General features: G+C 37.7%; 4 protein-coding genes, 2 long non-coding RNA genes and 1 other non-coding gene across 17 annotated transcripts; 4 read left to right on the plus strand and 3 right to left on the minus strand.

The window, feature by feature from the left end:
• Positions 1-18421: 18421 nt before the first annotated feature.
• Positions 18422-22385, minus strand: COX7A2L (cytochrome c oxidase subunit 7A2 like). Of its 2 annotated transcripts, XM_015857530.3 has the most exons (3): positions 22262-22385; positions 20032-20166; positions 18422-19214 (listed from the first exon to the last, which is right to left on the minus strand). In XM_015857530.3, the coding sequence occupies exons 1-3, from the start codon at positions 22331-22333 to the stop codon at positions 19071-19073; spliced, it is 351 nt and encodes a 116-aa protein (XP_015713016.1). In that variant the 5' UTR covers positions 22334-22385; the 3' UTR covers positions 18422-19070. The 2 variants fall into 2 exon arrangements, with proteins under 2 accessions (XP_015713016.1, XP_015713017.1); XM_015857531.3 differs by lacking the exon at positions 20032-20166.
• A 14841-nt stretch (positions 22386-37226) lies between these two features.
• Positions 37227-50024, minus strand: KCNG3 (potassium voltage-gated channel modifier subfamily G member 3). 2 transcript variants are annotated; one of them, XM_085543030.1, is made up of 2 exons: positions 49275-50024; positions 37227-40559 (listed from the first exon to the last, which is right to left on the minus strand). In XM_085543030.1, exons 1-2 carry the CDS (start codon positions 49928-49930, stop codon positions 39914-39916), a joined length of 1302 nt encoding a protein of 433 aa, XP_085399156.1. In that variant the 5' UTR covers positions 49931-50024; the 3' UTR covers positions 37227-39913. The 2 variants fall into 2 exon arrangements, with proteins under 2 accessions (XP_085399156.1, XP_085399155.1); XM_085543029.1 differs by having other exon boundaries at positions 49308-49930.
• Positions 50025-50039: 15 nt separating this feature from the next.
• Positions 50040-180249, plus strand: MTA3 (metastasis associated 1 family member 3). Of its 6 annotated transcripts, none has more exons than XM_085543027.1 (20): positions 50240-50998; positions 67337-67404; positions 68620-68713; positions 84549-84675; positions 93746-93809; positions 95059-95176; positions 107914-108016; positions 115105-115204; positions 120330-120518; positions 125689-125763; positions 129310-129368; positions 131694-131818; positions 132928-133079; positions 133731-133953; positions 142306-142392; positions 146852-146998; positions 154510-154541; positions 161435-161589; positions 164498-164525; positions 175917-180249. In XM_085543027.1, exons 3-20 carry the CDS (start codon positions 68692-68694, stop codon positions 175926-175928), a joined length of 1818 nt encoding a protein of 605 aa, XP_085399153.1. In that variant the 5' UTR covers positions 50240-50998; positions 67337-67404; positions 68620-68691; the 3' UTR covers positions 175929-180249. The 6 variants fall into 6 exon arrangements, with proteins under 6 accessions (XP_085399154.1, XP_085399153.1, XP_085399152.1 ...); XM_015857527.3 differs by lacking the exon at positions 50240-50998 and adding an exon at positions 65527-65581; XM_085543026.1 differs by lacking the exon at positions 175917-180249 and having other exon boundaries at positions 164498-165335.
• Positions 180250-184691: 4442 nt separating this feature from the next.
• Positions 184692-185573, plus strand: LOC146761316 (uncharacterized). The gene is made up of 2 exons (XR_014944576.1): positions 184692-184775; positions 184888-185573. It is a non-coding gene; the product is annotated as an uncharacterized LOC146761316 (long non-coding RNA).
• A 47031-nt stretch (positions 185574-232604) lies between these two features.
• Positions 232605-263448, minus strand: HAAO (3-hydroxyanthranilate 3,4-dioxygenase). 4 transcript variants are annotated; one of them, XM_015857539.3, is made up of 10 exons: positions 263277-263448; positions 258706-258784; positions 251369-251452; positions 249855-249961; positions 246743-246832; positions 245940-245983; positions 236223-236368; positions 235035-235103; positions 233797-233879; positions 232605-233014 (listed from the first exon to the last, which is right to left on the minus strand). In XM_015857539.3, exons 1-10 carry the CDS (start codon positions 263354-263356, stop codon positions 232936-232938), a joined length of 861 nt encoding a protein of 286 aa, XP_015713025.2. In that variant the 5' UTR covers positions 263357-263448; the 3' UTR covers positions 232605-232935. The 4 variants fall into 4 exon arrangements, with proteins under 4 accessions (XP_015713025.2, XP_015713026.2, XP_085399158.1 ...); XM_015857540.3 differs by lacking the exon at positions 246743-246832; XM_085543032.1 differs by lacking the exons at positions 232605-233014; positions 233797-233879; positions 235035-235103; positions 236223-236368 and adding an exon at positions 242110-242536.
• Positions 237040-239092, plus strand: LOC146761317 (uncharacterized). Its single transcript, XR_014944577.1, has 2 exons — positions 237040-237172; positions 238648-239092. It is a non-coding gene; the product is annotated as an uncharacterized LOC146761317 (long non-coding RNA).
• A 2750-nt stretch (positions 263449-266198) lies between the features above and the next one.
• Positions 266199-266293, plus strand: TRNAI-UAU (transfer RNA isoleucine (anticodon UAU)). Its single transcript has 2 exons — positions 266199-266236; positions 266258-266293. It is a non-coding gene; the product is annotated as a tRNA-Ile (tRNA).
• The last annotated feature ends 22065 nt before the right edge of the window (positions 266294-288358 follow it).

Raw genomic sequence — 288358 nt, forward strand, 5'->3', positions numbered from 1 at the left:
AGGAAAAAATACACCCTAAAAAAACGTGGATTATATTCCACCTCATGGAAAAATTATGAAAATGGAGTTGGTTTTGGCCAGAATCCTAAAGGGAGTTTTTAACTTTTGTCTTTTCAATAAAACAATAATAAAGTGGCTTAGAGCAGTGCTAATAACCAAGATATTTCTCTAGAGATTCTGGCAACAATAGTGAAGCACAGCCTCAGCTACCTCTAGTAATTCAAGCATGGCTTTGGTATACATGCTCACATCCAGGCTATGCTGTGCTTCCATCTGCAGAAACTTTTCAAGGGAACCAGATGGATGATGGCGTCCATTGAAGGAGCTTTCTTTGCACAAAGCAAACTGCACTGGAGTGGATAAGCAAAATGCTCAAGTCTACATCTTTTCTGAATTGTATTTGATGCCAGTGGTAAAACAAATCAAGAAAATGTATAAAAAGGTTGTACACTGAAAAGCCTTGCCAGGGCTGAAACTTTCTAGAGACATGAAATAGAGCCACAAGAAGCTAAAAATAAAAAAAAGGATGAAGTGTAATCAAGGGTAGATTTATTGCCAAAGATGTTTTGCTGTTCCTGTTCTATATACATTTTTCATTTCATTGTATTTGTTTAATCATTTTCTGTTTATTAAAAAGGAATTGCAAGGGATTCATGTTTGTTAGCACCTGCCTACACAACACCAGTGCTTCAGGAAAGGAATGTGGCCATGCAACAACACAGGATAACAAAGACAAACAGATTTTGCTAGCTGAGATAATCCACTATTATTGATATCTGAAATTTTGTATGCTGTTATTGATTTTGACTCACATTGATATGCTTAGCTGAGAAAAGGATGTATGGAGTACAGAGCCTCAGAAGATACAGTCTGAAACTGTATCATGCAGGGAGTTGTATTAGACATATACCGTCTGGTTAGCATGCTGCTTTGACTGAGGCAGATCCCTGTTAGGCTTTTAGGCTGAAAACAATTATCAGAGAGCACAGAACAAATTTAGATCCTGTGGTCTGATCCTGGGTCTGTACTAATCCCCAAAGCTGCTGGCTTCTCACTCTGAAGACCTCCCATTTCTTGCTAAAACTGCCCCAGTGGTCCTTATAAAAACAAAAAAAAAAAAAACAAAAAACAACCATTCTTTTCCATCTAGTGAAACACATTAGTGTGACTGTTGAACACAACCTTCATCTGATATTATCCCATTTTCAAAGTCAGTTCAACTGACAGAGCTGTGAGCAGGTCGACAGCTAATTGACTAATTGCTATCACTAGATAGAATAGGCTGGAGGCAAACAATCCACTTACTTAAATTGGCATGAAAAAAAAAAAAAAAAAAAGGCTGAAACTGTGTGTCAAACAATGATGAGCATTTCTTTGTGAATTGTCTTTGAATGAGCATTTTCATAAATACAGTGTTTACCAAACAAGAATAAACAAGTCTGGAAGAAGGAAAACACTGAAGACAAACACATGCTGTGAATATGGACTTCACTAACCTCGTTAACGAAAGCACTGCTTGGAAAAGAGGCTGGAGTTTTGGCGTTTTCTTAACTAACAATTTCTCTCCCTAGGTGATTTTGAAGAGTATCTAAGATCAAACCAAATGCCTCATTTGGTCAAATAGCTAACTTTTAATTAGGAAAAAAAAAAAAAAAAAAAAAAAAAGTTCAATGAAAAGAAGTGATTTTCTTTACAGATCCTGAGGCTGAAAAACTCTTCTTCTGAGAGAAAAGGAAAACTAATCTGTTTAAAATAAAATTATAATTTAAACTGCAAATTGCTTGTGGGTCAATCTCAGACCTGAGTGTTTACCCTTCCCTATCTTCATTTAACAATTAACTTGGTGATTTTTCTTTGTCTTTTTGTTTTCTCTCTTAAGGGGGCAAATGATGACACTTGATTACACCAACTTGGTTGGGAGTGTCGATCTCCCTACAGAGGGATCTGGACAAGCTGGAAACCTGGGCTGAAGCCAGTAGGATGAGGTTCATCAAGACCAAATGCTGGGTCCTGCACTTTGGCCACAGCAATTCCAGGCAGCGCTACAGGCTTGGGGCAGACTGTGTAGAGGAAATGGACCTGGGGGTATTGATTGATACTCAGCTGAACATGAGAGAGCAGAGTGCCCAGCGCAATGGCATCCTGGCCTGCATTAGAAACAGTGTTGCCAGCAGGAACAGGAAGAGATTAAGTGAGTACAAATCATTTTCTCAGCCTTCAAAAGGAAAACCAGGCTTACTTAACACACCCTTGCAAACACAGGTGTGCTGTATCCTGCATTATCTTCTGGGCTTCTCTCAACAACACTGGCAAATCTCTTCACCCAAAACAGAACCCTGAAGTCCAGGTTTACAAAGCTTTTCTTCTCTCAGGAAAAAAGCAAACAAACAACCAGTCTCAAAACCAACACATTCCTTACATCAGCTGTTATTGTTTCCTACATTTATTAACATGGGATTAAGGACCAGGCAGGAACAAAGCTCAGATATGCTGAAAAACATGTAAATATGGAACAACTATGAATTCTTATTCTTCTTAAGGGGGAAGACTTGAAAGAAGGATAGAAAATCACACATATGATATTGCTAAAGCAATCAGTGGACTGCAGCTGTAGCAGGCTTGTTCTCTAATGACCACATGTTCCCTTCCTTTTAAAAAGAAGGATTTCACTGAGCTTTCAGGTGTGATGTTTTCTATGTTTGGTTTGTTGTTTCATTTTAGGTACTATTTTTTCTAATTCTTAAGGATTTTGAGGATTTGCTGCCAAAAATAGAAGAAAAGTTAAAAAGCAGGTAAGGTAAAACTGAAATGAAGGAATTAATGTCAGAAGTCAAATAGCCAAGGTAACAAGCAGCCAATCAACAGAACGTGGGGAGCGCCAGCTGGATATTGCCCTTACTATTTGTTTGGGATTTTTTTTTCCCCTGTGTTGCTTCTTTCTTTCCTCCTACTGGTAATTTTCCCTGATTTGTTTATCTGCTGCAAGGCTTTTCCTCAGCTCAGAATGGCAAGGCTGGAGTAGCTGAAGTGTCCTTAGAAGTAAGTAAAGACCCTCTGAGGTTAGTTTGGTAGTTTCTGTGGGGTGATGGTGGTGATCTCAGAGCCTGAAATCGTAAGAGGAATTATCATTGTGGCCTCATGTGAATGTGGTTGCAGTACAGGATCTCAGATCTGCTAGCACTTGCTAATAAACAAGTGTTTAAGAATAAATGTGATCCTGCTAAGGTAGGGCCTGATATGTTTGTACTTATTGAATTTTGTATTGTGGCAAAAGCCACGATATCTGATAGCTACCTGAAGCAAGACACAAACAGCTGAAAAGATGAACTTTTTCAGGAGATCCTTGTTTATAGGGAGGGAATTTTGGATGGCCACGGGGAATTTTTTATTGCTATGTGTGAAGGAACTAAAATTGTACTGGCTTTCACATATTCATACTGTGTGATATTGTTTTGCTGGAAAGAGACAGTTGATGACAATTGTTCCAAGGCACTTGAAATTGTTAAACGTCACCTCTGTTTTTGTTTTAACATTTATTTTTGTTAGAAGCTGTTGAGCTGATTCTGAAAGAAAATACTATTGTGAGTTTTTATATTATCTGTGTAAGACTAAGAAGCTCATGAAAGCTTGAGATGCTCAGTTCTGGTAGGACAGGAATCTGACAGCCATGTAATCTTGATATGCATGGCATTTTCTTTAATAAGACAAATGATGATGTAGGGCTTGTATTATTGTAATTGTTGGTTGCTGCAACTGATGTTAATGTAATTGCCCCCAAGCAATCTTTATAATTCTGGACAGAGAGACTGCTGTTGTACTGCAGTTTTCTCCGCAGCAGAAGGGAATTTCATCAATTTAGTATTGCTTTATGCTTGACTGAAAGGTTATGTGGATGAACGAAATTGTATTTCTTCTCCTAAGTCGAGAGACTCCTATCCTTCAGATCTTCTTGACTTTTCACAAGGTTCTTCCCTCCACAGTTTCTGGATTTAAATTTTCTGTAACAGACTCTGCATGGTTCTTGATTATTTTGTTTGCACTCTTTTAAGGGCAGGATATTAACAAAATATCTTGGGGTATATCTCTGTGATGGGTTTCCTGGCCTGGCAGAGGAACTATGGTTAACTAAGTAGTTCTTGATTCCTGTTTATGAAGTAAGGGTTCCTGCAGCATGAGATCTCCGTGCTTTTTTGCTTGTGTTTTCTCTGTTTATTATTATTGTTTTTTCTTTATTATTTATTTTTGTGATTATAACATTTTTATTATTCAATTCATCACACAGAACATGAAAGTTTCTCCCTCAGTGATGTCAACCTACAGAAACATTGCTACCAGGAATTTTCTTTCCAAGCTGTAATTAACATCACAGAATTGCAGGGATTGGAAGGGACCTCAAGAAATCATTGAGTTCAACCCCCTGCTAAAGCAGATACCCTACTATAGGTTGCACAGGTAGTTGTCCAGACAGGTCTTAAATATCTCCATAACCTTTCTGGGTAACCTGTTCCAGTGGTCCATCATCCTTACTGTAAAATAATATGGCCTTGCTGAATAATTACTCATCTCTTCTGGCATTTTCTGAAGCTATTTAATCGCTTATTCCTTCAAACAGCAAAAGTTCCATAGTTGGCAGGTATCATTTTTAGCTTCTTTCATAGCACAGAGATAACATTCTCTTTGGGGCATGGTAATACCACCCTGCTCACTCATTAACATCCCACTTATGTTCTCACATACTCCTTCAAATCTTCATCTGGTTGTTTGTACTGAAGAAAGTCATCCACCAAAAAAAGAAGTTTTTAATACTTACTTCAAATAATTATATGAAGCTTTTGGGCCACGGCTGTGTTTCATACCACAACCTCAGTTATTAACACTTTCCCTCATGTTAGCGTCCTGAGGCCATAGTAGGCTGTTGAGTGACTTCTTCCTTGTATCCAATCTAAATCTTCCCTCTTAGTTTGAAACCATTTTCCTTGCCCTATCACAACAGACCACGCTAAAGAGTCTGTCCTTTTGTTATAGCCCCACTTCTGATGCTGAAGAGAGGAAGAGAGACAGGCTTTTCTTCATTTATTTTGTTGTTTTCTTTAAACAGAGGCTGTAGTGTGTGTGTATGCATCACAAGTCTTCTAAAACTGTAAGAAGGATGACAGCACAGTCTCCCTCCACTTGGACATGTTATACTCCAGAGCAAAGTAATTGAAGGTTATCTACCTAGAAGAGAATTAGGATGGAACCAGACAACATGATAAACAACTTAGTATTAAGGATGATTACCTGGAAGAAGGTAGACTTCAGTCTCATGAAGTCTCAGTGCAAAGAGAAAATGTATCAATAAATCTAATGCAGATATTCCAGGCATTGCCTTGAAACATGAGAGAAAAGGGTGAGACTATAGACAAGAAAGACTTGACCCTGAATTGCTTTATTGAAAGACTAGCTGTCCATAAATACATAGACACATGATCTTAAAGAGTAGGACTTTATATTGTCTATGTTGAAAGAGAGCCTGGGTGAAAAAGCAGGGGAAGGATCAAATGAAAAAATGTAATTTGGAAAGAACTGGGGAAGACTGGAATTAGTCATAGAAAACCGTATGTTGGAAGGATCCTCCACAGATCGTTGTGGAGATCTGTGTAGCTTCTTTATCTGAACAAATATCACTTCAACATTAAGGTTGATTCATGTAAATGTTCAGACTGGTATAACTAGACTATCTTAGAATTGGCTCCCATTTACTAAACCCTGGGGAAGGAAAAAAAAAAAAAAAAAAAAAGAACTAACAGTGGTTGGAAAATACATCTGCACTCACCTTATATTGGTCTAACTCAATAAAGCATCATATGCCAGTTTTTCATGTGGTACTGAGTGCTGAGTGAAGGTGTCACAAGCAATGTCATTGAGTAATAGAGAACACTGAAATCACATATTATTTTTCTTCATTCCTAGATTAATGAAGCATCAGCGAAAGGTGAACAAAGGGAGCAGAACTAAAAGTAAATATCAAGTAGAGCAGAAAGGCTCAGCTCCTCAGCAATAATTCAGCAAAGTGACTTAGCAACTGCTAACATGGAAAAGGAGGCACAGAATAGCTTTTCAAACCTTTTTTTTTCTTTTTGTGATTAAAGATCAGGAGATTATGGTGTTAGAAAGATCAGAATATCCAGATTGCTCCTGAAGTGGTTAGTGTGTAGATAAAAGCTATAATAGATTATATAGCTCAGGCTATAAGAGCTGGAAAAATTTAGTACAAAAACAGGAAGAAGCATTCAAAGGCATTTAAAATAATGTTATTTCAGTGACAGTATGGATGAGTGTTCATTTTGAGGTCTGTGAAAAATGAAGGACAAATAGCATTTAAAAATGTCAGCCAGAAGAAGACACAGTGTTATGCTGTCTGGTCTTATTTCATTTTTAGAAAGAAATATTATTCTTTCAAAAAGGCTTTTATTTTTTTTTTATTTTTTTTTTTCCTTTGAGAATGGTATGTGGGTATTTTCCTTCTTTTTTTTTTTTCATCATCTTCTGTTAAGGGAGATTTTATCTAAATTATTGCAGCCTGAAACGGCTTAGATGCATTTCCTTTTGCTAGTAGCCAGATGCTGCTGCCCAGGGGGTGGCAGGGCAAATAACAGAGTAGGAGCTGCTCCTCTGCTTCAATAGCATACATGCTGTGACAAAGCTTCATACAGTAGGGCTTTACTGAGTATTAGATGATAGAGTATTTAGGTTTCATGCTGGGTAAGATGGTGGGGAAAATGCTTGGCAAGGAAAGATGATACTACAAGCTGGTGTTACCTGAAAAAATTGCAGGGGTAGCTGTGCAGCTCATGCTGCGGTTTGTCACTTCTTGTTTGCATTTTGTACACCTTTGCAGCTGACACATCAAGAGAAACATGAGGTGTCATGAGGGAATACTGTGTCTGAAAACAGTGTGATTGCTGGGAGCAAATGGCTGCATGCATGTGCCTCTGCTCACTCAGGGATCTGGTGGCCTCATTGCAGAAATGCAAAAAGTGCTGGGGCTGGGTGGAAAGTCACAAACTGGTCACGATGAAGGTGTGCCAAAGGAGAAAGAAAGGAACGCTAAGCAAAAGGAAAATGGGGTGACCACAGATGTGGATCCTATTGATCTCTTTTATGAAAATGTTTTGTATGTTTGAGGTTTTTGTTTTTTTTCCTTAAACCTTTCATGAATTACAGCTCATTTTCATCACATACTGAACAGATGTGTCTCAATCTCCTTTTAGATTTCAAACCATCTGTGATGGTATTGGAATCTTTTTGGATTTTCTGAGGTTTTTTTAATGTTCACCTGCTAGGAGGAGTTGTACTTGCCCCCTTTGTCTTTTAGTTTTTATCCATTTAGTGCTCAGATTTCTTAGATGCAGCCTCAGATAGAAATCTGTCATGTTCCAGCTAGAAAAATATGAATGAAAAATTAAAAACTGAAATTATTCTTAGACTGGAAGGGTCTGCACAAGCCTCTCTGTAGACACTCTTACGTAAATGATATGCAGCATGTACAACATTCAGATTCACAGAGGTGAATATAAATGTTTCAATTTTACTGATAATAAAAATTAGATATAGAGGGGTTCACTTGTTTAGCTGAAGTTGTGTGGATAGTTGACAACAACATTAAAGAAGAAAATTAATGAGCAGTAATGTGGTAAGATGAAGGAGAATTTAGAACTAGCAAGTACCTGGCCTGATTACAGATGTTCAATCTGTGGATAAATTTAGAATAATGAGTCTTGGAGTGTAGGCTCCAGTGAAAGAATATCTGTTAATTGGAAAGTTGCTGCTATATGCTGAATAGGAGGGCAACTGGTGAGCCAATTTAGAATTATCCCCAAATGATTTCTGCTTAAGGCTTAGTGCCACAAAAGAAGGAACGTGTGGATGAGAGAGATTGGCATTGTAGGTGAGCTGGAAGCTGATTTTTATGTCTTTAATCATTTTTGTCTCAGGCATTTTGTAAACGCAGGACTAGTTTTGATTCTCTTTAGCTTTTTAATTTCTGTAAAACATGCTGTATTAAAAAGTATCATTAAACTAAGGAAGTTCCTTTCCAAATATTATTGTCTCAAAAGACTCCTTAGTAGCCAAAGATGTCGATCCACTACATGCATGCAAGTATCTGCAAGACTGAAAAGAAAGCACATGATTCTGATGTTTTGTTCCTACTGAGCTGCCCTAAGAATTAGAGCCCCCTGGTCACAGGGGACAGTCATCCTCTGTTTGCAGGGTAATTTATAACCCTGTAGTTTGTGTCTAGGGATTGATAGTGAACTACAGTGCGAATCTGAGCTTCTGAAAGTAAAGCTACTCAACCAGAGATACCTCTGCTCAGTGAATGCTTTTGTTGCTTCAGGAAGATAAAGTGCATGTGCTAGATGTCAGGAGTGGAGAGGAGGACTTGGTAATGAGAAATGCTATTGTTCAGGCTGCTAAGACTCACAAGTGTTTATATGCAAATAAATACTATCTGCACCATTTAGTAAGATGTATTGGCAGGTAGGGATCTGGAAGTACTATCATTTGGTATTTCAGTTACTTGTATGTCAGTATGTGGGAGTTTGTGTGAATTTACCAGCCTGGCTATATACCAATCTGCCACCTCTTGTCTCACCTTGTTACAGGAGCGTGCCCAGGGAGTGAGGGGTTGGTGGGACTGAGAATCATCGCGCAGCCATTGATCTCTCTAGACAAAAGAGTTTGGACACATTGCACACCCAAGTGGGGTGAGCTGAAATTGCTTCCAGTTGCCTGATTGACTTGAAGACCTAATTGACTTCAAGTGACTTGAAGACACCCTTCTTTGCCTCACAGTTGTCTCAGCTTCAGGAGGAAGCCAAAGTGCTTCTTTTTTATTGAAGGCTGGCTTATGGGAGGCTGTGATGTATACCATTGCAGTCTATTTCTTTGAATTTGCAAAGAGAGAGAAATGTTCAGCAGGTTTCATCACCTTGGCATTAGCAGAAATAAGTTGGGAGCTGTGTGTTGCCTGTCAGTGGAATTAAGAGGCACTCAGATTGTAGGCTGGCCTTCACCTTCATGTTGAGTGTCCCTATGAAAAAAGTTCAGGTACTTTTCTCCCCCTGTGGTGGGGGAATGTACATTGTACTGGTGGTGTGGTTGAGTGCAATAATAGCACAGGAAGGGCTGTGGCATTCAATGTCTTGAAATGAGAAATTATGGACATCCTGTGTGCATCAATTTTCAAACTCAAAGGAATGAGGCCAGCTCACTTCATCCCATGCAGTGCTCTGAAATAGAATCTCCAAGGCTGGGAAAGACAATTTCTCAGCAAAACTAATTCTTAAATGTGAGTCTCAGTAAACAGTTTCAAAAGGTCTTTGCATGAAAGCAGTAGACTGATAAAGAGCATGAAGAGCAAAATAGGTGGAGCAGAAGTTCCCTGAAGAAGGGGCCTTGTTTGTAGCTTGCCCAGCACAACGTAGAGGGCAGTGGTGCCAAAGGCCTTCCCTTACCTGGATTTATGTGGGGAGTAGACTGTTACCAGAAACTGGAGGATTTTTATTCTATAGCAGTGCTTTTACTTATTTTGTTTGTAAATACAATTCATATATTTCCAAGAATTTTCTAGCCTATTGATGGGCCCTTCAGAATAAGGGCTGAGGCACTGCTGTGCTAGGCAAATAGGGGGAAATTCTTCCCTCTTTTGAGAAGAATCTGGGGGTGGAAGCCAAAGGCCAGGCAGTCCTGCCTTATTTCCACTTGCAAGTTCAAAAAGTCAGTTTCTGCATAAAGCTCACTTATCTGTTATTGTGGAAGTTTGGTGGCCCTGCCAGTCAGGGGGGTTGGATCTCCATGACCCTTGAGGTCCCTTCCAACCCGGGTCATTCTGTGATCTTCTTAGACTTGAGGTTCACAAGCATGATTTCTACTGGAGGGGAAAACTCCAGTGTACACAGTCACTCCATTCTTCAAAAAGGCTTTAACTTAAACCTCAAAGCACTCTGAAAATATAGGGAGCTGATGGACTTTTTTTAAAAGGCAATGTGCAGCAGGCTTTGCAGATTCTACTAACAGACAGCATTAATGCTTTTTAATGAGACACCATCATGATTAAAACACCACCTGGTGAATGAGAGCAATAAAAAATATTATGTTTTTATCTTCCAAGTATTGTGAGTTCGTAGCTTGCTAATAACCTTGGGACTTAAAAAGCTAATAATAATGTTTGGTGTTGCTAGGGAATAATGCTGCATGATACACAGTAAATTCTATGTGGAAAGGATATGCCTGAAGCATGATGGCAACTCATTAATTTTTTTTATTATTTTATTGAATAATGTTTGATGGCCCACAAAGTTGGATGTAGTTTTCAGTGTTTAACGTTGTTTTTCCTGGTTAAGTGATTAGTTAAATAGTATTTTACTGCATTATGGATATTTTTTTATAGCTGATGATTGTGTTCTAACTTGATATAGATGCAGTAGAATGCAATGAGTTGAGTTCTCCAATACTCTGGCTGTTGTCTGGCACTAAACCACTACGTGCCTGGGTGAATCGTACCTCCTTGCACCTTTTCCTACAAAGATAAGGCTCACCGGAAAATATCTTGTGACATCACAAAGCGCACAAACCAGTTTGGGTCCTGCAGTCTATATCATTGCCAGTTACATCAGAACTCTCAGTCCTTCAGAGTACTACTATCTTGGTGCACTGTCACTGGTCCAAGGGCTCTCTTGCAGCTATATCTTTCTTGACCAGGTAATGAGTTTTCTTGCAATGTGTTGGATTGGTTATGCAACATGTGATTTGGCCTACTGTTTATCTTTCAGTTGCCAATTTACACTGTTTTAAATGTTTTTGCTGATCTCCTTCAAATTCTGGAAAATTAAATTCCTGTAAGCTTCTTAAAAATCAGTGCCTTGACAGAGTAGAGAATTGAGAGACTTATGTTACCACTGTTAGGAAAAGCAGGCGGAACTCAAATGTTGCTTGAGATTTGTTGGGGCTATTTTGACAGTGTTGTTTTTGTCTGTTAGCCTATCTGTAGCTTGTAATGATCTCTTCCTTGATTAAAATATTAAAGGGATCTAGGATTTTACCTTGAAGGAAGGGGCAAGACTGAAGTTTAAAGTATGAGTACTGCAGAGCAGTCATTTCTAGTCTTGCTGCACACAAAACACTTTGGCTTCAGCACTTTCACACTACCTTGTAAACATGCATTGCCCTCTCAGAGTTAGCTGGAAATATCCTTTCCAAAGTGGTTCTCAATAGAGATTTATTAAATTACACTGTGTGTTGTGTTTTGACGTGAAAAGAACCCCCTAGAAAAACGAACCTGGGGCTCAATGAGATTGTAAGGCAGTTAGGCATAATCTGTACAACTGTGTTAGTATGAGTCAAGCTGAAGATCAAAGCTTTATTATTCACAAGTCTTCCACAGATGGCCCCTAACTTTGGTGTCCTTTTGTGCATTCAAAACAGGTAGTGAGGGATTTTTTTCCCCATGTTTTTCAAATGAGATAAATCCCCAAGGTCAGTCTCAGGCAAAGCAATCACGATAGCTACCACACTCTAATCCTGTCAAGTGTTGAATGCTTACTGTTTCCTTTGTGAAGTTAAACTGCAAATGTTCGATAATTTATCCAATAGGGGCTATGGTCTTTCACTGGAACTAAGGACTAAGTTTGAGTTGCCTAGGGAGATTAATAGAGCTCATAGTAAAACATCACAGATTTTCAGAATAGCTCCCATTACAACAGTGAGAAGTTTTGAACGCAAGAAATCTAGGGAGAATTTTTCATATCATTAGCTTTCTGTTTCCTTTTCATATAGCCCTGGATGAAATATATTTTCATTTCCTCTTCATTCTTAAAGCTTCATGTCCTCCCGGGGTACTCAGGGATGTTTTTTTCTGAAGCCGTGTGTTCCTTCCTAAGTGGCTGTGAGTGTCGGGATAATCTTACGTTGTATTAGCATTAAGTATTTTTCAAATTCCAATGAAAATAATTCAAAAATATTATCTCATTAAGTTTTAAACGTTTTTGAAATGGAAAATCACATCTCATCAACAAGGAAGATAAAAACATATTTACATGAAACATTGCAACATTAAAATTCAATAGCTAGGGTAAAACACAGAGGTCAATCAACCAGAAATTATTTTCAAATCATTCTAGTCAGAAGAAGCAGTATAGTCACTTTAATAATCAAGTCATAAATTCCAGACAGAAAGCATTATCCTATGTTATGTTATTAAACTCTTCAGTACTCTACATGATTAAAGTTCCACAAAATAGTGTACAAATCAAGTTTGTTTTCAAGTGTTCATCAACAGACTTCATTTTGAGGTCTGTAGTCTCAACCTATGTTTGTTTCAGAAATGCAAATAAACAGCCCTCTTCACTGAGATGTTTCAGTACCCTCATTGCCTTCTGAAAGAAACAAGCTTCTGCTCATACAAAGCTCTTAATGGTCTGTAACTGAAGGTCTGCCTTCTGCTATCCACTCACAGATGAGTGTTTCCATCACAAATGCAGTTATCTGTGTTGGCTCTAATAGAACTATTTGGATAATGACTCTGTGTGATAGCTTGGACATGCAAGGGAAACAATAGAGGGAAATTCACATTGCCATCATTTTTCTTTTCTGCTCTTTGGATGCTTCTTTCTGTTTCTTCTCTAGGAAGAGGAGTCTGGATTTCACCTCGTGTACTAGTGTAGTCTTATAGAAGTCTGTTTTACTATAAAACCACACTGCTTTTTCCTCTGTACTTTTTTTCTTTCAGTCCCCATATGCTAAATTAGCCTTCAGATTAGCCTTTGTCTTTCTTCCCTCTTTTCTTCTGCATTGAACCTTTCATTATTATTAATTATTGCATCTTTTATTATTATTATTAATGGTTGGACTGGATGATCATTTAGGTCTTTTCCAACCTTGGTGATTCTATGATTCAAGCACATGCGCTCTACAGATGTAGCCCTGTGAAGGGTGAATGCATTTGTTAAAACACCCTTAAGACATTTGCACTAGAGCCAGATAAATTTTATTCTGTTTTTTAAAATATCTTCTGTTAAAGGAGTTCATCTTAGTGACAGCTAAAGGTTTTTCAGGGTTGGGATACATTCAATGAAAGGTTTCATCTGCAAGAGGAAGAAAAAAACAGTAAGAATACTGAACGTGATTTAATGTGAAGGGCATATTCCATAAATTGTTTGGGTTGGTTTTTTTCTGTGTGTTTTTCTGGGTGTCATTTAAAGCTGCAGAAAAAGCATTTACTTTTTTTTTCTATTTTTAAGTTAACTTTTGAAGGTTAGATTACCTGGGATTCATCTTTTGTTTAAAGATGAATGGACTATTTTAAACTCAACTTGAAATAGAAATCAATAAGAATTTTTCTTGCTGAATTAAAATGTCATTATCCTAAGTTTATTTTGAACAGATATTACAATTACAGCTGATAAATTGAGAACTAGGCCTCGTTTATTTCCCCAGTCCTCTTGTGCATGATGTGAAATACATTTCTAACCTTTTATTACTGTATTAAAATGAATAACCTTCATAGTTCAGGCCTAACCAAATATTATTAATGAAGGATTAATAGAATAAATCACATTCAGGTTGAAATCTAAATGGAAAAAAAAAAAAAAGAAAAAAAAGAAAGAAATTGAGATATTGCAATTAATACTGGAGCTTGGCCTACATTCAACAACAGTGACAAAAAGATTATAAGATGACATCTCATGGCCATTCGGGCTGTGAGATCTGACAGACTCTTCCAGCTCAGAGAACCCAATTTTTCACTACAAACACAACTCTGAAGATGCTTACAGTTGTCAGTGCCATCACTGTTATAAAGTGCCGCTATATCTTGTAATGCACAACTGTCTTTGTATGAGATAAACGTAGATTCAGAGTAAACTTAAGAAAGTTAATGTACTTTTATATTTATCTCAATGTGGTAGACTCACAGTCTACAATTTACTGAACACACCACTGTCTATTCTGCAACCGTTCTGCAGACTTGACAATCAGAACTGCATTTGTTTCACTAGGCAAGTGTGACTGCATAGACCTATGCGGGATACTTTAGATGGCAAAAGGACTGTTTTTTGTACAATTCCTTTATAGTTTGATCTACGCTTTGTATCCTGTTAACTTTTCACTCCCAAAAGAGCATAAAACTGGGTCATATATATTGTCATATTCACATTTAGAACTATTGACGTCAGCATGAGCCCTGTCTGGAGCTGCAGACATGTGGCCTATTGCAAACCTCTTCATAAAAAAGCAATTGCTCTCTGCAACTTGATCTTTCTGATTAGGACAGATAAAGTCAGAAAGAAATCTTGAGGGTGGGTTGGGTGTGGTGGTTTTGTAACCTATGGGTACTTGAATGTTTGTATAACATTCTATTGTAACAGAAATATAAAGAACATCTTTCATATGTACATACCATTCTGGCTTAGATTTTTGCCTGTAGAAGTTAAAGTGGAGGAGACTGCAAAGCAAATCTGAATATTATTATTATTATTATTATTATTGTTATTATTATTGTAATAAAATAGTGGATAGTGTGAAAATACAACCTGAAAATGAATTAGCACCTTGTTCTGATTCTTTGTAGAAGAGAGGATCCATCTGATACGTGGCAAGCTGGTAGGGTTTTTCCAGTTCCAGTTTTCACTTGTACCTAAGTGCTAATCATGGTAGCTAGTTATTGTTTGACCAGCCAGAATATCCATCCCCTCCTCCCTAGACAAGTCAGGCACGTGAGGTGCTAAGATTTCAGAGAAAACTGCAGCCACTGATTAGTTGCGTCCAAATAAGAAAGGAATTGGTGTCATGGAAACAACTGTCTTATTCTATTGCCACCCTATCTCCCTCATTCTATGAGTATGAAAGGTCATACCATCAGCATATGTTTGCTTGTTGCTTCCTGTTCCCAGAAACAGCAGCAGGAAAAGCACAGACACTGACGTCCATTCCTGGAAAGGAGGAATGGCAAGTCAGGGAGAGGGGAAGGCTGTGGTTAATACTGTTTCTGATAGATTTTCTTCTAATTTTTACATTGATTAGTTTATCCCATAATATTTAAATAAAGAAATTTGGGTTTTAGTCTGAAATCCAAGAAAGTGTATTTCTAAGGTTTTCTCACAATCTATTGGTCAGTGAAAATGTGCTATGTAGATATGAGAAAATTTCTTTAAGGTTACATGCTGCTCTGAATTATTCAATCACTCTAATATTGTCACACTTAGAAAATGGTGTGTTAGTAAAATATTCACATTTTGTACTGGAGGGATCATATGCAGATTCTCTGTAGACAGATCTAATAGGGGTTATCTACCAGTTTCTGCATAACTAGGAATATATCTACACAGAAGTCCAGACCTTTGTCTAAAAGGCTTTCAATTGCTATGGAAAACCGTTTTATAGGGTTTTAGGAAGGCCTCCAGGTGAAATTCTGAGAAACCAGGGAATCTTATTTCAAGCTTGCCAGAAATCTGTTCATCATGTTTTTAAAGCACACTTCTTAACAGCGGCTTTAAGATCACAGTGCTGGAAACCATTGGTTTATCCACATCTTAGTGATCCTGCTTGGACTCCAGACTGCTTTATTGCAAAGTAAGGTTTTGCTGCTGTTTTCTGAAAGCTTGAGATGTTTGAACTCCAGAAAATTCTGCTGGGTCACACTGTCAATTATGAGTGTGCTCAAGTGTTGTGAATATCAGCTTTATTTCATCAGTTCCAATTAGAAGACCAATGTTATTTTTATTACATTTATGCAGTACTAAGTTTAATTAGAAGGGGTTGTTCATTAGTTTGGCTCCCTTGGCTTTAGGTGGGGGAAGGGGTTGCTCTGCTCTGTGCTGTGCAGCCTCACCTCCAGCAGTAGCTGTGGGTTTGGGTGATTCAGTGCAGGAATGACATGAAACTGTTAGAAAGCTTCCAAAAGAGTGCAATGAAGATGGTGAAGTGCAGTGTATTGGCTTCTTCAAAGACTTGCTAGTGTGGGAAGGGATTCACCTGCATAGCTAAAGCAGATGTGAATTGCTGAGTTAGCAATGTAGGTTACTCTGAAAGTAATGCCCCCTTTTTATTTCTGTGGAAGTGACGTCAGCTTCAATGAACACAATAGCACTATTTGATAGAGCAAATTCTCAGCTACAAAATATTTTTTCAGTATATATGTAAAAAAGAACTTTGATATTTGCATATATAGTATATTTCATGAGCCCTAAGACAATTCCTCTTTACTCAATGCAGCTCAAGTAAGCAAAAAGTTTGGACACCTATACTTTAAAGGAAGATCAATTAATGACTTAACATTGAAATAATCAGTCTACTGACAATTTAAAATGTTGAGGCAAAAGTCTGTTGCTATGATATGGCCATGCTATAATATTGGGAAGGAATCCTCTCCTTAGCATACTCTTATTTTTAAAGCTGCTGAAAGACACACTTGCATACTATCAACATCTTCTCAAGTGAGTTTATTCCAGAACGCCCACACAAAAAGGGGAGAGATCTTATTTAAAAAACATTTCAAAGATATAACTAGTGAATCCAGGTTGCCAGAGAGATCATTTAAGAAGGAAAAAGACTGTCTCTCAACCATAAGATAATGTCATGGAGATGAATGATTATCATGAGATAATTTTATTCCTGAGTATTGTAAATCTCAGCTGCTTTCCCTTCCAACCCCAGCATCATAGAATATGAGAGTATATTACAATTTATTCTCTGCTCTGAATTCAAGCCAAAGCATCTGGGTAGAAGCTATCACTTAAATGCATCTTGTTTTCTTGGACATTGCTGCTGGTATGGGTGTGTAAATTTTGGGGTACAACTGAAAAATACTTTTGCTTTTGTTGTGTTTTTTTTTTTTAGTGAAGAGTATATAGTGAAACTGTATTATCCAACTCTGATTCTTATTGTTGGAATGAAGTAGCCTTCTTGACACCAAAGATCACTCATCATTTTCCTTACTTGTTTTCCTTTCTTAAGTCCTTGTTTGGCATCTGGCCAGGGAGAGAGATTACTTAAGTGTTCTTGATGGCTTCAGGATAAGAAGATTAGGTCCCTCCATCATAAAGACCAATTCATAACACCTAAATCCTCTGAATCCTCATAAGGTCTGTGGTGGTATTCAAATATTTTAAAGTGGGTATCCAACAGTTTGTTGTTGTTGTTCTTAGAAAAAGGATTTATCATGTTGAATTTCTTTTTATGATGATCTCAAAACTAATCAAGAACTGAGGCAGGATTTTCACTCCTACAGTCTAATCCTCTGGCTGCAGCTTCCAAGTTTTCTTCTTCTTCAGATCACTTTATCGTGGGTGTGGGAATAGAGATCTGCACTTTGCTCTTTCTCTCAGGACTGCAGCCCCTGCCCAGTAGCTGCTGACAACTGTTAGCACTTTGCTCTTTAAACTCCAACTCAAGTATGGATGACAAACTCTCATGTTCCTTTATGAACTGTTTTGCTTAATTTACATGGTTTTGCTTTTTTACATGTTTTCTTCACCTTTCTGAGAGAGATGAATCCTCGTAGAGGCCAGTGTTTATCCAGACTCATTGCCTGAGTGATTGGTAGTGAGTATTCTGTTTGTAAATTAAGAGCAGAATCTGTCAAATTGAAGGACACCTTTTGAAAGGACACTTGTGTAAAACTTCTGATTCAAGGCTATGATATTTCAGGGGAAAAAACCCAAAATTTTATTAGTTTGACCTTCACCCACACAGAAAAGGACATTGATGCTCATGTCATAAAACCAGAGAATGGCTTGGATTGGAAGGGTCACTAAAGCCCATCCAATTGCAGTCCCTTGCTTTTAGCATGGCTGCTCCCTCTCACCCCCAATTCAGGCTTCTCCGAACCCCATCTAACCTGGCTCAGGTTCCTCTGAGTGAAAAATTCTCTAACATCAAATCTAAACCTCCCCCTTCTAGTTTTAAATAATTGCCCCTTGTTTTATTGCTATCTGCCTTTGTAAAAAGTTGGAGTGCCTCTTGCCTCTAAGATTCTTTTAATCTCTGGAAGACTACAATGAGGTATCCCTGGAGGTTTTTCATAGAAGAGGTGATTCAGCCCCCTGGTTGTCTTCATGGATCTCTTCTGGATCTGCTCCAACAGCTCTAAATTTTCCTTGTTAGGGACAATAACTATGTCTACATAAATTTGTGTATGCACTGGAAAGAACACGCAGCTGAACTATGTAATACAGTGACCTGTTTCACTAAAACACATAATTAAAACAACCACTGAGTTCCAGATAGGGTTTTAAGAGGGTTAGCATTTCTAATAGATTACAGTAAGGTAGATCAACCAATTCTCTGGTTCATAATCTACAAGTTAAACCTGAATAACAATGTATCAGTACTACCAGACCAGCTGAAATGGTCATGGATGAAATGAAACATTCAATACTTGTCCATTTTATTATTCATGTGTTTATTTTTATTGCATGAGAGCATCTGACAAATGAAAAGTCCAAAAACTGGTACAACTGATACTTCTTCATACAGCGATGTTCACATGAAATAAATCCAGTTTACATGTTCCAAGGAAATAAACCTTACCATCAAAGGTACAAGTGTTTAATAATATACCAGCATTTAGAGAAGTTCCACTGTCACCTGCTTATGTAAAATGAGCTGTGTATGTTAGAAATAGGTTCTTGGTATGTCATAATAATTAAATGATTTTCTTTTACTCTTTTGGAAACTAGCAGCAAGCTCCCACTAAGGAACGTGGAGCCTAGTCCAGAAAGTAGCACTTCTGTCCCATCTCCAACATTACTGAAGCTGAGTAGGGAGAGGAAGAAAAAGTTCAGCTTTCTCCAACTTCATACATTCCTGCAAGACAACAAATGCTGAGCTGCAACCGTAAGTTGATGACTTAAAGTCATTGTTTATATTAATTTCTAGAACACATAAGGCAACCGATTTAGAAACATCTTTCTCCAAGAAATTTGATCTGAAAAGATGAACATTAAATGCTAACAGAATTAAGATGCAGGTAAAGACAGAAACACGCAGAAGGTCTTTCAAAGAACTGAGTCCTGTGAGTTATGGTTCATCTACTTTTGACTTCTTGGTTGTGAGGCCATGTACAGAGCTACTAGACAGTAGATAGTCCCGCCTATTGTGAGAGCCATAGTGGTCCGATAAAGCAGCTTATCTGGAACTCCTCGTTTCAGGTGTACAGGCAGCCCATCTGCTTTCTGTAAGAAGAGTTTAAAAATAAATAGAATAAGCACTCATATGGAAGACATAATGAACATGATACCTGAGGTGAACTAAGAGATTTTCAAGAGGGGAAACCTCCTTACTGACAGGCAACGTACAATCAGATACACTAAGTGCCTTTCATTTAGCAGGATGAATGCAAAGCAAGTTAATTGTATTAGTTAAAGCCATTTAAATGCAGGCAGAGAAAAATATGTTGTGAAATATTTCTAAAGAGGACCTGGGTGAGAAAAATGTAACTAACAAAAAAAATGTGAAAAGTTACGTAGAAAAGGTTATTCACCGAGTCAGACTGATATATTCCAAATGCAAGTGGCATGAAAGAGAAAAGGGTACGTTATAAAGCATGTTCTTGATGTTTTAATTAACAGGAAAAAACAATATTTTATGAGAAGACTCAGTACACTTACAAATTGCATAGCTAACAAGCTGGCTTTGAAAACCCTACTGTGCTCTTTTTAATTACTATACACCAAACAACTATTTGTTTTGCTCCTCCTGCTCTACTTGCAGTCATATGCTTGGATTCTAGATGTAAAATGCTTCCAGTAGTCAAATAATACAATAAATGGTTTTTTTTGAAGCAAATGAAAAGATAAACTTGCTAGACTTTTCACTTTCTGTATTTGTGCCCCATGCAAGGCTGAGGAAGAAATACAGGTTATACTATACGTCCTTAACTAGAAAAATGTAGGCATTGTAGAATGATGGAAATGGTCCGCCATGTTAAAATACAGCAAGATACAGTTCACTTTTTCATTTTCTTTATTGTAATCTCAAAGTTGTCATTACCTGAAAAAATTTCTGTAGGTCTGGCACCTGGTTTTTACCCAAGAAAGAATCAGTTGCTGGTAAATCTGAAGCAAGTTTAGTTGTTGTCCCACAAACCAGAGCTGGGGATTCAGTGGAAACTATTGGTTTGAGTCCCTGCATAAATAAAGATTAAAATATAAAGGTATATAATACTTGTAAATGTACCAGTTGTCATACTAGGCAGGCACACTGCCAGTCATTGCAAGGATATATTACAAAAATATATATTTGGTATGAAGACCCATGGTTTAAACGAACAAAAAAAGTGAAAACTAATGAAAGATATTCTTAGATACAACACTGAATTTAACAAGCACTATAGAAACTTTTTTTTTTTTTTTTCCCTTTTAAATGACAAATCTATAGCTATCATAAGCTTTTCTGGGCTGGTATTTGGTTCAAGTTATTCTGGTTTTGCACAAAGTACCTGGGTCCTACCAGCAGTAGGATTGGGAGCAGGGAATCCCCAACGCTTGGGTTAGACAGAGTGAGGAGACTTTAACTCTTCCTCCCAAATGTCCCAAGTAGTTGCTATATAATTGAGCCTTAAATAATCAGGATGCATGGGTTGGAGGAGAGGACAGAAGGAAAAAGAAAATAGGAAGAGAGGGGGAAAAAATGCAAAGGAGATGTAGGCAAGGTGTTCAAGGATACTCAAAGCCCTGAATTGGTGGCTGTGTTACACAAGTCAAACAACACCCCGTAATTCGGCTTATATTAATACAGCTGCAGCTTTTCATCCCTCATGTACTATAAGGCAGCTCATTGTAATTGCCTTTCAGTTCAGATGGCTGTACTCTGATATACAACCTATGTAATCCTGTTTGACAGATAAAATTTTAAGTGTACAGAGTCATAGTAGTTGTGAGGTGGCCTCCTTACCTTTATTATTATATTAAGCCATTATACTTCAGCACATGACAGCAATGTTCTGCATTATAGCTCCTGATACAACTGTATGTTTGTTTTTTTTCTAACACACCACAAAATGTAAGACATAACACTGCTGTGTTACTCTGCTTGTGTTACATTTCAAATAGAAGGAGCAATTGATCTTCACAGTGATCTATGTTATTATGCACCTAAGGCTGCACTGGAATTCTAACTCCAGCTTGAAGGGCTACTTAATAGTTGAAACTGAACAGTATTTTGAGATGAGAGACCCTGGAGTGGTTAGCCTGTAGAAGACCAAGAGGGGATCTTTGCTATCATTAACACAAGATTGCTTTTTGATAGGATCACATGAAGCTGTGGTGGCATTGCGATAGCAGACTTAAGCGATTTTGTTTCTGTGTGAAAGTATAATCTACAATATGAAAGGTTACACAGCAGAGTTTCTCAACCAAGTCTCAACTAGTTAAAAGATCTGTGGTTAGTGGATTTTTTTTATTATTATTATTTTTTATTATTTTTTATTAGGTACAAGCAAAGTAAGGTGATCAGCTGAAGATAAAGCAGCACAGCAACATTTCTACTTGGGCTATGATCAGCCTTGAAGAACGAGGGAACAGCTATCAGGTAAAATTAGATGAACATTTGCAAATGGTCCCATTATTACTGTATTGAATACAAGCCAGTTCTCTGAGTGAACACTTTGTACTGTATATGTAATAATCACTACAGTCATTAGTCTCTTAAATATAAGCAGCAATTTTTAACCTATTTGACTCCTCACCTGCACTGGTTGAGAAAGTTCCCATTTATTCAACTGGGCTGAATTATTCATGCTGTGTTACATAGTTTTATTAAGTGCTAAAATAAAGTCTTTAAGAATATCTTCTAAGTCAGAAAGAACAAGTCTCAAGCTAAGGGGTTTTTTGTTAGTATGTGCAGTCATGTTACTGTCACAAAGGCCTTCTGAAATAGATAAGTAAGCATCATGCAAAAGAATGGCTGCTTTTGGTCGTTGTTTTTGGTTTTTGCCTTTATCTTCCTGTAAGTAAGCTGCTATATCTGCGCAGTCTGTGAAACAAAGGTTGTAACGCTTTCAGTAGCTGCATTCTCCACATGCACAGACCAGAGAGGCGGACGAACGCAGTGTTGCTCTGCTGCCCGCCTCTACCCGCAATACCGGGCGGCCCAAGTCCGCCTGCAGCCCCCCAGGACCGCTCCACCTGCGGGGCTCCAGGCCGCGCCTGGAGGACGAGGGCAGCGAAGGTCACGGCCGCCACAGCGCTTAGGGCGAGGGCGGCGGCGGCAGCGCCGTTACCTGCGGGTTGTAGGCGGTGGAGGCCGCAGCCCCGACAAGGCGCTGCGTGAAGCCGTTGAACTTGTAGTACATGGTGGGGACGCGAGCTCCCACGACCCCCCGGCGGCGACGCGCGGAGAAGAAGGACCCCGCCGGCTCCTTGCGCCGCCAGGACGAGCGAGGGCCCACGGGTGGCAACAGCGAGCGCCTGCGAGCAGCTCCCCGAGGAGAAGCCGAAGGAGCGAGGGCAAGAGCGAAGCCTGCGGGAGCGGCAACACGAGGCTCGGTGCGCTGCGGTACCGCGGGGCCGCTCCGAAGCCGGGCAGGCAGCGGCCGTCAGGCACGGGGTAGGCGCCCTGAGGGAGGGCGGGCCGCTCTGCGCCTGCGCGGCGGCTGCGGGCTGGTGTGTGTTGGTTCTGGGAGGTCTGTGGGAACCGGTTCCACACCCGTAATTTAGACCCAAAATCGAATCCAGTCCACACACACAGACCAGACTGTGTCTGTTTCGTTTGGATGTGAGGCAGTTTGCTCTTGGTAGTAAAAGCTTGCTGCTGTTACCCGCGTCTCGCAGCTCAAATGCTGCGTTTGAGTTCGCCTTGCAAGTTGTCTCCCCTAGGCTGGCGCTGGGGTCTTAGCTCTACGTAGTAAAAGATGATCCAGTGATGATACTTGATGGTTAGTGGGCTGTGTGGGACTACAGCTACGCTGTGGGTTTAAGCATAACTGCAAAGTGCAGTCCCTGCAGCCCTAGCTGTGCCTACGAGATGTCATCACCATGAAGGGTGCTGTTCCACTCGGTCCATCTCTGCTGTCCTCTGGAGAGCCAGCAGGATGCTGTATGTGTGACACAGTCAAAACGTCTACTTATGGTATTAGGGACATTAACCAGCAGTGTTGTGTTGTTTGCTCAGTAAGTAGGAGGTTTATGAAGGCATTTTGTAAATGTTACAGGATGAATTGTGAAATCCCTGTAGCTTTAAAGACCAGGAAGTATTAATGAATTGGAATGAGGGCTGTATTTTTTTTCAGTGGAAGGGATTTTGCAGCTCAGAATTCTGCTCATTTCTGGGAAAACTAAAACTGGAAGGTGAGCTTGACTGCAAATGTGCCTATAAAAGAACAGAGATGCTGAAGATAGGATACACGTGTTCTGTTAGAATGGAATTGTGGCTATGTTTATTTACAAACTGTTTCAGTCTGTGGATGTCCATAAGATCTAGTTTGTACTGTGACTGCTGCGAACCCTTTCCTGGGGCCTGATTTTCTGCATGTGCACCACAGCTCCCCCTGCCCTGCTCAGTCAGTATTTGTGAAGACAAATAGGTTTGCTTAGCAAACTCTTTTACTAAGGTTCTGTCACATCTCATTCCTCTACATTTTGTTCCAATGTGAACACATCCAGAATCTTGGAGAAGATTGTGGCAGCTTTCATATGGAGACGATGCCATTTTCCTTGCTCTGCTGAGTCAAGTTCTTGAAATGTTCAGCATTGACAGAAAGGAGCTTTGAGGAGGAAAGGAAAAATGTGCAAATGCATCACTTATTTCAGTTAACTAATTTGAGTTATAATCCTTACAAGTGAGCTATCGAAGCATAAACCTAAGGGCTGTCTCTCTTTTGTTTCAGCTCAGGAAACTGAAGGTTGGGAATTCTTTGCCTTGCAGAAGAGATACATGGGAGAGCAATTAAAATTAATTACAAGTGGAGTTTCTATTATCCTCATAACACAAAAGCACAGAGATATTCCCTGAAAATTAAAATAATAATAATAATAAGATAATATGAAGCCCTTCCTGTTAAAGAAAGTTGTCTGTGCTTTAGGCTCTTGGTCCAGCTTTCTCTTAGTCTGTGTATTTTTGCTGAAGACTTTTTAGCTTATCAGACTTGCTGACAGAATATGGAATTGGATTGTAAAACTACTGCTATAGGAAGTGACTGGGGGCAAAACAAGGTCACTCTCCCTAGCAGTGTTAGAGGAGGATGGGTCATTTCTGTGAACCATGGAAGTATGCAGAGCTAATGTAAACAAAGTGTCCCGGCAGGAAGAGAGCTTCTGCATCAGACTTTAAGCTGAATTCTAACTACTAGGCAGTGAGATGAGCAATTCATGGAGACTGATAACTACAGCCAGTCTGTTAGGGCTGTTTTACCTTCATCTGTGGAGTGATATTGGCAGAAGCTGGAGAAAATAGTGGTCTACAAGCTATGCTGTATTCTAATGTTATCCATTTATTTTTCCAGGATTTTTAAAGTAGCTGATTTCATACATGCTTGTTTAAGGTTGTGCTTCTAGGGGTGTAAATGAAGGAAGCAGAGTACCTGGAGGTTATTCTGGGTTTTTTGTTGATGAAATTGTTGTGTTTTTATTTTCAGTTTGAGGATAAATAAATAAAGAAACAAGACCTTATTCAATTGCTTAATGAACGACACCCTCGTATGCTGATCATTATTTCAGCACAGATGTCTGCAACTCAAATTCTGTGAATCTGCCCATGCAGATCTGTCCTTGAATTCCTGAGAACAACTGTGTGGGTGGATTTAGAACATGAAATTGCTGTGTGCACTTATGTTTTGTTTATGCAGTACTCTTTTTTTTTTAAAAAGCACTAGATTGGATTTGTTTAATATTTGCCTTGTATATCTGTGTGTATGTATAATGTATACAAACCTCCAAACTAGATGATGATCACCAGGCATAAGCTCTATTAATGTAAGAGACTGTGACATTGTAAACATGTTGTCTGAATCGTTTTATCAACTGGAAGAAATAAATCCTATGCACAGAATGGTTCCTCAAGTAGTGATTGTTGATAAAAGCTACCTGAGTTTATTGGTGCTTTATTGCTGAATTTATTGGATACATCACAGATGACACTTGGAAATACTGTTGTAAGCTGAAAGAGTTCTCTTCAGCAGTCTTGACAATGCTGAAAATTGATTAAAACAGCTTGTAATTGTAAAGCTATCCGTGTAGTTACAATGCGAGTATAAATTTAACCACAGTTTTTGTGCCTTTCTTTTAGAAAATCCTTGTGACTTTTTTTTCTTCTCCATAAGGGACATAGGGTTAAAGTGAGCTATTAATCTTCAGTGTGAGTTTAGAAACAATACTGCACTTTAGTTTCATGGGCACTTTTGTCTTCATGTGGGGCTTCTGCTTGAGAAATACTTAGTAGCAATAGCAATTTTGGCATTGTTTGGTATTTGTCATCAAAGATGACATGGTGTTGGCTATAGGATTGAGGAATCATTTTAAAGGTGTTGAATTTGATTTAGGGGAATCTATCTCTTGTTATAACATGTTCTTTTCCGGTTTTGGGGACAGAACTTAACTCAAAATATAAGTAAGGAATTGAAAACTTGGTGATGCAATTCTTGTACAGCACAGTGCTTGAATAAAGCTTCTGGGGCAATAAGTTATGCTTTTAGTAGTCTGTTGCTTTGCAATTGTGTTGCATGTTTAACAGCAGAATGGAAATTGTGAAAGCAGTTGTTTGTTCCAGGTTAGTGATTGTTTAATTCTTCCCTTTTCAGATGTGAAAAGCATTGTAGGGACCTCCAGTAAATAATCCTTTCTCTTTTTCCCAGCTTTGTTGTCTCTGCTTTTTCTTTTTCCCTGTATTATCTGAATTGCAGAACTGAAGGTAAACTTTTCATCTGATTGAGCCATCAGTGTTCTCTGTTGTTAAAATAATAATTACCTAAACACACTATATACTTTTTAAAGAAAGTAGTCTTGAAATTTGTATACCTTTTCTTTATGGCTTACATTGTTTACCACTTTTCAAACACCATGCTGAGAGACAGGATCATTTGTGCTTTGCTTTTGACTGATGAAGACAACAACACCTCAAAAGCACATCTGTGTTTTTCTACTCTGGTATGTTTTTTGACTCTGCGACCAGAAGAGAAGTCTCGGTGTGGCAGTACCTTAGGCTTTTTAGTCTTTTAATATTATATATATAATATATTAATATATTATATGTATAAATATTATATGTGTAGTGAAATAGGTACCCAAGTGAAGTGAGCTGTATCTCTGAACATCTAGTGGTAAAATTTATCTTCAAGGTTATTTATTTTCACACTGTTGCCAAAATCTTCCTTCATCTCCCTTCTGCCGCTCCCTGGGCTGTGAGTGTTTATCTCCAAACAGTCAACAGTCCACAGCAAATGCTTAATTTTTCAGATTTGTTGTAGATACTGGGAGGATGATGCATTGTCGTTGTATTTCCTTTCTTCTTGTCAGCCTTTTCATGTGCAAATACATGAAGACTGGAGACCAGAGATGACTGCATATTTAAATGATTTTGTAGCAAATTCCCTAAATGAATCAAGATGATGTATAAACAAACAAACAAACTGAAAAACCCCACAGAAACACGGCACACAAAATATCCTGTGCAATTTGTATAACATGTGGCAGATAGACAATATTACAGAGCCCAGCTGAGGAAAGATTCTCTGCTGTTTCCCCATATTAACTGCTAAGTACAATTGTCTTGGAAATGTACAGGGCTATTGATAGCAGGAGGCTTGATTTGAATGCTTAAGTCTTTTGCTTTCTTGCCCTCTCAGGAGTCGCTCACACTTATGACTTTAGATATTATCAGCTGCTTATCTTATATGAAACGTTTTGACTTAATTTATCCTTTTCCAGCAGTGACCTAGACTAGAAGTAGTCTGAAATAAACCTACCTGGAATGTGCATGGTGTGGATGTCTGATCTTCAGCATCCACTGTTTCATTCTGCACCTCACTCCATCACTTGTCTGCACTGCTTCCCATAGGGGGCATAACCTGGTAAGTTGTGGAAAATAGGATGTGAAGATGGATCTTCTAGATCCTGATGCCTGCCTAGAATCACTGCTGCTACCTCTAGGGCACAATTCCAGGTACTGCCATGAGATAAAGTTATTGAGAGCTGACTGAACTCTCACTATACCCACTCAGAACGCCCAGCTTTGCTCAGATTATTTTTCGGCAGGCTGTACTTTAATGGGTTTTTGTTTGGCTGATTTGCAGAAGGCAAAGTATAAAAAGGCATGCTTAAATTTAGTAATACTAATGTCAATTGTGTGGTTACTAGAGAAATCTTTCTCATAGAAAATGTTCTTGTTTTATGAATCATTTAGTACATCAGAGGTAACATAATAAAAATAGATTGCTGCCATGTGATCAGTGTCTCCAGCTTAGAAAATTGAATAGTTTTTAAAATGTTTATTTTTGAGGATTGAATTCTTCCAGCAGCAGGATCTGTTATGCTATAATACATTTGTAACTCCCCTCGTTAATTTCCCTGCAGCATCCTGTAGCCTCACTGACATCCTGTAAGCAGGTATTCAAGTGTTCCAGTGTAGACTCTTCGCATAGTATTGTAACTCAGATATGTTTTTTACAAGTTTTTAGATGTTTTCACCCTTTGTCTTGCCATGTTAAAGCTGTATTTTTACTTTTTAAAATATTTTATCAGCTCTTGTATACTTATCTGTGCTTTCTTACTGTTGTCAGAAGAGACACATGTAAAACCGGGTGTCATAGCAGATGAAAAAACCCTAACAGCATTTCCCTGCATAGGAGAAAGAAGTTGGGAAGATCTGGTTAAAGTGGGAGAACACTGAGAAAATCTGGAGTTAAGGGAAAGAAAGAAGTGCAGTAGCAGCTCTGCAAAAATGGGCTGAAGAGTGCTAGGGTGCTACAGATGCCTGTCAGCTAAAGGCTTTTCACAGTAAACTTTGCTGAACCAACTCTGACTGACTTGTCTTGCTTAGGCTTTGTTATAAGAATTGTTTGTGAAGATTTTCATTCGGCTCAGTGTGTAGGAGTCTGGGCTCTTGTGGTGGGAAAATCGGAGTTCTCTTTTGCTAGGGAATATCAGAGCTTGCAGAAGGATTCATAGTGCAGTAATGTTCTAATAAGAGTGCCATGTCCTCCTTTGTAGCTTTCAAAAGATGAGGAGTTTTGGAGACTGAGTTTTGGCAGCATGATTTTACTTGCATTTTAATCCATGATTTCTTGATGGTTTCACGTCCCGGATTTAGTTCTCCTTTTAGATTTTTGCAATGGGATTATAGTTTCCTGATGGGTTCTCCGTGTCCTTTTGACAAGAGCTCCTGTTGCTCGCTGTTCAAAGGCAGAATAGAAACTTGCTTCTATGTGTCCTCAGAATTGCTGGAGGTACTGCTTTGACCCCAATTAAATTGCTCATCTCAAATCAATTTGCCACCAGACAGACAATATTAGATTACTATAATCTGAGCCTCCAGACTCAAGCCTCTCAGCACTGGCTAAACACTTGCCTTATAATGTAGAGATTATGCTAAGACAAAAGGAACCATATTACTTTAGTTTCTTTCCATCTTTCTTCTTTTGCTTTCACTAGGTTATTGCATTATAACATCATGTTTGCACTGTTTCAGTGAGAAATGAATTGAGAGCGAGATCTACTTTCTGTCCTTACAGAACAATTTTATGGGTATAGACAAGGGAAGTGTTCTCCAAACACCATTAAGTTTTTACTTAAGGTCCATATATACTCAGTGTAACTTAAGAGCTGACTTTGCTCTGCACATAAACTAGTTTGGACTTTGGAACAATACCTGTCAGTATGTTTTCACTTTTTTCCTTTTTGAGCATTTTCATCCCAAAAGCTTAAAAAATTCTAGAAGCTGGTTACAAAAAATAGGAAATAGTGAAATATGATTTTCATATTTGATGGATGAAGAGGAAATAGAAAACATCTTAGAGATCTTGTGGTTCATTTATGACCATTGGTAAATAGCTGCATGTTTCTATAGTGGATTTACCCTGTTTTTACTATGAAATGTACCATGTGCATTGAATGCCTTTTGTTTCATATCTGCGTATTGTCTTTGAGCAGTGAAAATGCTCAATGCAGTACTGTAGTTCTCATCTCCCTGCTGTGGTCTCCAAGACAATTCAGCTGAGCTTTTGTTTCATTCTCTTTTGAAAAGCAAATTAGTAAGGATTGTTTGTAGTATACTGTGCTTTAAAATATCAGGAGAAAATTGCTGAAGATGTTGCTTGGGAGCCCAGATTCAGGAACTGACCACAGCAGACTTTGCTGCATATGTTAATATTAGCCTGGAGTGCAAGAAACTGGCTGACATGGTGCTGACTACAACTTCAACTCATGTAAGCAGCAACAGGATGTGTTTAGTCTATCGACTGTCATGATTAAAAGCTAGGGGAGGGACTCTCCATGCTGAGATGACACATGTCCATGGAAATTTCCAGCACTCATCTCAAAGGAGATGTAACTTTTCTGAGCCTTTAAGTCAAAGCCTTTTGTTTGCTTTTGTGTGTATTTTGAGTTACAGCCTGCACAGACCAGTCCTTGGATCTCCTTGCTGTGGATGCCATATGTTTTTTGGGTAGTCATTATCAGTCAGTGGAAAGAGAGACAACTGCTGAATGGGATGGGATGGTGCTAGACTGTCTTCTCTGTGATATGAAAGATTGCTTCTGTAGACATACACTTCCACAAGATGTTTAGAGGGAAATAGTAAATCACAAATTGTCAGTGTGTAACCTGGAGAAAGTGTTTAAAGTGTTTCTTCACATTAAAGGAGGCAGATTCCCACTGGGTTATGCTTACAAGAGATGAGCGGACTGCCGAACTGCTTTTTAAAGCAGTTCCTTGAAGGGTAGGACACTTAATTTACATATATACCTGCAGAGATGACAGTAAGATGGAAAGAAATAGGCAGGATGAGAAAGCAGACCATTTCAGAAGTATCTGCTACTCACACAGAGGCCAGTGCAGCTGGTGAGAGAAAGAAAATTGGGCAGCTATGAAAAGGGTAGGAACCAAAGAGGAAGGGAGTTGGATTGAAAAAGTCTAGCAAAGGAAAGCAGAGATGTGTTCTCAGGAAGGGCATGGCAGGACATTAGCAGTGATGGGGTGGAAGGCTGGAAAGCACAGTGAAGCCCTATTGTGTTTGGTGTCTGGGAATCATCTGTATTGTCTGTTCTTAATTTTTGATGAGTTGCTTTTAGAAAGGACTTCATAACCGTCTCAGAGCATTTTGCACAGTTAGTTAGTACTTTTAACCTCTGCCTATCACTCTACTCCTATCTCTTTTTTCTTTTTTTTTCTCCATTAACTAGTTTTCCATCTGCTCTCTGTGATGTTCTTTCAATTTGCACAACAGTTCTAACCTCTGAGTAGTGATAAATGCCCCCAGGCCATGGAATGTAAAGTAATGAGTCCTCAGCTGGGTCTTAAATTGAATTCTTTAACACCAGGTGAAAGGAAAGTACAGTGAGTTCTGAGCTGTCAGTTGCTGCTAGTATTGCTGTTGCACACTGGTGGAAAGGATGGACATGCATGTTTCAAGCTTGGTCTTATTTGCTTTGCAGATGCCTAGTAGAAGTAACGACTCAGTAATAAACCAAAAAATAAAGGAGTAAATACTGAATGCGAGTCAGCAGCGTACACTGGCAGCCAAAAAGACCATACCTGGTGTGCCCCAGGCCTCGCGTTGTCAGCCAGGAGAGGGAAGATGTCGTCCCGCTTTGCTTTGCACTGTGGGGTCTCATCTCAAGTAGTTTGTGTGCCACAATCTAAGAAGGACATAAAGCTGTTACAGAGTATCCAAAGGAGGGCTACCAGAAGGATAAAGGGTTTGGAGAACAAGGTTTATGAGAAGCAGCTAAGGTCTCTTGGTTTGCTTGGCCCAGAGCAGAGGAGCTGAGGGGAGGCTCATGGCATCTAAAGCTCCTCACAGGGAGCAGGTTGCAGCGCTAATCTCTGCTCTTTGTGACAGCGACAGGACCCAAGGGAACGGCATGGAGCTGTGTCAGGGGTGGGCAGTTGCAGTCAGGGACAGGGTCAGTTCCAGAGGGTGGTGGGCAGGGAACAGGCTACCAGTGGTTATGGCCCCAAGCTGCTGGAGTTCAAGAAGTCTATGAACAGCTCTATTAGACATATGTTTTGAATTTCAAGTGGTCTTAGGAGGAGCCAGGAGTTGGACTTGACTATTCTCATGGGTGCCTTCCAACTCAGGGCGTTCTAATTTTTTTTGATACTACAAATCAGCAACATGGACATTCCATTGGCAGTACCTATTTAGCTGCCAGGTCATCTAGTGTTGGTGAGCTTTAATGCAGATGTGTAAGTGGATTTGAATGGGCTGCAGGATGTGAGGGGCCAGGCTGAAGTTTTAGGCGAAGGGTAGGATGTGGATGATTTAGACTATTCTGTATTGAATTGTAAAAGCTTTGTATGACTTACTGCTTTGCTTTGCATGACTGTTTCTTTCCCATTATATGTGACACTTATTGTGGAGGAGGAGAGAGTTTTTTTCTCCTACACTGACACAGAGAAATGTAATGGATATTTGCTCTCAGCTATCTAATCTGAATAGCATTTCAATTGTGACTGGGACAATCTATGTGAAGAGAAGGCAAAGGTAAGAGGTGCCTCAGTTGTGGGATGTTAATATTTAACATTAATGCTCCTTGAGTGAGGATTAGGCAAAAAGAGAAAGTCTAAGGAAACAAGCAGGATAGAGATGCTGAAGACGGAGGGAAAACGGTGAACTTCACAGTCCCTGGTCTTGCTGAGGATAATCTGGCAGGTATGTGCAAGCCTTTGTCTTCCGTAATTCAGATGTGAAGCAGATTTTTCTAAAAGCAGAGCAAAATTTATCTTAGCTAGTTTTAATTCTGTACTCATTGCCCATCCCTGACTTTTTTTCTCTTCAGATGTACCTGATTCTTGAGTTTCTTGAAGCAATGTAGATTAAAAAATCTGTTGTGACCTACAGGCTCAGTTTATTCCCAGCAGGAGCAGCCTGAAGTCACTGCATACAAAGGCAGGGATACTCAAGGAATCCATATAGATTTGAAGGCTATAAGCCAAGCTTTGTGGCAGGAATCCACACTTTTAGATTTGAGTTTATTTTTTACTGAAATAATTTTGTTACTGAAAATTTTCTTTTCAGCGGGCCTCTGCTTGACTGTGCTTAGAAATTACCCTGCTGGGATTGTTTCTCTTCTATAACATTTATGTAGTTTCTATACAATAGCATCCTTACATAGTGTCAAGGATTCAGAATACTATTCAAATAAACAGCCTTGGTTTTACTTCTTCATAGCTTTCCATCAAATGATTTAACTGACATCCAGTTGGAATATTAAACCCTAGCAACAAAGTCATGGCGAGAAGCTTTGCTATCTTGGCACAGCCAGTACTGATGACAAAGGTTTTTTTGCAACATAGGAACAATCAACTTTTAAATGCTGCATCCAGTGTGAGCAACTCTAAAATGGAGGGGGAGGAGAGGAATTTTATTTGAGTACTTCAGAGTATACCAGACTCAACAAAGTAGTGATGTTCACACTGCAGAGAAAAAGTGTTGGCTTGCTTGCACTTTCATCTTGTTACCTATTTTGTGCTGTGTTTTGGATTATGGGTTTGGGGTTTTTTGTTTTGTTTTGGTTTGGTTTGGTTTTTTTGAGCAACATAATTTTAACCCATGGCTGTAGGTTACTTAGGAAAACAGAAGCCTAGTTGATCCTCATTATGGTTCCTATTTGCTGCTTTAGTATTAGTAAAATAGCAATGAAAAGATAGAAAAACAAAAATTGAAGTCAAGAATTTCTGGAATAAGGAAAAGAATGTCATTTTTAAAGTTTCTGATTTTCTAGATTTGATTGAATCTCTTCACAGTCTTTTAGAAATACTCCCTGAAATAGCAAGAATCCTATTTAACGTTTTGGTATTCAGTATATTTGTGGTTACATCTTGGATCGATAGGAGATGCAAGTGCTGAAAATGCCTGTAAAATAATGTGTTAAAACATTAAAAACAGAGAGCTCCTGCTTCCAAAATATTTCAGAAGTTCTTTTAGCAAAATGTTTGCAAAACATACTCATGTCGTTAATTTTATGTGAAAACTTAGAAAACTGATAAATAAGTGAGAAGTAAAAATGCTCACGAGTTCTCAACAAAAGTCTGTTCATTTTCATAATAATTCAGTGGGCTGATGTCAGAGTAGTTGATAATTCATAGATCTCTTAAAATATTCAAACTTTTTTTTCTAAAGAACATTAGTTGTGTTCATATTTGGAAGTACACTTGAAATGGCTGCACTTAATGAATCACCAGAGAGCATCTCTACTATTCTTACTTCATCCCTTTAGTTCCTATCATGAGCCACAACAATGTAAGCATTGCACCGGGGGACCTTCTTGTTACTTTGAAACTCCAGAACTATGAATATATTTCAGTGAACTTGAAGCCAAATTCGATCAATTGTTCTAGATTTGTTCTTCTGTATAGTTCCCAAGGAATAACAAATGTATTACGTGGTTGCTTTTTCTTTTCTGCTGTTTATTTTTTTCTTCTTTTTTTCAGTAGTTCTGTTGCCTATAATTATCATCAGCATCACAGAATCACAGAATTGTAGGGGCTGGAAGGGACCTCTAGAGATCAAGTCCAACCCAACATGGAACTATTTGAGTTGGAAGGGACATTTAAAGTTCATCTAGTCCAACTTCCCTGCAATGAACAGGGACAGCTATACTTCAACGAGGATTCTCAGAGCCCTGTCAAGCCTTACCTTGAAGGTCTCCAAGAACAGGACATCCACCACGTCTCTGGGCAACCTGTTCCAGCATTTCACTACTGTTTATTGTGAAATACTTCTTTCTTATATCCAATATAAATCTTCCCTCTTTTAGTTTGAAGCCATTTTCCTTGTCCTATCATAGCAGTCCCTGCTAAAGCGTCTGTCCCCTTCTTCCTTATAGCCCCCTTTAGACACTGAAAGGCCACTCTCAGGTCTCCCTGGAGTCTTTTCCAGGCTGAACAGCCCCAGCTCTCTCAGCCTGTGTCACAGGAGAAATGTTCCATTCCTTGGACCATTTTTGCAGCCCTCCTCTGGACACACTCCAACAGATCCACATCTCTCCTGTACTGAGGACTCCACATCTGGACACAGGACACAGTACTGAAGGTGAGGTCTCACCATCACAGACTAGGGGCAGGATCACCTTTCCCTGCTGGTTTCTTTCAATGCAGCCCAGGATACAGTTGGCATTCTGGGCTGTGAGAGCACATTGCTGGATCATGTCCAGCTTGCCATCCACCAGTACTCCCAACTTCTTTTCAGCAGGGCTATGCTCAATCCTTTCATCTGCCAGCTTTTACTGATAGTGGGGAGCTCCCTCAAACAGGTGCTTGACCATACACTTGGATCTGTTGAACCTCATGAGGCTCCTGGGCTCACTGCTTAAGCCTGTCTGGGTCTCTGGATGGCATCCTGTCCCTGGGTGCACTGACTATACCACACAGCTTGGTGTTATCTGCAAACTTGCTGAGGGTGGACTCAGTCCCACTCCTGGTATCATTGGTGAAGATACCAAAGTACATTGGTTTCACTGCTGAGCCCTGAGGGACAGACACTGCTTGTCAGTGATCTCTGTCCAGATGTTGTTACAATGATATTCAGTTGCTGTTGCTGGAAATAATAACCCTCTCTAAGTTCTTCTATTGTCTCACAATAGCTTGTGGATTAAATATGCAGATTTTGTGTTAAGTAAGGCTTCTGAGAAGCTTGTCATTTAGAACCTCAAAACCAAGTTTTGTTAAAAAAAGAAAGTTTTTGCCATGGTACCAATGCAAATACCCAACAAATTTGTTTGTTAAAAGTAAAACATTTTATACAGTTAAACGTGTTTGTCTTGACCCATAGCCCACAAAACATTTCACAAAATCAGTAAATTTTATTTTGTGATTTTAGGTATCTAATTCTGTATTCACATCAAGAAAACATCCATTACATTTCCAAATGATAGCATACATTTTTCTTGACAGAGAAGCAAACAATATATAAATGTTCTATAAAATTATAAACATTTGAGTTTGTAAAGAATAAAGGAGTCTGACATGTAGTTGCAAACATTCATATTTTATTAATTTGACTAAAGATTTATATTATTCATCTTCTGTGGCTTTTAAAAGTTTCTTGTCAAGCATACTGTCAGTTGTGCTTGCTCCCAGTGCAGCCTTCTTGATGCTTATCCTATTACATTATCTGTAAAATGATGTAATTTCTCCCTACTTTATGTTGCACTTCAGAGACTATAGATGAGATTAGTTTTCCACTATAAAAGTGGTGTTTTGCTGTTTCTTCCACATGTGTTGGGACACATTTTCAGCTAATATAAACTGCTGTAGCTCTAGCAAAGCCAGAAGACCTTTCTCGCTTAGGGACATCTCTTTACTACAAACAGAAATCTGGTTTATATAGCAAGATCTAGTGTCCTATATAGTAATGTGTATGTTTTCTTTCACAATCAAGTAAGAGAGTTTTCTGAACAATTTCCCTTCCTAAAAATCAGTGATTTATTTTTTTTTTAATCTTTTTTTTTTTTTTTTTAAATTTTCTTTTTCCAGTCAGAGCTAAGGTTCTTTTCTGGCAAACATGAGCACACTGGAAAGGATAATATTAAAAACATAAAGGTAACTCAAGAGACCAAAATTCTAAATGGTTGTTTTATCCTGAACCTCTTATGAGGAAGAACGTTCAGAGCAGAGCAAGCAGACCTTGTTCGTCTTGCTGGCTAATGGAGACTCACTGTTTTGAATATGGAATTCAGTGTCTGCTGTGTGTGTATTGCTGCCGCTGGCAGGCTCTTGAAGCTTTTAAGATTATCTTGTCACTACTGAGAGGGCAAGAGACAAGTGATTTGAACACATAAGGACGTGAGTTTTCTTTCTGAAACAGCAAAGTTGAACACTAAAGAATTTGGAGACTGATTCCTTCACAGGGACTAAATTTCACAGATAATATAAAAACCAAGAACCTTTTGCTTTAAATACATAGGTATCAAGAAAAGTGTATGGGATTTTTATCTTCAAACTTGCTGCAATGTACAGCAACATCAACCACTGTGCAGTAAGAATGAATTCCACATGTTTAAATGGCTGATCCCTGTGATAATAAAGCTGTAAAAATCAACAGTTGATTAAATTAATTGGGGTTTTTCCTTTGTTTATTTTTTGCAGGTGTCTGTGCAGACTTACATCAAAGGAAACTGTCTTTCATTCTCTGCAGTTTTTGAGGATGATGCTCCATGAAGAACTCTAGAAGGAAGATAGATGTAATGTGGACACCTTTCAGTTACAGTGATTTCAGTAATTATTAAATGATTAAGTTGCACTGAGTACCCTGAAGGTCAGCAGCCAGTGTACAGTTCCCAGAAGGTCAGTCATAAGGATCAAATCTGAAGTTTGATCTTCACTAAGTTATTGTTAACCTTTGCTGTCTTCAAGATGGATAATGGTACTTCAGAACTCATTGGCATTGGCTTAACTTCAGGTGAACAGAAAGGCTGGGTCACAATTGTAAGTTGTCTTCATTCATCTTCACTTTTATTATTTTGTTTGTTATCTAATTTGTTTCAATTGCAAACATTTCTAACAATCAGAGAGGTACCAACCATTAAATATTTTATTGTGTTGGATTAAAACTGGCAAACGCTAGAAATGAGCCAGTTTGTCCTCATTTGGCATTGACGTGCTGTGTTTTAAAAGCATTGTGCCCAATGGCTGCATAAAACACAATGTCAAGTATGCTTTCAGTAAAAGTTTCACCTGTTCAAATATGTTCTTATTTTTTACCACAATTCATTTTATTTATAGTTTCACTAAACAAAACAGAACAAAAGAAGAAAAAAAAAAAAAGTAAAACACTTGTCCATAGAAAATGTTCTAGCATATACTGCTAGAAATCAGGAACCCTAATTGCTTAGTTTAAGATTCTCTTTTAAGGTTACCATTGAGATCATGTTACTTCAACTTGGTTTCTAAGGAAACCAAAGTCTACATAATCATAAGACACCAGCAAAAAAAAAAAACAAAAAAACCATAACAAAAAAAACCAACCCAAAAGCTCCTACAACAGACAAACCAACCCAACAGTATTTCTTTTTAGTTGTCTTATAAAGAGAGCACTTTCAAAATAATATTTTATTATAGCTGAATTAAAAATACATAAGGTCATTCTTTCCACATTTTGCCATACAAAAATTGAACACAAACTATATAAAAAAAGTATATAATCTCCACAGATTTATTCCTTTACACAATTATTTTCAGTAGCTAATCTTTTTACATTGGGAACAGATTAATTAGCTGGAAAACAATTCATAAAGGACCAAACATTTTGTTTGTGTACCAGATATAACCTGAATCTGTTAATCTTTGAAAATTTCCTGTACTTGCTTATACAAAATGATTCAGTGTGCAAATTGATATTCACAAATTAATATATGCATTAATTTGTTGTCGGGTTTTTTTTTTTGTGGTTTTTATTTTTCCTTTATACAGACATCTAAAAGTTAGATTTATTATAGTATTGAGTAGTATTGCAATGTGTTTTATTTCGTCTTGGATTCAAGACTGCAACATACTTTAAAGTACATTTCCATTGTATACTGATTCCAAACAATTGACATCCTGATGATGAGTTGTGGGAGGAGGGTTCTACCCCAGAGTATTGATTTGGTCAAGGAACAAAAGACAAAGTCATTTTTAAGGGCATTTACTGGTATTTTTTCCAAGGGAAATAACATGAAAATTTGTAGGTAGAAGATCTTAACTGGGTATTGCTTTTTTGCTCGTTAGTTTGTTTTTGTTTTTCCATTTCTAAAGGAATAGAAAACGGAGAGAAGTTTAAAAAAAAATAATAATAATAGAAGTTTTCTCCTTGAAATTTGGTTTATTTTTATACTGCCAAAACAAACTTTTCATTAAAAGATGAGAATATCATTTTCTTCAACCAGCTATGTTTGGATTTAAGGTTGAAACTTCAGTTTTATCAAGGAGGAATTTTTTTGTAAGGAGGAGAAAACATTGCAACTGACTATAATATATAATATATGCAGGATATATATAGGTACACATGCAGTAATACAGAGCCAGCATCTCCACTGGTGTAAGACATCTGAGTGTCTCTGAAGTCACTGCTTGCCTAGCTAACATCAGCTGTGAATCTCACCTAAGAATTTCTTGCTTAACTGATATTCACCTCTCTGTGGTTGCAAGAGCACATTTCTGAACTACATAATTCTGATACAAAAGGCATAAGTATAGCAGAATAGGGAAGTTTACAGCTGACCACCTGTGCACCGAATGCATCAGTGACAAGAAATGGAGGTATGTCTGTAATATTACTCAATAGTACATTCTTTTAAAACTGCTGAAGGAAAAGTCAAGCTTGTCTTTGAGAAAGCTGCTAAAATTCTTTTCAGGTCTTCAGAAACATTTTATTTTTCAATGTATTTCTTTAGGGCTACTTAACACTGAGACCACATAAAATTCTAATAGCTTGTTCAAAACTCATGTGCTCTTTCAGGGTAGAGCCTTCGACATACCAGTCACTGGCCAACGTGATACTTCTCTCTGAGTGAGCAGTTCCACATCTGTGTTTTCTAGGTGGTACTCATTTTATTTCTAAAGCTGTTAACAAATACGTATACAAAAGATGCTTCTACAGCGCAGTAATATTAAATGCATTATTTTAAGGCAAGCACATCAAATTCAACTATGCTGACAACTCTGAACTTTGAGGTTAGTAATAAGGTTCCTCACTGGTGTTTATTGGTACCCAAATTTGTAAAGCTGTACCTAAACGTGTCTTAGTATGCAACTGCACAGTTCTATATAGCAGCTTTTCAGAATTATACAGTACAAGGCTATTTAGCAGTACTACACAAGAAATGTAGTGAACAGCATTTCAGAACCTAACTTGATTCATTTTAATTTGTAGTTACACTGGAGAATATTCCCTTTTGCCAAGTGCAACTTGCACTTCTATATTTCACTTTCTTTGATATCTTTTGGGCAGTTGTTTTTAAAACTTCCATAAAGTATATCACTTTTCTTAAGGATTGCATAATTTAAAGATGATGGAGGGTCTCATTTGACAGGGAGAAGCTACTTCTGTTTTCCAGTGCTTTCTCCAGATTATTTCAAGTGATGAAATTTTGTAATTTGTCTTAGAGAGTTTTCACCATGATATAGATAAATGTTTAATTAAGTGGAAAAAGAATGCTTATGAAGTTACATAACTTCAGGTGGATGGAGATGAACTGAGTGTATATAAAATTTGGATAGCTCTCCCACTAAACTACCTGAAAATACATTTATCAATGTCAGTATTTTTATGTTGATCTTCATAAAGCACAACACTTCTATTAAAGGTTTGATTCTACAGAAGAAAGTAACTGTGGTTAGGGAGGTCTTTGCTACAACATTCAGAGCTGCATATGCTTCTGCCACACATTGCTCTGAATGATATAAGATGTAATTATGGGAATGATGGACCTCAGTGTTAAGCCCATTTATTTGTTCTGCTTTTGTGTGGAAAGGCAAACTGAAGACCAAGCTGGCCTGGTTGAGGACTTCTGAATCCTGTTTTGTCATTTTGTTCTCTCAAATTCGAAACATCACTCTCTCTCCTTGCAAGGTACCCAAGATCGGTAGCCATCCTTCCTGTATGAATGGTGACGGGCTTTCTCCAGGCAGGTGAGAATGTTGTTCCATAGGACCATCCAGTCAAGGAGAAAACATGAAGGGACCTTCCACCATTCTCTTCTAAGACAAGCTTAGCAAGTAACTACAACAGAATTCAAGTTGGGTCAATTTAAGAATTCAGCAGAGAGGCTTCTACCATACCTAGCAGATCGGAACTTGAGCTCATGGTAACACTGCACAAAGCTATGATAAATGAAAGTGATTGGCAAGGCTAGTAAAACAATGCCACTAACCACGCAGATTCCTCCAAGAATCCTTCCCGGTACCGTGATGGGACACATGTCACCGTAACCAACTGTGGTCATAGAGATGATCACCCACCAACAAGCAGCAGGGATGCTGGCATAATCCTTATTCTTTGTTCCCAAGTCCAGCCCATTTTCAAGCAGCTGGGAAAGTGCACTGAAAATTGCCATAGCAACACAGATAAAGACAAGGAGCATCACCATCTCTCTGTAACAGCGCTTCAGAGTCAGACCAAGTGTTTGAAGGCCAATGAAATGACGAGCCAGTTTAATCACCCAAAAAATCCTCATCATTCTTAAGACCCTCAAGGTGACTCCAGCCCTCTGGAGCTGCGAATTTTCCCCTGTAAAAACTGTCATTAGAACAGAGATGTAGTAAGGAGTAATTGCCAGTAAATCAATAATGTTGAGAGGTCTTCTGACAAACTCACACTTGTTCTTTGAAACGATGAACCTCACAATGCATTCTGCAGTGAACCAGCCTATGCAGATAGCTTCAATTATCCTGTCAAAAGAAAGAAAAGGTACAGCATTTATGTTCAGTGGAAGGGCTTTAGTGGAGGTTTGATGTTTGGTTTTTTTTTTTTTTCCACAGACATTACCAAAATTGACATTCAGACCTTCACAAACAACAAACAGAAAGCCACACTATTTTTTATTCTGAGCATGAAGCACCAGATTTCAGCAAATAACATTAGGATCTAATGAGGTGTTTGAACTGATCTGTGCTAAGAACTTGTTCGCTGATCATTTCCTGTGGATTACATATGCCTATCCTAATACTGGAGAAATATGCCTACAAAATCTGGGACCATAGAGAAAATGCTGTGCCACCAGTGCCAGTGTGTAACATAATCTAAATTACTTCTTGGTTTTGTTTTAAATCTGCAAAGCTTGATCCACTTAAGAATGCCGAGGACTGTGGATCAGTGATCTGGCAATGTGTTGATCCAGACATCCAAACTAGAATGAAAGTGAAGATGGAGTAGGTGGAAATCATCTATTGCATCAGATAATTGATGCAAATTGGCTCTTCAAGAACCATCTGAAACCAGTCTTATTTGCATCCCAAACAGGGGCTTTACCTAGAACTGTATTCAAGATTTCATAGTATTGCCACTAAATACAGATAGTATTTTATTCTTCACCACTGGGTACATGTAGCGCCAAAGTAACAATCTGGTGTGCCTTTGTTTACCACTATGCTTAGCATTACCAAAGTTTGTATTTTCTTTTAAATTTAAAACTCCCTCTAAACTGTGCCATAGCAAAATGTCAGGGGAAGCAAACTGATAAGGATCGTCTTCTCAAATACAAATAGCTGCCTTGATAAAAGAAAGCATTGCTGTCCTGGAGGGTGATTTCTGTACTCTCTTGAGTGTTTTAAAGTCCTGCATGAGCATGTGAGACTTGAGAACATTTTCAAATTGAAACACTGGAAGGTAGAAACAGAAGATAAATTTTATCTGCAATTATTTGATACCGGTTGTGCACATTCTATTGAGTATCACATCTCAAAATCACCCTTTTCTTTAGGAATTCAAACAGTTGTCACTCGCTTAATATTGGATGGAACAGGAGCTAATATTTCTCTCTTTCCTTTGTTTGCTTACACTAACTTTTTGTGCAAAGAAGTAGCCACTCACCAATGCCATCTCTACCAACAGGTCTGACACCTAAGTAACCTTAGAGTGGAGACCTGAAAATGCTAGATTCAACTTTTTTCTACTGCACGTTTCCTAGTAAGTTACTGTCTATAGAAATGATAATGACTTGTAAGTAATATTCAACTGTCATTTAAAGCATAAAGTTTTGTTTCCGTAACATGTTTACATATACATACATATTTACTGTTACTGAAATCTGTTGACATTATTGTTAAGACAGTGGGCTGCTAGAGAGACAGATTCTTTTATAACTGCTGTAATTATGTTAACAGACTATAAAACAACCTTCATAAAAGCTTCTCACACTAAAGGTTTAGCTTTATTTCTTTATTCACTTCAGTTATATACTAAAAAGTAGAGACAATAGTGATAGTTGATGTATATTCATTGTGTATGCTATAATTCCACAGACCTTGTTATAATCTTATTTGTGTTTCACAAATACCAGTGAAAGCCCTGTAAGCAAGGAGCCTTTCTTAATAAAGGGCTTATAAAATACTTGTTCATGTTAGCAATCTCTGATGTAAGGACCTATGAATTTCAAAAATAGCTTTCCCTTAGGAGTTAGGTGTTCTCTTAAAAATTAAGCCTTTGAAGGCACTGGTGTTCCTGTTAACAATAATAGTGAGTGGTGTCTATGTCAGATCCTGATCTGGTTTTAAAAAGGAAGTTCAGATCATAACGCCTTCTAAAAAAGTCTTGTACAGGATATATGAAAGTTATTGTACAAATGTGAATTTTTATTACTCTGCATTGAAAAATCAAGAAAAAACATTAGTGGGTCAATTCACTTCAGTCATTTTTACCTACATGACTAGAAAATAATAAAACTCCCTGTAGTAAAAGGAGCCAAACAGCATGGTTATAGTAATGAACAAAATGATGAAGGCTGGATGTGCTTCTAAGTTGGTGAGTCTTCCTGTAATTATTCAAAAAAAAAAAAAAAAAAAAAAAAAAAAAAGGAGCTGGAAATAAATTTGCAGCCAGGAATATTTTACAGTGTCAACAAACTTTGTTCTGTTCCATCTGATGAGATTTTCTGTGATAGTTTTGCCTGTGCTCTACGACATTGAGCATTTAAATGAAAAAGCCGTTCTTAATTTTACCATTCAAAATTGCTTCATGTGGTATTTCCTCCTGATGCCCCTAAGACAGTGGTGGAGTAATTCCTCCACTGTATCCCAAATTGGCAGGTTATCTGTGAGCCAAGTCCTGAGGAAGGTAGGTCCTAATCATTGCGACTCAGTAGAAGTTAGCTTTATGAATCACTGTTCATTCAGTACTCTGGCATAACTTTGAGAAATAGTTGTGCAAGTAAAAATCCATGTTAGATGAAATGTGATGAATCCATTCTTCTACTCCAAGTCCTGAGCATGAAAAATACTGTAAATCAATTATACTGCTTCAGGAAGAACTGGAGAACCTTTCATTGTAGACTACAAGAGAGATAAGGAACATCGGTGATGTAAAATGGCAAAGCAAGATCCAAAATAGTGGACATGCATTACATCTGCTTGAAAATATATTGCACTTCTATTCCTCCATTTATTATTAGTTTTTTTAATCAATCTTTTTTTAACATCAATTACAACACATCCTGGCTTGGGAGGTGACAAAGATGGGTCTTTTCTTACTATTTAGACACAATTGAAGTGCGTTGTACCTCCTCTTGTTCCTCCTCTCCTTGCTTTTTTTTTCTTTCTCCCATTTCACCCATCATAATGAATCACATAAGTGAGTGATTTGGTGAGCACAGCTAGAAACCTCTGATCTGTTGTGAGACCTAGAACGCTATACACCTTGTTTCTACCTTCAGATCGTCTCCCTCTTCCTTATAGTGACTTCTCTTTATAACTGAGTTATATCCTTGTCAATGGAGAAATAATATCTAATTAGAAAATCAAAACTGTTCAAGGAATTTAGTATCAAGCTAAGGACAGCTGAAATTCACTAAGAAGACTAATGTTACCAAACTGTAATCAATTCTTAAAATATTGCTGCAAGTTCACATGACAGACTGCCTGTTCCTGAAATAATAAGCTGCATTAGCATCTGTATCTAAGTGTACAATTAAATCTTGAGCTTTATTTGGTAAGATGTAATACCTATTCCGTTTTAATGTTTGTTGGTTTTGTTCATTAAGTTCTAAAATAGCTGATATCCAAAAAGGGAAAAGGAAATTAAAAACAAGCTCAATACAAGAAGTATTTATTTGGTGATTCCCCACAAAATCTGAATAACCAAAGAGAATATGAAGTTTTTAATTAACTATAGATTATTTCTGCTCAAACTTACTGTTTGTTGGCCCAGAGCCAAGTTGCATAAACGAGGATGGGATTTTGTTGGTTATTTTTTGAAGAAATTGCCTCTTGATACTTAATGAGTCTTTTGGCCATAAACTGACAATAAAGCTTTTCTGAACCTCACTTCTGCTGTAATCCAGTCAGTGTTTAATCTTCTGTTCCATCTGATAACTTCCTTTTGGAATAGGCGCTTTTATGTTCACTAAATTAAAGTGCTTGCAAAATATTTTTCAATCACTAACAAGACTAGTTTTGCAATATGATTTAATTTATTTTTTAGTATAATAGCATCATAAATTGTTTGAGCTTACTATTAGTGCCTTGGCCCAATGTGCCAGTTTGTATACTTTCAATATTCCCTCGTGATTCAGCTGAAATCTCCCCAAAATATTCAATTGTGGCTCTGTTACTGATTCAGCTTGTAAGTAGAACATAAACATCGACAGGACACGTGGAAAACATGAAACAGTTAAAGACAGTCTATGACAGGATTCGATGCTGCCAGCACTGATGTGTTAAATTGTTGCTAAATCCTATTTCCATGTCACCTGAAGAACATCCCAAGCAGTAGCCAGAAAGATCAAACTCCTGCTCAGGAAGACTCATCACCATTTCAACAAAAAAGCCTTTTTTAATCCTTTTGAAATCAACAGGACTTCTGCCTGCCTACAAAGTACAGAGCAAGGACCAGAGAACAGCCAGTTTTGCAGGCATTTTCCCCTTCTATCCCTGCTCTGGTTGCAGTATCTCTCAATGCATTAAATGTTGGTTAGTGCCTGATTCTTGTGGGGAGGGTGTAATGACCAGCACTGCCTGGAGGAGGGGAAAATGCTTCCTAGCTTCCAGGCAACATCTGGATAGGAACATCCCAGCCCTGAGGTCCTCAGCATCTTTGTCATGTTCTTGGAGCGTGTGATTAGCACACAGCCCCGGTGAGATTGTTCAGGTTCTACTGTGTGGCCAGGGTGCAACACGTGTCCATTCTTTGTGCTATCTCAGTTTTTCAATGATCTCTTAAATTCACAAGAAAAATCCCCATCTTTGTTTTTAAAACTAAACCTGGAGTTCTGCTCATTACCTTCAGCCTACTTTTACAACCAATTTTCTCCAAGAAAGAATTGCTTATGTTTATGAATAGTTGTTGAATGTGAACGTTTGGGCATTCTGAATTAATAATGATTTCTGTGCCTCTGAAATTCAAATGTAACTTTTTAAGCTGATGTTTTGCAGACATGAAGAAGAAAAGAAAAAAAAAAAGCTGACTGGCATCTGTTGAGAAACGCTGTTTAAATTCTTTTGCTTAACAACACAGCAATCATATGCGTGTGACAACGGAGGGACTTTTTCAATATCAGTTTAATCGTAAGTGGAAAAGAGGCAACAGCTGCTTTTTATCCTACCTAGCTACCCATATTTAGTCTTAGAAAGACAGTTTAAAGACAGGCAGGTAGAACTGCACTGGCTCTAAGTTAAGCAGCTTCAAATTACTTCCTGTCACAGGCTTAAATTCCTTCCAAGAAGATGATGCTTCTGGTCAGTTTAAGGATGAGACTGTGATCAGAGACTCTCAGTATGTGAACGCTGGCATAGTTCAGAAGAGAGCAAAGATGGCTTGAATTTGCCAGAAGCAACAGAAGGGAGACATGTGTCCCTCCTGTCTGCTCCTAAACTGTGCAGATCTGATGCAAATCTTTAGCTCTGGTAAGTGAAACGTGCCAAGTTGGGGAAGAGAGAAATCATAGAACGCGAGAAAATTTTAATAGCTCATCCTTCATCCTAAACGTGGACCTGAGGAAGGCAAACCCTCTGCAAATGAGGGAATTATATTGGCTCTGAGATCTGTGAAATTCGGAGGTCAGGTTCTTCATCTCTCCTTTAAAAGCCTTGGAGTTCTCTGTTGCCCTCTAAAGGGTGTTACTGCAAGGACCATCAACAGACATACGCTGCTCACCCTCTGACAGTGCTATCGCAGTGAAAAGTCATAGCAACATAAGGGTCTCTGAGAAAGATATGGGAAAAAATTGGTGGAGTCAATTCCTCTTCTGATGAAGAGGTTTTGTATAATAGGAAAGGTAAGTTTGTATGATAGGAAAAAAATCACCACCACCACAAGATATAAACACAGATGGTATTAATTGGCAGCAGTAGTAACCCTTACTGCAAACATCATTAAGGAGGCTGACTTTGTATATTATGGAATTTGTTACCATCTTGCCCTTAGAAACGATGTCCAGATATAGGGGAGACACCCTGGCTGAGCTGCTTCCACTACAGCTGCTCTAAGTGGTTCTGTGTGTGGTTACCTCAGTTTAGCCACAGAAACAACTTGTGCAACACCTTTCCAAGCCATCAGTAAAACAACACTGAGAAAAGGACAGATGTTTTTTTTATTGGTAAACCTATGGAAGAATGAACATATAAGCAAGATTTTAGGGCCACTGAACTTCCTGAGGTAATGCTCATCTAAGCACTGACTGATACTGATTTGAATAGTCAGTTCCATCCATAATCTCCTTTCTGATGAGTTCTAGATAAGCTCATTCAATTTTTATTGCTAAAACTTTTTGAAATGTGTTTTTAAGGATAATGCAAAGTCTTTGTACTGGTAACTAAGTGCCATATGTCAAAACCCACCTCCATACAGCAATAATGTCACAGTTTCTCCTGGCAATGAACATTACTGCATATTATGTTACACAGAATTTCTCTGTTTCAGTAAGATACCTTGCTTAATAAACAAAAGACAGAATTTCACTTGGAACTTTAGGATGGCTCTGGAACCAGTGGCAAGTTTCTACAAGCACTCTCACTGACAGGCGGTGCTGCCACAGTATGTCTCTCCATGCACTGCTGTGCAGTTTCTAAGGCCAGACTTTCAGGTAAGCTGCTCAGGTTTTGGAAACGTAAAGAAAGGTAAATGAAACGATGTCAGATGACAACTAGGCATTTAGGATCATAGAATCATTGAATCACCAAAGTTGGAAAAGACCTAAAAGATCATCCAGTCCAACTGTTCAGCTATTACCAATAGCTCCCACTAAACCATGTCCCTCAACACAACATCCAGTTGTTCCTTGAACACCCCCAGGGTTGGTAACTCCACCACCTCCCTGGGCAGTCCATTCCAGTGCCTCACCACCCTTTCTGAGAAGTAATATTTCCTAATGCCCAGCCTGAATCTCCCCTGTCCCAGCTTGAAACCACTCCCTCTAGTCCTAGTTCAAATCCTCTGGCAAAAGTTGGTAGATACAGCTTAACTGGATTACTCAAAAGCAATGGTAGCTCACTCCTTTTCTCTAGACATTGCAGGAACTTCAGTCATGATGCAGCATGCAGAACAAGGGAAGGAGTGGCTCTTCTAAGGGGACAAGGCCACCTCAGGAGTTGACAAGCTGTGGACAGGAAGGAATACATTTGTATCTGTTGTCAGTGTGTTCACATTAAATTGCTATTGATTCCTGTACAGAGATAATAGCACACGGGCTAAGACACACATGAAATGAACCAGTCTGTGTGTTTGTGTGCAACAGACTTTTGCGAGAAGGTTAGAAATTATTCACAGCAACTTTTACAGTTATTATTGCCAATCCATAGACTGCTACAGCTGGTCCTATGGAAACTCACCCTGATGCTGTCAGTGCTGCTTTCCATTTTAAAAGCAGCCTTCCCTGCCTTGGCAGGCGCTTGGCTATAGAGGAAACCTCATGAGCTCTTAGAACCTTAAACCTTGTTACACAATATACAATCGGAGGAGTAAAAGTATGCGTTTCTATACATGTTCTTGAAGATGAAGGTAATGTGAAAGAAAAACTACGTCATCTTCCTTGTTCACCTGTGCATTAAATTATTAGCAAGTGGAAAATTGTTAACGTCCACATCATATGAGCAAAGATATGGCCGAAATGCCACGTTGATATTATGTTGCTGTTGCATGTATTTCCCCGGACCTAGTGGTGATATCCAAGCAATGTGCTGCCTTACATAGAGGTCACGCAGAGAATCCCCCATCTGAAGTAACTCTGCAGAGGTTATGTAAGGCTTCCTAACTGGAAGAACGTGTAAGAGCAGCTTCTGACATAGCTGCATCTGGGTAGGAACCAAGAGCTTCTCAATCTGTAGCTGCTTTCTTGTTGTTCATACAATTAATGCTTTGGCTCGGCTACAAACAGAAATACAGGTGCACTTTCCATTAAGTTAATGGAAACTAGGAAAATACTTTCCAAGGAATTAATTTGGCTGAATGTGATATATCACATTCCAATTAACTCTATGGTAAAAGATGGTAATTTCATAATGACGGGGCTGCAGTTTCACTGTGGGGCCCCTTGAGCAGAGTAGAAGCTGAACACTTTTCGTTGAATATTCTATTGGCTTTAAACGAAGAGATGTGGGAAATACAAGAAGCATTTACTTTAATCTGTGTTGTCTGAGGCTTATTTATGAGAGAACTCTTAGTGGAGCAGCGCTCATTCTGTTCTCTAGGAGAGCAGAAGATGGAGAGTGGTGTAACCGAAGTCGGCAGAGTTACATGGCTGTAACCCCGAGCTGAGGTCACAAAGAGGAGCAACAAAGGGGCTGTTCTAGCTTGGAGGACTCGGAGCCGAGCCTAAAACCGGGTGCCTTCGTTTCTGGAACTGTTTCACAATGCGTAGAGTGTTTACACGTGTTGTGTCTGTAAGAAACGTAAACATCTGCTACATTCGCCTAGCGGGGTACGGGATGAAGCATTTCAGGAGCTCCGTGCTCAGCCCGATAGGTTCACTCAGAGATGCTGAGTGGCAAAAGGGGAAGGGGCGAGGCCGCTCCCTGCACGCCAGATTTGACCGGGTTAGATCCGTCACACTGGGTCTGCTCCAGCAGAAGGACCTGCGTGAATACCCGAAGCGTTCTCCCCGAAGGAAGAGAAGCGTTCGATTTCCTAAACAGACAGTACGATCTAACGCGATTTCCCGAGCGTGCGAACCTCTCTCTGTGGGTAAGGAGCCCCGCGGCTTCCACGAGGGAGGGCGCGGCAGCTCGGAGACATCGCGCGGAGAGCGGAGCCGCGCTGCTCCCGCACCGGCGGATCCCCCGGCAGCGGAGCGCGGAGCCGCCCGGGCCGTCGGGGCAGCGCCGTCTCCGCAGCCCCCGGCTCCCGTTCCGGCGCTTGGGCTTTCCCAGCCGCGGCTGCAGCTACAGAGAACGAGGACGAGCGGCAGGACAGACGGGACGGGACACACGGGACAGCGGGAAAATAAAGGATCCTCCTACCCTGAGGGCTCCCTGACTGACTCTGCTGTGTACCTGCTCTGCTCCTCCACGCTGCGGTTCTCCGGCGCCCGCCACTCGGGCAGGGTGCTGGCGCACAGCACCACCATGGACACGATGACGAAGAGGATGGAGACGGTGGCCAGCACCTGGGCTGCCAGCGAAGACGTGGGCTCCTCGAAAGTCCTCCGCATCCTCTCCAGCCACTTCCCTCCCTCGGCCGCAGCCGCACGCCGGGCTTTGCCCCTCGGACCGGCGCTGGACTCTCCCGGCGGCTCCTCGGCAGAGTAATAGGTGCACGTCTCGGACATGCGGTCGTCGAGGCGGCGCTGGCAGCAGTAGTCGAGGTGGGAGCCCTCCAGCCCCCAGTAAATGAGCTCGTTGTAGAAGGAGAGCTCGCACATGTGCGGCACGAAACGGAGGTGTCCGTGCCGCACGTAGAGCATAATGAAGCCGAAGGCCTCCGAGTGACGGTCGAAGAAGTATTCGTTCCGCTCCCGGTCGTAGTCGTCGCACACCTCCAGCACGTCCTGCTCCGACAGGCAGCCGTGCAGGCGGCTCACCCGCCGCAGCGGGAAATCCTTCAGCACCTCCCGGGAGAAAGAGTACCGGGTGCCCCCGACGTTCAATACCACGGCGGGGCCGCGGCCAAAGTTCATGGCTTGGGCGGGACGGAGGAGGGGGGCGGGCAGGGCAGGGCTGCGAGCAGCGGCGGGGGGCAGCGGCTGCCCCGGCCCCGGCTCCGCTCGCAGCGCTCGGCGACGGGCCGGGGGGAGGAGGAGAAGGAGGAAGAGGAAGGAAGGCGGAGGGCTGCGCTCCGGCACCCAGCGGCGGCGCAGGGCTCGGACTCCGCTCGCGGGTGCGGCCGCGGGGCCGGGAGCTCCGCTCCGCACCGCTCCGGTGGCGGTGCCGGGCGGGCGGGAGGGAGGCGGGGTGGGAGGGGAGGGGACGCGCCTCCCCCGCGCCGCGCGGAGCCCCAGCCCTCGCCTCGGCCCCGCCAGCGTCCGCCCAAGCGCAGGAGAAGTTTGGGGCGTTTCCCCCCCCCAAAAAAGATGAGAGTTGGGATTCGAGCGCTGCTCGCACACCGCGGACGGCGGCTGCCCGGCTCCGTCGCTGGGTTCCTTCAGCCCTCCTCTCCTGCACAGCTGGAGGAGGCGGCAGCTGCGCTTCTCTTTCTCTCTTCTTTCTCTCTCGCTGCGCGAACGCCGCGAGTAGTTCGAAGTGTCAGTCAGCGCCTTGCGCTCCCGGTCCAGCACGGCACCATCACCCCGCCAGCAGCTGGCTGCTCCCCAGCGCTCCGGGCTCACGGGTTCGCATCATGCTCGGGGAGTCCCTTCTCACCACCCTCTCGCTGTCCGTTCGTTTCCCCGTCGCCCTACCACAGCTCTCCCAGCCCGGCGCAGCCGGTGGTGAGGCTGCGGGAGCACCCCCGGGTCCGAGCGGCGCTCACCGTCCCCGTTCTGTGTCGCTCGGTACATGTGTTTGTCTTTACGGTCGTTGTTACCGCCGCCACGTCACTTTCACAGCCGAGGTTTGCACACGTGTGAAAAGAAATGGACGGCCGAGTGGTTCTGTAGCGGCAGCTGTGATTGAAAGGAGGAGGCGATGAAACCGGCCGTGCCCCAACGCCCCGCCCGACCCCACTCGGCCGCTAGAGGTCCCCGCGCGTCGCTGTTCTGCCCGAGAGCTCCGGGAGGAGCGAGAACCACCCCTCGCCGGTTCGGAAGGTGAGCGCGTCGGCTCCGCATCAACATCGTTCTGCTCTCTTTTGGGCGTGCTGGTGGCTTTTGTTTTTCGTACAGCTGGAAAAGTGTTTGCTTCCAGCAACCGCCGCTGGTTCGTGTGCTTTGTCTGCTCGTTAATTTTATAAGCAACAAAGGCTCTCTCAAATCTCTGCGCTTTGTTTGTTTGTTTTACATGTATGCTTCTGCCCTTCGTTCTTCCAGAAACAATTATTAGAATAATTGGTTAAAGAAAAGAGAGAGAATAGCAGAGTCTGTCCGGAGCTATGTTAGCAATAAGGTGTTATCCAGGTGCCTTCAGCATCACTGTTTGCTGTGCCTCCTGCTCTGTACATCTCACCACCCACTACTTTGCTGTGAGTTTGCAGAGAGGAGCAGAGCAGGCAGGGCCCTGTGTGGCAGCTCAGGAGTGTGCCTTCAAGAGATCACTCTTAGACAGACAGAGCTCTGTGCACTGCCAGGCCTGGTGGCAGAGCAGTTAATGTGCTGGGAGTGCTGCTGTCACCTTGTAGCTTGAAAGTGACCCAGCGGGTGAGGAATACAGGTTGCTATGTGAGCTTTTCAATTTTTCTGAACACAGTGATTTTCTCCTTTGGATCAACACTTGTAAGCGAAACTAACCTGACATCGGTTGCCATTTTCTTCCCTCTTTGTGGTCAGGCATGTTGCACTTCAGTTATTTTAGCTACAGTTTCCACCTTTCAATAGCGATTTGTTCTAGCTGTGTCGGTAGCTGTAAGCCACGCGTTCCCTCACCATGAGCAGCAATTAGCCAGGAACAAGCACTCGGATTTCAGACAGGAGTTGTGATTTCCCAGGAAGTGTTTTGATTTGTGGCCCTCTTCAGCTGGTCACACTGTACATATAGAATATATGTATATACTGCTGTACATATAGAATAGCAGCTTTATGGCTCAACTCGTGGAAGTTTGGATGTTTTCATGTGTGTCTCTTATTTCCCCGGAAGTACCAGTGAGTAGAAAAGCCTTTTTTGTTGCGTTTCATGAGTGAAGAAACTTGAAGAATAGGATGGAGATCCTGAAAGAGACAAGACGCTTAAAGAGTCTGAGTGCAACCGTAAACAGAAACATATAAGTGCAAATATAAGCAGAAGACGACACTCCTAACTGCTGTGGTTGGAGAGTTTGAAGTGGTTCTCTGGTGGTACTGAGCTGGCTGAAAACCTGAAGCACAGTGAAGCCCTCTCCCAGGTAGTGGCTGAGTTCAGCTCTTCAGGTGGCTGGAGGCTCTTTCCTCTGCATGGCTCTTGTTTTTAAATGCTCTGGAAATACACACTGGCTGTTGTGTCAAAGCAACTGCACTTTTCGTGGTGCTATGGTTGTATCATTTGCTGCCCAGGAGGAACTTCACAATTAATAGTCATTACGTAAAAGTAGCTTTTTGTGTGTCAACATATTATTTTCATGGCTTGCAGTGTGCTATTGCCTCCTAAGGGTATTTAATGAGCTTGAAATATTTTCTGCCATTTCCAAATCTTTCTGGCCTCGTGCTGAGCCCATTGCTCTGTGTTTTGAGTGCAGCACTGTGTTTGCTCTTTAAAACAGAGGTCCTTTGGTTCAGTCTTTTATTGTGAGTGAGTCGGCGTGTTTTGCTGGCAGGTTTTTCTTGTAACTCCAGGTCAGACTGTGCTCCAGTCAAGGGAATTACTGAGTGCTGCAGGTGCAGACAGCATTGGCTTCTGGTGTCTTCCCTCAGGATCCTTGGTTGTTTTATGACTGCAGTACCAGGAGCTCCAGTTGTCAAGCAGGATCCCTTGATGATGGATTTGTACATACAGAACTAACGATTTTCCTGCTTAGGTAGCATGCAGCATGTAATACATAAAATTAGGAGAGGAAAACTGTTTTTCCATATTAAAGGGACTGCTTTGACAATATTTATCTTAATTGCTTGAAGAGGCAATAAAGAAAGAATAGAACAAATGCTTCTGAAGGTTCGGTGAGCACAGATGGACTGTGGTTTGCAGTTATCTTTAGTTTAGATCTTGGGGGAAAAACAATTTCTGCTAGAATCATTTTCTCAATCTGGCTTCTCTGCACCAGAGTCCCACTGCTTCAGCACGGTTTGTGGGCTACCTGGAAAACCTATGAGGAGAGAGTCTATTGCCATGTCGAACTGCAAAGCAAAGTCCAATGACAGATGCAGTTGGAATTGTCAGTGGCACCTGACATGAGAGCACCAGTTCCCTTGTCACTGAGGCACTTATAAAAATCTGAATAATTTTGAATATGAATGTTTCTAAAAGTGGCTGAATGACATTTAGGAGAGAGCTGGGTACTCACATATATCTACATGTGCACAGAATACAATCTGTGGTTGACATTTAGAATTAGACTAACTTATTGCATGAAACATGCTAACAATTTGGGAGATTTGGCCGTGAATTAATGGGTTTTATATCAGGGGCTCAGTGTGGTTCAGAGTGATCTTTTGTAGCGTGAGGTACAACTGCATTCACTGTTGTCTTTCACCTCCATGTTGAGATAAAGTCTGGCAAAGATTCTTGAACGTGATGCTGGGATAATGGTTGAAGATCACTATATTTCAATAATCATTGGGTCCTATGAAGCCCTCTTGATCAGAGGTGGCTGGGCTCAGCCAACTTGTTACAGAGAAGCATAGGCAAGAAGACACCAAACACAGACAGGAGGACATTGCCTGCCGGAGGAGGGTGATTAGAAGGAGACTCGCTAATGGGGAATTCAAAGGCATGAGCATGTTTTCACAGGAAAGGACAACACAGGAATATATTTTTACACCACTGAAATCCTTTGCAAAATGCTCACCAAGAGGAAGGGAAACTCTGCAGAGATGGAGAGAAATGCTGGAACATAGGGAAGCTATGTTCTGGGGGAGTCTATAGTTTGCTCTGAGGAAAGGAAGAAAACTGGGCCCAATGAATGCATCTAAGTTTTATTCTGTTGGTATCTTACACTTTTTGCATTAGCTAATATAAAAGGTAACTGGGACTCTGAATTCTAGGGCTGGAGAGAGTGCAAAGAGCTCCTCCAGGGCCAGCAGAGGCAGCACAGGACCCCTGCCTGCTCATTCATTGGCAGGTGATGAACGCCAAGGGCTACATAGGAAAGACTCAAGCACAGTGAATTAGTGCCCCTTAAGTAGAGTTCTACCAGATTTGTGAAGAAGTATTCCAGAGAGAGGTTTCTGAACATACGTGTTTTGTTCCTCAGTGAGAAATAGTATAATTTTTCATTTCAGGTCTTTAAGCTGGTAGGGGAAGGAGATGGGACTTAGAAGCCCTGTAACTGTTACCCTTGAGGATACAAAATGTAGTTGCTTTGACAGTTTGTGTGCATGTTTTTATTTGGAAAAAGAACGTTTCATCTTTTTGTCTAATCCTACACTTTCTTCCAGAAATTCCATATAGTCTCCTCGTTGACTTTGATTTATACAAATTGTCACCTTTGCATATGCTGAAAAATGGTTGTGTAACTATTTTAAACCTAAAGAAGATGCTCACGTTCCTAACGTACTAAAACTGAAGTCAAATACTTACCTGGTTAAAGTTAATAAAATAGCAGCATCTTTTGTTCTGTTCATAAAAAGATCCCTTTGCTTCTCAGTGAGGAGACCTGATCTCCTCATAAAAATCCTCCTTTCCTGAGGCTGTGGTGGCACTGGAGGATTCGGTGTGTTCATATCCTTCCTCAGGACATTGGCAGACCCGATTCTGCAGTGCAATGAGGTGTTAAAGCCTTTGAGCTGTAAAAGCCTCAGGAACAACTGAAGCATAGCTCCATTACAGCTACAGGGAAGCCAATAAAGCTTCTCCAGCCTGAGTTTACCCGTAGGACGGTGAATGGAAGTTTGTCTCTCATTGCTGTCAAGATAGAAGTTAAAGATCCCTCAGTGTTTTCTGCAGCTTATCTGACTTACCTTTAATGTGTTGGACAGTACTCTGCTTCTGGCAAAGAGGCTCTGTTATCCCCAGATGCTTGTAAGCAATTTTGTACCAGTCCTCCCCAAGTGCTGACATAACCTTTCTCAACATCCAAACAAATTATGTGGATGTTCCCTGAGTTCTCTGCTGCACTCCAGGCATGAGTTAGCATCTGCTTCTAGGAGCACGAACTTCTCACCCCATATATTAAATGATTCCTTCCTCAGTCATGCCCTGGGAGTGATCATCCCATCATCTCCATTATACAGCTAGAAATGTCCCTTTTAGCCAGAAAGAATCTCAGTTTTCTTCTCCATTCATAGAATCATGGAATCATTAAGGTTTAAAAGGACCTCTAAGATCATCTACTCCAGCCACCAACCCATCACCTCACCACAGGTGCTACGTCTATGCTTCTGTGGTGATAGACTATTCTTTATGATTTCTGTCAGGTCTGACTTCAGCATTATAGCAACAGATGTTGTGGATCAGGTATGAATACTTGCATCAAAATCATCACAGCTATACAGCAGATTGTTAACTCTCTCTGTCTAAAAAGTGATCAGAACAGCTGAAAAGCTTTTGAGATTAAACCAACCTCATGAGAAAATGTTCTTTTTCTTTTTGCAGTGTAGAAATATTCATTTGTATACAACTTGTATAAAATGCTCTCTTCCAGATTAAGTTACTGTATCTTCGTTCTATGCAACTACTGATTTCATGATTTCTTTTTTACAAGCACATTTTTGCCTCTTTCAACACACTTCTGTTTCTCTATTGGCAACTGCTGACCCACCTGCATGCAGGCAGGCCTGTCCCCGTGCTTTAGGTTCATGAAGGTTACACTTCTTGGAAAGTTCTAACATGTTCATTAATTATTCTTGTCCTGCCAAAGGCAGAAAAGGAAGGTGGAGCACTCCCTGCTCTCCCCTTGGGGAGGAAGGAGTGGGATTAAGAGAAGAGGCCAGACAGTGATATTCCTCTACAATGTGGGCCAAGCCCATAGTGAAGTTGCAGCTGGAGGACACATGTTCCTTCCCCACTGTGGGGTGTGTGCTCTCAGAAGTGGTTGTGGCACGCAAACCCCAAGCGTGCCACTCGTGCTGCTGCAATGGCCAGTGCCACTCTGACTCTTCTGCCAGCGTCCCTGCAGGGAGGAGAGCTGCAGCGTTAGTAGTTTCAATAGCCCCTAATTTTCCAGCTCCTTGCTGGGACAAACTCTAGCAGCTGAGGTTGGAGGGGCTTGCACCCCAACTTTGCCATCAGTTTAGGGCCGACTGCAGCCTGAATGTGGTGCCTAAACAAAATTTCACAGTCTTGATAACAAAACAAATCTTGCCTGGTTTAGAAATAATGGCTAAGAAGCAGATTGGTCCCGCGGTCTGCAGAGCTATGCAGATTTACTCTGATAAAGATCTTCGGTAAACCTTCAGTACAATTCAGCTTTTGTGTGTCCGGTAGCTGGCAGGTTTGCATGCTTTTCAATTGCAAGAGCTGGAGTGAAACAAAGCGCTTGCCTCAGATTCTAAATGAGGTCTACTTTTGGTAGCCAGGAGTTTGTGGTGGTTTTCTATTTTTTGGAGGAATGGGGAGGGGGGTGGTGGGGGTGGGGGAGTAGGGCAGAGGGTGGGAGGGTCTATTGCACAAAAAGATGGAATACATCAACATACTCAAAAATGTAATAGGAAGAAATATTTGTGTGTCCTCTGGTAAAGCTCAACACCATGTAATGAGACACTCAGTGTTGCACTTCAGTGAATACAATATTGCCCTGGTTCTGTAAGGTGAGAAATGGCAAGAACAAGTTTCTGTGGCAGATCTTTCTGTCCGGAAATTGTGGCATTCCCTTGGTGTGTTTCAGAAGCTGGAGGAGCTTCTTTCTTTTGGGGTATCTGGACTTCTTTTAATTATTATTATTATTTGTTGTGGCCTCATGCTCAAGGCTGTAACATGTGACTTTAAGATCATTTTTTCACCTTAATTTTCTGAAGAATATTGTGATCAGATCATCAATATGTTGGGTTCTTTTTTCCCTCATCAGGTTTAAATGTGACTCTTATTTCTTCTCTCTTTTTTAGAAATTTCATCTGTTTAAACATTTGTGCTGCCAAACAGGCTTCGCACTGGGAACATACATCTCACGTTTGCAGTGCCTTGTTTGTTTGAGTTCTTTCCTCCTGCAGTTATACCTTTAGTTCTGAGATCCATCTCATTCAGTAAATCAAATTGCTGTGTTGTTAATTTGTCTAGTAAAAATTATTCCTTCTCCCACAAAGAAAAAGAATGGGGAAGGAAAATGTTTTGTTTTTTGTTTGTTTGATTTAAAGAAAGAGGTACAAAAACAGGGAGCCCTTTTGTGACTGTACTACTGGAGAAGTGATGAGTTCTTTCTCTACCTCTTTTGTGCTTCTGTGTAACCGGAGGAGTTCCCTGCTCAGCCTGCAGAGCACAGAGGGGCTGCAGTTACCTGTTTAGGTAGAGATACAGTGCTTTCAGGGCTGTGCTGGAGGAGAGCAACCTCCATCCAAAAACAAGCGGAGTTGCCATGGCTGGGTCCCAGCAGGACCAAGCAATGTGCTGCAGCCTGGTGTTCTGTCTCATTATTTCCACAGACTAATTGTTAAATATTCCTTTCAGTCTCCTTGTCTCTTGAATTCAATATTTCAATGACTTAACAAAATGTGAAAAAATACTCAGCACTGCCAAAGATATAATCAGATTGTCTGCCTGTGCTGTTGATTTTTATTTTATTATTATCTTTTTTAACAATCTCTTAGACTGAATTTACTGAGAGTTAGTTATGGCCCAGTGTTTCTGAGTCTCTGTAGGCAAATAATATAATACATTTTCATCACTAGTAATGATAGTCTGTCTAGTACTCCAATATTCAATGTATTAAAGTAATTTTTTTAGCTTGCAGTAACAAATTCCATGGAAAAGAATCTGCACTGTAAAAAGATGTGGCCATTTAGGCCAACGAACACTAGAGACAGCTATTTTGAGTAACAATACAATTATTTCTCACTGACAAATTCCTTGGTGCAGTTGTTTGCAGGCATTAGACTCTGTGTGTATTTTGTTGACAGAAAAAGCAATCTTCTCTGTTTCGTATAACCAAAGAAATAATTCTGTAGTTAAAAAAAATAAAAAATAAAAAAACAGAAAGAAAAGAAAATAGTTCCTGGGTTCCTTAAACTTCACAGGACAAATTTCATTCTTGTGCAAACTATTGCTGCCAAGTTATAAACCTTGGAATAGAGGCTGGTAATGGAAATAGCAATGGAGAAAATTCTGAAGTTATGAGCGGTGACACGATGGGTTCTCTGGGCCCAGAAATTTTGCACTCAGAGGGGATTGCAAGACTGATGTGTCTGAAATAGCAACTCTACCCTTCGGTGTTCAGAGCAGCAGACAGAAGGTGAATTTCAATTTAATACTCAATTCCAGAAAGATCGTGAAAAAGTCGAGTTACTTCTGTCCTCTGTGGTGGGGAAATAGTTTTGGCAGCCTGATGAGGCTTTCCCAGAGCATTTAGGAAACAGCTCACTGCTGAACAACAAAGTGCTTGAACTGTGCGCTGCCTTCAGAAATGGACTTGTATTTGTTAAGAACTGATAAAGCAGCAAATACTGCTTTCAGCCCTCGACAGATAAAAATCTGTAGGTGAGTAAGGAAGCTGCTCAGCAGCACAGTTTCTCCCATTTAAAAGTATATACCCCCTCTTCTTAAATTGATACTTTCACTTGCTTCTTTTTACCTTTGGGTCTATGAGGAAAATTGCATATATAAAAGACCTTTAAAAAATGGCTGGTCACCTTTAAATAACAATTTCCTCTAAAAGTTTTAAGAAAAGAACCAACAAGATATTGTGTGCTCAGTGGATTTCATTAAGTTTGTTGAAGTCACGATAAAACCTCACATTTAGTGGTGTGAACTCCTTGGCATTCACATGCCATCCTATAGGAGGCAACACTACACCCCTGCACAAACACCATCTCCCGCTTCTCCCATCGCAACAGATCAGGAGGCTATATTCAGTTATATGTTATCTTATTTTCTAAACAGAAAAAGTTGATACCTGAACACATGATTTGTGTTCTGAGCAAAATATTCACTGAATAATCATAAATAACCTTCCTCATCCCAGAATGCAGGGAAACTGACAGAAAAGAACCCAATCAGAACACGTGATCTTCTTAAAATATTTATTAAAAATGTAGTATTCTGGAAGGCTTGACAGTTCTGTGACTAGGAAATTAATACTGCAGTTGTCCCCTCCCTCTCATGCTCCACTATTTTGAACTCTACTCATGGAGATGGTTGTAGGGAGCTGATGTTATGAATAGTTATGACCAGAACCTCTCCAGCAATGCAAAATTTAAGGCCAGTACTTTATGTTGTGCATCTCTGGTTGACACGAATGAAATCAGATGGCATTTAACACCTGTTTGAACTGAGTCCTACAAGGATGGGTTTGGGTGTTGACCACTGCTCAGCTACAGACCCAGCTGGTCCCCAAAGGCTTTAAATCTTCTGTTGGGAGGATGACCAGAACTTCTGGAAGCAGATCTGAGCAACACCCATGAGTTGGCCTCTTCTCTCACAGAATATATGTGCTTCAGCACCATAAACTGTAATAATCTTCTCTCTGACGTCATTGGGTATTTTGCATACATAGATATTTGTACTTTGAACTCACTACTAGTTGTTACTCAAGCGAAATTCAGGAACTGATTTCAGTGAAAATAGTCCCAAACACATACTGCCTAGTTCTTTTTTTTTGTTTGATTTGTGCACTGTGTGTTTTGTATTTGTCCTTTTTTTATCACTGCTGTTGATATGCATTAGTTTAAAAACTTTCACAGACTCCTCAGTGGAACACAGCTGTGTCAGTATAAAAGGTAGTTATCCCTGTACAGCTTGCACTTGTATTTGCAAGAATAAGAAACCAAACACACTGTAATGCATGTGAGCTCAAGGCTCCTTTCTACAGTCTTTATTGTTTGTTTGTTTGGAACTTCTGAGTTCTTTCCCAGAGCAACACTTGCAGGGACAGACCATGAAATGCTTTACAATGCTGAGACATTGGGTCAGGGAATCTAGGTTATTTCAAAGAACATTTTGCAAAAGGCCATATACTTCTTTGGCCATATTCTTCTTGAAAGCAAGGATCTGAGATTCCCTCTAGCAATCCTCCTCATTACCAATTCCCTGTTTCAGAGTAGTTGGTTGGGTAGCTTTGAGGAAGACAGAGGAGTGGAAGCATTCAGTTTGGGCTCAGTTATCTCAGCTGCACACTGTACTTTTACATCCCAGTGGATCTGGTGTACCTTGCTTTTTGTTGTTGTTTATATTGAAATATAAATGATAGGAGTCATTTGTTTGAAAATACATAAAATATTGCTCGGTATTCTAGGCCATAATGTAGAATATTAAAACTCTGGTATTCACAGATGGTTATCTAGATTTTATGGTTTTCCACCCCTAGCACTAACCAAGACTCAAGGTGCAGATGGCTCTAGTTGTGCAGGTTAACATGTGTTTGTAGGCTCATCTGCTAAATGGCGTTGAAGACTGCAGAGCTAAACATCTTCACTCTGACAGGGAGAAGAGTAAAACTTGATGGACTGAACATGGGCACGGGGCATCAGATAGTAGAATTGGTATCTGTCTTCCACACAAAGAAAAAAGAGACTAAACTGCAGTAGTCAGGAGATTTTCACTGGATGTAGATGCTTCAGAGGGTGGTCACTTGTTCATTTATTCACTTTGTTCCTGGTTGAAACAAATCTGGCTATTCTTGTGCCTGCTCAGCATGAGCAGATAATTTTAATCACTGAACTTGCAGGACATATGAGTTGGTATAACATCCAAAGTTACACTCCTGGTTATATTCCTGTTTATGAACTATGTAAGATCTCTTGCTCCCTGGCAAGCAGCAGAGAAATAGCAGACACATTCTCAGTGTAACCATTTTTTCATTCAGTCATTGTGTTCTATGGGGCACGGTGTTTTCAAACTGTTTATTTGCTCTTGCCAGGCATAACACAGAGCTGATTTAAAGCAAATAAACAAAACAGCACTCCAGCTTTGCACCTCAAGAGCCTTTTGTAGCTTCTCATCCTGCAATATTTCTAGTGTCATCTCTTCATGCCTGTCATGGTGACCTAGGCTGTCTCCAGGTCTCTTGCTACCCGAAGGTGTGTTTTGTGTTCTCCTGAGAGAACGCTGCGTGTACTTTGCTGACTTCAGCCTAGTATATGATTGTTGCCAGCTTAAAAGCAGCCACTGATTCTTTCAGAAACAGCAGTGCTGCCACAATCCTGGGGAGCACTGCTGCTCCTCAGCAAACAAACTGAGTGGGGATGCAAGTCATCAACCCAGCAGCTCATGAAATGGGTGGGCAAACTGACCTCCTCTGTGGCACTGCTCATTTTTAGGAAAAAACATCACTTGATAACAAAGGTAAATTCACTGTGTGTGAGCAGTGAACCAAAGTTCCAGTGACTGAAGAGGAAGGTTTATGTGCATTGCACCAGAGATCAAATGTCCCTGAAATTCACCCAGCCATTTCAGAACTGATGTTTCTTATACCAACAGAGCAGCAAGCAATTGTTGGGTCACCATGCTGACCCGCATAAAGCAATTATTCTGATTTTTCCAAGCTGAAATAGGAACAGTACTGAGAAATTAGGTCAAACCTTTCCATAATGGAAACACACAGCAGTGGCTGGAGGCATGGTGAGGCACGGAGAGACTAACTGTACCTTTGATCAATAAGTTGCACTTGGGTGGTACTTGCCTGTAATCACTCAGTCCCCAGAAAAACTGAGCCGAACAGATGCTGAGTCCTTGACTTAAATTAATTCTGCTCAGACAAATGTACGGTACTCTACTTAAATCTGTGTCATTAAGCACCTTTGACAGCATTTTAGCAGGTGTTTAGCATGAAAAATAGATCAATTGAGGGAAGGGGAGAAACAAAGAGTAAATCCAGTGCAGTGTGTTTAATCTCTATCTGGTATAATTATATTTAAGACCAAAATGGCTTCATTTAGGAGAACTGCATGTGAAAGCAACACATCAATGTGTTCTGCTCTGACTCTCAGCTTCACTTACATCAAAACTAACGCAGGTGTACAACAGCTCTCATCTTAGTCCTAATGAAGTCAGCCACAAAACCCACACTGACGTTAAGAGAAGCCAGATGTGCACCCAAGTCTTCTGTAAAGATAGCAAACAAAATGGGTAACCAGACTGAATCCTATACCTGTGGGCTTTTTCTCCACTAGGATGTGAGCTGCAAAATACATTGGCAGCTACCAACTAAACCTCTAAGTGGGCAAATTTCCCTGTTTTTCTTTTTTCTTTATTTTATCTGATTACTAAACAAGATCTTATTCCTGAGTTTACGAGGGAGTTATGCCTGTGGAGTGAAATTAAATGCACTTCTTGAACATACAGTTTTTAGTAGTATATTGTCATTGATAGTAGTTGCTTACAGATTCGCAACAACTCACACTTTATTGGTTTGAGGGAGGGATATTAGTTACATTTCCATTTGTGATAGAATGGTTTTCATTATAGCAAATGCAGTCCGAATATGAAGACTGATACAAGGTCCGACTTGGTTGGTTTGTTTTTGGTTTTTTTTTCCACAAAATCTCCTTAATTTAATTGTTTGATTTATGGGAAATAAGATTACACATTGCTTCAAAGCAGTGCCATATGGCAGCCTATACCATTTATCTACGTAACTCTGTGATGCTTAATGAAAAACCATTACGAATATATCTTTTCAATGCCCACTCAAATAATATCTTGTTGCCAGCATAAGCAGCACTTTTCTCTACACACTGATTTAGTGGCATTCTTAGGACTTGGATTTGGGATTTAAGATTTGGATTGAGCTGCTAAATCTGCAGCCTACCGATAATTCAGCAATTAACTTTATGCTATAGTTTAAATCATATATAATGAAAATAGTGACATTATATTTAGCTGTCTGTCTCTGGAGAGTTCTGATTCATAGAGCTGATAAACAAAAAACCAACCCACCAAGCAAAAAAACCACATTATTTCTGATGCGAAGAGAAGAATTTTGTGAGAGGGTTTTGGGCTTTTGTATTATTATTTGCTGATTTATAGAGAAGCTGAGATGGAAGCATCTAGAACAGATTGCACCTGGTTTATACTTCAGTTAAGACAGCCATGATTTTTGATTTTGATAATGAACAGTGAATTCTGTATTCTTGTGCATTTAAAAATCTTCCCCAAACCTTCTGTGCAGTGGAAGTTATCTAAAGCTTTTCTGAACACATTCATGAATATTAATATGGAAATGTGTATTTCTTCAGTGACTAAATAAGTGATATCAATAGGAATTATGCTTCTGCTAGAAAATCATTTATGAGATTTTGCAAGCATGTACATAAGCCAGTCTGCCAGACCTGAAACTACTAACATGGCTACTTTGTATATGCTACATATAATATAGCATATACATGTTCAAGTCACGGACAAGTCTGAGAACTACCCAAGTCCTCTGTGGCAGTGAACTACTCCCCACTCCCAGCCTGAGTAGGAGCTTAGGCTGATAAGGAAGGACAATAATGTGAAGTTCTTTAACTCTTTGTATGGCTACACACATACAGCCTGCTTACGCATTGCAGCAAAGATGTACTAACAAGGCAGCCACATTTCCTTGGCACAAATGAATAAAACCTCTGCTTAATGTTTCTTCTGTCCTCAAAGCAAAACTCAGCATCTGAAGGACTTTGAGCTGGGACTTGTAAGGGTGGCTCATGTATGGGAAACCCTAAAATCCTTTTCCCCTCTGCTGTATCAACAGGAGGATGTGTCTCCATTAAAGCTCTGCAAAGAGCTGAGCACCTTTCATTAAAGTAAAAACAGCTCTTTACTGTTTTCACTGATTTCAGTACGATGTTTTACCTTGTTGCTTTAAGGCAGTCGTCCTGGAGGAGCAGCTTGGGAATTCCTTGGGCTGTCTGTTCACTTATGATTTTGGAAAGGCAAATTGTGTAACTTGAGGAGCTGTCTTCCTCATGTTTAACCCATGCCTTCAGATCATGGGAAGGAAATCCTGCTTCCACTGAAATCAACCCCTTTCTGGATGAGGACACGGTGAGCTTCAGAGCGTGGGAAATTCCTCTCATTTTGCAGTGAGAAGAATTCAACTGAGGGAAGGAGCTCGAAGGCATTTTGTTTAATTGATAACGACTGCGACAAGCCAACTGTTTGCTTTTACTATTCTCCTGCCTTCAACATCTAACCTCAGTTTCACTAACCAGGCTGTAAACCACAGGAATGAAAATAACCCCCACCTAACTTCTAACCACTTCTATTTGGGTCCATGGCACGGTAGTGCTGTTGTGTCTGGGGGGGAACCAGCTGGATTGAGCTGCAACCTCCCATGGGCTTTCTGTCAGCTCTCACTGATGTTCCTGTCAGGAGGCAAAATAGAGGATGATACCAGATCTTTCATTTCAATGCCTGAGTTCGTTGCTGTTTAATAAAGAGGACCACCTGACTGTGTGTTTTGCTTACCAGGTGCACATCATTCAGCAGCTCTGTAGTTTGTTTCACTCAAAGCAGCGTTTCAGAAAGTTAAATATGCAGTAAAAGAAGCCTTCATCTAATCGGCCCTGATTCACGGAAAGGGATAAAGTGAGGAGAGACCACTTGAAACACTGGGGAATTCATTTTTTTCCTCTCAGGATGAACTGAAAATCTCGCTTGGTACTGCTTGAGTTGCATTCAGAAAAATCTGGGGTGTGAAACGTGTAACAAATCATCACCATCCTGGCAAGAGAAATGATAAAAAGCCCTTCTCCTCGAAGGGAGCAGCACAAAATTGGCCATAAAGTATATAGTTTGTGGTGGTGTAGATCGTATACAAACACAGGGAGGTGCCTTCCTGTAATATCAACACCGATGTTTTTCAGGCACCCCCCTCATCAGGTGATCTGAGAGCAGCTCCTTCAGCTCTTAGTTAAGCTGCGGGATCTACCTTTGTCTTGTCGGGGATGCTTTCTGCCGCCCCTCGCCGAGCACAGCAGGCAGCTTAAGCAGCCCCAAAGCGTGCTCCCGGGTCACATCCCGCTCATTGTATGGAGACAAACCCTCTCCCAATCGATCATCAACAGGTGCTGCGCGCACACGCGTGCCAAACTTTCCCCCAGCTGCCGCAAGTAGCCGCCCACGGGGAGAGTGAAGCCACTTGGTTGCAGGGAACAAAGACCCGAGTGGGGCACAGTCACAATGCGGCAAGGGGGCTCGGCCGCAGCACACCGACCCCCAGAGGGAAGCCCCATCTGCGGCCGCACCCCCGAGGAGCCGGCAGGCTGCGGCTGAGCCCCAACACCCGACCCAGGGTCGGTGTGTGCGCCGAGGGGGAGGCGGCATGGGCGGTTTTTAACCCCTTCCCCGCCGGGCGGCTCCGGAAGCGGCGGCCCCTCGAGGCGCGGCGCTGTGTCCTGTGCCCGGGCGGGGAGGGCTGGCTCAGGGTGGGGGCGAGAGCGGGGCGGGGGGGCCGCGGGAGCCGCTCCCTCCTCGCCCAGCCCGGCCCGGCAGCGGGAGGAGGGCGCAGAGCGCAGACATGGCGGCCAACATGTACCGAGTGGGAGGTAGGTAGCGACGGGGCAGCGACCGCGGCTCCGCGCCCCGCAGCGCTCCCCACCCGCCGGGCTGCGAAGGGGCTCCCCGGACCCCTCGCCTTCCTTCTGCGGCGCCGCGACCCCGAGCGGGGCACCCGAGCCGTGCCCGGGGGGAAGCGGAGGACGCAGGTTCCTCCCCGCAGCCCCGCGCGCAGGGTGGGAGGCCGCCCCGCGCCGAGCGGCACAAGGGCAGCGCCGCCCTCCGCAGGGAAGGAAGGAAGGAAGGAAAGAGGGAGCGGCGGCGCCGGCTTCTTCCCGGGCCGGGCATGGCCGCCCTTTGCGCCTCTCGCCGTGGCCGTGCGGGCTCGGGCGGCCTGGCGGGCGCTGCGCCCCCGGCTCTCTGGCACGGCGGGGCCCGGCCCTGCTGCGGCCTGGCGGGCCCGGGCGGCGTGGTGCGGGCAGGAGGCGTGGGATGAGCCCTACGAGTTCCTGCGCGCCTCCCTGCATCTCTTGGAGATGAATTACGCATCCGCACGGGTAGATGAGGGGATCTGCCGGCCGGGTTAGGTCGCTGGTAGATGGCCGCTTGGCGTACGGCGGGAGCGAGGAGTCTCTTGGGAGCAAAACAAGCATTGGGTTTCCCACCCCCAACCCGTCGAAATTGACTCTGATAACTTTCCACCCCCCCTCCTTCTCCCCCGCCGTGGAATGAACGCGGCTCTGTTCCGGTGCTGCCGCTCAGGTGCAGCACAGAAAGTTCGCTTTTCACTCCTGGCTCCTGTTCCTTGCTAAGCACGATGCTAACAGGGAGCCGTGCTCTCCCACCCATCTCTTCAGGCTCTTTCTGTGTCAGTTTCAAGGTGTGCTGACATACCTACCACTCGCCCTTCTGCACACTCCTTCATCCAGGCGTAGAGGCTGTAATCCCATCAGCCTTTACTCATCGCAGTAATCCCCTCCCAAGCAATGCTGTTGACATCTTGGTTGGGTTTGTTTCTTAGGTCATCATTGAGTCCCCGTTTTTTTTCTGCTGTGACCTTAAGGGTGAGCAACAGAGACCTTACTCTTCCTTCAGTGATATCTGAGCTTCCTGAGGCTCTGCTTGGCTTTAACCTCATGTCAAAGCATAGAAAAAGGTTTTATACATCCGTATGGTTCCTCTAACTCCCTATTCTTTTTAAATAAAACTTGTGAGATACACCATGCAATAAGTCAGATACTGAGTGCAGAATGTGATCGTCATTCGATGGCTACTTTTTTGTTTGACGCAGGTTTTGGGAAACCTACAGAAGGAAATGTTTTTTGTGTTGGTTTTTTGTTTGCGTCTTGGGAGTAGCTTTAAGGATATGAGCAGATTTCCATATACTCCATGAGAATACTTTTATTTTAATGATCCTAGTAGAGGTTTTGGCACAGGAGAACATCACGACTTGAGGCTCTGTTACTGTTGAATGTAGTTTACATGTTACTGAGCAGAGATGACAACAAAACCAAGTATCATAAAATGCACCATTACTCATCCGGACAACTGTGTTGTTGCAGCATGTGATAATGAGTGTGAGGTAACATATGTTACACAGGTATTATTCCTATAATCTAGAAACTAGCTAAGACCTATCTTCTTAAATCTCCCTTAAAGACAGAATGGTTGAAGTTGGGAAGGACATCTGCAGGTCACCTGGAGGTCACTCTAGCTTAAAAAAAAAACCTTTTGCACACAAAAAAAGTGTTTTTAGCTGTATTATTTTTTTAAATAATACAATGTCTTTTTTTTTTTAATTGCAGATTATGTTTATTTTGAAAATTCCTCCAGCAATCCATATCTCATTAGGCGAATTGAAGAGCTTAACAAGGTATGCAAACATCCAAAGTTCCTGCTTAGTTTTCTGCAGCTTTCAATGCACTTTTCCACAACTGAGGGTGAATTAAACATCCCGAGAGATTTCAATTGGTAGAATTTCCTGCATCTTTTTTTTTACTTCTTTAGGATTTGTTATGCATTTGTTTGTATTTCAGGTATTAAAACCTTGCTGTGTGATAAGTTGCGATTCCACCCTGTTATCTAAGGAAACGCCCAGTTTATCATTCACAGTGAACAGGAGTTCCCTGTTGTTAAAAGGAAAAAAAATAAGAAAGAAAGAAAAAAAAAAAAAAAAAAGAAAATCCAAACCAATCATGTGGATGATTGAGGAAGTTACTAAATTTAATTCTTTTCATGATGCTGAGGTTGAATCCATCTGGAGTGATAGCAATAATGTAATGTGTCTGCTTCTGGATATGTAGGTAAAGACTTGTAGGTGTCAGTGAGACTTTTCAGTGATCCAGTAACAATACGAGGCTCCTGTGGATGTTTCTTACATTGCTTTTTGTGAGTGGAGGCTTGTGAATTGAAATTGAGACTGTATTCGCTGTCTTTATGCCGCGTGTATTTTTATATAGGGTGTGGAGCTTTTTCAGTGTGTGGGAAAGGCACAAATATTTCTTAGTTCTGATACTACTATAACTATTAAAAATAATAAAGCAGTGTAATTAATTACTTATTAGTATAATAAACTGTTATGTAAAAGTTAACAAGCAAAATGCTTATCATGATGTAAATAGGGATGATATATATATGTGTGTAAATATGTGGCTAATTTATCTTGTAAGCTTAAGTTAATTTTTAAACACACCATGTCATATAAAATATGACTGGAAAAAAATGTTGAAGTACTCACTTGTTGATATACACAGTTCAGTCTATAACTACGTGTATATGTGTTATATATTTAAGTCTTCATGAGGTTCTGCTGCTTCTTATGTATTCTTATGTGTTAACGTGATACTAGTGTTACATCCCTTAGTAGCTGAGTAACACACATTACCATATGAGTAAATAGTTATAATCAATACATTAATTTATATGAAATTGATTAGTCCACGTCAGGAAGCAATTCCTGCAATCCTATCTCAGTCCAGCTATTCATGTAAGAATGGCTTAATACAAGGAAAAAATGCAAGAGGGGGGCGTGCAATCTGTGCTACTCAGCTGAGCAGGGACACGCTCTGATTGAATTTATCTTCCATAGACTGCTAATGGAAATGTGGAAGCCAAAGTGGTGTGTTTCTACAGGAGAAGAGATATTTCCAACAGCCTCATAATGCTTGCAGATAAGCATGCTAGTAAGTAGACTGCACGGGCATTTTCTCTTTTTAACACAACCTGTTTGCTTTTTGCACTTCAAATGTCTTTGGCACGAGTAATGTATATTTATATTAAGAATTAATTAATATCCTGTTAGATTCTTACTGTTATCTGATATTGGCTCTGTTTCCAGTGGTTGTTTCTTGGAGTTTTAAACAGTACCTAAAATGAGGGGAACTCCTTATTTCAATTCACTTATTTATTTATTTTTAAATCTGAAATACTTAACTGTATTTCTTTTTTATGTCAGAAGTGCATATTGGGCATAAGTTGTTTTAATCTTTAGAGCATTGATGGCAATTTGATTTGACTTGGGACAAAAACAGGCGTCTAAAAGGTCTATGGTAAAGATTAAAGTGTATTCCAAGAAAATGCCTGCACATTGCAAAATAGCTATGATGTGCACTTGTTGGAACTAGATATTAATAAAGTATCACTTCGCTGCTTCTCTGAAAAAACAGCTACATGACCGTAACAGGGATAAACTCTTACTTTTGTCATATACTTAGTTGTTGGTGGGAGCTGCCATTTGGTCAACAACTGAAGCACTAGACTTCTCTGTAACATTGTAGCTAATGATAGAGTACACTGCTAAATAACAGCTCAGTTATGAATGAATTGTCAAAATTATTGTATGTGTCATAGATCTCCATTCTGTAATGTATCTTGGTACATCTCTTTAAAAATACGATTTAATGTCATGTTTTGTGGGCAGGTAGATAATGGGGTGATGGGATTCTTAAGGAAATACCTTAAGAATTTAAGGTAAGGGACCTTAACTGAAGTAAGGTCATATTCTGGTAATGTTACTCGCGTGTATCCACCATGAAGAGATACAGCAAGGTTTTGGCTTTTAGTTTGTTCTCTCACTAGTCTTATTTAAGTCGCCTCCAATTCACTATGTAGCGTGAAGTCCTAGCTTGGTTTTAAAGCAAGGAGAAATATACAGAATAATTTCTATTTCTTTTTCTAAATGCAGCACTATATTTCAGTGGAAGAGTTCTTTTGAAAATGATCTAGAAGGGTGATTTAAGTTCTTTTGCACATGCTTCAGGATTATTGTTGACCTATTTATGATAGTCCACCTCCAGTCTTTTCAGTTCTTCTATGTGAAATGTATAGAAATGTGGAGCTTAAAGTGAGTCTTACTAAACTTTCCCACACTTCTTTCTCTTTTCTGTATGGGGGAAGGGAAGATGAAAAAGAAAGTTACTGTACTGGAAATATAAGTTTTGAATTTGATTTTTGAAACAGAAATCCTCAATTCCTGTTTTAAAGGAAAAAAAATAAGTAAAATATATGTTAGTTTTCTTGGCGCCATTCAATCCGAAAAAGTGAAGATTGATTTTGTGTCTCCTCTGTGAGGTATAGGTTGCCATTTTGTCAGCACTCCAGCACAAAGGACTTGCTGACGGCCTGTTCCTCTTTCTTTGTGGTATGCTAGCACTGCTGTGAGGTCAGTAGAAGCATGAGGGAGTGTTCTGCTGTGCTTTCCATATTGAGACTCCCTTGCTGTTTTTATGTGAGAAAATAAAGATGTGATTTCTATCTGATCCAACAAGCCTCTTTAGAATGCCTCTATGTTTTACAGGTAGTAATTCTTAGAACCATTATTCTTAGCGTTTAATTTTCTCCATGGGTGCTTTCTCAGTACATGATTCTTTCCTTCTGACCAATCTGCTCAGCTAGATTGTCTTATGCGATCTTTTTTTCATGGTAGAGGATTGCACGTAGTGTAAAATTGCTGGACTGGATCTTCATGCAGCTCACACAGCAGATGTATTTAAATGTCAAATCAATTTAAATGTTTTGTTTCTGAAATATCAGTGTTCTGTTTAAAAAATATGATGTAAGTAAACAAAATATTTGGATATTTATGGACAGAATGTTTGTATGACTGAACATGCCGGTATTTCAGCATTTCTACCTGGATTTGTTTAAAAATGAAGGTTGAAAGACAGGGATTTCTGATGAAGTGGAAGTTTTTTTTCAACCACTGGTTACTCCAGTGTGCATGTCCAGGGAAGTCTCAAGTATATGCTCTGCTTGAACTTTTCTGATGACATTGTTCTCTTACAAGTGATTGTTACTTTTCCTTTCTGAATGTTGAAAACTATACTGACTGATACATGTTTTGAGATCTTTAGTTGGGTGAGAGGTTGGCTTTTTTTGAGCAACACCAGTTTACAAAGGTTGCATTTGGTGATGTAGACACAGGTTCTAATAAGCTTTAAATGCCTTTATAAGAAAACAATTAGGAATTTCAGTCACTTTTTTTTCAGTGACTTGAAAAAGTTTCAAACCTATTTTAAACAGTATTTGGGAAAATTGAGTGAATTAGGTCTGTGAAATGGTCACAGGTAGGGAATTCAGCATACTTAAAATCTTTAACAAGATTTGGGATTTATATATATGTATATAGAAAAACTGAAGGGCAGAATAGTTGACCTGATACTCAAGTGTAGAGGAGTTCCCTTAATTTCAAATCATCTGCCACTTACGTATGAGGAAGTTGCTTTTCTTCCTTCTTTTTTTTTTTAACCTGGTGTTTCTGATGAAACTGAAGAGGTAGCATTTTTATTTCTCTGCTAGCATTGTGCTTGCCATTCTTGATCTGTAAGTAATATCATTAGCAAACTGCAGGAACTTTAATCTAGGGGAAGGTGTTCAGTGTTTTATGAGCCCTTGAAGATAGTACATTTTCCCCTTTGACTTCTGCTGACACACCAATAAAATTGTCTGATAAGGCCAGCTTGAAAGCCTACACAAAATATCAGCAAGATTTACTTCTTGATCCTCAACAGCCTTCTAAATAGAGAAGCTGAATTCTGCCAAGGTGCAGTGCCCAGCAGTTCTTACCTGGTATCTGCTGCTATGGGGTCATAGGGAAGGTGGTCTTTCCTTCCTCATGCAACAGAGTAAGGCTGGCTTTGTAGGGAGAAGAGAGCAGGCAAGAGCTATTGCAACAGATGACCAAAGTGCATAAGAAATTAACTTGGAGAGATTGAACGAAAACCGAGCTCATTAAAATGGGAGAAGGAAACACAAATGTTTTCTTACCAGTGTGGGAAGTTGTAAAAAATTGCCAAATGTAGTTTGAGATGTAGTTGATTCTTTAGATAAAGTGGGGTTGTTACAAACATTTTAGGGAACGGTTTTGATAGCTGGGCTTTGCTGAGCACGAATTTTGGGTTACAGTGAAGTGCTTAACTTCTGTGTTTACTTTTTTTTTTTTGTTCTTTTAAGTTCTGTTATCTTTATTTCCATTTTATAACTCCATATGCTCTTTGTTGAGATCACTTACTGTCTGCGTGTCTTATAGCTGCACTTTTTAAAGGACTTTTTAAATGCGTTTTCTCTTATACAGTCAGGTTTCTTGTCTCATTGCTATACAAAGTGGGGTTTCTCCTACAGGATTTTGTTTATGCCATAGAGATTTCTAGGAACAAAGAACCAGTGAGACTAGTGCTTAGGTGGGTTCTGTGGGACGTTTGAAATCTCTGCTCAGTTCTTGGTCTGACTCTGATGTCTCGTGATGATAAATTGCACGTTCTCTCAATACTTTTCTTTATCTGCAAAATAGTACTCATGATGAAAGTTCTTATGTGGTCTAAGCTGATAAAAGTAAATTAAATGTAGCTACACTTGTACGTTTTTTTTTGTCATCAGGTTTCTGAATATGTGGTTGCTGCAGCATAGTGATGGTCTTAAGTACTCAGTTTTAGCTGGAGCACATGAGAATTCTTTAATCCTCTCCAACAATTCATGAAACACAGCTTAAAGATTTGCTTTTCAGTATTTTTATCAAGAGTAAGTGAAACTAAAATGGGAATAAGGTAATTCATATATTCAATTCATAGAAGAAAAATTGTATGTGTGTGGAAACCCTGGGGTTTTAGTAAAGGACACCTAAGTAAAGTGCCTAAAATGCTTTGTGTTGTTGTTTTTTTCTGAGACATGTATGAGGTAGAATGTAATTCAAAACTTTAATAATCCAGTATTTCTGGATTAGTTTTGTCCAATCAGATGATAATGTCCAGAAAACTGTATGGGTTTTTTTGGTGGTTGTTGTTTTTGTCCTGGTTTGTTTCCAGTACTGTACTTTTTGTACCTAAAACTAAAGAGCTGCTGGTAAAATGATAAAATGAAATAAAGGATAAAATGACTCTTTAATCAAAATCCCTACTGAAAAATCATTTTATAGTGTGAGACTTTTCTTGTTACTTACTTTATGTTTTAATACATTAAATGATTTAAATAATCTTTTGAAATTTTATATGAAAACTTAAAATTGGCTGTTTTTGTCCTCTTGGTTCCCTTTCCCTTTGAACACTTTTTTTTTTTTTTTCCCAGCATAAGTTTAATTAGAAGCATATTTTGTCAATTGAATGCCAGAGATGAACATTAATTCTTGCATTGCACACAACTCATTTTATCCACCTTTGTGGATCCACCCAAATCCATTTGGATCTTACTTATGGTTGTGATGTGGGGAAAAACAGGTATTCAGAGCTCAGGAGTTCTGTTGGTTTGTTACTTTTGCAGTAATGTGTAACTGTTCTTTTTCCATAAGATTTAGTAATCTACATTATGTTTTCTGTTAGGGCTCAGCTTATATTTTTAATTTCACTAGGTGAGAAGGCCTATCTCTTGTTGCAGTTAAGAAAACAAATCTGTTGGTGTTACCTTATGATGAAGTATACCATTTTTTCTGAGTGTTAGGAGGAAAATGAGCTCAAGACTGGGAGGGCAAAGTTGGGAATCAAGGATAAGAGAAACTCGGAACATTTCTCGAGGAGGAGGGTTGGCTGCTAGATATGCCTGAGGAGTGGGTGTGCAGACTTGTGTAACTGGTACAGTGAGATGCTGCCTTTATAATTTGAAGGCTTCTGTAAGTATAACTGCTGTTTGTTTGCAGATTAGATGTTTTCTCCTCTAGTACCAGAGAAGTAAGAGAATGATTTTTTTCGACCTAGCGTTTCTGCCCTCTTTTCTTTGAGGAGAAGGCAAGTTTTTTGATAGTGTATCTGAGCCAGCCATCAGAAGACTCAGGCCTTTGCTTGGAAGATGAAATGGCAAATGGGTACAAAACAAATGTGGTAGGCTAGGAAAGCCTGGGAGAATGAGCTCCAGTGGATCTCTTGCTTGAGTATGGAATTTTTAATGTTATGCTTTTTTTGCATGTCTCCATAAGTTGACTGTAAATAAACACTAGCAAAGTTAAGTATGTGATGTTGCTTCTGGGTATCCTCAAGTCTGTGATGTGGTAAGACACGCCTTAGGAGGACCATTTAAAAACGATACCAATAACAAATTCTTAAATCAGTGGCAGCGTAGCTTTTATGCTAAGGTATTTTTATATTAGTTTAACTATGACTTTCACTAAAAATTAGTTTGAGGGAAAGTTATTTTAAAGGAAGACGTGACCTTTTTGATCTCCAGAAACAAGGGAATATGAAGTTTTCTTTCATTTACCCAAGAGAATTACTTCAGGTTTAATTTACTGAGGAGGAAGTGCAGAACTCACTTAAATAAAGCAAGCCTTGTCCAAAATCACGTCCTTGTCGCCAAGGAGAAACTTGTCCCAAGGCTCCCAATTATCTTTTTCAAGGGTGCTTTGGATAGTCTCATAAATAATGTGGTTTTTTTCCTTCCATTTTTGTGCAGGAACTGTGTACTTGCCTTTTTTTTTTTTTTTTTTTTTTTTGCTTTGTTTGCTTTTTGTTTTTACTCAGTGATAAAAACAATAACAGAACAGTAATGAGGAGCTCTTTGCTTCTGACAGTCTTCTTTCTGTGAATGACATTTTGGAATTAGTAGTTATCTGTACCGAATACTGTCTCATTAGCCAGCTTACTGTCAGCTCTAAGTATAGTGTGGAATTACTAACTTCTGTGCCTGTTCAGTCAGTTCCTTTGGTGTATAATGTTTCATTAGATAGTGAATCTTCATATTCTCTTAATGGAGCGAATGGGTTACCGACCAAGTCTGTAGTTGCAGGAGACTGTAGCTCTGACAGTAGACTTGCAAGAATGTGCATGTATTTTTTTTTTTTCCCCTTGAGTATGTAGGATCTGCACTTGAGTACATAGGACATTGTGTGTTAAAATTATTGCATGCCCACTGTGTGTAATTTATGTGGCTGATCTAGGAAACTAGCTGCTAGCTTTAGATGTTAATCTCTTAAGAATAGACTTTTAATTTCAGACAACCGTACCTAGAAGTGTTTGGTTTTTCTTTTAATTGTAAATTTCAAACTCTTGTTTTAAGTACATGTAGTTTAAAGGGCTTAAACACGTTGCTACCAATCTCTGTGCATGTAAAAAGACTAAAACCGAAATCTGGATTAACTTTGTGAATTTGCTGTGGAGAGTAGAAAGCTGCAAATTACCAACTTCCGTGTATTTGTACTGAAAAAACTTCTGTATTTATTCCTTGCTTACTGAAGTTATTTATTCAGTTGGGAGTGGCTCGCTTGATCACAAAAGAAGGAGGCACTTCTTTAGCTCTACCCACAAAATAAATTCTTCATGTTTGAGTTGTTGGAGGGGAGGCAGCGTTCACAGAGAGCAGTCTGAGCATTGTGCCTTCTCTATATCCCAGCCTTTTTTAGGATTTGTTCCCATTTGGCCAAGCTTACATGTGTGCATCATATTGCCATACTCACTGTTTTTTGCTTTTTCTTTGATTTGTGAACTGTCTTCTTTCAGATGTTGACTTCTTTTTACCACCTTAATGTTTGTTAATGTTGCCAGCCAGTGTGTGATCCTACAGTTTTCTTAGTGACCTACGAAATATAGTTAGTTTAAATTATTATTATTAGTCATAATTGTTTGTCTCCCAAAGGTAAAGAGTGTTTCACGCCTTCTAGAAACATTCAAGATTGTGGAAATCTACTCTTTTCCCATCTTTTCCCCAGTGAGAAAAAGCACTCAAGGCATAAATTTTAGTCTAAAAAATTCCACATTGCTGGGTTATCTGTATCTTTAAAGCTCCAATTAGGGACGCATTTTACATCTTCAAAGAGTTCTCTGATCATCTATTTGAATCAGTAGTGTGTTCCTTACAGATCCAAGCGGCGTAAACTCACTAGTGATATAAAACGACTTTTTTCCCATCTGACAGTGGCAATTAGGTGTATGAATCATGGGTGAGGTCTGGTGGTTTAAAGGCTTCTCAGCAGTAATTCTTGCATATGCCTACATTGCGCAGTGAAATGAAGTCTGTGATAGCTGTCCTCAATCGTACTCATGAGTGCCTTTAAATTCACACAGGATGATAAAGACAGGGCTTATTAACTTGGGCAAAGCTCTGTGTGAGAAAGGACATGGTGCTTCCTACCCAAGCTGACAGCTGAATTTATGCAGCACTGAATAGTTTGGTGCGAGGAATTACAGAAAAGGTAGAGATAGCAGATAAGATTAATATGTAAAGTAATTCAGTGGTTTGCCTTTTTATTTTAGTTTTTAGGTTTTTTTGGTTAAATGTAGCCTGCATGAATAACAGGATATGGGCTCAAAGTTACCTTGTATGTTGAGTTTGATGTGCCCTGGACTGCATGGAGTGGCAAAGTGGGTGTCTGGAATAGCTGTGCTATTTAGAGACGTGATTTGCCTGTCTGATCGATACTCTGTTTTTCCCCTCACTGTTTGTAGCCCTGCCTTCGCAGGGGAAGCTTTGTTGTGTGAACCTGTTTATATGTGCTATGCAAGTGCTTCTGTGAGGATCCTGGCAGAGTGATGTTTTATTCTAATGTGGAATGTATCACACCCATGAGCAAAACAAGTTTGACTGGTGAAAAGTGCAGTTTTACCAGTAAATGCCTGTTTTACATTATGAAATTCTTTAAAGAGTTCAGAGAGCTGAGTAGTTCATTTTGGCTGTCGCAGGCTGTCTGAATCCAAAACTTGTTTGCAGATTTATCATCTTTGTGCAGATTGCATCGCTGATGGGCTATGCATAAAGTGCTCTGTACGCATACATCCGGAGGTTATGTAAATACATGTGTTTTTCTACTCGTACAGCAGGTTAAGCATCTATCAAAAACTAAGTTAGCTGTCTTCCCATTTTGATGTGCCAAGTGATGGACTTGAATTTTCATTTGTGTTCTTGGTTCCATTAGGGATTGTGAACAGTGTACAATGTTGAAGATGATGACTTGTTGCAGCTTCCTGTATTAGAAGTCCACCTTTGTTTTGGCTTAAATCAGTGCCAAAATGCAGTGTTGGCAGGGTTGGTGGCCTGTGGTCTGGTTCTACAGGTCACTGTGGCCCTGTGCTGTGTGACAGTTCCTTTGGGCTAGGTCCTTCATTGCTGCCTTCAAGATTAAAATACTGACGCTATTGTTCTCTGTAAGGCTTTAAGGGGACAAGAATCATAAAGAAAAATGGCTATGACAAATGGGCAGCTTCTGCATTTTTCCCTTCAAGGGGTGTCTAGCTTCATATAATTCCACAGTGCTCTTCTCTTTCTTCTGTTTTTAGGCATTGTTGTTGTTTTTAAATAAGAAGCAAAGTCAAGGATTAAAATACTGAACATTCAACATGAAGGGTAGAAATGATAATTTTTTATATTTTTGCTTGGTACTGTAGCAAATATGGCATTTGAATGTGCTGTGTACAAAGCAAAATGCTGTGAGTAATACAAAGACTTCATTTTTTGTTGGTTTTTATTTTTTTACCTTTTGTTACATGGCACGTATATGGAAGATTTTAAGATTTTGCTAGTTAATCCAATGGGACGCTTATTTCTGCACTGATTTCCTCACACAATCATTCCTCACACACTCATCATAACTAAAGGTTTTATTGATTTTTAAGTCATAATTTTATATTTCTTTACGCATTTCTCAGTTCATATGTAAGGTTCTCATTAATTAGAATCTTAAAATCTCTGTATATTCATCAAGGGAAAAACAAACCTGAGAAGATAAAGCTTTAACACGGTAGGAAATGGAAAAAATTAACTTTCAAGTCTTAGGCTATCAAAGTGTATGAACTTCTCTTCCTGCTCATCTCATCAAGTCTATAAACAATAGTTTTCTTACCATGTTGGCATAGAGTGGACATTACCTTGGGTAATATTATTCTAGTTTTAAATTCCTAAACATGAAATTTTAACACGTCTTAATTAACTTTACTCAGGAACCGGATACACAAATCCCTTAATTTCCTTTTTTAGTTTTTATTTTTTGCTATTCTTTCTTTTCCCCCTGAAAAATCAAACAAAAATTCAGCCCTTCTGGAAGGAGGCAGTGTAGAAGATAAATAATTTGTGTTTTATAAGCAGAATCATATGCCATCCTGAGTAGGGGGAGGAAAGTGCTTCTACAATCTGTGCCTTTCCTCTGCCAACAGATTTTGAGAAGCTGTTCGTACCTGCTACTGCGGATATAAATCAGCTGCTGGAAAAACAGTTTAAGTCTCTGAAACTTTGTGGTTATTATCCAAACTTAATCAAAGAAAACACCTGTATGGATCTTAGATACGGACTCTGGGTTGGTTCTTGCAGAACACTTAAAGGTTTTTGTTGTGAGTAGTTCTCTGTGTGTTGGGTTTTTTTTTCTTTCTTTCTTTCTTTTTCTTAATGTATCTATGCTGTATTTTGTTGAGGCAATTATACCACTTGGTAACTTGTTAGGCATTTTTTAGCTGTTTTTAAAGGAAAGGCCATCTAAAATGGTCTTGCGAGCAGGTGGTTTGTGTAGACAAATTTAACTGGTGGGAAAAATTGCTAATAGGATCGGTCTCACAGAAATGGAAGACAGAGATTTCTCTCACTCAGTATCTAATAATTATTCATAAAGGTGAAGATTTGATATGTGTTCCATGGCTACCTTGGTATCAAATGATTTTATAATGTTTGTGCTGCTCTGGAGGGATTATTGGGTTGAAAAGAGCAGAATCCTACCTACATGATGACATTGCTGCAGTTGGCCCTCATATTTCTTGAGCCAGATGCTAGACTTTTATTTTTGTTTTTCTTAAACAGTGTCAAATTGCCTGCATGCTTTTCTGCTTTGTGGGTAGTTTGCCAGCCTGGATATGAAGGTAGAACAGAAACTTCTCACTTGTCTTCCTGCCACAGCCCTAGACATACTTACACTTCAGTTGATGAGTCTGATCCAGTAAATGGTCATTGGAAATGTTAATCATAATGCATGTAGCTTTGTCCCTTGCACAATGTTGAGTATGCTGTTTTGTAAGGAACTGCTAAAGGGAATGCACTGCGCAGAACTGGTGCCAGCACATGCTGCAACAGGTTGCTGCAGTTTATAAAAGTGTATACATGACAAAACTCTTTTCGATTTCTGTAACAGCATATTTTCTGCCTTTGAAGTAGCTACTATTTGAATAAATGAAACAGAAACTAGGTTGGGGGGGGGGGGGGCGGGGTAGGGAGGGGGTAAAGGAGGGTGAGGGGGGGAGTTAAAAAGTCTACCTTTAGGTTTTTGATACTCTGTAGCCAGCTCTATTTGTAGCCAGCTCTATTTCATTGCTTCCTGCATATTACCATTTTCACGCTTCCTTGAAACCTTTCCTTTTTGAGGTGTTGTCATAAACTATTTTCCAGCACCGAATAGCACTGTTAAACCACAGCATGCTTACTCCTGCATTTATTCATGTAGCATTTAACTTATCATTATATATTTCTTCATGTAGCGCATTGTGATTCATGCTGCTTGTAAAGGTAATCTTTCTCTGCCTTCCACTGTCAAGGTCCTTGCTCTCAAAAATCTCCATCTATCAAGTTTTGGAATGGGGAGTTTTCTACTAATGAGAATTGCCGCAGTTTTTATTATACTGAAGGACTGAGATAAACATGAAATAGTTACAAGTTATATGTGACTTCAATCCTGGGAATTGCTACTGTAGTTACTATGTAACAGAACGCTTTGAAATATTGAAACAATCTTGTCCTTGGGTTTAGAAATATTTTTCTACTGGGGAGTAGGCGTGGCATCCTAGTTCTTAATGGTTGTGGAATGCAATTATTTCTGACCTCCTTTAGAAAAGTGATGATATTGTTGTGTGGGAGGATCACTTGGTTCATTGTGCAAGAAAAATGGAAAACCCCGTACAGACAATGAGTGTATGTATCTGTGCTATCCAGCAGGAATTAAAAGTACACCTGCTCCTTGTAAGCACAATCAACCAGTGTTGTTTTTTCTACCTGCTAAATTGCTAAGATGCACACATGAGGTAGTAGTATGCTATCAAAATGACTCACAATCCATACACATTGTGTTTGAGATTTCTAATCCTACCTACAGTAGCAGCAAATACCAAGTAGATGTCACATACAGTCTGAAGGCTGCACTAGCAGGCATGGTGTAAGCAGAGCTGATTAATTCAGCTTTGGTAAACACTTTCTCAATCAAACTGTCTGTATAACTGTGCATCGTCTAGCTCCCAAAGTTTATTAAACTGCTTCACTGCAGCACTAGGGGGCTAAATATCACAACCAAGTTAGTACAGCACAGCATGTGGTAGGAAACCTCATGCAGACTGAGCAAATTGTCCAACTGCTCGCTTAAGAGAGCACTCATTCATAAAGGTAGTCTAATGTTTGTGTTTTGTATTCATTTTGACGGGAAACAGATCTACTCTATTCTCTCAAATCCATATTTGTATTCCTTTCTACTGTAGTGTCCAACTGCCAAATGCATGCTTGATGCTTTTGCTGCAACACGCTAAGCTTGAGACTCTCACACTGCCATCTTACCTTTGATATGTGCAGTAAACTTGCTGCTGTTCAGCATTCTCAGCCTCTTATCTGTAGGTTTCAAAATATGTTGGTGATACCTATCATGTATATAGATTTTGCTTTACTTACACCATGCTTATAATACAGTCTATGCTCAGAGAAAAACGTGTATAGGAAATCATAAAAATTTAGAAGCTGTTCTTAAAGTCCGGCTGAATGGCACTTTTTGAACTGAATTTTACACTGATCTAATACAATTTTAAAAGTATTTTAAACTTGGTGAAGCTGTTGTAACACTATAAATTGCTTAAAGTGATTGTTAATGCCAAGTCTGGCTCATGGGAAGGAAGAGGCCCTGATTGCAATACAGGATGGAGATGGATGGACTGGAAGGAGCAGCTCTGCAGGAGAGGCCCTGGGAGTGCCAGCAAACAACCAGGCACTTGCAATATAGGTGGCATACCAGTTCTCTATACTGAATTGCCAGGCACATAAGCAATAGATGGAAGGAAGTGGCTAGAAGTGACTTTCCCCTGTGATAACTCAGCACTCCAGTGCACCCAATTTTAGGTTCCTATATAGGAAATTGAATGGTCTATTGGAGGAAGTTCAGCAGAGGCCACCACAGTGATGGAAAGGGGGCTGGAATACTTTCCCTGGCGCAATGGATTAAGGAAATTGAGCTTGTTCCACCTGGAGAAGTGCTCTGCTAATATGTGTGAGGAGGTTATAGGGATGATGAAGTTGGGCTCTTTGCAGTAACTAAACTGAAACAGGTGCAGTTCAGATTCAATACAAGGAAAACCTTTTACACCATGAGCAGTTTGCCAAAGAGGCATTGTGGTCTCTGTTGTGTATCCTGGGCTGACCTCACAGCCTGTGCCTGCTTTGTGGAGAAGTTTGCGCTGGAGACATCCTGAAGCCCTTCCAGCCTGAATTATTTGTGATTCTGTGGTCCAGCTAATCTCTAGCTGAAACTAACAGCAGTTTGCTGGCAACAGAGGGAGAACTTCTTCCTCTTGAAACTAAAGACTTGCTTCTGATGATAACCTCCAGTGTTCAATCTGATGTCTTATTTTCTGTTGCAGAAGACAAGTGGAGTGTATGCTGGGTATGTTTTATCTTAAGTTAGGAGCAATAGGTTAGGTGAAAATAATGTTTTCAAGTTCATTTTAAACCATGGAATATTTTGACTTGTTGACTTGCACTTAAACCTTTTTAGGTATCTTTCAGAATTTTAAGTCTTTTTTTTTTTTTTTTTAAGCCATTTTATATTAAATGGGTTTGATGTGTTTCTAGAGGCTTGCCTTGAATTTGATTTGATGTCAGTTGTAAAAACAAGCAGTTCTTGGTGGCAAGCTTGAGTCACCACACTAACGATAAACAAAGACACCTACAAAGTTTTAGGTGGCATGGAAAAGTGTCTTCTAAAGTTTACCAAGAACACTGTTTTCTAATGGTGTATAGCATAAATTGGATAGAAGAAGGAAAAAAATATGAAAGAACTCTTCACATTTTGTATTATTTAAGCAGAGCAATGGAAAAGCAAATGTATTTAAGTTGAGCAAATGTAAAAATGAGGACCCCAAGCTTTGGACTAGATGATCTTCAGAGGTCCTTTCCAATCCCTATGATTCTGTGATTAGAGATTCTTTACAGCATACACTGGTTATTTGAGTCACTTCAGTCTTAATGTCAGATGGGAAGAGGGGAAGGGCATGTCTACCACTGTTCAGGGAAGTGTCACCAGATCACTCTAGTATACAGGATTAAAGAATATTAGAAAGCCCACATATGATAAATAGTCCTAGAACCTTGAAAGTTCACTAGATATCCCTACTTTTTTGCTCTTAAGGATTTTTCATTTAAATTATTGTTTCTTACAGACCAGATCAGACTCAGTTTTCTCACTCTGCTGTCCAGTGTTCAATTTTTTCTTATTACAAGAGTAGTTAAACTATCTTGGTGATAAATAATTCTAAACTCTCCTTGATACCATTCCTGGCTTTTTGCTGACACTTCAAATTGGCATACGTTCTCCTGTGTTTTGTACCATGCTGATGGCGAGATGTTTTGGATATGTCAAACTAAAATGGCCCTGGGTGCCTGTGTTTGGGTGTCTAAATTGCTTTCTAATGGACTGTTTATTGCCATTAGTTTTCAAATGGTTATAACACTGGATTACTTTGTGCTTTTGATATCTTTTAGGAAGGAGAGGAAGTAAATAGCTAAATGAGAACTTTGGACCTCTAAAATATTACAAGCAGGGCATATAGTGAAATAAACAAATGAAGAACCAACAATGGAAAAAAAAACAACAACAAAAACCTAGAACCATAATCCCAAAAAACTAAACACTGGCACACCTGGGTATTTTAAGAAATATTCGTGCTTGAACTTTGAAATGCAAATATAGCTAACATGAGAACAATCATTTATTGTAGAAAGCAGTCACAGCTATTTTTTTGCTTGAAACATAAACCTTTTCACATTAGTTCCTATGTTTCTCTTTATTTATTTGCTTGATTTAATAATGCTTTGCATTTGCACAGGATTTTTAAGCTTTATTTATAGTCAACATGACAGATTTTAAGGTAACTCTGAACTGAGTTGTGGTGTGAGTTGCACTTGTAGATTTGTTAGGTTAGACTGTCAGGCTTTGTTTTTGCTGATACTGTCCCTACAATGCATGCCAAAACAGGGATGGTAAGTGGTGCCCTACAAGCCAAATAGATTTATGGTGGATGGAACTCAATTTGAAGAACTGGCTATTAGATCATACTGTTTTATCACTGCTGTGGGAAGAAGTGAAATAAGCTACAGGAAGAGTGTGATTTAAACAAACAAACAAAAACCCTGGAGTCATGTTGCATTTGGATAGAACTGGGTTGCCATGAGGATACAGGCAGGCTTTGTTTTGAGGTAGTGTGTAGGTTGTTTGAGAAAGTGTTTCTTCTGGAGAGCAGATGAGGTGATCTGTTCTAAGGCTGCTTTATGAAATGCTCGCTAAGGCTGAGGTTTCACTATTTAATTTCTTAAGACATACTGTTTTAATACATTTGGTTTTGCAGTTGATGTAACCATCATTAATACAGCAGGTATAAAATTGCTAAATCTTCTGAGTATTTATTCAAATATCTGTGTTTTTTGTATGCTGCATTTCTAAGACTATGTCTGTTCTGGGAAGTTAGGGTAGGAGTTCTGTATGACCCTCAGAAGGCATATTTCAGCCTTGAAGATCCCAAGTAGAGTGTGTGCTTGTCCATATTAATATATTAGCACCCACTGTGAACATTTCTTTTTAACTGTATGTGGGATGCTTTCTAGTATCTGCTTTTATTTCTTCCTTTGTGTTGGTATATTACAGATAGTTTAAAACTTTAAAAGGAGGGTTTTATTTGTTTATTTTTTCCCCTTGATTTTATAATATTCAGTGTAATATTGAACAATTTCAGATTAGAACAACTATAAAAGATAGATTTAAACTGCAAAACTCCCTCAAAAATGTATCTTAAGACTTGCTGGTTTTTAGACACCAGCTTCCTTTACACAAATCAGTGCTGTATTGCTTAAAAGAGGAATAGTTTCAAATCTTGTGTAAATATGCCAATAAATTATATTTGCAGTTAGTCTCTATTAAGTTTAACATAATGGAAGATAGTTTTCCCAGACAGTGGTTTGCCAGTCTGCTGCATATAGTAAATTTCTGTTTCATATAGTTCCCTAGGACCCTTGTAAAAGTTGTAGTAATGTGAGTATCAGTAACAGAATGTACTGGTAAGCAAGGAAGAAACATACCTGGAGGAAAAAAAGGCTGAAAATGATGAACAAGAAAGAGTAATTTTGTTAGGATTGTTCTTACAGCCATGTGAAAGGCATCAGTGCATAGTACAGTAGGAGAGGAATTTGTAAAAGGGTATAAGTAGAAGGTACAGAATTCAAAATACTTAATATTCTGTCAACTTACATAAACTAGTCTTGTTGAACTCATCTTTTCTTTCAAATACTAAAGGAAGTTGCTGAGGGGTGGGGGAAATGTCAAGTGAAATGGCTGTAAGTGTATTATGCAACAGAGTTAATTTCGACCTACGCTCTGCTTCTCTGCAGAAGAAGTTGAAGAAGAGTCTGAAACTACAATTGAGGTTGACTTGACTGATAAACAGAAACATCAGCTGAAACACAGAGAGCTCTTCCTTTCTCGCCAGTATGAGTCTCTTCCGGCAACTCACATCAGGTAAGAATTAAATATTGCTTATCTGTATTCTGTAGAGCTGGATTGCCTGCCAGTAGCCCGGCTTCTTCAGCCTTAATCTTACAAAAGGGAGTGATTGTGTACAGCTGAGTTTTGCCAGGTAGAGCCATGAACTGATTTGGTACTGCCCTGAGTGTTGTCTTCTGTTACTTCTCATTTGAGCCTTGAAAGGGACAAGAGTCACAGATAGAGCTCTCACTTGCAAATTGGACCATCAAGTGATTGTGTTGTATGGAGTCAGAGATTGTGCATACTTTGAAAGGTGTTCCTGATTCTTCTTCTGCTGTCCAGAGGAAGTCTGACCATTTTGTTTGCCCAGGGAAACCACAGATGGGTTTAGAAAGGAACAGTGACTCAGTGGTCAGATCTACATTGTAGTGCTGCACACATTTAAAAATAAAATTACTTAACTTACTTTAGTAAATGGGAAGAAGTAATGATTGAGTTTGGGTAAATGTTGCAGAAGCATTTCAAGTATTGTTTTTGGATTGCTGGATGCTATTGTAAGAAGAGGCTTGATAAAGCTCCAAAAAGTTGTTTTATTTTGAATGTCTTTCTGTAAATATTTTAAGTGCTCAAGTCATTTTTTATTTAGGAGTTGAATGGTTTGTTTTTTTTTGGGGGGGGGGGGGGAGGGGAAAGGAAGAGGAGAATATACCTGGAAATAGAAGAGAGTAATGAGGAGGAGCATAATGGAAGAGGGGTGTGGTAAGTGTAAAAAAAAAAAAAAAAAAAAGGAATTGATACAGGTTTGCAGTCTGAAGGAATTTTTAGTTTCTCAGTACATCCACCTCCCCTCAGCCATTTCAGATCACTTTCTTCAGCTAGAAAAAACAACAGTTAAATGTTCCAGTAAGAGAGAATATTTTTATGTCCATATGTACTTTCTCTTTGTGAGACGTGGCTTCTTGTCTTTCTTGCTACCAAAATAAAAACTGGAAGTTAGGAAATCTTTTAATAATTTCCTGTGCTTGATTCATCCACTTGTTCTCTGACTCGGAGAAAGTCATTTAGATGTCAAATCTCTGCTTTCCCAACTACAGCATAGAGATAATAGTTCTCTGCATTTTCTTTCTCTTACTTTGACATTTAGGTATTAAAATAAGGTATTCTCTATCCAGAATGAAGATTACAGAGAAGCAGTATTGTAAATGTCTTCTTACCTCACAGCTCAGGGAGGAAGAAGAGATTCTTCAGTAGACACTTCAGAGTCCATAAAAACACATGAATTCATGGTTCATGCAGCAATGCTCAGCAAGGAAATACAGTGGCATGATTTGAATAACTTTTCAGAGCATTTGAATGCTGTAGTGCTATACTGTCATTTGCTAATGAGACCTTTACCAGTTGCATTCTGGAACAAATTGTATGTAGTTTAGTGAATTTTTAACAAACACCTCTCCTACAAAATACTTCTCATTGAGCATGTTAACTTGTTGACATTCACAGACTCTGCTCTTCTTGATTGTTTATGTAACTTTTATTTGTGAACCTTCCCTGTACAATGAGGATAGAAATATTGTGAAGGCAGTACTCCTCCACTTTTCTCCCACTGGTACTTCAGAAAAAGGTATAATAATATGCTTTTGAAGGGACATCTGTAAGGTCATCTAGTCCAAACTCCTGCTCAAAGCAGGACTAACTTAAATCAGGTTGTTTGTGACCTAGACTGGTTGTGTTTTGAACATGCCCAAGGGTGGAGGTTCCAAAGTCTATCTTGATATCTGTTTCAGTGTTTCCTGACACCTAATTGGGACTTCCTTTTTGGAACTTCCTGTTGGACTCTTCTTGTCCCGTCACTTTGCTTCCCTGAAAACAGTCTGTCTCTCTTGCTTCTTCTTCATTAGATAGTTGAAGGCAGCAGTAAGATCTGTCTGTTTCCTTAGGAGTGTGTGAATGATTACTCTTAAGATGTGAAACTGCTGGCCTTTGTATTAGCACTTGGGGAATGGAACCAGTAATCAGCTTTTAGTTGGACTTTGAACCAATCATTACAGTCTTTTCAGCCTGATGGACCAGCTAGTTTTCTTCCAACTTTATTGTCTGCTTATCTACCCTGTATGTTACTGGTCTGGTTAAAAGTCAATATAGGACATGCTGTAGGCTTTGCTCAAGCTATGGCAAAGGACGTTTGTTGCTGTCACTGGTCCACCAAACCAGTCATCTCTATGTGGAAAGCTGGCAGACTCGCACACTAGAAGTCTCAGTAGCTCTGCTCTGTGGCCTTTAGTTAGTTATCACAATCTGTAGTTTTTACAAGCGAGAATAAAGAGTACAATAGAATTTAATGGAGAAAGGACATAAATTCTCTCGAGTAAGAAGGAAAGTTCAATCAATTTGGAAGGAAAAGGAGAAAGCATCTTCAGTTGCTCTTCATAAACATAGATCTTGAACTTCCACTGGCATCTTCAGCAAAGAAAAGAAACTGAGTTTAATTCTCTTTCTGTGTGTAATTTAAGGCAATAAAATCATTTTAACTTTATTATTTCTACATATTTTTAACCCAGATGGCAGAGGAAATGAAATTGTTTGCCTTCCATCCTTCCCTCTGAAGAAACCCACCCGTGACTAATTTAATTCATAATTAAAAACACAACGTCTCTTGTACATTCTCTGTGATATCACTTTATAGTTAATGTGCTTTAAAGTTATAGCAGATTAGAATTATTTGTACAGCACAGAAATTTGAAGTTGTATGACCTGTAAAGTTGTGTTGAATAATTCTGATTTAATTTGTTTGCTTTTAAAATCTTGTAATACAGTTTCAGTCCCTATTTCCATACTTTGTATTTTGCAATGCACATTACATCTAACTTTCTTTAAATATAATTCATTTTGGTATAAATATAATCATTTTTTTATGTTAGTCTTGTTTGTGTTTTCTGTTTGGTGATGCTAACCGTGCCATTTTCAGTAACTTTAGGAAGTGGCATAAGTTGACACTAAGAAAAAAAAACAGATTTAGAAAATATGCAGAGACAGATATTTTATAATTCTTGTATCTAGGGAACCAGAAGGATAATTGATTCCAACTACTGGCTTCACACAAGACAAAACAGATATGGCAGTGTTGTCTTGTAGCCTCAGTGTTAGTGTGGTGGAATGTTTTGAAGAATATATAATTGCACTGACTTCCAAAATGATGGTATGCAGTTTAGGACAGCGTCAGGATGTTCTCATTTGGTTTTCTAGGGCAAGTCTTGTTAGCTTTGTTCCTACCTGTCAAGTTACAAGTGAAACTATTCCTTCCTCTACTTCCTCGATGTATAAGATTAGTAGCACTCCTCCAGTGATAAATTACTTCCATCCATCCATCCATCCATCCATCCCAATACTTGCTTATTACAAATGCAGTTTTGCCATGCCCTGTAATCTCCAAATTTTACACTAATATTATAGTGCTGTGGACTCACTGAGCCCTCTCCTTCATTGAGTATGTATACACATCACACAGTGAATGCATGCATAATTCATAGCGCAGATAGTTCATCTAAGCAGTGTCAGGTTCCAGCAAGGGACTGAGTTGAGCCAAGTGCTGTGTATTCTAGCTTTGATTTGCAGAGATGTAGCATTACTATATATAGCGTGTTGGAAAGTCATGATAAGTCACAGAGAAAAAATTGTTTAAAAGTTGTCATCATAGTGAAATTGTTGGTTGATGTTATGAAATGTATCATGCAACTCAGCATGTGGTGAAAAGGATCTGCCAAGTATTTGTAAAACAATTTACCAAAAAAAATCTCTTTGGGAAGATGCATTGGTTATCTTGGTCTTTTCATTGTACATTGACATTTCAAGAGTTAGTGGGCAATTGCTGTAAAAGACTGGATTGATTCCTTAGATTACTTGTGCTTGCTTTTGAGTTGAATGCTTCGTATAATTTGTGTAAAAACTTATTTAGTGATCAGGGTTTACCTTACCATTTCATTATCTTTGCTTGCTACCAGCCAAGTTTTACTTGCTCTGTAACAAGTCTGTGTTTCAGGCTTGAGGTTGGCTTTTGCATTTTCTTTCTAATAAACTCTCACTTGCCTTAACTTTGCATAATGAATCACACAACTTTCATTATACTGAGCTTTTCTTCTTTATGATCTTAGATCTCACCCTAGTATTACTGCTTTAAACTATGCAGGTATAGAGAAGTGCTTTTTTTCTTCCTTTGTAGAACACACCAAATGGTATGAAGCTCAAAGATGGGTCATTGGTAGGACGGGATAGGTCATTTTGTTGTAGTATTGTGAGTTTTTATGGTATGGTATGCTAGGAATTGATGGTATTACCTCTGATGCTGTTCTTCTCAGCAAACAGGAAGCTTTCAGTGTACAGGTGGGTACAAATACATAAGCTACGAAGTTTAGATAAGTTATAAGATCTTTCATATATCTTTTTTATCTTCTAATGTAAGTCAGACAACTAGATAAAGTGAGTGAATCTGCATTGAATAGGCATGTGTTTGGTCATTTGGATTACTAAGTATTTCTTCCTTTCTGGATTGAGTTTATATAGAGCAAGGTGGCTTTTGAAGCATGTTTGATGTCTGTTAGTTTTGTTGTTTTGTTTTCAAATTTTTTTTTTTTTTTTCTTTCACAGTAGAACTTGTAGAATTTTTACACCAGTAAGACTCTGGTTTAGACTGTACTTTTGTCTTGTTCTCAGTTATGGCCAATAGCCAATACCAATAACAGAGCATTAAAAAAATGTATGTTTATTGGTAGAAGGTGACATTTCAGGTTAAATACCTGAAAATTATAGCTTTTACCATAGTGACCTAATTGCAGAGTCAGAATGTTTCCTGTGGTGCAAAGCTTATATAGTTCAGGAGCAGTGAGTATTGCTTCTGGGCTAGGTGACCCTGTAATGTCATGCTGAAAAATCGTTCCTAACCAGCCTACCATGGCTTTCTTGGATACACATGTACTGCTGCTTCTTTGTTTAAAAAGTAATTTATTTTCCTTTTTAGTCTGTATTAATCCCTAGAGGGGAAAAAATGTATGACTTGAGTTTCCTATTATAGTCTATATAAAGTATATGTACTGTTGTGCTAACTGAGATAAGAAAGCAGTCTTACTATGCCTAGTTCAAGAAATTGTTTCCATATAATGATCTGGATCTTGTTCTTGGCATTGTTCTTTCTATTCCATGTATATTGTCTTAATGAAAACCCTTCTCAGCAACAGAACTCAATATGCTATCAGTGATTTAAATTGGGATGGTATTATTTTAAATCCAGCCTTAAGTTATAATTTCATAGAATTGTGGAATGGCTTGGTTTGGAAGGGACTTCAATGATCATCTAGTTCCAACAACACTGCCATGGGCAGGGTTGCCAACAACCAACATGCATGCTTTCATAGACGTAGATATTTTTATCTTAACATCTTCTACAACTGTTCAGTAAGTTTCTATCTTAGTGTTGCTGAATGCTTCGACTCTTCTGCGAATTATGTAATAGTTTGTGTATACAAACTATAAAAACTGGTAATGAATGGGAAGTCTTCATATTCCTCTTTTAAAAATGAGGTTTTTTCACACTGGATATGTTTTTTCTTCTGATTGGGTTGTCATTAGGTAACTGCATTATGAGCATTGTAAAAGTTGGAATTCAGGAATATTTAAGCATATGAAAAAAAATAAAATTGAACATTATCTATAAATAAATCTGTGAAGTTTTGTCAAGTTTTTGTCAAATTACAGTGTCAGTCGTGCACAAGCATTCCAAGACAGACTTAACTTTTAAATAGCGTCAACTTGGAGCGCTCAAAATCAGGAGTTCAATTTGAATTAAGATTAAAACATTGAACTTTCAGATTGACAGTCACATGCAGCATAAAAACTCTGGGTCATGCGTGTGATCTAAGCATATGTTCCGATGCTAGGCGTTTACTGCTTCATTACGTGTACATAAATCAGTTGGCTGTACATTCATTTTTTAGTTGCACTTTATCAATTTTGTGTTAACAGGTAAATCTACATTTTGGTAGCAGGTGCACAGCATACATGTGATCTTGTACTGCTTGGGCAGTTGGTATCATTTTGTCGGAAACATGAGTCCCAGTAGTAGTTATTTATCAAATGGGACTTTTCTCCCCCCCTTATCTTTGAGAGAATTCAGTAAATGATTGTGGTTAAACTCTGCCCAACAGGAACCAATGCAGTGCAGATCTTCCTTCTATCAGAATCTATCTTGCACTCCATTTGTAAATATCTATGCAATTTCGAGAGCTTGAAATTTGTGATGTATTTGTGTCTGTTAGCATTGTTCCATGCCCCTTGAGCTTAAAAGCAAAATATACAAATGTACTTGGTACTGACTTCCCATAAGTGGGGAACCAATTTTATATAATTGGAGGAAAGTCCTAAAACTGTATGGTTCCTAGTATGTGATTTGTTGATAGACCTTGCAATTTAGACTTTTTATAAGGGGTCACAACTTTGCTCAAAGTAGTTGTTTGAAAATCTACAGAACCATTTCCCATTTCTGATAGTTTGTGCCTTTATTTCCCCCCCCCCCCCTTTTTTTTTTTCTTTATGACTCATTGGAGAAGGGTTGCTCTCGTGGACTAGTTTTGCTTAAAACCTTACAGCTCCTCTCAGTTTTTCACTTTATCTTCTCTAGTTGTCATTGAAGCAGAAGCATATGTTAAAATCAAATCAGATTTTCCTTATAAGCATAACATTTCCTAATATTCTTTGCAGTTACTTTGCTCTTACTATCCAACTAGTGGTGAAGTTTTGTATTTCAAATTTCTACTGAGACCAGCATTTTTTTATAAAGATCAACAAGAGACAATCAGTTTACCTGCATGGAATTACCCAGTGTTATCTTGTCAAATTCAGAAAGGCAATGAGTAATTGTTAAGAGCAGAATTTCAAAGTCTGTGGGGTCACCGCTGCATATATTATCTTCCTTCTTCAAATGGCATCATTATGACTAACGCACAGCAAGTTCTATTGACTTGATAGGAACTCAGAGGAGTGAGTTCTGAAAGTTCATACTCGGTGCCAGTCTTACCCAAGATGCAACTACATTACAGCAGGAAATTTGTGGGATATAATACTAAAACCATCCGGCTGCCTTTTCCACTTCTGTGGCTTGTGCTGCTTAACAGATGCTTAAGTATTGCATTTCTTTTGTAATTTATTTCTGTAATTTTCCTGGTATATTTCCTGTCTGAATAGATAATTATTAAAACAAGGCTTGCGTCTCATGGGCTGTCTTACTGATCTGGTGAAAACAGTTGAAGAATATAGCCTGCAAGAGTGACAGAGCAGAAATTGTAGAGGTTTCTATTGTTTCAAAAGGATGGACTGAGTCAAAATAAGAACTTTAAATGATGAAAATAGTTGTTTATTTTGCTTCATTCTGGTACTTTTAAGATCTGGTTTTCAACATTTTTAAAATTTTTGTTGAGCAATTGTATAAAATATAACTACAATATTGCTTATTTTAAGAAAAATCTTACGAAGTTTGCACTGTCCCTATAATCACAAGCAGAACAGTCCGTTCACACTCTTGGGACTGCTGCATACCATGATAGCCAGTATGTCATTCCATTTATTTATAACTTTCACTAGTTTCCCTGTGTTTATTTACTGTTTTAGTTGTAAATTATTAGCATTTTGATTTTGGGACTATGAGGCTCTTTGTTTGGGCTACCCAAGAATTTATTTTCTGCAAAACCATTGAAGCATGGTTTTTGTTCTTGTTTTCTTTTGTTCCCCACCTCCCCCCCTCCCTCAAAAATACTGTTTTAGGGTATTAATGTGAAATGTGCTTGGATTTCAGTTCTGTACCAGAATGGCACCATTGAAGTAACTCAAGTAGGTTGTAGTAATGATTCCAGGCATTAGATGGTTAAAATGCTGTACAAAGAAATCTAACATCAAATAGAAATTTACTCAGTTGGGAGATGTGCTGTGGAAATTAATCTTTTAATGAAATAAAATGAGGCTTTGTAAACTTACAGCAGTAAGATATAAGGCCAGTCAATACTATGCTCTTTCAGCCACAGTGACAGTGAAGCCTCTGCCATAATTGAAGTTAAATAAGGGTAGACTGGAGTGGAGAGAGCGTGCTAGAGGTATACAGAACAGAAGTAAACTGGAAAGGTAAACTATTCAGCCTTTAACACTAAAAAAAAGAAAACCAGTTAAAATTGATGAACTGTCTTCATGGTGTAGCATATAATTAATCTTTAGACATTAGTGTTCTCGAATTATCAAGGTCAAAAGCTTCAAAAAATCTTCAAAGACATAATTGATTGTAGGTTTTCCTCATTCTCTACTACAGGAATCTTCTCATTTGCTGCTGTGTGCTGTGATCAAGTTTTTCAACCTCATTTTCCCAACATTTCTCTTTAGAGTTGTGGTTCTCCTGACAAATACCGAGATTGAGAGAAATTCAAGAGTTTATGTATTAATGAATGTTTTAACTCTGTTTCCATTGATATCCAGCAGTAATGAAAGAGATATTAGCTGTGAGGTTTTTTGTGTGTGTGTATGTGTTGTTGTTTCTGCAGTTAACAGTTGGCATGTAATATTTGCAGTTGAATTTAACTGAGAACATTCTCTGAAATAAATGAAGGATTTTTGCCATAAAACCATTGCGTGTTATCTTTAAATCCTAGAGGTCCCTAAGGTCCTCTAGTTTTCTAGTGTTTATTTGTCTCTTTTCTAGTGTTTATTTGTGTGCTAATCTGTGATAGATAGGAGAATAGGTTTGTGGGGAAAGTCCTGTTGTATGTCTAAGACCACGAGGACCTCATGGTAAATACTGCCCAAGTTGATAGGAGTACGAGTTCGGTGCCTGAAGCACAAGGAGTAATGCATTGTTACAAAGAAATAATTGAACTGAAAATGGTAGCATAAAAAAAAAAAAAAAAAAAGTAAGCCTATTCTAGCAAGATGATTCAGCACACTCAAAGTTTTTCATCCATATCTATTTGTGTTGCTTTAAAACAAAGTTCGATTAAAAATAAATTTGCAGGGTTTTTTTTTTGACAATGAAAAATTAGCTTTGTAAAAATAACAATTCTACCTTATGTTTGTATAGGGGAAAATGCAGTGTTGCACTTCTGAATGAGACAGAATCCGTGTTGTCATATCTGGAGAAAGAGGTAATGTTTGTGATTTCTGTTTGTATAAATATTGGGAATGGTTCTATTTTTGTTCTGCTTGGATTTGTGTGTTTGCTTTGTGTCTGTGTCTTCAGTAAATGGGCAAACAATAATTTAAAACTGCCTTATTGAATGTTGTGTTAGAAAAATGTTATGAAAAATGTTATTTTGAAAGTGCTTTGGAAAAATAACTGAAATGGCACATTACAGGTTTCTTAGAAAATAGTTAACTCAAGTAATTCACGTGGTATCTTACAAAATAAAAGTATGTAGTCTTTTTCATGTAGTGGATACTTAAAGGGAAATTCAGAATGCAGGATTTTTGTAGTGTTGTTCTTATTGTTCTCTTGTGTGGTTATTATTTTTCTGTCTTGAGGTGTTCTAGAAAGACAGACCTTCCAGAGTCAAAATATTGTATTGTAAAGTCAATGGGATGAAAGAGGGATGCATATCTAGAGGGTAGCATAGCACAGGGGCTTAATTGTTAGTACTCTGAACTGCTGTAAGCAAAATGTCTCTTTTCCTTTCTGGTAGAAGAAAATTAAGATGTTTAGCTTTACTAGAAAGGAAACAGATTATCCACGAATTTGAAAGATAAGCCTTTAAGATAGTTTTGTAATGCAAAAAACCTTTAAAAATAAATGTATTTTTATTTGGAAAGTCTTAAAATAATATCAAGCAGACGGTGGGTTTTTTTTGTTGTTGTTGGAATTAGCACTTCTTTATTTTTATATTTCTACACCAAACCAGTGATAATATCTAGAATGGTTTTGAGAGCAACACTTAACCTTTACTACAAATGAGTGTACAAGATAAGTCAGTACTATTTTTGTGTAAGCCCTTTTTAGGCACTGCCAATTTGATGCTATTTATGAAAAGTCAGTATGGTGAAATATTTAAGAAAGGAAACATTAAATTTGGAAAATGGTTAACAGTGTTTTTTGTTCTTTTTCTTAACCTGTTGGTATGTTTTGTGAGCATTGATCCTTTCATCACTGCTCTATTCTGAAATAACTTATATCAATGAGAAAAGCTTTGATTAACCACATAAAAATATTCACGTGAAAGATCTGCATTCTTTAAAATGATTAACATTTCAAATTTTTTATTCTTCTTCCAAACCTGTAGTCTGTAAAAGCATGAGAGGGGTTACTTTAATTATTTTCACTTGGAAGGTGAGGTAGATCTACAAAGCTCATTCTGAAATTCACTGTGCTATTGCTAAATGTGTCCTTTTTTTTTTTTCTAGGATACCTTTTTTTATTCACTGGTGTATGATCCATCGCTGAAAACACTTTTAGCAGACAAAGGAGAAATCAGAGTGGGGCCTAGATATCAAGCAGATGTGCCTGACATGCTTGCAGAAGGTAAATATTTGCTCTTTGTATAGTTAAAAAATATCCTTATCGCATGGTATTTTTATGTTAGTATTCTGAATTAAAGTGGTCAGTAAAGTAAAGCATTAGGTCTTGGAAAATTGTCATACAATATCTATGAATATCAGTAGGTATTATGATGAAATAAGGAATGCTGCTTGAATAGCTCTTGAAAAGACATTGTTAACAATTTACACATTCTATGTTTTTTGTATGTAATTGTACTGCCCAGTTAGATCTTTGTTGCAGGCCTCATGAGAAAAAACACTGAGGTCCCAACCATTCTGTAGAATAAAAACATGGTCACGGAATAAGTGAAAAGTGTATTCTTTCTCTTCCTTTTAAAACAGACTCTGTTTATATAATGCGTGCCATTTTGATTACATATTTAAAAATATTAGCTTATTTCAAACCATTCTCTGTTCTTTAGCGGAACTGAACAACGGATTTGTGTGCCTTACTCTTTTACTACATAGAATTTAAAATATTCATGTAGAGTTTGGATGTTGATGCATGAGCAGCTGTCTGTGTTTTGAATTATACTATTGCTTGCTTAGTAAGTTTCAAATTTTCTTCAGTAAAGTGTGCATTCTACATTGGTCACTGACAAAAGAAAATGTTTCCTGAGAAATATATAGATATATTGCTGTATATTATTATATTATTTATAGATATAAATATTATTTTTAAGGACATTGGTATATATTCACTGATACTAAAAAGTTAAAAAAAATAATAAAAAAAGATGTTGCAACACTACTATAACTTAAGTCAAAAGAATTCTGAATGCGCAAGATACATAGATTTATAACATTAAATGGGGTGTTCTCTATTAGGGATGGACTTTTTTGCATGCTATACTTGTCTTGCACAGAATTTATTTAATGTGCTATATAAAGGAGGAATTATTCAATTTCTGGCAAACAGGAGATTAGATGCAGTTTAGTAGCTCATGTGTTATTTTAATATTATTTTAATAACAAAAAATAAGCTATAGGAGGACTACTCTAGATTTGTTTATAAAGAGTACAGATTTGTTTAGGAACAAGGCAATGGCAAGAATATTATACACTGCTATTCTTGCAATAAGATATGCCTTTCACAAAAAAGCAAACAATTATGTAGATGTTTTTATGCTCAAGAAGGATGTTTCTCAGAGGATTAAGAAAAAGACAATCTTAATATACTTAATGAAGAAACCAGAAATCATCAGTGTTATTTGAAGTGGCTGACTGAATTTTGAGGGCTTTCAGGATGAGTTGGCATTGTCTACCAAATAGGCAGCTTTTATGTAGCAGAATGTAGCATGAAAAATTATTAACAATAGACACTAATTTGGGAGCAATAAATAATACATCTAAAGTGAATGTTTTTTTCCATGGAAATTTTACATTTAGAAATTTCATTTTTAGAGGGAAAAAAAAAAGAGTTACTAAAATCTGGAATTTACCTTTGATAGGAATCATATGAGGTCCAACAATGACAAGTGCAGAATCCTACACCTAGGAAGGATTAGCTACATGCATCAGTACAGGTTAGGGGCTGACCTGTTGGAGAGGAGATCTACATAAAAGGACCTTTGTGTCTTGGCAGACATGTTGACCATGAGTGAGCAGTGTGCTCTTGTGGCCAAGAAGGCCAATGATATCCTGGGGTGCATTAAATAGAGCTCAGTCAGCAGGCTGAGAGAAGCAATCATCCCCCCTGCTTTGGTGAGGCCACAGCTGGAGCACTGTTTGCAGTTCTGGGCTTTTGGATCAAGACAGGCATCTTCCAGTGTGAGTCTGGTAGAGGGTCACGAAGATGACTAAGGTGCATCTCCCTGATGAGGGAAGACTGAGAGTCCTGAGGCTGCTCATCATGGAGAAGACAGAAGTGATCTTATTAATATGTAAGGAGTGGGAGTCAAGTGGATGAGGTCAGGTTCTTTTCAGTAATGCCCTGCAAAAGGACAAGGAGCAATGAGCACAAACTGAAACAAAGGGAGTTCCATCTGAATATGAAAGAAAACTGAAGGTTGCAGAGCTCTGGCCAAGCTGCTGGGTGAGGTTGTGGAGTCTCCTCTGGAAATATTCAAGATCCACCTGGACGCTCCTATGCACCATGTTGTAGGGAACCTGCTTTAGCAGGGGGTTTTGGAGTAGATGGTCTCCAGGTGTGCTTTCCAAATCTTGAGAGTCTGTGAAATCCTTGTGTCTCTTATATTAGTAGATCTTTCTTCTACTATCATTAATACAGGATTTCAGTCTTCATTACTATCTTTGTTTTTTCACATTTCTTAATCCCCATAGTGTAGTAAGTACGTGATGCAGTCTTGATATATTCAGTAAGAGTCCATCAGATATGGATATTCAGAAGCACAAGTTGCCCAGAAACCAAAGATCTGATGGTATTGGAGACCTTTTTGTCACCTACACATATTTTCAGTGGCTGGTGGAAAAAATAATTTTGTTTTGGAAGGATAAAAGTATCTAAAGCACTGTGGATTTGGCTGATTGTGAATTTATGTTTCTGCAGCCTTTAGACCTTAAAGGAAAAGATGATTCAGCTGTTGCTATGTCTCTGTATAAGCTGGCAGCTTGGGAGTTAATCCATGTTGATATGAATGCACTGGTAGATTCCAGGAGACTAAAAATTTGAATACTTTTAAAATTTTTTTTTGCAATCACCGTATGTTTTTTTCAATAGGTATATGTGCAGATAACATTTTCTTGAGGTGTTCATTGACTGATGTCATTGTAAAACAGCTTTCCAAAAGATGGAATATATTGTTTATATATACGCTTTCAAATGCTAATATATTAATTTTCTTATCTGATGAATGGCTGCAATACTTACCTGTCTCAGTATCCCAGTGACTTCCAAAAGGATTCAGTCTTATACAAATGAAAATGTAATGAAATGAAAATGAAAAGTAAAACAAAGGTAAACTAAAATAAGCAAGAAAGAAAACTTCTACATCAGTGTTTGTAGCAATTCTATTACTTACCCTCACTTTGTGGAAGGGACTTCTGTTTGGGTGTGTTTGAATGCATGTATGGAGGGAAAAGTGGAGGGTGCTCAGATTTTCTGGGCCCTTACTGGAGGTCGTGTATTCCAGAACAGACTGCATGAGAATGTAACGTTGACTTTTGGGTTCCCAGTACAAGCTGGAATCATAATTCTGGATACTAGATTAAAACATGGGATCAGATTTGCAGAAATGCTGGACAATTTCAGTTCAGTTTATATGAATTTGAATAGTATTTTGCCAATCAAAACCATTGAAGTATTATGAAGTATGCGTATATTTTGTCTTCCAGTTCAAGTATACTTCAATTATAGTTGATTATTCGACCTATGATCAAATTAAAGAGTAATGTTTTCAATTATAGTTTAAGACATATTTCAACGTAAGTATGAGTAAGTTAAGTAGTGGTTAGTCATAGAATCTCAAATTTTCTTATAAACATCCTGCTGTTGCTTCCCTATATAGCTTGGTTTTTCCATCAACATTTTTTCTGCCTCTCATCTCCCTTTGCCTGTTGCTGATGTCTTATGAGTTGTTTCAGGATGTCACCTAGCAAAATTACTATTTTAGAGGTAGAGTTTTCAGGGAGATGCAAAGTAAAGAAGGTATGGCTTAATACTTTGAAAATACAGCTGCTTAATGCCGATAAATTAAGTTGCAGATATCTTCAATTGGATGCCTGGAAGTCACAAAGACTGAGTTGCTTATGCATGTAAGAGGAATAAGTAGAGGGAGTGCTTAAAAACTGTTATTGAAGCGTGGATTTCTTAGGTATGAGTACCATAGGAAGTCATATTGAAGAGAGAAATCCTTTTATTTTGAGAGTGTTTTAAAAAACATTTTGGAAATATGACACAGGGATACAAATATAGGAAGAATACAAATGGTTGCTTGATGAGCTAGAGTGCAGAATTATGTCTGCTGTGAATCACATGATGGGTAAAGATGCCATTGAGAATTGACAGTGTTCAAAAGAAGGCAGTATTAGGTAGACTTAGAAGCTAACCTAGGTTTTGGAATACTTTAGAAATTTTTGTGCTTAAGAAGAATATGAAGAACATAATTTATTTGTAGAAGGATAATCTTCTATACTATTGCAGCCCTTACAATAAACAAATACAAGCTATGTTAAAATTTCATCATAATAAATTTAAAATATCTAAACTTTGTATCTACACTGCTTTTATTCGTAGTTGTGAGTTATACTTAGTAAATACTATAGTTTTGCATAAAGACCAGACCAGATTTCAACAGTCTAATACTACTTCTATTGTAAGCATCTTTGAGTAAAACTACAGTAAGTCAAGTAAGGAATAATGTGGTGGTTGAGTGAAACCTTTCCCTCTCCCCCTATGTCATGTGCTCCAGTTTGAAGATTGCATGTCTTTTTAGTTGCTCTTATTGTATTGGAGAACATGAGATTATACACTACTGATTTAATTTCTTATGAGAGTGATACTAAATAAGGCCTTTTCTCTTTTAACCACATGTTCAAGTGCTTTTTCTGTCAGTATAATAGTTGTTTATTTTCAAATCTGTTTCTGTTGTGGAATAACATTCTTCTCCTTTGTACAATGCTTACCTCAGAGGGCTGAAACAGTCATTTGAGCAAAGTGCTTCTTATATCAAGCATCTCTTCTGTACAGTGCAGGAGCAAGGTGCCTGGTTCTTTGCTGTAGATGGGTTTTGGTGCAGCTACCAATTGTCTCTGATCAGTAACTTCAAAGTTAAGTGAATAACCAAAACATACACTACATCCTTGGGAAAAAAAAAAAAAAACAACCAACAAAAAATACACACACACCCCAAAAAACCAACCCCTAAACAATCAACTATTAGCTTTATCTTCATAATGATTACTATTATTTAACATACTTTCATAAATTGTTCTGAGTATGTTCAAATTGTTCTAAACCTTGACAGATTTTTTTTTTTTAGCTCTGTGTTATATACCAAGCTCTGTATTGCTCTCCTTTGTGATAAGTTTGGATTTGTTTTGTTTTAAGAGGAACCTCTCTTTCCTCTTGTAAAGGTGCTGAGTAGTGAATAAATTCTTAGTACATATTCGGTCACTGCTGATATTAGCATGCTTAATACCACCTGAATTTTCTATTAAGCCTTGAGACAGCACCTTGAGCATTTAGCAAATCTCAGACTAGAAACATAAGGGAACACCCAAAGATCAGCAAGTTCAGACACTAATGTGAAGATAACAGCATTAATACTTAACCAAAAATCTTCCGTGCACTTTGATTATGCAAATGATAATATGCTAAGAAGCTTTACATGTGCCTTCTCTGTGATTCAGGTTACAGAGCAAGCAATAGCCTTTAAAAATGTGTTTTTTCTCTTGTTAAAACATGAGCTGGTCCTGAGAATTAGCATAAAACCATTAGCCAGAAAGGAGGTTGTAGAGGGTAGTAGCCTCTGAACTTTCTCTGCTTAACTTAGTCAGAGTAAGCCAGAAGCAGGGAGGTCTTTGTGGGTCATTGATTCAAATATATGATGACAATTTTCTATTTCACCAAAGTAAGCAATTTTATCAGAATATATCTGGAATAAAGAATGCAACAGCTGGATTCAGGAGTTCCTGCTTATGGGAACTGCAGTAGAATGCAAAATATAAAAGGTACGGTTCTGCTAACTCAGTAGGATTTCTTTTATGATCAAAGCACAGAAATAATGCTGACATGTGATTCATCTCACCTGAACATAGTTACCTTAATAGATTAGAGGGTGTTTAAGAGTAGATGTGATGAATCTTGACAAAGGCAATAAATACACCAAAATGAAGTTTCTTTTTAGGTGCTCTCAATAATATTTTGTTCTTAAATGAAGTTACTCTTGGTTGAAAACATCAAAAGCTTTTCTGTGATATTTTCTTCAGAAGGAGCTGTTTCTTGATCATTAACAAGTTTAAATATGGTTATTTCATGTATGATTTGTAGATTACTTTTTATTGTTATCAAACACAGTGTGAAATAATGTTTATGTAAGTAAAATGTCAAATCCATGGTTATCTAAAGTAGTAAAATACTCTTTTACAATGTTGTGTCAAACTCTTAAAGGGTTGTAATATCACTTATATCTTTCTTACTAGTCTCTTTCTTGACAGCTGTGTGATTTATGTGCTGAAAAATTAAATGTTTGTAGGCTTCTGATCAGTTTTACTATTAACTGAACAAACAAAACACATGTAAATGAACTCTTTTTGCCTGTTTTAGGTAAAGACTTCATTTACTTTTGCTTACCTGCAAGGGAAATCTGTATTTCAGCACTGCAGTCACATATAGTACAGAAGCCCGATTAGGTATTAGTACACTTTGCTTTATGAAACATGGTGTTTTATGGAGTCTTGTAAGGAATGTAAAAAGAGATTGGAAACTAAATGTCTATCTGTCTTTTAGGTTACTTAATAGTTCTAAAATATTTCTTGCCTTTTGCTATAATTTTATGGTTTATTAACTGCATGCATAATTTTAATCAAACAAGTAGCTATATTGATTAAGTTGTCGCTTCACTTTGTTTAGTATTTTTATGTTATATAATCTGGTACTTGGACATTTCTGAACTTTGATCCTCAGATAGTTCACAACTTCTGTGTTATCAGTTAAATGATAAATTAGAAGTGTTGGAAATTACATCGTATAAAAACTGTTCAACAGATTGAAGGCAGTTATTTAGGTGTTTCTGCCTGGGGATGGTTAGGGAGGTCTCTTTGTTTTCATTTCCCCTCCTGTGAAAGCAAGATTATTGTTGTCAAGTTTGTTTTAGGCTTGGAGAAGTCAGAGTTTTAGCGTTCATAACAAGAGAGCTATGATTTTCATCTTAAGGAGATGCACATCTGTTGCCATTCCTTTCATGTTTTTTATGAGCATCTTGTTTTTTCAAGAACTTGAAGGAGATGGTCAAACTGCTATTTTCTCTTGGCATACTGGTTTAAGCCCATGATGAATGATCTGTACAGTGTTGATATGGAAGATTGCATGTGATTGCTATTGGAAAGATATCTTTATTATGGTTATGGAGACTTCTCTGAGGCTGTTCAAATATCAAATGAGTTCTGTGTGGTAGTTGGCCTTACAAAGATACTACTTATGTATTGTATGCTGTGTATGTGCTTATTATCCAAAGTAATGCCAGGCAGTGAGCTTACAAATTGCCTTTCAAGTCACAACATCTTAGGGTTTAATTGACTTTGCTGTATTTTTCTACCTCAGTAACTTTGCCTAAATGGGCTTATTACATGTTCAGTTTTTGTGTCCTTTGCCATTTTACTGTAACCATATTTAAAAGTATGATTTTTCTTTCAAGTTTGTTTTGTAGGAGATGAAAAACAAATGTCAGAGGCAGATGAAATGTGTTTTACACTTGAATAATTCAAAATATATTTCATCCTAAAGAAAAAGTTTTTATCTGAATTACATATTTGGTTTAAATTTATGCAAACAAATAGTCCTGTTTTATCCTTAGTGTACTGTAGCCAGATATTGCATGTATTCATAACATTGTTTATGTAAAAAGTAAATAAATTGCAGGACTACAGATTTCATTATAATGAAATGGTATGGGATTTTCTTTATTTGTTTCTCTTGGAAGAACACGGTGTCCGTGTGCTGTGGTATCACTCTTCCCAAAACAAGTATTTAAAATATTTTTAATGCCTATATGCAGTATGGTAATGCTTTTATTTATAAATAGTATAATTTTTTCACCATGTTTTCCTGACAACTGCATGATCTCATGTATTGTTCCTTCAGGAATTCAGGAAAAAATGTTGTAGTTACTAGTGTTAGACAACTGCACAGTGCTAAGTGGGAAAAAAACGTCAGCTGAAATGCAGGCAGGAGAGCAGGAATCTTACTGCAATTCACACTGTTGAGGTTTATTCATGGATATCAAAGGAGTTCAAGAAGATGGTTCCAAAGTAAAGGTGAATTTCAGGTATCTAGCATAATTGCCCTTGCCTTTGAACCAGAAGATGCCCTTCTGATTTTATGTAGTATGTGAATGTGTCATTTCCTTTACAACTGCCATAAAAAGTTAAAATGAAAGGACTGTTTTTTAAAATGTGGCTTTAATGTAAGGACCATAAAGTGGGGAGTGGGCTGTTTTGAGGTTGTTATGCCTCTGTTTTCCCAGATCCATGGAAGTACCTTTTTCAGTACTGATCTGCAGGGTTTTGTAAAAAGTGACAATATTATGAGTTCCTTTCTACCAGCCCTGAACAGACATTCCTGCCATTGTTGATGCAGCATTGTGGAGAAATTGGTTATTACTGTCTGGACACAGCTGAATTTGTTTTGACTCCAATAGTAATTCTGTTTAATTCATCAAGTTCTAGATTTCTAGAAATAAGCTTCTCTTGAGTGCTTTGTGAGGTTTGTCTTTTGTTCACCAACATCTAATTTATAAGCACTGCAAGACTAAGCACTGGGAGAGCACTAAAGTCTGTGGAGTTGGAAGTTTAATTTGGAAGGGATTTCTCAAGTGACAAATGACTGAAAATTTCTGTAGAGTGCAGCTCCAGAGAGTAGGACGCAATTGGAATATATGTGGCTTACTGGCTTAAAAAATGCTCAGCAGCTGTTTTAAATTGCCTACTGGAGACCAAGAATGTGCTTCTATCTCCTCATAACTTTCCTGTGAGGTCTCTATACATGTAATCTTTATGTGGACTGTTTTTCACTGCTAGTGTTCTTGTGTGTGTTATCTTAACATATAAATTTTAGAATACCATTTCTATAAATTATAGACCACATTATCTGAAGGTCTAATTAATGGCTTGCATTTACTGCTACTATCAGACAAGTTAATGAGATCAGGAAAAAAGGTTTTGAATCTTTTTCTGGATTATTTTTGTCTGTCAATACTAGCAGCAGTCAAAAGTCATTAAAAAAAAAAAAAACTTAAAAAGGAGCAATAAGAATTGTCTGCAGAGCTTTTATGAGAAAGATTGTGATTCCCATTGGTTAAGATCAAGTCGTCTAGCTATTTACAATAAATTCAGTATATGTAAAGTTGAACTCATGAAGTGTCAGTAAAGTTTGTATAACAGTCTGAAAGATGTCTTTCTCCTGTCCTTAATGTAAAACTCCTTTTCTCAGTGGTAGTTACTTGAAAATTTTATAGCCTGTTTTCTCTCCCCACCATCCTTCTGTCAGTTGTTCACAAAAAGTTGTGTGATGTCTTGTGATGTCTTGTGCTGCTTAAGAGTGGAACTAAGGAAGTTTCATTGGAGGAGAAAGTTTAGATTTTACTTTAGACAAGCAAGTTTTATATCTGGGACTTCGTTCAGAGCTAAACACTGCCAAAAAAGAAAAAAAAAAAAGAACAAAAAATCAAATGTGATACTATTTTTCTTCTGTAAGTTAAAGAAACTTTGTCAGCAGCCTTAAGTGTCACATTAAGAAGGTGGTTTCTGAAATCTCATTTTCAGTGATTAGTTGTCTGTTTTTTGAAGTGTTACATCGCATGTGAAGCTGTGTTCAAGAAAGCGTAGGATTACCTGCAGCTAATATACTTCCCAACAGTTCAGGCAAGAATCTGCTAAAAGCTGTATCTCCTAAATCTGGTCCTGTATTTCAGTAGTAGAAATTTCATTGTGTTGCACACTGTGCTGGACTAAGGGAGGGTAATGTATGTTGAGTAACTATTTTCCTTATCCTTGCAATATGGCTAAGAAATATTGTACCCATTTCACAGATGTAAAGCTGAAGAATAAAGAATAAGATTTCACTGAGATTTTTTTTTCTGGAATGCATTACAAAGAGCATGGCTAGTGGGTTGAGGGGGTTGATGTCCTCCTCTGTTCTGATGAGACCACATTTTGGAGTACTGCATCCAGTTCTGGTCTCCTCAGTTCAAGAAAGACAAGAATTTTTTAGAGAGAGTCCAGTGGAGGGCCACAAAAATGGTTAAGGATCTGGAGCATCTGCCTTACAAGGAAAGGCTGAGTAACCTGGATCTGTTCAGCCTGGAGAAGAAAAGGCTGAGAGGGGACCTCATCACTGTTTATAAATATGTGAAGCGTGGGTATTGAATTGATGGGAGCAGACTCTTTTCAGTGGCGAGCAGCAGTAGAACAAGGGGCAGCTGGCAGAAAATGGAATGCTGAAAGTTCCGTGTGAACATGAGGAAACATTTCTTTGAGGATTACAGAACACTGAAACAGGCTGCTAAGGGAGGTTGTAGATTGTCCTTCTCGGGATATTCAGGATCCATCTGGATGCTTTTCTGTGTAACCTACTGTAGGGAACCTGGCTTAGTGGTGGAGTTGGACCAGATTATCTCCAGAGGTCCCTTCAAACTCCTTAAATTCTTTCTATGATTTTCAGTGAATGCTTCTGAAAAGAAAATTTACTTGTTTATTTTGTGGGATCTTTTTAAACTGATTTGTTCAGGACATGCATGAAATTTTTGTTCCTGAAGAAAAGATTTCAGCTGTGCTGCTTCACTGCAGTTTAAACTATATAGGTTCATTTTCTTCCTTCTGAAGTGACAATTCCTGTTATTTTGGCAAATAATCAGAAACAAAACAAACATAAAAACAAACATATATTGTAACTGCTTTTTGTCATATTACAGATATATTGGATACTTCCTTGTCTACCATATTTGAAATATTAAATGTCACTGCAACAATTACATTGTATGACATATGGATTCTTTTGGTATAGGTTCTGTTGCTTTTATCCTACCTACATATATTGCCATTGCAAACTATTATTTAGCAGTGTTTTGGATTTACTTTTATCAGCAATTCAAACAAGATTTTGTAGTAAAAGAAAAAAAAAAAGTTAATGACCTCTAATTGAAGTAGGACATCTGTTAGTCAATTTAAATATCTTTTTGCAGGAGAGTGACATTTTTTGGTCGAATATCTGTGTTATGTTTATGTGAAGTTTTTCTTTTTGTGAACCATGGTCTATCCAAGTAGTGGGTATTGTCATGCTTCTACATTTAAGATCTCCAGGATATGATGTCATGAAACAGTTAAGTAATATGAAGGGTACTTTAAAACTATATTAACAGATTGAAATGAAATGCTCTGAGGTTATTTATAAAATAAAGAACATCACCCACAATATGTCTGCTACAGATGGAATAAATGAATGTATTGACAAGTGTGTTGTCCATTGAATAAGTTTATAGACAAAAAATTCTACTCGAGAGTGTTAGAAGTCTTCTCTCTAGGTCTGAATTTGAATTAGCTTAAACAGAAGTATAAATCCTAATAGATGGACAAGACTTTGTTGCCAATGCATCAGAAAAAGTTAATTTGATTAGTTTTTCTAAGAGTGTTCCTGACACATTAGCTGAATATCATGATGCAGCTCTAACTTGTGCTTATGGCAGGGATGAATATATATCAGATTTTCCTTGCAGAATTTATGCAATAAACAAACGTGCTGTACCTAATAGGATTTCAGAAGAACTGGTGCTTGGTTTGCAGTCTGCTTCCAGACTCTTATGAGTATGGTCTTTTTCACGTCTTAGTGATATTATGCCTTTATAGACTATCCATTTCCATTAAGTCATGAGAAATAACAGAGACTAAAGCTATTTTCTCTGTGCTCAGAGAGATGAGAAATACTTACACAGGTTAACTTTTTGAGGAGACAAGGCAGGCTTTTTATTCTTGCAGTATCTCAAAAAAGCCAGAGAGAAGCATTAGAAACTGAGCACTTGAACTCCTCACATCTTCACTGAAGGGAGAATATGCTTATATTCTACAATACCAAAGGTGGATGGTGACTTGCTCTTGTCATTTCTTGTGGTTCCAACTGTGTTGACTATGGTGCATAGGCAGATATGCTAGTAGATTACATCTTGCTTATTTAATCAGCCTATTTTGTGTTTCTCATTTTGCAGTAGAAGTTATTGATATAGTAGTGAAGAAAAGATTTAGGCTTCAATATGAATGTGAATCATTTTAGCATTTTTATACTTTGTGTATTGCTTGGAAGAATAGTGCTTTTTAATAATGAACAAAGTGCACATTAAATTTCTGAAAACTCCATTGTTGTTTCAGTTGTGTGTGTGTGTATGCAGATTGCCCTGTTTAGACAGTTTGGGCTTAGAGAATGATTATGTAGTATATGGTAACTTTATTGTGCTGTAGCCTTATTATTTTTTAAGTGGGTTTAAGTAGCCACTATACACTGCAATTGTAGGAGTATGATTAATGTTAATAATACAGCTAATGTAAAGGCTGAGAGTAGGAGATGAAAAAGTAATTAAAAGTAGTAGGTAGCATAGTTCCATAATGATTTCTGTTTTAGAGTTGTATTCAGGTTGCAAATTGGTAGTAAATTTAGAGTTGTATTCAGATTGCAAATTGCTGTAGCTGGTTAAGTGTAAAAATAATTTTAATGTGACTTAAGTGAAACTACCTTTGATATAGTTGAGAAGCAATTTAAAATTCCCACTGGTTATTTATGTTTTGGTTTCAAGCTCTTGATAACATTTTATTAAAGTTCTTTGATACTGTACCTTTTAAGAATTTCTCCTTAAAACAAAATACTGATGTTAAGGGAAGATACTTATTTTAAAAATGTTTCAGTATGCAATTTAGACGAATAACTGCTGATTATTAAGTACTTCATATGTGTGTCTATATAATAATGTACAATGTCTCTTTTAAAAGTAGTTCAAGAAGTACACAGCGAAAAACATTGTGAGTAATAAGTGTTTTGTCCCATCTACCTTTTGACAGGAGAATTAGATGACAGAGAACAGGCAAAGCTGGAAGTAAAAATATGGGATCCAGATAGCCCCCTTACAGACCGTCAGATTGACCAGTTTTTAGTTGTAGCACGGTAAGATTAAAATCCTCTAATAAAAAAAGAATCCTTTTCCTTTTTCTACTGATTATTTATTCCCCCTTTATCATGTTACTCAACTTGTTTACCATATTGTGAGCCCTTCTGTTTCCCACAGTTAGCTAAAAGAGAAAATCAGAATATAAACTTCTGAATATTTATCAAGTTTACCAGTACAAAAAAGAGAGAAAAAGAGAGTGAGTTGTGCTAGACAGCCTGTATTTCAGACTGTAGCAGATTTTGATATTGAAATGTAGACATCATTCTGTTTTCCCATTAGAGTAATTTGAAGTAGGATTTCACTGCTAATATTTGTCTTGTACTGCAGTGTTTTGAATTTCATAGTGTGATATAAAGCAGAAATAAAGAAGGTATAAACAAATGCAATGGATGCAAAACTTGACAGATTTGCATATAAGTTGACTAAATTTCAGATGAACGTTGAAATTAAAGTTGTGAAGTGTTTCTTTTTATTAGTGGAAAAAAATTGGTCAGTTCAATTTTATAAATTAACATGTGATTATGCAAACTAATGTAAGGAACATTGAAGAAGCCCTTGGATTCATAAATACCTTTTAAAATAATTTCTCCACTTCACAGAGTTTTGACAGATTTTGACAATGTTTTTACTGAAGAATGATTCTACACTTGCACAATAGAGCATGTTTCTCTCATCCTTCAATTCACACTTAGGAATATATTACAGAAGTTCTGTTCTCGCTTAGAATAATGCTAACAGAGTGCTGTTGATTGTGGCTGACATAGAGATGTTATCCTGATTCATTCTGTTTCCGTTTTCTTTTTTTCTAACCAGATTGCAGAGCATATTCTCAAATCTTGCTAGGCAAATAATTTTTTGATGCTGTTTCCAGTTTTTCTCCCTTGGGAAAAAAAAAAAGAAAAAAAAGGAAAAACAGTTCAGGAGACGACAAAAAAAAAAAAAAAAAAGGAAAAATCACTATCTTTTCCAGCTTGTGAGTGCAGTGAAATGAGTTGCTGATTTACTATTTTACACTTCCAGCTTAAATGGAGCCACAGAATCATAGGATGACATGAGTTGAAAGAGACCCACAAAGAACATGGAGCTGAACTCCTGGCTCTGCATGGGACCACCCAAAATTTAAACTTGATGAGAGCATTCTCCGGATGCTCCTTGAACTTGTGCAACTCAGAGCAGTGCCCACTGCCCAGGGCAGCCTGTGCCATGGCCACTGCCCCCTGGCACAGCCCCATGCCATTCCCTCCGGCTCTGCTGCTCTCAGAGAGAGCAGAGCTCAGTGTTGCTCCTCTGCTCCATGAAGCTGTAGCCACCATGAGGCCTCTCCTCTGCTCTGGACTGAACAGACCCAGGGACCTCATTGCTCTTCACACACCTTGTCCTTCAGGTCCTTCAGATCTTTCACCATCCCTGAAGCCCTCTTTTGCATGCTCTCTGGAAACTTATGTCCTTATATTGTGGCACCTATACCTACAGGCCTGGGGCACCCTAAAGTGCGGTTGGGCTTTTCAGCTGCCAGGGTACACTGCTGACTTGTGTTCAGCTTGCTGTAAACCAGAACACTCAAATCTCCTTCTGTAGGGCTGTGCTCCAGCCTGTCATTTCCCAGTCTACATGTATATCCTCAGTTGCCTTACTGCAGGAGCAGAAACCAGCACTTGCTGGATTGGTGATTGTCCAGTCCTTTATTTTGCCAAGATCTCTCTGCAAGTCTTCTCTGCTCTTGAGTCAACAGCTCCCTCCCTTTTTTCCCTGTGGCTTTATTAAGTGTACTTTCAAGTTCTGTATCTTTGTCATTGATGAAAACATTGAAGAGAACTGGCCCCAAAATTGGACTTTCACCTCTTAAGCCTGACTTGTCAGCCAGTTGTTCACCTATGGTACTGAGTACTTGTCTAGCTTTTGGTTAGATGTTTAATCCAGAATGATGCTGTGTGAAAGGATATCAAAAGCTTTGCTGAAATCTGAAAAGATTACATCAACTTCCTGTGGTCAGTAGATAGTCTTATGTCCTAAGATGAAGATTTATACAACTGATTGTATGTCTTTGCAGAGTTTGTTCATTGCCTTCACATCCCTCCACTTCCCATTTTGCAGCCACCCTGGGGAGTTTAAGTAGTGCACAGTCAAGTTGGAAATGTTCTTCTCTGGAAACAGTTGTGCCAGTAGGCTATCTACTGGGAAGTAACAGAACAAATGACTGAAATGTTAAGAGGAAATCTCTTCTTCCAATTAGCCATGACATCATATGTAGTGCTGTGTATGCCCTTACAAATTCTGCATTCATGTAGAAATGGATGAATTTCAGAAGATATTTTTATGGAGAGAATGGGTCTTGGTTATAGCTGCTTAACTATAACTCTCAGAGATCTTGTGGTAGATAGGTGAATCACTACTGACATCTGACTAACATCTTGTTAGAGAGTCACTTTATTGATATTCTTCCACAAACTTCCACTCATCTTTGCTGCTTTTGGACTGTCAGGAACACTTCCCAGGTTTCTCTGTATGCTTGCTTTCACAGGCTTCAAGATCAGATAATTTTTTTTTGTGTGTGGTTCTGTAACAGACTTACTGATTTAAAAATACTCCTGTGATAGGGCAGCTTTAAATTCGGTATACTGTGTACTTGCAGGTAAAGGTTTTCATTGTTCTGGACCAGTAGAAGTTGCTTGGGTATGGAATTGGTATTATGATCTGATTAATCTGTTCCTGCAGACTCAGAATATCCCTCTGCTATATCTTAATTGCAGTTATCTGGGCATTGCCTGCTGGGTTTCTAGTGAGATGTTATTTCTCTTTCATTAAGAACGTTTTCCTAAGTGGTTTCTTATTTGCAATTTTGTTTAAGAGGACATTTAAAAAACCTTTTCATATGATGTTTTTTAAACTTGATGTCCCTGATACAGTATGTATTCTCTTGGTTTATATTTTTTTTCAGTCTGCTTTAGGTGAAAGAAGAGTTGTTCTTGACCTTAAAGGCATCAGCTTTTTCAGTCACTCAAGCATACTTAGTTTTTTTGAAGATGATAAAATACTCTTTTTCTCTTTGTGTTGCCCATTTGCAAGAATATGTATATTTGTCCTTGTGTATGTAGTCTATTGTTTAGGGTACTTAGATTTGTTTAGCGTCTCAGGAGCAAAAAGCCTTTTTTCTACATTTATATATTTCATTGAATCAGAAACATCAAGGTTTAAAAAGACCTTCAAAGTCAGCCAGTGCAACCATACACCTACCACTAAAACACATTCCTCAGTATAACATCTAAACATTTCTTAAACACTTCCAGGGCTGGTGACTTGACCACCACCCTGGGCAGCCCATTCCCACTGCCTGACCATTCCTTCAGAGAAGAAACTTTTCCTAACATCCAACCCTGGTGCCATTTGCTTTTGTTCTTTCATTAGTTACAAGAGAGAAGAGGCTGACATCCACCTCGCCACAACCTCCTTTCAGGTAGTTGTAGAGACCGGTAAGGTCACTTCTGACCCCCCTCTTCTCCAGACTAAACAATCCCCTTTCCTTTAGCTGCTTTTTATAGGACGGGTGCTCCAGACCCCTCAGGAGTTTCATTGCCATTCTCTGGACATTCTCCAGGGCCTCAATTTCTTCCATGTAGTGAGGAGCTAAAACTGAACGCAGTACTCAAGTATGGCCTCACCAGAGCCATGACAATCACCTCCCTGCTCCTGCTGGAAGCACTGTTGATTATACAAGCCATGGTGCCATTGGCTATTTTGGCTACCTGGGCTCACTTCTAGTTCATGTTCAGCCAAGTGTCAACCAAGACCACCAAGTCCTTTTCTTCCATAGTTTTCCAGCCACTCTGCACCTAGCCTGTAGCATTGCCTGGGCTTTTTGTGGACAAAGTGCAGGACCTTGCAGTTGCTTTTATTGAACTTCATCCCATTCTTGTGTCAGAATAATCTATAGGTTGTTTTTTTTGCAAAGTTTGTGAGTACTTGTCAGGAATGACCCATAACCTTAGGTTCTCTAAGGAGTCTTGCTTGATTTTGTGGATTTAAAATTCTTGAAAGTATAATGCTGCTGATACTGAAGCATGATTTGGATGGGGGGTCTTACTTAAAGTAGCAAAAGTACCTGTTAGGAGAATCTTGGGGCCTCGTGATGATCTATTCCAGGTTTTTTTGTTTGTTTGTTTGTTTTTTGATAACACAGTGTCAATTACATTCTAGCAAAGATAATTGCAACACCATTTTACATTCCATTCAAATAAGATAATGCTTAAATAACCAATTTTTATCCTGTCGTGTGGCAATAATTCTTTGTCTACTAGTTTCAAAGGACAAGATCTGAGAAGCTGTAGCAGCCACTTAGAGATTACAGATTTGTGTACATCAGCAGATAGTAGAAAGATATCAGTCCAGTAGAAACTCACTTGCAGATTGAAATATCTGGTATTTGTGACCTAGCATCCACACTATTACATATATACTTCTTATGCTGTTTTAATTTTAGTCTAACTTTAGTCTGGTCTTGTGGACTAAATATCCACTTGTAAGTGATGCTGGTGTTTAAGAAAAGAAAAGAAAAAATTTCATGTGTTTAAATGGTGTATTTGGTGTTTTGTTTTCTGATCATTGCATTTTTTTCTTTCATTGGGTACTGCTGAGAAAAACCTGGCTCCATCTTCTTCATCTGCTGGAGTTAAATCCTCAGTTAAATCCTCTTCAGAAGTTAACCTTCTCTTCTCTAGGCTTGACAATAGCAGGATTATTTTTAGTTATCTTACATTAAAGAATACACTTAAAGGTGTGGACAAAAAGCAAAAACACAATCAAACAATAAAGAATAGAGTTTGGTGGCTTAGGCTACTTTGAACCGTAAAATTTGTTTTGCTAGCAGGTAGGTACAGGCAGTAGTGTGTAATATGGGAAACGAGCACTGATAAGGATTTTTTTTCTTTTTAAGGTTTTTAAATCACTCTCTCATAGTAGTATTAGTAAAACATCACGCAAGGAAAAAAAGCATAAAGGAAATGTATGAACTTGATGTCAATATACTCCTTATGTGTGTGTTTTCGATAAAAACAAAACCAAAAAAACATAGCTAGGTTTTTTGTTTTGTTTTTTTACTATTTCTAAAGTAGATGCTTATTTTCATTTTGACTGCATGGCTAGTTTATATGTGGAGTGCAGCATATTAGCATTGTTAAGTTTTGATACTAGGTAAATATTTAACAATCAAATGCTCTAGAATTTTATACTCTTTTGGGCTGTCTGAAAAACCTGGTCTTTGACATGTTTCCAGGAAAATTGACCTAGATGTTGATTTTGAAATACAACTGCAGTTGGCCAATCCTTTCCCCTTAAAACAACACGATGACTGCGCTTCATGGCATTTCTGGGATGTTTTGCACTCACATAACCCATAGTGCAGTACAGCAGTCATCATGATTATGATCTTCTCCTTCTCAGTACAGCATTGGAACCAGTTCTTCAATTCTTACCTTTTCATCTCAAAATTTACGTAGTGCTATAATATCTCTTAATTTTGATTTAATGTACTGGGCACCATCATCCATATACGGTTTTATCCTGAAGTCAGCGTGGAAATTTTGTAAGCAGCTTAATGTGATAGAAACTGACTTCTTTGTAATTTTCTTAATATGCTCCCATTTAAGACATATGGTTAAATAAAGTAGTGTTAATTATGCAAGAGAAAAGATAAGCTAGTAGGTAGCAGCAGAAGGGAAGTCATGCTGCATGTTGCCTTAGTGGTTTGAGCAGTGGCAACAGAAGAATTGCAGCAAAGATTGTTGGATATAACCCTTATCAGAGCCAACATGTTTAAAAGGGGTTGACTGACTATCAAGATATGTGTTCCCAGTAGATTCTTGGGACTGATCTGTGGACAGATACTAATTTATATATAGCCAAGTATTAAAAAGAAAAAGAAAACTGTGTAGATGTTTGTCACAGATTTGCTATCACCGTAAAGAAGAAATAAAGATTACAAAACAGTATTTGAATATCACTTATTTACTCCACAGCCCTTAGAAATGTAAGGAATTACTGTCTGCAGTATGTGAATCACTGCTGTTTAACCTTAATTGTGTCTTAAATGTCTTTGGCAGTGTACTGAAATGTGTTCAATATTAAATGTTTTGAGACTGAGGATACTATTTCAGTAACAGATGTTGTTACCGGTTTCTCCACTATCTGTAATAACCCATAGTGAATAAAATTCTTGATGCTTATTATTTTATCACTGAATATTAGGTTGGTAGTACGCAGTAATCTGACAGCTTATGTATGTTGATATCTGTTGAGGTTGACTTACCTTGTTGATATAATTCTGCACTTGTAACTTGTGTGGGATATAATTACTGAAAGAGGCTCCCGTCTTTAGTCCTGAGGTTTACGCTATGTTAAAAATATTAGCTACTATAATTAGATCTTTCAATTGAGAGATTTGCACTGTGTTATATTTGGAGCAAATCATTTTTTCCATATATCACAGTGCCACAACGCACCTTAAGAGTGTTTTTTCATCTCTAAGGGTACTGGAGTGATTTGTTTTATGAATTATCTTTCTCAAGTCATTGCATCTTTGCTCACTTCTTCTGTGATGGGCTGAGCCTGATCAAATTATTTTGTAGATCTTTCCCATCACCATGAATAATATCTGATGGATGTGGTCTTAAGAAAAGTGTGCAGTTCAGACACACCATCTCACTAATTCTCCATCTCTGTGCCACAAAAAGGTAGAAGTTTAGAAAAAATTGTCCCGTGTCTTTGTCCTCTTTGTCTTTGTCTTCTAAGTAGATAAATAAGCTACATAAGAATGAGTATTGTTCATGGTTTCAAACAAGTTGTTTTTACATATAAGATGTTACTTTTTGGGGAAGAAGGTCAGAATTTTTACTGCAGTATTCAGTAGTTTGCCTTTATAAAATTAGTGAAGATCTGAGATCTTGAGGTATAGTATGTGCCTTTTTATTTTAAAATTACACATTTGTGGATATTGTCTAGTCTGGCCATATTTAAAATAAAATTAAAAAAAAAAAAAGTATAGATCCTTAACATCTTTATGCATTTATTATCTACTCTTTTTCTGTTGCAGTGCGGTTGGCACGTTTGCTCGGGCATTGGACTGCAGTAGTTCTGTCAGGCAACCTAGTTTACACATGAGTGCAGCTGCTGCTTCTCGAGACATCACACTGGTAGGTGGTTTGTTAAAAACCCTACAGCCTTTCTACATCTGTTGTTTCAGTAGTGTGCTTCTTATTGCTCCCCTAGATGTTTGAATTCACCTAGATACCTGTGTGGATTTTTCCATGTATATGGTAGAAAATGCTGCACATTTTCTGTAACCTGTTAGTGCTGCCATTGTAATTGTACTGTAAATCACTGGGCTTCAACTGAAATCTGTTTAAACATCTTCAAATGTGATAATTTGTGCAGGAAACAGGATAGTGCTTGTTGCATAAAGCCCCACTGGAATTGATGAGTAGTGTAATTTAAAATACATTGTAATAAAGCTGATTTTACCTCTGTGTCTATAAATTTTCTAGAGTATAAGCAATAGAATTTTGTAAACAACTTCTTGAAGAACATTTTACTTACAGTATCCTTAGAATGCTTACTTCTTACTTAGTTTGTTGAAGTAGTCACTATGATATAACTTGTGAATTTTCAAATTGAATCTATAGAGTTGCAGTCAGATGGTCAATTCAAAGACAAATTTGATATGTCTGTTGACCAAGCTGTTATAAAACCTCTCTCACCAGAGAAAAACATCCTTGCTTCGCAGTCATGCCTTGCTCATGTCATCGCTTTCTCACAGTGTGTACATTTATGAACAGCTATTTTGAAGGAAAAAGGACAGGAATAGTAGTGTTTCATCAAAAATCTTTTACAAGCAGCTTGAGAATGCACTAAGAACGGCAGCAACTGCAGTCAAACCAGACTGATCCATTAGGCTCACAAAAAAAAGGTCAAATATTCCACTAGCTTTGTGGTTTTATTGCTTTTTATTATTATTGTTACTTCAATCAAAGTACAAAGAGTTAAAATCTATTGTTACTTATATATTTTACAAGTGCTGCTCTGAAAGTAATGCCTCCTATTTTACTGACCCACAAATCAGAGGCAGATGTTGGTGGCGTGGCAATAGAGATTGAACCTTCCTGCCAGTGTTCTGCTACATTTATTGCTGTGTGACAGATGGCAGCAGAGGAGCAGTCTGCCAAATACCTTTATGCAGAAAAAGTTGCACCCACTGGCATTTCACTGATGCTTGCTGGGTGTTTTTGGAGACCAAACAGTGGATGTGAACATATTGAGGTGGTGGAGGGTGCATTTCAGTAGCGGTAACAGTGACTGTGTGTCACCTCCACTGGTGCAAGTATTGACAAGCATGTCATGCTGGCTCTTGTTCATCACTAGTAAAAATGCATAGCTCATGGTGGTGACTGTACTGAAAAATAGTGCTCTGTAGGTAAGAATTTGCTCTATTATAGAGAGTTACCATGCTTATTGCATTCACTGCAGTTTCCGTGAAAATAAATAGGAAGCATTACATTTGAGTGACCTATGTTTATGCGGCCCAGAACAATTCCTCTTTACTCAGTGTGGCCCAGGCAAGGCAAAGGTTGGACATTATGCAGTACAGTATAGAGAGGATACTAAAGAGGGTTCATTACATATCAGATAATTGAATGTTTGAACTAGAGGACACTCAATTAAACTGTCACTTGAAAATCTTGAATTGAAGTACTGCCTTATACAGTAGAGCACCTCTGCTATTCAGTGCCTCAAGATTTTGAAGGAACAAGCAGGAAAAAAAGGAGATTAGAAATCTTACAGACAGTGGATTCATGAGTTGATGATAAGAGCCAGAGAGAAGCCGACCATTTAGCACTTGTAATTCCCAGGACTTACTCTTATAAGTGACGTTTTCTAGTTCTGCTGACAAGGACAGAATACTTCAGTGCGTGGTTGACTGATGTGATTCAGTAGGGCACTTCTTATATTCTGGGTAAATTATATTCATTAGTATGATGAGAAAAATATTACATTTCTTACATTTTACCTTGTACTCTCAAAAACTATTAAATGGGAAATGGATTTCTGTGGTGTAGTAAAGGCAGTGGCAAAAGGTAACTTTTTTTAGTAATACTCAAGGGAGCTTGTTCTGCATTCTGAAACTGCTTGTTGTTTCATGCTTCCTGATAAGGCCTCGCTGACATAATTCTGTTCACATTAAATACTTCAGTTTTTCCATCATAACAGTTCTTCCATTTGACATATTTTATTAAGATTGCACTGGGTTAAGAATTTGTAATAAATCTCTCACACTGTACATCCTTCTTAACTGCATTCAATGGTTAAGAGAATAGATTGATTCTTATAGTAGGATTTTTCTGTTTGAAAGTAAATGTGCTGTGCTGCTAATAAAGGGATACATTTAGCGTTTGAGTGCCATATAAATGTTACTGAATTGCAAATGATCCATTAAATTCCATTACACTTAATGAAAGGCATGTCTTATAATGAGGCACTAGAGGAACCTCCCCAGGTTTAATTATTGTGTCTGTCTGTTTTCTCTCATTTTCCTTCCCCCACAAGCTTTTTAAAACCCTCTTTTGCAATGTACTTCCTTCTACGTTAAGAAAAGACATATTTGTCATTTTAGTAATTATTCTTTCATATTTTCCCATGTTAATTGGGAGCATATTTTGAGCAGCAGTTAAAGTTAGTACAGACATTTGCAGAACTTGCGGTAGATCTCATTTATGGTTTGGAAGAGATGTAGGTGCCTATTACTAAGACAATTAAATTGTCGGTATTCTTAGCGCTGGATAACCCTTGCACCTGAAGTTTTATTAGTGGAGATTCTGTATGCCATGTCTGTGGGCTTCCAGTATTTTTAATTAGTTGTTCCAGTCAGAGATGACTTTAAGCAATCTGATACCATAGTTTATAAACATACATAAGTAAATTCAGGGTAGGTGTATGCAATTAGGAAAGGTCTTGTGAGCTTTACAGTGAGAGGCTACTTTCAGCCTTTTTTATTATGCAAATCAGAGGAAGGTAATGAGATAAGGCAGGAAATAACCAACTAATTTAGAAGACCTTAATGAAAGACACAAAACCATGTAAATTTAACTTCCTAGACAATAGTGTACTTTTGTTTTTGTTTCTTTGTTACAAGGATACATGCTGGTGAGACAACAAAAGGTTGTGTTTCTGGTGCACTTAGGTAGTTCAGTCTATTTTTTTTCTTAACTGATTACTAAAATTGCAGCTGTTTTGGGGACTGTTAAAGCTTGTTTACAGTGTGCCCTGCTACTCCTTTTCTTTTTATTCCTGGCACTATTCTGCCTTTCTGGGTTTAGTGAAAATCTTCTTTCTTTGTCAGTTAAAGTCTGAGCTTGAAGTTCCCTCTGTCTGTGTGGATGGTGTCTTTCTTCTGGTGATATCCCTTATTTGTGTTGAAAAATATGCACTGTGCAAACTTGCTTAGGGTGGGTGGTTCACATGTTCCAGTCCCTATCTGGCAGAGTCACTGACAGCTCTTTCCAACCTCCTGCTCCTTGGGTATCATGTTCCCATTAGTTGTTTCTTGCAGTCCTTGCATCCTTGGGAAGAGATTTAAAAAAAAAAAAGAATAAAAAGAAACTGTCCTGGACAATTTCTTTCGGTTGTTCTTGATTTTGCTGGTGCAGTTTACTCATGGCAATGTGGGTATCTACTGGAAGTGAAGGCTGACAGACCTGTGGAAGGCAGATAGTGTCACTGTAGGAACTTGTCAATACTCTTCTGCTGCAAAACAGCTCAGTAAAAATGGTTCTTCCCCCAGATTTCTCTGTCGATCTAAGCAATATCGGAAAAAAAAACAACACCTTTATAGGATCAATTGTTCATTTTAAATGGAAAAAAGAATATAAAGCAAGAGCAAGGATCTATTCTTTTGTAATTTTAAGAACATTGATGTAAATTATTAAATATGGATTTAGCAGCTGCTTAGAAAATGTGTATAATATACTGCATTTCCTTGAGGGCTGCAATTTAAACTTAGATTTAAATCTTCTTAACATATATATCATAAGAATTCAATCTTTAAGCCTGCTTTACTCATTGCCCACATGATGAGCCATAGATCAGTAATTTAATTCTCTAATCTGAACATTTTGGCTTTTAAACTTTAGTCTGCAGTGTTTTTGTATTAAAATACTTTATGTATAGTGATGGCTTCTTCTCAAGGCTGGTGAATATGGCTTGAACCATAAGTGACTTTACTGTAGGATAATGGTGACATTGCCTCTTGCAGATTAAGCAGTTTGAGAATCTTATCCCTGATAGTTTTGAAAGAGGTATATGGAGAGCTGGAGAAAGACTTAGCATCTTGTAGGAGACAGCAAAAGATAAGGAGAATCCATTATTTGCATTTATTATACAGAAGCTCAACTGCAACTGTAGCATTCCTTCCTTGAAAAGTTCCAGTTTTCATAAAATGTATATAGGGCTATGTGAGAGGTTGCATGCTACACTTAGAGTTCTCTGCCCAACAACTGGCAGATCAATGACATGCAATCACACATGGACAGAACTGCACTTAATATCTCTTATACCACATTTGGCACAGTTTAAGATTTAAGGCTGTGATGATGGGGTTTTCAGGATGCTGAGTTTGAAAGGCTTCTTGCATGTTGCTTATTTGCCATGCAGGTGGATCTGTGAAGTAACAACTTTCTTTTAATGTTCCCCGTAGTTTGTGAGTGTCCAGTGTTAACTGTAAAGTTAAGAATACTATAACTTGTTTTGTTGGTTTTTTGTTTTTTTTCCTTTCAAAGGCAAGGTGAAGTAAAACAAAAACCTAATTTAGCCAATGAAAACAATATATTATCTCCTTTTCCAGAAGTGAGAATATTTAGCATGTGTATGTCTGAGGAGCTCTTCAGCTACTATTTAGAAGTTTTGCTAATTAAAATTACTCCTCAGTCAATATAGGCCTTTGTCTCTACTGAGTTACTTGAAACCAATTTCTACCAAGTAAAGATTCTCCAGAAATGTTTGCTGGTAATTTGCAGGAGTGAATTAACTAATGTTATTTTTAGCAAACGTTTTATTAGGATGTTTCCTTTCCCAGATTTAAGTAATAAACAATTTATTTTCCTCGTGTGTCACAGTGGAAATCCTACGATATCAAAATACATTCTAAACTTAGCACTAGTTGATGCTTGTTGCACAGCATATAGAAAATAACACACTGAATTTTGTTAATTGGACTACTGTCTAATTAAATAAGTGGTTTTTTTTCCCCTCTCTCCTTCTCCTTCCTAGTTTCATGCAATGGATACATTACATAAACATAACTATGATTTGAGCAGTGCCATCAGTGTTCTAGTGCCACTTGGAGGACCTGTCTTATGTAGAGATGAAATGGAAGAATGGTCAGCGTCAGAAGCTAGTTTGTTTGAAGAAGCATTGGAAAAATATGGAAAGGACTTCAATGATATTCGACAAGACTTTGTAAGTACTGAAGTAGATTACTTCTTTATTATTGTGACACGGGTGAGCATATCTACTTTCTGTGGGTTCTAAAGATTAATCAGAGGAGAAATTCTTGCAGCTAATATATGTAATCAATGTGTATGTTTTATCTAGATGAAAGTAAATATTCTTTCTTGTGTGGAACTCTTGGGAAAGATGTTGGCAGAAGATAATCCCCTGGCGAGATAGGGCATCTCATACGGAAATGTGTTTTGTTCATGAATTTTACAAGGATTTTACAAAGATTTGTAAAGGCTCCAGAAGATTTTCAGAACTTCTTCTCAATTTTGAGTGGAATTTATTAACTGTACACTTCACTCCTCTGAGTGTTTTTGGAAACTCTGAGGTTCCTTTCTAGGGTTATCAGAGAGAAAATCATATTCAGATAGCTTTCAAGTCCTCTATAGCGAGTAACTTTGGCACACCAGATATTTTGGCATTTCTAAACAGTTTTCCAATACCTTCCAAATAGAGGGTTTTTTTTATAATTAAGCATCAGACTGTAGGACAGCAAAGCTTAAATTTGCTGCATTCTACTGCAGAGTAATGAAATGAAATGAACTCTGACACTGATTGGCAAAATTGTTACTAATTGTAAGTTCACAGCTTTTTTCTTTCACGTTTCTCCTTTTCAAGAAAAAGTATTTCCATCATTGCACTAAATTGTTCAATTTGGGTTTTGTGAAAAGGGTTAAGATATAAGCCGAAAAAAATTGTAAAGGTTGAATTTAAGATTGAAGCTGAATGAAACATTTTCATGGCAATTTCAGTCTGAGAATTCATAGTTTATTTTTTCTTTGTAGATGTTACTAATCACTTTTGGAAAGGAAAAGTAGTACAATATAGTACAATGTAGAAGTCTTTTTAAGTTGGCTTGTGGGTCACCAGGAGGAGGCTAGGCACTAAGCTGTGCTGGAATGAAAGAGAATTGATTAAAAGCGGGAAGGGAAGTCCATTGTTTTTCTGAAGAGCTGACATTTTAACAGGTGTATTCTATGTGTGTGCTTAATTACCTGATTTCTAAGGGAGAAAATTCACTGTGTTCATCACATGAAGTTGAAAATTTCATTGTGGAGAAAAGGGCTCTCTTAAATTTGAGATAATATGAGTGGAAAGGACTATTATAGAATTCTGGAACCTAAATCAATGTGAACTACATTTGTTTGTTAATTATCAATTAGAAAAATGGGTCCTAAGCTGTAATTGAAGAGTGGCTGAGTAGCTATGGCTTCTAACTGAATGTCTCCTAATGCATAATATTTGGCTAAGACACTACGTATTTTATTTGCTATTTACAAGTTGTGTCCTAATGCAACTTGTGAGCAAGGAATCTAAGCCTTTTCTCTGTTATGTATGGAAAAGAAACTTTTTTGTAATTTTAATGTGTTATTACATGTAGTTAAATTCTGTTGTCGTACATATGTTTAATTGATACAGTGCAAGAATATGTTGCAGAAATAGCTTGGTTGTTTGTTTGTCTTAGTGTTCAAATATAGCTACTTTAGTGAGTTTTGAATCTATTTAAAATAGCTTAGGATCTACCTGAGTTTTATCTCAGGTAGATATTTCCTGATTCCCTCCCTCTTTCATCAATTATTAGCTCTGTAAGCACGGATGCTTTGTTTTCCCTTGCTTTTCTTCTAAAATGGAAGAAATCTAAAGATAGGCTATAGAGGGCATATTAATGATTAGTCAGAGTAGAGCAGAAATTGATATGGAATAATAATCAACTACAGTCCCTTAGTTAAAACAGGAATGTTAACTATCCTTAGTCACTTTTCTTTTAATCTTTGGAGAAATGACTTGCCATTTTTAAAGCACCATTAGAAGATCTATTTTACATATCACTTCATACAGCGTTGGTAACAGTGCACACAATCTTGAGATAAAATTTATGTAATTTGGAAGCACTCCACTGCATTAATTGTGTAACTTTGTGAGATACTTTAATTTCTCCAAAGTGAAAGTTATGTATTTTCACTTGCTTTGTAATATTCTAAAGTTGGAGAGTGTTAAAAAACAAGCCTTTATTTTCAAGTAATCATCCAAAATAGATCTTTAAGATTTAGTTTATGGATAATATGAAAAGACTCTTCCAGATGAGATAGCTTTACTTTTCTAGTGCTCAGCAGTTAATTATTCATTAGAATACATTTATCAATTATCAGTTATCGTACCTTGTAAGTTAGTCTTATGTATGTGGAGAAAGCCTGGATGAAGAAGTTAACACACTGCTAGTCTATATGCTAACTTCTTTCATCACCTCACCTATTTTGTATCTAATCTTATACTGTCAGAGAACTTGGATCCTAAGCATCTTAGTCAGCACCGTAGTGCCACTGTGCAGGCAAGACTGTCCAGGGGTTGGTAGTAAAACAGTGAAGAGGGTTATGCCATACCCCTTTGAGTCATTATATGCCAGAGGAGTTGTCTTCTGAATCAGACTGGGTTTACAAGGCAAGATGCAATTTCAAGTCTTACATTATAGTTCTCTAAAGGGCAGGCTCATTTACTTTCCAGCAATTAGTAAGAATCAGCACTGTTTGACATTAAAGTTGCAGCTCAAACTTTGTGCTGTAAACATTAAATATTAGCAAGCAAAGCAATTATTATAAATTAAATGGTATAAAGGAGTTTACCTTTTTTAATAGATGGGAGCAATTCATTTGTTATCAAATTACAGTCTAGTCTTTGAATAATCATTTTCTTCTGCTGTTGACTCATCAACTGTTAAAGGAGCTCATTTGTTGAGGTTCCGCTGACTTTAAGGAGCAGTGTGAATCCTAATCAACCTAAAATTTTTAACTTAATTACTTAATTTACTTGAATTACTTCCCATCCTATGGTCATAAAATGGGAAGAGAGTGAATATTTTGTGTTTTCCTAAACAGCATGTTAATTCTTAGTTTTTCATGACTGTAATTTTTCACAAATGTGTGACATTCATGTCTCAAAAAGCACAGGAAATGCCTTGAGAATCACACTCAAACTATTTATATAAAATAGGAGTGAGATTCCAGTATCAGAAAATCATGGAAATATGCTTTAAAGTTAACATGTTCATATTAAAATAACTTAGTCTTATGTTTTCCATGCTGGTCTGATCTGAGTGGTCCATTTTTGGCCCCACAGAAAACTCAGGAATCTCCTCCTGGTTTTGTAATGCTAACAACTTATTGTTAGTTTTGTCCTGCAAAAATGTCAGTAATGTGGTCATTTGTATGTATTTCAATTAATTTCTTATTATAATTTCATAGTGGCAGAACATTATTCTGTATCTGCTTATGGTTTCTCTGGTAGTTAAGAGCAACCTAAGGAAAATCCTTGTGCCTCTACAGTGTGTTATCATTTTGGTGTGCAAGTAAACAGAATAAAGGCAATTCATACTCAGTGTGTCAAACAGGTTTTCTGGGATGTGTGACTCAGTATAAAAAAGGATTATGGTTATCCAGTTCAACCACCTTCATTATCTTTCATTAATTGCAGTTGCCTATTGAGTGAACAAACATACTCATGCCACAGTCATAGTTGTAGCAAATGGAAGTTTAGAGAAATGGTAAACACTTTCTGTGGCATGAATGTATTACTAGGATAAACGTTGAGGGAAAAAAATTGATATTGAGAAGTTAAAATGGACTAGTTGACCACAACAGATAGTTGGGGTTTCACCTAGATGTCATGAAGTGTGTGGACATGCTGAGAAGCAACTCATCTGTCAACTTAAACTGAAGGTGTTTACCACTCACCAGCCTTTTCTTGGGCAGATTTTTCTTAAGGCATCATTTACCTGAGAAAGTAAATGAACTTCAGTAAACTGAATTGTTTTACTGTTCCTTCGCAGCATCAGTGTATGTATTTGCTTCACTGCTACTTGTTAGTTAAATGCAAATAGATAACCTTGCTGTCATTTGGGCCAGAGATTTATACACTGTGGTATACTGTCTAAAAAAGAAAACACAACTAAGTCTGAGCCCAAATCCTCCTGAAAGTCAAAATGCGAGCTAAATTCAGTTTGTCTGAGTGCTTGCAAGCAAGCAGAGTGGAAAAACTGGCTGTTAGCTCCTGTATGCTGGCAGCGGCAGTTTGCTATAGTGTTTCTTCTGCTGCTTTCAGGAACACATTAAAGGTACAGGAAGGTATTGTTTTTCCTTAGGACGTGGTGAAAGCCCCCAGAGTCGAATAAGATTGCAAAGATAAGTTTTCACAGCAGGATTATTATTAGGATTCATGTGTGCCTCCATAAAATACTGCACACGAAATACTAATGTACTTCCAGGTTATAAGTAAAAATTGCATTAAATCGGTATGGGTCTTAGTAATTTAAGTAATAGGGAATTGATGGAATTGAAGTAGTATTTCTGTGAAGTAGATAATTCAGTATTAATTAGGAATAGCTGCTCTGTGCTTAATTTTTTCTCACAAACCTAATTTACAAATCTGAGATTTCAGGCTCATATATTTTCACTTTACTGATAAATTTGTGCACCCAAAATTGTTAAGAAGGTCATAATAATAATATTCAACTACTCTGATCTTGCTCGGAAATTTTTGCAAAGTACTCTGTGTCAGTTTTGCTCTTATTACAATGTGTCACTTACATCCTTTTGTTTGGTGCTTAATGGTTGAGTACGTAGATGTTGAAGCAGAACCAGCAGTATTGTAAGAGCACCTGAGCTGTTATGGCATTTGAAAAATGTGTGAATTAAGTACTACAGCAGGTGTATTTATTTTCTTATTTAGAGTAAAACTATTATGAGACTTCAACACAGTTATGTCAAGGTGATTTATTTTAGTCTTTGTATCATTCTTAAACTGATGCACTTCATAACAGAAATTTAATTCTGTGTTTCCAGATGCACCTGCTTTTGTTTTGATCATTTAGTTTAACTGTCTGGCTTAGGCACCCAAAGCCATATGTCATTTATTTAGTTTAATATCGATGCAATTCTGCATCTTTGTTTATTTTTAAGAAACATTGTTAGTATTAGTAGTACATGCATTTATATGCATATGAATTTTTAAGGTAGGTATTTAATGCATATCCATTTTAAAATTTCTACATAAGCTATACATGATTTTAACATGTGTTGAATAAAATGTGAACACTGCAATTTCTTGGAACTATTTCAGTTTGTAACATGTTTTTCAGCTCCCTTGGAAGTCACTGACTAGTATCATTGAATATTACTACATGTGGAAAACTACTGACAGATATGTGCAGCAGGTAATTTAATGGTTATTTCAGCATGAATAATTCTGACACATTCTTTAAAAAAACTAATCTCAGCTTGCTAAAGAATAAAAAATCATTTGTGTTCTTAAAAAGACACGTGGCAGGAGGCGTATGGTAATATTTTAGGATGCAGAATACTGGTTTTGTGCTGTTCACAGGATATATTGCCAAATCTTAGAATGCCTACTGTACACTGCGTAGCTGTGAAGAGCTTTTTAAGCCATTTGGATTGTATGCTCACTTGTAGCAGCATGATTTCTGCATCTTGCTATGGTGTGGAGGAAAGAAATGGGTTAAGGTGCAAATGCTTTAGGCTACAGAACTGTGTAAGGAATCAAAGGATAAGGAAACATGGATTGTATTAAATGTGGCTCTTAATGTTTTGAACATTTTGTTGATACTTCATGCTAAAATATTACTTTGGCATGACCGAGATAGAAAAACGAAGTTGGGAACATTCTGCACGCAATGACTATGTTCATCCTTATGAATGAATGTCAGAGTCCTCCTGGAAGAGAAGAACGATAATGTAATTTTGGATACCTATGTTGGGATATTTGAAACAGATATAGGCAAAACTTAAGTGTTAGGACTCTTCATATACTGCACTACTTACCTATTTACTCCTTAATTTAGATACTCAAAGTATTTTAAAATTACATTGTAATTCACAATTTAACATTTTAGTTTGTAGCTCATTCACTTGATGTATAATTGGTAGAAACATGAAGTACAGAATGTTGAAAATAAATTTTATGCTCTAATGAATGATGCCAGCTGTATTGTTAAATGGGTGTCTGGAGCTGTTCCAGATTTTTTTGTTGCCGTATGTTAGAGAATGATTACTGCTGCTTGTTCTGTGGTTTTTATTGTTTTCCTTTTGTGTGCTTATGTGTTTTGGGTTGGATTTTTGTTTGGTTATTTCAGGAATTAAAATTAAGGGAAAAAGTGTTTGATTGTTTCTGATGTGGTTTTTTTGTTTGGTTGGTTTTTTTTTTTTTAGCCATATAATTGAATTTTGAATTATCTCTAGGATCTTTTAGTTCTATTGGTAGTTTAAAAAAAATCTGTATTCAAGCTTTTTTTTTTTTTAATTTATTCCTATTTACTTTTTGCACTATTCAAATTTATCTTAAAAAAGGCTTTGCCAGCAGAGTTTTTCTTTTCTGTTTGTCAACTCCTGAAGAATAGTTGTTGGAGGATCTTGAAGAATCAGATTAAAAAGTTCTTATTGAGACTGTAAGGCTTGGATTAAGGATAAATTGAACTGAAAACTTAGTTTTGCTGGCATTCTTAGCTTGCTCAGAGCTGATATGTTTCCTGTGAAATTTTTCTGAAATATTTTCTCTGGTTTAGTTGGCAAAAGACACTTGAGACTTCTTTTCTAAATTGCTGTAGGGCTTCATTATTATTCTGCTGCTACAACAGTTGAGATATGATGCATTGAGCTTGCATAGTAAAGGTGTAATGTCCTAACTCACAACATGGCATGACACCTCAGGATTTATTGTTTTTGACTTTGTTTTTCAAAGTCATGCATGATTATCTATAGCAAAAACAGTGTTGCTGAAGACAATAAAGGATTCAGTTTAGTAAACAAAGAAAAAAAGGATTTGTTAAAATTGTATTACTTAGAACCACCATTCTAGTATTAAAAGTATGCTAAAATGTAGTTATGCTGTTCTTCTTTCTTCTTGCTCATGTAAAAAACTGATTTACTCATGTAGACCATAGCATATGTATGTATTTGTATTTTTGCTTTGGGCCTATGGAAGGTTGATTGGTACTGGTGAAAGACTGTAACTGCACCAGATGTGTCACTAGAAGTCCCTTCTGTAGCTCCAAACACAAGGTGATGGCATGTGAAGGGAGAAAAAGTTGTTGAAAGAAACCTATCTTGGAAGAAATTGAAGACTACTTTAATGTTGAATATGAATTAATTCATGATGGCATGGACTGCTTAGAAGTCTCAGTATAGTCACAGATTGCTCCCCAAAGATGCAAAATTTACAAAAGAGAGTTAGGGGTCATGGATGGCAACTTTGTGAAATTGAAGAGAGGTGGTTTATATGTGGATGCTTAGTTAGGCTTCTCAGACAGAAAAAAGCTGATAAAACCTCTAACTTGCCTCATGATTCATGTAAAAGATACTCAGAGCAGAGTCTTTTGATGATATTTTTCTCAAGGTGAGAAGTATATTTCTGGATTATAAACCTCGTAAAGATTGGATATTAAAAAAAATAGAGTTCAGCAAAGGAGAGAAGTGACTGTTGTAGGAGAAATGGGCTGAAATGGACACCTGCAAAAGAAAGGGAAAATCTTGGGAGGCAGGAAAATAGTGTTGATGTATTGCAGAATATCTGTCTTTTCCCCCTCTGTAATAAAATTGACCTTCTCAAAGCCATTTTTATTTTTTTGAGTGAACAAGCATAGTATCCTGAATACAGGAAGAACAGGAAAGTAATATTTTTTCTTGATATTTTATTTAGAGTCAAATACTTCAGATATCCAGTGACAGCTGAACTCTATATGTCTCATTCTGTTGCTGAGAAAACTGTTCTTTGTGTCATCCTCAACTTTCCCACTGTTCTCAGGCACTTGTAGAATGGTTACTACCATTGACGTGGTGGAGGTTACAGATGCAAATAATGACAAAACAGTGAAATCAAGGGATTCCAGATTTTACTGTAGAGACAGTGACGTGTAAAGCATGATTTTCAAACACACTGAAGTGTCTTCTGTTAACTTTCAAGGATTTTGTGCCATTGTTGTGAGGTTGAAACATTTGAGAGAAAATTGTCTTCAGTATAAATACTTTCATAAGTGTCCTGGCAATATGTCATGGATAACCTTCAAGTGTAGAAGGTCATTCATGCCAAGTAGTACTAACTTAAATAAACCACTTGGAGTTAAGGTAATAATAGTGCCTTCAATGCAACATGCATTTGAGTTTCTTGAAAGGAAGTCATACCTTAGAAAAATCACAGATTATCTCTATAGCAGTGTAGCTTTACTGCTACTGCTGTGTTCTTGACAGAATTTTAATGACACTTAATAAATGCCGATGCTTGGTGGACTTTCCTGTTCCACTTCCTTGTACTATTTATAAAATATCAGTTCAAGCTGATAGAGCACACAAGAAGTATTGAGTTACTTGACTTGACTCATCATGTGCAGTTTCACTCACTTGTTTTCCATCTATTTTGTGATAAGGATTAGCTACAGTGTCATACTTTTTTTTCCCCAAAATGTAATTTATATACATATTCATTGTTGTTTCTACAGATTTGTTGTCATGTGCTGAGGATTTTGAGTTTTACCAGGAAGGACAGCGTGCTGTAATTCCAAACCAATAATAAAAATAGACAGCTCTATTTTTTAATGACTTCTGTCTTCCACATTTCTACACTTTTTTAAGAGTCTTTTGTAGAACTGTGGAATAAAACACAAAGAATTTAAGATTGGATTGTGTGCAGTTTTATGACTTTGTGTACTTGAAGATAATAAAGTATTTTAATGTGTTAATTTTTCATCTAGAAACGTCTGAAAGCAGCTGAAGCGGAAAGTAAATTGAAACAAGTATACATCCCCACCTAGTGAGTATAACAATAAACTTCTTTTTTTAATAACTTATAGGTGAAACTGTAATGTGTATCAACACACGTGATATTCCCTTCATCATTGTCCTGATACTTTTATTATTTATATACAAGCAGTATATATACATGTAGACATATAATCAGAAAATGTTATAAATTCTTTGTCTTTATTTCAACTCATTGACTTTGACCACTAAACTTTCTGTTCTGGAAAGTCAAGCACTTCTGTAAAAGCTGATAAAGTGCTACACAAACTGCTCACATGCAAGAAGGGTCTTGTCATTTAAAAGCGTCTTTTCTGGAGCAGTTGCTTCAGAATCTCTGTAGCTCTACATTTAATATTTATATTTAAATATACCATTTATATTTACATTTAATATTAATATTTGTGTAAATGCAGAATTTCGAAATAGAGGCTGTTAATGTAGTTACATAAAATCAGATACTCACTTTGGTTACAGTTTTATCTTCTTGATATCATCTGTTCTTGAGTTAGAGACAAGATGTTCTGGCTATAAATTAAAGGTAGCACTCAGCCCAAAATCTTTTGCCTTTGATCAGTTCTTATTAATGAATGCTGTTTTCCTCTGAGAGATTTGTATTTTACTTCTTTAGATTTAAACTTGGTTCTATATTTGCTTTTGTTAATGTGTGGCTTATAGAACCAAGATATAATCTCTATTTCATATTTATAATTTCCTAAAGATTATGATAAGAGAAGGGATTACAGATGAGATTCTTTTAAAGGTTTTTGTGGATAATGGAGTTTATGTGTGAATTTATCCATTAATACCAGTGCTTATGTAAGAGAAGACTACAATACCAGATGAAATACTTTGAAAATCCATTGTTGCCTTTTTGAGTACATGTATGAACTGGACACAATAGGTCTTAATTTGCATATTTCATACAGACTTTTTTCTTTTAAATGGTTTTAATAGAAACAGCAGACTGTTAAATTCAGTCTTTGAATTTCATTTGTGAAAAGCATCCTGAGTTTTACAGCTCAGGTCTCTGATAAATGGCATCTTTGGAAAAAATTAACACAGATTATTTTTGCAGTATGGATATTTCTTGACATCATAGGCTAGAGGATTATGCTGAAAAGTTTTGTATGAGTGCGCCCTAACTCTCTCAGGGAAGTAGCTGATTTAGGAAAGTTGTTATGGATAGCTGTATAGCTTGACATAATCTGTTGTAGAAACACAGATGCTTGCCTTCATTTTGTTCTACTGCTATCTTTCAGTTCTATGTCAAGACAGAATCCATAGTCACTTTGGTAACTGCATTCTGAGGCACGTATAAGCAGACATAGTCTCATAATGCTCTATTTCAAGACATATTTATTGTATTTGAAATCTGAGTGACACTGGTTCTTAGAGTTGAGTACCTTTTTGATCTTGTCATAAGATACTTCCTGTAAAAGCAAGATCCTGTCCTCAATAACCAGAGTCCCTTTCAATTCATGGTTGCTCTGGAAGGTGGTGACTAAGCAAGAGATAGTAAAGTAAAAAGAGACTTAAACTACCTCTTGATCCCTTCCTTGTATCTTTATCTCAGTGTACTTCTCTAGAATACCTTGGGAAGATACTTGATAAAGAGTATTGGGAAATTGGAAAGAGTCTCCTACTGGATATAATGAACAAAGGAGGAGGTGGGAGTGCACCATAGAGGAGTGGTAAAGAATAAAGGATAGCTGTGCAGGCTTTTTTGTTTTAGTTAATTTAGCTGATCTTGTATGTATTTTAAACTACCTAGCATAGTGAATAATCATCTTAGGAATTAATGAATACAGTCTTGCATTGAATTATCAGTATAGTTTGTCAAAGGACAAATAATACTAACAAAGTTGGATCTTTAGAAGTACTGTACTGTGAGTTAATTCAGAGTGAATAAAGTTCAACTTCACTGAAGCATTAGGAAGTAAAATAATCATCACTGTAAAATATCACAGACACACACACAAGTGTTATGTATTTCACAGAAAGGCAAACCTCATCTTCTGAAGCCTTTCAAGGGAGTACTGTGCTGTGTCAGACTTCTTTCAGTGCTTGATATTGAGGCTTTGTCTTTAGTAGCTTGCTAAACAAGCTTGACCATTATACGAAGATCTGTAAATGTGCACTGTGTGGTACTGAAGCAGCTCTTTATGAAACAACTGTGTACTGTAAATACTGGAGAAACATAAAGATTAGTCCTCTGCTAATTTGTACAGATGCTGTCACCAAACAGAATTCTGGAATTAAATTGTTTTCATTTTTATAAGAGGGTTAGAAAATAATTTCTGAAAAATGACTTATTTTATTTTATTTTATTTTGAAGCAATAAACCAAATCCCAATCAAATATCCAACAACACTGGGAAACCTGCTACAGTCAATGGAGCAATGGGAGCCTCTTACCAGGCGCCAGCCTCAGTAATAGGGAGGGCTTGTGAAAGCTGCTATAGTAAGTAAAATTTTGTTTAATTTTGGAATTATTTAGGAGTTTGACTAATCTTAATACACATTAAACAACATCTACATACTTTTTTTGGCATACTATAAGAAATAATTTTTGATCAACTGTGTGGCAGAAATAACTTCAGATTAGATCTGCCTTCAATAAATTGATTAAATGTTAATACTCTTAACATTAATCAACAATAATCCACTTATTCATTTTCTTCATCAGCAATTTAGTAAGTATGGAACAATCAAGTATTGAATGATGAAATTCTGTTACCTTCGGGCTTCTAAATCTTTACTTTTGTTTGTCCTTTAAATTTGTTTTTAAGGGTTTTGTTGCAGATTTTTGTTTATTTGTTTCATTTTTGTTTTTAATTTGCTGTTGTCAGTGTTGGGTATGAAATGATCGAGTAATTTTATTTTTTTTTTAATTTTTATTTATTTATTTTTTAATTCTCTAGCATTTAGTGAATTTGTGATTGGCCCTTCTTGAAATAACAGTTTCTGATATAGTTAGTTACATACATCTGTTGTTTTTCAAGTTATATTTTTAAGGAGTAATTTTCTGATAAGTTCGATTACAAAAATAAAAGACTAAATTAACGTTTCTAAATGAGACTCAACATGTATGGGGTAAAGATAGGCATGCATCTTCAAAGCTAGCAGATGTGCTTACCCTTTTCTTAAAAGGATCCTGACTTGTAAGTTCTGATTTTGTGCAACTTGGAGGTCACAGAGTGGAAACAGAGATCTTAAACATTTTCTTTATGTAACAAGTGTCCTAATTAGCCATGTTAAGTTGAGAAGTCACAGAGAGTGAGAGTGGAGGGGTTTATTTTCTTTTTTTCCTGATTGGTTTTCTTCTGTCTTTTAAGAACCCTGGAAGAAAAGCTTATAGGGAGTCCTAAGTTGGAAAGTAAATGCAGAAATACTTCACTGTTCTCACTTTGGAGTTGACTTTGAGGTGCTTTTAGATAAGTTTCTATTTTCTTCATTTCAAATGAATTAAATATTTTTCTTGATACTGCTTTTGAGGAATGCATTACAGCATTTGAATATACTGTTCTGAATGTAGCATGCAATTTATTTGTGGTGTTCTCTCATCCTTAGCTTCACAGTCTCACCAGTGGTACTCTTGGGGTCCTCCTAATATGCAGTGTAGATTGTGTGCATCTTGTTGGATTTACTGGAAGAAATATGGTGGCCTGAAAATGCCCACGCAGACAGATGAAGATAAACTCTCTTCCAGCCAACCTGCAGAGGTAGGATTGTGTAGATAAGCCTTCCTGAAGTGAAGTTTGATGTCTTCACAACACTATTGTGGTTTGAATAATTAATGGCATGCATTTTATATATGTGTTGAACCGTGATGTTACAAAACTTATGTTATTAATCGTTTTCCTGTCTTTTGTACAACTAAACATTGTGCTAGTCCTGACTTTTCTTTATTTGACCAATAGAAATGTGGACAAATGTCCACTTGCATTTTTGTTAGATAAATGTCATCTTGTCAAGCAATTGGTATATTAACTATAAAACATCTAGAATGGAATAATGTATGTCAATTACAGCAGCACTCTTCAGTATGTTGCATGGCTTCATATACGTAGTCCCAGTTTATTGAATAGCACTTATACATATTAGTTTTTAACCTTGTGAATTTATTCAACTTTTGGATTATTATTATTGTTATTTAATTGATTATGAGGAAAATATCTTTTGTTCATTTTCTTCATTTGTTTGGTGGAAGCTGGCTGCTTGTTCTTTCAACTTGACGTGACAGGATCAAATAACACCAGATAATTCTTATGTTAAACATAATTATTTTTGGTACGGCCTGTCACTAGTAGGAAAGATTCCGATTGTGCAATTCAAGTATGTGTTATTATTATGTTTTTGTTTTATTTCTGTAGGAAACCCATGTTAGAACTCATATGTCCCGGCAGGCCACACAAGGAACTCCAGTTCGTAACACTGGAAGTCCAAAGTCAGCTGTGAAAACACGCCAAGCTTTCTTTCTTCACACAACATGCTGGACAAAACTTGCCCGTCAGGTCTGCAAAAATACCCTTCGGCTGCGGCAGGCAGCAAGACGTCCCTTTGTTCCTATTAACTGTGCTGCCATTAAGGCAGAATGTAAGATGTTTTTTTAATTCTTAGTTCTGTGTGCTGTGCTTCCCACCCATTTTTGTCTTTTAATTTTATTTTCTTTTTCAATAAACATCTCTTGTCTATATGCTTTTGCTTTTCATTTTTTTTCATTTGTCTAGCACATCACCAACACATTCATCAAATCTGACTGCCTTGCACAATTTTCAGACTATTTCAAAAATAGAATGTTTTGGAAGGTGCTGGAAGGGTCGGGGATGAGGTGGGGGGGCTGGGGGGGGAGGTGGTGGAGCATTTCAAGCGAATTAACAGGGACATAGCCATTACCTCATTCACTCGCAAAAAATGTTGTTTAAAAAAAATTCTGTTGTGGATCAATGTTGTGACAGAAGTCATGCTTCCAACTAGGTGATGTGAAAGAATTCTGCATTTATATTGTTGTTTATTCTTTTACTAAGAAGAAAGTGTAGAACTGTATGTATTCTAGTTTTTCTCAGTGGAACTGGCCAAGGAAGAAGTAGTATTGCTGTGGATGTGTAAGAAGTTAGATGTGGTGTGTAATGCAACACTTTGTCACTTGACCAAGTGGAAAATGTTAGCCAAGTTTATCATTCCATCATAGTTGCTTTTACTTTTGTCTCTTTTAGTTTTAAATTTTAGTTTTAAATAAAAGACAGTGTCATGCCTTTTTTTTTTTTTCTTTTTTCTTTTTTTTTTTTTTTTTGTAGTCAAATCAAAGAAACGATTAATTGAGTGTTAGTATGACAAATAGTTTTGGATGTTGTTAATAACATCAGGATGTCACTTTATGTTCATGTGTTTTGGTTCTGTTCCGAAGTCCAATGAGAAGTCACTCACTATTTCAGCATGTTTTGTGTCTCTACTAAGAGTGTAGTTTTACTGCTCACTCTGCTTGGTTCTATTTCAGTCTTCATCAGTACAGTTCTCCAATTAGGCTCTTGATGTTACAAAATAATCTGTGCTGGCATGCTACCAACAGTAGTACAATTGAAGAGACCTTATATTCTAATAAGATTGATTTTATAACCATGTTCACTAGATTAGTGCTAAATGTTTTCCCAGGATACTAATGATATCAGTGTTAATTATAAGAAATAATAAGAGGCTTAAAATCTGGTTTTGAGTATTTTTCCCTAATGTACTTTAACACCAACTGTTTCTCACATGCAAACTCTTTACCTGCTTCTGCCAGCTTCCAGAACTCTGTTCATTGTCCTCATTTGTTTACTTGTCCTACTGTACAGCTTTGAAAGAAGAAAGAAAACGGCCAAGTCAAGAACAACTTTCATGTTTAAGGAAACTGGATGCCCATTGTGCCAATAAAATGGGTTGTACTTTCATGGGACAATTGTCTCCAAGGCTAAAATGTGCTTAAATCTTTAACCCTTAATACTAAATATCTATTATTTTCTGAGAGGAAACTGGTACTTTTTAACTTACCTTTTAACTTAATTGGCACTGATTTCTACTAAATCATGGAGGGAAATTATTTTTAGAATTAGGTTCGTAGAATAGAACCATAGAATTGCTCATGTTGGAAAAGACCTCAAAGATCATAGAGTCCAACCATGACCCAATCATACTTCCCTATCTAACAACCCTCACACATCCAGAGATGATGACTCAACCACCTCCCTGGGGAGCCTATTCCAGTGCTGAAAAATCCTTTCTGTTAAGAAGTTTTTCCCAATATCCAACCTCAGCTTCCCCTGGTGCAACTTGAGGCCATTTTCCCCTCATCCTGTCACCAGTGAGACGAGACCAACCCCCATCTATCTGTAAGCACCTTTCAGATATTGGAAGAGAGCAATAAAGTCTCCCCTCAACATCCTTTTCCCAAGAATAAACAGTCCCTGATCCCTCAGTCTCTCCTCATAGGGCATATTCTCCAAGCCCTTCACAAGCCTTGTTGCCCTTCTTTGGACCTGCTCCAGCAGGTCCTTTCTGTACTGAGGCGCTCAAAACTGAGCACAGTAGTCGAGGTGAGGTCTCACCAGTGCTGAGTCCATGGGGAAGCTTGTTCACTTGAACTTGAATCTTTTATCTATAACCCTATTTCTTCTTTCTGCAGAGGAAATTTCTGTTCAAGAAGTTGAAGGGGGGAGATTTCATCCAAGCATTAATCATCATAGTAGAACAAATGTTATAGTCACTTCTCAGCTTTTAAAACAAAGGAGGTAAAAAGCTGAGCTTTTCAGCATGGAAGTCATTCTTGTATCAGACTAACAATGTCTTGACTGCTTCATCTTTGTTCCTTTAAGCAAACAAGTGCCACATCAGATTAATATCAGGAACAATTTTGTTTGTTCCTGTAGCTTCTATCTTTTATTATTCATTTTACATAAAGTAATTGGACCTTGCTATTTCATCTTTGTGAATACTGCTGCTTCCAGTTTAGATCTAATGTAGATTGGAAGGGAAAAAATAAATAAATCAGTCGTTGATGTTTTTTAAGTACAACATTCAAGATAATTTATTATAGTACTGCAAACCAAATGATGTCTCATGAAATGTAGTTAATGTTTATGTCTAAACGTACATGCATACATATTTTATTTGCCATCTTTGTATTGAATTTTACAGTGTTCTTACCTGCATATGATTTTTGTCATATTCTTACTCCAGTAAAGCCCCTTAAGGAAATTGTTGAGTAATTAACTGTTCTAGTTTCATTCATGTATTTGCATTGGTGACCTGTGTTCAGTGCACTATGTGGATTTTACTGTTATATCTAAATACTTTTTTTTTTCCCTGAATGCCATGAATCTTTAAATGACAGCTTGATGTTAATCATCTTAAATGAAGTACTTAACTAGCAGTAATAATTTCATATGTTGAATACCACTGAGTAGTTACAATTTGAATGAATGGTTGTGTTGCTGTTGCAATACTTACATTCATGCTTAGAAGATAACCTGGCTGAAATAGGTTACAATATGGCATGAGGTGGTTAGAATTTGTTTTCTGTATTGGTGCACTTGAATATTTTTTTTTAAGACTCTTTTTAAGACTTACATAATTCTGTGTGTGTGTAGAGCAAGTACTGGAAGCTGTAACTGCATTTCACAGCTATCTTGAAGTAGGCACCATGCCAACATTATTACTCTCTCAGAAATCTTAAAATCAAAATAAAGGAGGATGGCGGGGCACTCTAGCCCCAGCAGCATATCAAGTTTTATGCCTTCTTAGTCTTAGGCAAATTTTTCAAGTGCTGGGTTGTTGATGAAATTAATTACCTGTTATGAGAAAGGAAGTCTGAACTAGTCATAAAGTGGATTTCTAGCTTTCATTTTCTAGCTTTTACTGGATTTCTCATAAAGTAAATTGTTCTTTTTTTTTTAATTCTGCTTGAATTTTCAGATACTGCTTTTGTGTTCGAGGAGCATGGAAGCTTTTATAGTGCTAAAACAAACAAACAAATGAAAACCCCACAGATTTCAGAGCATTTACTCAATTCCCATAATTCTACCCACATCATCTCCCTCAGCCCATTACATCTGCTAGCAGAGGACAAGGCCCTATTCTGTGTTCTTCATTCCTTCGCTTAATTTAAAGAATAAGATTTTCCTCATTAGTGAACCATGTGACCCCAGCTCTGGTGCCAGCAGGAGGTAATGGAGAAGGCACATTCACATCTCATTTTAATCTACAGATGGTCACCGGAAGGTTGAGGGAGCATGGGGTCTCTCACTAGGAGTGTAATCCATTATGGTAACAGCAAACTTTGTTCTGCCTAGAGAAAATAGACTTGCATTAGTTGTTGACTATAAACTTGTGTGGTGGATTCTCAGGAATAATTAGAATTGGTGAACTGTTTCAGTATGGAAACTGCCATGCTCTGAATCAGGCTAAATATCCAACTTTTCTGTTAGTTTACAAGTTTTCAGAAAGTTAAGCAATATAATTCTGTCAATGAATTTAATTAAAGGAAGCTGTAGTAGGTTTTCCCTTCCACAGTCAGGGATCAGCTGGAGTTGGATCTAATCTTACAAGTTGTTGATGCCTGACAGTGAGCCATGTGTGTATGAACTTCATTGCCTCAATGTAAATTTTAAGTCTAGCTGGTTGTTTCTTGTTTGCTTGTTTATTCCTCCTCACTTACAGTTTTATTAATACAGTTATCTGTAGTAATCACAGTAATTTAAATTTGTGTAGTTACAGTGTCTATACAGGTGTGATTGACAGAATGTTCTCAGTGGACAGTCTGTGATCAAAGTATATGCCTCTAAGTCTGCGGATTTAATAGCAGACATTGGGTTTGTGATGCTGTGTCTTAATGATACTGTTGGTTAAAGACAAAAATTAAGTAGTGTATGCAAAGGTATTGTTACTGATTGGTCTTCCTAAGCATACAGTCTGTGTACTGGCAAAACGCTATCCATTCGTTTCAAGTAAATAACATTTACCAGTATCGAGTCAGAAATCATTTCCTTATCTTCTTGATTTTCATAGCTGCAGAAGGTCTTTTGGCTCTACGTAGATTGAAAATATTTGCTCTACTATAATCTTTGATTTCTCTTAGCCAGCAAAATAATCAAAAGAATGTGCAGAATATTTTTCCAATGTTACCAGGAGGAGGAAAATTCAGAGAATATTTTCAGTAAAGTTGTTGGATATTTTTTAGTGTTTTGGCAGAAATGGAATGGCATAAATAACTCACAAGTGAGAATATCTAAGTTTAAGAGGTCTACAAATCTAGTAAGTACAAAAAATATTAAACCCCTTTCAAATTTAAATGGACAAGCTCCATTCATTATCATAATCTCCCTAGACTGCATGATTTCCTTGATATTCACAACAGTCATTCCTTTGCTAGGTTGAGAAATTACTCTGTTTAAAGAGAATCCATTTCACACTGTGGTTTGTAATGTTGTTCCCTATAGCTTTTCTAATTGTACCATATCTTTTTAAGGATTGGAGTGTCCCACATTCCATGAACTTCAAGATAAGAGTTTCCCATAGCTTTAGTTAGTGTTGTATGTTTTCTGTTTTGCTCAGTATTTTGCTCCTAGTTTCAACTAGGATAGAGCTGATTTTCCCTTCATAATGTCTGGTGTGATGTTGTGTTTTGGATTTAGAAGAAAAACAATGCTGATAACATGATGATATTTTAGTTGCTGCTGACCAGCTCTGTACAGAGCCAGGGATGTTTCAGTTTCTCAGCTACTTGTACTGCCCTGCCAGCAAGGGGACCGGGGGGTAAAAGGAGCTGCATCATAGCCATCAAAAAATAACACTCTCTTGTGACGCATTTTGTAAAATGCTGTTTGAAATTCCAAGTTGGATCCCAGATCAGATGTGTGTGAGTTTATCAAGATCCTTCAGACAATTCTGGCAGACCCCTGACACTTGCAGTTGATATTTTACAGAGGATGTGTGTAGGAAGGGGGCCTATGAATGTCTGATCCTACCACCTGCATAAATCTCAAGGCCTTTTGTCAGTCTCTGAGGATGGAGATGCTACAGCCTCTCTGGGATAGTTGCAGGTGGTAATCAAGTCTTCCCTTCTCCTTCCTATCTCAAGGCTGGCCAGACCCAGTTCCATCAGACTCTCTTTATGTGCTTTACTGGCAGTTTACTAGCCTGGTGACTTTACAGTAGCTGGATCTGCTCCAGTATATCCATCTCTCTTGTGCAGTGGTGATTCCAGAAATCAACAGTGTTTTCACAATAGCCAAGAAGAGGGGAAGGGTTAGCTCCCTTTCTCTGCTGGATGCGCCCATGCTATTAAGGCCTAGCATGCAGTTGTCATTGTTGCAAGGGTATGCTGCTTAATAATGTGAACACAACAGAAGTGTTTTCCACTTTCAAGGTCATTGTTTGCCTTTGGTGTTTCTGTATTTGATCTGTATGCCTCTGTTATTAGCTCAGCCTTTTTGCCAGTCTACAACACTACTTACTGAAGAATGTTATCACATTCACCATGGTTTTGTTCCCTTGAATTGAGAGAAGTTTAAGTAATAACTGAACATCAGTACTGTAGGTGCTCAGCAGTTTCCGTCTGGATGAATCTCATCTGGTCCCAGAAACTTGTTTTTATTCATTACTTTGTTTTGAAATATTTTCTTTTGATACTTTCATGTGAAATTGTTCTCATACTTTTCTCATAAAAGGGTTTTCTCTTGAGTTTCTCAGCAGTGAACACTGATACAAAGAATTAGTCTTCTTTTTTTCTCACAAATCTTTAGCTGTGTTATATATTTGCATCACACTTGATCATCTGATATTGCTACAGGTTCTGTTGCCCGTCTTGTTTTTGATATGTCTGAGAAATACACATTATCAGATACACTACTCCATTTTTAAGAATTGTTCTTTATTATTTTTAATGCCTTATTTCATTTCTCATTGCTTCCATTATTTCACTGATCTTATTAAGACTTCTGGTGTCTACACGGATAGTTGTTTTTGATGTTAGGACTTTTTTTGTTGTTGTTTTTTCACAACTAGTACATAAAGATGATGAACTTTATTACCTTTATCATGGAAGTACCATACTGTGGGTTAAAGTCTGCCATTGTTAAACATGTTTCATTGACGGCATTGCTTTGGAATAACCACCAGGCACCTCTAGTGAAAACATTTTGCCTCAAGTGTGGAAATAGCGCTCTTTCTACAGTCTGTATTCTCAGTCAGCATCTCACTATGATTCAATGTCTTTTTTTTTTTTTTTTTTTTTTAACAGTGAAAACATGTAGATAGGAAAACTTCTTGCTAATTTCTTCATACTCAGTGCTTTACTATTCCCAAACTATAAAATATTCACTGCATAGCCTGTGCTTGTTTTACTGAGAGTCAGCGGAGATGCTTCTTTCTGCTGTCACTTAAAATAGTTCAAGTGTTATGGAATGTTAAAAATATTCCAGGCACTAGCTCCAGTGCGTTTTCATCACCTAAAACAGCATATATTGTTACTTATGTTAAGAAAAATTAACATTAAAACAAGCTGGTCATTGTCTGCTGGATTTGAAACACTTGTGAACAGACTCACATACTTATTTCAGTCATTACTGTGGTTACATCACCTACACGTTTTTTACAGATCTGGTTAGAGTGTATATAGATGGTAAATGTTAAGTTTTTCCTCAAAGATAAATTGTTCAGTATAGTGTCTTACCCATTTCACGTAGGTGTAATCATTGTATGTAATGTACTGCATTGTAACCTGTGCGGGACTGAAACACACCAGGAATGTTTTAGTAACATGCACTGTGGGTGCAAAGTACAATTGTAATTACTATAATCTATTTTTAATATCTAGTCCTTTTAAAGCTTGTTAGAAAATGCAGATTTGTGTGCACGTGATACGCATATAAAGAAACATGCACATGGGTGTGTGTATATGTGAGAAGAAATTCTATGTGAGACAATTATAGATCTACAAAGTCAAAATGTGAATATGGTTTCATATGATATCTGGGTTCTGGGGGTACTCTCTATGGGGATTATTTATATGCTCTCATGAAGCAGATGACCCATTCTTTCCAGGGAGTTTAGAAAGAAAGCTACTCCAGTAATATTGAAACTGCTTAACGAAACTTGGTGTCCTGTGGATTTTAGCCTTGGGTTGATAGATTCTAATCCCTAAGTCTGAACCTCCTCTTAGTAACACTTCTGTGTTTGGGGAATGTAGAAGGTCCGTGTTTGGGTATTCTCAGTGCCTTTCAGGTGTGATATTGTAGACTTAGCATCAAACTTAAGTAGTTACTGAACTGCTTATTTTCATTTTGTTTGCAGGAATTTGTGGTCTTTGAAACCTTTGAGCTCTGGCATGCATACTTGGCTATGAATTGGCCAGTTTGCTCAGATGTTACAGTAAAGATTTTTTTCTGTTTGTCTTTTTTGTTTGTTTGTTTAAGATTCATCTTTCCACGATAGTCACAGTGGGATTATCTGAATCACCGTATCGTGGGAGTAAGACGTGACAGAATTCAGACTTCAGAATTATAGGCCTTGAAGTTCTGTATTAGCCCAATTAGAGACAGACAAGACTGTGGAAAATACTGAAGTGAAAAAATCAATGTAAATTCTTGGTAATAGCCATGGCTGCCTTTATTTTTTTTCATTTGTGTTTCATTTGCCTAGTTGACTGCACCCAAAATGACTTTGTAGGCAAAATGGAATTTCTGTTAGATCTTGGATTAACTTTTCAAAGAATTTAAAGATCATTTACATAAGTGAAGACACAGCCTACCTTTATGTATCTGTCATTGTTAATGCTGGTAGGAAAGAAAAAAAGAAAGAGAATCAAGCAAGATATCTGTGGTAAAAGTCTAAGTCGGAAACTGGCTGTTGTGTCCTAATTATATTTGTTATGATGAAATATTTAAACTGAGTTTTATTCTTTAAAATTCTCAGATGCAGATCGGCATTATGAAATCACTGGAAATCCTCTGAAGATCAAAAGTAACAGAAAACCACTGTCGTGTATCATTGGGTATTTAGGTGGGTATCTTCTTCCAGTATAAAATAAATAAAAAATCTATTTGTTATTTACTGATACATAAAAATTCTATATGCATAAAGCGAGAGATTTTTGCTTTTAGTACCAAGAAAACTATGAAGTGAATAAATTAATAAATATTCTGGTCCGCTGCTTTATTCAGCTGCAAAATTGTGTGATTGATGATGGAAAATGTAGGCAGAAGGCCTTCTGATACTGGTTTAAAATGGCAAAGTGAAACCTGATGCAATTTACAATGGGAAAAAACAGTCTGGTAGTTTGAAAACATTAGCACTTAATGGGGAGATGTTCAGTATGCTGCATGCTGTTCTGTGCTTCTTGAATCCACATGCAAAATTCCCATTCACTGATGGAGCAGACTTCAGCCAACCTAAAACACTGATCTTCTTTTAATTTGGTGATGTAAACTGTACTGAGATTATAGCCAAGAGAATGAGTTGTTCACATAAGATAGTGAGGAGAGGAGGAATTCCAGTCAATGTGATTTGTTATTTAAGAAAAAAAAAAAAAAGGTCCTCTTTTTAAGGAACTGACAGTTAAATATTTACATTATCATCTAAGAGATGAAATACTGGAGAGGCTTTTAATTTGTCCTGAAATAAACACAGAAATCAATCCATTGATCAGAAGCAGGGAGTAATTCTGCAGGATATTATCACTGTTCTACAGAAGTAGAACTCATTTTAGATGTTTCTGCTCAATATTTAAACCTGCTTGTTGTACGACAAAGTAAACAATAATGATCTTGTGACTTACTGAAACAGAAATCAGATATAAATGTGGTTATGACTGGTATTCCAGAACACCAAGTTTAACAAAATCCAAGCTTCAAAGAACAGGATAGTGAAGAATTAATATACGCTGCAACAGAACTTTGTCTTTCTCCTCTGGAGTTTAAGGAAAAAGACAGTTCTAACTTCCTGTGTGCATCCCAACCATGTGTTCTATGTTACTGATGTACAGAAGGGAGAAGAGAAAGGCTGCTTCCACTTACCGGAGGAGCTGTGGTTGAGGGAGGGGATGGCTCATCTGGCTGACCGCATATGTGCGGCCAGAAGAAGAAAGGACAGCATGAGTGTTTTAGGAAATGCTGTATGTTTTTAATGCTGCTTTGTCTAGACTGAAAGGGACTGTCCTAGTACACCTGGAAGCACAGGTCTATAAAGTTAATGGGAGTAAATGGATGGATGATCTTAGATAGCATTATGTGCACTTAGGTGATGCTTTTGTGAAGATGATTAACAGTGCTAAAATATACAAGGTATCTGTAGAGTCCAGATAGCTTCTGAATGAGAAGTGAAATATCTCAATACAACAGAAGTCAAATAATGTCTGTTATAGGGAGATGAAGTATACCCAACATAGTTCTGGGCATACATCTAAGCTTGCTGTGTGAGGATGGCTTGAAAATGGCATTTTTGGGGTGGGAAGGGAAGGCTGGGAAGTAATAGCATGTTCCAGAGAATAAGTAGTGCTTTCATTATTTATTTTCAAGTTTAGTGTTAAATGTCATGTGATACCTTATACAGGAAGTAGTTGTTTTCCTTTTAAAATCCAGGCTATGCCCACAAGCATTTATTGAAATGCTGTTAACTGTGTCTCACAGACTCAACTCTTTTGAGCACTACTGGTGAGACAGAAAGGATATCAATGCTCTGCACATTCTAGGTCATTGTCTTCCTTTCTCTCTTCTGCTTCTGGGCCACCATTTCCCCAGGTGGGATAGGTTAAGTATTAAAAGTAAGCCCTGTCCTCTAGAGAGCTGGAGTTAATCCCCTGTAATCTCTTCAGTCTTTACTGTACTTACAAAACAAACCCTCCTAAAGTGAGCCCCTGGATAATTAAATGCCCTATATTTCCTCTTAGTTATCAGGAAGCTAGTCTAGAGTTTCCAGCAGAGATGCATGCTGAGAAGAGATGAGAGAGATCTAGCTGCTTAAGCACCTATGGAATTCAGGCTGCTTAGTTAGTTAAGTGACTCAGCAGGAGACTTCAACTTTTCTTAACTTGCATTGTATATGTATATAGTACCTCAGTGACATTAGTGGAAATGGGAGTTTTTAAGAGTTTTTATTGTTTTACTTGAGGCTGCAAGCCAGTTTCGTAACAGAGGTTCCTATGTAATTGGAGTATTTTTTCTCTTCTCATTTCATTTTTATTTTAATTTCAGAAGTGATCATAGTGTCTGAATCTGGCCAGTTGGTTATTTGTTCAGTAGCTATTGGGATAATTTGGATTATTTGCATGTTATATTTACTTCTCTAAGTTAGCAGAAGCTGCAGATGGATAGGAGATTTTCAGTGAAAAAACGTACTAGTCAGTAGAATAAAGGTAATAGCAGTGGGAATAAAAAGATCCCTAAAAGTGCAAATATTTGAAGCAAATCTGTAGGTAGATAATGAGAGCAAATGGTGTAAAGACCCTAAAGGAAGGACTCAAGGTGTTGAGAAATGGTCCTGACTGATTAATAAAGTTTCATAGAAAACTTGGTCCTGATACTTTACTCATCTACAGAAAGAGAAAAAACAGCCTTAGTGGCAAACTGGGGATTAACGACCTCCAAACTGAAAAAACATCAAAGGAAGGAAATGCATCCTTTCTCAGCTTTTAGCACTTCCTGGAAATACAAAGTTATATTTCCTTTATACTGTAGACAGGAATTTGAGTTCTAGTCTGTTGATCCAACTCTGGGGATTATTTTGTTTGCTGCTGGAGCTCTTTTGCAAATAGATAATGGTATAGTGGTGTTAGCCCTGAATATTAATCATTTCCTTCTGAAAAGTGAAAGAGATTGCCAAATGAGCATTTTAGAATCAGAGCTCTTAAGTAAACAGTGACAACATCAGAGATAACAAACTAGCCTTTACATGTGCAGCCTTACAGGACTGTCTTGCAGACACCAGCACCCTGCTTTTAATGCCTTTCTAACAACTAAAAACATGTTATCTTGCTCTACTCTTTTTAATCTGAATCACTTGAAGCATACAGGGTAAGAATGCTCATACTTTTAAGAGTAAGATTATGTGCTGTGGCCAAATATTTGGACAGTTAACCATAGTCTTCCAATGCAAAGTTTTGTTGGTGCTGTCCTTTTTCACTGTGCAGCCTGACTCCCTCTGGCCATCATATTCCTTTCTATAGTTAAAACTGTTTGGCTCTCCCACCTTCCATTTTCTGCCTATTAAAGGTTACTGTGGCTGCCTCAGACTTTTCCCTGACTCCTGGTGTGGGTAGGTGTGAAGGCTTGCAATGAAAATGGGCATGTGGTGCACACTGATATTGGGTTATAGTACTTATGGAAGAAAAATAAAATGCACTATTGGTGTGGACTTTGACTCCTGTACAATGGTTTCTCCTGCATAATTACTATGAGTTGCAGAGGCTGGGGGCCATCCTCCTTGACATCATGCCTCCTTTTAGATGTTGCATATTCCCAGCTCATGCACTTTACTTTATAAACAAGAAAAAAAGCAGAAAGGAACACTCTTCAGGTGCAAACCTGGGCTACAAAAGTGCTTCATTTTTATTTTTTCCTTCTTTTCTCACTTTTTGCAGATAGCTGACTCCTGATCTGCTGGCCGCCAGCCTCCCCTGCCCATAGGGTCTTGCTCAGTGGGCATCTCTGACTGGCAGGGTATTCAGGTGGCAGGCCTCAGCTGAGCCACAGGCCTCAGGCAGCCTGTGTGCCACTGGTTGCTGTTGCTCAGTGCCTTTTGCCAGCTTCATCTGGCAGGTTACTGTGAAATTTCCATACAACTGCACCAGCTTTTGGCAAACACAGCAGCTACCCGCTCCGAATCACGTTGGGCGGATGAGTTTCACTGCCTTTTATGTACTGAACTTATTCCATCTCTGAAATAATCCTCCTGCATGTATTCTTTCAGATGTTCTCGAATATTTGAATCCATAATAATGGTTCTGTATTGATGCTGCAGTATTGGAGTAGTGCTGTAGCTCTCTCCCTGATCCTTGCATCTAGCAACCTGTATTTCAGATGATCCTTTAAAGCTTGCTTTTTTGACAGAAAATTTAGAATAAGTTAAGACACTGAGGGGGCTTCACTGTTGTAAAGTGCTTTTGTTTCCTTGACAAACAATTTGTAGGTGTGTAGCTCCTAATACAAAACCCCAAAAAAAGGAGGAAAATGAAAACACAGAACTGCTTCAGTTTGTTCTCTATTATCTCTTCAATTGTGAATACCTTACATCATTGCAGTAAACTCAGGAAATCTAAAATTAAATTGATTCATCCTTATCTGGAGGAACAATAGGTATGAAGATGTGTTCAGATTGTTATTCAAAGTCCTATAAACACATTCATGCTGAAGAAACCCACTTCTGTTTTGCTAGAAATCAAAGTGTAAATTTAGTAAACCAAGTAGACTAAAAGCTTTTTAAATCAAGTCTGTCTCTCTCTCTCTCTGCCTTTTGTCTTAAACAGAGATTCACCCTGCGGCGAAACCCAATGTAATCAGATCAACACCAAGCCTTCAAAGTCCAAGTACAAAACGACTACTTGCACCCTCCAATCATTCTTCACTAAGTATTTTGGGAAAAAGGAACTACAGCCATCATAATGGTCTTGATGGTAAGTGAAGGAATATAAGAGATACGTTCTGTAAAATTTCTGAATTGCACAATTTTCTGTGGACCTGAAACAGCAAAGTTTTATGACTTTCTGTAGGGTGTATGTTTTTAAAAAATGACATTAAATAAGAAGGCATAGTCATAGAAATCTAAGGTATAGACAGTGTATTTTCAGCATTGGCTCTTAATGCAATTAATGGTGATGCATATTCACTGAACAAGGGTTTTCATCAGTGCCATTAATGCCATGTCTTACAATACCTATTTGTACCATTTTTCTTACTAATCTTTCACCTTTACATATAAGCATAAGGAAAAAATTAAGCAAATATAGTGAAAAGAGAAAGATGCTGCAAAAGCTTTACTTTGCCTTATTGCATTTTTATTTGAAGAAATATTTTGCAGAGACATGCATTGCATTTCTTGAATTCTTCTTGTGAGGTGTAACCTCTGTAAGCAATTAGATTATTTGCTGTATGGTGCTGCAAGCAGAAAATCTGGAAGAAGTTAGGTTCTGAAATAGGCTGTTGAGATGTGATTAGCACAAAAGAGGTGACTTTCTGTTTTTATGTTTCACTGGTCAAGGTAGAAACGAGAAAGATTCATTTTAGATAAGATAATAGAAATGCTATTCCAAATACAGGAGGGAAAGCTCAGTCCATTATTTTACCAGAACAATCATACTTTTCTGTCTTTGTCAATGTCATTTGTATCCTGCAGTAAAAATACCTACTGTGCATTTAGTAATACCTAGAAATCAATACATTTTTTGGAAAAAACAAAATAAAATACAATATATGTATGACGGGATCACTTGGACCTTTGCTCACTGTGCAAACAAATATCTCATGGCAGGCAAATAACATGCACAGCAACGCGAGCTATTCAATGGACTAAGATGACAACTGTGTGATAAAAAAGTGATATCATTAATAGGCATAGCTATAAATGCAGTGCATTTCACACAGCAGAATTTCCACTATGAACATTCATTGTGAAATACTGTAGTGATGATTTGGTAATTTCTGCATGTGATTGTCAACAAAAGCTGCTTTTTCTCCTCTCTAATGCGGACCATTAGACTGGACTGTCTTTGTAATCTTTGACCAAAGAATGAATTTCACCTGGAAATAAAGATTTTTCCACAGCAAAGAAAGGTATAGCAATAAGTTCAAGGTAAACATTATTATGATGATATCCTTTAAAGAGCTGAGCTTCATAACATTTTTTTCTATCTATTCTGAATGTTCTCTTCAACATAAAGTATTTATAAAGCTTGTTATTAGCTACATTGATTCATTTGTATCAAATACATAACTGTGTTAAGGCAATTTGTACACAATAGCATCTAATTTGAAAAATTACTATTGAGAACTGTAAATTGTTGCTTTAGGAAATAATTATTTCTACTTATCTATTTTCTATTAAAACATAAAGGAAGCATATATCCAAGGTAATAGAAATCTGGAAATTGTATTTTGTTCATGTTAGAATGGCTATTTTGGATCTTGTACTACTTTTTTCTTTAGTTAAAAGCTTGCAAAGTGTAGTCGGTGCAAACTGCAAAACAATTTCTGACACACTGGATGTGATACAACAGTGATCATGGAAATGTAGTTTTCATTAACTACTTTGTTCTACTAACTTCAAACAGAAGTTGAATAAGCACTAAATTTAGTTATTGGCCAAAACTTATGCTTTTGTTGACATATCCTCAAGTTTTTCTTAGCAGATTCTTCAGCCTAAAATCACTTGCATTATCATCTTCTGCCACATATCAACTTTAAACATAGTTTTTATTTAGGATCATTGCTGGCTGTGGTCACTTGGATCATCCTAATCTCCGTTTTTCAGTAGTGGTTGTGGTCCTCTTGGCTTTGTTGTTTCCAAAATACTATTGATTGTTTCTGGTTTTATGACATTGCATCAATTAACAGATTCCAGAAAGCCCACTATGAGATGGTGATGTATTCTGTCTCTCAATTCATGCTTTGATGATATGAGGACACAGAAATGAGTACAAGCGAGCTCATTTCTGAGCTTCAGTATTGGAAGATATTTTTAAGCCATAGAAATATATTTATTTAAGATATACGATTTACATTATTTAAGTAAATGTCACTTAGACCCTTGTAAATATATATTTAGAGTAATGTATTTCAAGTCAATTGTATTCCCCAGGTGAGTTGCGTGCTGTATTTTGACAGGATTTCTTACTAACAAATCTGTGAGAGTGAAGAAGACTGAGGAAAAACCAGTAATATTTGGTTTAATGCTTTTAAGTAAGTTATGACTGAATGAGAATATGATTACTATTTTGAAGGGAAGTCTTATGTTGGCTTCAGTATGGCCAATGCAGTAAAACATTCTCTTTCTTGTCCCATGTATGACTCTCCAGCAAAAAACTGGTACAACTGATACAGATGAGGGAATGTGTCATTTTTTGACCATTATTCCTTGCTAAATGAGAGAGATCATTTATCTGTTTTTGGAAATAAGGAGGCTTATGCTTAAAGATCTAATGATCAGTCACATGTGGATGGCTGAGACATAGTTCTAGTTCTATTCATCCACAAGTAATACATATACCTGAATATAATGACACTGTGTAAGTGTCATTTATAGTGCTATGGCTGTTATAATGGACTGTTAGTGTTTTCAGAAGAAAGGTTGTGATCAGAGGCTGTTTTTATCTTCACAGTTAAAGATATTCTAGCTGTGTTCTCTCCTGTAGGAGGGAGAATTTTTCTGAATGATCTTAGAAAATTTGCGGGGGGGGGGGGTTCCATCTGTTTTCAAATAAAAGGAAATGTTGCATTCTGTAGGGTGCAGAGAAAAATATTAGAGAGGTTATTTTCTATTCTGCAAAAAATACACAGCGTTTTGGCGGTTTTTCATGTAATATGCATGCTGGTGCTTTTAACTACTCTGAGATACAGAATTTCCATTGCTGCTGTAAAGGAAATCAGCATGAGATGTTTAAATGGTTTTCAGTAGTGAAGGCAGTCTCTTTCAAATGGGGAAATTTATATCTTCAGAAGATCACAGCATTGCAGAATGTTGCTTGTATCCTATCTTATGACTGGAGTTGATAATTATAAGACTTAGATGTGACTATGAAGTGCTTTGTAGATATTTTGAGTCTGATCTTTAAATTACTATGTCTGACATGATTCCAAATGATTACTTTCACTCAGTAGCTGCTTAACTGTGTGCAACAATGCATCCAACTTTCACATCAGGCTGTTGTTTTGGAAGGATGAGTAATGATGATTTTCCATATAGTATTTGGAAAGATCAGGTAAAGTTATTTTACATTAATGTAACCTCTGTCGTTTGGCAACTGTTTTCTTGCTTTTAAATGCATCAGAATCAAGAATATCTACAGGATGTCCAACATGATACAGTCACTGATGAAGTGTAGAGATTATTCTGTACCCAGTGATACCAATTTCATTACTCATGGGCAGAAGTAGAAGAATCAGTTGTTAATAGCTGAAGAGATTTTAATCAACAACTATGATCCCAATTTCCTCTTTCAAGACCTTCAGTGCTGTATTTCAGCCTGAGATGTCTTGATAACTTCAAGAGGATTCTTTCAACAGCCATACTTCAGTTCCTCAGGGAATAAATTACTGAAGGATTCAGCTGTATCTAAGAACGGGAAAGCAATTTTATTGGCCCATTTTTGTAGGAACCCATGCATCTCTATCGTAGCAAGATAAGAAAGTGACACAAGCAATTGGCAATGTGAGAAAGAACTCAAAAAATTGTGCCTTCTCACCTAGGTGCTATTTTGGTCAGTCTCTCTCACTCTGTTTATTGTTAATATTTTTGGCTATTGAAGAGATAAACAAGGAAAGAAAGCTTATATTTCACTCCTGCTTGTTTGGGGTTTTTTGTTTGTTTGTTTTTTGTTTTTCCTTTGGGAAATTGAGACTCCTTCATCAAGTACATGAAACTCTAAGCTGCCTAACTGACAAACAGAGAATCTGAAGTCTTTCTTGCTCAAGATTTTCCTGAAACTGAAAAAAAAATAAAAAACATTAACATGTGTTTCCTTGGAATTTATTTCATATAACCTTGTGTGAAGTTCTGTTAAAAGAAGAAGGTATTTTCACTGTTGGATTGAATTTCTCAGCAGAGAGAGATGTCCTTTCACTCTGGTGTCTGCTTTCTTTGTTATCACAATATTAGTTTTTGTAATGATTGAGAAGTTCTACAGAGGGAGCAGATTACAACCATGGAATGCGTATTAAAAAACATCAGATATTCCATTCATTTTAAAATAAGACCATATTTTTTTTTCCTGAATATACTTCACATTAATAAACTATATGCTTACCTAAATTGTTTTAAGCTTCATTTTATGTAACAGTCATTTCAAACTGAAAGGGAAGAGATGAGATGCGATAAGCCATTGTGTGAATCTTCTGTAACAGTTCCTCCCGTGCTGAAACAAAACATGCAGTTAATATTGAATTGTGTACCCATTTTTCTGAAAAGTGAGACAGAATGCTATTTGTTGTTTTACAACCAGATTTTTTTACTCTGAAATTTACTGTGGAAATGTGTGTTCTAGTTTTGATCTTTGCTATAACTAGTAAAAGTTTTGAAATACTTGGCTACATATCACACTTCAGTAAAAAAAAACTGAAGTATGTGCTCTGAAACTGATGGAAATGTGAGCACAGGAAGTAGATCTCTCTAGAGATATGGGTATTTCTGTATTGTTACTGCCATTTGTTGGGCAAGCAGAGCACTGTGAAAGAGTCATTCACAACTCTTTGTTATATATGACTCAGAGCTTTTATTTATATGAAGATAGGAAATGCTTGATTTGTAAGTCTTCTTTACTTACTTTCAGTTCTGAGAACTTTAAAATGGATTAGCATTCGTACCCTGATGCCTCACTTTAAGCATCCTGTACATCACTTCCATGTTGTAGGACTAATGAAAATCTGAAAGCAGCAGTTGAATAGAAAGAGCAAGCTAAGTGAGATCACAGGGGGAGCTGAAAGTAGTCCACAGGGATGTGCCCCCTGAGCTGCCTACAGTTTCTGCTTTTGAACGAGGATTTATTTTTATACATATAGATAGTGCATAGGCATTATTTTACAATAATGCACTCTTTTGTAATTGGCAGAATAGACCAGCTGTAAGAACACTAACAATTAGGACAACATTCTAATCAAATTAGCTTACAAAACAGCGCAGGTGGTCATTCCAGGAATTAGGTTCTGGTTACTTTCCACTGGTAGTGTTTTAAAGAATTAAAATTGCAGGAAGACTATTCTGTCTGTTGGTTAAGGGTTAGGAGCATTACCTCACAAATTACATGTGCTGGATTTGAGATCTGGAGTTTGTACCTAGTAATTCTGTGTATGATTGCTGTCAAGTGGATTGATTATTTATCGTAAGCCATGATTGCAGAGTGCAAGATCTATTTTATTGCATAACGTAATATAGAAGGCACCTTTGTAAACTGCTTACGCAGTTTAACTGGAAAGTTCCTGCATCTGGGGAAGATGCTTTTTGGATACATTTGTATATTTCTGTGCTCTTTTGCTTTTCTTGTTTTTGTATTCTTTCTCTAGCATTTCAGAATTTGATCTTGGAAGACAAAGAGTCATCCTGTCCCATGGTGCTAAGGATGTGGCTTCTTACTTAGTTAGAAAAGACTAAGGGAGAAAAAAATATATGTCACTGGGGAATTATATGCAAACTTCAAATAACTTAGTAGTTAGCACCATATTTTATCAGTAAAGCATCTTAAAATGTGAGAATTGTGTGAGCTTGTTCATTTCTTTCCAAGTTCAAAGAATATTTAGTTAACAGTGTGCAAGAGTTTAAATTGTGCAAAAATAGTAGCTTTTGACTACATCTACTTCTTAAAGAGATCTTTCAGTAACTTTTTTGTTTATAAATCTACTCAAGTATTTCTAGAAGGTGTTTCACAATTGAGATTATATTTCAGTATCTCCAGCACTTTAAACTATTAAACTAAACTTTAAACTATTAAAAAAATATATATATATATTAAAAATATGTGCTTCTTATACAGTGTAAAGTCTGCATGTGTAACAGGTCTTTCCTTAGTTCTTTGCTTGGTTATTAATAAGTTATCAAAATGCTAAAATCCCAGAATCAACAGCTGTTGGCAGTGTATTAAGAGTGTAAACATTGTTATACTTTTAACAACCTCCACATTCATTCTGCTGTTCCATGTTGCAGTCCCCAATTCTCTCAAAGAAGATAGTTTGGAACATTAGTAATAGAATCATGACTGAGCATGATATTATAGGATTAGGCATATAAATCTATGCCAAAAGGATAGTACCTCTGAAAAAGAGGGAAGATATTCTTATTTCTGGAGTATCTGAATATAGAAAGTATGTGCTTAAGTTAGTTCATTTGGTCTGTTTGTGGATGAGTGGAGGTGCTCTGAAACGCATCTTTGTATTTCAAGAGAGAAGAACACCTTCCCCCCCCCCCCCTTTTTTTTTTAACCTGATTTTCTGCTCTTCAGGAAATGCAGTTGTGCTCTTTTAGGTTGTGTTATTGTTGTTCCTTTTGGTTTGGTTTGGTTTCTGGGAAGTTGGGCTTGTAAAAATAATGAGTACTTTCTCAAGAGTTCTATCCTTCCGCGAATGTAGTCTCTGGGTTTTCTCAGGAACATTCCTGAAATGTTTTTTGACTGGAATGTCAAAACAGTAAATAAACTTGTAATAACAAAAAAAACTTCGCTGCAAAGATATGAATTGTGCAGATCACAGTTTCTTCACTCTATTCTACTAGAAAAAACACAGTTGTAATACAACACCTGTAGTATTATAACACCACAAAGGACAAGTCTTCTGTCCCCAGTGAGAATGGTAAAAACAACAACAAAGGAAATGTACTGTAAATTAAGTAGCAGGATTAAGTCAGTGTTGGCTATTGGCCTGGTCATGATTACAATATTATGTAAATGTGTGTTCTATTGACTGACTTTATCATATATGAGATAGTAATTAAAACTTCTCAATGTCAGAATTCTCCATCTCTTTTTGCCATTTAAATTAAGAATCTGTGAAAATTCTTGTATAAAGGACAATGTAGTTTCATAGAGCTTTTCAAAATGGGAATAGTTATAGAATTATTTTGATTCTGTTTGTATTTTTTTTCTACAATGTTGATCATTCACACAAAATGTTGCCACAGTTTAAAAGTAACATGAACAAAAATTTTGAGATGGGAAATATTAATTAGTTCTATTTTTACATTTTCTTGCAGAAAAGGACAATCAAGAATAGAGATTAATGAGTACATGTAACAGTATATTTTTATCAGCTATATGTTTTCAGTGATGATTCTCATGTTTGTTTCATGAGACATCTTCCCAGTCCCTGCGTTTCTGATATGTTCCTTGTTGTAGCTATGCAGAAACATCTTATATTTCAGGTAAATGTAAGAAGATAAGGTTTTTATGAGTACAGTACTCTAATGCACTGTGGTTCTTCTGTTTTCCAGAGTCATCCAGCCACTCTACAAGAACAATAATGGTAAGCATAAAGAAAATTTTAGGTATAGATCAATTTGTATAAATGATTTTTCCTTTGAACACAAATTAGGTATTGTAGCATTATAAGTCAGCTTGTTAGCATGTTTTCATATAAAGTCCAGTATCACTGTTGTGTTCAAATAAGTCATTTCATGGGAAATCTTAGGGAAAATGTGAGGTTGAGTAGTATAAGAAATTGCAGTGCTGGCAATTTAGATAAATGAATATCCAGTTACAATTCTGGTAGTGTGAGTTTAAGAGATGTTGTTTTTTTTTTATTATGTCAAATTAAAGTCAATTAAATCTCTTTTGCTGTAGGTGTATATCATGTCAGAGAATGTTTAAAGTTGGAAACATGTTGAGTAATGTCATGTATCACGTTCCTGTAAGATTGGTTTCTGACTTAAGATTAAGTTTGATAGTTTGTGTTCCAGGAACAGGGAAACACTTAAACTGACTGATAAACTTCTAAAAAGTTAGATTAAAAAGTTTTGTGCATAAAAATGTCATTGATTTAGTGTCTGTCCTGGGTTTTTTATAGAATGAGATGTTTTATCGGTCTCTTTCTCCTTCAACCTCCTAATAAAAGATAGATAAGGACTGAAGAAAAGTTGAAGCAGAGGTCTGATTAGGAGCATGCCTATCTAGCAGGGATTTGGGGTGAGGGCTACCTGCTTTGGGAAAAGGCTGGTTTTTTTGAGGCACACATGGACCTTTTTAAACAACCTGAAAAAGAAATGATGTCACTAGAGCCTGTGTTGTCACTCCTACATTTTTCAGTGTGTGTTTAAATCAGTTACCTCTTAGGCATGTGCAGCATTTGTGAGACGTGAATTCCCACATGGAAACTTGGTTCAGCACAGAGGAGAGGGTAAATGCAATTCATTGCCTTTATCACCAATAACCATTAATAGCCTAATGCTAATGGATAATAAATTGGTTAAGACTACAGACCACAAAAATTCAGAGCAGTGGAGACATCTGAAAAGCGGCATTTCATTTTTCTACTGGGTGTGATATAATCCTTGCTGTGGTTAATTGGGTTTAAGTAGACTTGTTTCCATATTAGAAGTTTAATCAGTGGAATTTCTCTGCTTCAACATGTTGAAACATTTTTTAGTATTTTTCAAATTTTGCATTGGTGTCAGAAAAAGTGCTAAAGGTTAATGCTGAGGCTGTTGAAAAAAAAAACATTCTTCATTTCCCTGTAATTTTTTTTTTTTCCCTGCTAATTTTCACCAAAGGTAACACATATTTTGACAGCCAGTTTTTACAGTGTATCAAAACAGCTGTAAGAACTTAACCAAAGAAATGTTCTTTTCCTATACAAGTGTGTCCTTACTCAAATTATGGTGAAACTTTTGAAGCAGTAAGAGAGAGGTTTTTTAAAGAACTTGACTTCTCAGAGTTCTTGCATTCTGAGCCTCCCCAGACCTTTTTGCTGAAAGCTTAGACCTCTCAGACTAATGCTGTGCAACCAAAGCAATACGCTGTAATTGTCCATTGCACTTAAATAAATAGAAGTGCAATTAAAAATAAATACACTAATTAGGTAGTGTCAAAAAGCTATGAGAGTGCCCACTCTTCTCCTCTAATAAAATAACCGAATGTGCAATGGAAAATTTCTTTCTTACCACTCAGATGAGAGATTATATCACTGAAGCCAGAAAATATATTATTCAGCACATTAGAAACAGTATGAGGGCATCTATTCAACACAGAGATAGTAAAGCAATACTGTTGATGTCCGTTTTTGAATGACTACTGCAATAAATAAATTACTTTGAAATAAAGTCCACTTCTTCTGACTGATTATAGTTAATTTTCTAACAGAAACAAAATTAGGCATAGTATTTAATCAAACAAAATGAGAGAAAAATAGCATAAGTCAGACATTAAATCTGATCTTTTCTCTGAAGCTTCAGATTCGTGTCTAAATCAAAGCCAGTGTGGAATAGAGCGTACTTTGCTATGGAAATGAGCACACAGCTTTTCTGAGAACACTACATCTATCTTTATTTTTTAAACCTCAAGAATTCTGCATTCAAATACAATCATTGTCCCCCATTGTTTGTTTCAGATTCCTGTTCATAAAAATAAAATACCTAGAAAACTGCTTAAGGATGTGTTTGTGTGTGAGGAAAATGAGGCGCTTCTCCATTTTAAGTATAAAACAGACTTCTTGTTACTCTGTGACTAGATTGCTGGGGTAGTCTTTCGTTACTAATTTGACTAATCTATATAAATAAGTATTTACTTCAAAATGCTGCATTTAAAGATGTGGTTTATTTAGAGGTTGTATAGCTTTTGTGTAAATTATGTTAAATGCTACCAATGTGGTAGTAGTTTAGCCTGGCTGCTTTGGAAAGGATTTTCAGAATTGCTTCCAGTCTAGGCATTCTGTTGAAGATTAAATGGCAATCAGAATGAACAAAATAATACTTCTACAGACTATTTGTTTAATTTCTTGCATGTGATCTCTTGTTTTGATTACTTTTAATAGCCTTCAGGTTTCTTAAATGAAGTTCTGTGCCAAAAGTGAGTCCATATAAACACGTTTTGTAATTTTTGCATTCATGTCAAGTCTCCCTGAATAAGTAAACTAAACTAGCTCCAAACCTTGATTCTATTGAGAGAGAGAATGCCTGAGCAGGTAAGAACTGCTTAGGTGTGGCACAAAAAAAAGAATCAATACCTAATTTAAACTCAGTATCTAGATGTGGTTTACATACTACCCCTGTATAATTTGGTCAATTAAGTAAATTGAAGCAATTCATATGAATTACTGCCAATCATATTGGGCATGTGTGATTTCTTCTAGTGATTTTTTTCTCTGTCTAGAGTCCTTATTTTACTGTTGGATTTTGTTTGAGAAAAAGAATTTGTATGAGAAAAAGTGTAAACCCCAAGCAACCAAAGAAAACCCACTGTTTTAGGCAATGGAAAAATGTCCTTTCAGGATGGGAAGAAGGTTAGATATGAAAAATGCAAAGCTAGTTAGGATTTTACAATAATCCAGGTAAACATTCTTTCAGTCACAGCCAGCATAGCCATTCCTCATTAATTTTTACATTACACTTATAGTGCCTGTGCTTACTTCAAACACTTTTTTATGTATCTTCTGTGTGAAAGAGATCATTGCATTCACTGAGAACTGGAGGTGTCTCACTTGCGCTCATTAGGAAATGAAGAGATGTGTACACAAATGGGAAAGTCATGTCCCTGCCAGGTGGGTTCTGATTAGCAGCACCTGTGAGCAGCTGCCAAAAATGGAGCTGCATACCTGCCTGTGTGTGGATTAAATACCAGAGATTGGTACCCCTGCAGAAATGTTGTAGAGGGGGACAGATGGCACTGTGAAGCTGTTGTGATGAACATACGATCATCCCATAAACTCCTCATTGGAGACTTGGTGAATAACTTCAGAAGATGATTTGTTTTCAGAAGCCTCTGAGAACTTCTGAGTCCTCAGCATGGAGATCTCCTTCCTGGGAGGTGAAACTGTTAGATTACTCTCTGCTAACTAACTAAGTCTTCATTGACTGCACCATGTTGCTTTAAAGTTGTGATGGGGATTTTTTGTTCCCTGCTTGGGTTATAAGGCTGACTGGTGAGAGCTTTGTTTTCTCACCAAATCTTCCGTGCATTCATTTATTAATGCACTGAGGCAATACATGATCAGGACCTTTTTCTCTATGGGGCCTAGCACCAATCTGTGGTGTGGAAGTGCCTTTCTATGCATCTCACGTAAACTCAGAAATGTGTTTCAAGGAGTTATTTGTTGTGACTCATGGGCAGACGTCTATATCTTCAGTTTACGTCTAGGAGGCTTTGCCCAAACCACACCTTCTTGTGCTTTGTGTTTCTCTTCCAGTTGCTCTCAGAAGTTTTCTCATAGTGTCTTTGGGATGTAGAACAGTTTTCTTCTAGGGATACAAGACATCCGAATGAATGAATTCAGACTGAGATAGGGAAGAATGTGTGAGGAAGTAATCCCTTAGTGGTAGATTTGTCCAACATGCAGCTGGCAGACTTCTGCTGATCGGCGATTTCCCACTGTTGTGTGGATTCAACATATCTGAGGTTTTGTTGAAAATGGCAGTGTGGCTTATTAGTAAAGTAAGTACTCAAAATCAAAATGGCTGCTGCTAGTTGCACACAGTAGCATTCCAACTAAATTATCATAGTGTTCTATGTGCATGGCATTTGATTGAGTACAGCTTCTGTGATAGTACCAGTAGTATTCCTGAGGCTTCCATAATCCTACAATTGTGTATGCTGAGAGGAAGAAAAAAAAGGAAAAAGTATTTAAGTGCTTAGCATGAAAGGTCTGTTTGCTCTGGGTACTGATGTCAGTATGACCGTTTCACTGAGACCTCATTTTAATACACAGAGGTAAATATATTTGTAGAGGAACTAATTGAACTGATTTTTCTACTTTAAAATTGTTTGAGAAATTCAATTGTTTCTATTAACTGGAAATAAAAGATAATGTGGTCCCTTGCACACAGACTGGTCTTTAAGAAAAGCATAATTAATTTCTCAGAATAAATTGAAAGGTTCATGGAAAAGAGAAATATAAGGAAAAACAGTAATTATTATGATGTGAGAGAGAGGAGATGATATTGTAACCAATGCATTATTTTCTGTAATGCTATATCTTGCCTGGAGTACGAATTAGATTCTGAGACATGGAAACAAAACAGTTTAGAACTAGAATTGACATCTGTCTTTACCATGGAAAAAGTATTATTAAAAAAAAAAAAATAATTAAAAAAAAAGCATAATTTTTCTATAAAGTTCAAATTTTTTACAAAGTTTTTGCTGTAGGAAGTGCACTTCCTGTATGTTGTATGATTCCTTGAGCATACTTTGCATGTTTATGATTGTCTTGTGTGAAAGAAACATTCAGTGGCATATTAGAAAGGAAAAGATACTAACCATTACATATGAGAACTTAAACTTGTTTCTGGCTGGGTAAGTGAAAAAAGAAATAAATTGCTCTTCAATCCCTTGAATGGTCCTCTGTAACGTATGGCACTGCCCACTGCCAGGTAAAAATAATCACTTTGAATATAGTATGTAATCAATACATCTGGGCTGTATGGCTGCGTTTTCTATGCATGAATTGTTGCTCAGTTTTTGAGCAGTATCCATTTTGTGCACTAAGACATCATCACTTAAATAGCTTTTGGATTTTTAAATTTATCCAAAGTTAATGTATTTTATCCAGAGTTTAATGTAAATAACAGCTGAATTACTTCTAGCAGCACTTTCATTGCTTGTTTCTCCCCAAGAAAGCAAACAGAACAAAATGTGAACATCAAACTGCAGTCTAGGCAGTGAATGAAAACCTGGAAAAATTTAGGGCCTACAAAGGAACATTTGTCTCCTTGTACAATAGCAACTAAATTCACCATAAACCTTCTTTGTCTCTAAGACAATGGCAAATAATTTTGCTCAAAGGAAGAGTTATCTGTGACTCACGCAAATTGTTGCTTTCCTCATTTTTTTGTTGCATCGCATCTAAGAAAACTTAGAAGATATTGTTCAGTTAGTTACACTAAAGTAAAGAATGCTGGAATTTGTCCTCAAATGAATAAGATTTGTCCTACTATAGGGAGTAAGTGGTCTGGATTGGGATGTGTCAAAAACTGCAGCATAGTGGGAATGAAATTCATTAAATGTAAGTGCAATATTTGGCTGTTACATTTTTGTGGCATGATTTAAGAGATGAGCTCTAGGCTGTGTTCTGCCAACCTTTGTACATGTTACCAGCCCCTTCCTTTCTCAAGGACTGCAGACTTTCTCCCCATAATTAGAGGCTACTCCCACAAGTGCGCAGAATTGGGCATGTTTTATGAATATTACAAAAATGCAATCAGTAATGGGGTTTATTTCAGCAAGAAATTGCACTTCTTCCTATGAGAACAAGATGTTGAATCCATGCGAGATAAAATAAGCAAAACTTTCGAATTCATATGTCTAACATGTCTATTTTTATCAAATAGAGCAACTCCTTAATCCTGCGGATAACTGGTTGCACAGCAAACAAGACTCTAAATTCAAGAATTAATGTGTTCATTATGGAATTTTCCTCCAAAATGTTTCTTACTGGCAGTACAGGGAACACTTGCACTCTACTTGCACATATATCAGAAGGCAGATTTTCTCATTAGATGTGAACACCTGCTGTCTCTAAATCTTGCTAAACTATTTAGTCCAACTAAACATGTAGTGATGAATCAATGTACCATTTTATCTTTAATGTAATCTGTGCTAAAATGAAGGTAGAGTTGTTGCAGTCAGCTTTAGAATATATATAATGACTAGTGGGTCAGCTTAAAAACCGTGGCTACTGCCCAGATGATGTAAATCTATTAATTTTTTACAGCAGTATCAGTGTTCTTGTCCTGTACAGTGATTGTTATTTAAAGTAAAGCCAGTTGCAGTAAGGCACTGTAAAGTGAGAAATATGTGGATTTTTTTTTTTTTATTGTTTATTGGATTAATGCAATACTTGGATCAGAAAACAAATAATTGCTTGGGATGCTGGTTTTTGATCAGAAAAATTTGCAAAATGAATTTGATCCCAAAGTCAACAGGTTTCTGCTGCAGACTTGCTTGCTTCATGACACTGATTCATGCTTCTCTTTTTACAAGTGAGCTTTAAAAAACATTTAGTTCTCTAGCTAAAACATGTCAGTGTGCACAGATGATCAGGAGATGTTCTCTGATTGGTAGATACTTGTTTCAGAAGAGTTAGCTGTTTTTTGAGAATGACAGCATGTGTAGGCTGCCCTTTACAGCAGAATCAGCTAAGAGAACTATTCTTGTTCTCAGGCAAATATCTTTTGTGTTTTTTTGTTTTTTTGTTTTTTGTTATGATTTTAGCATGCTGCTCCCCGCGTTCATATAACTAATGGTAAGGCCTTGCAAGCCAGTGCAAGTACCATTAAGACAAGCGCCATTCCAGTGATCAAGAGACAGAGGCAAAATTGGCTTGGTGCTTCAGATGATGGTTTCTTTATAGCCACAGAAGAGACGAGGTAAGAGAAATGAAATTGAAGCGGGGAAAGAGGCTTAACTGCATACATGTTATTGATTCACTATTTGAATGACAGTTTTTGTCATTATTATTTGAGGTTGTGTTACAGTGAAGAGCCATGTTACATCAAAATTGACACCCAATTTTCTGTCTCTTGCATATTAATGTTATCAGTGTTTCACTTATTCAGGCTTATACTTTTGAGGCAGAGGTTAGAACTTTTTAATTGTTACTAACTGTAGTTCAAATACAATGACGCTTAAGGCTCCTCTGATCACTCAGCAAAGTGCATGTGTATCCACAATGGAGGCTACACTGAAATTTTCATAACTAGAAAAATATATACCACAGAAGAGAGAAATATATAGCAGTGTCTTTTCTGGTATACTAATTGATTTCCAACTAAAGTAACAGTCTTCTTCAGTCTGTCATTTCCAAATTAATTGGTAACAATTAATGTGTACTTTTCCCAGAAGAGTTTGATATCACAGAGATACTGCTTGTGGAGGCTCCTCTACTCTTTTCTTTCCCTCTGATTAGATCTGTCCTTTCCCAATTTTAAACTCAAACTATGAGAAGTTATTTTTGTAAGCTGGACCTCTTATTTAAAAAGCAATTTTAAATCATCCTTAGACTGATCTTCACTTCTGTGATTATTTCACAGGCCTAGAGAGGCTATCAGTCAAAGAAAAATGTCAATAATAAAATAAAAGTAGGGAACAATATATGTAAATATAGAGCTAACCAAGAAAAATATGCATACTTCAGTTTATGGTAGATATGTGATAATTTGGTGGTTATTTCAAGATCAATTTAACGTGGTACTTCATTTCCTTTTTCCATGAGAGGTTCAGCAATTCAGAGATAATAGCAGGAGAATGATAAGCCCTTAGGCTTCTGATGTCTATCTCAGTGACAAAATTCAGTACTTTAAAGCTTGCTTGATAGTGTCTGTACACACTTAGCAGTATCAGACAAGTCCCTAGTGAGTATATCACCAAAATGTGACAGGTAACCTAAGCCACTGGTTTAGAAGTTTTAGACATTTTTATTCCCATTTATTATAGAGAGGTGTCTGTCAAAGTATGAGATGAGTCCTGCACTGACAGTAGCTATGTCTCTCCACTGATCTCAGAGGTAGCCCAGACAGCTAGTTCAGATGTGTAAATTCTAAGTGATTGAAGTATGATGATGTGAATCTTGCCTTTGCAAAGAACTCATCTGGGATAGCTATGTCTGCTCATGATGTTACAAATCTCCCTCTCCATCTCCATGGATGCAGAGGCCATTCCCTGCCAGGGCTGAGGTAGAATAACTTGAAGTGGAAAGCCCTATCTGGTACTGCTGCTAATAGTGTACTGATGTTCCAGACAGTTCTTAAATGTTCTACTCCTTGAGAGAGAAGGAAAAATAGGCATTAGTCTCTGTCAGTTAACCTGCCTTGTGATTGGAGTTCATACATTTGGGCATGGCTATGACATGGTTGAATGCAACAATTTCATTCTAACCAAGTCAAAGATGTATAACATAATCGTGCAGAATGTTATTGTCATCTAGGTAAGATGAGCATATGTTTTTATGCCTATACTTTTATGTTAAATGATACCTTTAAAGAATTATTCCCACCTCTGAATTTAAGCTCCAATCACAGTTCTGTAAAGTTCAGTACTGTATGTCAGATTATTCAGATTCCAGGGTATTGGTAGTGATGGATGAGAAGGATTCTAAGTATTCAGAGCATGGACAGTAATTATACAAATTACAGATAGTCTATTTTTTCCAAGGCAATCCTTGAAATTATTCTAGAATTTTAAAGCCACAACCTGAATGCCTATTAGGCATTTCTGACACCTGTGTGAGTTCAGCTCACTTGGGATTTCAACATCTGTGTTCAGTCACAGGATCAAAGCAGGAATTAATCTAGTTGACAGTTCAAGAGCACTTACTGTAAAGTTACATCATGATTTTATGTTGAACTTTAATGAACTTCATATTTTCATATTTTTCTTTATTCATTCACTTCCTGAAAGAAAAAGGAATTCTCATTTCCTACTCGAAAATAACTTACTCAAGTTTTTATTCTAAAGTGCAAACCTATTTACATTCTTCACTGAAAAATCACTCTATAAAGAGCCTTACATTCATCACTACCCACGAAGGGAGTCTACTTATTTCCTTTTAATATATTTTGATATTAACTGCTGGGATTATCCCACCACAATGTGCAGAACTGAGATCAGACAATAGTCTCATAACTATAAAAGAATTTTATTCAGAACATTTTACTAAATCACCTTTGCCATAAGGAATCTTTTTGAGCTTTATTCCCATTTTGTTGACTAGCTGTAATGTAGGCTCAGTTAGAGGTTAATGCAAAAAATGGCTACAATGTGTGAAATTAAATTCTTTGTACTGAATTACCATTCTGGGACTTCTATAATAACGGCGTGGGGGGGGGGGTTGTGGGGGGGGAAGGGAAAGTTCTCATTGTGGTCTAGTGAAACTTAATGAAAATGGAATATATCAGCTTAATATCTGTTGAGTTATATAAGGTGATCAGTGAATAAAATTAGTAAGTCAAAATAGCTGCTGGATGTCAAGGAAAATTTATCTGTAGATTTTAATTTTTCTTACCAGTTCTAGGTATGCAGTATGCATGCTGTTCCTATACATACACTCTGTCCATAACAGAACATGTGTGTGTGCTGTTGATCATATTTGTATAGGGACAGCTAAAATATTGTGTGAAAAATGACATTTTTTTCAGCATTTGCATTATAAGAAATGTCTGGAAAGGTTTGACTGGAAGGGTTATAGCTGCAGATTCCATATGCTTTCCCTTCATGGGCCAAAAAGCATATTTGCATATAGAACTACAGTTGAATGACTCAATGCTTGTTTCCTTTCAGCGCTGAAGCAGTTAGAAACCTTCTCACGGTAAGTGCAACTCCATTGGGAATGATCTAACTGCAACTGTTAAAATTAGAATGTGATCTTTAGCTGTTACCAGCAGACATTGCTTCCTTTTTGCTGATAAAATGATTTGAGAAGCATCCCTGTGGCAGCATTATATAGGCAATTTTCATATTCTTCACATCGTGTTCTTCCTCTAGAACAAAAAAGCTTCCCTTGATTTTTTGAGTTACTGTCTAAGGATATCACAGTGTTTATGATAATTGCCTGATATCACTCATTTTTACTTATGCATGTCTCATAGCACACACACAGTAGCTTAAAGCTAAAGTTGCATGTTGGAAAAAAAAAAGTAAAAAAGAGAATGTGGTGCTCACAAACTAAATACAGCATAACGTTGTGTCTTACTTTTACCATCAGTGGCCTTGTTCTTTTGCAGAAATCAGGAAAATTAATTCTGGTGCTCTGGCATTTACGCCTAGCAATCAATGCACTGTCATTCTATCAGTGTAAACCCTAAACTCAAATGAGCCAAACCCTTATCATATTACAAGTTCCTAATAATAACTTGCCATTGTCCCATCTCCTTTCAATGTGGGTTTTAATATCAGGTACTGTGTTGAAGTTAACAGTTGGAGGATGTTGATGGGAGAAAAGGGATAAGCAGAGGAGTAAATTTCCTGTATCTTGATTCCTTAGTAAAGAAGATAGATGCAGGTCTGGATCAAAGTCAGGATTCTACTGTTTTCTCTGTTCCTTCTCCCTCTTCAGACACATAGTTTCTGATCACAGAAATGCTCCTGGTCATGTGTACTTCTTTTCTCAGTTGACCTCCATTATGCACTAAAAGTTGTGCACAAAAAAAAAAATATTTTTTTAATGTTCACTCAAGGATGGCCTCTGCTTTTCATAAAGATGAGGCAGTTTGATTTGAACTGTGATTCTAGATCTGAAACTCTCCATTATCGGATCACAGCACCATTTCATTTCTTATCTGCATGGAACTGTGGCCACGAGACTCCCATCCTTTATCTGACTGCGTGGAGATGCTTGACTGCACGCTTGGAGAATGAGCTGCAAGTCTAACAATGCTATGCACCAGCTGCAAACCTCTAATCAGAAAATAGATAAATAACTATCTAAGGATGCATTTTTCTGGTTACTTTACTTCTGCTGGATTATATCATGGTCATACATATTGAAAAACACGGATTATAGAATTAGATTCTCTCTTTTAGGATTATGTCTAATCCTTGTTGATAGAATTCCAAATATTGATCGGATGCATGTGAGTACGGGTGAGCTTGCAATTATTTCTAGTACAGTACAGCAGATGGGGAGCTTGGAGAGGAATTGTCCCTGCTCCAGGTAGAAGTCCTACATGGCTAGGTACTATTCAAAGTTGTTATATTTTGTCACTTTCATCAGAACAAAAATCTGTAGTCTAAAGATTTCACTGAACTGCTATTTTGACTTTATTTAGTGTGGAATAATTGGTGGATGTTATGTACTGTTGATGCCTTATAAGTGATAATTCTCCCCTGAGCTGTAGCTGAGGTGCTGTGATACGGAATCCTGATCGGTAAAACAGTTGGTTGCTGTTGGGCTTGAAGAACATATGCTGTGAAGAATTTTGCTTTGATAGTCTTCAGAACAAATGAAATACAACCATGTTGGCTTGGAGCTTTGTTTAAGATAAAGTTTCTGTGATGTTGTAGTAAGCTGCTCACCTTGTTTAAAGCTACAAGCTAAGAGGAAGATGTTGGCACTCTTAGGCAGAACATGAGAAAACTGGATTTAGTTTGCTGCTCTCTCACAGGCTTCTGTGAGACTGCAAGCCTGTATCTTTAAGCCTTTAGATTCCCAACTCCTCATAGCAAATTTCATACGCCAACTAAATACTTGATTGGAGATTTGAGTGTAATTCTGTAAAGATCTGTTCTCCATCTGAAGAATCAGATGAAGACCATTTTATTTTTCCGTAGGGCTTTTATACACAGAGCAGGTCAAGAAGGAATCTCCTTTCAAACACTTTTTACCTTTATTGGTAATGAAGTCTCACGGAAATGCTATCCACAGGAGTCCAGAAGCTGCTGACTGAGACTGGGCAATTTGTTAGTTTCAGAGCTATCTCCACTGATTAGAAGGTGAAAATTAATTAGTCCACGGCTTTAGTGATGACAGCAGGGAGACAGAGGGCTATGAACAGATGGTTGTAAATGACCTAGTTACTGCTGCCTGAAAAGCCACACAGTTGGATCTTGTAAAATGATCTTGTAGAATTCTACCCTGTTGTGAGCAGAAATTCACATATGCAGCTTCTCTATGGTGGCTTAGATACCAAAACATATTTAGCAATTGCATTATAGGTAAGAGCTCATTTGTGGTTAATTCACACAACTCAGCTATAGAGCAATGACACATTTAGAAGTGTTACTCAACCAGAAGAGTCACTTCATGTTCAGACAGAAGGTATGGAAATAGCCAGTGCATTTTATGTTTGGGAAGGGAAATATAATTCCCAAAACAAGACCTTTTGCAAAATTTAATTTTCCTAGGAAACTGGGGGGTGAGGAAGGAGCTGGAATAAAACACAGGGATGTTAAGTTCATTAATGATTGTCTTAAGCACAGATGCTGGTGGAAAGGCTCCTGTAAGGTTATTTAACTTTTCAAGGAACTTTGTTTGTTTTGTTAGACCTTCTAATCCAAGTTCATTAAAGCTCTTAAACGCATGCCTGGCTCCCACTGTGTGCAACCGTGGAGCTTGAGTGTGTCAGACAGTAACTCAGTAACTTGCTTTATGTTAAATTAGGATGTCAGGCATTTTTTTTTTCACCTGTTTTCTTACAGTTTTTTATGAACTTTGACTTTCTTGCAGTACCATTGGCCATTTCTAAAGATTTTCTCTCAGTAACAGTCTTTTGTGTTTGTGTGGTAGATTTGATTTAGCTGAACCCAATCCCCTTTACAGTATTTTTAAACTGAAGGTCTTAGGGCTTACTTTTTGTTAGCTTGCTGCTCAGCTTTTTCCTAAATCTACATCCCCAGTGGAAATGTGTTGCCTTGTAATTCTTAGCCTTATTCTATTGTGGGAGTTAAAAACTATTTGATTTTGAATAAGAATTTGTTTTCTAGTTTCCATTTTAAAAGCACTTTAAGAGAGCCTTGGAAAACATATAAAAAAATAATAATGAAAATGCTAACTTGTCAGACCAGTGTAGTCTTCCACATACTTCATTATCAAAGAAAAGACAAGACTGATTATGCAGATTTTATCTATAGCAGTGCTCAAGTAACGCTAGTTCAGGAGTAAAAGCAGCTTCCCCTCACAATTCTTATGCCTTAACCACTGAGCTTTATCACAATTAGTTCTTTGTTATTGATGGCCATTATCCTTGAACACTGCTTCTAAATTTCAGTCTACAAAAATTACTTTTTTTTTTTTTACTGATAGAAGATTTAATTCTGAAGTAGTCTATATTTTAGAGTATACATTCAATCATTTATTGTTTGTTATGCTCTTCTGAGTACTTAACTTCTTGAGATCTGTTAAATGCAAGATTCTGTAGCATTAATGTAAATAAGGCTGTGAAGAAGCAAATGTTGGAATCTTTTTGTGAAAAAGCTTGCATAAGTAACTACATGAGGATTTTAAATGTAAAATACTGAAGAGAACATAATAACTGTGAAAGGCAATCACAGAGATAACTGTCAGTTCTTGTCAGAGATTTAAGAAGACAAGATAGGTGGTTGATTTCATTACTTGTGCTATGAATAGAGGTTAAAATATTTACTTGACCAAATACAATAGAAATATTGTGCGAGTAGTAAAAGCTCAGATTTGTGCTTCACAGTTCCACAAGGCATTTTAATGTCTGAGTAGCTCCAGCTTTTAGTCTGTAAATTTGAATAATATTAATATGCAGCTACTCTTGAGGATGTTCTGCACTTTCTAATTAAACAGACCAGCAAACGCTGTGCAATACTGTCAGGAAAACTGTTGGCTGGAAGACTGGAGAGCTGAATGAAATCTTCTGAGTGTAGTCAGAAAACGAACTGGAGTAGACCCTTGGTACTATGAGTGTTAAATAAAAGTTATGATCTTAAATGAGGATTACTTTAAAAATTAGCATTCTAAATCATTTTGTGGCAAAGATTTCCTCTGTTGAGGAAAGGGATTGATGCTGTTCAGCTCTCTTTGGTATGAAGGATTAATTCTGATTTTCTTCCTTTGCTTAATAGCAAGTAGTGCCAAGAAGCTTCTCCAAACATACTCTATCAGTGCGTGTTTTATTCCAGGAAAACTATATGCAATATTGATAAAGATAAAACATTGCCTTTTTTTTCAGCCTCAGGTAGTATTATAAAATGTAATATTGTAAACATAGAGTTCAGGCCACGAAGCTCAGATGAAATAATCAAACAAGGTAAGAAAAGAAACAAACAAAAAGGCTAATAAAAAGTCATAAATTATTCTCCTAATAAATAAAATACTAAAGTAGTCATGATGGAGTGTTTGAAGCATATCAAAAGTGGAAAAGACAACAGAGTGCAAGATTTTTGTTTTGTGAAGCATATCATAGAAAAATATTTTTCATGTTCTTCAATTTCTATCTTAAGCATTTTTTTCTTAAATTTTTTTCTTTGCTCTAAAGCTGTTAATTTGTGAGCTTACATATGTCTTTGGGAATTACTCTGCTAGACCATGTGTCACCAGAACTTCTGACCAATCTATACCTAACTTAGGGGACAAACCATTGAAGTCAAATATCATCACAGAATTGAAATGAACCAAAAAGATATTTCTGAATCCGAATCAAAATGGTGATACTAGTCAGGCAGGGTTTTCTGCTATCTGTCACTAAGGACACCACACACAGTGTTTGTAGATCAAGGCCAAAACTCAGTTGCTGTATGTTCTTAACCCCTTCTTAAAGATATATATATCTTTATATATATCCAGAATATATATGTATATTCTGGAATAACATAGGAATCATGAATTACTACGCAAGATGTTCAGGAAGGAGGTGAAAACCATTTTTCATTTACTCTGCCAGCTCTGATGCATTTTTTTCTCAATTTTTTTGTTGAAGAAAGAAATGTATACTCTTATGTGGGATATATTTTCATTTAATAGTGGGTTATATTTAATATATCGAGTGACTATTCTTAAAAATAATAGATGGTGATGACAATTTCTATTGGCAAAGTATAAAGTCCTGCAGTGTGGGAATTCACCCACATCCTGTAGGGGAAGAATAAAGGAGTTGCTTTAGTATCTTCTGGCTTTTGCACCTGTGGAAGACTTTCTGGCTCCTTGGATTCACTGAGTGCCGACATATTGACAAATGTGTGGTGAATCTTGTAGGTATGCTGACAGGGAAGGAGAGGTTAAGCAGCTCTTTCTTCAGCAAAGCAAATTCATGCCTTAAGCTGTCTGAAGTCACTGTTAACTAAGAAGAGGCTAATTAATTTCAAATAAGGTTCAAAGCAGCTGTCCCAAAGCTCAGGTTACAGGTCTGTTGAAGCCTGAGCAGTTGTTTTGTTTTAAGATGTATGAATAATTTACTTTTTACCCATTCCATTGATCTCCTTTTGCTAGGTCTCATTCCCTCTAAGGTGAGCACTGTGGTTGAATGCCATGACTTCATAGGCTGGCCTTTCTCCCTTCTTTGAGGGAAACTGAGAAACATGACTCTGTGCATGCTTCTCCAATAGGCACTGCTTTTTGGCCTGCAACAGGGAATAATGTCACTGCTGAGTTAGCAAAACTCCACCTGAGATATAAGGCAAGTCATAATCTTCTTAATCCATGATGAGACCTGCGTTGTCAACTATACTGAGGTTTATCTTTGAAATGGTGCTTACCACAAATCGGAGGAGAAGGAAGGAGTCACAGCCCCCGTGTTGCTGGCATTGCCAAAAAGTGAGCAAGTCCATGTTGCAGTGAAACTGATGTGCTATCATTTTTGTCCTAGCCATCTGCAGTGGGTAATTTTAGTCTCTTGGTGGTATGTACCAGGCTCACAGATGAACTGTGAGAATAATTCTATCACTGATTGTTAAGGTTTAGTCATCATGTGATGACTGCCTTATGACAGCATCTATTTAGAATGTTTCTTAGGGGTTAACAGATAAGTTTATCTCAGTTCCAGCATGCAGCTGAAAAATGAACAGTAATGCTGAGAATAATACTTTGCACTTCTTTAGTTCTTTCTCTCAGAGCACTTAAAACCACTTTACAATATTGATGAAACATGCCATTTTCAGAGAAAACAAAAGCATGGAAAAATCTGCTGGATGAGATGATTTTTTTTCTGAAAGCCATGCCAGTTGTTTGCAGTAAAAGTGATATAAATAATTTCAGTAATGGGCCAGATCCCTGTTGACCTAGGAGGTACTCTATGAATGTACACGAAGGGATGGTTTCTGCTCCAAAGAAGTTGTGGGTTTTTTTAGTAGATTTTAAACCAGCATCAAGTAGAGATAAAATGGTGTCTTGTGCTATGCCACATTATCACAGGAGTCTGCACTTTAAACATTCGACCTGAGTCCATAATAAAATGGCTCACAAACATTGTTTACAGCTTTATACATTCATAGTAACTCTTAACTGTTGCTCTGAAACACAAAATGCCCTCAGTGTGGTATGCTGTTTGAAAAGTAATATATTAAGCTGCTCAGGAAGACCTGGCACTATGACTTTTAACTGATGTATCTGTGAACTGTTCACAGAGAACAGTTTTCCTCTAAATATTTGTGCCAAATTGGAAGATAACCACAAGCAAAGGAAAACACTTCCTTGCTAGGATGAAAAAAAAATAAGTCAAGCTCTTAGAATGTTTATATGATTCTCAAGAGTCTACAGCAGCACTTCTTTAACCTCATAAAGATTTTAGCGTGCTCTGCCACCTGTATTAGTTTAATAATGTAAAATAGTGACTCAAGGCTAGTGTTTCCTGTTAGCCTGGTACGTAATAAAACATAATTTGTTTTGTAAATAAATATTTCACAACCGGGCTTCCTGTCCTAGTTTCTGCAATTTTGAGGTTAACTCAAAATTTTAATAGAATAAGTAAGTAAGTAAACTTGAGCCTTAAAGTGTCAAAGGGAAAAAAAGCCTACATCACCAAGCCAAGTAGACAAATAAAATACGGCATTCCCACTCTGCATTTCCACACAGGTGTAGAAACGAAGGAGGTGGTGTGAGTTACTGGGTTTCGAAGAATCTGTATCTACATGTACAAGTTCATCTCAGTTAATTTTTATTTTAGCAGACTCAGCATTGCTCACTTTTTTGCCTTTCACTTAGTGTAAAAGCCTTGTTGAAATTAATGGAAAGACTGTCAGACTCCTAAAATAGTCCCCTTTCTTGTAATTTAATCCACTAAAGAGTTATAGTGTACTTCTGGATACAGCAAGCCTTCAGGGAAGTAAGTGGTAATTAAGACTATTATGCCACAAGGAATCATGGTTACTTATTAAATAGTTGTGTTTTGCTACGTGGCATTGAGCTTGCACTCAAAGAGCTTAGATTGCACACAATGTTTTCATTGCCCTGGAGCAGCAGTAGCAACTTCGTATGTCTTTGTTGCTTGAAATATAGAACATGGCAAACTTTAAAAATTATTATTTTCTCTCTGTATGTCTTTATATTAACACTGATCACAAATTTTACATAAAGAATATATAGAACTGCAGAATTCTGCCTTGCTGTAGTCAGTGTTCAAAACTCCACTTTCTTCTAGGGTGGCAGTATTTTGTGAAGCTGGCCAATTTAACTTTCTGTTTACAATTGGCAAGTCACAGTGAATAGTGAACCCCAATCTAAAGAGTCTGTGAAATTTCAATGTTGATTGTGAAGCTAATCCATTATTTTATTCTTGCTGCAGACTGGTTCAGATTATCTGTGCTACCAGCAGCAACAATGTAATAATACGACGGCTGCTCCAAAAGTAATGTTTCATGTGTTATTCTCTTGGCTCACAGTGTCAGAGGTGGATGTTGGTTTGTTGAACCTTCCCACCAGTATTCCATTAAACATTGCTGCTGAGTGACAGATGGCAGCAGAGGGGCAGTCTAACAAAATGGTGTCTGACATGGAAATCTCTGTTCCTGAGAAATCTAGATATCACAACAGGTTATAAACTTCAGAAGATGGTCAGTTAGAAGTGCAGAATCCAGTTAAATCCTAAAAACGGGTTGGTTCAATGAACTTGTTTGCCTAACTGTGTTTAAGCATGGCATAAATGCCCCACTCGGTATGACCATTATTTCTACACAATGTATTACAGTCCCTGTATGGAACATGCAAAGAGAAGATACATATTAATAGTATGCAGTACTTACATTCATTTCCATAGTTCCCTGAATGGCTGCTTGGTGCCTTATTTACCTTTAACTTTGGTACTATCACATGGGCATAAATAATTTGTCACCTTCTACATTCGCATCGCTGCATTGCATCTGACATAGAAATGAGTGCAGTGGGCTTTGTATACCAATCCCCTATTTGAAGGTTTGATTCATTTTCCTACCTTTGGTCTCAGGAGGACTAGAAGTACAATGCAAAGGCTTTAAAACGTTTTTTAATTAGCATTTCAAATGAAGTCTTTAACACACCATGCTTGAAGCACAGTACAAGAATCGAAAGAAAAAGGAGGTGAAAATGGCAATTACTCTTTCCTAACAACTGCAAAGGATGTTATCACCGCTACAGATATTAAAGTCATTTACTTGCCAGCACCAAATAAAAAGCTGTATGTAATTAAAACGTATGGCTGGCATTAACTGAAAAAGGGACAGGAAATTGAACATTAAAGGTGACTCTGCCCTTAATTTGTTATATTGCTTAGGGAGTGAGGAGATTGTGTTGAAGTGTTCTGAGAGAGAGGCACCGACAACCTTATCTTTGAATTTCCTACCTTTTGTCAGTTACCATTATGACCTGATTACTCAAGTGTTTAAAAAAAAGAAAAAAAGAAGAAGAAGCCTGATGAAGGGTTGTAAAACACGATCTGTGGCTCTTAAAAAGTTTAACTGTTTTAGACTGTTTTAGATTCTTCAGTGTAATGAGTCGGTTTCCTCCACCCTGAATATTTTTGCTATTAAAAGAACTGTTTCGATCTTAGCAAAATGATTTTTCAAATAACATGTTAAATGAAGTCTGGAAATTTCCATCCTTCCAGCCTTATTTCTGGAAGCATTTTCATAATCCTGTTTAAATAGAAGTTCTGGATTGTCTTTTCAGAACACTTACCAGATTAGCTCGTCTGACTGCCTGTATGGTGCTACTTCCATTTATGATAATTGAAGGGCTGACCAATTGGTTCTGTAGTTTGCATGATGCAATGCTGATAACCTTCTTTTCAGTTATGCCATTCTTTGTGCTAGTTGTTAAATACATCCCTGGACTTAACTGTCCTTACATAACAATTATAAACGCTAATCACAGATTTTTTACTATCCTTACATTTAGTATGACCTGTTTGTTGTTGTTTATTTTCATTGCTAGGAACTTCTCAACAGTTTTTTGAAGTTTCCATATTATAAATTCAGAAGGGCGAACTATTGTATAACCATTTTATAAACTGTGGTCTTCTCATGTTTAATGAGAACATCAGTTCTTTAAGTAAATACAAATTCTGTAAACAAATGTATTAATAAGGAGCCCAATTATGTAGGCTTTTTCTAGAGCGATCCCCATGGCAATATTTGTGGGAAACAGCTCTTGTCTATTAAAATAAATTTACAAAGCCTTCCTATCTTATTGTTTTAGAAAGATATATATTTCTAACATTTTTAGGTTATCTTTGTGTGATCTTACCATTCTGAATACAATTTCTTGTCAATTTATTTGGTATCTCCTTAGGCTTAAATTGAGATGACCGTGTAAAGTAAGTACTCAATGAATAAGTTTGAGTTTCTGTGAGACTGCATGAATTGCCAAAGCTTTGCTTTTTGGGAATTCATTTCCATTTCTTTTATTACGCTTAGTACTGAATGATGTTAAGTCCTAGCCTGGTATTCCAGACCACGAGATGCTGATGACATCCTGCTTTCAGGCAGCTAAGACAAATACCACCCTATGCCTTTCAAAAACATAAACCAAAATAGGTATATTTTTATGGCTCCCTTAATCTGTAGAGCTCAGTAAATTCTCCTGATTTTTCACTTATTGTTTTGCCCTTCATAAGATTCTCTCCTCTGGCTCAGTTATTTGGTTGATACCTTAGATTTCTGAGGAAAACTCCAACAGCAACTAAATATGTGCTTGAAAATTTAACGTGCAAATAAGAGCTATTTTATTACTCAATGGAGTACATTTTAAGCTATTCCTGTATTTTCAATTTCAAGGACCACCATTTTTCAGTTTCAGAGTTAGCAGCCCATTAAGATGAAAGGGAAAAATTGCTTCTTTGGTTACTGTGTCAAAACCTTGATGCACTCTGATGCACATCAGCACCATATAATTTGCAATCAGGTCAGATTTTCAACTTTGAAAGTATGAATTAGAAAACCTTGTCTCTCTAATTGGTAAGGGGCAGCATTCACTGTAGTTCATTTCCATAAGCTCAAAATCTTTTTAATTTATAAAGTGCCTAACTGAAAGCTGAGATAACAAACTTGAGTGAATTCAGAAAATAAGTAATTTTCCACCAACATGTAATATTCTGGACCCTAACAATGAAGATGGTTCTCAATACACATTGTATTCATCATTTCCATGTTTTCTACTACTTTACTCTGTTTATAGTCAGCATTATGGTTTTGATTTGTAGCAATACAGAGACAACAGAGCAGTTGGAACTTAACAAAGCTTTTTCTGTAAAATTAATTATCCTTGTATGCATTAGATTACAATACAAACAACATGACCAACTCTAGTTAATATTTGACTAAAGTTAAAGTGGATTAACTGTGCCTGAAAGGCACCAGTACAAAAAGCCCTAAGTCTCAGACTATCCGTTACTTGCAAAATTGTTACAGTGAAAACAACCACATTGAAAATTGATCCCGGTCTATCACTTTTAAAGAAATAACACGTTCGTTCTTTCTCCTGTGACCCTTCATTATTGTATTGAAATCACACACAAGGATTCCCCATTTGAGTATTCTGTCCTAAGATTTCATATAATTAATCATTATCATCCAAATATTGCCTAACACCAATTCACTTTTCACCAAGTAAGTGTCAGTTACTAATTGGAGACAACTGTGAATCATCAGTTGATGTCCAGGGCTTGCTTTACTTGACTGGAAGTCTCTTTTCTAGGAACTAGCCTTTCTACTCTGGTAAGTGTATGTGTTTGTTTGTTATTTATCAATTCAGTAGCCTGTTAAAGACTGAGATTTATCTCTGCTGTTGTCTCTTTCCTCCTTCCCTCCTTTCCTCCTTCCCTTCATACAGAAAAATCCGTAAGAAGTTTACCAGATTGCAACTGAAAAGAGCTTCCAGAACACTTTGTTCTCCAGTTCTTGCGAAGACAAAATCTCTCATGAACAATAGGCAGGCACGAATAGAGCCAAGAACCATCACGCACTGAAGACACAACAACATCAGCAACATAATTATGTTAAAATCTTGTTAATTGTGAACACAGATGCAATGGGACCTTCCACATCTTCAGGACCTATATGGACCTATATTGTGGCTGGGTTCTGTGTTCTGGGCAGGATCCAACAGTAGCCCTTGTTCTCCTTTGTTTCTGTAAGGGCTACTTCAGGTTCGCTGTGCAGGCCTATTGATGATTGTCCCGCTATTTCCCCCACTTCCCCCTGCCAGACTTGAATGGTCAGAGAGGCACTATTCATACTGACCACAAGGAAGAAATTTGGATGCAGAGTACCCCCCACAGTTTTGTCTATGCCTTCTAGTGGTGCAATATAAGAATAAGTAACTTTCAAAACAATTGCCATGTATTTGTAGCAGGATTTAGCCTTTAGGTGTCAGCATCTTCAGAAAGTGCTGCAGACTTCAGATATTTGAATTTTTTAATATTGGCTTGAATCACTTTGGATTTGATTTTCTGAACTGTTGAGCGACCAGAGGCTGAAACAAGGAGTTGTTGTTCAGCAGTTCAGAAACTTTGATCAAATTAGGTTGTACCCAGAATTAATGGCCAGGTTTAAAATGCTGACCACATTAACTTTGGTTAAAATCCTGGAAAGTATCATGTGTGGCCATGAACATCTGGCCGGTCTGATTATCTATATATTTGCAAGCATCCACCCTTTTCTTTGGGGATTTTTAGCATTTCTTGAAGTCTACAGAAACAGTCAAAACCAGCAGAACACCATTCCCAGGAAAACATGAGGAAATAAGATTATTTCCTGTTAGCAATGACTCTCCACTAAATAATTACTACATTTTTATACATATGGACAAGAAAGTTGTCTTGCTGCAGAATGCTTTGAAATTCATACTTGTAAGGCTACAGGTGAAGACTTACCATGGAGAGATGATGTGCCTTTTGTAACTACATGTAGGAAGCTGTCAGTCCCCTGAAAGTGGGAATGGCAACAGAGGCAGGTCTTTTTTCTACTCAGGTACTTACAGGTGAACAATCTCTGCCGTTCTTTGAGATCAAGAGGCAAGTAGAGTGTAGCACTGCTGTGTAAACCTAGCTGAGATACATTGATTATCTTAAGCAAGTTATGTCTTTCAACGATTTTGTTTCCATATGGCTTTTAACAGATAGTCAGACACTGAACACATCACCATAAGCTGGGATAAGCTTCAAGATGTTTTTTTCTAGTTCTTTATTAGGTAACTCTAATGGCACTGTATGGATGTCAGGTTATTATCTGGCTATGGATTTATGCCCAGCTCTGTGGTTAGAAAGATGAAGGTGAAAGTAGTATCTCATACCTCTGGGTGATTTCCCCCTTCCCAAAATATATTCCCCCAGTTTATTTACAGTTTCAGTCTGAAAGAGCATCTGTGATACCAGCCTGTAACTAGCCATGCTGACCATGTCAGATTTTGAACTCTTGAGACAGTCATCCAGATGCTTCCTTGAAAAAGAAAGCACAGTGACCTCCCGAAGGGACTTGATTTTGCAGAGTGATGGATCCAGGTCTTGTCCGCTGTCCTTCACCAGCAAGCAAAGGGTGAATAAGAAGGAGAGATTTTGTCCTGAAATGCTTCTAGTACCCTGAGCACCCTAATGAATGTCACTGATTGGGAATCAATTGGAGAAGACCTGGGATTCATCCGCTTACAGATTTTTCCAGGAGCCACTGAAGTGTGCAGCCCTAGAATTCTCTTCTATCCACATGATCTGCTTTTTCCTCACAACAGGAGAGCTTTTCATCAGATACTGAACAGACAAAACCCGTTCTTATTAGCAAGAATTGCCTTTATTAACTGCGACATATGGAAACACCTTCTGCATAATAGCTTTCTCACCCATTAAAATAAAGAAAACGGGATTATTCAGCAATCTATTTGACTGAAAGTATGAAAAACATGAGCAGAAAGAGCATTGTCTCCCTCAGGCATCACTGAAATCACACACAACAGACTCATTTTCAAAGTGTCTTTTGCTGTGAGGTGATGGATATTTTTTTTTTACCCTGCCTTATTAAGCTTGTATTTGAATGATTCTTTCAGTCAGTGTGCTACAATGTCTAGCCAGTATTTTGTAAAATCCTTGTGTGTTTCTGCCTTTGACAAAAGTATTAGTATTTGTACCAGTCTCTTGTGACTTCATTTTTTCTTCTTTTCCTTTGAGGAGCAAGAGATTCATAATATGACTCCCTGTTATGCAGCTTGATGCAGTTATCTTCTGCATCAAGCATCCGAGGTAAGGAAAAGTCCTCCTTTGCAGCTTCAAGCTGAGGGAATTCATCTGGGAGCACTGGAAGTAATGCTGTGACCCTTCCTGGCGGAGTTGTGCCTGTGGTTGCAGTAGCCAACAGCCAACACAGGGTGGGTAATGCAGTGGAGACTGTTAACTGAAATAACTTCTGGTCCGTCCTCAAACTGCTTTGCATGCAGCTGCATGGAGACCTTCCTTCCTTTAAAATGCACGCAGTGCACAGAGAAACTGCACGCCGCATATTGCACCTTTGTCTTTATCTACTCTCTCTGTCTTATGCTTCCTGTGAGATGTTCTCCAGGGGTGGATATAGAATTTACCTGTGAATTTCAACAGAAAGCACTGATGGAAGATTAGGTGGAAATACGTTCCTGCTTGGTTTGACTTTAGAAATTGTGACAGTTCTTTCCACAACATCTTGCAATTCCATGCTGCCTGTTGAGTTGAATTTGGGTTTTTTTTCCTGCTGACCTCAAGCAAATATGGCACATTTCTATGTAAGTTATAACAGTATATCCACAGCACTGTTTTTGTTTTTGTCAAGCTTTTGAAGCTAGTTATTTTAAACCTAGCTAGCATATCTCAGTCATCAACAATGACATGGGGTATAAACATATGCCTCAGAAGCAAGGACAAGACGTTTGGTTCTTAGCATGGATGTGAGCAAGATAATCTCGGCAGCTTCAGCGCTGTGTTTGCGGTATGATTTATTTTCTCGTTAGCTAAATAAGAAATTTATCTGAAAAACCACCTCTACTTTTACAACTACAGAGTTCAAAAAACATGCAAAATATGTGCTTTTTGTGTCCAGAGGTCTCATATGAAGAGGAAGAAGACTTTGTTAAAATTCAAAATGTCCATGTTACCAATTTGAAGTATGTAGCTATTCTGCAATCTTGAAATATTTTTTCAGAATATTTTTTCAAGGCTATAACTTGGTCAACGAAGCTTTGGTTATGTAGGATGGAAAAATGAGCTCTGGGAATACTTGAAATATATTGGCAACATTTCAACTACATTCTAAATTGTTTCTTGTTTTGATCAAAAGCAAGTATTTGTTTCTGTAGTTCAAAACTTACAGCATGGTATAAGAAAACGGGGTTTGAAAATGAAATGAAGATCAAACAACTAGAAAAAGAGTGAACTAGAATCTGCACTTACAAGATGTGCACCTTTTATTAATCTGAAGCAAGCCTTTTTTTATAAATATCATTTTAACCTAGGCACTTTCCTAATTATAAAGTTACAGATAAAATGGAATGGCTGAGTAGTAGTTTCTGGTATAGTCACAGCATAATATCCTACGGCCTTGTGTAGAGAACATTTATACTCCTTCAGAAATATTATATTGCAAAGTACAATATAGCAGACACTGTGTATTTGTATATGTGCAATGCTATGGTAATGGAAGTGTTAGAATCCTCTGGAAATGTCAGCAAAAATATTTTTGTTTTACATCTTTTCTTGAAGGTCTTTTATATAAACCAGTGTCTTCATAAATCAGAGTGGGTGTCAAAAGATCTGAGTTTATGTAACTGCAGAGTGGAATTTTTTGGAGTAAGTCAGGACTTTTTTATTCAAATGTTGCATGTAGAGGGAGGAAACCTAATTTTGGAATACATGGGTTTTGGATAAGAGTTTTGAGATTGTACTATGCAATGTTCAACACAGATTTGCAGAGTATGCTCCTGTTGCTCATAAAGGCTTAACAGTTGTTGTTGAAATACAGTGTTGAAAGTTAAATAAAAAAGAGAAACATAAAAAGATGTCATTTTTAACATTCTCTTCTTTAGATTGCAAGTGAATTTCTCAAAGTAATGGTAAAACTGGGAGGATTGATGCTGAATATTTGAGGATGTGGAGCACCTTAGAATGAAATATATTACTGTCTGATTTGCATTAAAGTGTCTTTGTGTACAAGCTTTGTGCCTCTTGGTCATTTTTGCAGGAAACAGAGTTTCTACATTGACATTATCTTATAGGCTGTTCAGTAAACTTTAAACTGAAATGTGACGAACTTTTAAAGTTGTGTTAAAGCATCTTCAGCACTTTAAAGTGTTAAAGACACAAATAGTTGTCTGTGGATAAAGAGAAAAGATTCAGAAGACAGAGAGAGAAAACAAAAACCATGAGGTATTGTTTATTGTTCATTGTATTGGTACTAGAATAATGTCTATGAACTGAAATCTAGGTGAAAGGTTTATATACTAAAAGCTACAGTACGCATTATAGTCTTCAGTGCATTGACATTGGCATCCAAACTTTGCAGGTCAGTATTAGTGTCAAAAATTTACACTGCTTTTTATTTGGTAGCTTCTAGAAGTCTGGTGACTTCTGTGAGCATATGGGATGTAAGCTGAATGGTTTTCTTTACTAATAAAAATAAATGATTTTATTTTGCAAAATAATTTCCTCAAATATGTTGGATAGGTGTTTTGTTTTGTTTTGTTTTGTTTTGTTTTTTGCAGAGGAGGAGATCCACACATTGGGATTCTAGCAGGACTGCTGCTTCACAGGGTTGTCCAAGGCAATTCTTTCCATTTCCTAATTGCCCGATCTATCCTGGAGTCATCTGTAAATTTTGTTTCAAGTGCCTGAATTAGAATGAATATTCTTTTGTCATCCTCTCCTGCCAAGAGGTATAGGCATATTCCAAGTTCTATGGTGTTTGGGTTTATTTGGGATGATAAATTACACGTATCAATCCTTCTGGGCAAGCAACAGTGGTAGAGAGGAGGAGATGATCTCTGGACATAGTTCTTTGCTGGGGTAGCTGGGATAATTGGCATCTCTTTAACCAAGCTTAGAAGAAGCCACAGGCAAAAAGCAGGAAGTCTGAGATACTCATCTGCTCCACTGATGCAGATTTTTGTGAGCGCAGCATGCAGGCTCTTGTTCATGACTGGTGGAAGTGCATAGCAAATGGTGATGACTATGTTAAAAAGTGTTTTGTAGCTGAGAACTTGCTCTATCAAATAGTGTTATTGTTCTCTGTATCTGTTGTAGTTTCCATAGAAATAAATAGGAGGCATTACTTTTGGAGATCAGACATCATGTGTTTACATTTTAAATGTGCATCCTTTGTAAGCTAAGCAGGGGAACTTTATGAAAATAAAATCTATATGTTACTAATATTATGGTAACATCTAGACATCAGGGCAAAGCGCTGTCTCTGACCAATAAGTTTTTGAAATAAGCACTCAAATCAAAGTCCAGTTAGTGTATCTGGAAGGCTCCTCCAGCACTAGAATTGATATTATGGCAGCAATATTATTCAATGTGCACATTTGTTTTCAACTGGCCTGATAGAGCCTTGTAAAGAACAAAATCTCCTGCATGAAATAAATTTAAGTCCCTATTGCCCGAAGCAAAAGAATGGAAAGAAAGGATTAGAGCCAGATTTTGGTGCTGCTTCACTTCCTATTGAGTTAGAGATTCATGGCTGCAGAATCTCCTCCCAAAATCTAGTATTCAGTGAGTCCAGAAAAATATGATGACTCCCTAGTTTGTTGGAAGGGTTTTTTTCCTCCTATCCCCTCCGTGCAATTTTGTTATTACTTTGGGAATTTTCTGCCCAGTAATGTGAATCAACAGTTTCATTAATGTGGAGGAAGCAGCTTGTGTCCCTTCTGGGCTAAACGTGGCTCCTTCTCTAATATCTTCTGCTTAGGCACATAAAAGAACATTCTAGGTCATAGTAGCAACAAGAGGACTTTACAGGTGTGTCTGTGAAGCTAAAAAGTAAGTAAAGCATGTACAAGCTTAAAATAGCATGGCATAACATAATAGGCTACTGGATATAATTTTCTTTTGTTACATGGCTGTAACTGTCCGTGGCTGAAGGATTGGACTATCCTTCAAGCAGTCATTTCTCTTTCCAGTTCTCTGTGTTTGCTTTTACTGCATTCATCAAGCTGCTCCACTTGTGCCATTTCCTCAGCCTGATAGTTGCATACTGAGAGAAGGAACTGCTAAAATAATTTATTGGAGCAGATGCAATGAAAATTGAGGGACGAATGACTCCACATTTGTTTTCTTTCCTTCATTTGGCTGGGCACTTAAAATATGTGTGATTTTTTTTCTCAAAGTTTTAACTTTTCTGCAGTTATTAAAAAACAGAGACAAAGTAGACTATTTCCCCACAAAGCTTCCAGATTTGGGAGCACTGGTTTGTACAGAGAAATGCATTGATTCAGGAAGAGAGCTATCTGGATTTCCATTTGCATTTTAATCTCTTATCAGACAGTGAATCTAAACAAACTTACCCTGATTGTCTTTGATCCTTAGGAAATGCACTTAATCCATAACACAGCTGTGTCCGTGGTCTGCTTGCAGGATCCTGACTGTTCTAGCCATTTGTTAATCCAGCCTTAGTGCCTATTTTTCCTATTTGCAATAGTAAGCAAAGTATTGATTGGTCTTTCCGAGGGGGCTAGACTCCATCCTGCAATTTGTATGCAGTTCAAGTGTGGTTAAATAAAATCTCTTGTTTTGGGGCTAAAGCAGGCTTCTTGTCAATGATGGAATTTGTAGCTTAAGAAATGGTTGGGATTAGCTGACGATTCCGGAGGTGCTCCCATTCCACTGCTGCATAACCAGAATACCCACCAGCTCTCTTATTTAATGGCTTATTTGGATCCATTCCCCTTGTAAGTTCAGACACCCTAATGTTGCCATGCTTCCTTGAACCATCATCTCTATCTGTGACTTCTAACTCACTTTTCAGAATGATATCAAGGAAGATCATAATAAAAAAAGGTGCTATGAGAACCTAGAAGTTTTTGCTACTTCCCTCCAACACTTTCAAGTTTAAGGCTGTTTTATCTTCTGTTACTCTTTCCCTTATACCTTTCTTAAACATTATTTTGGTCTTTCCTTTACTGATGAAGATGAATCTAATATGCTCAGGTCTTACTTGAAATATGATATCTTCAAAATCTCAAATTTCTACCTAGCAGGGTGGAGGGCAATGAACCCAGATAATGTGCTGGCCAAATAGAGTTCTAATCCAGACTAATATTTTAAATCTCTTCAGTTTCGTGGGTGTTTGGAGCCACTATTGTGTACAGTCTGTTCTAAAGTCAGGAGCTTGCCACAAATTTGGGATCTCAACCTATTTGGCTTTTTATCCTTCCCTGAGGCTTAAAGGAGTTCTGCTTCGGGGTTTGGCTCAAGTGCATCTATTAAGCGTGCCTTGCCAGACTCTAATTAGACCTGCTACTTGAATGCTAAGTAGCTTTCTTCTGTTTACTATTTGTGTGGATTAAATTTGATAGATTTCAGTAGAAGAATATAAATGAAGTGACTGTCTAGCTCTGGATTTTCTCCATCTTCCCTTGATGCACTAATAAGAATCAATTGCAGTTGCTTATTATTTTTAAGTAGCAGTTAATTTGAGAAAACCTGATTCATTAGATCTTTTCATTTTGCTGATTTGATTTCAGCCTTCTGCCCATCTGGGCCAACCTACATACATGGTTCTAAAACCAGGGTGAAAACATCACTGAAATTGAAGTCACAGCCTGACAACCCAGCGTGATGCTGTCTGTAACTACAGGCTCTGAACCTCTGTTCTTAAGGGTACGATTCTCAATAAAAGGAGAGGTATTATTCTGCATTCATTCTCGCGTTCAGTCATTTGGTTCTCTGTATGCTCAAATCTGGGAGCAGTGTGTGAGACTGTATAGTTGCACAGATAGAGAAATTATTTCCTGAGCAGGTCAGTTATCCTCTTTCTTATTCCAGAAAATCCCACTCTCACCATAGGAACTGTAGAATTAATCTCTGTGGTCGCATGATGCTTCTAGAAATGCCCTTATGGACAGCGTTCCATATCTGTGCAAATCCTCTTGAAGTTAATAAAGAATGATGAATCAGGATTGTACGCTAAGCTTGTAAGCTCTTTACATTTGGGCTAATATCTTCCTGCAATTACTAATATATAGTAATTTAAAGATGTATAGCTTTGCAGAACAACATTGGGTTGTCTCAGCCCTGGATGCAGGTGTCGCCATGGCAGTTTCTACAGGTGTACATGGGGAAGAAAAGGGTGTATTCCTCTGTTCTGAATCAAGGAGCAGAGGAGAATGACTATCTCTTAGTGGTCTCCCTACGTTTAAATCTAGGCTGATTCCTATTCACAGCTTTTTTATTTTATTTTTTTTCACATCATAGCAAAAAGACAGTATAATACACTGAAAGGTACTGGATGGTTTTATGTGGATGAAACATTGCTTTTTTTCATTATACAGACTGAAGAAAGTTGAAACATTATTTGTAGAGGATAAAGGTGAACTTTGCTCATGATTTTATGAACTTCTTTATTGCACAGTTCTCCTTGTGCAAATAGCTCTTGATACTCTCTTGCCTTTTGTTATTTCCAGCAGATCAGAGTCATTTGTTTGTTTCAGCTGAACTGTGACAAAGCAGCAGATGAGAGCTAAAAGGTACCAAGACCACTTTCGGGTTTTGTGCAGATATTTAAAGGGACTTGTGAAGTTCTGTAAAATTCAATTAATTTACTTCCTGTCTCCTTTTCCCTCAAACATTGGTTTGCAGTTCTGGAAAAAGTGTGGAGCTGGTTGCTGGACTAGGCTAAGGATGTGGGGGTGGTGTTCACTTTAACACCCGTGCTGACTGAAGATGTCACCCTGGAACAGCTACTCACTGCTGATCTGCTGAGGATCTCTGCCTGCTCTTAGCAGGAAGAATAGTATGGACTCTGCAGTTTTCTGCTTCAAAATCAGCCTGAAAATTAGGATTGGCTACGTGGTATTTTCTGAAAAGAAAGAAAGATGATTGAAGTGAATGCACTAACGAGGAGGGAAGGGAGCGGAGGGAGCTCTGGAGACCATGGAAGAAAAACAGCTCAAATCAGTGGTATCTTCAACTACACAGCTATGTCTGTAAGAATAGATCTGTCCACAGCCTAATTTAGCCTCTGGCTTTACCCACAATATTATTGAACTTGCAGAAATAAATAATTACATGAGGTTATTGAAAAAGTAGAAATGATCTCAAATGAATCAATGCAAATGCCATCGCTCTGAGAATCTGTGTTTTTGACTGTCTGCATTTATCTGCCTGTGACTAATCCAGCACTGACATCTGTGTCTCTTCTTCACCTATTTTGAGTTCTCACTTGTGCCTTATTGTAACTGTTCTTGTTCAATCACTACCAATTCTGAAGTATCTATCAGTCTCCAGCCAGGACTGGATACCTATTAAAAAGTGTACATGTTGAATTTCTTAGTCCTTTCTCTCTGTGCTACTAGAAAAGAGCCTGACTTGCTCAATACTCAGGCTACAGCTAGTATAAAGGTCAGGAATGTATTTGGTACAATTTATCTGTTCGAAATGTCAAGAGATGTGACAACTTTTCCATGAAGTAATAGGTTGATCCAATATGATCACTGAGAAAGAAATAACCCGATTTTCAGACGTTTCTGTTTCATACTGTCACGAACACAGATACTGAATTTCTGATGGCTGAAGAAATGCATTTTCTCTGTTGTTTGTATGTAAGTTGCTCTGAAAGTAATGCCTCCTACTTATTTCCATGGAATGCACAACTGTTACACAGAAGACAATAACTCTGTTTGATAGAGCACACTTTCAGCTACAAAAAAAATATTGTTTTTTTACATTGTCACCACCACTAGCCGATTTCCATGGATCAGCTGATTAAGATGCTCTTTGTTTCATGGTATAACAGCTGTTCATGGCCTTCTGAAGTATAGCTTGCTTTTAACATAGGTGTTGCCACTGTTGAAATTTACCACCCACTGTCTCACTGTGCTCAGATCTACCGTTTTCTCTCCAGAAATATTCAGCAAATTTCCATGAATGTCAGTGGATATGATTATTTCTGCACGGAGGAATTCAGTGACACACCTTTGCTTCATATGCACTTCCATGTCACATACCATCGTGTCAGACTACCCCTCTGCTGATGTCTGTCAAAGAGCAACAAAATGTAATGGAATATTGGTGAAAAGGTTTGGCCTCTACTGCCATATCACCAAAATCCACCTCTGGCATCATAGGCCAACACAATAAAATGGGAGGCATTACTTTTGGAGCAACCCTTGTACTAGTATGCTTATACTCATGGGATTCATTTAGATTTCAATGGTGCAGGATGCTACAAGTGACTGTCTGCAAAACTTTCATAAATATGCAATGAAAAATCAGTGGCAATCACGAAGTAAGTCAGCGAAGTATGATTTTAGTAAAATCCTTTATGATCAGTCCTAAGGAGACTCAGGTCAATAGGCATATTTTCCTGATTTCTTGTTAAATGTACTGCAAGGGAAGAATACGGATTTTGGTAATCTCATGCAAACTTTGTGAAACTCATTGCTACTCATTTTTTAACTTGAGCACCATCTAGTGTGCATGATAAAAACAATTTAAAGAAGAAATAGAGGACCAGTTCTTTAGGGCAGTTAGCTGAGGAAGCTCTAGTACGTTGTCAGTGTCAAAAGGTAACAAGCGCATCTGAGTTTGTCCTGCTAACTTCCAGTAAAGCAAGTTTCAAGATTGACACAAGAAAAAATCAAAATACTTTTTTACCAGCAAGTTAAAAAAAAATAAAAAAAAATCAAGTTCTGTTTTATCCTAAAGCAAATATGTATCTGTAAACTCACACATGTATAAGTGTTGAGCTGAGCGTATTGCTGCAAATTGACACGGTCCATCAAGCCCCTTGCTTTCAGCTAAGTGTGTGTTGGCAGATGTTATCTAGATCTTGCCCAGACTTGGAATACAGTCAGAGATGAATTTCTTCCCTGTGTGCCTGGATCAGAGTGTAGTGCATTTATGAGAAGTTCAGCGTGTTGTTACTTTTCCTGTTAGCACTGCTTTGTGCAGCATGTGCTCCGTGTCTTGCACTTACCACTGATGCTAATGAACTTCACACTGCTATTTGCAATTTGTTTTTTGTTTGCACCTGTGCTGTAAAGTCCCTCTGTTGTAACTTTCTAGTCATCTCACATTTCTCAGTATCACAAGACATAGAGCTGCAACATTATTAATTTTCATGCCTCTGTCAGTAGTCATGGTTCTGCATCTTCCTACAAGAGCTTCCATGGTGAGAGAAAGATCCCTTTCCCATGTGTGCTGCTGCTTTCCGTGGATTACAGTTAGATAGTTTTAAATCAGAGAAGGTTAAAACTTGCTGCTTGATTTACAGAAAAGAGCCCTGTGGCTTGTTCATCAAGAAAGCAATTCTCCAGGGAGGTGGAAGGGAAAGGAAGGAGTTGTTAATGTGACTTTTTTTTAATGCAAGGCTTTAAATTCTATTGATTTTTCACTGCCATTATTTTATGAATCAGGGATGGCCTATGCAGCCAAGACAGTATTACTGTAAGCCAAATGTAGTTTTACAACTACACAGACAGAATCAACTTTTTGTAGGACTAAGGAATTTGAAGTGTTTCTCAGTTCAAACAAGGTACGAGAATTCTGGGGACAGCACTGGTCTCAGCGGGACCATGTACTTTTGCAAATGTGAGAGGTGCATGCTCTCATATTGCATTTATGTGTGACCTCGTTCTACTCTGAAATAATTCAGATCAATAACTGAAATTTTTAGTGCTTAATAGCTGTGTTTGGAGAAAGCTTTTGAAACCAACCTGTCATCCACTGACTCACTGCCCAGACATCTTGTCTCCAGCGTAGCAAAGATGGCAAACTTTTCAGAAAGGCCACATATCAAATGAAACTACAGAATATATTGTCCAGATTAGAAAATGATAAAAACTACATTATGGTAAGTGACCCTGTCACCCTCAGGTTTTAATCTATTCATTACCTCGCATGAAGAACCATCTCAGGAACAGATAAAGCAAATTCTCATTTTAGGGGGATTCTTTGATCAGAAGTGCCTAAGAAAGGCCAATGGCATCCTGGCTTGTATAAGAAATAGCATAGCCAGCAGGAGAAGGAAGGTGATTATCCCCCTGTACTCAGCTCTGGTGAGGCTGCACCTGAAGTACCATGTTCATTTTGGACCCCTTACTACAAAAAAGACATCAAGACCCTGGAGTGTGTTCAGAGAAGGGCAATAAAGCTGCTGAGGTTTCTGGAACACAGACCTTATGAGGAACAGCTGAAGAAAATGGGATTTTTAATCTGGAAAAAAGGAGGCTCAGGGGAGACTTTATATCTCTCTACAATTACCTAAAGGAGGTTGTGTGAAGTGGGGGTCAGCCACTTCTCCCATGTAACTAGCAATAGGACCAGGGGGAATGGCTGGAAAGGAGGTAATTGAGTCACTATACCTGGAGATGTTCAAGAAGCATCTAGATATGGTACTGAGAGGAACATGGTTTAATGGGGGAATATTGGTGGTAGGTGAACAGCTGGACTAGATGATCTTGGTGGTCTTTTCCAGCCTTTGTGATTCTACAATTCTATGTTTCTGTAAGTGTAGTGTTTATTGTTTGGTAGTTTTATGGTGTTTATTTCTGCTCAGATTGTAACATCAATACTATTGAATCATTTTAAAAAGACTAATTCAGTTTTTCCTTTGGAAAAGAAAATTTTGCTGTGAACCAGATGTTGTGTCTGATCTGAACTTTCATGGGTAAATTGATTACGAAAGCAGGAACTGCTTATTTTCCCTCAAGAGGAAATATGCTGGAGAGCACAACACTGAACTAATTTATAAGATCTATAAAATTATCAGTCTTCAGTCTTACTCCCCACCACTACAGACACACATCAAAAGACTTGCATTCTCCTACATCATTAAGTTATGGCTTCCATTCCAATCAAAAAGTTCAAGCAGAGTTATAACGTGGTATGCAGCATAGAAAATGCCACCAACCTAAGGACTTAGTATATTCTTTCCACCATTTGCCTACCTGAAGTACACACACACACGACAAAAAAAAAAAAAATAAAATAAAGAATTCAGTCTCTTGGAAAGCTCTGCTTCTGTGGTTCTTCATTTTCTTATGTAATTTCTGAAAAGTTGAAAATTTAATTCCTAGATGTTTTAATATTCTGTGCACTATCAGCTATTAAAGTTATGTGCATAGGAAATAACTGTTTACTACTAGTTCCTTACTGGCAATACAGGAATTCAGCATCTCACAGGGGATTTGGCTTTAACATTTGGTATATAGTTTGAGAGCTTTTCCATTCTGCCTTCCTGGAATAAGTGAAGTTGTAATTTTTTATGGGATTGTTAAATGGTGTTTCTATTTTGCAAACAGAGATGTATTCATTCCTGATTTGAGTGTGCTTTTAAAAGCACTTAGGTTTGGCTTAATTCCTCTCTTCTTCAATAGCAGTTCTGCAATACCTGTTTAGTCTACTGCAAATATTCATTGGTCTCCACCTCCTACATGAATTTCTGTAAAAGACAAAATCCAATGGATAGATGAAATAACTTGGGTTATCATTGTCTTGAGGGATGGGGAGAGGACATCTGACAGCTCAATGTGAATTAAATTATGTGATTAAATTATTTTAATCTCTATCTGTTTGTGCCTGGTCATTAATGAGAGTTTTCAGCCTGTATGTGTTGTTCCTGAAGGTACTTAGCTAACAGTGAGGTAGGAGGAGTTAATGATGTCTTTTGGTCTAGATCTGAAAAATGGGAGAAAGATGGAAAGAAACAGCAGCCAGAGGGTGACAGTTCACAGGGACACTAAGGCAATCACTTGGAAATGAGGCTCTTCTACAGCCCACAGTTGTATCCACCCACACACAAGGTATTGTATTGAGAATACTTTCCAATAAAATACTTGTTCAGAAACAAACAAACAAAAAAGATAGTTAAGAAAAGTCAGGACTGAATGACTACCAGGTTTCCCTAGATAATTCCCCGGTCTGATTTAAAATGGTCCAAGCTCTAGATCCTTTATCAGGGACTTCACACAACCAGTCTAAATTTTACTGCTTAAAACAACTCCTGTCTCTGTAGATTTATCAGCACAGAGCTCTGACTCCATTTCACATCACTAGATTTGGCTGTCATGTCAGATACACAGCTGATTCTTTGTGGCTATAAATCAATGCACCTTTTCTTGATCTCAGTGATAATATATTTCCTATTTGCCACCTGAAGACCAGACTAAGTATCTGCTGGCTAGATTTCTCATTTGTGTTGTATTCTTTATTTTGAGTTAGATACAGCAACTGTAGTTTTTCTTCTGGTTTCAACTTCTGCTCTGTTTTTGTTTGCTAGGTTACAGCTGTATTTTAATACATTCCTCTTTCCTTCAAGTTACCTTGAAGTAGCTTACTGCATCAGAAAGTAGGACAGTATGTTTTTATGAGAAAAGAAAAAGCGGAATCTTCATCAAAAAATGTCCTCTCTGCAGAATTATTGCCCATAAGTTACAACAACCTTCCTGTGCTGTCATTTAATCCAAACTTTATTTGGATTTTTTTTTCACCAAGCATTTCCAGAATGTAGGATACAGTGATGTAGGACTGGTACATGAGACTGTATAACCTCTTTCTTACTTATAAAAACGTACAGAGCAGAATAATGATAGTATGATTTTTATTTTATTTTTGTCTTGGGTTTCTTTTCACAGGTGTATCTAAAAATGTGGAATAAGTCCTAGTATTCCCACAAAAGCAAAGTATTGCGATGTATTAACTTGCCAGTTCTTTAGGGAGACCCAGTAAAGGCTAGAAAGGCTCACTTTGTAAAGCAGACATTTCCATTTGCAATGAGTGAACAGAAAATTCACTGAAGACCCACATTTAATTAAAATTTTATAAAAGTTTAGTCCTCTTAATAAAACAGCATGAGAGAAGGTTCAATGTGTATTTTGATCTTTCATGTTTCAGAATTCATTTTGCTGTGGTTATCCTGTGGTCCTGTGCCTTAGCAGGAAGTTAGAATAATAGGATGAGAGGGAATGACCTTTAGTTACTCCAGGGGACATTCAGATTGGATATTAAGAAAAACTTCTCTGAAAGAGTGATGAGGCACTGGAACAAACTGCCTATGGATGTGGTGGAGTCACCACCCCTGGAGGTGTTCAGGAAATGTGTGGATGTGGTATTTAGGGACAGGGCTTAGTGGGCAATATTGGTGGTAGGTGGACGGTTGAACTAGATGAACTTAGAGGTCTTTTCCAACTTTAATGACTATGATTCTAAGTTTTGTTTAAACCTGATTTCCTTCTGAAAGCTGTCTGTTCTGTGAAAGATGCATATTTCCAGTTCGTCTGTAGGTACTGAGCCATACTTCTCAACAGGGTGCATAATGCTTGGAGTATTTACCTATTAAAACAGTTCAGCTACAGTTAAAACCCCAGGCTCATGCTCTAGTAGCAAAATTTAGAGCTTGGTGGTATTTCATATTTCTAGCCTTTTAAAAATCCAAAGATGAGGATTCAAATACAGCTTTCTTGTATTTGAATAATGTAAATTAGTATTTTATTGTATGTTGTATTATAGTATCTCAGTAGTATCTCAGCAAGTGTTTTCATATGCAGCTACCATTGTAAGTGTGTTACCAAGGGTGAATGCTTTGTTTGTGCTGTTCCCTTTAAGTGGTTGTGCATTTAGCTCTCCTTATGAAGAGAGAGCTCTTCTCAAGATGCTCACCTCATTTTTCACCTCACCCAGAAATCAGTGTCTCAAATTTCTGTCTTCTGTTTTCAAAGCTTTCAGAGGTGGGGATGCCAACTAGAAAGGGCTTTGTCTTCACCTCCCAAGCACTTACTCAAAATATATTCTTATTCACTAAGCAATGGAAAGTGCTATTTGAAACAACTAGTGTGGCTACAAGCAATGAGCTCTTTTCCCTTCAGAACTACATTGTAGGTACATTTACAGGCACTTAGGAATGTTCTGGTAGAGGATAAAAGAGGCTTTTGAGAAAGAAGAGGAAAGCATATTCTTGGTGCCACTTTCATCATAAATAGTTATGATGCTGTAACAAACATAGTCAAGAAGAGAACATTAGGATCTTATGTCAATTTTACTGTTTTGTTGTCAGGGCAAATTCCCTCACAAAAGCATGACAGAAGGGAAGTCTTACTTGCTAAGTGGACTCTAAACTTCTGAAGGAGCAAGTGATCCCTGCCAGTGTCCAAGTCATTATGTAATGATCACTGTGCCATGTGATATGCAGTGTCATAACTTGACTTATAGAATTATGGAACAAGGGAACTCTGTTTTCAGTCAACAGGAGAGTGATCAAACTTCCAGCTCTTTGAAATTATTTTGTTTTTTAGCATTTTGTTTCAGTTTGAAGTGAAGGAAGTGGATTTATTGCTGTGAAAATCACACTTCCTGAAATGACATTGTTCCTTGGATGAGCAGAAAGAAATCAGACATTTGCAATGCCAGTTATCTTGAAGAATGCACAAGCATGCTGTTAAAAATGTCATCGCCACAGCATGAACTTCATGGCAGAAACCTACTCAAGCACTAAATAATAGCTAGATACAAGAGCCCATTGTTATATAATGGCATGACAGTTTGCGGACAGCTTTCAATGGGTAGAATTGAACCTTGTTCTCAGTAGGCTTTTGTGAAGTTTCAAAATAAGAATTTTAATGAGTTTCGGATATGAATGATATTTTTGTCTGATGAGACCAGTGAAAGTTCCTAGATAAGGTGGGAAATAAATGACAAAGGTTGGTTATCCCTTGCATGAAAGTATAGCTTTGAGAGTTGTGTTTGTATTAATAGGAAGGGGCTGCCAGCTGCTTGTAAAGGCTTTTCTCAAGATTTAAGCGTGCTCATTGATTATTTTTCACACTTTCATACAGCATGAGGGTTAGTAGGAAAAACTGCTGATTGATTCTGCCTTATGTTTCTGATGCTTGGATATAGCACAGGATAAAGGGAATTTTTGAGCTCAGAAATGATTAGTTAATTATGTGTCCATTGTACAGGTTGGTTGTGGTTGGAGTTTCTAACCAGAGTGCAGATGAGGTGCTATGGCAAATCTTAATTCCCATGAAACAGCTTGCATGAAGTGCTCTGTTTTATAGAGGGAACAGTTCATCAGGATTCCATTGTATTAGGGAGGACAGTATTTCTACTGAACTGAAGAAGTTGTGTCATATCTACCAGATTGAGTGGATAATCTAGTATCTGAACAAGACAGATATGTCAATTAGGATAAACAACCAGACACTGAACTAACGTAAATTTGAAGTGACCCAATCAATAGAACAGCTATGATTTCTATTAGCACTTTATTCTTGCATTTTATATTAGCATTTCTGTGCTAATGTTTATTCTGCTTCACCCTTTAGAAACCTCATTACCTTTTGGACAGTTTCTAGATTCTTGGTGAGTAGCTGCAGTAAAAAAAAAAAGAGGAGTCTTCCAGGTCTGAACTTTGCTGTAATTGCCATATTTACTTTAATGTTTCGTTATCATCACACTAATGCTGACATTATATCCTTCGGCTTTGACTTCTGTAACTCACTCTGGCTTGCTTTGCTGGGCAATATGCAAATATTTATTTATTTATTTATTTATATGTAAAATTAGATCACATACCAAATTTTGGCCCTTGTCTTCCTTGCTGTGGGATGAGCCACAGTGCTTTGCTCTTCTATAACCAGTACAGGCTGCTCAATATAGCTGGCTGGTGTTTTTTATGCATTGACAAAGAACACACAGTTGCTCACTGAGTTCCAAGAAAGGTCCACAGCTGAGACATCAATATGGCAAACTTGAATTAACACAGCAGGTAGGGCACTGGACAAATCTATGGTGCCCTTGGGACATTTCATGGTATATGGAAAGCAGTTATGACCTTTGTAATAACAAACATGATTAGGAATTTTGCTCTGTAACAAAGCTTAACCTGAGTTGTCAGAATAGTGAGTTTATGGTGGCTGGGGTCCCTACACTTCCTTGCATCTTCACAGGACTAGAAAAGAGAGGGCTGTGAGGGGCTGAGCTGCCTACTATGGTTAAACTACACTGACACACATTCCAAGGAGCATCCCTCTGCCTCAGCTGCCAGAGGGAAGTCCAGTCAGGAAATTTCATGCTTCCCATTCAGTGTGTATGGAGAAGCTGCTCCTCCCTTAGCCCATCTGCTGGTGGCACATCTGCGTGGTCCCGGAAAGCTGCCTCTGTGAAAGCACAGCTCTGCCTTTCAGCTATGGCTGAACTTGGCAGCTGCTCAAGAGTTATGCATGAATTTTGACTGTGCCTTTAGAGCAGAAGATTCTGAATTCTAGTGGAGTTGTGCTGGTATAATGTAAGGGAGAAAAGCATCTGCTTCCCACTTGCTTTCAAACATATATTTAAATAAACACATTAGAATGTGTATATTGCAGACTATTTCATGCTAGTGATATAATAGTCCTGAATTATAAGTACCATTGCATACAGTGAATTACATTGAAAAACTCTCACAAAGCTTTTTCAGTATATCCCACAAACTAATTTTAGGGTAACATACAACTTAATTAATAAATTGAAATAAACTGTTCCAGTATGCAAGGTGGTATCACCTATTATTTGTAATCTGCTGCAGAAGATAAAAGGAGAGAGAAAACTAATGAGATAGAATAATTACAAGAAACAATCCTTTAAAGTTTGTCTTCTTTAATAACATTTTTATTCTATTTTATTCTATTTTATTTATTCTATTCTATTACTGAACTTAGTCCATGGAAATACCGCTGGCCCATAGGAGTTTGGAAGTACTTAATTTCATAAGGCTTCATTTTGATACCTGAACATATTATCCTTATCTTTACATATGAAAAGAATATCATTAAATTTGTTTGCTGTAAGGTCCTTAGGCAAAGGCTTTTGAAAAATTGCCATTTTAGTATTCTATAACAGCCTGTGGTAGTATTAAAAGCATGAGATAAACAAGTCTGTATATTAAGCTGAAGAATTTTTGTTAAATAATAATTGTTCTGTGTGATTTTCTTTGTAATGGTATATTGAACTCATTTCCTTTATTACTGGCCACCTTAAAATGATTAAGTATTTTTTAAAAAATGGTATAAATGTCTGAAAATCCATTCTCAAGAAATACTTCAGAAATAAAGTTTTTGAAGGCACTCTGATAATGATGATAGGTGCCAATAAATGTTTTTATTTCAAAGACAGAACAGTCTTTTATAACAAAGATGAAATAAGTGCAATTTTTCTAAAGCAAAGATCACCATTCCATTCTGGAGAGCTTCTCTTCCCGTAATACATGTAAGTATTGTGTCCAAACCAATTATTTCACATAATGACTGCAAAGGCTTGCTAATGATTCTGTCACAGTAGGAATATTTCCCCTTGGAAAACGAGTGTCTCGTCTTCGGTGTGTTTGCTGAGATGTGAGAGAGACCATTTATCATTGAATAACATGGCATTCTCTCTTCGCTAAATTACAGGATTCTATTTAATGTCAGCTTTTGCTCAACAGGTCTCTTTGGAAAGCAAGAAATAGCTCATCCTAGAAACACGAATTTGCACACATAGGTGATACTCCTGATATTTTGCTTTTTTTTAAAGACGTTACTATTTATTCGCTCTGATCTTACTGCAAGAAAAGAAGATTTTAAAGAAATGAGATAACAAAATTAAAGCTTTTCTTTTAGTGTTCACTGCAACAGCAAACAATAATTCAAGTTCTCAAGCATTTAGTTTTATTGTTGTCATTGTGTACAGCCTGAGGCCTGCCCAGGCAATATGTAATTCTTTAATGCTAACACCTACTCTAAGCATGAGGTTGGATTGGATGACCACCCTGCTGAGGTACCTTCTGACCTGGCATGTCCTATGATACCTAATTGCATTTGGAAAACATTTTTTTTTAATTCAAAATAGAATAAAATATCAAACACTCCCTTTCCATCAAAGATTACTTTATTTTGAGAAATAGTTATAGTCCTCTTATTACTTAAGTTCCACTGATTTTCACAGGTGTTTGCAATTTACTATGCAATCTATTAGTATATTTTTATCAAATCTGCACTCTGAAATAAATTTAGATAGATTATAGCTACATGACCAGAAGCTACTAATCATGGAAAAAGGTAAAGCATTTGGTTGCTATACAAAATGCAGGCCTGGGAAGAGCAGCAGGTAACAGGACTCTTCATCTGATGAGGAGCCCAGGAGCATTCGGAGCTGATTACCACGATGCAGGCTGCCACACTGCACAGCAGAGAGTAGGGCATGCCAGTGTATCAAAATAGAGACAGAAGACAGGGGTAAATGGGATGTCCTATAGCTGCTAGCTGGAAGCTCTCTGACAGCAGAGAGCTCTGAAATGGCTGTTGCACTGAAATGGCTGCCCTGCAGGTGAGCTGCATTGGAGGGCAGTGTCTGAGTGTGCCTCAGGTGTGTTGCCTGGGGCCTTGATGGCCAGAATTTATAACATTGCTTTCACAGCACGTAAGTTTCACAGCACATAAGTGAGTGATGTGCTACGGTTTCCAAAGTTTCTGAAGGCTGTTTTCTTGTTATGCTATGTGATTTAACTTTTTTGGAACCCCAGGAGACCTTCCTGCCTTTAGGACAAAGGTTTTCAAAATCTGAAGCACTGTGAGTTGCCTTAGGAATCCAGGTCAGCTGTTCCTGCAGCAAGGTATTTCTCGTAGCCTTGTGAGTCACTAGTGAAAGTAAGGTAGGACATTATGTCTGTGTTATGTCCGGGACTGAGCTAGGTTGCTTTTGTAAAACCATTATAAACCAGTCAAGAAGTTGTTGCTTCAGTAAAATGTGCTGTAACAAAGATGATTTCATTCTTCTGTCTGGAATGGAAGAAGGGAGCTTTCAAGTTCATAACTCCACTAGAAACGGACTACTTACTGCACTGCAGACCCACCCTGTCATGTATCAAGTACTATTACAGCTGGAAAGATTGTACTTGTGGTAATCAGAATGTGAGAATTCATGTCTGCTGTTTGGTTTCTTCTGGTATAGCTTTCTCGTGTATTTTCAGATCAACTGTTGAAAATACGTTTAAGAAACAAGATGTGGCCAAATAACGTGGAAGAAGCAAAGAACAGCTTTCTTACTAGTTACTTTTTTTTCTTTTTAGCTAAGCTTCTTTAAATTCATATATTAAAAAAATGCACAATTTTCTGTCTGATTTATGACAAAGCATGGAATTAATGATTTCCTAATACACGATAAGAACAAATTCAGAACTAGCAAGTACAGTGTTCATGCACAGTAAACATTCAGAAGAAGCAATCATGTTACTGGCACATGGAAACAGAGACATAATTGGATTTGAATGCCAAGCTGTAGTTTAGGCATCCATGTTGTTTGCTCAGAGGTTCTGTATTGGAGATTCTTGCAACCCAGATACATGCAATTAATCTCACAGAAATCAATAATGTTTTATGTGGGGGCATGAGAGAAAAATGATCTTTATTAAATAGTAAATAATTTGATTTTTAAAAGTTCCCTGCTTATGTTTATCTTGCTTCTGCATTTTGAAAGCTTCTAATTAATATTTACTTTAAAGGTTGGTCTGAATGTCACTCATTCTGCATGCACAAAGTGAGCTGTAGTGTAGTTTGTTTCTGAACCACTGAACTGCTGAAGCAATATACCACCATGAAATGCAGCCTTGCATAGAAGTAATGCAGTATCCTAAAGGCAAAGTAAAGTAGCTACATAGTTTCCCTAAGAAGTCTGCTTTTATATTGATTTTTTCCAAATAGTCAGACTGATTGTACTTCTTTAGTTAATATTATTATGTTTAAAAAAGTGGATTTTGATCAAGAATATCATAGAATCATAGAATCACCAAGGTTGGAAAAGACCTACAAGATCATCCAGTCCAACCATTCACCTATTATTAATAGCTCCCACTAAACCATGTCCCTCAACACAACATCCAGAATACCCCCAGGGCTGGTGACTCCACCACCTCCCTGGGCAGTCCATTCCAGTGCATATATTCCGCATATTTTCACAAGTAACTCAGTTGGGTTTTTTATTTTCTTTAATTTAATTTTCTTAATTAGTTTTTTATTTTTTATTTTCTTTCTTGGCTTAGCATACCAAGACACAATAATAAGATTTTTTGTTCTGCTACTGTGCATCCTGAAAATCATATTTATTTTTGCAAAGGTTGTATGAAGCTCAATTAAATTGTTCTTGATATGGTCTGACCAGAGGCTTCCATGATATATCTGATTTCTGTCATTTTGAGGAAAAACTATTTTGCAACATTAAAAATGTAGCACAGCTGTATGGGAACTGTTGAGTCACAGCCTTGAACCACTGATTGATCACCTGAGGCAAGCACTGAGTCAGCCCTGGGAGCACAGGTGAAGGCAATTCAGCTGTGTGACTGGAAGGGGTGGAACCTGGCTGCACCTCTCTTAGACCCCGTTTAAAGGCTGACTGCCACTGGGGAAGGATCTCTTTCTGGAGATCCCTCCTTTTGGAGTTTTCTATTCTAATCCTAGGATACAGGTGAGTGTTTCATTTTTGATTGTCTCTTTCTACCATTGTAATCTTTCTACCTATACACCTGTAAAATGCCATCCTAACCATGCTGTGCTTCTAACTGTACATTTATTAATTGTACAGCAACCTAGACAAACAAATCTGATGGAATAATTTGGCATGCAGGAACTACTTCTGCTCTGGAACTCCCAGGTGACAGTGCTTCTGATTTTATTTTATTTATTTATTTAAGTTATTTCTGCTGTTTGGTTTGTTTTTGAAGTGTGAGTAACAGAAACAGTTCTGATCACACTTCCATTGTTTTTCATTTTTGTTAGTGTTTGTCCACTATATAGCTGTCCACTATTTTTTACTAGTTTGTTTTATTTATTTTTTTATCAGCACTTAGTATTCATTATTAATATGAAGCTGTGTGATATGTTAAGAATGTACCTTACTGCTGCAGTTCTCTGGCTCAACAAATAAACATTCACAAATATATTACGCCTGGGGAAAGAAAAAATCATCTCCTTCTGCATCTCAGCTATGGGTCTGGAATTTGTTTCTGTGAATGTTCCTATGAATAAAATATATAACATCAATATCTTAATGTAACAGAAAAGGCTGGTAAAACGTATCAAATCACATTTCTAATTAGAAAGCAGTTGAATGTGATCGGCAGTGTTGATGTTATTTGAACAGTTACGCTGGCAACTCATAGCAAATATTTAGTTTTGAAATGGTGGCAACCCTGTAGTTGTTGTAGGAAGATGACTTTAAGGCTGTATTTCATGATGTTAGAAAGGATAAGACTCTAAGTTCAGACATGTGCACTGGGCTTTGATTTCAGATAGGAAATTTAAGAGATGGGAAAGAGCAGTGGTTAAGCTAACTGGCTGACTACTATACCATGGAAAATATTTAAGTTTTGCTGAATAAGACATGTAAATAAGGTAACATAGCACCCAAGTGGCTTCAGTAAACTGTGAATGTCTACTGAAGTTGTGTGACAAATACATCTTTATGGTAAATATTTCTTGGGGTTCCTAGGGTCAGATTTATATTCCTAGGACTAGATTTTTAATTTGTACTGTGAATTCTTGCAGAAAAGCAACAAATTACTAAAACATCTACTCATGAATCATTTGATTAAAAAAAAATAAAAGTAAACCCTTCAGTTGATGCAATGTTTCACTGGTGTTTGATGAGGACAAGCACAGGCAGTAATCTACAGTTACAGAACTGAAATGTGAAAATACTGGTTTCTTATCCCAGCAGGATTACAGCTCTGAATTCTCTATTCAGGTTGTGTCTATTCAGGTTGTGTTGGTTTAATCCTGATTAGTCATTGGGTAAGGACATTTTCTTACTTTACTGAGCCAAGTTGTACTCTATAAGTAGCTCATCTGGCTCTGCTGTCATTCCCTTGTAAAGTAAATGGCAACTGGAAGGGGAAAGCTGCAAATATGTGGCAGTGGGGAAACAAAACAAAAAATACCTTTGAAGTCAAGCAATAAACACTGTCTATGGAGTAGTATAGAATGATTTACTAAAACTTGCAACAGCCATCATTTCTGAGATTGAAGAGATCCATTGTTTGTTTTGTGTCAGTATGATCAATGGTTTGTTTTTACATTACATCAACACAGCTTTTCTTCAATATGTTGCAGCATTGAATCAGCTTGTTACAGTGCCTGAACACAATTCTGAAGAGAAAAATGGCTGTTGGCCCAGCAGCAGGAACTAATACTTTATTTGTAGAAGACATCAATTATTACAATGAGTAGGTGCCTTGAAAACATATTCTCCAGAAACTGGCTGCTACCCTCTGCTTTGAGAGAGATGTTGAACAGAGAAAAAGCTCTCCTGGTAGCTGTTCGAAGTAAGGATTTCTCTTTTTGCTCCTTGCAAAATGTTTCATTTTTTTTTCTTACTGATATGTTGTAAAAGGTAAAATCAACAGCAAATGGAGCCTGAGCAGAGGGAAGATCATATCAGAGAATTATAGAAAACCAGAATTTGTAAAGGATCTTAGACTGAAAAGGGCAGACCTGCTAAAATCAGTGCCAAATGAGATAACTGTCTTAATTTGCAGACAGGGCCAGCATGTTGCTATAAGCCCATCTTGTAGTTAAGACCAAGGAAAATTCTGCTAGGTAGACACTATACGCTGTGGAGAAGAAGAGAACCCATGCTGAAGCTGCTGCTTGTTGGTGCACAGCTGCTGGATGGCCTATAGATTCTACGCCTCCCTGGAGCAGTGCCTTGGGAGAGTCTCAATTTGTGCCTTTGTGAGAATGAGGATTTTTCAGACAAACCCTACCACTTGCTTGATTCACTCAGTCAGCTGAGCTTAGTGCTGTCATACTGCCATGTGTTCCTTTTCTCTTGCGGCACCAGCCAACATTACTCTGTGGAGAAGTAGCTCCCAGTGCAGATCTTCAGCTGCTGTAAAACATGGCAGCGGGCAAGGCTGGAGCAGAGTGGTCACTGGTGGGCAGATGTGGATTAGCTGAAAACTACTGTTGTGGGCAATACAGACACCCTCTGGTCACAGAATCAGATTGCTTGCGAAGATATAATTTTAATAGTAGTTGAACTTACAGCCAAGAAATCATTCTTCTTTTCTCAGTTAAGTGAAAAGCTTATAATTAATTCAAAACTCTGAGGGTTGTGTTGCAGATAAAAGTATATTCTCTCTGGCTTTTGAGTATTGAATACTTAGCATTCAGTCAAAAGAAAGCAAAACAAGCTAGACTGAAATATTTCCTATTATTGTTTTAGAGTAGTAACTGTTTCAAAAATCAGGTATGCAAGTTTCTTTTTCGTGAGAACTGATGAATGTAGTTGGTTTGCACTTTTGCATGGAAAATTGCAGAAAGCGTTGTAGAAATATCCTGAAGTATAACTAATGCACCTGTCACCAACTGTTTTGACAGTCTGAGTCAGAATGTATGGTGATAGTCTGTAATCACAGGAACACCAGTTCATGCCAAATAGGTTGAGTGAGTTTTAATTTTACACATTTGTGCCCATCTACAGCATACAAAGAGTAATAAACCATTCAGTGAGGGAAAACATATTTGGACAGGTGTTTGGCAGAGAGCTCTCACTACACGCAAGAATTGCAATAAACCCATTCAGTGGTTACCAAATTTTTTGGAGTAATGCCCACCATATCTTATTCTATACCAGCTGAAAGCCAAAAATATATGGGAGTAGCATACTGGAAGATATTGTAACAGTTCAAAATATTCCTTCAGACATACACAAAAAAATTCTTTACCATGAGTTGTGTTTAGCATTACTTTGAAATGCTGCATAGCATGCAAGATAAAAACAAATGAAAATAGTGCTTTATGAAATGCATCATGAAATGCAATGAAATATTAGAGAAGGGTCTCTTTAGTCCATGAGGAAGAAATTCCACATGCAAATGAAGGGCTTATGGAATTCAGCTGTAGCTCTGACCATGTGCTGGGTTTGAAATTAGCAATAAGAACCAAGTGTGCTTTTATAAGTATTTTTTAAACCTTTATAAGGGTTTTCAGAGCCTGGAATCATCACATTGGCATAAGGTAGGTTTCATTCAGTTGGATCAGCTTTGCTTTTTGTAGCAATATGGCATTGCCTTTCCTTATGGAATTTTTAAATTTAAAAAAAATGAATCTGAATGGTAATTCTGAATGTCTAGAATGAGCCTCTCTGGTAAGAACTACTGCTGATCTGTCACCAGTTCACATCTAGAAGCCTTTCAAGGCTAACTTGATATAAATCTTTTGAGGCAGTAGTGCTTATTAGAAGGGGGAGGTGGGGGGTGGAAAGTTGAGTTGACTTATTTTTCTCAAAGAATTCAATTTTTTTCTATGGCTATTTTGAAGAACACTTAAAGGGCTGAAGTTGTTCTTACCATATCTAGCCACTAAGCTCTCTTACATAGTTCTGGGATAAGCAGATGAAGGTAAATATATTTCTCCTACTGCTGCTGTTTTTTGCCTGGTGCTTGCTCTGTGATAGCTTAGAAGTTTTGAATTAACTTTGAATATTAGCTAGTTATGTATTTTGATATTATTCCATTGACTTTCTGATGTTGACTGTTGCCGAAGGAGGAGATAAGATGATTTCTAATGTTTATGGAGGCAAGAAGTATTCAGTTATCATAAATATTGAAACATAGTGATCTTTGAATCATGTGTATGTGAAATCTAAGTGACTTCATCTCTCACTGAAAGTAACAAGCTTGGTGTGAAAAGTAAACATTGAAGAAAAAGGTCTCAACTGTGTTATCACTGAGTTAACAGCACGTTAATCAAAGTTAACAGAACTAACACTGTGGAACCATGGCTGCATCAGCTAGTTATACCAAGAAAAATGTATTCCTGAGTTGTATTCTGCATGACTCAAAGATGATAATTCATAACCTGATATGCGCTTCCTAACAAAAACTAGTCCTGATCTGTAGCTTTCCTGTAGAGTTTAGGTAAGAAGGGTAACAAAGGACTCAGATGTGACTATCAGACTGTGTGGTCACTGCATTTGTGCTAATTCTGCACAAGATACTGGAAGAACAAATTTAGTTTAATAAATTTGGCTTGATTCTAGGCTGTGTTAATCAAGTCATGGAAAATTAATTTTATTTTTCTGGTAAGCGTGGCAAAATTTACACTATGAGAAGCCAATTTCTGATCTCATTAGTTGAGGGTCAGTCTGTAGTGGTTCCATGACTTCAAAGCTCTGCTTCTGTTTTTAATACCAGTGCTCCATCTGCTCACCCCTGCTCTCGTGTTATTTTTATGTCTTCTGCTTCTTACCTCAGTGCAGGTTTTTTAATGTTTTTAATGTTTTAATTTTTAATGTTCTGTGCTTGGGCCAGCCTTACATTTTGTGTGTCAAGCACGTGAACTCCATTATTGAAAGAAAGGCGTTTTGATATTTTCTTATACCTCAGTTCTGTTGCATGTTTCTATTTCATAAACAAAATACTGACTTTATTCAGAACTATTGCAAAACACCCCTTAGTGAATCCTGTCTCTCTAGAAGCTGTCTGTGTCTGGATTTGTCTGAGAGACTGAAAGGTATTTGCGGCGTAGGCAGCAGGATAGACTTCCAGCTCATATGGTGGTACAGTGGATGGATTTCTAATATTTTAGAGTGCTTAGCTCTTCAAAAGTGATTTTTCTACTTCTGTTAAATGAAAGCTAAGTCTGAGACTGGGGTTTCTTTGTTTGCCAGGCATTTTATAAATGTGGATTTCCAGTACCGAAATGATGCTGCGGAACTCCATTTTCATTAATAACATTTATACCCTGATTCACCCTGCCTTCTATCATCAATTTAGTAAAGGTCTCTGTATTAAGAAATGCATCATGCTGGATTTCTTCTAAGGAAGCAAGTCTGTTTTTTTCTGATCTGTGTCAACCCCAGATGTGCTGCTGTCATTGTGTATGACTACATGAGTGTATCCAACTCCTGCTGTGCCTTCTGTGTACGTGCCACCTGATGCTCAGAAATGGCCAAGTCCCATCACAGTCAGTTTGTTGACCTTGTGTATGCAACAGTTCTCAGACTGAGGCTGTGTGGCAGACTTGACACTTCCTCCGTTTTATTAGCTACCCAACTTTTTTTTTATGTACAGTCCAAAAAACCAACTTTTTATTTAATAACTATAATGAGTATCTGGAGGTACAACTGCAATTCTGAAGAAGTTATAGCATCTGAGAGTTAATGCTTTGAGTTTGTTTTGCATGTATTTATGAAATGTGGATTTAAAAGCAACACATAGTTAATTCAGGCATACCCTTCAGTTATATACAGGCAATTGAAGTGTGGAATAAGGCAGCTACAATACCTACAGTTTTTGGTATGTTTTCCCAAGTGCTGATTTAAACAAACTGAGCAGAAAAGAAGCAGGTGTTTTTATATAACAAAGAATGATGCTTATCAGCAATGTATAGTCCAACAGGCACACGCTCCAAAGAACAACAGGTTCAATTTCAAGATAATGAAGAATATACCTAAAAATCAGGAGAGGTGCTAGTTAGATATGTAATACTGATGAGTGAAAAGTGAAAAACTTTTATGAAAACAATAAGGGAGTTAAACAGAGTAGCAGTAATACAGACCCTAACTGTTATTTCTATAGCACTAGGCACTAATATTTTATTCAGTACTTTAGATATCCTTTCTAATGTGATACCAGCAAGAGTTACAACACTTTTTGTCCGTGTCAGTGGCAATATGAATAGATGAAACATGTAGCACAGACCTTTGGAAGACTGGTACTCTCTTTTCAAGTAGCAGCATATACAAAATGACAGAATGATCACCAGTAAGAAATAAGCAGTAACTCTGTTAAATGGGTGTGTGGTATTATTATGTATATACCCAGCTATTCTTCAAAAAGCTCAAAAGATGTTCTGAGTAATTTCACTGCAAACACAAGGAAAGAGTGATTTTAAAATGTCCACCAGTCGTTTTACTTTTTGCTGCTGTTCTAGAGCTGTACCTAGCTTTGTTGTTGTAGTTGCTTGAACTCTGTGCTGGCATCTGGATGTAAATAGGGCTACTTTCTAGCCAAGAGCCTGTGAAGTGAGCTGCAGAGGAAGTGCAATGGAGTTGCAAGTTGTAGCATGTTTATTGGAAATTTGAGGTATAGAATATTTACTTTGATGAACAAACTGTTCAGAAATATCTTGGGGAGTAATGAAATACTTGTTCTGTGAAAGAATGCAAGATTTAGTTGTACTGATCTCAGTTTTCCAGCAAAACTGCACTTGGAATAAAAGCACAAGTTTTGTTTTTGGTTTCTTTCAACCTCATTCAGTGAGAACACCACCAACAAATGGCTTTGTACTTTTGGGGGGATACCAAATGCATGGATCTGTGTCATTAGCTGACAAGTATAGCATAACCATTGGAGTGTCTCTTGTCAAAACATTTTGGCATCCAACTTCCTTTTAAATTATATTAACATCCATTATTATTTCTATCTGGCTGTTTAGTACTTTGTTTCTCAAAGAGCCTGTGAACACCTGTATCACAGGGAAAGAACTCTAAGAAGAGTGCTCATAAGGAAAAGGTTCATGTGCTTTCACCATCAGATGTTCTGGATTGTTCCCTGAAACAGTATGTTTAATATTTTGATATCTTTTTAGGTTCTAAATTGTTGTGAATTAAACTTATTCTCTTTCCTTTTGGTTATTTCTGGGAACTCTTTCTAAGCCTTTCAATTCTTGTTGTGTAGTAGATGCCCTTTGCCTAAATATGATCATATCTGCAGGTAGTTGCAATTATATGTGAACAGAGGATTGGACTTAAGGCTTATTAAACATAAAGAACTAGTTAAGCAATCAGGGAAAAAATGAATTTTATAGCTATGACTGTACCTTATGAAGTAATGCCTTCTTACACATCAGGTACATTGTCTTGTGGAAAACCCCCTTCTTGATCTTTCATGGGAAATAAATAAGGAAAGGATTCTTTATTGTGTAAGTTTTATTAGAATACTTTTCACTTTAGCTGTGATGTTGAGTTGTATTTTTTTATTATATCACAGCTGTCTGAAAACTAGAAAAAAAAATCTTAAATTGAGATATAGACCATTCCAAAATAATATTAAAATATTTACATGATTTTTTTATTTTATTTTATTTTATTTTTTTTTTTGTTCTATGATGTGAAGTGGATAAGAAAATGTTGGTTTGACCTTTACAGAACATTTCTACAGCTCTCTAGGATGTCTAGAATCCCCAAAGCCTATTAGTTTGCTACCATAACAGCTATGAGAAGTCAGAGGCAGTTTCCTTGGTTTCTTCACTCCTGCCACAGGAAATACAATGTCTGAGTCAGTTGACACTTATCCTTTGTATGGGAAAGCAGAATTTAGGAAGCCACATCTTACCCTCTGTTTCTTCCTAGAGCTTCATATTCGTCTGTGTTCTGTTCTATTTCCTTTTGCATCTTTCACTCTAGTCACATGGTTTAGTGAGGATCCTTCATCGGAACCTTTATGAATTAGTCCCTTTCCAGTACCTTGCATTCATCCCTTTGAGGGAGGGAGTTTGTTCTCTGATATCTTTGTTGTACAGTGTTGTATGTGCAGCTGGGGTCCATCTGCCCCTAAAGCTCCTGGAGCTTAGTGCTACTCTGTAGTTTGTGAGAAAATTCTGCGATTCAGCAAAAGGAAATTGCTCTGTAAATTGGAGTTAACAGTAATATATTTGACATAGCGGCAACAGAAAGATTAGACTGAAGGATTTTTTCACTCATACTTAAAACTTACAGCAGAACTTGTCTTTCATGATGCATTTCAGAAATGTTGGTTTTCTAATGGAAAATATTTGTGTAATTCTGCAAGGTTAATTGAGTTTAACAGGATGGTTTCACCTGCAGGACTTCTGTCTTTCTTTGAACTATTGATGTCTCAATATATTCTAGATGCAGTGGGTCATGGTAATTCTTGATGCAGCAGATGCATAAGCAAGGAATTGGCAGCTTACATGTGATTTCTCAAGAGTGTGTGTATGTGTATATATATATCTGTTATTTATTTACTTATTTATTCACAGCTACCTTTCAGAGAGCAGGCACTTGTGCTAGAAAAAGGCTCTGCACCAGAGTTTGGTAAACATGGCACAGGCTGCCCAGGGCAGTGGGCACAGCCCTGAGTGCAGGAGTTCAGGAAGTATATAGGCAACGTTCTCAGATATAGGGTTTGAATGTTGGGTGGTCCCATGTAGAGCCAGGGATTGGACTCCATGGTCCTTATAGGGCCCTTCCAACGTGTGATATTTTGTGTTTCTGTGCATGTGGTGTCACCCAGCAAATTTTGTAATGCTGGTGTCTTAATAACTAATATTAATAACTAATATTGTTGTTTCTTCTCTGAGTATTGCTGACTTGGAAATAATTGCAAATATATGCTTTTCCAGCATTCCAGGATAATGTAAGCATTACTAAATGTAAAAAACAGCTAATTTTGATATGTTTCTGTTCCCTTTCTTTCCCATACCAAGCATAGAATTGTGACCCAAATTAACACGGGAACTGGCAGAAGGGACTGCATGGCACCAGCCACTGAGGTTAATTTTGTGCCATGTGATGTGGCAGATGTCTGATCTGTTGTTATTTGACTGGTTTTTGTCAGGTGCTTCCCTCCTCCTGTCATAATGCCCAAAGTAAAGCTGGTTTATGTTCCAAAGGGTTGGTTTGTGTGCATTTTTATTTTATTTTAGTTTTTGAAAGAAGGAAAAAAAAACATTTATTTTCCTTGGGGATTTAGGGAATAAGACTTTCTTACTCTTTCTTTGTCCTGAATTCTTTAATACTGTGATCTAGTTTCCTCTTGAGCCTCCCCTAATGTCCTATTACAGATTTCTGTCATCAAGAGATCACAAAGGAAGTCATCCCAAGAAGATCCATCTTTAGCTAAACTGCTTTGAAGAAGGAAGACATTCAGGAACGCACATGGAGAGGCAATGCCTCTGCCTCCTGCTTCAGGTCTGTTGAAAGTGTCCAGGCCTTTGCTGTGCTCTATGATGTCTATCTGCTTACTCACAAAAGACACAGAATATTTGGCAGCTGGGTTTCTTGACCATGCAGAACACAAAGCTGTGTTCAGATGCATTTCAATCACTGTGCCTCTGAGTGAAAGGTGGCTGTAGGTTTGTGTATCTTTGGGTTATGGGTTTGGACCCCCTCCTCTCCCCTCTCTCCCTTTGCTACACCATGAGCCCACCCTCTGAGTGCTTGTTTTTATTAGGCTTTTGATTGAAAAAGGAAGCAGGATTATTGGACTGTGGCTTGACTGTACATAACCCCAGTTTAGTTTTTTGTTCCATTATTACAACTGCTTACATTAATTGAATTTTTAATAAAAGCCCAAGCAATTCACACAGCTGGTGTTCTCTAGGCTAGTCATAGCCGGAGGTCATCACAGCTTTCACGGGCAATTTCACATCTTTTTTTATTTGTTCCCTGCTGTTTTGTTTTGCTTTGTTTTCTATAGGTGCCTAAGAGGGAAATTGTTTGTTTTCTTCCTCATTTGCTGTGTTTGTGGAGGGATTGAACAATCTTCTGATAGTTCCAGTGTTTCCTCTGCAAGTCCCTCCTCAGATCATTGAGGTGAAAGTAAAATGTGCTTTTCTAACTGTTCTATCTTTGATTGCTTGTTGATGTGTATTTTCTTTTTTTTCCTGCTATTCATCGCACCCATAATTCCACTAAGGTTTAAATTATATCTTTGGCTCCCCTTTCCAAATTAGATTTTGGCTAATGCAGATTTCTGAAGAGTCTCCTGCTCTGTGAGTTTCTGAGCGCTAATCCACGTAAGAAATAAAAGATGAGAGAAGGGCCCCACAGTAAAAGAAAGAAAAGGACTTCTCAGAAACTGGGACTAGGTAGTGAAAAGGTAATTTACATAGAAGTTGTTAGAAGAATGGGGATTGCAGACACTGGGTCTTGAATAACAAGTGGGACAAAGGCCATAAAGATAAGGGTGTGGGGAAAAACAGTTCTAGGTGTGAAAATAGCCCGAGGACAGTGAGGTGATTAGATGACCAAGGAGCAAGCTGGAACGTGTCTGGGGGTGCCCCTCCGGCAGGGCTGAAAGTTTACAGTGAGGAAGACTTTAGCTCTTTAGCTCTGCTACCTTGTCCCTCCAGGTATCATCAGGCTTTAGCACTGAAGCTGCCAAATAATGATAGATGACAGACAGGAAGGCACTACAGCCTGATCTTGTAACATTCTTCATACTGAGAATATATAATCACTTACTGAAAAACATGATCTTCCTGTAACAGTATCTTCATATACCAGTGGGACCTGAAGTCGGCATTCTAAAAGGTAGGGATGGCTTTTAGGATAAAGATCTTTATGTAGATGCATTTGCATCAATTTATACTCTAAGGAAAGTTAAATAACCACTGATGAGATTTCTTACATGCTATGTACTGACTATTAGGTCTGCACAGTTTTTTCCTGGCACAAAGTTTTGTCCTGGATATGATTTTTTTTTATTTTTTTTTTTTCCCTCTTCCAAATTTGTTATTCTTGGTGAGGCATTGTGTGAATAGAACTGCACTGATATAATTTAATTTGTTTCTCATATCTGAATTAGACTTAAGTACTTCTGTGATTGCATGGGTACTCATGAATGGGAATAAAGCAATTTTTCTGTGCGAGGCAAGCTCTTAAATGTATTTTCCCTAGCATTTAATATCATTGAAAATCTGTCTAGTGTTTTGAGCACATTAAGGGAAACTAGATGAACTATTTTATCTTGGAAGTAGTCCTACTGTCTTTCCTTGTGTGGTGAGTAAAAGGCCAGCAAACACTAATAAAATCCATCTGTCTGGGCTTTTGAAATTACTTCCCCGTACAGACACAATAAGTCCTGAAAACATTTGGTCCTCCAAAACCAAATTCCAGATTATTCCACTGTAAAGGAGATTAGCTTCTTCAGTGCTATAAAATGAAGACTGGTGCAAAGCTGTAAGTTGATGAAATTTTACAAATGCACCAAGAAAATCTATTTTCTGATTAAATAAAGAAATGCTGAAAAATATTTTTGAGCCTGACATGCAGGCAAAAAGGGCTTATTAGAAATGCATTTTATGTATAACAAGGTCATGCCTGAACTACTTTCATGCCTCTGTTTCCAGGGTCAATTTAAATGCTGAGGTTACTTGAATCGTGAGCATGGTCTAACACTTTATCAGCAGAGCTGGACATGGAGTTCGTTTATTCTTTTTCTAAACAGAAACTGGGGCCTTTGGCTCTTGATTCCTTCAGCACAAGCTAATATGCATTCCTGGAATTGTGCTCCACAGAACTCTGGTGTCATTGATACCCAGCATTGCCTTCAGGGTGTGAGTGCAGTATTTTTTAGCATTTGGCAGGACAGGATGATGCGTAACTGGTTGTAAGATGTCAGTATTGAAGATAGGAGAGGTAGTGGGGCCTTCTGCTCTTTCTGAGCATCACACACTGCTCTTAAGACCCTTCTTTCTTAAGTAGTTTGGCATGTGTGGTACAATTTAGCAAATTGTCATGGTTTTGTAATTTTTACTATTGGCATTCCACAAAACCATGAGACAAGTTTACATCTATGCACAGCTGGACAGTTGAGTAGTAGCAGAGAACTGATAGAAAAACACGGCAGAATTTTGAAATAGGATACTACGCTGTTATGTATTAAAATATAAGTCTTAAATTGGCAGATTGCCCTCATAGTTTCATGTAGATGGTTACAATTGTTTCCTTATGGAAGGTGTTGGAAAAACTTCCTTTCCCAGAGATGCTCAAGGAGGCTGGGTTGGATGGACCCCTGAGCAGCCTGGTCTGGTGGGCAGCAACCATGCTCATGGTATGGAGATGGAACCGGCTGGACTGTATAGTTGACTCCACACTAAGAAGCCTTTCTGTGATTTATAATGATATGAGGCCTCTATTTTCTTTGTCCCTGTATGTGATTCTTATTGGTATAGTTTTCTCTGTTGCTTGAAGCATATGGAGCCATTAGTTTAAGAACCCTGGCTGCAGCATTGCTTTCTGTTTCCACTTCTATTTGATCAAGCACTTTGAAGGGCCTGTAGCTCAGGAAAAGTGTGCTGTGAGAAAAGAAGTATAATGTAGGCTGTTGGGCTTTGTTTATTTTAAAATTAGTTTTTCTTTCTCAAATGCAGCTTCAGTCAGATGCCTGTGTTCTCATGTTGCAGCTTATGAGCTGGTAAGTCACCCGTGCATCCTTTTCCCTCCCAGACACCTTTACACTTCAGCTCCTTAACTGCTTCAGCTGACAGTATTCTGTGTAATAGTAATTGATATCTAACTCCACATTTCAGTGGAGATGGGCTATTGAATGTAAAATGGCGTAAAGAGCTTCATGTTTTTTATGTTGGATTTTTGTGCCATATGGGAAAAGCAGCACAGCAACATAACCACTACTCCTAATTGTTGAAAAATGTCAAGAGTTTTCAAAATTCAAGCATAACGTTCTGCCAGAAAAAACTCTCCTTTCTGTAGGCTGAAGGTTTTTGGCAAAAGGGTCTGAAGGCGGGAATACTTACTGCCTGTGATCTCATCAGCCTATTTCTTAAACAGCAGAGAGATGGACAGAAAATGACGCTTTTACAACATCTATGCCAAGGGACAAGATAATCTCTAGCCTTCAGCTCTGAAAAACTTCCAAGATGTAAAGAATTTCCAGTACGCAAATCTTCAATTTCATATTGGAATAATTAACAAATATGGACTGGAGGCTAAAGCATAACCATCTTATAAATTGTATTCATAGCAAATTCACAGATGAATGTAACCAGTTGTCTTTTTGTTTGCAGCAATGTAAAAAGAAAAAATGGAAATGATTAGCTGAATATTTAAAGTGAGTATGAACTATTGCTGAGAAGATCTAAGAAAATATTAAGATTATAAAAACAATGTAATATCTGCTGGAATGAATAAGAAATACTATGCAATACCTATAGTAAAAAAAACTATTATTATCTAAGAATCTTGTGAACTTGACACAAAATGGCATGTTTATAAACAGAAAAGTTTTAGCTCTAGTGCTAAAACTGCAAATGAGGTTTACTCCAACGTTGCAAAGGAAATATTTGGCAGAGCTGATCTCCTGCTAAGTGATGTATTGGTGAGCTTGACAACGGCTTCTTGTAAAATAGATTGTAGCTGAAAATGCAGGTAGGTGTTTGCCTTGATTCATATTGATTCTGAATAACTTTTATTTAAGTTATTCATAATCCACTCAATAAAATCCACAGTGATTTTTTTCGTGAAAAGTGACAAATAACTCAATTTTGGAGGAAAGCTGCTTTATTTATGAGACTGCAGATTCAAGCAATATATAATATATTATTTTAAAAGGATTCTCATGTAGTTATTCTTATTAATTCTATCTGGAAAAAAAACAAACACAGAAAAGCAGAATTTTAAGTGACTCAAATGACATTTCACTTTAATTTTAGGGAAATTCCTACAGGACCGTGTTATTTATGACCTAATATAGTTTGATTAAAAGCCAGCAAAACATATTGGTCAAGTTTCTGATTTGACTGAGTGTCAGAGAACACACATATGATGTATTTTAAACTGGCAAAGGTTCATTTTGATGAAGAGTGCTGTAAATTACTTGTGATTAAAAAAGAAAAAAAGTTCAGCAGAGGAAGGGAAAAATCATTACAACCAGAACAAGAGTAATAAAACATTAATGCTCTGTGTAAAGATTGATGGGTGATAGAGGAGCTGATCTGTAAAAGTCACCAGTACCACAGGGCATGAGTTTATTAAGAGTGTGAAAGAGACAGGGTGGAAAAAAATTGAGGTAATGCTTTAATCAACAGAAAAGGATGATTAGCAATATTTGTAAGCTCATATTAAATGAATTTTAATTTGAGGTTAATTGTTCCTGCAAATCTCAGACCCCTTCTCCTCATTCCCTCCCCCATTCAAATCATTGACCATTTGAATACCAATCTTCCCCAGCCCTGATTTGTTTGTGCAGCTAAAGACAGATAATGATGGGTGGAGAGGCATATGGGGGAAGCTGGTACTTCATCTTATTTCTGGTAATTAGAATATATGAGAAAATGCATAGAAATGTCCTTATGTGTATTATTTATAGTACTTCACTCATGGAAATAAATCACCAACTCCAAAATGGGTTGAGCTATGACTCAGACAAACACAGATGAGAACTGAGGCCCTAGATTCAAAGTCGTTTGTGGCTGGGACCATATCTTCACATCTCTTTCCACACAGGCACCCTATAAATAGTGCTACCTTACCTAACCCTTCTTGTGATATAGAACCTGCTGAAGTCATTCTTTGTAAAGAAGTTTTTTTAAAGAAAAAAAAGAAAAATTGGTAATACTGTAGTAAAACAGTTGACTAAAGTTAGCGATCAGATGACCAGAGTTCTGGGGTCTCAGGAACTGGCATCATATATTTCACACTAATTGTATTTGGCATCTGAGCTGAAAAGTCAGACCAGAAAGCCTGGATATCTCACAGACATATAACATCTTCTATTTCAAGAGATGAGTCACTTAGACAAGGAATTGCAGAGATGTTGGTGACAAGTATTTCTGTGTACTGATTCCACTGTTGCTCTAGAATAGGAAACTTTCCAGATAAAAGTCCATGTACAAAATTTTAAGCTTCCAAACCAACAGCCTTCATACCACTGGCAGAGGTAACATGTATTTCTTATTCCATCTAGCCAGTATGCCTATGTTTAACTCTGATCTAGAAGCTCTGAAATATGGTGTAAGGAATATATTTTATCTTGCTCATTTATGGTTTACTGCAAGATGCTGAGCTTTTTTTGGGAGCTGGTGGGAGTTTTTAACTCCCACTGATTTTGTTGCAAACTTGGTGTAAATATTTCACGAGAATGCCTTCCCTTTTGTGGAGACAAACTCTGAATCCTTCACCTCTCCTCTGATATGATATGAAGCACTTCAATAAAAGCTAAGAAATACATTCATACTGTTATGAATCATAGATATCCAGGTATTTGGGTTTCATCTAGAAATAAGTCTCAAGGATTATTTCAGTGCCTGAAAGGCAAAAAATATATATTTAGCCTTGTAAAGCCTCAAGTCCAGAAGCCAGTTCCCTTTTTGGCCTAAGAATAATTAGAAACAATCAGCCTTTCAAAAAAAAAAAAAAAAAAAAAAGCATGAAGTGACTGCCTGTCATATGTACACTTGTTGTATGTGACCACTTCTATTCATGCTTTAATGCCACTTTCTGTTCATATTGCTGGGATTTTCCATGTTGTTGAAAGGTAGTCATTTTTGTCAATTGGCCTTTATGAGCTTTTATATCCTTCAACAAAACGTCAAGCTTTTACAGCTTGTGGATTATATGCTTCTCTTTCTAAAAAGCTAAGTATTTTAAAAATGAAAATGTGTGGTAAATGTTTTAACTTAAAGAATAATGTAATGATCATACTTATCTGACTTAAAAGGAATAAAAAGCTGGAGAGAAAAGGTACAGAGCTTTCCTGTATTAAGTGTGCTCTAATGGGCTCTAGTCTGTAGAAAGGTAAGGAACAAATCATTGTTAGGGAAGTGCAAGTTAGTGGTGTGAGCCTTACAGATACTGTCTTTGTATGTGAGTAGTTACTGAAGGGTTTGCACCATGGACAAAACAACATAAGTATAAAGTTTTCAAACAGCACTGGAAATGAATAGAGTTCATTTGTGTCAATACGGTGTTTTTGTGTAAAATAAGCATTGACAAATAGCATGTCTGTGTCTCTTGTAATAGCAGTTCAAAGATACAGCTGCACTGCTGCTGTAAACATGATTGAAGACTGAACAGAAAGAAGCTTGCACAGATGATGGGAGGCCTTCCGGGGCCTGGGCACAAGGTGAACAGGCAACAAAAAATACATAAGGACCCAGACTGTTCCATTTATACACTGGTATACTGCCAGATTAAATAAAGCAACATGAATTCCATATAGGATTAGTAAATCTTTTACAGCCTTGCTCTCCAGATTTCTCAAGCTGTGTCACTGGGAACCTTGCCACTTGCCTGATGGGTCTTCATTCTTCAGCTCGCACCTTGTTTGTATCTACAAGTTTTACTGGTTTGTTTGTTTGTTTGTTTGCTTTCCAGTTTTCAGTATCCATAACATTCAGCTGATGACTTTTAGATGTCCTTCAAGAATTGAAGTCAAACTCATTTCTGTCTACTTCTAACTTTATTCTTCCAAGAAATCCCACTTTTGTAGTGTCTTGTTCTTCTGTATGTAAAATAAGGTGCTTAATTAAATGGGCAGAATTTTTGAGCCAGAATTTTATTTTATTTTATTTTATTTTGTTCAAGTTGAAAAACAAAGTAAAAGATGAAAGAAAGAAGTAAATTGGAAGAACATCATATCACGTGGTCTGAGGAGAATTTGAGCTGTTTTGTGAACGCTGCTTACTGTAGGGTGTGCTTCACAAGCATACACCAAGAGGATTGTGTGATATTGCAGTCTGCACATTTATCTGGGAAATCCTCCCTCTGATAAGTGCATTTGTAGTAGAACTTCTTCCAAAAGGAGTGTCAGGACATGGAAGCAGATCTGTGATCTGAAGCTGTAAGCAGTACACAGCAAAAATGGGAGATTTGCTTCAGTCCTCATATTCATATTGTGGAACAGCTCACTAAGGGAGATGTAGCACTTGTAGCACTGGAGACTGACCGCATCTTCCAGGGATGTGCAGGTGGGACCAAACCAATTTTCCTCATTTTGCTCTGAAAAGTCCTCTAATATTTTCGTGACGGATCTTGTACTTTCAAATGCCTTCATGCCACGCTTCAGGTAATATGAAACATGGCATCAACATAGTGCTTTTAAAAAATCTTTTGTATTTTGACATGTCTCATTAATTCGGGTTATTTAAAATGGAAAATTTTCTTCCACTGCTTTACCCAAGCTATGATGTGGGCCTCAGGCAAGACTGGAGCTTGACACACCTGGGACCTCATGGATACAACCAAGCCAGTGAAAGAAAGAGAGGAATGTGGACAGAAGGAGTAGACAGAAAAACCCTATTTTTGACCTGATGGCAGAATATTGCTAATATGAACAGGAGACACTGATAAATAAGTAGTGTATAGGTGTTGCTCAGAAAAGATATGTTCTCTGCCTGTGATCTGCTCATTAAAATGAAGGACATCATTTATGGAATACTATAAAGCTGTCACGTACTGTAGGTAAGTTGGAAAATTTTATAGTCTTTTTACTTTATTTTTAATACCATTTTCTTACACTGACAGAAAAAGTTCTTGTGGATTTGTGGTTTTGGTTTCTTTTTCCCAGTAAAATGGATTTTTAAGAAGTTAGTCTTATGCAAATTTGGCAGTCTTCACTATGTTGTACTCTTATCTCTCACAGGGAACATTTTCTGCCCACCCAAGAAGTGTGGTGTGTCTCTGCAGGACAACATAATGTATCCATTGCACCCTGTTGTACAACAAATTGATCTTCATTTGCAGTGATGCTTCCTGAAAAAACAGCTACCCTGTGACTGGAATCTGGAGCATGACTTCCAACACCTACAAAATCAGCCCTGCACACTGGGACAATTTGTTGTCTTTGACACTGTGAGGAAAAGAAGGTAACTGGTACCCTCTGAGATGGAAAAACAGAATTTGAGTAAGTTATAAAGTAGGCATTATATACACACGAGTTTGCAACACGCTCTAATGAGTGCTGCAAACACACATAGCCTTCAAGATGTATTTTTAGAAATGACGTGACCATATATCCAGAACATTAATTTCTTCTCAGATGGCAGGAGAAAGAAAAGGGCTGGAAGTATCTCAGGTGTGGAATTCATAGTGCAGACTGTTTCTTTCAGGAGCATGCTTTTTTTATTGAGCAGACACCTGGGTTTTGCAGATATCCCAGCGTATCTGCTGTTCCCTGGACATTAGCAATGTTGTACGTATGTCTTGCTGTAGGAGATAGCAAAGCTGCTAGGTAGAACAGTAGTGCAAAATACAGATCCTGCTTGAAACTATGATGAACTCATCTATCTGTGTCATTGACTGAGTAAGCCAGAAAATAAGTAGTGTTAACGAGACCTTTGCAGAGCTTGTGAAATGTGGCAAGTTTAGCATTGCACTCAAGTGCAGAAAGGCTAGGAATTCATGTTGGTGCTTCCCAGGACATGTTAATTGAAAGAGCTGGGTAATTGAAAAGGAGATCTGATACATACACTTTTTAATGAACAGAGGTGTACCAAGTCCAACTTTGTTAAATTCTTTGTAGAGGAATGGAAGGGAAAATAGTGGTAAACTATGTGATAAATTTTTCTAGTGATAAACTTTTCCAGTTGAACAATTTAATCACAGTGATGAAAATAAAGCTTGCCTGGTCATCCACAAGGAGTCAGACATGTAAGACTACAAATGATCCTTGTTTTAAATGATATTTGCAGATTAATTATGCTCCAAGTCCAGAGACCATACTCCATAAACTCAGATACCTGCTAAGACAAATATGGACACTTTTATCTTTTTTAGTCTGATCTTTGTTCAATGATACTGCAATCCTGCAGAAGGTCTGTGTAATTTTGATATCTTTTAAGCTTTGATTTGAAAACTTCTGGCCCTATACATGATCACTGCTTTATCGATGAAGTACATACATTCTACTACTCACATTAATTACTGGTAAGGGAGATGCAGGAAAAAGCTCAGTGTTGAAATGTGTTTTGCGTGGTTGCCTTTCTTTTACCAAGCCAAGTTCCACAGAACTAGCTGCAGCTTCTGAAGGTGCCTCTGTAATCCACTGCCCTTATGACAATTTGAGATTCCCTTCTTTCTATCAAAAATAAAATCTCAGTTGCTCATATCTTGTCAAAAACAGGCTTCACAAACTATGTGCCCTGGGCAGTAGGCAGGTATATAGGTGAGAAGACATGCATAGGACAAAGAAGGAAAAAGGTGGGGGGGGGGGGTTGGGGGGAGAAATTTCCTCATTTCTTTAACATAGCTATTCTCTATGAAGATAGAATGAACAGATGCTGTTATAAATATGAGGAAAAGAAAGGAGTGACAGCTTGGCTGGGTTACAGTCTTGGACTCTAGTCATCCAGTTTGTCATCTTAACTCTCATAACCAGAATTGCCAACTCTTCTTCAGTCATATAATACTTGGCAGTGAGAAAGTGAGGGAGTGAGTAAGAGAAATCCCAGCATATTCCCTACTTCCTAGGCTATCTCCAGCTTGAGATAATGCTGTTTTTAGTTGGGATGGGTTAACCTTAAGATAGATGGATAGAAATAATTATTAAATATGTTAAAACAAAATGTTTTTGGTTTTTTTTTTTTCAGTCAATCTTGTGATTCAGATTTTTTTTCAGTATCTGACAGTAGCAGTATTGACTGTTAAGAAGGAAACTTACATTTTTGCAGAAGGCAATTGGTGGCATCTGAGATAACAGACATTGTAATTGATGTAACAGCATACCTGTGTGTCCTTTGTTTAGGAAATGTATTCTGATATAACTTGCTGCTATTGAAATCAGCAGCAATTGCCTTAACGTTACCTGTTATTACTTTAGATTTACTTGATTAAAAGTTGGGCAAATTGCTGGGCCAAAATTATATATTTCTTGCAGTATGTCAAAACAATGAGCCTGAGAATAATTTAAAAATCTGCATAGCCTTAATATTTGCAGAGCTGTAATCAAGTGTGGAGAGCTTTTCCTGGAGTATACAAAGTTTTAGAATTTCTTCGAAAAGGATAAATTGTCCTCACAAGAGCAGAATAGTAATTTATGTTTCCTTGGGCTGCAATGACAGAAATTGAATAATTTCACTGCAATTTGATTATAATTCAGCACTAACGCAGTCAGTCCTTAGTCTACTTTGAGGTCATTTTTATTTAAGCCTCCATTTGAAGAATGACAAATGGACACAGCTAAGCAGAACAAACTGCTCCTTTTCTCTTTTCGACAGCTAGTTCTGTATTGTAATAGGTACTGTCAGTGTGTCTCCCTACATCTACCTCTTTGAGCTAGTCAGTTCTCATTTCTTCCAACTTTGCCTAATGGACTTACCAACTTTGATCATCTTGTCAAAGGGTCTTTCCAGCTGGCATACCTCCCTCCTAAGAAGTACACAGAACTGGAAACAAGCCTCTACCCATGGCATTTTGCCCTGTAGACTGAAAGGGATTCCTTCAAGAGTTGTTTATACATCTCCATAACGTTTGTTCTTTCCTTTATATTGCCCTGTATATTTGTTTCCATTTTCTGATCCACAAAAACCTCCAGATGTTTTCCTGCAAAGCTTTCACACAGTGTGTTACTGATCATGCTTCTATATGCTTAGTTTGTTCATTTTTATGTGTATCACATTGCAGTTGTCCCCACTGAATTTCACTCTCTTGTTTATAACAAAGTTATCAAGAAAGTTTTGGATATTAATCCTACCTTTTAATTTATGGCAATTCATCCCCATTTGTGATTGTGTTTTAATTTCAAATGCTGTCTGTTGTATCATCTAAGTTACTGGTTACTGAACTGATCGCAGAACCATTAGACCTGTCAGTGATTAACAACACTGTGTAGAATTTTGTTCAGCTAGCTTTAAGTATTACTTGAAGTTCAACTTGGGTATATTTTCACCTGCTATGTGCTTTCTTGATGTGCATTTCACCTGTGTGAGCCAAAGTCTAAGGCCTTGCTGTGAATGTACAACAGTTAGTATTTCTCCTTTATTTGTCTTGTTTCTAGAAGGACATTAGATTGGATTGATCAGACATTGGTGGTTTTTAACCTATTCAAACAATTGTAGATTAAACATAAATGGTTGTTTTTATTTTTTGAAAGTGTACTTGCCTCTTATGTTGTTCTGGGTATCAAGAAGTTTAATTATATGTGTAATGTCTTTAAAGAAGCCAGCTATTTCCATAAATCATATATAGCATCAGTAAAATCCTAAGATCAAACAAGATGGACTATTCCTGATTGAAATATGCAGAAGACAAGTGTATTTATAAACTATATAAAGCACCTTGTTTGTTTTCTTTAATTATTCTAAAAGAAAAGATCCAGAGGAACTCTTTATTAGGGAGTATAGCGATAGCCCTACTGTTAAAGGCTTTAATCTAAAAAAGGGATAGATGTAGATTTACTTTAGAAAGAAATTCTTCACAATGAGTGTGCTGAGGCACGCTGGCACAACTGTCTGGAGAATTTGTGGTACCCCATCCCTGGAGGTTCTCAAGGCCAGGCTGAATGGGGCCCTGGGCAGCCTCAGCTGGTGGGAAAGCAGCCCTGCCCATGGCTGGGGGTCGGAGTGGGCTTTATGGTCTCTTCCAACCCAAAATATTCTGTGATTCTATGAAGTTGAAGCTTTTGTTTAAAAAGAAATAAATAGAGAGAGAAAAAAATAAATTTCTCTAGCACTTGTTATTATTGAAAAAAAAATAATAAAATGAAATGTAACCGTACCTAAGAGTAAGATCAGGACATGGAAGATGAATAAAATGAAACTTTAAGAAACTGGCATGAAAATTAAGATAATGAGTTGCTAGACTTACTGGTTTTTAAGTGTACAGAGAGGCTGAATAATACTCAAATATGCTGTTAAGCCTAAATATGCTGAGTTAACAGTAGAAACTGGCTTATATGTAACAAATAGATGATATGTACAGAACAGTTAAGGAGGAAGTAATGTGGTATTGATCACAGTCTGGTAGATCTAACTTAATCTTTCTTAAAGACATAAATATTAAAGGGAATAAAAATCTATTAGACTGTAAGGGTAACGGGCCGAGGAGAAATCAGCAGCATGAGCTGATGATAGAGAGAAAATCATGTCAGATAAACTTGATTAATATTTTGGAGATTGAATTACAGATGGCTACAATGGAACAGATGTAATTTGTATGGTTGCCAGATCCTGCTCCTATTTTTACAGATGAAAATCCCAACTGGCTCTGTTGGCATCCGTTGGATTCCTTTCAACTGAACCTAAGAGAGTGGTGAATTCTTCTCTGGCCTCTGCTGAAACTTTATCATGGTAAATAGTCCTTCAAATATGACTGCGTGTATTGCCATAGTTGGGTAAATTTGTACCTCATAGAAAGGGAGGAAATGGAAAATTGAGCCATAGATGATAACACAAGCTTGTTTTGATTTGAAAACAAGACAATCTAAATAATGCATTCCCAAAAGGTAGAGTGTTTACAAAAGGGAGCATGGACAAATATGCTATAACCTCATTTATGCTCTAGGGATTAGTCTTCTAAGACTGCTCTTTACTCAGTTTTCTCTAATTTTGAAGGAAACCTGCCTGAATGCCCCACATCAGAGCTGCAGGATGGCTGGGATCTGCTCCCAGCTTCCTGCATTAGCCTGTTCTGCATTCTGAATCATAGGGCAGTCCAAGACAATTTATTGAATGCCATTGTGTCATGCCTGCATGTGTCCAAAATGCTGTGGGATTTTTTTGTTTGTTTGTTTTGCAATGGCAATTAAGATCCCCTAGACAGTATCTAAGATACTGATAAAGTATGGCATGAGATTATGAAGGATATTAAGCTGTGAAGCAGGATAGCAGTATTGCAGAAGCTGATCTAAGTAAAGTAGAAATATGGGTTAAGATGTTTCCTTGGATAAAATATACTTTTTAATGCTAGGGAATTTCAGGATTATTTTTTAAACAATGATCTGAAATTGTTTTGAATACTGCTGGCCATTAGATTCTCTATACAAAATCCCAATGAATTGCGTGTGGGAGCCTTGAGTGTAGAAACACAGAGCTCAAAGTAACATTATGCTAGAGCTGGTTGCAATGAGCCAGAGAGTTCTTTCTGTGCTGATAAGATTCAGTGTTATGAAGTTTGTACAAAGGGATAATTGGAATTTAATAGAGTACAGCACATCAATACATTTTTAAGAATTTTTAGTGCACCAAATAACGAGGAAAAAACAGAAGGGCAGGAGAGAGAGCTCACAGTTGAAGCGGCATAGCTGGAAGGAGTTATTTGATTGCTATGTTACTGATCACCCTTAGAATATTGCTAATTTGATGTTTACACACCAAGAGGTAAAATCTCAATACAAAGCAATTAAAGTAGCAGAAGTGTTTTTCTTAGTCATCTCTGCTCTACATTGGATGTTTTTTTTTCTCAGTCAGGCACTTCAATTTGCACAATACCAAGTGATTAGACAAGCAAAGTTTTACCACGGTAAGTCTTTAATGCAGAGGACTGTGCACTCTTTGTTTCTCACTGTTGGATACATGGTAAACACTGAGCATACAGACCTACAGAAATGCCAGTGCTAAGGAGAAACAAACATATGCCTCGAGTGAAGGAAATGGAGGGCTAATGAGGCTTTTGTCAGATGCTTTTCTCTGCGTGTTGCATAGCTTCCATTTTCTAGCTTGCTATTTAGCCTATAAGCCTCATGGAAACAGATTGTCTCAGAGTCTCAGTTTGTACAGTGCCTTGCTGAGTCTGGGAGCTTTACATCACGGAGTATTTGCTTTATTTATCACTCAGATATAGCGGGATTTGCCTTCTGTGTAGCTTTTCTTTTCCTTCCTGATCTACAGAAATAACACAAGCCTATACAGAGGAGAGGGTTAGCTTTCTTCCAGAGCACAGGGAATCCTAAAGCAAAACTCCTCTGAGCATACAGCAAAAGAAATGTCCATTGAAGTCACAGAGGGCCATACTGTGTCTCATCTGCATGCTTTGTAGCTGTATGTGGTAATGAACTGAGTGCAAAACCTGCATGTAGCATGCTTGGCAACTCGCTATTTTCCAATGCTGGGGAACAAAAGGGCTTAATGAACTCAGTGGGAGCAAATAATGACAAGGAGAATATGTCATATTCCAGTGCCCAGTTTGAGAGAGGTAGCATGTTATAGCTACAGGAGTCAGCAAGGATGAATGTTCCCTCCCCACTCAGCTCTGGCAGTGGGGTTGTTTCACTGCCTAGTTCTAGAACTGCTTAGTTCTTGTCTAGTTCAGCTTGCACTCTCTGTCCAATTTAAAAGGAATCCATGGCAAAGGCTCTCCTATCTTTCAGTGCTGTCTTGGGACAAGCCCCTTTAAACCTTACACTCTTCTCAAAAGAGTAAAAGTATTTTTTGGAATTGTTCAGAGTGTTCCTGTAGAGTGTGGTTGTATGTGGCTGCAGACCATCTGACCTACTTCTCTTCTTGATATCTTTCTCCACCATCATTGTGTCTTCCACAAATAAGGTCTTAAATACCATTTGAAATGAATTATAAAATTTGAAAGTTCAGATGGGAAAGGAGATGAGATGGTAGAACAAACATTTCCAGGTGTTTTTGCATTTATTGTAAGAAACTGTCTCTGTGAGTGTAGCTCTGTGTAATAGTAACAGTTATACGGTGAAAAAAAAGGGACATCTGTGTAGACCTTGCATGAAGTGACTAACATAATTTAATGGAGAAAGCTTCAATCAGATGACTATGCTTCTCTGAATAAACTAATGCAGCTTTAGTGGAGGTCTGAGATAGATATATGAATATAAAAACTAGGTATTCTATGGAACTTTACTTGAGTTGATACAAAGTTCTCTCTTTCAGATGATTACATAAAAAGCTGTATTTTTCAAGCTGGTTTTAATGATCTGTGTCAGCTGCACTGTACTGCAGAAGGAAAGCTTTTTGAGTATTACTTTAGCTGATGAGTAAAGATATTATCCATCAGCTCTGTGAGATGAATACATTCAGCTGGATCAGACAATCTCTTGGAAGATCACTGCTGACGAAAGTTAGCAGGGGCCAAGAAATTGCAGAGCATTCTGCACATCAACCCCATCCCATTATAAATTAACCTTGAATTAAGACTGGGATGGGTTGTTATCTCAAGAGTCTGTAGGTTGGGGTGGTCACTGTGCTTACTTCCCTGAAAAGAAACAGATATAAACCATTTGTTTACATTTCAAGTTTGGTAAGGCAAGTATCAGGTTGTTGCTTTATGCTTCTTCCCTTTGGAACAGTTTGTTTACTTTAGAACCCCCCCATTTTTACTGTTATACTGTAGCAGAACATCAGTGTGTTATAGCAGCTTCAGTTCAGTGTACTGGTGAGTACTTACTTTATAAATATCTTCAGTTAGGACTAGCGAGAACTTTTCATCTTTTTGGTTTGTCTTTGCAGATTTATTTTCATAGACTTGGAAATGATCTAAAAAATCTGGTCTTATGCCTCTTTGTGTTGACTCCAGTATAACCTCCTCTATATACTTTCTATAGGCCTATACTTTCTATAGGCCACTTGATGTACTTGGTAATCTAAAGAAATCACCACTTCAGCTGAATGTGTACATGGAAATGCACTGATGTTTCTTTTTAAGAAATAAATAAATACACAAATAAAAATTGGATAGAAGCTGTGAGATTTTCAAACTTATTTAGCGGCTTATTCTGAAATCGGTTCCCATAGAGGAAAAGATAAGCTGACGTGCCTGAACAAGAGATCTCTGTTTAGGTGGTTTATATGGTATTGCTGTAGCTAATCATGTCCCTGGGCACTCAATTTTGAAAATGAACACTTATGTCAATTTAAGTTGCCATGGAAATTCTCACAGCACAAACCTTCTCCGTGAAGACCTTATGGCAGAGAACAAACGATGTCTATGAATTCCCCAAGAGCATCCTACAGCAGAGTAAAAAAGGTTTTTGCATACCTTTAAAACACACAGTCAATAACTACTCTTCTCCTATTCTAGCATACTTTTCTTCTTCAAGTAGTAAATGAATGTAGTTTTATAATGGTGCATGTTCATTTGAAGAAATGATGTAAGAAATTGAAAGAATTATTAACTCCTTATGCAATAAAGTATTTTCAAATTAATTACTTCTTTAATTATTTGTTAAAATCTCTGTATGTTGAGCTTTTAAAAATTCAGGGATGGGATAAATTATTGGCATTTTAATTCATTTGAATTCCAGTAGTGTTCAGTCCACTCTCAGTCAGTATCAAATTTACAAGCATGGGATCAAATAATAATAATAATAAAAGGAAAATACAAATGATCTTTCCTTTTATAATTCTATATCTTTTTATTTGTTTGGATTATTAATGATCTAAGTTTAGAAATTACTTTGCATTCCATTTAAATTTTATTTGAATTTTAATAATGAGAGAGAGAAACTAATGAGCTTTTTTGTAAAGATGTTCTCATTTTCCTCCTGTGCTTTCTTCTGTGTGTCAAGATGTTCACGTTTCAGTGAACGCCTAGAAGCTGTTTCTTTTCAACAGGATGAAGCTGCTGATTTGTGAATTACTGGCACTTCTGTGAAGCCAATTTCAGCTGTAACAAGAGTGTTAAGCCATCAAAAGTAGTAATTATCTTGAATAAGGTAAGCTATTTGAAGTTATAATGTGTATCCTGTGTCAAGCAGCCTTTGAGTGCCAGTGTATTTCCACTGTTGCATCACAGAATGAAAGGCCAGTTGTACTCTGTTACAACATTATGAGATTGAGGTAATTCCAATTCCTATGTGCTCATACAAATGCAACTGAGAAGGGCATTTGTCCCGGTATGGATGGGTGAGGAAATAAATAAAATGGTTTTATTTCAAATAGTTAAGAATTAGGTTGATGGTTGGACTTGGACAATGTGGGAGGCCTTTTCCAACCTTGGTAATTCCATGATTTTATGTGGAAAATAAGCTTATTGACAGAATGTACAGGATGTATAAATTTACCCATAAAAAGCTTTGGCCAAACATTTTCTACTGTTTTGATGTTTCTCTTGTTAAGCAAGAGGAATGTTAGCATCTTCTACAAAGACTCTGGCTTATTGTTTTTTTCCCTAGCAAGGAACTTTAAGATGACCATGTACGTGAATCACACAAATTGTATTTATCTCTGTCCAGCTCACACTGGACCCTGATTTTGATGATATGAAAGTAGTGTTTGTGACCAACTTGGTGCCAGCTGTAGCAAAGGCCAGCATCTAATAGAGGTGGGGTTGGCAGTAATGTGGATTAAATATGAGGAGGGAGTTCAGTTTGCCACCTAATAGCTCCCCCTGTAGTAGATAAAAGGAGTACTTCATTCTCTGGAGCTTTCAATCTGTCTCTCCATTCACTATACTTCCTTTTAAAATTGAGTCTATTTAGCTTCCCCTGCCAGACACTCTGGCACAGTTCCTCAGGCACTTAAATATCATTGCGGATTTGGGTTTCTGAGCATACATCGTATTTCCCTCTGAGGGGGAGGAAGCTTTGCAAGTAGAGTTAATTTTGCTATAGAGGAAATAAATGCCATGAAACCTTTCTATTAGATTAAAAAACTGGTAATAAAAGAAAGAACCTCTGGCCCTTTACATGGTGTGTCTATGAGCTGCAAAGTCCCAGTTGCTGGGAGGCTGTGAAAAGGCTGGTTTAGGTGGAGCTTCTTACAGAGCTGGCTTCCAGTGAAACCCAGAGTAGTTCCTTCCTCTTGTACAATCTCTTGCTTTTTCTGTTCTCCAGAAACATGTATGGAGTGAATCCAACCTACAGAAAGCGCAGATGCAGCCGGTCCATAAAAGCTTCTGAAATATCCTGTCTGACATAAATAAAAGTGACCTTTAGTATCAATCTCCATCTCTGTCTGCCAATAACTGGCTAGTCATTTTCTAGAACAGCAAGCATGCACAGCATGCTTGGCACAAATTTCACCAGAAAAGAAAGGGTTTTACAATTTTTATGCCTTCTGAGTATCTTTATGCAGTATATAGATGTTTGTATACAAATCTCCACATGGATTTACTTGTGTACACACACTTGCATTGTCTATAAAACTGTGCAGTGCACAGTAAAGCAACCTGCACACAGCAAAGCAACACTTGCATCATTTTAATGTACCAGCCTGACGCTATTTACATGCTGGCATAAATCAGGGCAGCTGCACCTAAATTGGCCAATATGTAAGTAGTGACAAACTGCTTTTAGTGAAGAATTGGGTGTAGATTGCCTAGCTAATTCAGAAGATGGAAGAAAAAGATTTAGACAGTTGAACATTGCCATCCATCTTGGAACAAAAGCCAGGAAATTGGTTAATTTTCATTTTAAACTCTATGTCTGAAAGGATAAGGCAGTCAAATTTTAGTGCTAGCATGCACGTTTCTGCCTTGATTTAAAAATAAATAATAGGTTGTGGATGAAAAAAAAAAAAATTAGAAATAAACTCTTGTCACTGCAGTTTGTGATATTCATGAAAATCACTACAGGATTTACTGAGTGAGTTCTAGTAGCTGAAAATATTATATGGATATTAAGAATATACTCTAGGAAGCTACACATGTTTTCTGTGAAATGCTTTTGGCAATTTCATTTTCTATTGTTCCACACTTATTAAATATCTCTTTTTCTTCATGTGGTATGGGATCTCTGCTCTCTGAACTGAAAGCATGTCTAGAAGGGACTCATATAGTATTCTTGCTTTGTCTTGTATCTTTATGTAAAATAGCTTTGATTTCATTGCGTTTTCCACCATTCAGTGCTTTTGATTATCTGCACTTTCAAAGTGAATTACTTTTACATCACACTGCAGGTTCATAATTGTTAGTCTTTTGGAGGTCCTTGATTAGCTTCTTGATTTTCTTCTGACTCCCATTCCATGCTGTGGTTGGAAAGTCAGTGGTCCTGATAAGAAATCTTGGGAGTTCTGTGTGATATTCTGGTGTGTGTGCTTGTTCTGAATGTGTCTTTCATACATTCACAATTTCATACAAAAGCCATTTATTTTCAAGTTTTTGACAAGTTTCATTTGGTATTTACCACTCTTCTCATGAAGAGAATAGCAAGATACTATCTTCTATGGGCACATGATGTTTATTTTCCTTTCTCCAATAAAGCATATGGAGTTTGAACCATAAGAGTTGACAATAGCTTTCTAACGGCATGTACTTTCTGTCAGTACTAGCTTTTGTTTTATAGAGTAACATTTTCTGTAACTATCAGGGGAGTAGGAATTATCCTTACTTACTTACTTACTCACTTACTTACTTATCCTTGCTTACTAGCAACACTGAGTGCTCCTCTTATGGCTCAGTCTTTCTCACTTTAGGTAGTACAGAGCTTTAACAAGAAGGTGCAGAGATTCCCAAATAGTGTAGCTTATGGTGTGGATGTTCCTGCAGGGCAGCAAAGAAGAGGGTTTGACTTCCCACTCCTGCACAGAGATTGAAACTGTCCATGCATCTTCTTTTCCTGACACTATTGGATAAAGTGAAGTGATAGATCTCTGGCAGTGGTTTGCAAGAAGAGAATGAGCTTTGCTCAGCTCTTGTAATAAGTAGAAACTAATCCCTCTCAGCTCTCTTCAATGAAGGTGGTTCTCTGCTATGTTCAGATCTTCAAGTAAATAGTTCTGATGTAATTTAATCAACTGGTCTGAATTACTTGGTCAAAGATCTTGGAGGTATATTTTACCTAAAGCAACAGCAGTTTGGAAATAATTGCCCCATAGGATTCACAGATTTGCTGAGAGGGAAACTGTCTGCAGAAGTGAATCTGATTTGCCCAATGACTTGGCCATTTCAGCGGTTGTTACTGCAGAGGTGCTGCATGGGAACTGTTAGATATGTATTGATTTGATATATATTTTCCCCCTAGCTTTCAAGCTTTGATCAAAATTTCAGTTATAGTAAAAAGGAGAATGTTTATGCACTTCCACAGTTTCTGCACAATCACTGATAACTGTCTGGAGCCAGTGCTAGCACTTGTAGGTTGAGGTATTTACTCTGATCCGCAGGGTAGATGTTAGCTGTGACTTCTTCATTATTACTTTAAAATTAACAGTTTTATTTTGGGTCTAACCAGCAGTTGTGCAGAATAGTTGGATGCTGAACTGTTTATTTTCAGTCAGATGCAGACCAGGATATGATGACCTTCATGAGCCTGAAGTATTCATTGATGTTCACTCTGAATTAACTGAAGATAAAATAAATAGAAAGAATCCCCAGCCCACTGAAAAGTCTTCATCATAAGCACAAGATGTTTTTGTTGGAATTTGTTAAAAAGCTTAAGTATTTCTTACTTATATGCAATGGTGGTGGGAGGGTTGCATTTTGCGCATCTGTTCTACAACATTAATATGTCTGGAGAGCTGAAATTAAAGTACTATGAGTGCTTTTAATGCCAAAGTGAAAGTATTAATGCAAAATCATAGGAGTGCTTTATAGGTGTGTGTAAATTCTACTTGGGCCTGAAGAAAGGGTTTACTAGAGCACACCTGATCAGTCATCTTGTCTTCTGTATATAGTAGTTTGTATTTCAAAGGAGTAAGCAATATCTAAAAATAAAGCAAGAATGGAGGAAGACAAGTTCCTCTCTTGACTTCTGCAGGCTGTAAATTTATGCATTTGAAATGTAGCTAGCATTTGACAGTTAACTTGCCTTAATCATTCTGTTAATAAAAATAATTGTACAACCTTGAGCTCTGCAGCTAATCACTGCAATCTGTTCATAGCGTGATCTGTGAGGGTCACTGTTTTCCTGTGTTTTGCTTGACATTGCATTTCTTTTACTGGTGCTGATATGTAACGTGACCATTCTGATGAACTTGTTTTGTTATTGCTCCATAGTTCAACACTTACTCAGGAAGTATATAGTGAGTTTGGAAGAGACCTTTAAGATGATCTAGTTTCAGCCCCTTTGCTAAAGGCAGGGACATCTCCCTCTAGACCAGGATGCTCAAAGTCCCATCCAGCCTGGCTTTGAGTTTTGTTTCCTTTCTCTTTGCAGAACTTATCATTTTTCTCACCAGGTTAAAGGCACTGAACCACCACGGTCTCTCTTGACACACTGTCCAACAACAGGCAGGTCTGAGCTCTTTGCCTTCTCCCATTTGACATAATGAGGAAAGCTTCTGCTGACTTCCAGGTTAGGTGAAATACAGCCATGGTTAACTCTGTGGATGCTTGTAAGTAGATTGAAATTCCTTTGTATGTGCTTCTAAGCTTTCACATGAGCACCAGCTTGTGACTGTGGACAGTCCTGAGTGTAATAATTAATAAGAAGTAGTGCAGGTATGTGTTTTTTCTGGTCTGCGTGGGCTTTACTGTACGAAATACTGTTTAGAATGCATATTTGTATAGAGGCGTTTCTTCCAAGTTTCAGAGAAATTGTGAGCAACAGATGGACTGTCTGTGTGTGAATGTATGTTCAGCTCAAGCCTGCCAAAATGCAGTAACAGAGGTAAGATCACTAAGTATGTGATGACACCATATATGTACAGTTCAGATTGAAAATGGGTACCTAAATCAGGACACAAGTGAACTCTGGGGCCAGAGTACCTACTGAGCTGACCATATGTACATGGTAACAATGCCTGACAGCTAAAAGGTCTCCAGGAATCATATTAGCATCTGTCCCCGCTACTCGTAGGTAGAGAAGCATGGGTAAATCTTTGGGGCAGTTTACCGTACATAGTGTTGTATACATGCATTCAGTAAGTATCAGGAGCCTTCTGGAACTATTCTGAATTCATAGAAAAATAAGTTGCAGATTTCTAAATTGCTGTGGAAGGAGTAAATAATGAGAACATTGTCACATTCTCATCTATGCTTTTGATGTCAAATAATTATTGAATATCAGGAGATGACCCAAAACAAAAGAAATAAGTCTCAAAAGAGAAATTAGAAGGCAGAACACTCCACTCCCAGGTACTTAGTATCCAGGCCTTTTTTAACAATCTCCTCATGCTGTTTAGATCCTGATTTTAGTTACACTTGAGGACTGTACACCGCTTAAGTAACTGCATTAGATAACAGCAGCTCCCGAAGGAAGTAAAATCCCAGCCCTGGATTCTGAGTACAGGCAGTGGCAGAACTGCAGGTTATGGACCTGGCTTAAGACTCTGGGTCTGACTCTTACAATTGGCTTGGGTAGAATTCAGTATTTGAGCAGAAGTCATTCTAGAAGGACTTCTTCACAAATACAGTTTGATTGGAGCCTTGATTTTTAAACTCTGAAGTCTTTCAAGGGTGTCATTCTGATAGTCTAGAGATGCTTTAACTTGTATTCTGAAATTTCCACAGCTCACAGTGCCTCTGAATGTATGAACAGCCGTTGATGATCACTGCAGATGTTGCCCTGTGTGTTACAGGATTCCATCTACTTACCATTGTGTGAAATATAAATATTTGTGTGATATGAAGCAAAACCAGAACGAGCACTGCAGTGGTTACCTCCAAACTGATATTATAACACTCTGACGCCTTAAGCCTACATCCTTCAACCAGAGGTGCTCATTCAGGGAGCACGCAGCCCTGCAGGCAGACTGGCATACCAATCCCAATGATCACTGGATAAATGGCTCCTTTGTTCAAGGGATACTTTTATGAAGGTAGCTTGCATCCATAACAACTCCAAGAACAGGATTCAGTTTCTTAAATCAGGTCCCCTTTTATGAGGAGAATGCAGCAAAGTTCTTCTAAGTGCTTTACTAGGAAAGACAGTGAACCTAAATACAAGTAATAGGTTGAAGCCAAGCTGCTTCAGTGTTTCTCTTGGAAAGTATGGACACTTGCATAAAAAACACATGACAATAGTTCAATGATCTTTGTAGGCAATGACTACATTAATTCAGTATTTTGAGCTTACACTAGAATTAAACAATAAAAATTAAAAAAAAGACTTCATGCTTTTTCAAATGTAATTGATAAAAATCAATGTTAAATAACCTGTTTTCTAATGCTAATAAGGTGAAAGTCAATAATAATAATAATAATAAAAAAGAACAGAAAATAAAGGAAACAAACAACAACAAAAAGCCAAACCAACTGAGTTCCTGGAATAAAAATAGAAGAGAATTTGACACTGATTTCCACAAGAAATGTCGTTATTCAAACAGAAGTGAGAACTTAGTAAAGAATGGTTACAATATTTTCTTTCTTCTCCCTTACCCCCAGCACACTCCTTTGGTTATTTTGAACAGACGTTTCTGCAGCTGAAAAACTGCCAAGATGCCACAGTGATAGTGTAGTTCACAGACAGATCCATGTGGTATGTCTGGTGTGTTAGTGATGGCTCTGAATGATTCTGCATTTCCAGATCTGGTAAACACATAACAGATTACCTGAAGCAAGTACAGAGATGATCTGTGTAATGCTTGATGTCAATGGTACTGTTGCTTCCCTCTTTCATAACACCCTCTCCTATTTTTCCCAAGGTACTGAGAACCTCAAGCAGTGGAGTAGATAAAGTTTTGTGGGGTTTTTTTTGTTTGTTTTTTGTTTTTTTTTTTTAAAGGTACTTTTATCCACAGCTCTCAGAAGATCTCTAACTTATCACAAATAAAAGCTCTGTGCTCTGGGGGCTAACATACTCAGTTTATTACAGATGGCAAACCTGAGGTAAGGAGATAAAAAGAGCGTTCAGTAAGCAGGCACAGTAAGGCTTGCTCTTGAAAAACTTTTAATTTATTCTAGATAGTATCATTTATATTACTGTATATCTAATAGTGTCGCTTGGATCTGTTTTCCTTTGATTTCACATAAAAGGTATGGCTTTGTTTGTTTTTAACATAATAACTGGTTGAAGATTTTGCTGAATTTTTACTTACTTGGGGAAAAAGAAGTAATTATAAAGCACAGCACTTGATTACACTTAATTCCAATGTAACCGTTATGTTAGATTGCTCATATTTCCAGGGATTCTGATTAAAAGATTATTAAGATGAGACAAGTAGGATAAAACTTCTTTATCATCAAAGTCAAGTGCTATAGAAACTAGTTATAAGGCTGCTTGCGTTTTGGATCCTGAGCAATGTAAAGAGCAATGCATTCCTCAGATCTCTTCCAGCAGTACCTGGGAAAACAGAGAAATAACCCAGTGTGTATGGGGTAATATGAGAGGACAAGCTATCCACACAAACAACTACGTGCTGATGCTGCTGAGAAGCAGAGAAATTACAGACAGGTTCTCTTCTGCTTACGCTTGTTCTATATTGGTATGTCTTGTCATATTTTTGGGATCTACCCTACATCATCACCCGTATAAACCAAACATCATGACACGGTGGGGAAGAATTTCTTGCCTTATGGATGAATGAAAGGGAAAGGCATATGTTTCAATGAGGGTGACATGAGGGTTGAAACAGTCACAGCACAGACCTTTTTTAACAAGGTAAGTAACCAGTAGTTCAAGAGTGTTTGTGTCTCATGGTAAGTGCTTCTGCGTTAGCTGTTATGCTAGTTGAATCTTACTCCAGGAGGAGAGCTGTGCTCTTGGCCTAGCACCCAAACATTTTTGTGTTTTGTTGATCAAGGCTGGTTGGAAGCTTAGTATCTGCTGTGATTGCTTATGAATTGTATTCTCACCATCTAATTTTCTTCACGATCTTTTGCGTGTTGTTTTTTCTTAATAAATATCTTGTATTTTCCCCAGCTTAATCATCAAGGGAGAGCTAGATAAATGCCTGGCTTTGTTTGCTCCAGAGTAGACTTCTGCCCTAAGGAGTAATGCAGACTATTGCAAATCATGCAATCTCAGAGGCCTCATTTCTGCACCAGATGATGCACAGCTTGGTATGGACTAAATACACAGAATTTATATTGTTGGAAGCTGGGAAATCTTTCATCTCTACTCACAAACACTGGGCATGGACAAGCAGGCTATCACCAGCAGCTAGAGTCAGGGTTTTTCCATCCATGGTAACAGTAGATGCACCCTCCTGAAGGGAAAGAACAGATTGTCAGCTTTTATTTATGTGTACTGTCGTAAGACAGTAGAAAATTCTGCAGGTAAGTATGGAAATCTTTTCCACTGAAAGAGCACTTATAACTTGCTCGGATTTATGAAGCCTAGCTAAATATTCAGCTGATGTTCCCTGTCTGACACTATTAGCATCAATAAAAACATGCTTCATGGTTCATTGCTCCCCATCACAAAGCAGCAACTTATTGTTTGATATCTTGGGGATATGCTGCAACCAATCCAACCCAGCACCTTGTAAGTTTGTGCAACTCTCTGGAAATTTACAGAGAGAATCTCCAGGAGTACTTCAAACTCCTTTTCTACTTTTCTGATTCCTAATACCTTTTTACATCTTGAAAAGTAGTCCACAAGCCAGCAGGGAGCTGACAGAAATCACTAAAGGGAGTCCATCTACACAGGAACATGCTTGTCATTATCTTGTCAAGCAGAGGAACGAGATTCCTGCCAGCAACATGGACTTGATTGCATGGTCTGCTGCAAGCTGCAGTGTAAACAAGTGTCTTTCAAGATTGTTATGTCTTTAATTAGTAGTTGATGGTCCCTGTGAATTTCAGCAGAATGAGAACTGATGGAAACATCTGTTTCACAAGCTAGTCTGACTTGCTTTTTTTCTGCAGCGTTTCCCTTGAGCTGCATTTCCTATAGGCCAATAGAAAGAAGGGTACGTGGATTACGTACTGCTGTGCTTTATTATAAACAAGTTCTCAGATTGTTATTAACTTTGTCTACCTGATTCCAGTATTCCTGAAGTATGAGGACAAATGGTTCAAGGCAGAAGTAACAGGTGATGGTTCTTATTACACAGAGGCATTCTGATATTTTTACAAGATATCCCCTAGCAGAAACAAGAATCCTCACCAAGACCTGGTGCAGGATGGTTCCATCCTCAACATACAAGGTGAGGGAAAAGAGACCATTTTTATGGTGATAGTAGTTTACAGTCATTTCTCAAGACAGTTTAAAGCCAAAGTTTCCTGTTGATGTCAATTTCCATTAGGAAGAAGGTAATAATTTCTGTTGCTGTTTCCAGGAGGCTGTACTACTGTTCAGTTTGCCCTGACCTGAAATATGAACTCTAGGGTTAACAGGTGTAAACTGAATTGTTACATACCAGCTGCCATATCCAGATATCTGAACTCTTTTTGCTTTTTTCAGTTGTTCCTGGTCCATAAACTATAACCTAAAAAAAAAAAAAAAGTCAAGGAAGAAAAGTAATAGATTCATCCTCATGAGTGAGGTGTACATATTCATCTTTCTACAGCACTTAAATATTCTATTTTTAAAGAAAAATGTTCATAGAATATGACATTATTTTTACCAACATTAAAATTCACATTTCGTTTGGTATTCTCATATTGATTCCTCCTGATAAGATAAAAAGGGAACCGATCACACCTGCCACTCCTTATGCTCCTCTGTATCTTCACTTATCTATTCCCACTGCCTCCTCCCACTCTCAGCTTGGCATCTATATCCTTCCTGCTTCTGTTCTGGGAACAGGCACTTCCTCCTCGTGAACTCTGGGCCCTGTCAAGAGCCTGCTGAAGCGAAAAAGATTTTCCCAATAACATTAAAAAGGCTGTAGATCAGACATTATTTTTCTTCACTGTCTACCTACTCTGTGTTCTTCTTGAAGTCCCATGCTCTCTGTCACTCCACTGTCAGATAGATTGGATTCTGCAGAATGTGACCCAGGGAGAGAATGTTCATAAACTGTTGTGCACAGCTATCAAATGGTGACAGCTTCATCTGCACCCAAATTGGACTGTGTATGACTGGCCAAGAAGTGCAATGCTCTAGCATAGCCCTGGCTCTTGGGTGCTGTACAGTTCTCTTTGTTTCCATTTTATGTAGGTTAAGAAGGGGAAAAAAAACCCCACAACACTGTGTATTTACACATTCAAATTAGACTTGGCAACGAGAATGCTGTAGAAACATATAGGGAAGTTGAGCGCGCTTGTGAGTAGTATTTGCATCATGCTGGTATTTTTGATTCAAGAAATATGGGAGCGAGGGATGGAGAGAACTGTTTTAGTCCCAAAGGAAGTGAATGGAATAAAACTGAGGTTGACTGTGCACACAGCAGTGGCTGAGATAGTAGGCCCCTGCCCTAGATTAATTGGGGCAATGGACAATAGTGAGCTTGTACAGGGACCAGGCTTGCTAAGGGGAAATTGCTCTCTAAGGGTGTGTAGTTTTCTCTGTTGTGAGACCTGGATTCATTCAGTCTGAGTACAAAGCACCTATTATCTGTACCTTTAAAAATCTCCCACTCCTTCATAGCAATTTTAACTCCTACCTCTGTCTCAAAGGCATCTCCGAACACACTCAAGGATTGCTTCTGATGTATTTCTCCCCGATGATCATTCAACCAGTCTTGGAAGGAGAATGGCTTCATTACAGAAGTGCAATTTAGGGGGAAAGGTGTTTCTTTCAGGAGCTCTTCTGTAAAAATGGCAGAGGGCTGTTAGTGACATTTCCCTGGATCTTTGCAAACTTTTGTTGTTGCTTAGAGCTAGAATGGGTTCAATGTACAGACACTGTCTAGTTAAAAGACAATGACCATAGCACTGTTCATTGCTACAGTTATCATGACAGTACTTGAGACTGACATGTGTGTCAGATTTGAAGTCTGGATGTGGTTGCTTCTCTGCAGCTGCTATCAGAATTGTTGTGTATCCAGGCTTAAAGATACATTTGAACAGTATACGTATAGTTCTTTGTTAATGTGTTCTTTGTTTCTTTCAGACAAACTTGTGTCTTGATTAAAAAAAAAAAAATAAAAAAAAAAAGATATGTTATTTCTGACCTTTGCTGAGTCACTCCTTACCTATTCCCATGTGAGTGGAATGAGACCACACAACCATCTGACTCTCACAGAGTCAATACTTGCTTTTGTGCTTCTTCTCCCCTGAGTGTTATTAAATACACTGTCCACAGTGAAGCCAACTGGCAATCACTTTAAGTTTAATGAAAGGCTTTTCTTGTGGTGTTCCTGGATTTGTAGGTGGATTTAATTTCAAGTAATTTTCCTTCACAACTGATTTAGTTTAAAATAGCTGGAAGACTGAATGCAATTTGACTGTAGCTAGTAAAATTCAAGATTTGTGCTGTGAGTTACTGCTATATGAAATTAACCTTAGTCATTTTCCAGCTCATGGTGAAATGCAGAGACAGTGCTGTCACCTTGGGGATCCTAGCTAGTTTGTCCTGAGAAGCCACTGTGGAAGGCCTCTAGAACAATTTCAAGTAAGTATGTCAGCCTAGATGCAGGGAAAACTCACTAGATGGCTGTCTCCCAAAGGCACTGAGCTCATGAACTAGCAGCCAAATTTTAGCCTTGATCATAGGATTATCAGGTTTTATTAAGTATCGGTATATTCCTTATTCAGAGTGGTTCCGATTCTTTTTAAAGCCATCTTTCACTGCTCTGTAGTGTTCTGAATGCATCCCCACAGGCTTTCAGCAAAAGCTATTCCAGATGCAGCCTTAGAAAGATGTATGAAAATGTGGTCAGCGCATCCAAGGCTTAGCAGTTTGCTGCATAAGCTGCTCTCATGTAATTGATCACAGCATGCACCAAGTGTCTGTATTAATCTTATTAATTTCTAGAAGATCCGGATGGGAGTGACCATTTTTATTTCCTTTGGAAACAGATTTCACCATTAGAATTTATTTTTATTTCATTATATTAAGCTAAATGGAATAAGCCAATAAGTTTCTGCAAAGCAATACCTCTTTGTCAGTATCAGTAATCTGCAGATAAAAAAAAAAGACACAACAACCTTCTAGGTTTAAAATAAATAAATCTACTTTTACATCACTTAACTCATATTTAGCATATTGCATTGGAATAGTGAACTCCACCAGAGAAAGTAAGAACGGGAAAAAAATCTTTAGATTAGATCTATTCTAGTTTGGGCCTGGAAGCACTAAGAAGCCGTAGTCTAAATACTGTATATTTTCTTGCTTTGTAAGATTACAAAGTAGTGTTAGTGTCATTGCTTGGAGATTCATTTTTACACTGCAGTATGGCTGTTGTTGTTGTTTTCTCACTTTTCACAGGTTCATCAAATTTCCTTTGGAGGTGATTAGAAACACTGCACTTTATCCTTAATTATGGACACACTCAAGTGCAGCTGTATTGCAAAGTAGTTTTCTGGTTAGAGACAGATATAATATAAATGTCTAAAATACCATTATGATTCAGATTCACACACAGATGAAAGTAAGAATGTCTAAAACATCATCAGAAAGCATATTCACAAAAAAGAAGAAAAAAATAAAGAACTTTAATAAAAAGCTATTCAGAGGAATGAGTTTTCAAATAAATTTTAGAATATTTTGTTTCACTATTAATAACAATTTTAATTTTCTTAATCAATATGAACACAGCAGAGGCTTTTCTATAATTAGAATAAAACAAACCCAATGAGTATAGAAAAGCCTTTTTGGATACAAGAAAGTTAGCCACTGGCAGGGTTTTAGTAAAGTATATGCACATACAGTATTTAGTAGTATATGTGTATATACATAAACGTATATATTCTTTTCATATGCATATATACAGATAGGTAAATATAGATACATATATATAAACACATTTAGTCATCTCTTACACCACAGAGTCCTGTATATGTGCACGTATATGTTTACGTATCTATATAAATACCAACATGCCATAAGGGTCCTGCTCAGCATCATGTGATACATCTTCTCCACAGACCTGCATCAAGCAATGAACTCAGTTCTGGCTTCATTTGCTGGAGAGTGGACAGCAACAGGTTGAATTTCTAGAGTGGGCACTGTGGCATCACAGTGGAAGGAGAACTATAAATACCCCAATCAGTTCAAAGGAATTTGGGGTAAAAAAGCCAAAATATTCCTTTGTGAACTGTGGGGATACAAGAAAAGCTGTTCAGAGCAGCAGCTGTGGAGCAAGATAAACAGCATGAGAACCAAGGACACCTCTGCAAGGAGAAGAAGAGTCTCACAGCTCTGATTGGATATGTGCCTGTATGGACAGTTGAAAAGTGTTTTGTAGAATGCTTTGTTGACATATAAGGTGTTTGGAAAAGTTGTAAGGGCGGATGGGAAAGTTAGAAAATAACAACTTGTGAAGGTATATAAGGGATGTGAGAACTTGTAATAAATGATTTGGATCGTTCACATCTGAGTCCGTGCTGAGTCGCTGCAGTGAACTAGGCGAGAAGCAACAGAAATCTAATGATGAAAAGTAATTATAAACTTCTTAGCTGGTATTTTCTTACTCTTAGTCAGACTAGTTTCGCTAGTCTTTCTAATTCTTGGGATCTCTGACTCCAGCTGTCCTATTCAACAAGTCTTCTCACTGTACAGGACTACAGGAAAGTAATTTACACTTTGCCTTGAGCATGCATTACACATTCCACTCTTATTATGTTGCACCGTCCTCTTGTGCCCATGAATTACAAGTACAATTTAATTCCAAGTGAATATGAATAATTTTTAAAATTTAATTTTTGCCATAAAGAACTGATGGTCAGTGTTCTGATGCTTTCTTGTCAGTGGGACATAGTGATGAGTTCAGAGCTTATTCCTAATTCTGAATTTAACAACACTGAGCTGGTGATAGTGTAATGGTCTCTGAGTCTAGATGAAGTGAATGTTTAACATGACTGTTATGGTTCTGCTACTGATTATTGTAGGACAAATAGGAGAGTGCTCAGATGATGAAGAATATGACATGATACGTCTGATGCTGCTAATGGTGTGCTTGACTAGGTCCTCATCTTACACTGACACACATCCCTTGCATGAAGTGGAAAGTTGCAGCTGTTCTAATGCTTGTGAACTTGAGCTAAAGAGCTACAATGAGGAGTACATGATTCTTTGCAGTCTTGCATATACCAGAGTTGAAATCTGTTGCTTTCAAAATAACTGAATGTTTCTTTTCAGCTTAATGCCCTATATTTTGATTTTTTTGTATATATATAGTTTTGCTTGTACCTTAGTTTTCAATAACAATAAATGTGAGTTGGCTCGTTTCCGGAGTTCTTCTGTTCCATTTGTACTGTGAAGCAAAGAGACCTCACTGACAGGAAAGGTCAAAATTATGCTAACAAAGTGTAGGAAGATGGTAATTTTAAGCCACTTAGCTGAAAGCTCTCCATATATATCTCAAAACAATGAACCACTAAGTGGAAATCCAAATCTAATACATTTCAAATGGACTGTTCAGGAGATCCATTTAAATAATTCCATAGCTAAGCCCAGTTTTGGACCTCATTATTATCAAATACAAATCCACAGTAATATTCTTTACAGTTGCTACCACTCTTTTCAGCTTTAACCTACAATGCGATGATATTATGTATATGGGAACTGTTAGGTCATGGCCTGAATCAGTGATTGAGCACCTGATAGTCCACCCCAGGAGCACAGGTGGAAGCAATTCACCTGTGTGACTAGAAGGGCTGGAGCCAGGTTCCCCCATCACCTCCCCCCCCCTCCCACATGCCTCATTTACGGGTGGCTGCCACAAGGAAAGCCTCTCTATTTGGAGACTGTTTGTCTATTTGGAGTGTTTAGAAAGCCCTGATCCTTGGAAAGTGAATAATTGGTTCCTTATGTATTAATAGATTATAGCTTCTATTTTTCTTGGGTAACAGAAACTGGTTTAAAGCAGCCATATTTGCTATTGCATACATTTGTGTTAAGCTAAAAGATACATCACATTTGCTGAAAGGACTGTTGTTGCTAATTCTTGCCCCTCCATCTTGAGTATCCAAGGTGCTCACAGAGATCCATAGATCTCTGTGATCTATGGTCTTATCTCTATGCAAAGGTTTGAGGAAAGCACCTTTGCAATGGTGTCACCTTCTGTAGAAGCAATAAACGTCCTTATCCAAAGGGGAATGTTTAGATCCTCCTATCCCATAACTGAGCATAAAATAGTCTGGGCAAGAGATAAGGAGTTATCTTAGAATTATATATTCATTTATTTCTATCCACTTTATTATTATCCCTTCCATCTCTCAAGAGATGCTATATAGTAGTGAATTGTTCTGATGTGACTTTTCTTGCAGTTTCATGTTAAATTGCCAATACTGGCAATAATATATCCCTTGGGATGTGGGGAAAAACATGTTCCTACCTAATTTGTGGAATAGCCATTCTCAATGTTAATGGAAATGTCAATGAGACCAGTAGGAGTTTAATACCTCTGCAAATCAAATTATCTAAAACTTGTGGACTGAAAGACGTAAATTTAGGCATCTGGATTTAGAAAAAAGAAGAAGAAGAAAAAGAAAGGAGGTAGTTAACTAATTCCATATAAAAACCCAGAGCACCAAACATGACTGATTATTTTCGAGTTAGTTGGTTCGTTTCACTGTTGCTGAGTATAAATGCAGAAACATTCAGCTGAAAATGCAGCATTCATTGGGTGTAATCATTCCTTTCCCTGTGTAACTGTATTTATTTTTGTAGCATGCCCTGAGAACTGGCGTGACTGCAAATTTATTATTTGTCCATGTAATTATTTCTAGGCACATTTTTCTTTGTGTCATTAAATCTGTGCTAGAATATAAACAACACCTTTTTTTTTCCTAATTGAAACAGAAGTTTGATGTGGAAAACTTTGAACAATATTATTTTAATAAAGAAATATTGCCTCTCCAAAAGGAGATAGCAGCAGCAGCCAGAAGGAAGAGGGTAAATTAAAACAATAAAATTGCAACATTTAGTTTATCTTTCTGTTACGATACCACTAGGTCATTGTAATTAAGAATGCCAGGCTTTAGCCTTTGAACAGGGTTTGGAGTACAATCCTAAATTAGGGAAACTTACCTACTGTTTCTGAATCTGAATCTGCTTTTATGTGGCTGAGGGCATCATTAATTGTCTCCTTCTATGGAAGAGGAAGTGCCATAAGCCTTCTCTACGTTTGTGGAGTGAGGCTTTGTACAATATGAGTGAGCTATTATTACTAAATAGCCTTAGAAACTGATGAAAATGTCAGACTGACACTGTGAGTTGTCTGTTTCGGATGTTGCTGTCTGGGGAACGTTTAACAGTGTGAGGGAAAAGGCATCTACCTTATTAGAGAAGATGTACCTGCTGTGAGACTGCTCTGATCTTTAAAGCTTTTTAAAATACTAGATTTTTATTTTTTTTTTCCTGAAGTCTGAACAGAAAGGAAACAATTTTATATGGCATTTCTTCCTATTTTCATGGCAGGTTTATTATATACATTATGCTCTTAAAGGTCAGCAGTGTCTTGCTTCCTATGGTGAAGCATAAGGAGAGCTCTCAGACTGCAGTTCATGTTCTGCTTCCCCTGAAAGAGGCTCAGTTGAGGATATTGCAGAAGAATCACTCTTCTTCCTGGAGACCTTGGGTTTTTCTTTGGTGCTGTCATTACTACCTCTGCGTCCTAAATCAGCTCCTGGCTCCAAGGAACTTGCAGCATTCCTTGCTTTTGGATGATGCATTTAGGTTTGGGATTGAAGGGTTTAGTAGAAGCTTTCATATGGCAGAGTACACATATCCAGAGTGTACTTAGATTAGTTGTGGCGTGTCTGAACTCTTCATCTCTAGCATTGGCTGTATACTCCTTGTGGTGATATATATCTGTATGGAGAGTTGTTAAATATAAAGGAAGGGGAATGGAGGAAGCAAACAAGAGGATGCATAGTTATGTGGATTGTAGGTATTTATTAGATGATTTTAGCCTCTTCTCTCTCCTTTGGGAGGGAGATGAATGTGAGATGAATGTGACCTGGAAGATTCTTATAGCTTCCTGTGCAGTTATGGTCGGTCCAGGCAATTCAAAATGCTTGACTATTTTTAGTCAGCCTGAATACTGTTCTGTCCTGTAGACTTGCTGCTGGCTGTTTGCAAAGTACATTGCCAAGAGGAGTATTCCTACCACCTAAATTCTCACATGCTGCCTCTCCTTTTAATGCATATATTTGAAGCAGAAAGAAGACAAGTAGCTCTACACATATGTGGAAGTACTTAAAAGATGAGAGAAGAGAATAAAAAATCCCGTTATGATCCAAGTTTAGCCTAGGTAATAACTGTATTCATCCTCCTTGAAAAAGGAAGGTGATAAGTTTTCTCAAGCCCTATTACAAATGGTTAACAGAAGAGGCTAATAATGCAGTACAATTTTTTTTCCATAAAAGGTGCCTCAAGTAAGGATTGCATGTAAAGTATGTTTCTGACTGATTATATTTCACCTTAATGTACTCATCTAAAAACAGGTCTTTTTAATGGCTCTTCATGTATTCTGAGTATCCTGCTCCCTACTTGGAAGGGGGCTTTCCCAAGCGATTGCTAAGCAAGAAAGCATAAATAAAAAGTCTGGACTTAGGTGTGGCGGCTCTTCTGTTGGTTTTATACTAAAAAAAAAAAAAAAAAAAGAAAAAAAAAAGAAAAAAAAAAAAGAAAGAAAAAAAAAAGAAAAAAAAAGAAAGAAAAAAAAAAAGAAAGAAAAAAAAGGGCAATCGGGCCTTGATTGATTCCATTTATAGCTTTCCTGTACAAGTGAACTGCAATCAAGATTTTCTTTGAAGATGTTTTTCTTCCATTTCTCCCTGAACAGAGGAGGCAATATTTCTGATTTACGTATAAATTAACTTAAGAGTACTTCAGATGGCACTTTAAAACTGAAGGGATTCTGGATTTCTGAAGATAAACTGAAAGAAGAGGCTGAAATCCAGCCCTTTGCATAGACCAATTTTAATCTTACAAGTGTTATGCTGGTTGTTGCATTCTGCTTCTTAAGAGGGAAAAAGAAGACAAAAAAAAATCTGCTGAGGGAATAGATCCAAAGCTCTATTTCTCCGTTACTGCTGTGTAACTAAAAGATCTGTCTTTTTTTTTTTTTTTTTTTTTGCACAAGACACCACTAACTTTCATCTTTTCAGTGTCCATGAAAACTAAACACTGAAAAAACCGAGAAGCTAAATCCAGCCATATATGTTTGTTACCTTTTGCTTGTAGCAAGAGTTAAGATGTGAACTTTTCAAATATTAGTTGCCTTGACTTAGAAGTTAATGTAAGAATTACAGAATGTCCCAGGTTGGAAAGGACCTCAAGGATCATGAATCTTTGACCCTGCCTGCAACAGGCAGGTCCACCAACCCCCACATTTAATACTAGACCAGGCTGCCCTGGGCACCATCCAACCCGGCTTTGAACACCTCCAGGGCTGGGCAGAATCTATTCAGGGGAAATAAGGTGTGCTGAGTCCTGAGCAAAATAGGAACATTTGTTTGCTTGCTTTGTTTATTTACTGAGTCTCAGAAAGGCTTTTTTCAGCCTTAATTGAAGTTTCTCATGCCTTCTGGCCTTTATAAAGCTGTTTGAACAGCTGACAAGGAAAAAACTCATTTACTGGATTTATTAATAACTTTTCAATATATTTTTTTAAGGTAGTGAAGATATCATAACTTCTGATTGTCGGCTCTGTTCTTTCATTCTCATTCTCTCCAAAAGTATTGACAAAGTAAATATCTGATGTTCTTTTTCTCTGCTTTGATATAATTCATTTGATTCTGATATGATGTTATGATTATTATCATCAGATGATCATTATTGTCCTTTTCAACCTAAGCCATTCTATGATTCTATAATATGATTCTATGATATAAATACTTAGTTCACACTAATGAGGGACACTTACTTAGTGAAAAATCTATGTACTGAACATGGAAAGGATGCATGAGAAGATATTCTTTTTATTACAGCAGCATCTAGAGGTTTCATCTGAAATTATACTTCCTATGCCAGTCATTGTGAAAGCACAGTGAGAGACAGTAGCTGTCCTAATATCTGCTCATTTGAAAACAAAAAACGAACAAACAAAAACCCAAAAAACAACCCCCCCCCCTCCCCTCCCCCTCCCAACCCCCCCAAGAGCAACTAAGCAAAAGATAAATATAAGGGTATTACTCTTTTGCATGCTGGGATAGAAAAGCACGTCATACATTTCATCTAGATCTGTGAGAGCTAATATAGTGCTTTACTTTTAATCAGAACTATCTCAGGCAGCTCTGGTGGTAACCTTCTGCGAGAGACCAAACTAAACTAAATACATTTTGATGTTGCATATATAGAGAAGCAAAGTCTAGGAGACAAGAAGATCTTATTTATTTAGAAGCACAGTGTTTTCCGAGAAGCACACTTCATAGTCATTCAGAGACACCATATTACAGGTGCAGTCTTTCAGGCAGCTTTTGTCTGGCTTAATGTTTCCTAATACAAAGGTTTGTAAGGCTGCTGTGCCATACAGGACTCTTCTGTGAACCTCTCATTTGAGGGAGAGCAACAAAGGCAACCATGTTTAAGGAATGTGCTGTCACAAAAAAAATCTAACCCCATTTTAGTACTTGAGTAAAAACTTTGTTACAGTACCAATTAAGACTGGATATCTATACAGCCACTGACTTTTTTATGGTGATTATTGAATCAGAGAAATGTGAAAAATAAAAATAGGTTAAGATAGCATAGGAATAAAATGCTAAAGTGATCATGCCCTACATGAACTAAAAGCACGTGCCTTCGCCTAGGTGCTATTATTCCTCAAGTTTATAAGTGAAGGAAGATTATTTATCTTATCTTCCTTATATTTTATATTTATCTTCCTTCCTTATATTATATATCTATATATATAATATATATCTTCCTTCACTTATTTTATAAGTGAAGGAAGATATATATTATCACGAAGACCTTAATTTCTACAGTTGTGGAAAAAAAAATTCTTGCCATGAAAGAAAGTTACAGACAATGTGATTTTGCACTGTACAGTTACCTGGTGTATTCACATGAACAGACAAGATATTTTTGGCAATCATGTATAAAGGTTTTATTTATGATTAATGAAATAAATTACTTATCAAAATAATTTTCATTTACAAATCTCACAGAAAAACACAAACTCTATAATCCGTCATATGGTTAGAGTCATATAGACAGAATCACTGTTCAATCAGATGCAAATTAATTTCAGAAGAAGACACATTACCTGGATTTGGTTTTCCGGTCTTATATTGCTTGGAATTGAAAAATCTAAAATAATAAACATTATGCATCAGTTAAAAAGTTATGCTCATGTCTTAATAGAGATTAAGCAGTAATACTGAAAACAGCTATGCCAAGTCGTTCTCTATTATCACGTGTATTCAGCGGGGCTATGCCAATTTTACTGTTGGGTTGAAAGTTCTCAAAAATTCATTTCACTAAAAAAATCCCTACTCTGGTACTGTACTGATTTGATTTATTTATGTATTTATTGCTTGCTCCTTGTCCAATATTACTTGGATCATCATTAGTGAACATTTAGCAAATTAATAAGTTAATTGGTAACTTCTGCATATTTCCTGGGAAGCAGATGCTTTTTACAATACTTAGCAAATTTGCCACAGTCCTGATTATTCGTGTACAATATGGATTGATTGAAAATATTCAAACCAAGGCAATGAATGAGTGAAAGAGCTCAAAAACAGTTTATAGTTTTACTTAGTTAAACAAGAACCAAATTTTCATTCAGTTCCTCTCATATTTAGCAGAACTGTACTCTTATTCATTCACAATGTATATTACAGGTAGAGGTGGGGAGTTCTTTTAAAATCTGATTTAATTAGTTTGGGATGTACAAGGTATGATTTAAAATTTGTGGAGCAATGATTTACTTTTAACAAGTCAATGTAAAATGCAATGTAGGTAGAAAATGAAGTGTATAGATCACAGACTAATAAAGGTCTATTAGATCATTGCAAATGTTCTTCTGAAATTCATAAGTTTTAATTTAGAAATTAGCAAGCTTACTCTTGAATTATTGGTGCAAGCTGAGTGCCAAGATTTTCACAGTGAAACCATTTTTCAAAGAGGACGTTAGTTGATGTTCCCACATAGTACCTGACAAAAGTGAAAACATTAGTCAGTCTTTTATTAACTAACAGATCAGGTAATTTCAGTTTTTTCAGGCAAACAGCTATTTAGTGTGCACTATTCTCAAGCTTGGTGCACTTTGTTTTGATTCAGGGTTATTTAGGGAAGCTTTACACTTCCCTGATTAGCTGACTGGTTGGGGGTACTTAAACTTGTGTTGAGGGCCTAGGAGTTCCACTGATCAACCACTGATAATTCACCAAATTCTCTTCACAAAACTTTCCAGATTTAATCCTAGGAACTTAATTGGTCCATAATACTTTAGAATCTATAGCTCTTGCTTTAGGTAAAGTTACTACAAAAACAACTCTTATCAAATACAGTCCCCAGTAATTTCTTCTGTTAAGGTATTAGATAAATATTTCCTCTAAAAATCTGCTTGCTTTTTGTCTGTGCACAGGCTGATAAGAATACAAGGTTGTTTACAGACTTGTTTGCCAAAATGTATATGGCTTCCAATTGCATAAATTTGGGAGATATTTAGCTCACCCTCCTGTACAGGATCTTAGTGTTTTATTTGCATTATTTTGTCTTAACGGCTTAATTGTGCTAAGATCAATATATGTGTCTATGGAATGGCACATATAGAATTTACCTACAAATTTCATAACATATGACTATAAGGCAGGGATGCTTCAGTACAGTCATATATTACAAGTGATTGTAAGTAGATCCTATGTGTCCTTTGTGTTAGTGACTTGAATTGATGTTTAAAGAGGTAAATGAGGCTTATGAGATTCTACTCTGGTGTATTTGTGTTAATCATGTCTGTCATATGATTATAGCAGTGTATGGGAAACTGTTGATCACAGCCTGAAACTCTGATTAACCACCTGAGGCAAGCAATGAGTCAGCTGCAGGAGCACAGGTGAAGGTAATTCAGCTGTGCTACTGGAAGGGGTGGAGCTTGGCTCCACCTATCCCAGATCTCATTTAGGGGCTGACTACCACTAAGGTAGGATCTCTTTCTCTGGAGATTGTTCTTTTGCAGAGTTTACTGTGAACCTTCAGTATTGGTGAGTATTTTATCTTTCTAGCATGATAATCTTTTGTATGAAACATCTGGTTTAACCTCTGCTTACCTGTCAACTGTACATAGCAGTGTTGCCCAAGAATTTTCTACAAGCTCCTTAGTTCCTCAATATGTGCAAGAAGAAAGTATTTAGAAAGTAAGGATCATTAATGTCTCCAGTGTGGAAAAAGCTGTGCTATGAGCACAAATTTTGGACACTTGAGAATCTTTGAGATAAATGTTACAAATATCTTAGTCAAAAAAAGCCTATGAAGTACTAAAGAATCTAATTTAACATCTGAAACTGAACTTTAACCTCTTTACCATAGGATTAAGTTTTGCTAGTGCATTTTTTATTATAAAAACAGTGTAAGCATCAGTGAGGCTGAAACAATGGGGCAGGCTCTTTCACTTGCACAATAATCAGCATGCTGGAGGGTCTGGTTTATGACTGAAATTTGTAGGCATGGTAAATAATGTAATGGCAGCAGCGCATTAGTCCTTAAGTCAGCATGCTTCAAAGCAATCCTTGCTGTTGATGAGTGGAAGTGAGAGGTTTGACAAGAATGGAAACTGGTTATAAATTCCATTTCCTAGAAGCACACACAAAGCAAATGTCACTTCAAAAATAAGCACAACTTTCTCTTCCCAAACTTCAGGCATCTTTGTTCATAATTTCAGTGTTATAACACTTCATTTATTTTCAGATGCCTGATTAGATAGTTTCAATTAAGAGCGTGTTTTGTTAATTTAATTATTTTTTTCCCACCTGCTAACCATATGCTAGCTTTTAATTATTTTAAGTTTTTCCCAACAACATGACTGTGTCACAGTGTGGATCCCTACTTTTATCTACCTTGGAAAACTATTGAACATCTCTTCAACTTATGCAATTCCCAAAATTCATGTACAAGGCATGTTATTTCATTTGAAGTTACATAAGCTATCTGTCTTTTAATTCAAGTAAACACTGTTTTCCAGATCACTAGCTAGTTGTTTTTAGCTCACAGCATCTCTTTTAATAATACCAATATTCAGAATTCATGAAAATAAAAACAAAACAACAACAAAAATACATCGATGTATGCTGTTTCAAGTTAGCTGTATTTGTTTACAGCTTGGAATCCATTCCAGTGACTTTTTGAACATGGTCCCTTTCTTAGTTTCCTATTCCTTTATATTTCTTTGTTTGAATAAACAGTATTTCTAGCTTGCATATTCACAGTCGCCCTGCTATGGTACAGCTCACACAACTGTCAAAACTGTAGGTAAAAGGACAGAAACAGACACTGCTGAGATTTTACATCTTTTTAAATTATATGAGTAACTATCATCTTGCTCTGGTCACTATCTATTTAATATCAAGCCAAACTTTCTATCTGCCATGACTTGTCCACCTAGCCTTATGAAGGCTTTAAGACAGCAGAACAAGGCTCAGTCCTGTTCCCACTAGAATATAAAAATAAAACTCTCATTTACTTGAAGACATTGTTCTCATTAAGCAATAGAAATCTAGGCAGATGTGTTTATTGTGCAGTGGTGTTAATACTAAGAAAACTGACTTTTGTTTCCAGCTACCCACATGCTTGCCAGTAAAGCTCTTCTTTTTGCTTCCAGTGCTTAAGGAATTAATGTTTAACTTGCCAGAACTGGTAGGAAAATGTTTTCTGATCTGTACTGTTACAAAACTGAGACTTTAAAACTTCAGGTGATAGTAGTAAGCAACGCATATTTTGATAGCTATAATTATTGCACATATCATAGGCACATCTCAACCTATTCTCTGCTTGACTAAGCCAAACACTGCACGAGATTTCTGTATATGTGTGTATGAATAAATAAACTTCTGGATAAAAGTTGTACAAAACTGCCAGGATAAATCTGTTATACTATCAAGTAACTAAAACACAGTATTATATTGACATGATAAGTCGCATATTATGAATTGTAATAGATTTACCAACAATTATACTTCACCTGAGCCCATCCATTTCTGTCTTTTGTCTTTGCCTCTCAATTACAAGACCTACAGTGTCCGCGTATCTTTGAGGAGAATGAGGTACCCTGGCAGGTAGGAGAAACATCTGTTCAGACAGAAGAAATAGGAAAGCACCAATGTTAGTAGGTCTTTGTTTCATCTGTAGTCCTTCAGCTGCAACCAACCTGCAAATTCCTTTGCTCACCACCCTACTTTCCTGCTACTGTGTTGATCTATGCTGTTCCTTGCAGCTGTATTTAATTCAATAGCCAAGGGGATGCTGCTTCTTGCTTTCTCAGTGAACGATGACCATTGATTCAACAATCACCGCTGCCTCTATTGCAGTGTGGTGCTGTCCTTCCCAGTTTGATTCACTTTGCTAGTTGCAAAACAAAAATCCAACCATTTACACTATCTGAAATCTATAGAATTACTTCAATTTTTCATTAGCAGGGATAGAAATAAAAAGCAAATTGTTTGACCGCTCAGGATTTCTAAACTAACCATAACCCCTGAAATGTAGCAAGACGTGACTGCACAATGAGGAGTGTTATTCTCCAAAAATAATTAACAAATAAGAAGGACTACTTATTTGTGCGAGTGTCAGAAAAAGAACAGGTAATATTTGGCTGGGAGAAGCCTATTACTAAATTTTGAAAGCAAATCTCTTTCTAGCAGCTATGTAACTATGTAAGAAGGTGGTTAGGCTGTGCTGTTATTGAGTGCTACAGATTCTTTAGCTGAGTTTGGACAAGTCACTTCAGTTTCTCTGTCTGCAAGGCAGAGCTAACAATAGTGCTTCACAAGGACTGGTGACAGCCTTCCCACTAAGGATATTGTTTGCTCCTTCTCATTAATTCTTCTGGTACATGCCAAGGTGGGTGTACTTGCCAAGTGTGGAGTCTGCTACCGAAATCTCCTCATCTATAGGTTTGAAAGCTTACATCCTGTTTCATCATTGAAAAGGTTGTAATACTTCTTTTTAGTGATATTAAGTTGTTGGGTCTGTTGCATTTCCTTTTCTTTTAAGAGTGGTCCCGCAAGATCTAATATTTCATCCTTTTAAAAGCTGAATGCAGTTCAATCTTTGGATGATAACGAGTAGCAGTAGTAAAACATCTTTAGCAGTAACATGAAGCAAAAACCTAGTCACAGTTTCTTCAATAGCACTGAGCTATGTGCTGTAGCAAGTCAGCTTCTATATAGAAAAACATCTGGATACAGTTTGAGTATGTTTTATTTATAAATACATTTTAAAACTTTTCTGATATTATGATGGTTGTGAAAGCTAGTGATTAGAGATTACCTGTTGTGAAATGTTGCACAGAATATTATAGTTTGTTGTTAATTATATGGAATTTGCTATGCTGCATCCAGGCTTTCATTGCTTATATTTTTTTTAGTCCAATGGCACCTCTTACACAGCAGTGATAAACTGATCATGAAATACTTCATAAAATATTAACTTAATATACCTGTGTAAAACAATAAGAGAAAAACAATTGTGTTTTACCTCCCCTTCTCGAATGACTATGTCTTTATGCTTCTTATTTTCAATTATCTTCAAACACATGTCTCCTTTCAGTTGGTAAAAAAGCTGAAGGAATAGGAAAACCATATTAAGTCAAGCACTCTGAAATGTTCTGTAGTTCATTTTCTGTATAGAAAGGATATATGAACAAATACATTCAGCCTATAATCAGCCTGTTTGCGAATAGATTCTACATAACTTTCAACCTTAATTGTTTTTTAAAATTTTATGACAGACGTATTATTTCATTATCTGTGCATATACATATGATGGTCTGTAATTGCTTGAAGAGCTGTACCGTGAATGCAATGAAACCTCATTCCACTGCCTCTATTCCTGGCAATTGCACTTTGTAGGACTGGGACTTTAATGGTTGAGATATCTGTTAATTCAGCTGGATATAAAGCTTCATTTCTGTTGTTTTTCAGTACAGATGCATCAGGGTCTTCACTGTTAAATTCAGTGAAATTAAATACCACTTTTTCCAAATATGCTTTAACTATGCATGCCCATTTGCCTGAGGTGTGTGTTGTTGTTTTTCCAGAGCTTTCTCAGGTGGGAATAATTGCCCGCTTAGAAGCTGTTCTGCTTTATTTCTGTGGATACTTTGCAGCTCTGCAACAGCTGCTCCTCTGTGTGCTCCTTTGCTTACTGTGTATGTAGAAGGATTATGTCCTAAGCTTACATAAGGACAGGACCACTGAACTTGTAATTCTGTCTTCGGTGACCTTTCCACAGTTCTGTTTTCAGAGTAGCTTTCTTGGGGCTCTGAGGTGCCCAGATTTGGCCTCAAGTTTCATGGCAGAGCTGTGATACAGTCTGAAAGCAGGTCTCTTGTTGACCAGGAATAGGTCTGTCACTGACCTGGAAAAATGAGTGCACTTTTCATCATTTTGCATAATGACAGACAACAATAATCCAAAAAATCAACTTTTCTTGTTTTGCCGTGCTCTGGCCAGCTTATACATATATCTCATATTCTATGTGCCACAGCTAGAAACTAAACAGGCTAATTTATGCAGTTGTTGAAATTCAGGTTGAAATTGCCTGAAATCTGACTTGAAGTTAGAACTACAATGGAAATTTTGGTTTATAGTCATTAACTACAATTTTAGAAAAATGAAAATAAAGAGCTGATGAAACATGAGGACAAAAGAAACCACTGAAGTATAACAAAAACCAAACCTTTTCCAACATTAGGGAAGATTAATCAAGTTTTAAATTCAGGGTTATTTTCTGAAAGTTTTGAGATTTTGATTGATGTATTTGTCTGAGGATCCAAAGCACAGTTTTATAAATGTAAAAGTAAATGCACTGGCAAAGGAATGCAACAGCAGAGAGAACAGAATACACAGAATATACACTGGAAAAAAGCTCATGCGGAGAGCTCTTATATGAGCTCACCTTGTACCAGAAAGATAACCATGGCTAAATTATAATTCTCTTCTAGGTGGCCACAATACCTGGCTACTTATTCTCCTTGCACTCTGTTTTACTATGTTCTCTTCTATTATTTTCTTGTGTGCTACTGAATGACTGTATAAATGTGACAGTAGCACTCATTACTGAGCGTGTCAGCCAAGACTAGAATTGCTCACTGTAGAACATAAGGGGACTGGAGCGGAGATATGACCTCTCCTTTTTTCCAAAGACTCACCTTATCTAAAACAGAAGATCCTGATGGCTTATCACACAGGCCCTTGTTAGTATGGCAATACAGAAATTGAAAGATCCTTTTTGAAATGGCGACTTTTGGAGTGGTATCTTCCCTATAGCTATTGAGGGAGCTATTCCTGGATGCTTTGAAGGAAATACATGCTGATGAGGGAAAGAAGGAAAATTTTGTGTTGTTTGTGATGAATGAGCATCTTTCTTGTAATGGAAAGAGAAGGAGAAATGGACCATTTAGCTCAATAGTAGAGCATCACAGTCAATAGGAAAGATTCTTAATACAACTCTAAATTTGAATTTCAAGAATTGTTTTGTAGTGGGAAAGGAGGAGTGAGATGGGCTATGTGTTGCTAATAGAAGTGTTTTGGTTTTTTTTTCTGTCTGAATTTAAGTACTACCTTTCATTGTAAATTATGGTCTATTCTTCAAACTTTTGGGGGGAAAATGTCAGAATGATTTAGTCATCCATAAATTATCTGATGTCACTCTGCAAGGCTGTGATTACCAAACCTACTGATGTGCTTTTATTATACCTGAACTTTGTTGAGGAAACTGTCAGCTTGCTCAACATCTCAGTGAGTTATAGTCCATGCCCATTTCACAGGACAGTTTGCCAATACAGTATTATCCTGCCATTTTGCTGGAACCTTAATCTTTCCTCAGTGCCTACCAAGCTTTGCATTTCAACCTCTCCTGATGTACCCTCCCCTCAACTCTACCCCAAAGAACAGCAACAAAACTTCACCTAAGTAACAAAGTGCTGCTGGGTGTGTATGATCATGCTTCAAACTTGATAGTGTTGTGTTAAACTTCAGTGGAAGGCAGTAGGACTAGTGCTGAATCAGTGCTGAGCCCGCGAAGAGGTATTCCACCCCAAATATGCAATCTCTGTCAGGCATTTCTGGCAAAAAATTAGGTGGAGTTATGGAGATGTAGGATGTTTACTTCAGTGAGAGAGTAACCAAAACTACTCGTCTTGGTAGGAATTCATTTCACTAGGGGAGTGAAATATGAATATATGAAAATTCATATATATATTTTCATATAGTATTCATATATTCATATGAAAATATGAATACTACCTTCAAAAGAGCAGTATCATCCCTGCCATATGACTGTGGTGGGACTATTCCCCTTTTATCCAGCTGCATGCATCTTAGCAAAGTAACAAAGGTAGTCACAGGGAAAGAACACACTATTTCTTACTTGTTTGCATAGACTAGCTAAAAGTCTATCTTATGTAAAGCTGTACAATGACAGTGAGTGTATGGCTTGCTAATTTATATCTAATGTTGACATAAGTCTATGCCTAGACATAGTAGCTCAGTTTCATGAGTGCTTCTGTGGCTGAGAGCTTATAAATAAACATCTGAAGCATCTGGAATTTGCAGTGTACTTTGTGTACTGCTTTTGAAAGTAGAATTTGGGTTTGCTCAGCCATTTCTGGGATTAGGCTCTGACTAGGCATATTCTGGCTTGCGTTGCATGTTAGATTGTTAAGTACTGAATTAATTTGAAGAGCAAATCAAATTATGATGTGGGAGTCGAGTCTGTGTATTCTCCAGACTTCAGTGGTGTCTGATCCATGTGAGCAGAGAAAAACAATTTTTCTCCCTTACTCATTACAAGGTGTTTCAGCCATCAGAAGTCAGCGAGGTAAACAGATGAGACAGGCAGAGAAAACTATGTTGTTTTTTACTTCTCATTTACACATCACCCGTGAAACATGGATACTAGCCAAGTCTCATCCTAACAACTGTATGCAGTGAAGTTAGAATTTCTAATTTGCAATCTTTCTGATGCATTATTTTCATTGCACTGTGATAATAGACGCTTTGTTTCTTATTACAATATTCAAAGAGTTTTCACTAGATAAAATGTGCTTCTTACAGTACAAGTAGCAAAGAAGGATTCTCTTGCTTTGATTCATGTCTCAGTTTTACTTAAGAGTAAAGCACCACAGTACCACCTATGGCATGGGTGTCCAACCTTTTGTCTTGCCTGGGCCATGCTGAGTAAACAGGAACTGTCTTGGGATGCATACACGAGTTGCTCTGAAAGTAATACCTCCTATTTCCATGGAAACTACACCAGATACAAAGAGCACAGTAACACTTTCAAGTAAGCAAAAATGCAGTAAATACGCCATGAATTCTGTGAGCTGTGCAAACACCTTAACTCTTTGTGCCACAAATACATGATGTCAGGGCTGCTATACAAGCTTTCGGTACTTCGCATAGGATTCACATAAAAACTTATAAAACTAGCTGTATAACATGAATGCTTTCTTTTTAGTACACACCAAGGAAATTTTTCCTGTGTAGCTATTTAGGTGTCATGTTTTAACAAAAGATGCATTTCCCAAAGCAATTCAGTTGTGTTTTGAGTCTGTATGAATAGATGTATGGTAATTTTTTTTGTTATCCCTGTCCTGATGGAGAAGGCTGCAAAATGGAGCTTTAAATTCGTATACAAAAAATGAATACGACAGTCAAAATTTCAAGCCTAAGAATGTCAATGGTTTATCTCTTGTAAGATGCAGCTTAATTTTGCTATTTATAAAATCTGTCCAATGGAAAACAACATCCTGTGCATGAGACAGTATTTCTGTTCAGACAGATTGCAGATCAGTAGTGCACAGAAAATTAGGAATGAACAAAGCATAAAACTACATATATAGGGAATCACTGCTTGCTGAGAATAGGAAAAAAATGTGTTAGGCCAGGCACTGTTTTAGTTCACTCAATTACAGACTCCAAATGAAGTGTCCAGACTCCTTCATAATTAGCCATCAGAACAGATTATTCTGATATACCTGCATGCCAAAGGTGCCAGCAGACAACAGCTTGGGAGGAGGATGTGCCCAAGCAGTCATCTCTGCATGTCAACGGCTTCCTGCTGTGAACTGCAGGCTGACTAGCATGCCTGCCATGAGGCACAAGCTATGTGTGGTAACAGACATAAAATCATGTCTAAACAGATATAAACAATTCTAAATATAACTCTTCTTTCCAAACCAAACCTTTTTGCCACCAGGATAATGGGAGAAAAGCATCATGTATATTTGCCAAGAGGATTATGGGGCTTTTGCATTCATGATTTGGCCTGTAAACAGTATGTCTCTATTTTGGGTTTCAAATTATCACTTGGTACTATAAATAACATTTTGCCTGCCAAAATAATTGCTGAACACTATTTTGAATCCTTTTATTTCTTTTTCTTTCTAAATCCCGAGTAATTCAGGAATATACTTTCATTCTAGGAAGATCTGTTCTTTTTAGTGGAAAAACATGGGATTAAAGAATTAATTAGATCATAGGAAGCTGCAAATGTCTGATTAAAAAGCTATCATAAAATGCAACATTTGATCATATTGCATCTGTGTGAAAGCTATGACCCAATTTAGTCTGTTTACTCTATTCCTCTATGGTATGGAGTACAAATGGGATCCATTATGGGGATTTTAAACTTTCATTTTTAATCGCCAAGTAATTGTAGCAGAATTGCTACGTAAAAGAAATATTAGGTGTCAAGCATGACTTAAATACTGTAATAATTTACATACATAATGCATATTGATGTAAATTATTTCTCTATGAGTGTGGCTAAATTTTATACTGTTAAAAAGTCATGGAGTAGATTTATTCTTACTAAAGGTGGGCCAAATTCCTTTCCAGCACATCTAGCAAAGAAGAAAATCTGATGTAAGTAATATTTGATAATAGATGTGGGTCCCTTGCAACTCAAGATATTCCATGGTATTCATCTATTTTTCAGATGAGGGAAAAGGAGATGAGACGCATTTTTAAAATGAAACTAGATAGGAATTGATCAGGGACAAAGGATAAGACAGCATAAACTTCAGGATGCAGGGAGATATGAGACTATAAAAAAGAGGAAAATATATAATTATTGTCTTTATACCTCTTCTCATGGATATCGCCTTGTCACTGGCAGGGGGGTTGGAACTAGGTGATCTTTGAAGTCCCTTTTGACTCAAATCATTCTGTGATTCTCTGATATCTAGTATTGTAAATCATACTGTTATTCCAGATAAACTTCATCTTTTTGTTTTCAGTCTATAGCTCTCAAATTTTTTCAAATCTAGAAAGTAAAATAGTCGTATAAAACCTGAAAGGCTATGTTAAAGGCAAAAAATTATTTGGACTCATTCACTTCCATGCCTAACTTGGCTTTATGCTTTGCTAAACTTTCATGTTATTGACCTTTAGAAAATCCAATCACTCTTTGTAATCTAACTTGTAACTCTTACCCTCCTGTTATGGCATATTGTTATAGATGAGATATTCTTTTCAGTGCTTTCTAAGCAATCAGGCTCCAGAATGTGATTAATTCTTCCTAAGTATACAACCATGTTGACAAACACACATTTTGTTTTCTTCAGCAAAGTATCTCCGGAATTTTCTTGTTAAATGCATGACAGATGTGAAATTTCTCTGGTTAGCAACTACCACTTGGTAACACACAGCCCTGCTTCTCACCCCAAACAACTTGCTGGTGTGGCACCAGGTGTGGTCAGTGCTACCCCTATGTAGCTGATAAGAATGGAGCTAGAGAGCAGGGTCAGACAGGGCTGTGCCCACAGCTGAGGGTGGGTGGTGGGACTATTGTAGCTGTGCAGAACGGGCAGATGCAAGACACTGATAAGATAGCAATTGATCTTTCAGAGTAGTAGTTATAATGACTATAGACAACTAACTATGCAGCACATATCTAACAGAAAATGAACTAATGTTTCTGTGAAATAATTGAGTTGTCATTAATGATTTGGGGGTAAGTAAGGATAATTTTTTGGTTATTTTAAAAAGTAGTTATTAACTCAACATACTTCTTAAAAGTTTACAGATGCCTAGTATTGAATTTCCAAAAGAGGAAATTCGATAATAAGGTGGCCAAATTTATTGAAATTGCATGAAATTAAGGTACTGTACTGAGAAATGAGGCAAATAGTCTCCCATCCTAAAATCCTTATTGCAAAGCCTCTGCTGTCCTCTTTCCATTAAGACTGCTACAGAGATAATTCTGTTACCTCTAAACTAGTGCAAGCAGATAAGTCTGTAGGCCTAGTGAAGAATTTCATGATAAGGGCAGTACATAAGGCAGATTGTTGCAATTTTCATTGGTTTCTATTCTTTCTTCCTGCATTATGTATTTGGCCCAAGAAGTAGGATGATGTTCCTTTTTTACAGTAGATATGCATAAAAAAGAATGGATTTGATTCTTAAGGAGTCTCTGCTTTATACATTCTGAGTTAAAAAGGCCCACACAGGTCAAATCAACCCAAAATTCAAACCATATGCCTGAGTGTGTTCCAAATGCTTCTTAAACTCTGGCAGGCTTGGTGCTGTGACCACTGCTCTGGGGAACCCATGCTTTTTGTAAGTGTCAGAACACTTTCTCTAGTTTCCCTTTGGAAACTAATTATAGCAGAATAGATCTGATCTTGTTGTGTTTGTTTTAAAGGAAGTGTACAGACTGTGTTGTTCTGTTGCATAAATCTGTTTAATTCTTTGAATAAATCTAATAAATACTGAGATCAGCATTGCTTATTTGTAGCTTCAAAGTTAGAAATGTTCTAACCATACAGATCAATTAAAACAACAAAATATAAATGAGTTATTGGTTACCTCCTCTCCTTCTTCAATATGATAATCCTTCCTTTCATTAGGGCCTCCAACAAACATCACGTTCAATTGATGTCGATGCCTAGAAAAGAAATGTGACTTTTTAAAGCTACCTCTACACATAGCGTTCTTTATTTCACATAAGTTTTGTGGTGCATTTTTTGGTTTGTTTTTAATGTTTTGAGGACAGTAAGGAGGAGCAACATCCAAAATGAAAAAAAGACCTAGAGCATCTTCCTGCTCTGCCACTGGCCACCTATTTCTGTCCTGGTGTTTCAGTGCCTTCAGCTATGAAAAGGGGACAAAGGTACTTATCAACAGCAGAAAGAGCTTTGAATTGTAAAGACAAAAAATGGTATGCCAGAGGCATGAAACAGGAAAACATCCTTTAATTGTGATCTTACTAGTTCTAGTCTATACAAGTAAAATACCATGCTAATGGTTCATTAACTGTTCAAATATACTTGGTTCCTAGTGGTGGAATTACTAGAGATTTTGACAGGGTGAGATACCTGGTGCTGTTCAGTCTGGAGAATAGAAGGCTCTGAGGTGACCTGATAGCAGCCCTTCAGTATCTCGAGTAATACAGGAAAAAAAGGCGACAGACTCTTTTACAGGATCTGTGGTGATAGGACAAAGGGAAATGGTTTCAAGCTCAAGTAGGCTTAAGTTAGATATAAAGAAAAAATCTTTTACAGTGAGGGTAGTGAGGCACTGGAACAGAATGCCCAATGATGCCCCATCCATGGAGACTTTTCAAGGTGAGGCTGGATCAGGCCCTGAGCAAACTGACTTAGGTGTGGATATCCCTGCTTGTTGTAGGGGAGATGGGCTAGATGGCCTTCAAAAGTCTCTTCCATCTCTAAGGATTTTATGATTTTATGAACTATAGCCTTGTTTCTCTTCTATTTATACTGGCTTTGCCTAAGTGAAACAGTGTTGCAATGGTTTCTTTACTCTGTGTTTGAGAGTGCCAGAGAGCATCTCTGTCAGTTTTCACAAAGAATAGGTATCACCTCAGTTATCTGTTAGTCTGTTTACATTAAAAAAGTGATAACATAGCAGTTTCCTATTTCATTTGTATGGCAAGACCTCCTATTATCCAGAACTGTTAACTGTGATTCAGAATTTGTCCTAAGACTGCTCTGATGTGTGAGCTGAGGGCTGCTGACATCTACTTTTCAGTAAAGAGATTTTGGGTAGTACTAGAGCTAAATGGAGATCATCATAATACAGAACCAGCAGGTCAGTGGACCACTACAACACAGGGAAGAAACATTTGTCTCTGTCAGCACTTCATAAGCTTTCATTGAGAGAAGCCAAGCAACTATGAACTGTTCAATGTATATATTTGATCTACTACTGTTATCATGTTTACTTTGCTACCACTTAAATGGTAAGGAACACCACAGTAAGCATTAGTATAAGAAAAGTACAAGTAATAAGTACAAACATCTCCTTGATCAAATTCAAGTATGAAGAATTATATTAGATTACAATACTTAGACCGATTATTAACACCACGGGAAGCTATATACATTATAGTACCTGGTTTAAATGTCAATAACTTAAAATAAGGAACCACAATCAAAGTTGTTTGCATCAGACACATTTAATACTTGTGTTCAAGGACACATCAAAATACTTCTGCATTAATGAATCTTTCTACTGATAAAGGGTAGGAAGATCAAATCAATAAAAACATAGTGAACAGTTAATTAAATAAATTCAAACCAACAATGGACAACAAGAGATAAACTATTTGAGTATCTTTTAGCCTATTTTTAAGGTAAGTTAATTTTCAGAAACCCCCAAAAAACAATTTTTTTGAACCCTGTGGTTCAAATCATTAATTTCAATGAGTCAATAATTACGAGAGAAAATATTGCTCTCAAAATCACTGTTCTTTAACTTCTAGTTACTTTTTTGCAAACCTGATGTTGGTTCTGTTACTCTATGAATTTAGCTGTTTTTTTTACATAATAAGCAGGCACTCATGAGTTAATTCTTCCTATTATTAAAAATCAGACAATGACCCCATTAAAAAATTCTCACCATCAAATACAAGTAGGAACTCCAAGAGGATTGTTTGTTCACACTGCTAGACAAAGTTGTCCAGTTAATATAATTGTATTGAGTTAGGAAATAAAAGCCATAAGAAATAAGAGGTTCAGTTAAGACCATCTGGGATGTATTTAATGTAGTTTCAATGTCAAAGGTTTCAGGCATGTGGAAATTACTTGATTGCATTATTTTTACATTTAGAATGAGATGATAATCAATGGCCTATTAAGTTTTACATACTCTTATTTCTCTTCCTAATCACATAAAGAAAATGTAACCAGCAGACAACCTTTTAAAAATGTCTCAGGACTGTGAAGGATGAGATTCTGTGACTACAATGAGGTCTCCTTATTTATAAGTACCATATTCTGAACTCAAAGAGCTTTAGAAGTGCCTCAGTGACCCTGGAAAAATCAGCTATGTTGTGGGTTCTGATTTGGCACAAACTGTTCATTAAGTTTTGAAGTAGTTAAGCTTGCAAGACAGTGTAATTAAAATATATATCATTAAATTGCAGCTCTTACACTGTATTGTTTTCTTGACTCTGGTAAAACTCTTAAGTAGATGGTGATTCAGGAATTGAGGTTTTGTTTTGAAATCCCAAATAGGTTTTTAAAATGTTGACTTTCTTAACTGGGTGGAATGTAAAAAAAAATATGTCTGATAGCAAATTTAGAAACAAAATGTCCAATTGATGGGCTGTAAGACTTAGAATTTTAACCATTACATATCTTTGAAATTTAAGATCATAAACTACCTGAATTTTTTAAGACTTAGGCCACCTTGTGATATGAAGGCTGTGAGAAGATTGCTTTTCACAACTGTACTCAGCACATAAATGATAAAGTCTTTGGGAATAATCTTGAAAGGCCATTAGTTAAATCTTGGAAAACTGCCTAAAGCTTATTCAGAAAATCCTTAAAGCATGTAGATAACACCAGGAGCAGGTGGTGAGAGACTCAAAATCTATATAATATAAGGCTTGTCTCTCTTCCTCCACAGATTAAAGCTTCAATTGGGGGGAGGGGGGTAATAAACAATGCAAGTTTTATCATGAAAAGTATCCCTTGCTTCAGTGTGGCTTTTTGCCATATTTATGGGGGAGACTCATCAACACTGACAGCCTAGGAACTTGTGCACCTTTCTAACCTCTGACAGACCTCATGTTTCAGTTACTTCATGATTACACAGAGCTGCTGGTAGGTTGTGCAGAATTGTTCAGTAATTAAAAAAGGTTCATTTTACTAATGAAAAAAGAAAAACATGAATGTTTCACATAAAATTTTACTGACATCGTTGGTAAGCTTTAGAAATGACTATGCTTTACAAAATGCTTCCTAAATCCATTCTGAATGTGAAAGAAATGAAAGCACTCATAAAGACATTTTCTCTTCTCTCACTGCAAAACTGCTGTGGTGATTGGTTCCATAATTTCTCAGTCAGAACACAGAACTTCAGTTTCAATAGCAATATCTCAGTAAGGATGTGCATTTTGCCTTACTTACGCTTTGCAACCATAAATGTGAAAAGCAAATGTGTCTGTGAACACAAATTTGTCATTGCTACAGTGCTGCTCATTCAGCTTTTGATTAGAGGCAGCCCTTCAAGATAGGGCAAAACATACATTCTTTGCTTTTATAATAATTAAAATTGAAAAATAAGGAGAAAAAGCAAGTGTTCTTGCTTGCAGGTTTTCTATCATTTGTTATAGATTATTTTCTCTCTTATGAAAACTTTACAGATGGGTAGTTTTAGACTAAATATAGTGTTCTTGACTTCAGTGACTTCCTTGCTAACTTTACAACCAGAAGGTGTCACACATTTGACCATTTACACTGGAATTTGTTCAAGGGCTCTAATAGTGACAATATGCTTGCTGTAAGCCCGTATAATGCCCATGTTTTTTTCTTCTGTTAGCCAGATAATTATTGAGTATATAGTTCATAGCTCTAAGCTGCTAATTAGTCCCCTGAAACACTGTCTGTTCAGCCTCACATAGAACAGAGGGTCCTTCCCTGCCTTGACAGCACTGGAGATGCCCAGCACAATTCCTGCATTCCTCCTCTGCTTTTCTCCTTGTCTTCACGTGGTACATCCTGCCAGTTCTGATTGCTCCTGCTTATCTAGCTTGCCTGCAGTGTCAGAATGACCGACCCCCAGCAGCTCTGATAGCTGCTTCAGGTTGTAAGACAGTAAAGCAAATCTACTGTATAGATCTTAACATTTATGGATGGGACTCCATCTCCTCAGATTTCTGTGAGTTTATAGTCACAGGGCCTGATGCAAGATCCCTTAGTGGCCTAATTGCCTGCAAGCTGAAGTGAGATAAACATACTCAAACTGATCTTCTGCAAAATCATATGCAAGTTACTTCCTGTTCTTCAAATCTGCAGTATGAGTGACTGCTGTATGAAAGGAACTACACTTTCTTACATTTTAACAGTTTCCTCTTTTAGTTAAGAATATTTATGTGACTAAGAACAATGTAAAACATCCCTCCATTTACTTACATAAGCTTGTTGCACACAGGTGGTAAAAAGGCTGCCTTGTTTTCTTCTATCCATTGTCTGACATTCACAAGAAGCTCCATGGTCCACCAGCTACTAGGAGGCTTTTGAGGAAGATGTGTGAGTTTGCACAGTGCTCATTCTGTAAGCAAACCACAGAAGCAACTTGGTCCCCAGAGCTCAGGATTGGTTGGTACAGGAGGTGTCTTCGGGCTTGAGTGTCAAAGGGGACAGGTCCATCAGTCAAAGGTTACTTTGGAAAGAGTGCTAATGCTCAAGCTGCTTAGCTAATAATTGACCAGTGCTTTTTAAAATTGTATTTTCATCTGAGGCTCATTCTACTTCATTCTCTTGGCTGAATCAAATGTTTCCTCTCTACAGAAATTCTTGTTACACTGAGTTATGAAAACTTGGGCATGTCTAATACAGAAACAGCAAGTTTCAAAGTTAAATGCAAATTGAGAAACAGTGCTCAAAGTTCAGTTACAAGCATAGAGTAAATACTAAATGTATTTTTGTACATAACTGTCTGTGTTTCAGGTTTAATAACAGCCCTATTTCCTTTTCCCGCCTCCCCTTAAGCTTCTTAGGCCAAATGATTATGTGACTGAAAACATTGGGAACTACGTTTACAAGATAACAAAAATAAATGCCTCTTGAATTTTTAAGGCTAAAAGCAGTTGTTCATAAATGTTCATTTTATTTACTACTGTGGCAGGGCTTGTTGGAGAGCTGACTGTGGCTCTGTGATGCCCTTCAGGAAAATGTAGCATGCTATCATAAAACTAGCAGGCAAGCAAGAAATGGATAATTATCAGGCATTCCTGGTCTGTACTAGTCTTTATCCCCCAACTAATTTATTTTCTGTATCTATGAGTTTCCTACTGGATTGATCACGGCTTTCTTTCCACCTCATTACTCCAGTTTAACAACAACACTGTTTTCAGGCTTTGAATATATGAAATGGGTGACTGTAAAAACAAACAAACAAACATGACAAAATGTCTCAGCTTTTTATTTGCTCTTACTGCAGCTTAGTCTTATGACAATATACTGCACTCAACGTGTTGGTGTGCATAGGAGTAGGAGTATCATGTGATTTATTTAGTAGTTGGTTATACATCTTCAATGACCTGTGCCTAAGAGCTGTGCAGCTTTTGGACTGAAGAGTCAGGATGCTGGAACAGTACATACTGGGGTGTTCTTCAGCTTATACCAATATAACTTTCCTATGACAGGGGAGAAAAAAAAGAAACTGAGTTTGAGTTGAAACTAATGCTATAAATCTTACTTTGGTAAGTATGAGAGCAACTCTGCTTTACTTTTATCTCTGCTACTTCTTTGCAATTTAGTTTAAATTACTTACATAATTGATGCAAGAAAACTCCACTTATTTTAGGAAATAAAAAAGATTCACGTGGGGATTATAGCTCTGTTACATGATTACAGTCAGTATGGTATTGGCAACACTTTCCTCTGAAATAAGCCCAAAATACTTATTATTTCACTCAATTATTAAGGAAAAAAAAAAAAGAAAAAAAGAAACATTATTTATTTAGTATATGAAATTTCCACCATTAGAACACTGTGGTAAGACATCACTGCATAGCATATTCATTAGGCATGGTTTTGGACTTACAGACAAGAACATTTTGGTGCTTTTTGTTCTGTAGGCTGCTGGCACGCTATTTAGCTGTGAAGGAAAGCAACCTTCCATTTAAAAGGCACTTTCACTGAGGGGATTGTGACCCAGCCAGGAGAAATGAAGACGCTTTTAATGACAGTGGTTTTGTAAAGCTCTACATCGTCATTAGTAAGAGATTGCGGAGCAGGACTCCATTTGTCAAACATGAAAGCAAAGAGACTGGCCAAATTCACAGCAAACTGGTAATAAATGTACGATGGGAGTCCAAGTGAAGTTTTGTTCCCACTTATGAACTGGTTAATGTGGCCAAGTTCTCACTGTTTTTTATTCATAAACACACTATCAGAGGCCTCAGTCAGAGTTGATTGTGACAAATGTGAAAAAATGTAACAAAAGAGCCCAACTGGATCACATTGCAAAGCAGAATTAAAGATCCCACAGCATTTGCTTCAGTCTTTACTATCACTATCATTTTTATGGGAAGGCTGATTAAAATACAACAGCGCTGATTATTACCTATACAAAATCACATGCAGATTCACTGAGTTCTCCCTCTTGTCTAAGGCTGAATCTGCAATAAAGATCTTGCCTGTACATTCACAGCTTCAGCTTTAACTCATGCTGACAATTTTGTACTTGCTGAAGATGCACCTGTTTGGATGCAATTATATTCACAGCAATCTTTGCATAATGTATTTTATATGACAGTGTAGTGATATGCTGGTAAGGGTGATGAAGACAACTGCAGTGTTCTACAAAGTATTTCATTTTAGAGGCCACGGAAACCCAGGTGCTCTGTTACAACAGGTCTGGCACTTTCTGATTTACCCGTAGTAAAGCAAATGCAAAACACAACGATTCTTTCTGGTTTCTAAGTAATAAATCGTGTGTATATTGTGCTGTTTCTATGCATAAATAATGGTTACATTCAGTGTTTTCATCTCGGCAGCCCTTCCAACATCCAGCCGCAGACAGGCTGAGCTTATCCCGCAGCCCCACGGCCGGCGGGCACCCATGGTGGGAGGGCTTTGTGCCCGCACCGCGGCTGCTCTCCGCCCTCCTGCTCTTCGTGGCGCCGCCCTCCCGGGAGCGAGGAGGCTGCCGGCCCGGTTCACCCGGGGGCTGTGCCTTTGGTAACGGCGAGAGCGCGGCTCTGCCAAGAAGCCGAGGCGCGGCGGGGCCGTGACAGGACGTAGGGCACAGGCAAAAAGCCCAGAGCTCTTCCCCCGCCCGGGCTGAGCGAGTGGTTGATAAAGCGTTCGGGAGGAGTTGGTGTCAGGGCTCCAGTGGCGCAATCGGTTAGCGCGCGGTACTTATACAGCAGTACTAAAGCCGAGCAATGCCGAGGTTGTGAGTTCGAGCCTCACCTGGAGCACAGTGCTTTTTGGGAGAAAGGAAGGGCTTTTTTTGAGACGGCTCCTGAGGAGGAAATGGAAGAGCTTATGAGCTTACGGAAAAATTATACGTGGGCTCCTCAGCGTGTCCCTGCTGACACGGAGGTGTGGGACCCTACGTGTGCACGGATCCTTTCTGCGTGTTCTAGAAGCAGGGGGGACCTAGACGCACACACAGGAAGTGTTTGTGTGAGGCTATTTACCTATTTGTTTGGTTGTGTAGACGTGCTAACACAGATGTGTATTTCATACTTCTATAGAGCAGCTTTTTAGTGTGGAATAGCCAACGTTTTGGTAAAGCTGCATGTGCCACCTTGCAGGGAATGAAGTTTGCTTTTGTAGTAGGTTATTTAACACAGCACTAACTGCTAACTGCTGCAATCACTACAAGCCATCCTTCCTTTGCCTCCTTCAGCATGCATATTCACCATAACTGCTCATTAATATGGTAATGTTTTGCAACATACTCCAGAGCAGGAAGGAAAAGAACTCAAATTGTTTTAGATTTGCTTTCATAATTGGAGAAGTGGCAAGGCTGGAGAAAAAGAGCAATTTCTTCCAGGAGAAAGCTGGAGGATACTTCTGAAGCATTTATGCCCTAGGCTTGTAAAAATGCCTGTTAGCATCTACCTAATCTACTATTACAGCACTGTAACATATAAAAAGTTCACCAAGAACCTTGGTATTGTGCAGCTAGAGGCATCACCACTGCCCAAATCAGTCCATGGGTGTGTTACTGCAGGCACCTAATTCCTTGAAGCTCCTCTTCTAATTTTAATTCTTCAGTTACCACATCTTCCCTATACCCTATCGACCACCTTGGCCCCTCTGAATTTTTCAGGAACTTCACCATTGGTTACGGTGATGGTACACTTGTGGCTGAGCTGTGCAACATATCAGTATGATGAGGCCTAAATAACCAGAGTACAGATACAATTCACCTTCCGTTTGCTGTTTCGTGTTTTCTCCTTTATGCATGAGTACGTCGGAATGATGGAGAGTGAAGACAGGAGTAACATTTACAGAGATGTTAATGTAGTAAATATATATATATGAAAGTGCTGTTTCTATGCAACTGAAAAGAAGAATAGCAGAAAGCCTGTTGTTTGTGATGGCAGAGGCAAACTGCTCCCCAGGTTGGACCCATCTTTTTGAAGACTTTGGGAAAAATACCACTTCCTCTACAAAAAAGGTGCCTTATGTGTGTAATAAGGGTTTTGGATTGGTTTGCTGAGGGTGATAACACAATTTTTGCCATATCCAAGGAGCACAAAATGGACGCTGTTTGCTGCATTCACAGCAGAAGCCCAACTTCTCTGTAATGTGCTTCTGCTGCACCAGAGAGAACAGTAGGACAAGCAGTAAGAATTACACAGAGCTGTAACCTCCTTCATCCTTGTGATCCTTCCTTGGCCTGTGTTCTCTCTCACAGGAGATTTCTGTCCTGCCTCTGAAGAAAATAAATAAATGAATAAATGATGAAAAGACCAAAATTGCCATGTGAGCAACACCTGTTTGCATTCCTGCAGCAGAAGTCTACACTCCTGTTTGGTTCCATTGCTTAACACCTGAGAGAGATCTCAGATGGGGATTTCACAGTGGAAATCGTGTGAAATCAGAACAGCTAATGGGAAATTCACTCAACTCACACAACAAAAGGATGTTATTTACCTGCATACAATAAAAAAATTGCACAGAACTTCTACAAAACTGCTGGGCCATGAGGTAAAATAAATTAAAGCATCTGGGGAGGGGTGTGACTCCTTATGGCCTGTCTGCAGACACCTGGTGGTACTAGGATATCCCTTTGTTCTGGTGTGGATATCCTGGCTCTTGCTGGCAGCCTCTTGAAGCCTGAGGAAGAAGGATACTATTTTGGAGCAGAGGTTAGTGAGTTTATGTTTTTCTTTGGGTGGTTAGGAGTTTGCTGTGGGCTGGTTGGCCTGTTTTATGCTATTTACTTGTCTCTTTGCTCTGGTGAAACAGTGAGGTTGGGTGTGCTGGGGAGGTTGCTCAGGGTGTGCGCTTGTGGAGTTGCAGGCTTGGGAAGCCCTGGTCTTGCTTTCTGGTCTCTCCAGCTCTGACAAAGTGCCCGTCTGCCTACTGTTCTTTCATTTGAAAGTATTTTTCTGATAAGTGGGTGTCTTTAAGGCTTAGGAGGGAAAAGTATGTGTTCTTGCTTATTCTAAAGGTTTTATTTGTTTTGTTGGGCTTCCAGGCATATATGTGTATATACATCTACCCTTACATTGCTACTACAGTGTCTGTATGCAATTGTTATTTTCTGACTTTAATGTAAATAGAATGATACATCATGCAAATGTTTTCTGAGTATAAGGTGCTAGATGTACTAAGGTGATGGGTGATGTAGAGAGAGGTGATTCCTCTTCTTCCTGCTTCTTGTCCCTGGTAACTGTTTGTTTAACAGCTTCTCATTCTCCTTTTGATAGACAGCCAGATGCTGTTAGTGCCTCTCAGACCTGCTGCTGTGTGTTGCTGTCCTCATAGGTGACTGTAGTTTGGCCAGGGCTACAACAGGGGTGTCTCAGACAGTGCCCTGGGCATTTCTGGAAGTGTACTCAGGCGTCCTTTTAAAGAGGTCCCTTTCTTTTAAGTTATTGTTGTTCTTCATTCAGTGTTAAGTATGGACTCATGGTTATTCTGTGGTATTTTTCTGATTGCCTTGAGTTCCTTCTTGCTGTCTGGAAAGAGAGATTATTTTATAGATTCGTAGAGAAACTAATATACCTGTTATTTATTGCTAGAGGAAGAATTTTACAAAGATCCATCCATTGCGTGGTTGTGAATGATAATTAACAGTCAGTTTATGGGACAGGTTTTACATATGCGTATTTCTTGCATGGGATGTCCCACTGGAATGGGAGATGCCGGATGATAGAGAAGATTAGACAGAGTTATTGCACATAATTATTTATTATTTTGATACAACTTCTTGCCATTTATTCTGCCTGTTGCATGCTGTTGTAGTCCAGATCTTTGTGGGGCTCTTGAGTGTTGGCTTAATACAATTTGAGTGTATCGATCTTGAAGTTTCCCCTGTACTGAGTTTTGTGTACTCCAAAACATGTCTGTAAATCATTATGATGGAGACTTGGTCTGATTAATTGTTTTGAAACCGAAGTAATATTTTAGTCTTAATAAACAGCAAATGAGAATATGCTTTTCTTAACTTTTCCAATAGATGGCACTGTGATCCCACAGTGAAAAAGAAAAACCCAAGCAAGTGTTCCCAGACATCCTAAAAATAGAAATTGCTTGCAAATGTTTGGTTGTGGACAACAGAGAACAATAGGCAAACATTCCAAGGGTAATTCCAAGATAAACCAACTCAACTGGAGATATAGGTACTTTTTTGCTGGTGATTTATTTTTCTTTTGTGTATAACATCTTGAGGAACTTTCTGAAATTAAAATCTGTTGATTAGTTGTGCTGAGAGTAATTGAGGTGTATAGGATGTCTCACAATTTTAGAAGTCTGTATGAATTCAGTACTGTTTCAAAGTGCTGATATAGCAAGCCCAGCTTGGATTCTTCTAAACAAACCTACTCAAGAAAAGCTGCTGTTAGAGGCTCTTTTGAAGAGCTGCCTAAAGTCCAGTTGGCTGCTTAGTGTTGAGGATTCCCATACTGTGTAGACTGTAAATTAAGAAACAACAGCTGGGAGGGAAGGAATAGAGTATAGATGCTTGCAAACCAAGGGGAAGGACTTTTTTAACCCAAATCTTAATATGCAACTGAGGAAAAGGATAATAAAGGGCAGTCCAGTAAAAAAGCTCATACGGAGGATTCATGTATTGCTCTTTGAACCCCAGATTGTAAAGGCAACAAGAGTGATATGACAGAGGGTAGGAAGACAAAGAAAGAAAAGCAGAAGAGAATGGGAGGGTAGGTAAAAGATCATAGATGAGGAAGTTTCTTGGGGAGTGTTGTCTGGTTATGGGTGTATGAATATGCTATAAAGGGCAGTGAAAAACAAATCAATAAGCTTGAGCCAGTTGTTCTAGCTTAATAGAGTCCTTATAGAAAGCAAATTAGCCTGCACGTTTTGCTTGAGCAAAGAGTGATCCTGAGGCAGTTTTTCTTTGTGTATTTTGAGCAGTTTCTTCAGTGTTCCAATGTAAGGGAACCCTCAGCCTCTCTAGGGATTAGAGCGAGTGTGGGAGGGCTGGAGAGCTCAGCTTTCTGGCTTGGAAAAGGAAGGAAGTGGATAATCAGTACTGGTGTTTGTGCCCATTTAATTTTCTTGCTTACGCTGAGTTTCCTGTGTTAGGTTCTGCTTTTAAGGTGGAAAAAGACTCCTGTTTTTTCCAAATAGTTTTGGTTCAGCCTAAATATTTGAAACCTTGGAAAAGGCTCAAGACACAGCAAGACAAACTAAACCAAACCCAGAGAAAGAACAAGCTGGGAAAGTAGCTGAAATGGCAGGGGTAGAGTCTGTGGTTACAAATTTTGGTGGGGACGTGTTCCCAAGAAGGAGGGAATCAAGCCTGTACCGTCTGCTTCAGCTGGGAGACCTTTCATTATGAGACAGCATATGTAGGGTATTGTTAGGAAATGAATAATATTATTAGGGAAACAACAATTTTTAATGGTTTATTTTTTTGAAAATAATGTATAAAATACGTGGGGACGCTGCCACAAGGCCATGCAGGTTTATGATGTACCTTGAAGTCAGGTATTTTTTGAGTATTGGAGAGATACAGTCAGATTGATCACAAACACCAACGACTAAAATTATTTGCAAGGTAGAGGATACTAAATCTGAGTCAGTTGACTTCACTGCATGTGTTTACTCTGTATATCCTAGCCGTTGGGATAAGCATCATAGTTAATTATAATCCTTAAAACTAAGTACTGTTTGCTCACTGTTTAAAGGGGGGCATTCGTTTGTCTTTAAGGATAGTCACATCAGAATTGTTTGAGCAAGCGTGAAGCTCAGTTAATATTAAAGCTGTTATTAATGCAATTGTATGTAGCATTGTTTGTGAACTACATTCTGGAAAGTGTTACCTGCTGCTTTTGCATAAACTCTTGTGCTACTGTGGCAGGCTGAAAATATCTTACAAGTGAAGATATGCCCACCCTGTTTGGAGTGCTTTTGTAGGAAAATGATAATAGATTTGAGGGTGCTCTCAGTCAATGGAGATTATATCTACAAATTGCCCAGGCCTGAGGCTTGGGGATTTGCTTTTGTGTATGCTCAGGGGTACTTGCACATGGGCTCAGCATCAGTAGGAGAGGGATGCCTTGAATGGCTGGTGCCATTCTGTGGAAAGCAGGAAGCGTCACTGCTTATCTTTCTTTCCCTCTTCCCATCTACATTTTCCCATGTCTGAGCAGGCAGCAAGCACTTGTGCACTTTTGGAGAACAGCTCTAAGGATTTTGCACCACACTACAAGATCTATACCAGCTGCCTTGTGTTGATGTGTCTGCAGATGCTGCCCTTTGAAGCCTTTTGTGAATTGCTTTGGATGTACTTGGTTTCCCAGGGCACTCAATGTGGATGTGCACAGCTGTAGAGAGGCCACAGCTGGGATACTGGGCCTGCTCAGTGAGCAAATCCTTCACTGAACGTATTCTGTCTCTTAATCTAGTCCTCTGAAGCTAGAGACTTCTGTTTCATTAGTTTTGAGTGTACTATGTTCTGTCTTCATTCTTGTAGACAAATTTGTTAATTGAAAAATTGAGGTAATTGCCTCAGCACCTTTAGATGCCTGATTATCAGAATGCCTGACAGGATTTGTATACTCTTAAAACTCTTGGCCAAACTTTCAATTTACCTCATGCTCTAGAAGTGGATGAAGTTTGGCCCAAAATAATGGGAAGCTTACATCTGTCTGAAAGGAAATTTCATGGGACTTTAAAGTATGGTCCACTGTATCATTCAGTGTATGTAGTTTTTGGCATGATTTGGCAGTAAATAGTAGTTGAAAATGGAAATGTGAATTATAGGGTAAATAACTCTGACCAAAGAAGGGCCTCCTGCTTATGCATATACAATACAGGTAATGGAAGAAGTAAAATACAGTTGCTGGGAAGAAGAGCAGCAGTTTGGAAGGTATTAATTCACCATTAGCGACTAAAACTATTGAAATGATCCTTGGGAATAACATCTGAAATGAGAGGGCATAATACACTCTTCTGTATCTATATGTGCATGCTGAGCAATAAATAATGTGAAGACTGCTGCACTTGGCAGGCATCATTTTGGAGAAGACGTTCTGTACTGCAGGCACTGGGTTGCCAGGCGTAAGTGGCATAATGCTGCTTTGATAGAAGATCTAATGAATGTCTGTGAATTGACTTCTTAAAAGCATTCTATTTTTGTAAAGAGTTGACCACTGGGCTAGATGCGTTGCACCCTGGCAGAAGAGAATTTATGCTAAATTGTTTTTCTTGTTTGACTCTCTGCATTTTATTTAGTATTTTACTAGGTAGATGGCACTGGTTACTGACCTAAGACTCGTCTTGTAGTAAATACATAGAGAGCTACCTCAACTATGTTATTGCGTGTGATTTGAAATGATAATGCTTTCTATTTAGGCAAAAAAAAAAGAGTCAACATTGTGTTGATAGAAGTGTTTGGGTAGCAATTTGCCTCAGTTGTCTGGATTCCATTTGGTTCAAGGGGAAAGAAGGAGCTGTTCAGAAATCCACAGGATTTTCCTCAATTGCAGTGCAAATGCAGAATGAACTGTTAGCACAGTAACTTCTCTAGTTTGGGTATATTTGAGTTGCTCTTTGAGCGTGCCTTGGCTTAATGTGTGCCAGGCTTTTTACAATGGGGTGGGTTATCAGTGGTGCCTGAGATCTGTAGATCCACGGGCTGAGGAAAGCATCTAGCAGTGCAGATCACAAGTAGCCCATGATGAGCTGCTCCTTCAAGATGACTTCCTTTTGAAACACACTAATTAGAAGACTGCAGTTCCTTGATGTCTCTAATGAATTCTGGTTTGAAATGCAAACGTGACTATTTAATTTTTACATTGAATACTTCTATGTATTATGTTTCTTGTTTTCTCTGGAAGCTAATCCATTGAATAATAAGGTGAAAATTCCTGTAGCTTACTCTTCTAAATGGCTGCTGGACAACATAAGTAGGGTTTAAGGATCAATTTGGAAAGGAACTCAGACCAGAAGTTTCCAATAACAGTTGTGGTTTGGATACAGTTGAAATAAGAACAGTACATCTAAATTCAGTTGTACTTGCATTGACTGAGTAATAATCTTAGAGTAGATGTGAACAATACGCATTGGATACTAACAAGCCATATCCTGGAAGAAAAATGTAACCAATACAGACAAATTAGAGAGGACAAGCTGGTAGTGATGAAAGTGCTGGTCCTGGCTGTCCTGCTCAGTAAATGATTTTGAAAGAGTATTAGCGGCATTAGTAGTAGTTACATTTAACTATCTGGCTCAGGGTCTATGAGATGTTCTTTTAAAAGGGGTGTGGGGGGAAATAAGTAGTAGGAATTAAATACCAGTTAGGAGAATGTCATCACAGAAATTTGTTGGTGAACATAACCCGGAAGGCCAACTGTGTTCTGTGCTGCATTAAAGAAGGAGTGCCCAGCAGGGAGAGGGAGGTGATGGTCCCCCTCTACTCAGCTCTTGTGAGGCCCCATCTGCAGTACTGCATCCAGACCTGGGGCCCCCAGCACAGGAAGGATGTGGAAGCTCTTAGAGCAGGTTCAGAGGAGGGCCACTAAGATGATCAGAGGGCTGAAGCACCTCTCCTATAAGGAGAGGTTGAGGGACCTGGGATTGCTTAGCTTGAAGAAGAGAAAGCTCTAGGGAGACCTCGTTGTGGCCTTCTAGTATTTGAAGGGGGCATTTAAACAGGAGGGGGAATGGCTGCTTACAAGGTTGGATGGTACTGGGGGCAATGGTCTTAAACTGAGATGGGGAGGTTTAGGATAGATATTAGGAGGAAGTTTTTCACAGAGAGGGTGGTGATGCCCTGGAACAGGTTGCCCAAGGAGACTGTGGATGCCCCATCCCTGGATGCATTCAAGGCCAGGCTGGATGTGGCTCTGGGCAGCCTGGTCTGGTGGCTGTCAACCCTGCATGTAGCAGAGGGGTTGAAACCAGATGATCACTGTGATTCTTTCCAACCCAGGCCATTCTATGAGTGTTTTAATCTCTGAGCAAAACCTTCTCCCCACCCTGCTAGTACTGCTATAAATAAAACTGTCTTAAAATATACAGTGATAGTATTTCTTGGTAAGCGATTCATTCTGTAACCAAACTGACAGTCATCAATGGAGCACTTAGGAGTTTATGTTTGGAATTAAGTCCAGTTAAGTGCTTCTGGAATGTTCTGGTAATTTCCTTTTATCGGTGTAAGTGATGCAGCATGAATCCATCATAGTTACTCTGGAGCTGCATCAAATTAGATGATATGATTGAGGCTGAATTTTTCCTAAGGATTTCTTAAGAAATGAATGATGATAACAAAGAGGCAGACTTGTTGCTGAATTTGTTTTCCATCCTGCATGTAAAAGACCTATTGTTTTCTGTTTAGCATTCTCCCTTAGAGTTCCTACAGCCTGTTCAAAAAGAATATCAGGTACTATTCTAATGCTGTAGTGTTATAATAATTATGTTCTTGTTTACATCCATGCAATACATGGAAAAATCAGGCTTGCACTGTTAGGCATCGGTCTAGTAAGGCTGTGCGTAATTAAAATTAGGTGTACAGGCTTTCATCTTTGATTTGTCTACATCAGTAGACATGGAGGAGCATGTTTACTATATTATTAAGAGGAATAATTCAGATTTATACTGGTTTAGTGGGAACAAAAATATCTGGTATGCACTTTCAAGAATTGTACTAAGATAAACAAAGCTAAGGAGTTTACCCAAGAGGTAACAGTCAAACACTGGAGAACAGCATGAGAACTTAGAGGCTACTTCATTGATAATACTTGTGCAGTACAGACCATGACAGAACTCAGTACACGTACCCAAATTCATTTGCCATAGCTTATATGGGTTGCAGCCAAAATTACATTGGAGTACTTTCATAAAATCACAGAGAGGATCCACAGAGAACCACTGTGTATGACTTCTGGCTTCACACAGGACCACCCAAAATTCAAACTCCGAGAACATGGTCCAGACACTTCTTGAACCCTGACCTGGGCAGCCCGCTCTATGCCCACCACCCTCTGGAGCAGACCCTGTCCCCAGCCCCCAGCTGCCTCTCCCCTCACACAGCTGCGTGCTGTTCCCTCATTCCCCATTGCTTTCACAGATTGCAGAGCTCAGCGCTGCCCTCTGCTCCATGTGAGGAGCTGCAGCAGCCGTGAGGTGTCCCCTCAGCTCCTCTGCTCTGCGCTGAACTAACCCGGGGACACGTGCTCCTCATACATCCTGCCCTCTAAGACCCTTCACGATTTCTGTAGCCTTTCTTTCTGATCGTTTTATGTCTTTCTTGCGTTGTGGCACCCAAACCTGCACACAGTGTTCAAGGTGAAGATGCATCATTATCAAAAGCTTTGCTGCAATACAAAAAGATTGCATCTTTTGCTTTGGTCTTGTTTTTGTTTTTCTTCAGAGCCGTTTGGTGTGCACCTTGCTTTGTGCACACCTGGAGGAGCCACAGATTTGGATGCCTTGATCCAGAGTTGTCAGATTGTGCATGAAATATTAGTGCTGCATTGCATGCATCTCATGTAAATTTGTGGGGTTTTAGCAGGTATTGGGTGACCTTCATATTAGTGGGAAGTAGAACTGCTGTCCTTGACTGCAGTTGAATAAATTCTTGACCTAAAAATACTTATTTTGTCCTCAACTTGATGAAATTAAAGAGGTGAATCTTCAAAAGCCTGTGACTGAACCCTTGGAAATAGTTAAAACAAGCAGTATTCAGCAGATGGCAGCATTGTACTCTGTAACTTCATTTTTCCAGCAGTGATTCTGTAGCTCCTTACTGTTAAGACTGGTAGTAGGTGGCCAACTAAGAAGTAATCCAAAACCACTTCTAAAATGTTTCGAAATACAGGTCTTAATAGATTATGATAATTAGGTATTGTTCGCATGGCTTTCATATTGAAAATACCAGTGTGCTGTGTAAAAAAAAAAAATAAATAAAAAAAAAAAATATATATATATATAAAGCTACACTAAAAAGCAATACAAGCACACCTAAGTTTGTTTGTTTTTTGTTTTGTTGTTGGTTTTGTTTTTTTTTTTAATTCTTTAAGTAATTGCTTTGAGATCAAATGAGGCTGTTTGATATAAATGTTCTTACTTGTGAAAATATTAGCAAATCTCTTAAAGTTGCCAGACTTCAAACTGGAACCATGTGTGTAGAGCTGTAAGCAACTTCCTGCATATTATGTCTTTAAGTCTACAACCCCATTTCTTCTCTAGAAAACATACACTGAATATACTTTCTAGAATGTTGGGTTTGTTTGTTTGTTTTTTACTATAACTTACAGACAATTTGCATGTGGATCATCAGAATCCATAAATAAGCAGATGTTACCTTTAAAAGCTTCTGATGGGCAGTGGCTAAAGATTCAGGTGTAATAAAGCAGTTTGATTTTTGTCTAAGAAATCAGCTAAAAATATTGTTTGTACAATCAAGCATGTGCTTCGTATACAATATACCTGGTCAATTTCTAGCACTAATGGCAAATGGAAAGGTTCCCCAACACCAGCCTTTGTTGATTCATGGGTATTTCAGTACGTGGGTGAAAGAAATAAAGGCTGTTGCTGCTTGCTAGAATGTTAACTTCAGTGTCCTCTTCAGAGAAAAACTTGTTGTAGATTGACATCTATCTGTGATGAACCATTGTATACCTAATCCTATACTCTTTAAATAACTCACTTTTCATGTATTCTCTTGGGGAGAATAAAAAGCTTTTTTTAGGTTTGGCACAAGTTACACTTTGAATGGACTGTTTGCAACCAGCTAGTTCTGGTGTAAATGGCAACTCAAAGCAGAAGGCAATAAGAGCTGGAAATCGGGTCTTACAAATGCTACTATTCAGGTAGAGTTAAAAACATACTTATCTTGCAGATTATGCTCATGAAATTGTTGGGCAGAAGCAAATACTATGAAATGAATGGAATTACAGTGGTCTTTTCTGGAACTTTTATGAACCTACTTTAGAGTTTGGCATGAAAGTGACTGAAGTGAGGAAACCTTCCTGCTTTTCTTCCCTGTGGGTCAAAAGAATAGTATAAGCAAAGCAAAGTTCAGGCTGAATGATTTGGGTTACCCTCTAGTATAATCCTGCCTTTTGTCACACAAGTGAACTACAATCGAATTTAGGAGGCTAATAACCTTGGGTTGTTTTTTAAATCAAAGAACCGTGCTGCAGGTGCTGGACTTGTAGAGATGAACGAGTGGTTCTTCAGCAATATGCTGTCAGAATGTCATATTGTGGAACAAATTAAGCATACGTAAATTTCTCTTGTGTGTGAGAATTTTTGAGAACGGCAGCTGCCTGAAAAACAGGCTGCTCTTATGCTAGTCAAGTCCTCCAAACATGATCTGGTGGTCAGAGCTTGGAAATAAAAGCAGCAGTGAACAAAAACTGTGTTTTGTCCCACGAGTCTGTGCTGAAGGGCTTCTTGGCCTATCTGGAGATAACTTGCAACTTGAGTGGAATAAAGAGAATTGGAATTAATTTCGCATCTTCATCAATGGTTAAATGGAGCTTGCATTCGCCTTCTTAAAATGCAAAGCAAAAAAGCTTTGTTGATGTTGCAAGAGGAAGTGCTTTGGAAAGATTACCGACCTTTATTTTTAACTTTCAAGATGCATTCGGAGACTTGGATTCACTGCTATGTGCGCACATACTGTGAAAGGGTATTAGTAATTATCTTCTATCTCAGTCAGGTTGTAAAGGTTTGGCACAGAGATTCTGGGTGCTTTGAGCAGAGTCATTCTTTAACTGCTGAGAGCAGAATATTTCCGTATTCTCATGCAAAGGAGGAATGTGTGTTTAGTAAAAAGGCGTCAATATTGTTTCTTTTGTATAGTAACGGCCCTGTTCGCAAAGGAGAGCGTTTAAAACTCTTAGCTAAATCGGCCTTTACAGAGGTCTTGCGGAATGCCAAGAAATGTCAAGAGTTCTTTTTGTCTTGGAAGTAAATCGAGCAATCAGGCTCCTATGTCTGTTTGGGAATTAGGCTTGTGAGAGAAGACACTTGTTCTAAAACAGCATTCGCACATCATTCAGAGTAGCTCCTATTGATGTTACTGCACGAATGTGTGTGTGTTTTTTAATCACACACGCACTTAACAACAAACAGAAGTCAGGTCTCACTTCGAGACTTGTCCTAAATATAGGAACTCTCTTCATTTGCTTTGTCTGAATGAGCAGTTCTGGTGGAGGCAGTTCCTTTGTGTAGCTCCTTCTGCTGCCGGAATTTCTTATGGAAGAATCTTTTACAGAGATTGTCGCTGTGGGTTTTGAACAACATTTCTTATTAAGAAGAGTTGTACCACAGTAATAATTAGCTTAATGGGTTATTAGTTTCTTGTGCCACTTTGGTGACAGTTAAGAGTGTATTCTGATTTCGACGTGATGTCTAAAAGACAAAAGTGGTCTTCCACATCTGGGACATGCAATTACATGTGTCCTTTCAGGATCGAATGACATACTTGCTTCTGGTTTACTAAAATGGCCACGTGTTCATATTTTAATGGAATACTGCATTTTCTGGCTCTGTTATTCCAAAAGATCTTACAAACTACTCAAATTTGTTTTATCTTTGAGATGCTCTGCAGCACTGACAGTGGAAGTGAGTGACATGCGTGGATATCCAGCAGTTCCCAAATCCTTGCTGCAAATGAGAGCTGATGTTGTAACTAAGGACTAATCCAGATGACTTTACATGATGCTTACCATGCTACAAAGGGAATTCTGCGCATATGACCTATAATGCAGAGTACTGGTAGGTCAGCTGTAGGTCTCTGTATAACAGAAGATACCATCAGTTTGCTCTTCGGTGTTTTGGTATTTTAATGGCAGGTAAGCCTCCAATTTTGAAGGCAGTGGGTTTGATTTTTGTTTGATAAACATCTTTGTAAGTCACTGTTGGCAGTGTTTCTTGAAACAAGATAAGTGTTCCTTATTTACTTGTTCTAGAAAACAGTATAAAAGATATTTTTCTGTTGCGGCTCTGTAATTAACCTATTGTGTAAATTTAAATAGGAGCCTATTCAGATTGCTATGTAAACCATTCAGAAAGACTCCCTGGGCTCCGTTGTTTGCTTTTATAGGGCAGATAATTTAAGAATTGTTTCCTTTTTAAAGGATTAACAGCTTTAAGAAAGTGCTTTCTAAAGAGTTGCTTTTGTTCTCAAAGTGGAACAGAGTCAGCTGGCAGACGGTTTTCAAAGCATCTCAGTCCTGGTGTACTTTGGAACTCGCAGTCAGAAGTTTGCCTAAAGAAACGATTTCCTGACCTGTGTCACCAACATTTCTTCTCGAGGAAAAAGGCCTTTGAAAGCCTGCTAGGGAAACTGTGCAACATTCGGAAAAAGGAGGCATCTTCATAGCTGTTAAAAGTAATGTACTGGGCTGAGAACGTTACATGTGTTTAACGTGCTGAAACTGGACAAGTATGGTCACAGAACTTAGTCTTTCACGTTTCCAGAAAGTAAATCAGTGTTCTGGGATTTTGTTGGTTGGTGTGTTGTTTGTGTTTTCAGTGAAAGTGTTTTAAGTATGTGAGGAAGAAAACCTCAAAAAAAAAAAAAAAAAAAATTGTGTACATCTCAGTAATTGGATTAGTGCAGCTGATAGAAGCAGATGAGATTTTTTGGGAGGGTACCTGAGGCCGTGTACCTTTTTTTGAGGGGGAAGCATTAGGCTTTAATGTTTAATACAAGAGGAGAACAGGACTACTTAGATCAGTTCTTTCAGTTGTTGGGCCATCGTGTACCTCTGGAGCAGTGGTGACATAGTGGATGGGACACTTCAGGTGGTTATAAGGAGGAAGGTGTTTCTGGTCAGGAAAGAGCTCTCAAACATGAGAATATGCAGAGTTTGTCTTAGGAAATGGGAGAGAGGCTGTTTTGTGGAAGAGCGGAGGACATTGGGTCCAACCTTTATTGAGTGTGATGTGTCCAGGAGAGCTGTGACTTTCATGTAGAGGATTACTGTTTGATCTGATAATGTGAAATTGCAATGTGATAATGTATGAACCTGTTCTTATATTTTTAAAAACTGAGGAAGTGTAAAGGGTTTTTTAAACATCAGTATTCAACTGTTCAGTTTAGTGGAATTAGGGAAATGACTTAGTCTACTTGACAAGAAAACATTAATGATCTTCACTTGAAGGGCCTCCCTGGGACCTGGTGCTGTGTCTGTATCTGATGGCCCCCATTTCGGTCTGAGTGAGAGGTAAAGTATAGGAGTGCTCTGTTCCTCAGATGGGAAGAGTAATGAGCATGGCAGGAATCATATTTTTAGGGTTAGCTTTCAGCTAAAGCAGTAGATCAGACTCAGTTCTCTGTGGTCCTTCTCATCGTGTCTGCAGATGTTTTGTATTCATTGGCTCAGTTTCCTTGCTGCTTAACGTCTCACAAATGTTTAAAGGATTCATCCATAGTATCCATTCAAAATGAAGTCATAATATCCTCTTCTTGCAGATAAGGAACAAAAGCAAATGGATCCGTGTCTTCTTGGAGCCAGAAATTTAGCATATGAAATTGTTCTGGGCAAGAACAGAACAAGCATTATAAAATATTTACTTCAATTTAGATATTTTTTTTCCTTAGTTCAGTTTTAAATTCTTGCATTTCTGTTATGTTGAAGGCTGCAGTTGTACATTGAAGTTGCAAGGAGAATTAAAAAAATAAAGCAATGTTTATCACTTGTGACATATGCTTCTTAAATTTGTATTTGGATGACTGCTCATTTCTTCCAAAATATCCCATTTACCAGCAGGATAGTATAGTTATGACAGTGTGGTTATGACAGTATAGTTATTTCCTTCTAAATGAGGAAACGGCACTCTGCTATCTCAATAGCATACCATGGAAGTAGAGACTGTGTATTTAAAGTGAATTGCTCTGAAATTTATTGAGCCATTTGTTTCAAAGTAGTGTTCTTGCTATCTAGGCTGCTTGCTTTAAAGTCTAATTAAAGTCCTGTGTCTCACCTACATTCAGGCAATCAGAAACTCTTGTTAGGGTTGTGTGGAACTGTGCCTACAAGGTTATCTATGCAGGGTATGGGAACTGGAAGGTTGTTCTTAAATAGTGAAATTGTAAATTGGCGTGGGGTATTTACAATATTATCTGGTATTTTCTGTGACTGATTTCCTTTTTTATTCTACATCCTGGAGTAGCAACAGAGCAAATCGTTGTATAGGGAACTTTGCTGTAATTGTACCACTTTAAGCCCTGGATGCAATTCTTACCTGTATTCCTCTTCAGTGTAAATGAAGTTTTGTCCATTGAGATCTGAACTAACAACTGCTTGCTATAGCACCCATTTCACCCATCCTTTTAAGATATTCCCTCCCTAAACAAGCATAACAAACAAAATCCTTCCACAAATCTTAACTAATTACAACAACCCTTATGTTAATTTCAACATTAAATCTTCACATTTAATTCAGAACTACAGAAGGGGAAGTGCTACTATAAGAAGACGAACAGATCTGAAGTGCCAGCAGATCTTGTGGGCTGTATGCATCCTAGAGCCAGAGGTTTCTCAGAAATAGAAGTAGGGACGCTCCTCCATTTAGTAAAGCAGGCAGATCCAGCTGGCCCTCTGAGAGGCTGCGGAATTCTTCTGTCCAGAGTTTTGCTCTTCTCTGCCTGCAGTAAGAAATCAGAGTGGTTGCAGCTGTGATGTCGTTTTCATTGGTGTGTTTGCCATGGGGCCTCCTCAGCGGATGGGGAAACATAAATGGGAATGAGACTGCAGACTTTGCCTTTACCATATGGCTTTAAGCAGAAAACTAGATCTTATTTAACTGGCATCATTGTTGTACTTCTTTTCCAATACAATTAAAGTGAATTCCCAAGGTGCAGTCATTATGTTCTTTCCAAGTCACGTTTTTTCCCTTGTTCTAGTGGAGAACCTAATATAATGCATAGTTCATCTGCATGCTATGGACTTTGTCAGTGCTCGTGCTCTGCACTTTAGTGCTACAGCAAACCTGTGCCTGCTGGACTTGAAGGAAGTCTTCTGAATGTTGGTTATTGTCTGTAGATTCAGGTGCACCAACGCATAACCTAAAAATTCAGAAGAGGAAACAGGTGATAATTTCAATTGTCACTCTGCTTAACTTGTAAAAAATGTTGGGTTTGTGATATATATTTGACTCTATATGGATGCGTGTGCCTCTGTTTTACTTCAGCAGATGGATGAACCTGGCTGAAAAGCAGAGCCTGTTATTATGCAAGTTTATTATTCTAGGTAATATGTTACACAGATTTGATAAATCTAATGACTTACTCATCTGTTCTATGTACAGTGGTACTTAATGCAAGACTTACTACTCTAAAACATTCAGTTGCATCATTTTTAAAACCTCTTAAGAACTTAATAATTCGTGATTTGAGGTGACAGTCCAAAAGGTTAGAAACCAGATTTGAAGATTTCCATCTGGGTGCTGATAGTCACTTACTTGACACTGTCTTCTAAACACTAGAGGAGGGGGGGAAATATGCCACCAACAAAAACCTTTGAAAGATCAGCTATTCTCTGGCAGAGAAGTTGGTAAGATGTTAAAATAGGCCAATGTAAGCCAGAGTCTGGCAGTGACTTAGACTTGTGGTAGGTAATATTTATGAGAACTCACAAATGTCTAAGTGGTCCTGCCAGCTTATTACTTATCCTTTCAATCCTTGGAAAACTGAAGTTGTTTCTTCAGTGTTCTAGCACTTATGGGCTATACAAAAATGTTCATTTTTGTTTATTTTTTACAGAAAGCAATTTCTGCAGCTTCTATGAGAATGATCATGATGGGATTAGAGTTTTTTTTCCATTAATTGTTTTCTCTCTAAAATCTTCCAGTTACAATTACAAAATGTTCTGTTGGTTTTCTTTTCCCTCCTTCCCCTCATGACTCCAAGCAAAACTTAGTTTCATATTTCTCTTTTATGGTAATACCAATACTGTACAGTCTATCTGGCTAGTCTTTTCAGTAATGAGCCTAGTGATGTCTAAAACCCAAATTCATGGAAAATTCTGCTGGAAAGCCTGAGAAAGCTCATGCTTCTGGTTTCTGCATCCACTGGATGTATTCTGTGGAAATATCAACAGAACATCTAACCAGCTGCTTTACAGAGATGAAATAGAAGCAATAGGATGTTGGCTTCACTAATAACACTGTTTTATTTCCACAAGCCATTGATTTGGATTTATTTTATAAACTCTGTAAGCTAGTTAATGATGCTGTGTTGAGGGCATGAAGCTAGGCAAGGACCTGCCACATGGCTGCTCACACTGGATTTGGACTTAGTCTCCCTGGTTTTCTTACAAAACTGCTTGTTTTGTTGTTGTCAGTTTAGCTTCTTGATGGCAGAGGAAACTGAAAAATGCTGAAGCTGTGCTTGAGGGTCAGTGAGCTCCTAGTTAGAAATCCTAAAAAGAGAGACCCAGCAGCACTGGTAATTAATACAGGGGATTTTTCAGTATCAACTGGGAGAAAGGCTGCTCCCTTGGCTGTGTTCCACTGAGGTGTCCATGAACAGTGATCACTGTGCAGGTTGCCTCCAGAGGTACAGATGGTGGTTCTTGTAATTGCATGCCAAGTGCAGAAAATCTCTGAAATCTGAAAACTAATAGAAGCTGAGCAATCAACAGCATCCAGATTTGAAGTTTCTTAGCAACAAATGGAAATTTTGGATCTAACACTTACGTAATGATTTTCATTACCTGATCCCTGCAATACTTCTAAACATAGGTAGGGGCTTGAAAAAAAACACAAATGAAGAAGAGAAATGCCCTATTTTAAGGACGGGTTTAATATTCATTTTGAGGTTGTGAGTGACATTTCTGTTTATTTATAAATCACATAAAAAGCCTGTATTTATATGAATGAGAGAGAGCTTTCTGATTTGAAGTGTTTACAGTAATGTCGGCTTTGTGTATGGTTCCCATGCTGTATTTTTTAAGGGTGGGAAGAGGTGAAACAGTGATGCTCTTTATGGGTAACTTGGTCTAACCTTGCAGGGCGAGCTGATTTAGTTTGAAACTTTACATCCTTTATCTTCATGTTCTGAAACGTTCTCTATTTGTGGAAAACTGATGTTTCTCAGGGCAGCTTCACTGGCTGTAATGTGGTTATCTCAGAGAAATACTGGACAATGCAGACTCTTTAGTTCAGTCCTGATCCTGATAGAAAACAGAGGGGTAGACAATAAACCCATTCTTAGCTTGTTCTAATGCATTTCAACATAAAGAGGCTCTTAGTTGGAGTGATAGTTGTTGCCAAGTGTCGGACAAAGTTGCCCTTATATCTCTATTTTACTTTTAAAAGTGATATGTGCAAAGTGCAGCTTTGCATTAGTTTATGCCACAAGCACCAGTATCTTTTGTATTATTTCTGTGTATTGGATGCAGACCCCTGAAGAGGAACCAAAACGAGGACCAGGTATTTTATCAATTCAGACACAGGACAGACATAAGGAAGAAACATGTGAAGGAATTGAGTGGCTAGTCAAAATTAGATGCACAGGTAAATTCCATCAGCATCTGTTCCAATGAAGCCTAAGGGAAATGAAATTTAATAAGTATTTGTTAATTTCTTGGGCAAAGAAAGTAAAAGTAAAATGTGTTACTGGATTCTCCATTTTGAGTGCACACACTTAGCTCCTTTAATGTATTTATGTAAGAGAGTAATGAGTGGTACTTGAGCTTGATAGAAAATATTTTTTTTCCTATTTCATGAAATTTTGAGTCTGTAAATATTTGGACACTTTTAATGTCTCATTCTCTGTGAAAACATAAAATTTATTCCCGTGTGCTTCTGTTTCATTTATTGGCTTTTATTCTTATCACTTATTACAATGTTTAAATCCAAAAGTTGCATAAATAATGGTTTGTTAGAGAATGATGCAATAGTTGTTCCGAACTTGAGAGGTCAAATTTGGTAGACAATCCCTTGATTAAAACAATATTTTTCCTGGTTTGCAGTAAAATTTGGATAAGCAGAGAAGGATCTCTGTGCCCATTTTAAGTTATTAACTCTGATCTGGTTAGCGGAGAACAGTATTTAATAGATTTATGAATTATGTGTTTAATTTGGTACCTTTTTCTTTTTCTTTTTTTTTCTTCCTCTTTGGCTGTAAAGTCGCAATGACAATCTGTGTTATTTCCCTTCTCGGCATATGCCACATGCTGCTGGAAAATATGCAACAAAATGTAGCATTAACATTTCCCTGACACTTGTAAAATTAAACAAAACCTTCAGGGAAAGGAAGCTTCATGTTAATTTATGTATTCCTAAGCTTTCATGCTAGGGAGTGAGGGTGGACACCACCCATAGCAACGGCTTAAACCAAAATTATTTCAAATACAAATGCAAAGTAAATCTGAAGAGCAGAGTGAGCTTAAGTGGTGACTAAAACAAAGACAAAAAGCAAACACTTGATAAATATAAATTTGTCTCTTTGTGTTGACTTTATTCCTCAGTATTCTGTATTTCTAATATAAGGTGCTTCTGGAATGAGTATTTTTAAACTGGTAGTTCACGGATTGTTGAGCAAAAATCCCATTTGTATTTTATTTTAATGGAAATGTCTGCCAGCTCTGTGGTTATACCTCAGATTGTTGGGCTACCCCATCTGGTTTGTAAGCCCTTACCTTGGGAGAGACTTTAAGGTTTGCTGGCTGTAGAATAAGACAACAGGCTACCTTGAAAAGGAGGTAGGCATGAAAAAGCTTCAAATATGACTGGTGTCTTTTTGGAGGTGGTGGGACCATTTTGTTAGCTCTTCAGTTTTGCTACAGTGGGTCTACCTAGAAAATGATCAGTAGTTCATCTTGCACTTGGAGCCTAGTGCTTCTCTGAAATGAAAATGCTGCAGAGCTGAAGCATTGCTTTCAAGGTACTAGATAGGTGGAAAAGGCAGTCACTTTACCATAGTACGCTGATATGACAGACTTTAGGTTATGTTTCACTAGAAATATTCTGCTGCTTTAGTTTTTTTGTATCAACCTCTCTTGACATATATAAGTTTCATACAAAATCTTATGTTTTTAGTACGTCTTTTGTATTTGCTGAGGACAAATTCATGTACTCAGGTACCTGCTTCTGGCAGCACCTTATCAGGGAAGATTACTTTGTGATATTTTAATAGTGGCTTGACCCTTACAGTGTCAAATGCTGATGTTGTGGATGTTGCAAGTTTTTCTGAAGAAGACATAATTCTCACTAGAACCAAACAAACATGGGCTTGTATTTTTTTTTTTCCTACCATATTAGTAAGAGACTATGCTGCTTTGAGCATGGATGAGGAGGAGTTCCTGTCACCATGACAGAGTAAGGGAAGCTTTAGACTTGGAGCAACATGGTTATGTGAGTGTGAAGTCCAGATCTCGCTTCTGTGAAGTCTTTTGTTAACCCAAATGATCTCTGCAAGGATTAAAATATAAGCAATCTGTTGAGCTATAGTTGATGTGTTGGCACGAAATTCCTCATTGTGTCTTCGCTTCTGTTGTCTGACATCTAATCCTCCTCCCACCGTTTCTCCCTGTGTTTTTTGGTGATGTAGTCTTTATTGTGAGCTGCATGAAAGTAAGAACAGGTATTTTTGTCTTGCTCCTCTTGGCCAGACATTTTTGTAAGCAAAACATGGTGCTTCAGTTTGGTGAAGTCTCTAAACACACGCAATGTACTTTGTGTCACAACTGCTATTCAGATTTCATTTTTTCCCCTGGAATTAACAGAGTTTGGGTTGCATGTTTTTCTGGCTTACTGTACTTCAGGCGCTGATTTCTTAGATAATATGAGAAAGAGCTCTTGGGCACTGATCCTACTCTTTGTGTAGAAATCACACCTTGTTGTTTAGACATTAAAGGAAGGGAAACTTTTGCTTTCAAGTTGTGTAACTCAGCAGTATATTTTATGCCCTACCTTAACTTCAGATTTTCTGGGAAGACTGTCATGAATTAATAACAAGCTATAAAAGAGCCAAGAATCATAAATTACCTCAAAGGATCTGCAGAGCAATATGCTACATCAAACAAGTTTTCAGTCAACTCTTTATATAAGCAATAGTAGGTCTATCCTCTGTAGCACAGTTTTGTTCTAAATTTAGGAATATTCTGTCATTGATGTATGTGGAAATTCATGTAATTTTTGTTAATGTTGATGGATGTCAGATGGGGTCCATGGAACAGCTAAGAAAGAATAGATTCCTTCAGTTTTTATTTATTTGTTTTAATTTGGATGTTGTATTTTAGCCATTGAACGCTGTATCCACCAAGTTCAGTGACAGTGCTAAAGGTTTTCAACCATGGAGGTAGCCTTGAAGGAGATTTTCCTAAAGTTCAAAGCTCCCGAAATGTTTAAAAAAAAAAAAAGAAAAAGAAAAACTTTCCAAGAAAATGTTACAGTAATGGCAGCATTCCACTCTCTCTCTTGTGCCATTTGCAAGTTTCCCAAATGAAAGAGGAAGGGAGTTGTATGGAGACAGCCACAGTCCCACAGCAGCACAGTGTGTCTTCCCAGAGCTTTCCCGTTCACAGCCAGTGGCCTTGGCACTTGCACTATTCACACTTTGTGAACAGGGAACACCTCTGCTTTGGCATGGCTCACAGTGGGATGTGGTGCACTAACTGTGGAAGAAACTGTTTGCCAGGATTACTTGTGCCTTGTGGGCTGCCAGAGGAGCAACTTGTACAGGCAGGCCTGCTGGGGACTGATAGTGAGTTGTGTATTGATAGTTCTCCTGTGTTTTGTGCTTCAAGTGTATCAGGCACATGTGGTGAGCACTTGTCCTCCTCAGATCTGTTAATGCTGCGTAACAGACTTGATGCAGAGGTTTGGGAATATTTGGGATTTTTCATCAAGTGCTGTTTGTATGAGTGGCT

This window comes from Coturnix japonica, chromosome 3, assembly GCF_054131305.1.
Source record: "Coturnix japonica strain WE chromosome 3, WE-NBRP24, whole genome shotgun sequence".
NCBI classification, from domain to species: domain Eukaryota; kingdom Metazoa; phylum Chordata; class Aves; order Galliformes; family Phasianidae; genus Coturnix; species Coturnix japonica.

Coding starts and splice junctions, on each gene's coding strand:
- COX7A2L (XM_015857530.3), bottom strand. CDS start 22,333: ATGTACTACAAGTTCAACGGCTTCACGCAGCGCCTTGTCGGGGCTGCG. Junction 20,167..22,261: donor CCACCGCCTACAACCCGCAG/GTAACGGCGCTG, acceptor TTATTTATGCAG/GGACTCAAACCAATAGTTTC. Junction 19,215..20,031: donor ACCTACAGAAATTTTTTCAG/GTAATGACAACT, acceptor CTCTTCTTACAG/AAAGCAGATGGGCTGCCTGT.
- KCNG3 (XM_085543030.1), bottom strand. CDS start 49,930: ATGAACTTTGGCCGCGGCCCCGCCGTGGTATTGAACGTCGGGGGCACC. Junction 40,560..49,274: donor TCAGTCAGGGAGCCCTCAGG/GTAGGAGGATCC, acceptor TTCTTTTGACAG/GATAATTGAAGCTATCTGCA.
- MTA3 (XM_032443228.2), top strand. CDS start 65,554: ATGGCGGCCAACATGTACCGAGTGGGAG. Junction 95,177..107,913: donor GCCTGACATGCTTGCAGAAG/GTAAATATTTGC, acceptor ACCTTTTGACAG/GAGAATTAGATGACAGAGAA. Junction 125,764..129,309: donor CTGACAGATATGTGCAGCAG/GTAATTTAATGG, acceptor TTTTTCATCTAG/AAACGTCTGAAAGCAGCTGA.
- HAAO (XM_015857539.3), bottom strand. CDS start 263,356: ATGGAGCTTCTTGTGAATGTCAGACAATGGATAGAAGAAAACAAGGCA. Junction 251,453..258,705: donor ATATTGAAGAAGGAGAGGAG/GTAACCAATAAC, acceptor CTATTCCTTCAG/CTTTTTTACCAACTGAAAGG. Junction 249,962..251,368: donor TAGTCATTCGAGAAGGGGAG/GTAAAACACAAT, acceptor CTGTCTGAACAG/ATGTTTCTCCTACCTGCCAG.